The sequence below is a fragment of the Mastacembelus armatus genome, chromosome 23 (assembly GCF_900324485.2).
Source record: "Mastacembelus armatus chromosome 23, fMasArm1.2, whole genome shotgun sequence".
Taxonomy (NCBI): Eukaryota; Metazoa; Chordata; class Actinopteri; order Synbranchiformes; family Mastacembelidae; genus Mastacembelus; species Mastacembelus armatus.
This window is the reverse complement of record NC_046655.1, coordinates 15,562,690-15,828,980: the sequence shown is the minus strand read 5'-3', so window position 1 is coordinate 15,828,980 and position 266,291 is coordinate 15,562,690. Positions and strand designations below refer to the sequence as shown.

Sequence of the window (266,291 nt, the reverse complement as noted above, 5' to 3'; positions counted from 1 at the left end):
GACGCTGTGCGGAGCCGATGTCTCTAACAGCAGGTAAATGAAGCGCTGTATTGAAATAATGAGAAAGTTAATGGCTGAATTTGTAAATTACCATACTGACTTTTTCCCCTCGTATTAATTTATCTTTTAGGCGATGTATTTTTCTATGCACTCTTAATTATACTGCAGTGTAGAACAGAAGATATTCAGGACAAATAATGAAAAAGCTGCTAATCTCTAACCCTCCGGCTTATCGTCCCCTCTAAGCGCTGCTCATCAATAAACACGGTTGTCGTCTTTCCAGAGCTCTGCTTTCCTATTCCTTCTCACCTTTAACAGAAAGGAAACTATTCTCCACAACCACGATCTATAGAAATAATTTATTTCAGCACCTAGTGTTTTGCCCTCCCTCACGATTTGTTTGCTTTATGTGCTGCGTCTTCTTAGTTAGTACTTCGTTGTACTTGTTATGCTCCTGTTATGTTTAAGTCCGTTCTTCTTTTAATATTAGGAGTGTGTCTTGTTGCCAGCAGCTGTGTCTTTAGCTGTTTAGGCCACAACTAATTTAACTCATCCATGTTATGTTCAGTCGTGTCTTGGCTCCAGCCTGTTGTTCCGTTTACAGAGATGTTGAGGTCTGTTGTTGTTGTACTTGGTGCTACACAGGGGGAATGCTTTTAATAGAAATTACATAAATTGTGTTTTCATTTATAAATGAACTTCACACCAAAGGCAGTGAATGGAACCAAACCTAAATCCAATCAGTATTTGCAGCAGCAGGTCTCTCTGGTTTGACCTGCACACAGTTTTTCCTGGTACTTTGCAGCAAATTGGAGAAGCTGCTGCAGTTCTTCTGTAGATTCGGGCTGTCTCAGTGTTTCTGACTGTTCATATGGTCCCAGACTGACTCCACACTGCCCAGATCAGGACTCTTTGGCGGTCAGACCATCTGCTGCAGGACTCCTGGTTCTTCTTGAACTCTAGTGGGTTCTTTCTGGGCTTTGTTGTCCTGCAGAGTAGGCTGCACGATGAACTTGGGACTATGTATATGATGTGATGACGTAATCTCTGATGTGGCTTTCTGGCCTGTGGAAAAGCAAACTTATTCTAGAAGGTTTGCAAGTTGGGCCAACTCTGAGGTGGCACTTGCAGCAGCCCAGGACTAGCAGCTCGTTTGGTGGAAAAAGGGTGGAGAGACTCAAAATTGAAACAAAGAGACTCAAACTCAATGTGGAGAGACAGGAAGCCACTGCAAAGAGTTAAAATTGGCACTTGTTCATTATTAACTGATGAGCTAACTAGCAGCCAAAAGCTATAGCTAACATGTAACATTTAGACATTTCAATTAACCTGATTTGAGATACAGTTACTGAAAGACATGCAGGAAGTCAGACAGATTTGATATCAGCTGGACGTTAGTTTTTATCTTATAGTCTACCTCAGGCCAGGCCAGGGCTGGCCATCTGTCAGGACTGGCAGGATCCACTGAAGCCTGGCCGGCCCTGGACCCAGCCTGGGCTGTCACTCACAGGAAATGTTTAATGAAGAATATTTGGAAAAACAAATATCCATCCAAGTAACAACAACAACAACAACTCTGAGGCAAATTCATGAATACTGATGAAGCCCTTATGTCAGTGAGATCATGTAATTCTGATGACTTTTGTGAAGAACATGATGTTACTGCTTCTGTATAATACAGCAGCACAAACCACGGCCTCCAGCTGAATGAAGAACTCTGAATCAGCCTGAACACAAACTGAACACTATCACCTTCATGAAGGAGGGTTTACTGCAGACTGTTGAATTAGACTGACTTATATTTGTTTAGCTTGGGGTTCCCACTGACCTGCACAGTGAGTACTTTTTGAGACTCCAGTACAGCTGTTCTGCCACAGATTCTGCTGTTGATGCTTTTAATGTTCAGTTTTTGTCTTTCAGTGAGTTAGTAACAAATGTTTCTGAATTTACACAATACTGGAATTAATAAATATACATATTAGGATGGGGTTAGAGAAATATGTAGTGGTGGAAAGTAACTAGTACATTTACTCAAGTGCTGTACTTAAGCAGAGAGCCAAACCTTTTCAAAGCCAAAACTTTTTCCTGCTCTACATTTACCTGATAACTTTAGTTCCTTTTCAGAATCAGATAGATCCAACAAAATACAGTCTGATACAGTCTCCTTTTACCTGCTCTAGTATATAAAGTACTTCAAATTAAAGGTATATAAGGTAGATAACGTCAGCTACCCAGCAGTATATAAAGTACTTCAAATTAGAAGTATATAAGGTGGTTAACGTCAGCTACCCAGCGGTATATAAAGTACTTCAAATTAGAAGTATATAAGGTAGTTAACGTCAGCTACCCAGCGGTATATAAAGTACTTCAAATTAGAAGTATATAAGGTAGTTAACGTCAGCTACCCAGCGGTATATAAAGTACTTCAAATTAGAAGTATATAAGGTAGTTAACGTCAGCTACCCGGCGGTATATAAAGTACTTCAAATTAGAAGTATATAAGGTAGTTAACGTCAGCTACCCGGCGGTATATAAAGTACTTCAAATTAGAAGTATATAAGGTAGTTAACGTCAGCTACCCAGCGGTATATAAAGTACTTCAAATTAGAAGTATATAAGGTAGTTAACGTCAGCTACCCAGCGGTATATAAAGTACTTCAAATTAGAAGTATATAAGGTAGTTAACGTCAGCTACCCAGCGGTATATAAAGTACTTCAAATTAGAAGTATATAAGGTAGTTAACATCAGCTCCAACATTAAAGTGATCAACACAATAATCATCAATAATTAGAATCCAATAATATCAGATCCGTTCATGTGGAATGGGCCATTCTGCACAATGAGTACTTTTACTTTGGATACTTCAAGTACATTTGGATGATGGTAGTTTTGGACTTTTACTGCAGTAGTTAACACTTTGAATGCAGGACTTTTACTTAAAAAGGAGTATTTTTACACCGTGGTATTTCTGCTGTTACTGCATGGACCGCAGTGGGTAAAACCCTGTCGGTGACCTACAAAAGTCCACAGCTCGGCCGGAGCTCAGTGTGGGTCCAGTCTGCGGAGCAGCTTGGACTTGGACGCCACCACAGAGACGCTTGAAGTTTCCGCTGAGCCGTGAAATGGGAAGAAGCAGCTGATGTGGAGACGCGGCCGCGGTGGGGGAGGGGGTCGACCGCGGAGGGACTACTTTCTGCCAGCGCTGCAAGCTGCCTACAAACTGTAACTTTACTTTCAGGTTTCATGTGAAATTCGGGCCTGTATTTGTGAGCCCTGGCTTGGGGGAGTTCTTTGGGGATTTTCGTGCGGTATTAATAAACACAGGAGTGTGGCCAAGGCCAGCGGGCGCGCCGGCATGAATAAATAGCTGCATGTAGTGTCGTCGGAAGAATTGTAATGTCCGTTTGTGAGTCCCTGCAACTGCTGCCTCTGTCCATGGTGCTACTTAAAATTACCGACTTAAATCCTGACCTATAACACCCAAAAGAACCGTGTAACCACCGTTTTAGGACCAAACCGAGATGGTGTCTGTGTGGATGTGTGCTGAAGTTGTTTGCTGTCGTGTTAACAGTCAGTTCCCACTAACTGCCATCTCTCTTCTTCATCAACTCTCCGATCACATACTCCCGCGTGCGACCCCGCCCTCTCATGCCCTTCGAATGCTCATTGGTTCCCGGCCTTGTCCGTCGGACGTCGCAACTCCTAATTGGCTCATCGCTCCCGCCCCCTATGGCTTCTCGCGCGCAGAACCAGCAGCTTTGACCAATCGCGCTCGGCTTGTCTCCGGGGGGCGGGAGGAGAAGGAGGCGGCGGGGGTCAGTGAGAGAAATGGGGGAGCTGGATATCTGAGAACAAACTGCCACATTTGGCCTCTTTGTGTTTGAAGAGGCACAAAACTAAGACTAGGCAGGTTTTGCTGGAGGCTTTTATTTCTTTTGACATGTGTTATGTTTTCTGATCTTCCACTTTCTTGTCTCAGTGAGTTCTGACGGTAGCTGTGGATGCTGCTGCTGCCATTTTCCATGTTGATGCTGGAATCCACATTGATGATTCATGTTAAATGTCTTTGTGGTTTTGTCTAGAATAATATTACTTTTGAATGTAGCTACGAGTCATGTCAAACTAAATTCATGTTGTAGGTCTGATGAAAACAAACATGTCAGTGAGATGTGCATGTTTTCCTCAGTAAATAACATTCAATGGGCCTGCCATTACAAACTCATAAATGTTATTCAGACCCACAAAGGTAGCAAATATTACCTGTTGTAGATATGTATAGGATCTACCTACCTCTACATTTCTACAGAATGTCTGTTTTAAAGGCTGGAGTTGTGAGTTTGAATGGAGGGAGGCTGGAACAGCTGTAGTATAGTGTATTTGATTCTTGCTCATTATTTTTTCACTGACTCACTTTATGAAATTCACGTTACAGTTAAGAAGCAGTCTAAAGAGGTATCAAACACACTAGGAGCTATTTAAATGTATAAAACTCTACTTTATTAGGTGTACAATCAAATACAACAGCTCAACCATAAAACCTGCCTTTACAGAGCTAATAATGTTCAGTTTTGACCAACCCTGTCAGAGAGCTATTGATTTAATTTCATGTGTGTTGTTGAGGTTGACTGACTGGTGTTTATTGCATTTATTTGAAGGTGTCTCTCTTTTGCCCACCACATTACAGGTATGGGGGTGGGGTATTAGAAACACATTTTTGTACAATGCTGCAGGTTTAGCTAATAATTTGGCCACTAAATGTGTATGATTTATGCAGTTTCTGAATAGCTCTGCTATGCACAAAGTAATGAGTGATCTAATTAGGTCTGAATCATACTGAAGGTGGGATAACTGTAGTGTGACTTTAACTTTACTGGATTGTGATCTGCTCTTTGAGTATATTTATGAAAAATACTTTGTAAAAAATACTTTTGTATTTTATTACAACCCATTAATGCTCCGTGTCCATCTGTATGTTTGTGGCATTTATGGTCACCATTGGACAATAAAACAGCTCACAACAAGCAACATGTGACATAATAAACCATGACACCAGACTGTACATTTTCCTAAAGGACACAGTGGAGTTCTGGTCTCACATCACACTTTGAATTCATATATTTAAAATACCAACCAAAATCAGTAAAACAGTCATTAAGCCTGAATAACACTTCAAGTTCAGAAAGCAACTGACACACATGGAAAACAAGACAATAACAAGAACAACATGGGGGAACTAGTAGGCCTACTCTTGGTCAGTGCTTTCAGAATGATTATTCTTATTTCCTTGCCGATAGTTTTAATGTTTGTGCCTTTTTTTGTTTTTTTGCTCTTTGAAATTTTTACCTAAATTTAGATATTTCAAATATTTTAGCTGATATTTGTATTTCTCGTTGTAAGCAATTGTTATGCTGCTCTTCTGGCCAGATCTGTCTTAAGAAAGATCTCAGTGACACCAGATTAAATAAAGGAAAATGAAGGGTATAGAGAAGATAAATATTAATGCAGATCCAGGAGGCTAAATGTAAAAAACAAGAGGCAGCTGTGTAAATGCGCTGTTTATATATTGTGATTATAAAGTCAACACAGGGGCGAAAACGTGACTTTTTAGCAGAAATACTTTTTACTGTGTTCCTGTGTAGTTGTGCTCCCGTCGGCGCACTGCGCATGTCAGAATTGGGGGGTGGAGGGGTGGGGGTCTTTTCTGCTCCATCCGGGAACTTCAGAATTACCATTGACAGCCGAAGCGCAACTTTTCCCCAGGCAAAGTGAAATCAAGCCGCGGACTCGGACAAGATATAGTCCCCGTTTTTCAACTTAAAATTATCGAAAGAAAAGCTAACCCGCTTCCCCGTTGGACCCGTCTACGTTCGGCCGTAATCTGGGGAGGACTCGTCCGTGGTCTTAGCTCTTTCCGCCCGGTTTGGAGCACTTTTGAAGACGGGCGGAAAGTGGGTGATGAGTCCTAGCCTGTAAAAGAAGCGAGAACTTGCTTTGCAGCCTGAGTAGTTCTTCTTTCAATTGTTATTGTCGCTTTAAAAAATCTTTAATTCACTTAAACTTCGTCTCGGCCGCGTCGAAAGTGGGGGAAAGTGCTTTTCTAGTCGGAACATGGAACTACAAGGCCTGCAAGAGGCGCTGAAAGTAGAAATCCAATGTCATCAGGTAAATGAAACATCGTGTTATTCTGCCCTTATTGGTGTTGTGAAGCAAGTGGGAGCTGAGGCTGGAAATGTGAAGGGACGAGAGGTTAACATTCCGGGGGCATAGGAACTATGCGACACCGTAATGTCTGCCGGCGACACAACGTCCACTTCCAAGTCTGATTAAGTGCACTTTTCGTAGCACTTTGGCTAATTGTCGTCGGTGTTTTCTCCGAAGAAATTGGAGCGATAATGCGGTGGTGGTGGTGCTGTGTGGCGATCAGGACGCGACCTGAATATTTATGAGGTGGCTATCATCCTCGCTTTGTTCCTCCCTGTACATACTAACTTGAGACACTTTTTAATTCCCATTTCGCTCCCCCATCGCTCACAAACTAGTTGCACAGATGAAGCAGGACCCTCAGGTAAACATTACATATATTTCCTGGCAGCAGCTGTGTCGGATCCGGGCAGGCGGTTTGTGGCGAGAAACTTTATCAGCATAAATCTCTTCTTCCTCTCGGCTAACATCACTACTTGTTAGCAAGAGCCGGCAGCTTCATCGTGACTTTGCTGAAAACATGAAAACTGTGAAGTTTCATGGTTGTGTCCGAAAAAGGTCATTAACACTGATGAAATGTTTGGTTACATTATAGGAAGGCGAGCTAAGGGGACAGCTGCTCGGCAGGCAAACAAGAATAACAGCCCTAAGCGAAAAACAAGTAAGCCCCGATCTGCTTCGGTTTCAGTTGTTTTTGCCTTTTCTGTGCCCGAACTAGAAGCTTTTCCAACCCCAACAACCTGCTGGGTGTCTGCTGAAACCCCCTTTTTACGGGGTCCCGGCGGGTGTTCAGCTAGCTCCCCGCCGGGCTCCATCCCGGTCTTGTGTCTGCACTCAAAGTTGTGTAATGTTGGGAAAATTTTAGCGTCCATTTTGAGTAGGTCGACATGTTTCTGGAGAGTAACGTTAGAGGCTAATAAAGGAGCAGCTCAGCTAACTATCCGACTCAGACTTTTTGGACACACTACAGCTGAAGTTCAGAGATTAAACCCAGCCTTAATGTCCCCGTGGAGTGGCCTAGACAAGTCTTTTACACGGTTAAACCCCCGGTTGGGTTACTTTATACTTAGTCTGCTGGTATTATTTCTTCTCGGTCACATGATCACAGCGGAGCATTTGATTCGCTCACGGTTACGCTTTCACTTTCTTACTATGTGCACGGCTTGCAGACGGAGCCCTGTATTAACTTTGAGGCAAGTGTTTTTTGCAGCCATGCTGGCGGTGGCTGCTGGATGGAGGCTGCAGCGGTGTTCAGCACCGCGGCTAGCTCCTCCGGCTCCACCGGCTGCTGCTGCTGCTGCTGCTGCACCGCCCCGCCGGTCGGTCCCAGTCCGAGAGCAGCGCACACAACTTCCTCACATTAGCAAGAAGAAGAATGCAATGAAAATAGGTCGATATTTATTTAGCCACTGGTTGTGTTGTTTTTTTTAATTGTTAGAGGTCTGGTTTCCCTCTGCCTGACTTTAATCGATCCCGTTTCCAGTGGAATGCAGTTTCTAAGCACTTGATTTGTTGCAGTTACAGTTAAACCCATTAAACTTGCTGTATGTAAAAAGCCACACAGCAAGACAGCGATAAAACACAGCCGCATCAGCAGTAGCTCTTTTAAATAATCCACTTTCTAATCAGGATGCTGTTCTTAACCCTGAATCTCAATCCTAGTTGTTTGTGTTGTAGAGTTGTTGTATTTTTTAGTCGTCCTCCTCCTTTCAGTTTGGTAGTGGAAGCTTCCATTTTGAGAGAGGAAAGGGGGTGGTTTCTTGCCCCCTCTAACATGGAGAGGAAAAAAGTCTGCAGAGTTTCGTGCATGAGGAGGAGGTGGAGGTGGTGGAGAAGGGGGATGGGCCCCATTCATGCCTAACATTACCATTTTGATTGCTTTGATGCTGTTTTTGGTTTGGAGGGGGAGGGGTGGCAGGGAGTAGAGAGAGACAGAAAGCCCAGTCAGCACAGTATGACCATGTTTTTAATCACAGATTCTTTTTTTCTACTAGAAAATGTGACCTTTACTTTTCCTCTGCACATATATGAACCACAGTTTTCCTCTCAAAGTAAAACCGTCCTAAATTATACATCCACACGCAGGTTTGATGATGATCTTGGATAAAACTAAGATCACTCTGAGGTTGTCAACATTGAACTTTCAGCTGCTAAGAGGGCGAGTATGTATCAGCTGGAAGCATAGTAATTAGATAACTACGCAAATGTTTATTAGCATGGTTGAGGAAACGTCTCCTAGCTGCATTGATGCCTGGAGGTCATTTCATGGTCACAGTTTGAGGCCTGTGGATGTCGACTTCCTTCAGCAGAGAGACAGAAAACGTGAGTGAAAGCTTCTTTTAATCAGTGAAAGGTTTCAGTTTGAGGTTGAGCTCTGAATGTGCAGCACAGTCTGTCTCCAGCGTCTATGTTGTGAATAAGAACACGTTTTAATAACACCCTGTTTTGCTCCAGTGTTTATCAGAGGAGGGGGCCAGGCAGCTCTCTGGAGTTGATAAATGTAAATGCAAATGGAGAATGATTAGAAAATAAAAATAGTGCAAAATAGATGGAATGTGTTGTTGAATCATACTGCATTTTCATTTGCCTCATACATTCAGATGTAGTTTCATGGCCTCTCTTCACTATAAAATATAAATCGACTACTTTTAGTCCTAATAGCAGAGTTTTGGGGCCCTGGAGAAGAATGGATTCATTGATCCCCTTTCATTCTGTGCCACTTGCTCTCTGTTGCATCATGGCACCAGTTTCTACTGACTTGTCAGGCAAAGAAGTTGTTTTTGTTCCCTTTAGACAATCCTGCTGCATTTATTTCTGTGCAGTGGTCTTTAGCTTTTGGTTAAGCAGATTATCATCAAGCAGGGTGTGTGCAGCTTCCTGAGAAAACTCTTAAAGGCGCTTATCTCATAAAAAAGTTTGATCATGTCATTCTTATCAATAATCCATCTGGGAAGTGAAACAGATTTTTCTGCTGTTGAAGTACTGCATTTCACCTGAAACAAAAACCACAGCTACATGACTTGAAATATTTCCAGTGCCAGTAGTGAAGTCCTTTCAAAGGTAGCATCTGTAACCATGGATACGCCTGCCTCTTACACATTCATGTGGAAATCTTTCTGAAGTTTCACATGAGGACGTCTATGCAGGGATTTGTGTTTGTCTTATGTGTGCACCTGTGTCCTCTTTTTTTCCATGGTCATGTTTTTAGTAAAACAGTTAAAAGCTGCTGCTATTTTGGTTTGTTTTGAGTAATGCAGCAATTTGAGAGGTCCTGTCATTGGATGATGCTGAGGAAAATGTGTGTTGAGTCTACTTACAATTTGAAGTAGATGGTTGAATAAAATGTTGTGTTTGAAGGTTGAGTAGCACAGTGCGCCCCAACTCCAACCTGTTTACTGTATACACTAATATTTCACACTATTGTTTGAATTGCCATTTGTGCTTTAATTAATTAGCTTCTAAACCTGGTTTTTTCCCATTGTTGTTCTTTGCTATCTCACTGCTTGTTTTTGAGCTTTTGCTATAGAGGCTGATGGATAAAAAGGCAAAAGAAGCTGTGGTTTGAAAGAAGGCTTAATGTTAGTGAGCATGACTGCAGTTTGGATGGTAACATCACCTTCTCCAAAAGTGCAAAAGGTTTTTGTTGTGTTTCCTCTTTGTCAGCACAGGTCAGATGTCTCTCTGCTGTACGTCCAGCTTATGAAATCGGAACTGTTTCCAAATCACAGATGTTCTGTGACCTCTGTCTCAGTTGCTTATTTTTTGTTGTTTAGGTGCTACATGTCAGCTCCATAACCCTGTCTGACACAGTGACTGTGCAGAGCAGCCAAATGAACGATAGAATTATCAAAGATTAATCATCAGTTTATCGTAGTTATTGTGGGAATTTTGTTCATAGGAATTATTGATATTGTTCAAAACTCAAATGCAAATAATATGATTTATTTGTGCTCTAATTCAGCTCAGCACATCTCACACTTATTTTGGTCTAAAAAAAGAAACTGCAGTAACAATTGAATTTCCCCTTGGGGATTAATGAAGTATTCTTTTTCTTCTCTATAGTATTTATGCCTGTAGTGTATATAGTAGGTGTTCATAATGTGTATATAGTACTGTAGGTTTTTTTTTTTTTTTTTTTTTTTTTTTTAAAGAGACTTGCTCAAATGTTGAGCTGTGGAGGCTTTGGTTGTATCAGTGTTGGTTTTTATGTTAACACAATAATGCATCAATAATTATAATCCAGTAATATCATATACATTCATGCGAAATGTGCCATTCTTCAGTGACTACTGTTTTTCCACCGTTCAGTTTAGAGTCACAAGACAGTTGCAGCCTTGGAGCTTGTGCTATAATAATTTTTGTCAAGTCTTTATTTTAAAGATCAGTACTAAACCTTCAAGCTCCACCTGTTTTACCTTATTCTGTAGAGAGAAACAAAGGTTGGCTACTAAACTAGTCAGAGCAGGGAATGAAAATGCAGTTACTTACAGCCCTGCTGGTGGCATTAAAGCTGCTCTAACTTGGAGAGAAATGGCTTCCAGCCCAGTTAAAAGCCTTTTAAATGCAAACTGTCTGTTTTTCTCTGTGCTTATTTCCTTTTTGCACATGCATTAGTCAGTGCAGGTCAGCGGTCGGCCTGTGCTGCTAAAACCGTAGTGTCATACATCACCTCTGCTCAGTAATTGGACATTTGAGAGGCTGGAGAAGCTGTTGGTTGCCTCTGGTGGGAGGCAGTGAGGCTGGCTGCTCTCCCTCCATCCATCCTCCCTTCCCTCCATCCCCAGCTTCCTCCCGCTGAGCCGGGGTGACGGTTTCAGGGGGTGATAGTCACATTTGGTCCTGTGTAGAGAGAGGACAGACTTTTCTCTCCTATGGAGGCCGACAAGCAGCAGAACTTTCCCAGTGAACGAAACCAAACTCGGGCTAATCCCATGACTGCTCATTACAGGCTCCTGCAGGGCTGATTAAACCAGGGGGAGGTTTAGGGATTTCTGCTGGACTAACTCATGGTGTTGCAGAACTGACTGGTGTAAAGGACCAGGGTTCCCTCCAGACTGTCGCTCAGATTTTCTTTCTGTATGTTTAAACAACGTTCGGCCCCTGCTCGTTCTGTTGTGATTTTTATTTCTCTAAAATCTGCAGGGAGCTTTAACTGGATAATAACCTGCTCGGACTCACTGCTGTGTCCAAAATACACACTACTTCTAATGGTGATTTAATTTAGCATGCAGGATGATGGAAAACAACCTTAAACAAGTGGTTAAAGGTTCACATAAAGCGGAAATAGCACAACATAAAAATATTCTATTCCACACTTGGGGTGTCAAAATCTGCTGGTCTTTGTTTGGATTTCTCTGTATTACTCCTCTGTTCCTCAGTTATCCCAGGCCTGATTCTCTCACCTTTCCTTTTTTTGACCATAGTTTTTGGAGTTAGTCTGATGCTGACAAAGTTATATTGCCTGTTAATCCACCATTTCACTTTCTCTACACATGAAATGCTAAATGTGATAACATTAGAACAGAGTGTGCAGTTTTTAATATAGAGTCTCAGCAGGAAGTCTGTCAGGTTGATTTCCTGCTCGTCTCAGAGGACTTTCCTCTGCCAGCTCAACTGTGGTCACTAACTCGTTCATCAGTATGAACCAGAGCGCCTGTTTGTCTTTGGAGACCTGTCCAGGCTGCTGCAGTGCATGCTGGGATACACTTCAGTCCCATCAGGCTGAACTGAAAGAGAAAATGAAAGAGTAACTTTTGGAAGCATGGCTTCCAATGATCACCTGTGATTTATCATTCCAAGTAGGTTGCACCATAAATCCTAGACTGACGAGCTGGGCTGTAATTGAACAATTGTATCAGATAATCCACTGATTAATTTCCTAAAAAATGTAATTCATTGTTGGATCTATACGATGTCAGAAACAAGGGAAAATGCCTGTTCTGGTTTCCTAAAGTGCAAATTAATCTTAGTCAGTGTATTGCTTCAGATATTCAGTTTGTTATAGAAGAGTAGAAAATATTCCGTTTCAAAATGGAGGCTAGTGATTGTCTGTCAGACTAGAGAAAGACAAATTTATCTACACATTGACTAATAATTGTATCTGTTGTCAAATTTCTAATAAGTTCCAACTCATTTATGGTCATGGCTTCAGATGTCTTCATTTGTGTGACCAGCAGGCAGCAACTCTGCTATGCAGTTTGTTGTGATAAATGAAGGACAATCCTCACATTGAAGGACGTGGGATTACTATTACTAGAATGAACAATCATGCCCAAACAACAAGTATTAATTTGAGCCATACATCTGAAAATTTGTGCTTCACTTCGTGAGTGTGAGCTCATATATCTGTCATCACGTAAACACTTGCTTTGGCTCCGATTGGCTCAGCAGGTCCGCTTGGCCTGGATTGCTGTGGCTGTTTTCCAGACTTTAATCTTGTAGAGAAAATTGTGAGTTTACAGGTTTAGATGCTCACAGAAAGAAAAATGAAGCTGTGTGTTCAGTAGGACTGACCAACTAAAGGTGTCCACATATCACTAGCACAGAGCAGCAGATCCCAGCTCAGTCTCAAAGGACTATAAATCTGCTCTCTTTTGTCCTGGTGCTCTCAGGGCTGCAGGGAATCGTCCCCATTTTTGTGTTTGCAGACTCTTTTTAATCATTACTGGAAGGCACGCTCTGCCTTAATTAAGAGCAACGTGGCAGCAGACCCTGTGACGACTCTTCCTGAGGGATGGGAGCGCTGCTCAGCGACACCTGAACTGTCTGTCTGTCTACCTGCTTTATTTTTCCTCTGAAGGCCTTCTTCTGCAGGTCTGGAAAATAAAACACTGAATTCATTCATTGCCAATTTAGAAAAGTCCCCTTTTTATTTACAGACAAAATGTTGTTTTTTTCCTGCCTAATGTAGCAGTGGCATTAGTTGGACTGTTTGTTTGTTTGTTGTTTAACTTATTAATAATTGTTGATTTGAACAAGACCTTAGGTGAACAGGTTAATATATTTTCCACCAATATCCTGCCATTTGTTTGGTTCTAGGTTTGGGTGATTATAGGACAATGGGCCTCTGGGTGTGTCTGTGGTCATTTTTTCTCATTTAAATGTTTCTGGAGATCTTTTGTGTCTCTTAGTAATTTGCTTTTTTTTTTTTTTTTTTAAACTTAGTGGTCACTTTGCATCTCTGGAAAAGTTTTGTGTCTATAGTTAGCTATTGTTTCATTGCAGTTGTTTTCTGTGTCTCTGCAGTTCTTTGTTTCTTTGTGGAGGTTTTGCACAAAGGTTTTTGTCATTTTGCATCTCTGGCGAAGTTTCTGCACGTCTGTAATAGTTTGCATCTCTTTGGAGACTTTTACTGAGCTGTGTGTGTTTTCTAATGAGAAATATTAATATTATATAGTGGCACTGGCCCAGGAGACCGCTGACTCTTTAGGGTCCTGGCCTTGTGCCTCGTAGACCTGTTCAGTAACCTGTGCCTGAGTTCAGCTCTCATGAATTGATTCATTTCATTACTGGAAGTTATTGCTATATACAGCCTGGGAAGGTGACAGGACTTTTGGTGAACGGTGCAGAAACCCTGCTGCAGGTCTGATGGTTGATTTTCATCATTGGTTTTTGGAGTTGACACGGTCGTTTTGAGTCAGATGAAGTTAACATACTTTGTATTCCAGCAGCAATGAGACATTTTTGGTTTATTACCTGCATTTGGTTTTTGTAGCGTTAGTGTGATACATCCTGGGAGCAATAACTTTAAAGGGAGAAATCTTCCCGTTTGCCGTTTTAGACCAGAATCTGGATGTTAGTTTCATCTCAGCCCCTTTTCTCTCAGCTCATACTTTAATGTACTGACACTGAAAGTCAACACATCTTCTTTAATATTTCACATTAAAGGCCTTTCAGTCCCATTTGTTCCTGTAGGCTTTTAATTTTGAGTGAGAAACAGGTTTATTGCCAAATAGATTTTCACATACAGTAGAGAAAGGATTGTATTTTCTTTTTCAGTCAATACTGAACCATAAAAACATCCCCAGCTTGGCCTGAAACTGATGCATAGGATCATCTCAGAATTTCTTAGTAAAACCTGCTTCGAAGCTCGGGTTTGCTCTAATAGGGACCAGATGTAATGGAGTTGAGCTGGTTAACAGGTTGCAGATCACCTGCTGCAGGCTCAAAAGGACCATTCCTCCTGCTTTTCAGGCTGTTTTTTTCTATCCTCTTGTAGCTGTGGATCCATCTGACGGCTCCTTATTACCAAACAGCAAACAGTCATTTCCAGAGACTTGCAGAAAAGTGCTGATGTAGCTCGGCTGGCTGGCAGCCGGAGCAGAAAGGCTGCGATGAATTAACCCATGTTGACTGCCATGCTGCTGTTTCTCTCGAACGCTGTCATCTTTCTGCACACAGCAACAGTATGTAATGGAAAGAAGGAGCAGCAGTAAATCTGCTTTTCACCTCTGGGAAGATCATAACTCACTTTCTACAGAAAATGCTAAAATAGGTGCATGATTCACACATTTAGCAGCCTAACAAAGCAGAATATTACAGGTATGACATATTAATTCCATATAGGTCCATAAAATCTTTTTTCCATTCTGTTTATGTCCTCACACCACTGTTTTGGACATGTAAGCCACGCTGTCATTATTATTCATTACTTTGTGTTACTTTAGCATTTTGTTTGCACAAACTGCTTCTGCATCCTATTAAAATGGGCTGCTGTGTTTTCAGTTTGCCGTTCAATAGACTGTGAAATGTAAAGTGAGTCATATTTAATTCTGCATTGTACAAACTACAATGACAGATTCAGAGTGTCAGCTTATGAATTGTATGTTTGTAAGTCAGCTAAATGCTTCAACTCTCAGAAAGAATGTAAGACGGACCATTTAGTGCAGGCTTTAGTTTCTCCACAAGGTTACAGTTGCAACTAATCATCATTTATTCATTTGCTGATATTTTTTGATTGGTTGTTCTAGCAGAGTCAATTCAGTGTCATAGTTAAACTTTAATACCATATCAGTAATTTACTGATCTGACACGTGAGACTCCACCTTTGTTTCTACAGATACAACTGGACCTTTTCTGTAGTGCATATAGTTGTTGGTGCAGATAACATCAGTCAAACCCTTGTGACAAAACAAATTCAGAATTTATAATCTGGGCTTTTTCCTGTGCAGACAAAAATAAAAACAACTTTATTTTCACCATCGTGTTTCCATGTCAAAGCTGACAGTCAAAGAAAATCTGTAACTAACATGTCCCACGTCTCATCGTGAGGTGCAGATGTTTTTGGGTGTGTTACACGTGGCTTCAATGTTCAGTCACAGAGAGGTGCTGGAGCTTTCTGTGTGGTTAGTCTTCCCTCTGTGCTGAAAGCCTCCGGCTCGTTCAGCGGCAGAGTTACAGTCCATGAAAACACCAGCAGGTAGAAGAAAAAGTCATTAAATTTCATCACTTCCCCTGTTCCACAACAGCACACTCTTTATTTGTTGTGTTTGGAGCCGATCCCCAGGGAAATAATAATAATGAGTGAGTTTGGGTTGGAAAAACTGCTTTTGTAGAGTGAAGGACGCAAGTGAGTGAAATCGATAGACTGAGTTTGAGGCAAATCATCCATACTGTACTGTAAATGCTTCACACACACATACGTGAAGTAGGTGTGTCTTAAAAGTGTGCTCTTAATTTTGTCCTGCTGAGGCTCCTGTACTGCCATTAGGGTTCAATCTCATCATATATTTCTCTTGGCCTTGTAAAAATGACCTTTGTGCATGATATAAATATTGACTTAAAACTATCACAACTTAAGTCTACAACCTAAATTAATTTTTTTAAAGTACATCTTGATAATATTGCAGCTTTATTCTCGTTTTATTTAGGCAAAGTTATGACTGGAATCTCAAAATATTACAGTTTTATAGTACAACGATTACTTCATTGTCATGATATGACTTTGTTGGTGGAATTATTTTGATAAATTTTTCATGGAAAATCCGACTCAGAAGCAGTGTGACATCAGGCTCCAGTGTTTAAGAGATGACTTCATTAGTAAAGACGCCTGTAAACCTTTTCCTTTCTTTGTAGTGACTTTTGAAGGTGGCAGCCTCTCCCTTCAGGGAATGACAGAGTCGGGCGGTGGGGTGCTGCAGAGCTCGGATTATCCTACTCAAAAAGCCGTGAAAATTGCTGTAATAATTCAAAAATTGCCTCCATGCATCACACACACAGCATGCTCTTCTTTTTGAGGACTAGTTTGTGTAGCAGAGACACAGTGCTACAGTGGCAGGGTAATTTGCATGTTTTGTTTATGTGAGCTATCTCCTGCCCTTTGTGCTGCTGGTATTTTCAGCATAAGTCCATATCATTGCTCAATTTCACGCCGAACTGAAGTTAATTGTTGTGGTTTCATGGACATCAATGTGTTTTGTCTGTCAGTGGACACAGTGTCGGTTTCTTCAGCACTCACATACCATCCATACACAACATTAGTTAATTCTATTGGCAACTTTGGCATTTCTAAAGTTCAGGGGTCTGACAGTGTGTAGCACACATATACAGGTGCTAATGCTAACTGAGCAAATCACTGACGGTTTGAAGTGTGCTGTGTTTAGGAAACAGTCCTGATGTTACATATTTATTGTCTTATTTCATTTTGAACGACACTTAATAAATGTTCTGAGCAAAGAAAAGCTGGTTTAGCTTGGAACCAGAGCCTGCAAACGGTGACGGCCGTTCTCAGGTTCTGGAGCTGGTTTTTGTAAACAGACGGGCCTCCCATTGTTGGTGAGGAAGAACCATGTGAGCCAGGTCAGCGGTGTGGCTCCCTGCTGTGTTTTTAATAGTTTCTGGACAACAATGGAGGTCTACGGCACAGACCCATAAGCTGAACCAGGTTCTGGATTCACACACATTTTGGAGAGTAATGTCTGTGAATCCATGTCTGACAATAACACAGAGAAACTCAGCGGCTGCACCCTGTAACTTAATTACCTGCTGTTTTGTTAAACGTTGTTCACTACGGTTCTCAAAGTTTGTCTTCAATTAAATGGACTTCTTTTTCAGTCGACTTAATGCTGCGTGGATCTTTTCTTTGTGTAGAAACAGCCTGGAACAGCAGTGTTGTGTTATGTTGTCTGAGATCAGTTGATCTCTGCTGCACAGGCGCTGTCATGAGGAGCTGCAGGGACAAAAGCTGCACTCGGTCTTCGTCTCTCTCTGTGGACTTTGTCTTCCTCTTTCACAGGCCTCAGCGTCGCCGAGTTCCCACTTTTTCTCACCCCGGTATCGTAGCAACACGTTTTATCGTCATCTGGTCACCTGGGCCTCGACTGTTCCTGTACTTCTATTCTTGTATGAACCTGTCACCGTCTTCGTCTCGCACCTTCAGAATAAAAGCCTGTGGCGCCATGGATTTTGGTGGTTTTAAGATTCCATTTGAGGGTAGCGAGTTAAGGTTTTTCACAGGCTCAGTAGTGTGCTTGTCTATGATGTGGCTGACAACATTCGTATGGTTTATCTTCAGTGTTTTTCTTCTTCCTCCCACTTGTGTCGTCCACGTCTCAGCAGTCTAGCTGACTGACACGATGAATAATGTCTGAAGCCAACGATGAGACATGAGCATATTCCTTGACATGAAAACGACTTGTGTACATGAGTGCTTTCATGCATAGCGGATACAGTTCAGCTCAGGTTTGAGTCACCATTGATCTGTCATTCTGCAGACAATAGTGGCCTGAGCGTTTCTTTTTTTATTCAACAACCAAAGCTCACGATGTTGCTGTGTGATACGAACCTCCCCAACACTGACTTCCTCTTTCAGTACCTTTAAGTAGCTTTAAAGTCAGAAAGTATTTGATGCGTCACGTTTTCTTGAATCTTCTTGCTGTCGTGCTGCTTTGATGAGTTTCAGGTTTAGTGACATAGTCAGTCCACAGGCTGCATGTTCTCGATTGGCTGCCTCGTGTCAACATGAATCCGTGGCAGATGTGGTATGTCTGGAAACTTCTGGATCTCCACTAGAAAGTAAGTTCTGTGACTCTGAGTAATGTTCGGATAGATAATTTTGAGCTTTTAAACATGGGCCCACATATTAAAACAGCAAAGTGCTAACACTATAGCTCACAGAACAGTTTGACAGCATTCAGAAATGTGTTCAGATATTTATCTTGATCCTGGCAGGTTTAAGGTCTTGTTTTGGTCCAGTTTATAGTTGAGCAAGGTTACCACATGAGCCTGTTATAGGCCTTTACTGGAACCAGAGCCTGCTTTTTCTTTATTTTGTGAAAATGAAAATCTGAAATGAAAGAACTAGAATCCCAACCCCCCCACCCTCAACCCTACCCAATCCTGCTGCTTTTCTTCAAATTACCCAGTAAACCCTGCAGAGGCTGGATGAACTCACCTTGAATGCTGTAATTTAAAGGACAGCTCTGAGTTTTTTCTGCGAGATTAGAATCAGGTCCTTGTTGAATCATTTTTCTTTTCTGTAAAGGGCACAGCATTAGGAACAGCAGCCGTATTGACTTTTTCCTTGATAAGGTTTCGTCTCAGCGTTGATAACCTAGTGGAGCGCGGGCTGAGGCTTCGGTCAGCAGCTCAGCCGCTGTGCACAGTCAGCAGCTGGACCCAGCAAAAACACCCACTTTATCATCAAACGCTGAGCCGCAGCATCTCAGCTCTGCTTTATGGCAGATTATTTTGACAGTTACCATGACAGCAGCATTTGAAATGTCTTCATGTGAGATTTCGAGATGTCCTTAAAAACTAAGATGACTGGCTGAACTTTTTCCACTTACTGAAGGTATTTTCCATAGAAATCTGCCCATTTGATCTGCCTGAAGAGGAAAGGGTTAATTAGAAAATAAAAATACATTAAGAAATTTTTCTCCTGTTGGAAAAGAGGAACATGGTTCTCTAATTATAGCGACATAAACCACAAGCATTTTTAGTGTTTAGGAGTCACTGCTTGGGGACCTAGATTACCTGTTTCAGCCTATTGGACTCAGCTAAAACTGAGTCTGATCCTGATCCACCGTGTGATCGTTGTGGAACATGACTGTTCCTGTTGTGGTGAAGCAGCTTTGTGTTTCTGTTATTTTGTCCACCCCACTTTCACAGAGGCCAGGCTAAGTGACAGAACTACTTCCTTAGTGGGAGCTGGATTTTACTTGTTCACCTTAAAACACTACAATACAAAGGCATAATGAAAATATGTCAGTGCATCTGGATTTCTGAAACATTCCTGACACTCCATCAGAACCAGTTTTGACCTCTGAAGTGGACCCTGTACCTCCTCTGTGCTTCCCGTGGAGCATTGAAGTGAGGTCACTGGGTTTTGATGGCGAGCGGCGGTGGTGTGGAGCTACACTTTGATCAGTTAAAGAGAGGCATGCATGGACATGAGGGATGCCCGCTCACATCTGATTCAATTAACCCACAGACTGACAGGATGATGGGCTGTAGCAGCCTGCTGCTCCCATAACCCAGTTCACCTCCATCTGTCAGACGGAGAGAGTTTAGAGTCTGAGCAGCTCTGCCAGGACACAGCAGCTTCACTTTCTGACAGTGTTACATTGGGTTTTCATCACGGCGGGATGTGTTTTTTACCTTGATGATGTGTTGGGAGATTTGCCCAAAGTGTCGCCTGCAGGTTTTCCTCCAGCTGCTGCTGCTTTTCTTTCTTTACTTTTCTACTACATCTAAAACAGAACGCCAGTTTTAAAGTATCAGGATGGCCGTTTTCCAAACGATCAGTATGTTTAACAGTCCCCACACACAGACTAAAGCCAACAATGAATTGCCTCTGCTCCTATTTAATGTCTGACATGCCTCCAGCCTGGAGCAGCTTGTTGTTGTTCAGAAACGATTAGGAGCACACGCTGCACTGGGAGGCATGTTTCTTATGTTTATCACCTGCATGACCATTGTGGATGCTGCAGTTTGTGCTGCTGCTGCTTTGTTATGCAGAGAGTTGTTTCTGTTATTTCGTCCACCCCATACGAGGCTTCATTGTGGCTGCCTTTCAATGTCAGGTCGCCTGAGAGAAGTCATCAGTTAGGGCTGCGACTGTAACAGTCACTATTGCTTAACCTGTTTATTTCCTGTGTTAATTGGCAGTTAAATGTCAAAAACAGTGAACAAAATGCAGCTGACGTCCTCTGAGCATCAGTCCATCACCCAGAGAGAAATCAGGGTATGACGATACAAAAGCATGAACTAGAGAACTAATTACTAGAACTGAGGGTTAAAATCATTAATAGGTTATGGAAATAGCTACTGATAATTGTTTCAGCCCTAAGGTTGAATGATTAATAAACGAAGAAATGGAACGGCTAACCGTGGTCGTCTCAGTCCGGTGAGCAGGAAGTTTTGATGAGTTACAGCTTCACTGTCCGTTTCATGAGGCTGCAGCTGCTCTTCTTGTCAACAGCTCAAACTGGCACAGGCCTGGAGATGTCAGGAGTTGAAAGTGAGTTTCTGAGCTACCCGGTCTTCCTGCTTTTGTATTAACTGGGCTTCTCTATAATCTTTTATTTATCCTCCGAACTAAACAGGTCGTCCTGATTAAACATTGAGTGGGAGTGCTGGAGTTTGGGGAGTTTACTGCTTCGAAAAACAAGAGCAGAGAAAAAATGGGTGCAGACTGGCAGGAGCAGAAAGTCATTTTGTGGTGCTGCTGTCATCTCCGACGTTCTCCCTTCACTGGGATTAGTCTGAGGGATCAGACAACTCTGCACACCTGTCCCACAACTGCCCTTATCTCCTGCCTGGCTCCTTTCCTTAACCTCACGATTTGCAGGTATGCAGAGGTTACCGGGATGGGATCTGACAGAAAACAAACAACTGGACGAAGAAGATTGGTTTTGTAATTAATCTGTCGTCGGTGAGTGTGGGCTTCGTCTTCTGAGCTGCTGAATCAGCCCCTCCTCAGCTCTCTGACCCCTGATTGGCTCAGATGGCTCTGTTAAATGGGTAATTATGAAGGGGCCAAGGGTGCTCTCCATGAATAATGTTAAATGACTGCCCGCTGCAAATTATTAATTGTTTTACTTGATCCATTGAACTTGCATGGACTAACTCACAACGTAGCAATTACCGTGTTGTTCAGTGTTGGAAGTGCAGGTTTTTCCAAACAACACAGGCTCATTCTGTGGAAGAATACGTGTTCACTGGTACGTTTTCTTCTGTCGACGCACGTGAGCGTCATGGACTGGATGTATGTGCCAGTATTCACACTTACCAATATTAGACTGTTCGACATTTGTGCTAGGTCAGAGCTGGGTGATATTTAGCTATTTAGCTAGCATATCAACATATAGTGTTAAATAAAGGAAGTACTGCTAAAATTTTGCACATTGACTTCGTTTGGGAAGTATAAATAAATGTTTGGAGAATGTAGATATACACTAGCACATAGTCAGTCTATAAATAATTCAGCATTTTCTTGAGAATAATTCTGTTTGGAACACAAATAAAATAATATGAGCTTTGGTGAAAAGTCCATTGACCATGACTTTAAACTAGTTCATGTGCCTGAGCCTAAACCACAAATGTTCATATGGGATGATTGCAAAGGAGAATAGTTTGATAACCTTTTGTGCTTTGAGCGTAAGTTCGCTCTAAATGCGGAGACACATTAGTTGTAGTATTTGTCTTTAGGCCTGTGAAGACTGTTCACCATCGCACGTCTTTGCCTTTGTGAAGACGCGAGCAGAGAGCGGAGAGGAATGTTATTGTCTCTTCCACAGCAGCTGGTTTCTTCTCAGCCCCTGCTGTCCAGGCCTCATTCACTGCTCTCTGATTAGCTTTTTGTTGCCGCTCCCTCCATCGCCTGCCTCTACATGTGTGTGTGGGTGAGGAAGTGCTTCGTTCGTCAAGCCCCCTTTTTTTAAGGAACAAACAATGGACTCACTCAGCCAGCGAGGCAGACATCATCAGAAAGAGGTCAATTATGGAAAAGGACTAACAAAGAGCAAAAAAATCTCAGTGTAAGTCTGATTAGTCTTTGTTATGGAAACCATTTTCGTACTAGAAATTGGTCTCCTGCCGTCGCACCAGGCCCTGATTGTACATCTGACATGTATGAAAATTTGAATTTTTCTTCACGTGATGATAAAAAAAGGAGGACGTGTCTTGCTGGACTTGCTGCTATCCAGCTGGGTCACAACCCATTAAAATGGCAGAAAAATGATCTTTTCCCCCATTTAAACCAGAACAATGTGAAGGAGTGGCCTGTGTTTTTGGCCTTCTTGTCCATGGTGCATTTACATACTCCTTATAGCCCCATATCCCGCAATGCTCTGCTTTTTATGCATTATTGAGTCTCTTGTTGGCATGCTTTCAAACAAAGAGGCCTCGCCATAAAAGGAAGCAGGACTCTTGTCTTCAGCAAGGGTGACTTCAAAGACTCTTTGAAAAATTGATCAGGTGTGGTTGTAGCTAAAGTAGATCTCAGGCTGATCAGAGGCCTTTTCATCAGGTTAACAACACAAAACACAACCAGCAAGAAAAAATACTTATTTATGTCCTCGACAGGGAGAATAGCCTCTGCTGAGAATTCCTCTGGTGGTGGGGGGGCACCATGGCCACTTTTAAAAGGTCACATCCTTGTTTTTCAGCTCATTTCTCCCTTAATCACAAATGTCAATGTTTTTCTAGTTGTAGCTTCTCAATTATGGGCATTTGCTGTGTTTTTTTGTCTGGGCATCATTATGCTGCTGTGGTGAGATTATTGGTGATTGATTTGATTTTTAAAGCCTCAGCAAACACAATAAACAATAAAACCTGATATCTGTTGGGAAAGGACATTACTTACATTGGTGCTGAACTCCAGTTCTTTTTTTTTTTTTTTTTTTTAAGTCATCAGGACAATATCCTTTTATGATCTTCTTAGCTTGAACACTGTCAAATTCAAAAGCTTTACTCAGCCATCAAATACAAGGAAATGTCAGTTTTACCACATTATTTTAAGTAGTAGTCAGTATTTTTCGAGTTTAGCTGCAAAAAGGCAAAGAACGTGAAGACCAAGAACATATTCAGTCAGCGCTGTGCGCACCACCACGCAGCAAAATGTCACTTCTGTTGTTAATTTTAGAGCTGTTTTTAGTACCTTTGGTCCAGTCCTCAGTACAGGTATCTGTGACCTTCACGTTTTACTGTCGAACAGTTCATCAGAGTCCAGTGTTGCTCCTGTAACAGCCGTTCTGAGAGTCTCCACGGCCTCAGTGAAGTCCCATCAGCACATTGTCCTCCATAGCAGCTGTGTCTCAGCGATAGCCCATACCTGAGGCCATGCTGCGTTTGGCTGTTGGCTCCTCTGGAGCCTCCTCTTCTCTATGGAAGGTCACGGGGTCGAACATCACGTTACATCACCCGGACGATGATAAAGACGGCACTAAACATCACATGCTGCATTGAGGAGCTGCCAATAAATAACCATGAGACTTGAGCTGGAAATGTTTGTGTTGGCTGCAGGGCAGGAGTTCAGAGGGGCATGCTGCTGTCAGTCCTCACAGAGGAACTGACACACTCAATTTCATATCTGTGTGTCACATGTGGGTGGTAATGGGAGTTCAGTTTGAGATAGAGTAAAGCCCAGTCTGCCGGTGCATGTTATTAATCTGATTTTAAAGAGTTGGACTCAAAGCCCTGGACTTTGACTCTGGTTGTGTCTCTGACAATATTTCTTTTTGTTTATTGTAAATTATCAAAGGTGAGACTCTTTGTTGTACATGACAACAAAAGGAATATATGTAGGTTTTGGACTATTGCTCAGAAAAAATATGACATTTAAAGGTTTCACAATGAGTGTTGGGAAATTTGCACATTTCTTATGATTTTTGTAGGTAAAACTGTTGTTTAAAGGAGAACATAACTGATTATATGGTAAATTGATAATGATGGAGACGAGAAAACCAGGGTGTGTGTGTGTGGGTGTGTGGGTGTGTCTCTCTCTAAATCCTAAATCCACAGCACAAAAAATGATCTCACAGTGAAATCAACAAGAAGTTTCTGTCAAACAACTTTGTTTCCCTTTGTGCTGATTTGAATTAAAGTAAACATACTGTTTTGGATGCAGAGCCTGTTTTTTGTGCTGTAGATTAATCAGTAATGAGAATAATCATTAGATGAAAAGCGTTTTACATTGCTGATATCTCCACAGTGAGATGTCAGCAAATGGGTTTTATGGCTGTGTTCAGAGGATTCAAACAAAACGAGAACTGCAAAACTTTGTTTTTTCTTAATGTGCGCCAAACCCCCCGACAGTGTGGATCTGGTCTTGGGTCCAAATATTCAGGAGATGGAAGGATATCGGCAGCGTCTTGGGGATCACGCCTGTCTGCGCCTCCGTGTGTCTAATCCTGCCATCCCTCTCAAATCTGATCTCACCCACAGATCTCCAGCATAGCTCAAGGCATCGCTGCTGTAATACTGATAATGCCTTTCTAGTTTGTTCGGAATATAATCTTTGAAAATCCCTTTAATCAAAGCAGCAGTGACACAAACATCGCCTTGGAAAACGGCCGAGTAAAGACTTAATACAGCAAAATGCTACAGAGACTTTCCCCCCTTTTCTTGTTCAGATGTAACGTTCCAGGATGAATTTGCTCTGTCTGAGCTGCTGATAACAGAACACACCATTTCTGTTGAACAGTTTGCTCTGTGTGCAGTGAACCGGTCCACGTCTGAGCATCTTACCATCCTGATATTTTATACATATTAAAGTATGTGCATATATTTATAACATCCATCTACAGTGCAAAGCATAAGGACTTGAACCCCATTTCAACATGTAAACACTGTTCTGTCACATAAACACCAATCATATTGAGAATTACCGTAATGATGGTTTTATTTCACTGCAGGGTTTGGCTCCTGTTCGCCTGTTTAAAGTCAAACTGTGCCCTCGTATGCGTGAGCTTCGCTGGGTGGTGCTAGAGGAAAGGTCAGGGGTCAGCAGCAGCGTACAGATTCTGGAGATCACAAGATAAACTTTAATCCCAGAGGGGAAATTCAGGTAGCACATATCACAGCAGTGGTTCCAAATTTTTGTCTCTTTGTGCACTTTTTTTTTACCCAGCAGCCTCCACTCTGTGGCTGTGTGGTGCTGTTGTCTTTAACTGGTCCTACTTTGGCCCAGTTTGTCATGCCAGAAAGAAACGTGGGTGTTCAAGGTGAAGTCTCCACTCACATTGAAACACAGCAGCAGCCTTGGTGAGCCGCCGCCATGGAGAAGCAGTTCTGCTTTGAAGTGCAGTGTGTTGACTTTCTCGCAGTACTGGAGAAACCTCCAGGGAGGCTCCCAGCCTTCGTCCAGACCCCTCCCACTGTCAGCCGCTGCTCAGCAGCCTCCCTGATCAGCTTCAAAGTTGGGGACATTTCTGCCTCAAAAGTGTCTCTGCTTTGAAGTGAGGACAGGGCACAGTCACAAAGGTGCATTCATGGAAGTGTGAAACTGACTCTGCTCACTAATTCTGCATTTAGAGGTTTGTCAGAGTAGGAGTGTACCCAACAATAACAGTGTGTGGTGGAAACGCATGTTCAAACATGCGTGAGTGTGTTCAGGAAAAATAACTTTGGTTTATATACTGTGTACTTTATTGTACAAATACCTTTGTCCTGCCTCTGTAGCCTTTAAGTGCTTTTTTCCTGCCAACCAGTAGCAGGGTGTCTGGAGCTCCACGTCAGGCTTCGTGACAGGATATTTGGCTTTAATGCGAAAGATAAACTACTGTTGGATGTGTACATTCTCCCTGATGCAACACAAACAGTCATTGGCCGTATACAGTTCTGATTCCTGTACTTCAAAACACAATCCTACTCTTGCACATCTTAGGATTTGTGCTTCAGGCTCGAATAGTTGAGTCTGGCTCTTGGCATTTCCAAGAATAAATCTGCCATCGGTATCTGTGAACGCTGAGTTTGTGGTTTGGCTTTTTAAAAACAAAAATGAGGGAAAGCTGTAAAAAAAAACAAAAAAAAACCCCACTGTTCTTTGTTTTACACACAGTGATGGACGTACTATGCTGGTTCTTTTAGATTTCAGCACTACTCTTGATGGAGCTGTGTGTTCAGGACAGCAGAAGGCCTGGCTGTGTTTCAGATAATGAAAACACACCATCCAGTGGCGACGAGCCCTTTTATCCTGCTGTAAACCTCCCTGTGTTAGCTCATTACTGCTCAGGCACTCTGTTAAGACATTAAATCAAGAAGTGAAAGCGTGGAGAAAAGAGACGTGTGTTTGTGTGAGTCACTCACCTAAAAATATCACCCATATTCCTCCTGTTCTTTCTGCCGGGTTACGCTGACCTGTGAGTCACAGCTCCTGCTGGAAAGGTTTGAAGCAGCCGGCGTTCAGGGGGAACCTGGTGATGTGACTGCGAGAGGAAGGTGTTTATCAGGGGACGATCCGAGTGACTGTGTCGATACAGACCCGGGGCTACAGGATGAGTAGAAAAGCAGGAGAAGACGCTCATCGGGACAGTTCCAGCAACTTCCTGAGGCCTGAGACAAAATGGCTTCTTTCTGCTGGCTTTGTATCAGAGAGCAGCTGGTTGCTAACCTGGTTTTTAGCTCAGTTTGTCCAAGGACGCAGCCAGTTGGTGTTTGACAAATCCCAACCTTTAGCTTGTTGGTCTGTGCCGTGGACTATTAAAAATACAGCAGGGAGTCACACCGCTAATTTAAAGTACTTTATATACCGCTGGGTAGCTGACGTTGACTACCTTATATACTTCTAATTTGAAGTACTTTATATACCGCTGGGTAGCTGACGTTGACTACCTTATATACTTCTAATTTGAAGTACTTTATATACCGCTGGGTAGCTGACGTTAACTACCTTATATACTTCTAATTTGAAGTACTTTATATACCGCTGGGTAGCTGACGTTAACTACCGTATATACTTCTAATTTGAAGTACTTTATATACCGCTGGGTAGCTGACGTTAACTACCTTATATACTTCTAATTTGAAGTACTTTATATACCGCTGGGTAGCTGACGTTACCTACCTTATATACTTCTAATTTGAAGTACTTTATATACCGCTGGGTAGCTGACGTTGACTACCTTATATACTTCTAATTTGAAGTACTTTATATACCGCTGGGTAGCTGACGTTGACTACCTTATATACTTCTAATTTGAAGTACTTTATATACCGCTGGGTAGCTGACGTTAACTACCTTATATACTTCTAATTTGAAGTACTTTATATACCGCTGGGTAGCTGACGTTAACTACCTTATATACTTCTAATTTGAAGTACTTTATATACCTCTGGGTAGCTGACGTTATCTACCTTATATACTTCTAATTTGAAGTACTTTATATACTGCTGGGTAGCTGACGTTAACTACCTTATATACTTCTAATTTGAAGTACTTTATATACCGCTGGGTAGCTGACGTTAACTACCTTACATACTTCTAATTTGAAGTACTTTATATACCGCTGGGTAGCTGACGTTACCTACCTTATATACTTCTAATTTGAAGTACTTTATATACCGCTGGGTAGCTGACGTTACCTACCTTACATACTTCTAATTTGAAGTACTTTATATACCGCTGGGTAGCTGACGTTACCTACCTTACATACTTCTAATTTGAAGTACTTTATATACCGCTGGGTAGCTGACGTTAGCTACCTTATATACTTCTAATTTGAAGTACTTTATATACCGCTGGGTAGCTGACGTTAACTACCTTATATACTTCTAATTTGAAGTACTTTATATACCTCTGGGTAGCTGACGTTATCTACCTTATATACTTCTAATTTGAAGTACTTTATATACTGCTGGGTAGCTGACGTTAACTACCTTATATACTTCTAATTTGAAGTACTTTATATACCGCTGGGTAGCTGACGTTAACTACCTTATATACTTCTAATTTGAAGTACTTTATATACCTCTGGGTAGCTGACGTTAACTACCTTATATACTTCTAATTTGAAGTACTTTATATACCGCTGGGTAGCTGACGTTAACTACCTTATATACTTCTAATTTGAAGTACTTTATATACCGCTGGGTAGCTGACGTTAACTACCTTATATACTTCTAATTTGAAGTACTTTCCATACTGCTGGGTAGCTGACGTTATCTACCTTATATACTTCTAATTTGAAGTACTTTATATACCTCTGGGTAGCTGACGTTAACTACCTTATATACTTCTAATTTGAAGTACTTTATATACCGCTGGGTAGCTGACGTTAACTACCTTATATACTTCTAATTTGAAGTACTTTATATACCGCTGGGTAGCTGACGTTAACTACCTTATATACTTCTAATTTGAAGTACTTTATATACCTCTGGGTAGCTGACGTTATCTACCTTATATACTTCTAATTTGAAGTGCTTTATATACCGCTGGGTAGCTGACGTTAACTACCTTATATACTTCTAATTTGAAGTACTTTATATACTGCTGGGTAGCTGACGTTAACTACCTTATATACTTCTAATTTGAAGTACTTTATATACCGCTGGGTAGCTGACGTTGACTACCTTATATACTTCTAATTTGAAGTACTTTACATACCTCTGGGTAGCTGACGTTAACTACCTTATATACTTCTAATTTGAAGTACTTTATATACCGCTGGGTAGCTGACGTTAACTACCTTATATACTTCTAATTTGAAGTACTTTACATACCGCTGGGTAGCTGACGTTAACTACCTTATATACTTCTAATTTGAAGTACTTTCCATACTGCTGGGTAGCTGACGTTATCTACCTTATATACTTCTAATTTGAAGTACTTTATATACCTCTGGGTAGCTGACGTTATCTACCTTATATACTTCTAATTTGAAGTACTTTATATACCGCTGGGTAGCTGACGTTAACTACCTTATATACTTCTAATTTGAAGTACTTTATATACTGCTGGGTATCTTGGGAATTTCCCCCCAGGGATCAATAAAGTTTGATGATCACTGTATTTTGTTGGATCCATCTAATTCTAAAAAGGAACTAAAGTACAAGGAGTCTGACATGTAGTGAAATCCAAGGATGAAGTAGCACAAAGTGGAAATACTCTGGTAAAGTACAGATACCTTAGAATTGGACTGAAGTGCAGTACTTGAGTAAAGGTGTTTAGTTTACCTGACTGACTGAAAGTATTGGAGCTGGACATGTTTCCTGTAGTCTGACTGGAGTGGACAGTGGCAGTTGTCCTCCTGTGGTTTTCAGGAGGACTTGCTATGGATGAAGACGCTTGCAGAAACTGAGCTGAGCACCTGGAGTGTGTTGACACATTTCCACACCGTGTGTCTGTTTGCTTATCGTCTGAGTGCAGCACCGTCTCTGCTTCCACTTCCACGCTGGTTGGATGTCGACAGTGATTTGTTGTTTTTCCTTCTCTCTCCATGTTCAGCCTCTTTTCTCTCTGCTGCAGCCAGAAGATGGCATGGTTCGTATGCAGTCTCCTCTCTAAACTGGAGATCAGGACCGCCACACTATTAATAGCCCTAAAAGCTTTTTAAACGTGTGTGAGTCTGTAAATAAACTGTAGCAGCCGGGTGTCGCTCTGGAGAAACGCCACACAAATGCAGATGTACATAAAGCCCCATGACAGTTTATAGCCGTGTAAGAGGCCGATGATTGTGATTAGACCTGAAAAGGGATTTCCTGGTTCGAGCTGAGATTCACGGCTGCAAATGCGTCACCTTTCCTCTGCCAAGATGATTTTTTTGACACATTTCCTCGGCCGCAGGGCGCCGTCCACAACCATTTTTTCCTCCCAGGTTTTTCTCACTACCCGGGCGCTCTTCACAACAGCCGTGTCAGTTTGCCAAAGCAATGACTCCTCTGACTGGATGAAGAGCTACATGTGAGGATTCAAAAGCAGAAAGAAATGTTTGATCGGGCCTTCAGAGGGGGGAATAATAGGTTTGCTTCATCACGTCTCTTCAAATGCGCGGCCACGTTGCTTGGTAACTAAAGTACAGTGGAAATAGTTAAGAATCATAATTTAACAAAAGCAGCAGAAGATTGTGTTTGAATCTCCATATTCAAGGCCTTGAACATGTCCTTGAATGCAGCTACGTGTTGGAGTTATGAATGCAGAGCTTTAAATGATCGGCATCAGTATAAGATATTTAAAGAATTGTGTTTGTTCTGGAAATGTCTTTGTTTGTCTGACCAGCAATTTACTGTCACATAAAACAAAGAAACCAGTGAATTTTGGGCATTTTTGCTTAAAATGCAGTTATTATATATGTTTTATAGGTATATTATAACTTCCATTTTCTCTCTTTCAGTTATTTGTGCTTTTCTTAGTCGTATGTGACAGTGAACTGAATATTTTGCAGTGACATACTTCATACTTGGCACACACATTTTGCTGTCTACACTGAGTCATAAGTGTTTTCCTATTGTTGTCTTTAAGAAAAGACAGAGTTCATGTTTGTGGTTCTGTTGAGATTTGAATAAACTGCACTGTAGTTTGAGTCTTTAACGAGGATGCAGGCTTTGCTCGTTCTGTGCTGGTCTTAAAGAGGTTTGTTTTTGGTAAACAGCTGAGGATGACCTTGAGATGAAGGGTAGACTGGTGGAAAAGTGCTTCTATCTGCTTTGTTCAGGGACCAACTCCTGAGTGAAAAATGACCGTTTTGATTTATTCGTGTCTTTCTCTGTGTGAGCGGTGACCAGGATTTACAACAGGAGATGATCTGGAGGTTAAAACGGAGAAAAGACTTTGTTCACGTTGTCCTGACAAGACCACAAACAGTTGATGGGGGCGAGCTGCAGGAAATCTGAGTGTTTTGGTGTTGGTGGGGTTACACTTAACTGTGTGTGTGGGGTGCTGTCCTTGTGCTAGCAGTCAGATGCTAACAAAGAGCGCTGCATAATAAATGGGACTTTAATTTGTTTTCTCTTGACAAGGTCATCGGCTGAGATGGGTGAAAGGCGGCGATGGGATGTACTGTTGGAGTGAGGAGGGGGAAATGTGACAAGGGCAGCAGCAAAAACCTGGAATTACGTTTTTGTAGTGGCCAAAAGACGAGATGCAAGATGCTTTGTTGTCTCCATGGCAACAGGCTAAGTTTTATGGGTGTTGTAGTATTTAGAGTAAGCTGATGCACCGATGGGCAGATATAACAGAGGTCTTGTTTCCTGTAGTTTTTAGGTTTAAGGTTAGGAAGTAGATGATTAACAGGTTCACCCAGACTGAGGTGTATTAACATCTACTTTTCCTCTGATACAGGTTAATTCCTGTCCATTCTTTTTATCTGGAATCATTTGTTAGCAACGAAAAGATGTAGAAATAAATAAACCATTTTTTTGCGTCATGGTCTCAGCACTCTGTGTCCTCCAGTAAAACCAGCACTTATCTGCTTCAGAGGTCATCTCAGCTCTCCTTACTTCCTGACAAGCACTTTATTACAGCTCGCCAAGACTTTTCTTCCTCCTGTCTGGCCCTGACATGGTCAGACTGTGCTATCAGACTTCCAGCTCTGCCGTCTCTGTGGGGCTGATTTAACCTTCTGTCCAGACGCCTGTGTTACGTCTTCTTTGCCCTCTGACATACATTGTGTTTACATGTAGTCTGCCAGGGACGCCAGCTGCTATGTTAGCACGCGAATGGAAATCTGAACGCTGCACGGAAAACTAATGAAAACAGCAGGGCTGCTCTCTGCAGTGATGAGTTTTATTTAAAGGCTGGCGATTTAGCTACCTCTGTAAAAGTATTCAAATTAATTTCCCATTATTGCCTCGCTTATCAGGGGCCGCAGAGACGTAAACAAAGATGTGGACAAATGCTGAAAAGCAATTAAAAATAAATGGGGTTTGAGCACGAGTGGCCAGAGAAGGAAACAGTATGGAGGCTGCAGCTGAGTCAGAGCTGCTGCTGCTGCCTCAGCGTTACTCCTTTTGTTTGTCCCAGCTGTTGGAGCTGCTGTGGACTTTTTGGGCACAGTCCTGAGGCGTCATCACGCTAAACGGCTAAATTAACCCGATTATTTGGAGCGAGCTGAAGTGGCGCCGCTGCCCACGGGCGCCGTGTTATTCCTGACGACTGTATATCCATATCAACTGTTCCTGGCTGTTGCTCAATGGTCAGCTGAATGTGTGCCTGTAAAGGCAGAGTGATTACTGTGCAGCTTTGCTTAATGAAAAGTAATGACCTGCTTTCCACAGTCTTTCTTTGTTTGGTCCCTTTAGCTTCCGCTCTACCTGAGCCCCACGTCTTCACAAATGAAAAATCCTCGGCACAGTTTGTTCTACTCTTCGTGGAAGAGGCAACAATAGCTCTTAAATGAAGGCTAGTTTCCGTAGCAACATGCCAAATATAACAAGGCTTCTGCTCGCATAAAAATAAAGACACAGGGATGCAGACGTGCAGCGCTGCTGATCTCACACTTTCTGATAAAAGGCTCAAATCTCCTTTTCTACTTCCACAACATCAGGGAACATATGACACACAATCAGAATGTCTAAAATCTGTGTCTGTGTTGAAGGCCAGTAGCCATAAACACTACATTTCCCATATTGCAATGTGATTAGTACCACAGCATTTAGTCAGACAACAGAAGGTTGATTGATGCGGTTATTTATTTTTGCTAAACTTTCTCTGGTTTCAGCTTCTGAAATGTGAATATTTGATGTTGATGATTAATTGATAATGAAAATAGTTATTTCAGGACTTATCAGTGCTTTGTCTTTGTTGACCTGACCAGATATAAGTTCTGGTTCTTTTGTCTGGGTTTTTCACAGTTTGCGTGTTACTGACTCTTTAACACTTTCCTTCAAACTCTCCATCATCAGTTTGAGTTCAGACTGTTGACGTGCGACCGGAAACTGTGCAGGGGTTCTCACGTCTCATAATCTCCACCAAATGTTTGATGAAACTGTAGCTTCATCGGGTCCTTTCATCCCTCGCATGAATAAGTGAAATGTTTGGGTGCAGATTATTGGCTTAAGACATTCTTGTGATTTTGCACTTTGTTTACCAGCAGAAAGTCAGTTTTCCAAAGTTGCAGTCACCATTTGCACGATTTACCTCTGCATGATTGGTGTGCAGTGTTTCGTCTTTAACTGATTGAAGATTTGACCTTTCAACAGCGTTTTCTGTATCAGTTTAATGTCAACGAACACTGAAGTTGGAGCTAAAATTAGATGCTGTTGTGCTGCTGCAGTAGCTGGGCTGTGTGACTAAGAAACATTCGAGTATGAACAGAGTTAAAGGTTTTAGCTTCTTCACAAAACATTCTGTGAAAGACAAATCAGAAACGCTGGGACTGAGTCAGAAAATTGCTTCTCCAGTAGAAACTGATGTTCACAGTGAAAATTGGAAGCCCCTGAACATTATGTACTGGAACATTACACAGAAATGATCAAAGGCTGAAGGAATTACTCCTATTAGAAAAGTGAACGTGGACTACAAAGGCCCGATTTTAGTCCGAAATCTTCTCCCACAGAGAAAAGACGAGGCTCAGACTGAATTTTATATATATACTTTAAAGAAAAGCTTCCCTGTGGAAACACTTAAAGATGATCTTTGGTTTCTAGGAACCATTTGGGATGGTTCTGCTGGAGGATTGTTATTTCTGTGAACAGCTGATAAACATTTTGGGTTTAGAGCTTCGGAATCAAACTGTGTCTTTCTGCAGCAGCCATTTTACAGTGATTCTCAGCCGGGAGTGAGGAAAATACTGTCTTTAGGCTTTCTCTGGAAAATATCATCTGTGGATCCTTTTTGTTTTCACTGCAAAGGTAAATAATTGTTTCGTGGTTTGCAGCAGCTGGGAGAAACTAAAACGACACACCAGGCAGTGTTGACGAGACTATGGCAGATAAAAAGCTGTCACTGAAACGTCACCAGTTTAACGAAGTTAAAGGAACATCTTCCCGACAAATTATCTTATATTTAAAACCATCTCCAGATCAGAACCAGTCCTCTGCTCGTGAGACCTCAGCAACAGATTTATCAGTCAAAGGAAGAGGATTTAAGGAAGTTCAACACCACAGAGAAGTCTTTAAGAAAACTGTTGGTGAGACTATGTGGTGACATCCTCCTTTTACAGACCTATCATTGTCCGTTGTCGTAGCTCTGCATCACAGACAGAAGACACTTTGATTTACTTGCGTCTAATGAAAAGACAGTTTGTCCTGTGATGACATGGAGATGGAGTGGTACGCTCGCTGTACACTCAGACACAAATGAATGATACTTCCCAGAGGTGACGTGAGAAGACCAGGTGTCCACAGTCACACTCAGTAATAGGCTCCAGAGCTCAGGTTTCATGCAAGGTGGCAAAAACCAGGAGTTTTTAAATATATCTGGATTTAGGACTTTTGGTTGAATACCCCTGCTTAGAATCTGAAAATGTATAAATAAAATAATTAATATATTGGAAACAGAGTGCTAATGAAACACGTCAGTTGTAGTCGTGTCCATCACATTAGGCCTCATTAGGCCACAGTGGATTTTTTTCAGCGCCTGGGAACCTAAATGCGACTGATCTGTGAAGTATTACCTGATTTTATATATAAAGCTTTAATAAACTCATGGGGCGGTGCCTGTAACCCCTGTAACAGGTTCTTTATTAGGAAGCATCCTGCGTGGTCAGAAGGTGCCACTGCTGTAAAGACAAATGATTTTTCTCTAAAACCTGACAGAACATCTGGTAAATGGAGCTTCCCAGAGCTTCTTTTAATCAACGTGTAGAAACAGTATCCACGGGCGCCCTCAATGATGCTCTGACAGTCATTTTCACTGTAACTAAGTGGCTGTTTCTCCTACTGGAGCTGCGAATATGTGCGAGCCACACCTCTAATTGAACACTGGCATGTCGGAGCATGTTTCACGCTGCCGTCAGCTGCTTCCACACCGGGGACCAGGCCTCCTCCTCCTCAGCCTCGTCACCTCCCCTGCTCCTCAGACAGGCGCCTCCAGTCTTCTGTGATTGGGCTCTCAAACAGCCAGCGCCCCCATTCATCTTCAGCTGGCCTGCCCAGGGCTGGAAACATAAAAGTCAAAGGAGAGTTTCATTGTTTAAGAGTCTTGGTTTTTTTTCTGGGCTAAAACTACAAAGTTTTTTAAGAGCGAGAAATGGCACCATACCCATTTCCAGCACTTCTCCTCAACACTGAAATTAGCTGAGTACATTCACGCTTCTGTGGTGCTGTTAAATTAAAATTTCCATGACCTTCAAACATAATCGTCCGGAAAGGTAACCCTCGTATTGATTAAACCGCCAAATGTAAATTTTCTCAACGTTGAATTTGGGAATTTGTCTTTCATTGAACGGCAGAGCGTTGGGAGGAAGGCGATGGAGGCAGCTGGGCAGGTGGTCGCTGTTTCCCATGAGGCTCCACGGTTGCAGTTTTGAGAGATGAAGCCCGTCAGAGGTAGCCAAACAGCGCTAATGCTCTCCCCAGAAAGCCTCCCTGTCCAAATGCTAACAAGAAAGCAGAAGCCGGCTGTGTTTGTGTGCTTTTTGAACAGATGCTCTGGCTGTAAATGTGCAGGGAAATGCCATTTGTTTTCATTTTGTTGCATTCAGGGGAAGGGGAGGATTATGTTGTGAGAGACACAGTCATTCAGATGCATTCAGCAGCAAATTTAGTTCATCCTCTCAGTGAGCTGATCTTTATCTTGTCTTGCAAACTAAATATTGGTAATTTAGGAGTGGACACAAACAAACTGTGAAGTCGCCTCATTTTCATTTTTTAATGGAGGGACTGTGCATAAAGCCACTCCTCAGTTTTGCTGATCTCTCTCTTGTGGGCTGTTTGTTGACAGTGAAGTGGCAGTGTCCTGTCCTCTAGCCAATCAGCAGCCCAGTAGTATTGTTGGTTGTCCAGCATCCTATCAGGAATACTTCCACACATCTCAGTGTTCATATACTTAAATTCTGCCCTTTTAATCCAGACTCATTTTCAGACTTCACAGTTCAGATGTGGTGGTTTGGTTTGGTCCAGTGGTCCCTTTGGGCCGAACATACAGACTGAGTGAGCTCTGTGTTAGCTGAGATACATGAAGAGAGAGCTACTCATTAAAGCAGCTTCTGATCCTCAGAAAATGAGCACAAGGTTCCTTTTTACGTTGGCTGGAGGCAACACGCGGTGTATTCGGTAACAGTGAGCGGGTCGACACAGAAACACATCAGCCTCAATGTCAACGTTGTAAAATGGCTCGGGCTCTGTAGTGCGGTAATCTCTGTCTGACGCAACGCCGCTCAACTCCCGAGTGCAACTGATTTGGGAACTATCAGCACTCTGCTTATAAATTTCCCCAGTGTGAAAAGCAATGCATACAGAATGAATCCTCCTCTATTTATCTGTCTGACAATCCACTGTGCTCACTCTATCCAAACCACCTGGCCTTCTGGAGGGAAATAAAAAAATAAAGATTCTCAGCTCAGTTTGAGTTTTTCTACCCGGGTCCCCAGACGTTTCTACACGTATCCATTAGATTACAGATGACAAATAGACGCAGATCCTCCCCTGCCAGCTGGGAGCGGCCCAGCTGTGATAGCACACCAGTGTTTGTGCCCCCTGAGGTTTGACTGGTGTCTGTTAGTGTTTTGGGAAAGTGCAGCGAGGGTGAGCAGGAGGATGCACTGCAACGGGAAGTGGATCAGACAGGAGAAGGAAAAGTTTGTCATATTGAAGGGAAATCATGTCCCACTGATGTGTGTCATTGGGCTTGCTGCTGAATCTTTAGAAATGTGTGACCCAGAGGCTGTTTCACATGTGAGAACTGGGATGATGTTTGTCTGAACTCAGGACTGTACTGATTAAAAGTCATTCTAAAGGGCTGCAGCTAATTTTGTCTTTCTTGTTTCCTCTTTTGCAGAATCAGACGCTGTGCAAGGGCCTCAATGAACTTCCGAATGGACAGGTAGGCAGATGTGCACCGTTCTACTGCAACTACACTGAGGTGGTGGTGGTGGTGGGGGGGGGATTCAGCAGCATATACAATCAGATAAATCCACGGTATTGTCAGAAGAAGGAAAAACTCTAATTTATAGTCAGTGTCTTGGCCTTATCTTGTGAAATATGGGACTTTTAGCTCTTTAGTCCTTGAACAGTTTTTTAAATAAAACAATCTGAGATGCTGAGACGTGAAATGTCTAAACAGCAACAAACCCAAACTTTACAAGAACTCATGAGCCAAAGAGGCTGAAACCACTGGTTTAATTTGTAACAGTACATTGCATTTTACAAGCTTATCACATATTTTAACGACAGACTGCAGCTTGAGAGGCTGTGAGGGCAATAAGCTGCATGTTTCCTTTCGTCTGTAATCTTACACTGGCAATCTGAACCAGGTGCCAGTAATGTGATAAAAATCTCGTTTTGTTCACCCTAGATGGTAAATTTGAGTCATCCAAGCGATAATTTACCAAACTCTGTGTAAAATTCAATAAGTTGGTGCTTGGCCCTCTGCTATAGATCAGAGGACAAACCACCACCTCCTCCCTGTGTCGGAGTGTCCGTGGTTTGCTGACGTGACAGCACACATTTGTGAGGGCAGGGGAATCTAAATAGCTTCTTTCAAAGAGCAGAGACAAAGAGGAGAGAGGGGAAAAAACAAACAGCCGGATTCATTACATGTCAGTTTAATTTTGGAGCTGCAATTCATTACGGAGTGGAAGTCGATTTCTCCTCGCGTTGTGACAGCTTTGCTTTCTGCAGGCCTTTGCATACGTTTCCAGAGCATGTAATGCTGAACAGCTCTGAAAAAAAACCTAATTAAAATGAACTTTGCGCTCTGTGATGGGTGGATAATTGTTGCAAGGCATCGGCGTGTGTAATTGAGGCTGAATTTGTTTTACAGGTTTACCTTGTAAATGGGTACATTTGCATTTGTTTCCCTCAGCTGGTTATTGCAGGACTCCTGTCAGTTTGAACAGCGTCCAGTCGCTTCAGCGCAGCGTGTTGTAAAAGGTGTTATTGTCACTTTATTCCTGGTGCTGTTAACCAGGCGTGGTAATTAAAGCTGCTTCTGGAGAGTCTAACAACTGTCACTTCAGTGATAGCCACAGAAGTTGAGTCCTTTCTGCAGAGCTGGAACACAGGAGTCCCTGGTGGTGTCAGTGTGGACATAAACTGCCTTCACTCAGATTAACATGGTAGATAAACACGAGTCCTCCTCAGGTTTTTGTGGCTAAAGACTCGGTGAGTTGTTGCCAAGTAATGAAGAATACTGCGCAGCACCTTCCTTTGTTACCTCCCTGAGGTATAATTAGACACAGCAGAAGAGGAAGATCAATCTGAACATCAGAATAAGGCCCAGAGTGAAGCTGTTCACTGACTCTCTGGAGCTTTGGTGGAGGTTCTGCAGCCATTAACAGCCAGACAGCATCAACGGGCACAACCTGCCGTCCTTCTTCCCTGAAGTCACTTTCAGGGCAGAACAAGCGCCCCTCGCCACCCTGTCACCTCAATCACTTCCTTTCTCTGCACCCCCAGGCTGTTACTCTGTGTTTGATGGATTTATTAACTTTATCTTGTATTTAGGACATTGGTTGCTTTGGACAGTAGCAGGTTGCTTGTTGCCTGTGAGAAGGAGATGAATTAAATAAGCTTTTAAAACTGTTTTAGAGCATCTTGTTCCACGGGGCCTGAATGATCAGGCCTGGGATCTATGATGATTTTAATCTGTCCTCCACCTTAATTTGTCTTTTTAGATGTACCCGGAAACGCAGACTACCCAAACTACCTTGGGCGAAGGTGTATTTTTGTGTTTGTTTAGTTAATGGCGTTTTTATCAGTCGGACCTCTCCTCCATGTTAAGTGTCCCAGCCCCAGTGCTTCATGGGAAGGACACCGTCTTTATGATGCCAGGGATCCACCATGTTTCTGACTGAATTACTGCCCGCCATGAGCAAATTAAATATTGACTTCTCGTATTGACTAGTAGATCTAATTTGAAGTGATTGCGGATGTGCAATAATGGTGCAGAATAAAGAGTTGAGGGGCTGCTTCAGTGGCGAGCTGTCGGCCACTTGTTAAAGGCGCCGTAATTGGCTGGATGGAGCAAATCATTGAGTTAGAGAGGGAACTGGTTTAGGCAGGAGCCAGGGCCACTTTGTGTGTTCGGAGTCAGAAATAAAACACCTGTACGTGATGATTCATCCCCAGTGCTGATGCTGCAGAGGCTGAATTGAGTTTGACTGAAAGGGGAGTTATTGTGAAAGCTTGTAGAGGAGGAATTGATGGTTCAGAACCAGCTGAGCTGATGCTGGCAGCAGTCGGTGGGATGAGTGTAGAGCAGAAATAAATGAAAGAAAATGGTTGTGTTGACGGGAGGCCCCTGCAGCTCCCAGAGCCCCATGCTGCCGCCCGAATCCTCCATCCTCCCCCAGCAAAGCCAGCGATGAGCCGCCTCCACCCGGCGAGGAAAACTCATCTCAGACGCAGCGCTGCAGAAATGGAACGTCTTTCATTCAGATCCACTCGGTCAATATTTGCCCGCTGGCCTCAAACCAAATACACTGATATTGAAAGTCGTCACACACGGCGACGCAAGAAGAACGAGGAAGCAGCCAGATGAGGAGAAAGAGAGAGGCTGCACACCTCCATAGAGTGATAAGCAGCTTTCAGCCAGGCCACGATTTAAAGGACCAGTCCAACCTTTTGGGGAGCACATTCAGAACAGGGATTGACTGGTAGATTGACAGGAAACTAATCAGGAACCGAACAGTTGTTTTTTACTTCCTGATTCTGGAAAAGTCACAGTTTAATGAACATATTGATTAATCAAGTTATTAAATGAATGTATAAACATAACTATTGGTTGGGAGAGGGGGCAGAGGTGGAAAGACTGAAGAGTGCCTGTCATTGGTCACGGCTTCACCGTCACATATTCAGTCATCACATTTGGATGTAATGCTCAGGTGTCCACATACTTTAGGCCAGGCTGTGTATATGACTTTATTTTGGTTCATGTGCTAAATGATTTTTAATACATTTGAAACTGGCACACTGGTCTAAACTGAAAAGGCCCAGCTTAGCAAAACTAAATCATAGACTCAGTCACAAGCCTCAGTTTTAACTTTAAACACATAATTAAGGTTAGTGAGTCCAGACGACCTGTTTCATGTCAGAGAACGTCTGATGCCGTTTTTATGTAGATGCTGTTTCATAGCTCGGTGTCGAGGCTTTAATGTGAGTAGTAGGTGGAGTACTTGCAGATGGTTTTCTGATCTGAACAGTTGGTGACTGACCTCACTTTCCTGAGTGTTTGGGGCTTAAGGTGATTGTGGGCAAAGCCCCTGTGACAGTGCAGGCACTCTGGGCCAGATAGCGAGTTACTTTTCGGATGGATGACAGCACTGTCACTTGTCACCTGTCACCTGGAGGAAGCAGGATGTTCCCTCAGACCTGGTTCAGTAAATACTGTGTCAGCTGAATCTGCTTCTTCTTTTCCCTTCTCATCTTTTGAGTAAACATCTTGGGAGACGGAGTCAAACGTCACCATAATAGATTTCTGGTTGTTTTGTAGATGATCCTTGTTGAGCTGATTACTGATGGAGGCAGAATCCCAACTTTGTTCACGTCAGGGGTAAAATACCAAAATAAATACACAGTCAGGGTGTGATGTGTTAACTGAGCGGCGAGACAGCCGTAAGGCTTTTGTGTGGGTTTGCAGAATTTGCATTTGTCGATATGAAGTTTGGAATTTAACAATTTTGTGTAAACAAAACAGTGTCTGGAAAGAAACGTGCAGCTGGAACAGGCTCCTACCTGAGTCATGTGACTTTAACTGAACTGAATAGAGAACACCAGGTGTGTGTAGAGCGATGAGGAGGCTGTGACCTTCCTCACATTAGCTCTGACTGGAGCATTTTTAATGTGTAATTCATATCTGAGTACTGATGGTTCATATGTGGAACCATCCTCCCTGTTTCTGCACGTCGACCACCCTGCAGCCCTCCTTTGCACGGCGAGTGTGGTGGGATGTTTGAGATCAAGGGGGGTTGGGAGAGACAAAGACCCTCCTTTTGTCCCCTCACAACCCCCCGGGCGACTGCAGGAAGTTCTCAAATGTCTGCAGAGATGCAGCGTGGCTCTGCTGACAGCAGATGTTTACTGCAGTTAGTTTCTAAACGGACCCACATGACCATTTGTTGACAAAAACAACAATTCTCATCATCAGCTCTTTTTGGTCTTTAATTGTGTCTGTAAATTGATCTTCTTAAAACAAGTCACAATATCTGTTTAACAACATTTTCTGTCTTCATTCTAAAAAAACACGTTCTTTTATTTTTGGAAATGGTGTAAAAATGTTCTTGCTCTTGGGTTTTTCTGTGTAAAATTAGAAGAAAACAAGGATTTTAAAAGATGTGAAGATGAGTGAGGCAGTTGTTCCAGTGCACAGGGTGAATCTGTTTGATATGGATGTTAGAGAGGCACTTGAGATAATTTAACACCATATCCAACATATATTTTGAGAGTCTTTCTATAAACGTTAACACACAGGTTTGTAATAACTGTAGCAACTAACTGCTTCCTGTAATTAGTACCAGCCTGCATTAACCTTGGAGTAATTAACAGCTAATTTTGGAGGAATTATAGTGAAGTTTCCCTAAAATGAGTCATAGTGGTGGGCTGTGATTAATATTTTCAGTTGGGTTTACGCTGGTCGGTAGATGAACTGCAGCTTCAGAACCGTGGAGACCTGGCTTCAGTTTTCAGATTTGGACGTTTCTCTGTGTTTGTGTGATGCTGTGTGTTGGTGTAGATCTTCTTTGTGGCTGCATCTGTCTGCCTCCATTGTTTGCAGAGGTCCATCTGCTGGCCTCCAGCTCAGCCCCTCCTCCTCGTCCCAGCCCCCCTCTGCCTCTCCGGAAAACCAGCTGTCCCCCTTCTCCTTAACCCGGCACCCATCGCTGGCATTTAGTGTACCCTATTTCCTTCTCCTCCTCCCCCCTCACTGGCATTTAGTGTACCCTATTTCCTTCCCCTCCTCCCCCCTCACTGGCATTAGTGTACCCTATTTCCTTCTCCTCCTCCCCCCTCACTGGCATTAGTGTACCCTATTTCCTCACCCCCTCCCACTGGCATTAGTGTACCCTATTTCCTTCTCCTCCTCCCCCCTCACTGGCATTAGTGTACCCTATTTCCTCCCCCCCTCACTGGCATTAGTGTACCCTATTTCCTTCCCCCCTCACTGGCATTAGTGTACCCTATTTCCTCACCCCCTCCCACTGGCATTAGTGTACCCTATTTCCTTCTCCCCTCACTGGCATTAGTGTACCCTATTTCCTCACCCCCTCCCACTGGCATTAGTGTACCCTATTTCCTTCCCCCCTCACTGGCATTAGTGTACCCTATTTCCTCACCCCCTCCCACTGGCATTAGTGTACCCTATTTCCTCACCCCTTCCCACTGGCATTAGTGTACCCTATTTCCTTCTCCTCCTCCCCCCTCACTGGCATTAGTGTACCCTATTTCCTCCCCCTCCTCCCCCCTCACTGGCATTAGTGTACCCTATTTCCTCCCCCCCTCACTGGCATTAGTGTACCCCATTTCCTTCCCCCCTCACTGGCATTAGTGTACCCCATTCCCCCCCCCCCCCTCACTGCCATTAGTGTACCCTATTTCCTTCCCCCCTCACTGGCATTAGTGTACCCTATTTCCTTCCCCCCTCACTGGCATTAGTGTACCCTATTTCCTTCCCCCCTCACTGGCATTAGTGTACCCTATTTCCTTCCCCCCTCACTGGCATTAGTGTACCCTATTTCCTTCCCCCCTCACTGGCATTAGTGTACCCTATTTCCTTCCCCCCTCACTGGCATTAGTGTACCCTATTTCCTTCTCCTCCTCCCCCCTCACTGGCATTAGTGTACCCTATTTCCTCCCCCCCTCACTGGCATTAGTGTACCCTATTTCCTTCCCCCCTCACTGGCATTAGTGTACCCTATTTCCTCACCCCCTCCCACTGGCATTAGTGTACCCTATTTCCTTCCCCCCTCACTGGCATTAGTGTACCCTATTTCCTTCCCCCCTCACTGGCATTAGTGTACCCTATTTCCTCACCCCTTCCCACTGGCATTAGTGTACCCTATTTCCTTGTCCTCCTCCCCCCTCACTGGCATTAGTGTACCCTATTTCCTCCCCCCCTCACTGGCATTAGTGTACCCCATTTCCTTCCCCCCCTCACTGGCATTAGTGTACCCCATCCCCCCCCCCTCACTGGCATTAGTGTACCCCATTTCCCCCCCCCCTCACTGGCATTAGTGTACCCTATTTCCTCCCCCCTCACTGGCATTAGTGTACCCTATTTCCTCCCCCCCTCACTGGCATTAGTGTACCCTATTTCCTCACCCCCTCCCACTGGCATTAGTGTACCCTATTTCCTTCCCCCCTCACTGGCATTAGTGTACCCTATTTCCTTCCCCCCTCACTGGCATTAGTGTACCCTATTTCCTCACCCCTTCCCACTGGCATTAGTGTACCCTATTTCCTTCTCCTCCTCCCCCCTCACTGGCATTAGTGTACCCTATTTCCTCCCCCCCTCACTGGCATTAGTGTACCCCATTTCCTTCCCCCCTCACTGGCATTAGTGTACCCCATCCCCCCCCCCTCACTGGCATTAGTGTACCCCATTCCCCCCCCCCCTCACTGGCATTAGTGTACCCTATTTCCTCCCCCCTCACTGGCATTAGTGTACCCTATTTCCTCCCCCCCTCACTGGCATTAGTGTACCCTATTTCCTCACCCCTTCCCACTGGCATTAGTGTACCCTATTTCCTTCTCCTCCTCCCCCCTCACTGGCATTAGTGTACCCTATTTCCTCCCCCCCTCACTGGCATTAGTGTACCCCATTTCCTTCCCCCCTCACTGGCATTAGTGTACCCCATCCCCCCCCCTCACTGGCATTAGTGTACCCCATTTCCCCCCCCCCTCACTGGCATTAGTGTACCCCATTTCCCCCCCCCCCACTGGCATTAGTGTACCCTATTTCCTCCCCCCTCACTGGCATTAGTGTACCCCATTCTCAACCTCAATAGAGGGTTGAATGTTATGAGACGTAACAGATGTGCCTCAGAAAGACCAGATAAAAATTTGATCAGTCAATTAGTTGATAAATAGAAAAGATTAATTGGCAGTAATTTTTGATGAATAATAATGAACTAAAATTGGAACTGCCAAACATTTCAGGAGTGTCATCTTCTAAATTCAGAGGATTTCCCATTTTTCTTTCTTTATTTGGCAGAAAATGGGATAATTTAAACTAACCCACACTGGGAACTGGGGAATAGATTGTGATTTTTCCATGTCGAGACCAAACTATTCGCAGATGAATTAGAAAGAGTGTAGTTTAATGAAAACCATATCCAGTGGTGTCGTTTAAAGGGGGGTGTGCAGAGCTGTGCAGTGTGATAAAGATGGACTATAAATTTCTGTTGGCTGGGCGGCGTTTACTTTTCTGATCAATAGCTCAAAATGACAATAGTGAATATTGATCACTGAGAGAGCTGGGAAAAACCATCAAATCAAATTGAATATCACAGTTTAAGTGCAGAAGCATCATTCAGTTTGTTGTTACATCTGGAGATGTTTTCAGCGACAGATGTTTATTTGATCTGTTTAGGCTTTACTTTTTGAGGTTAATGTTTTATTGCCGTGCTTCTTCGTCCTATTGCATCTTTGATTTATTTTTTTTGCAGCTGTTTGGTGACACAGTTTTCATCCTGATAGTGACGGTGCCTCTTCTGGGAGAGCTGAGAACATTATACATGGAAGAACATTAATTATCATTAAAGAAGGAAGTGTGTGAACGATTAGTAGCAGATTCTTCATTTATCTTTAAAGGTCACGTTTGTCTTCATGACACACCGTTACAGTGACAGCGTGGAGCACATTAACACGTCCCAGTGAGGAGAACTGGAAGCTGTTCAAAGTATCCAGGAGAACATTTCCTGCAGATTGGTGGCATTCAAGCTAATTACCCCCAGGCAGTCTTATACACTGGAAAAAATAAATATTGAAAGATGTTAAGGACGCATGCACATGAACATCAGTGCAGTGTTATATAGAAGCTAACATGAGTTGAGGGTTTGTCTACAGGATCCACGTAACCAAACAGAAAGCTATTATCAGGACAGGTGGGTTCAAATCCACCATCATAACAACATCCACAAACAGGAGCTCGCAGATTCTCAGTGATGGTCATGTGGTTTGGGTTTTTATCAGAACAAAGTGATTCTTGAATGAAATGTTTAATGTTGAAGAAAAAGCAAGTGAACTGGCTGTGAGTGTTGGATGATGTGAAGTTGTGCATCATGGACTGTGTGGCAGCACTGCAAAAAGGTCTGAGTCTGCACAGGTCTCAGATACCTGCACAGTCCTTCCTTTATAAAATATTCAATGTAGCAAAACTGAAAGCTGTACTGAAAAGCACCTCCTGACCAGCTCGGCCTCCTGCAGCTGTAATATTTAACTCTAGATTTTTTTGTTGCTGGTATCTCCTGATTTGTTGCCGTCGTCGAACGGTAAAACCAGCAGAAGTCTCTCATTTTGTTCAGCAGATGCCCTTAATCCCAGCTAATCCAACATGTTAAACGGTTGTTTTCTCTGCAGCGAGCTTGGGGCGCCGACCCTGGCGCCGAAGCCTCCCACAGGCCAGTTGGGCTCCCTCAGACCCCCTCTGGTCCTGGTCTAGTGCTCTCAGCTTCCTGTGGCGCTGCCAAGTCGAGGCTGAATTAATAAGTGGTGTGTCTCCACGGCCGAGATTCAAGACACTGAAGCTGAGCTTCTATGAATTACCCCTGAAGCATCAGCATTTCTACACTGAAACAGTCTGAGCAGGAAGACGAAATGTTTGACCAGGTCAGGTGGTCTGTTGGATCAGTTGGACCCAGTCTGGTTTTGGTCTGCTTCAGTCTGGTTCTGCCGGTCAGGTCCGGTCTGTATAATCTGTAGTGATTGGTAGACGCCTCCAGTTTCACTTTAGTCTTTCCAGTTTAATTTTATTTTGAGGTAAGAAACACAGACCAGTCGTTTTGGTTTTTCTTTATTTGGTTCAAGTCCTTAGGAAACATTCTTTTATTTCTTGAGTTGTGTGAAGAAAAGTAAAATCAGAGGCTTCCACAGGCTTTCTGTGGCTTCTTATGTTGTCTACATGAAACTTGTGTCATGAACAGATCAGTTTAAATGGTTTATTTTAGGCTCTGTACTGCTGCTTGGTTCTGGGGAACCAGGGGTCAGTTCACGGTGTGGGTTTTTAGAAGAAGGAACAGTGCCAGCAGCTAAGAACAGGCCGAGCTTCAGCCCGTCCGGCTCCTCCAGACACCAAGCAGCCATTTAATCAGCACCAATAAAATCTACTGCTGCTCTTTCTGCCATTTTTCATTCTCCTATTATCTGCGATTAGGACAGAGAGTTGAGACGGTCAGCGGTTCTATAATTTCTCCTCGGCTCTTCACTTAATATAGAGTTTGACCTTTGAGCGGTTTGTGATTGTTGCTGCCGCTGGTCAATATTCTCCGTTCTCGCTGAAGGTGCGAGCCCATTCGCTCGGCAAATAAATGTCTTCATTACAGCGACGACCCCGAGTCGCATCGCTCTTCATGATGTTCAGATCATTTCTGCTTCAGCCTGTGATTTGGTTTGGCCTGGGATGAAACGCCAGGGGAGCGTGGCCATGTTTCTCAATCCAGGAAAGATTGAAGGTGCTGAGATTTCACAGGTGAGCGAATTAAGCTCTGAATCAGTTTGATAGAAGTTTGCTTCAACTTGTAATAAACTGTAATGAAAAATCAACAGCTGCTTGGTGGTTTAGTGAAACAGTTTGTGTATTAAATCTTTAATCATTTGATTTATTTATGGTTAAAACTCCGAAATCAACACTCAAGACTGGGACAGAGCAGAAAAGTAGCGAGTAAAAAACAATCGAAGGTTTATTAACAAGTAAAAGCAGAGAGAAAAAGTGTGAATTATGACAATAAGACGAGAAACACTTCACCCATAACTAAAAACAGTGTTAACTTTTTAAAATGAATGCATTTATTTTAAATCTGCTCTCTACTGAGTGCAAGAATTTGAAAGCTGTTTGTCTGCTGCTATTTGTTATTGGATGTTTTTGTGTTGTTTGTTTGTTTGTCCTGTAACAATGGATGAAATGTTCCTGCTCCAGTGACTGAAGAACAGGAAAATGTGGAACATCACATGTAAAGATTCAGATCAATCTAGATGCTTGTTGAAGATTTTGTATAACATAAAGTCACATTTGGGTTTGACATATTTCAAATATGATACTTCACATTTCATCTTCAGTCACGTTTTGTTTCCTGTGTGCTTTTTAGGACTCTTTTGGATTTTAATGCCCAAATTCAGTGTTTGCAGAAAAATCTAACTTAAACCAAAACAGCCGTATGCTTCACATCCGACACACAGGAAGACAACTTCCTTTCAGTATAAAAGCTTCAGCACCTGCCGGGCCTGGGTGAATCCCACCTGTCCCTGAGGCAGATGAGAAGTGACACACACGTATGAAGACACGCCACAACACAAACTGAGCTTTTATTAAAACCAAGGCCGAGCCGCGAGACGTTAACAAAACCCATAGAGGCTCGAATCAACCTCCTTCTTCACTCGTTTTATTTTCCTCTTGTTGTTTTCATTTACATACAGCTCTCCTGCTGTGTGGGCTGCAACTGTGATCGAGTGACAAGTCTCTATAGCAACATTTCTCAGTGAGCTTGTGATGCTGCACAAGTGGAATAAAGGCAGAAATCCCTTGCTGGCTGCTGCTTTTTGCCCCAGAACAAACATTTCTTCACTCAAATCACGGAGACAGACCTGAGCCGAGCTGATGTACTATTAAACTTGTAATAAAGCTGAGATTTGAGCCTGAGATTTGATCTTTTATTCTTTATTGAGAGGAGCTGTGGTGAGAACAGCAGGTGGTTTCAGCGTGTCACTACAGCCTCCATTACTTTTCAGTTTTTCAACAAATCAGCATCTGTGTGAGGCTGCAATAGGTTGATGATACAGAAAAAAAGGGCGTTTCAAGCAGGTCTTTTATCAACGTCCATTCATCTGTGCGGAGCAGTGGCTCTGTCACTTCTGAAAACCCAATTAGCATAGATTGGTGATTGAAATCTCAGCGATGATGACGATGGCTGGAAACTCGGCTCAGAAACAGTCTTGTTTTGGCTTTCAGTCGGTGAAAAGTCTTCTGGGCTCTTTGCTGAGAAGTTAATTGATGATAAACAGAGTTTGAAGCTGCTGCTGTGATTTCCTGTATTAAAAACAAAAGAAACAAAGAACCTGAAGGCTGCCAGAAAAACAAAGTGATTAGGGTTGGAGCTATTGATCGATTTAAGAGGCATTGTCACTAATTCTGGTTTTGTAATTAAGGTTTCTCTCTGTCTATTTACCAAGTCATCCCAGATTTTCTTTGTAAGGCTTTTTATTTTTTTAAAAAATCAAACATTTTCACATTGAAATGTAATTTTTCTCCTTCTTATCGATATGAGCCACACATCCTCAATAATCATTTATTGATTCACTGATTATTCATTAATTCTTTAAATGTCCATTACAAGAGCTCAAGGTGCTTCTGCATTCACCATGAATGCTTCTGTTGCACTTTCCTAATAATGAAAACAGGTGTTTATTATCTGTGCTTAGTGAGGACACACGGTCAGTGAAATACTATTTAGTATTGAAGTATTTTTTGAAGTAAAAGTACACTTTGGGACAAAGGACTGAAATCCTCAGTGTTCAATAACTTGTCAGAGTTGTCATTGATATATTGATGAGTAAACTTGATTGATCCTTTCAGCCCTGGTTGTTCCTGCTGTTGCTTCAGTACAGCAGCTGATGTCACATTCCAGTGAACATGAAGAAGATGAGACTTGGGTGTGTTTGATTTGCATTTAAAGGGATTTACTGGTCGTGTTTGTTGTTGGCTCGATGATGAACAAGTTAATGTGAGTGTTATCGGCTGGTGGACAGGAGTAAAGGAGCAGTAACACTAACAATCAGCATGTTTATAACATTTTAGAGCAGAAACCTACATCCTGGTTCTAACATCGAGAATTATTGGTTCTTTTCTTTGCTGTCACTTCTGCAGTGTGGCTGTACAAAATCTGTACACTGATTTTTGAAAATGACAAGTTCAATACCTGCAAAGCATTTAGCAACATCAACAGTAAACTGCACAAAAGATAATGATGGATTTATTCTTTTTATAAGTCGTGACCGAAAATATTGGCACCCCTACATTTTTCTCTAGTAACACCCCAGTGCTTTAGTACTGTGAGATTCAAATGGTCTGAGTTTGCCAAAACACACCTGAACAAGCCAAAATCCTCCTGGGACAATGTCCAACAGGCACATGAGACCAACTTAGAGCTTTTTGGTGAATGCATATACTGCACTGGTCTTAAAATGACTGAAATTTAAATTTGCTTTGTTCAGACCCATTTTGAGTTGTGAGGAGCAGATTTTAGTGATTTTGTTCTTTTTATCACTTGCTGTTATTTAATAAAGGGCTGATAACTTTAACATTCATCCAGCACTCGCAGCCCAGGAGGTTTCAGGACGTGAATCTGGCTTTTTCAAATGTATCTACATGTGTTCGTCTTCGCCCCCGGAGACTGAATTACCTGGATCTGAGAATCCTGCTGCACAAATGCTCACAATTAGGTGATTCATTTGTGGACGAACCTGCACTGCCTCACAATTAGATCCTGTCCTGGGGTACAGGCTTTGTCGGCCTCGACACATGCAACAGTCATCCAGTGTTGCTCCCAGAAGCCAGAATTGCCTCTGGACTGTTTCCCTGGTGGGTCGCAGCCACCAGCCCCTGCCACTGTTGGAACAAACGTTTTTTGCTGGCTGAACCTCCACCTCTACATGTGGGGCAGCGGGGGGTCTTGGTCCTTGGTGCTCCCTTTGCCAAACTGTGGGCGAGGCGCCAGGTTATGTCCTGTGTGCCCCTGTTGATAAGCTGTCCCACTGCCAGGAGAGGAGGTTCGCTTCAGTCAACAATAACAGAATGTGGTTTGATGAAAACAGTTTGTTTTTGTAAATACTATGTTCAAGTACAGTGTTGTGGTTCTCAAGCTTCAGGGTTTTCTTTTTATCAAGGCTTTCTGCTTCCACTTTATGTTGCAAATTCACATTTTAGTTTATTGAGATAAATTCCACTGTTGTTTCACTGTTCATCATATGAACAACACTGATAAATCAGTGGAGGTAGGAGTGCAGATGTTTCTTTATGGTGCTGTTGTGCTGGAACATGATGGAGATGTCTGGGTATTAATCAACCTCTTTCCTTCGTTTCTTCCTGAAAATGGAGTGTGGAGACTGAAAGCTCCAGGAAGTAGCAGCTCCGTTTAGTAGCTGTTCTGGAGCTATCGATCACATGCTGCTGGTTTTCCTCAGCAGTTTTGTAGATGTTTTCTACAACTTCAATGAATAAATTGTTCTTCAGGTGCAAAAAAGGAAAATGGAATTTCCCTGAGACCAGGTCAGACTCCACCTGATCATAAATATCGTGGGATCTGATCAAAAGCTTCAAATCTGCTATCAAATGAACCTTTCATGAACTTTGACCTCACAGCTGACTCTTTTTGTTCTAACATATACTGATGCACAGTAGTGAGTCCAGGAGCATTTTTCTGTTACTGAAGTGAAGGATTTGCATGCTCCTGCAGCCACCAGTTTCCTCAGCACCTTTCGGGACTGAAGGGCCTTGTTGGTAAATGGGATGTAAACAAAGAAACGTCTGGCAGCTGCGCTGATGGAAATCTGAACAGCTACTAATGTGTTTCTCAGCTGCCCCGTTATCTCAAAGGCGGACTATCAAAACAGAGTGCATAATGAGTGTGGATAATCCCCCCCCGCTTGCTGGATCTGCAGTAAACAGGAAACAGCACAGGGCCAACGGACGACCTTACCTCTGGCCGTCGAGCAGTGGCGACGTTCTCAATGAGGAAAGACTCAGAGATATCTTGATAAATGGATGAAATTATGAAGCCGAGTCATACGGTAATATCTGGATTGTCAGAGCCTGCAGGAAGGACGATAAAAAAGTGAGTTAAGATGTGATACAAGAACACAAATCACAGGTCCACCAAGCTTTATGTGCTAACCCTACTAGCTTGCTAACTGATAGGAGTCACAGGCCTTACTGGGCAGAGGAAGTCTCATACTGGACCATGTGTCCAGCACCGAATGTTTGGGATGAGTTTTCTTTCGAAATTCGATGTTTTCCCTGATGTAGGACAAACTAGAGCTGCTCAAAAGTTCCCTTCACTGGTTATCGTCCATGTCACAAGGACTCACTTCCCTTTTCCTAGCAGCTCACACTCAGCACAGCACAGTGCAGCTGTTGCTGAGCTCTGCCAGCTCCTGGTACTTCAGCAGAGGTGACCGGCACACTGGTTCCAGTTGACTCGTCTATCTTGAGCACTTTTCATGGGAGCGCTCCCAAAGTTTCAATTAACGGACTCCCTCAGCCAAGAAACAGCAGTGATCTGTGTGGAGAGGAGCAGGATCTCTCTGAGCAACAAACCCTGCACGACAGAGCGACTCCTGCTGCTATAGAAGGTGTTTACTGACAGAACTACTGAGGAAGGACACCTGAGCTCTTATCAATCTACAGATTCACAACTCAAAACATCGACAAAGTTATTAGAGACGAGTAAACCGAGTCGAAGGTGCAGCAGCTACCTGTTAACACCTTAACAATAATCCAGAACTTCTTCCCAGCAAAGATCTCGTGAAAACAGCAGTTTTTTGGCAGCACTGTACTAACACAGTCGACACACTTACATCATAAGAGTGTTTAGGCTTATGGACAGTTTACTGGTTAAAAAGCTAATATTCTGCATGAAAATAGGCAATTTGAAAACATTTTCAGGCTCAAGTCCACACATGGACTAGTGGTGATTCGTACCACTTTCACCAGCTCGGACATGAAGATTATACCAAAGTGAATCACCAGCTCTCAAAGGCAAATTAACAGGTTTAGCAGCATAAAATTGCCCGTGCATTAGAAAGCCCATTTACGTCCCATCATGGTGTCCGGTTGTCATTAGAGCAGCTGAGTGTGGATGAAAGGTGAGCAGTGAGTGGACTCTGATGAAAACCTCTGCAGCCTGCGTCTATATTTATCTCCAGAAATATGGACAAATGGCTCAAGATGCAGAGCTTCAGTGTTTGTTGCTCAAATTGTTCTCTATTACATGTGTGTCATGTAATGTCTTACTGTCCTGCAGCTTAAGCTGATTGAGCTTTGGAGCTTTGGTGTGCAGAAGATTGTCCAGGACCAGCATCAGGATGTCTTCACACCCATTCACTTTTTCCTTGTGTTGTAGTTTTAATTTCAAAAGAATAGCCAGATAAAGCAGATATGTCTGACTACCTGCTGCAGCCTTTGTGGGTCCTGGACTGATGGGCAAATAATTACTCCCAGAAGGGAGCCTGCAGCAGATATGTAGAGTTGCAGTTCGTTACACAAGTTATCCAGCACTCTCAGGGGCTGCATTGATGCTGAGCCATATGTAAAAGCACCTGTCAGGGTTGAGTCTTGTGTACCTGGTCACTGTGCCCCTGTGCATATGTGTTGATGCATTAGAAACTGCTTTTGTCTGGGTTTTCTTTTACACTTTGTGTACATTAGTCTGAGTATCCATGCCTGAGGGACTGATGGTGTAAAACGTGCAATCAGCTCCTCCCTTAGAGGCATTTGTGTGATCCTGAGGGTGACGGGGATGACAGTTTGGCAGCTGCCCTGAATCTCATAAAAAAGAAAAAAACATTCTAGAAAACCGTAAAATACTTTCGTTCTGTTTTTTTTTTTGGCAGTGTGGTTCAGCGTCAGACATTTCCAGTGACACAGTTTTTCTTCCTCAGTCTCAAAGGGATGTTTGTAATAGGAGTTTTCCAGAGAAAGGAGGCCACCTCAGCTCCTCCACCTGAATCTTTGACTCTGACTTTGCAGACTTTGGAGTTGCTAGAGGCGGGTTCAGTATACATTGGGATTCTCTTGGTGTTTCCTCCTGTTCGCAGCCTGAGATGAGATGGAGAGAAAGATAGATATCGGCTTCATCTGTGCTCATATATCATGTTACAGATTCTCAAACGTAAATCCTTCTTTCCTTCTCCATGTTTGAAAGAAGATTGTTTAACACTTGATTTGAGGTTAAAGGTGTTTCCAGGATCCTCATCTGCCTGTTCAGACTACAAATATTGTAGATCATCATTCCTGTATCTTTCCCATTTTAGAAAGTCACTTAGCCCTGTGACGGTGCAGCGAGAGCTCGGATCATGCTCAGACCAATAATGGGCTGCACTATATTGAGGTCTGTTTAATGGGTTTTTTATACGTTTTAAGGGGTAAAAGACCCACATGGTTTTTGGTTTCATGTGAAAAGCACGTCTTAAGTTTTCATTTAGTCAAAGTTAGGCTTTAAACACCCATAAAACAAACCATAAAAGCCCTTAGTTTTAACCAATGGCATTAAAGTTATCCTTGAATTGAAACAATGAGGCTCTTTGAAGGTGTAAATCACTGGGTTGTGTTCATGCTATCTGCTAGATTGGATTAGATTATCCCTTAAATGGCCGTTAAAATACCAGAGAAGGATTTGATTGTACTAAACTCTGTGAAGGAAGGTGGAGTTTCTTTCTGAGCTGTGTTCGGTCACAAACAGGCTGAGTCTGCCCACGTTTGTTGACTTACTTTGGTGCCAGAGTTTTTCCTGCACTGCAACTGTAGATATTTTCTTGCTAGAACAGCAGTTTTGTCTTCTTTCTGTGGGCTTTCCATGAATGATCCTAACAGTGCTGCTCATTTATTGCAGCTCACGATAACTCCATGGCCGTTTCTAAGGGAAGAGATGCTTCCCGTTAGATATTTGGTTATGTTGTTCAGTGGCATACTTTTTCTTCCTTTCTTCCTTTTATCCTCCTTTCATCTAATTCCAGCTGGCTTTAAAAAGCTCCTAAAGCGTCATAAATGTGTTTCCCTGGTACCTGCTGATATCACTCTCTATACCCCCCTCCCATTCACTTTCTCCTCGCTGCCTCCAGGAGGGATGAGTCTCTGCTCTCCAGCCTGGAGAGGCTTTAAATGAGTGACCTTTGAGACAATCAGAGGTGCCCCGGCTCGAACAAATGCTGAATGGCGAGTGACGGCCCCTGGGTACTGATGCAGGCGGCTGCTCAGGCTGCCCGTGGATTACATTGATCCCCTGAAACAATGGGCCCCACCACGCTCATTGTTGAGGGGAATTAATAAATAACAACATGTGAATAAATGCATTGGGCTTTAATACTGTACGCTTTAGATGCCTCCACTGTGAAATAATTTATACAAGAGTTTTCTTTGTGACTGAAACCCTGACAGTAAATCTGGGTTACTTCACTCTTCACCCCGTCAGCAGGTTTCTAGACTAAATCTAAACCTAAGCCAGTTTTTAGCCTCTTATATAACCACTGTCTGATTTATGTGCATACAAAAATACAGGGAATTGTTTTTTTAATCTTCCTTAGGTAAACGTAAGTTATTTTAAAATAAGCCTTAAAAAGGATATTTCACATCAAAGAATGAACTTTAAATACGTACTAATATTCCAGTAATTGGTAAAATAAGAATGAAGTAAAGATTTTATACTTATAAATAAAGAAAACAGTGTGCTGTCACTGTCAAAAGATTAATAAGTAGTAGTTTAAAGTCATTTATCAAATGTCAGACATACTGAGTTTAAATTAGATTTTTCTTGGTCTTTTATTTTTGTGTGCTGAAAATCTTGATTTTTCTCTGACCTGAAAACAGGATATTAAAAAGCATCTTCTGTTCATTTGGCAAAGAAAAATCAGCAGATGAATCAATAGAAATAGCAGCCACAGCTTCATGCAGACCCAAAGTTCTGTGTTTGACTCGGTTTAAAGAAAAGTGGCTCGGTCCTGATGTTCCTACAGTGTGAACAGACCAAACCAGATGTTCTCAGTTCAGATCTGGACCACTTGCATATGTGGTCCTAGATCCAATTCCTGTCCGAGGTGTGAGTGTGCGAGCACCGTCGGATGGAGAATCCATGTGAAGGAACAGACACACAAACAGCAGATCTGATGGAAACAGCAGGACTCTCAGGGACATGGACACAGCCATGATGGAGGTCCTGGAGAAAGTCCACCCCCCCGTAAACACTGGGACTGCCTGATTAGTAAGGCAGCTTGTCAGGCAGTAGTGGGGCCTTGAATGAGCCTGTGAACCCCCTGCTCTCCTTGTTTGCACCCCTCACCCTCACAGCACCGTGGGTAGATAGCAGAGAGCTCTAACTGTGAGTTTTGAGGGGATGGAAAAATAAAAGATGCAACAGTAATTAGCTCATTTGGATTAAATCCGCAGAGTCTCTTTTGTGCTGATTTTGGAAGCTTTATGTGTGAACTCGTGCAAACAAATGAAGCTGCAGATGGGAACATTATCAGCTGTGGACTTCTTTCCTTCAAACACACATATACTCAAACTTCTTCTGTTTGGTGTCAGCGCAGGGTAATTACCGCAGCGAGCAACGACGCTCAGGCCTGAAAATGGCTTCAGACTGTAAGCCATGTTGGTTTTTCCAGTTTTTTTCAGCTAATGCACAAACTGTCAGAGAGAAAAAAATCTCTCTCCCCTCCCCAGCCCTGCAGACCCACTGGGGTTCATAGAAAAGCAAAAACAGGCAGTGACGGGGTGGGAAGGGGCAGTGGGATGGGATCTAAAATATTTAGAGAGCCTCTTCTCTTCAGTAGTGAGGGTGAAACCGAGGGAAAGCGAGATGTAGTATCTGTGCTTCGGAGGATGTATTTTTCTTTTCCAGGCTGAGGAGGAGGTGCACGGGTGGGGGAGGGTTTCAGCGTGTGTGTGTGTGTGTGTGTGTGTGTGTGTGTGTGTGTGTGTGTGTGTGTGTGTGTGTGTGTGTGTGTGTGTGTGTGTGTGTGTGTGTGTGTGTGTGTGTGTGTGTGTGATGAGGCCAGTCTGCTGGACCAGCACTCAACCACTGCCAGGCTGCTGCTTTACTTTCTGCTGCTTCACATTAGAAGATGCAGTGGAGCTGGTTTCTACTGTGTGTACTAATACTGTAGTAGTAGTAGTAGTGAGTATGTTGTAAACAGTAATAATCAGTTAATACATATTTATACTGGTTTATGATTCAGTCATATCATCTGTTCTTAGTTTTGAATGTGACCAGATGTTTTTGTTGTTCAAGGTAATTTTGTTTGTAAATATTTAACTGATCACAGCAGGTACTTCCTGTTTAAGAAACAGTACTAGAACTAATAGTACTAATTAGTAGTAGTACTAACACAGGAAGTAATGCAGTAGTTTGACTTAGTACACCTGTCTCTCTCTCTCTCTCACTACTCCTGTCTCTCTCTCTCTCACTACTCCTGTCTCTCTCTCTCTCACTACACCTGTCTCTCTCTCTTTCTCTAACACTGCACCCGTCTCTCTCTCTCTCTCTGTCTCTCTCTCTCACTACACCCGTCTCTCTCTCACTACACCTGTCTCTCTCTCTCTAACACTGCACCCATCTCTCTTTCACTACACCTCTCTCTCTCTCTCACTACACCCGTCTCTCTCTCTCTCTCTGTCTCTCTCTCTCACTACACCCGTCTCTCTCTCTCTGAACACCCGTCTCTCTCTCTCTCTCTCTCTCACTACACCCGTCTCTCTCTCTCTCTCTCTCTCTCTCACTACACCCGTCTCTCTCTCACTACACCTGTCTCTCTCTCTCTCTAACACTGCACCCATCTCTCTTTCACTACACCTCTCTCTCTCTCTCTCACTACCCCGGTCTCTCTCTCTCTTTCACTACACCTCTCTCTCTCTCTCACTACACCCGTCTCTCTCTCTCTCTCTACACCCGTCTCTCTCTCTCTCTCTACACCCGTCTCTCTCTCTCTCTCTCTCTCACTACACCCGTCTCTCTCTCTCTCTCTCTCTCTCACTACACCCGTCTCTCTCTCTCTCTCTCTCTCTCTCTCTCACTACACCCGTCTCTCTCTCACTACACCTGTCTCTCTCTCTCTCTAACACTGCACCCATCTCTCTTTCACTACACCTCTCTCTCTCTCTCACTACCCCGGTCTCTCTCTCTCTTTCACTACACCTCTCTCTCTCTCTCACTACACCCGTCTCTCTCTCTCTCACTACACCCGTCTCTCTCTCTCTCTCTCTCTCTCACTACACCCGTCTCTCTCTCTCTCTCTCTCTCTCTCTCACTACACCCGTCTCTCTTTCACTACACCTGTCTCTCTCTCTCTCTAACACTGCACCCATCTCTCTCTTTCACTACACCTCTCTCTCTCTCTCTCACTACCCCGGTCTCTCTCTCTCTCTCACTACACCTGTCTCTCTCTCTCTCTCTCTCTCTCTCACTACCCCGGTCTCTCTCTCTCTCTCACTACACCTGTCTCTCTCTCTCTCTCTCTCACTACACCTGTCTCTCTCTCTCTGCCTCTAACACTGCACCCGTCTCTCTCTCTCTGCCTCTAACACTGCACCTGTCTCTCTCTCTCTGTCTCCCTGCAGAAGCTGGCAGTCAGAAGTTGTCCTGTAGGGACGACCAAGCCCCTGTCTCTCATCAAGCCTCCCAGCCAGGGCATCGCCATCTCCGTGGTGCCGGCCAAGGCTCCCGTTTCTATGGTGACAGCCCACATTAACGGACAGAAGGCGGTGAGCTCGGAGCCGCTGCAAACGTCCCCCATTAACCTCCAGATGGGCGGCAGGGTGACGGCTGCCGGAGTCCACCCGTTCAGCAGCAGGAGAGCTGTGGAGCTGCCTCCCTCTCAGGTAACACTGCTGACAACACAACACCTGAACAGCTGTGCAGGGGGAGGGGCCAAATGGCCACAACAAGTTTTAAAGGTGCATTCTACCAGTGTCATTGTCATTGTCAGTCCTGTGCAAACAGCTGGACAGTGTCTTCTGTGACTGTTCTCCAGTGGGAGGCAATTTAAGGCACAATCCACTTGCATTATGGGAAATCTGCAGTTTTTGAACAAAAAGTCAGGATAGCCATGTTAAATTCAGCAGCTAAAGAGCCAAGGTCTGGATGTTTTCAGATCCTGTAGAACCAGTAAAGGGATTCTTAATAAAACATCTGCAGCTCTTGTGTCCAGCACAGTGGCCCAGAGTATAATGACCATTTAGGGTTTTGCTGCTTGAAATGCTTAGTTTGGCAAATTGAAACTAAATTAAATAGAATAGTAGACCGATCAGTTTGTATCAGGGACCATGTGTTGAGACATGAACCGAACCATGTGAGGGGGAGACGCAGTCCTGTCTGGAATTGGTTCTGGACTTTGTGAACCGACTTGAGACCTGGTAGATCAGTGCTGCTATCCCGCCTGAAGTGAGGCTGCTGTGTTGCTGCAGACTGCTCCAGGAGAATGGACTCTGTGTGGAACAGGCTTTCAAACCTGACTTCCCACTTTATTCCGTCTTCTAAATGTAGCGGCACATCATGTTGTTTCCCGTTCAGATTTAAGAAGCTGCCGACCACGATGATCAGCTTTTCTCAATTTTGTTTGGAGTAATTTAGTGTAGTTTTGTGGAGCAGAAAACTACTCTGTGCTCAGTTAGCAGAAAGTGGTTTTTGAGCCAGGAGCTTTTTAAAGTTCAGCTCCCAGTAAATGGCATTCTGTAGCATCTGCAGTGTTTGAAGTCAATGTTTTGTGAACGTTGTTTATTTAGTGTTTCTGATGTGAGGCTGAGAAGCAGCTCTGCTCAAAAATCTGAAGGTTTGGCTTCAGTTTTTAAGCCTCCTGTTTGTACTTTGTCATCTTTCTGACAGGTTAAACACATAATGTGGTTTGGAAAATTGGCAACAAAAGAGAAAAAGCTATTTTTGTGGGATTTTTTTGTATCAGGGATGCTGCGTTTTTTTCCCTCCTCCTCCGAGTGTCTGTTAGGATTCAGGCCACAGCGTCTCGTCTCCTCCACACTCTGTATTCAGCACCATCACCTCCATCAGCACACAGCCGGGATCACAGCTCCACACTCAACACTGGCAGCCTCCACACTATTACTGTAATTGCATGGCCCCATGGAGAGAGGAGGGCCAAGCCCCGGGGCCCCTCAGACCCCTGCGTTCTGATTCTGTCCGTCCAGCAGATCTGACTCTGTCTGTCAACCTGTCTCATCTGATCAAACGTCTGTTTTCATGAAACCTTGAACAGCACTTCCGTGGACGGAACAGTTATCACTCTGTTTATGGTTTGATATTGTGAACACGACTCATCTGAAGATGGTCTTAGTTGGAAACATCGTTAGTCAGGTAGTGATTCTTTAGTCCTGCCTGATCCGGTTTAACTCCAGATTGATTTGCACAGACTGATCGGATTAGAAGTAACTCCAAGCCTGTGTTTGTTGTACGTGTCAATAGAATTAGTAAAATAAGTCATTGAGTGAAAAGCCCAGTTTGAAGGAACATTTCAGACACTTGAAGTTACGTTTCTTATTATAACTCACTGTGTGTAAACTCATTCACCCTCACATTTGAATTGGGTAAATTATCAGTGTTCTCCTGTTTAGGTTTCACATGAGCAGCTCAGTGGGAAATCATTCAAATGAACCTTTGCTGCACCTGCATGAATGAAGTTAAATCAGTTTTCAAATTAACCGCAGGGGGAGCAGGGATCTAGGAGGCACAATAACTGGGTTTCTAATGGGAAATGAACGTTGTAAACTGGGACCAGAGTCAGTGCAGTAAAGTAAATAAATTCATTCTACAGTGAATCTACTTTTTGGAGATGGTCTATCAAAGAAAGTCAGACTGATGTTCGACAGTATATGTGGATTAAATGCATACATCACAATACCTTACACTACAGGAGGTGATGGTGCAAATATTTTGTGGCTGCAGCAGCTCTGATGTGCCGAGTGTATCACTATGAATAAGCTCAATATGCAGCACATACATCTACGTGCATTATACTGCGTTGGTTTGAAGTACATAATAATATAGTATATATTAAACATAGCAGTACACTAGTAGATAAGTACAATGAGAGAAATCGGTTGTGAAGTTTGGGCGAGTCACTCCTCGGAGGTCTGTGATTGGCTGAGTCCTGGTGATGTAACTTTGTGTTGGGATGCAGAACAGGTGTGAGGCTCTGACACAAACGCAGACGTTTGCTGCGATAAAGCTGCTGCATTTCATCATTGTGTCACTTTGTAGAAACCCAGACTCCCCCGCTCTCCTCCCCCCTCGTCCTCCATCGCTCCTCGCCCTCCCTGTCGGGCTGACGGGAGGTGGAGGTGAACGGGTCGGGTAGTGGGATTGTCTCGCAGCTCTTTATGGCTTTATTGTTCAGTCAGAGTGAGCGCTCTTCATGCAGCTGCTGCCTGTGAGCATGAGGCAATAAAAAGCAAAACCCCTCGCAGGCCTCCGCTCCTTTCTTACCTCCATCAATCCACAGTCATAAAGGCTCGGCCAATCGGAGGCCGTCCTGGCTGCTGTGTGGCCCGAGCAGAGGAGGTGGGAGGTGGAGCAGGTCCCTCACACCACCTGGCCAATAATTTGGAGATCAATAATGAGGTGTAATGGGATTGTTGCTCTGCATGAATGCACGCATTAAGGCTGCATTGTTTTGACACTTCACTGAGTGTCACCATGAACACACACACACACACACACACACACACACACAGTTTGTGTGTGATTCCTGCACTGATCCGATGTGCATGGACGTAAACGTGACCCTGGCTTGTAGTTGGACAGAAAAAGGCAAAAACTTGTTTTCAAAACAAAACAGTTTAAATATCAGTGTGAGGTTGAAATTTCCTTAATTTAGGTCCTTTGGTTTCTGAAACAATTTATGAATAAATATTATTTGTTTTTTGTCTCACCTGAAATAATTGTTACCCCAGTGATTCAGTTTACATCCCCCTGCTCCAGTCACGTTTTAGTGTCATCTGGAGTTTTGCTTATTTACAAACCTAAAATCTAATCAGTCCAAATGATGTAATGTTGACTGTTCAATTCTTCGACAGCCCCTGTGTCTTATATGAAAGGTCTTAATAAACCCATTGAAAGATCCTGTCCAGGAGATAAAGTAACGGTTTATTCTAGAGACTGAGCATGTTGAGCATGTTGAGCATGTTGAGCACTGAGATGTGAGCTGTTTGTTGTGTTTAGCGTCTGTTAGCTGGAAGCACAGGAACAAAAAGAGGAGGCAGAGTGTGTCTGAAAGTCTGCAGCTCTAACGCTGATCCTGCCTCTTTCATGGCTCTCCATCTCGCCGCCATCCAAAGACATCTTTATCCTCTTTAAACTGCAGCCAAGGTCATCGCTGCCATCCGCCTCCAAGTCCCGTCAAAGCTGGAGGACGGTAGATGGCCAGTTAGAGCTGTGAATGACAAACAGGGGAAGCAAACAATCAGGCGTGCTGTGGAAAAATCATCCACGACCGCATCACTTATTTTTTCTCTGACTTAAACCTCTGAGCAAGAAACACGACACATGGTTGGTTTAAATCACTGTCACGTTTGATCCTGTGGCTCATTTACCTGATGTCTCAGCAGGTGTAGACTAAGCTGCACGTTCTGCCTCTGGTACTGCAGGTTTCATTTGTGGAGACTTGTTTCTGTTTTTTCTCCATCATCCTTAAATAAGTATAACTAAAGCAATTAAAATTAACATGTGTCCTTAAAATAATATCATCCCTATTTCCCTAAATCGTTCTTATTTCAGAAGGTTCCAGCAGTGCTTGGGTAGGTTCTAGACGTCATGGAGGAAGGGTTAGTGGCCCTTGGGGGCATCCTCTGAGTTCATTTGAGGGTCTTAAAGATTCCAGAAACAGTCCTTTTGGGCATTGAAGTCCTTGAAGTGCTTAATAAAGCTTCACTGAGGTTCCAGAGGTGATGGAGGTGGTTCTAGAGGACAAAGTTCTAGTGGCAGTACAACCAGGTTGTAAAGGTCACCTTGAGAAGTCTATGCCCATGCTCAGTGGAGTCCTGGAGGAAGTCCAGTTAGCACCTGCGGAGGTTTTTTAGGGGTGTTATTGGCATTTAGGTCTGTGGCAAGTTTCAGAATTTCCCAGGGAGATCCTGGAGAACATTCCAGAGATCCCCGAAGTGGTTTTTAGGGGTCCTGGAGAAGGCATGGCTGTACTAGAGGAGCTTCAGGTCTTTTTGAGCGAGATCCAGTGGTCATGGAAAAGGTTCTGAAGGAGGTTACAGGTGTCCTGGAGAAGGTTTTAGTTTAGTGGTCCTTAAGGAGGTTCTCATGGCCCTGAACATTTTGGGGGCTTTTTAATTGTTGGACGTTGAAAAGGTTCTAGAGGTTTTTGGAGTCCTTCAGCAAGTTTTTGAATTGTTTTCCCGGAAAACACTGATGATGCGTTTTCTCTTCAAAGCTTCTATCTGATATTACATCATGTTTCTTTACATTTTAAGGTGTTTTTAACACCAGACTGTGTTTGAATACATTTAGATTTTGGAGCTGTGGTGCCACATTATTTGACATATCTCATAGAGATTTAACTTGTAATGAAACCAGGCGAAAACTAGAGGAGCTTGTTCGCGGTGGTGTTTGTTCTGTCACCTCTTCCTCTCTCAGCTCCGAGCGTGAATGAAATGAAAAGCTGCTTTCTTCATGGTGGAGGTGGAGACAGGCAGGAGTTCAGGCAGCGCCCTCTGCTGGCAGCTGCAGAAACAACAGGTTTATGTCAGTGTGTGGGTCTGCACAGACACAGTAGAGGAACACATACTGCATGTGTAGTACAGTAGACTGAGCATGTAGGGAGGTTCCAGTCCAAACAGTGGAAAAGGCCTCAGAGGTATAAAACATGTTGTGTGTGGTTTTTACTGATTTTAATCAAAGTTTTGTGGAAATAAGTGGAAGCAGGCGGCTGCATTGCTGCAGCTCAACAGATAAACGTTTTCTGTGGAGTCAGATTTGTGGACAAAACAAATCACTGCATGTTCTGTAAGAGAGGAGGAACCCACTAAGGAACCCAGAACAAGACTTCTGCTTAACCGAGGTGAATGTGAGCCCAACACTTGTGTTCGTCTCTATTTTTAACAAAGACGCTTCGGTCGTCTCATCGCTCTGCTGCTCAGTTCCAGGACATGATGCTGGAGTCAGACTCTCGTCTCCAGAGAGAAGAGCAAAGACTTTCTAACAGATGAAACATGTCTCTGCTCTCTCGTGTTTCATCCTCCTCTTCCTGCTCAGAGTCTTAGGCCTCCTTCCACGGAACTATGGGAGTCCAGATGTCCCTGTCCGAGCCTTCCTGTCTCCTTCCCTGGTTAGATGGGATATGTAATTCCTCTCATGCGTTCTGGCCCAAGTCTCCTCCTGGCTGGACGTGGCCAGAAAACCTCCAGAGGGATTCTGATGTTATTCCCAGAATCAGCCTCGACTCTTTGTTACCCAGTGGATTTCTGTAAAGCTGAGCTCAGACATCCTGCACTTTGTATCTGTTTCACTGTTTTGGTCACTCAGCACTATAGCTGAGATTTGGACAGTAGGTTGATCCTCATCTTCAAGTTTGGTTTAAAAGTGATGAACAGGTGAATCGGTACCACAACACAGACTGAACTTTAAACCTGTCCTCAATGTGCAGCGACTCACTCACTTCTTTTGTACCTCTGAAGCTGCTCTAGACCCGATGAGCTGTGTTCAGAGTCCCTCCTATAACCAGACTTATAAACTTCCAAGTGACTGACTTATGCATATTTGCTGGGATGACAGGGACCAGGGTCCTGTTGAGATCTAAGATGTGTTTAGCTTTAGCTTAGCACAAAGACTGGAAGCGGGGGGAACTGTTAGCTCAGCTTCATGGAGAGGAAGAAGAACAGCAGCTCCTGTCAGCAGCAGAAGGAGCATATACTTCCTGCTCATAAAGGCTGCATGTACACTGGGCACTGTTTGATCCGAGAGTGACGAAACGACACCCTCAGCCCCCTCCGGTTCACAGCAGGTCTGTGAGACTTGGTTGAGGAGGACGGATGGAGGAGGGGCGCCGTCTCAGTCATTGTGTTGACTTTGGTATTTAGAAGAAATACATAAAAATCACCGGTCAAGGTTGTGTTCACTGCTCACAGTGCAGAGGGGGAGGAGCAGGCCCCCTGAAGACAAGGTGCTTAGGTTTGGAGAAAAGAGGCAGCAATTACCAAAATGAAAGCCCTTGCACTGCAAGAATTTTCATCTCGCCAGTTGCCATGGGAACAGGCCTCGACCGCCTCCTCCCCCTGCTCGCCGAGCGTCTCTGCAACACAACACAATGAAACGAAAGGATTTTCGCAGAAGAATCAGAAGAATACAGGAGGGCAGGGGGTGAGGTGTGGACGGAGGTGGGGGGGGGAGAAAACTTTCCTCTTTTAGCTGAGAGCCCCCACGACACGTGGAGGTCTGTGGATCTTTTAGTGTCCAGGTTCAGTTGAGTTTGACAGCCACAGACTTGGGATCTGTGATGTGGTTTTAAAGGACAAGTTCACTGGTTCACAAATCAGACTTGAGTAAAATTAGTTGTCTGTGATTTGTGTCTGTCACGGACGGCTTTGTGTTCCAGAGCCGCTTCTCTGCGATTGGTCTTTCCTCTTTACAAACATGTCTCGTGTTCAGCCAAGAAGAAGACTTGTAAAGTTAAAGCTCACCTGGATTTATAGTTACTGAAGGCACGAGTCCAAACCCCCCCAGCACAAATCAAACTTCTACCTCATTTTATTCACATTCAACAGAGAAAGTCCCAAACCTTGAGTGTTCAGATGTGTTGTTAGATTGTTAGTGTCTTTGGACAATAGGACTGATCACTGTTTATTATTCTCTTGGCAGTAATTGGATAAATCATTATCAATACAAAACCTGTAATAATAATCACATCGTCATCACATGATCTCACTGTGTGAACCTTTAAAATGAGTTTGGTTCTCCTGAGGACATTTACCTTCCTCAGCACCGTCTCAGCTGCTGTTTGTCCCTTAAGTCACACCGTAGTTTATGTGCTGGTCAGCCGCTAACGGCGGCGCCGGTTTGACCTTCAGGCTGCAGTCGATGTCAGCTGATCTACGGCCTGAAGCTGAGCAGAGGATATATGGCCCAGTGGTAAATCTCTGAGCCCTGAAACCTTCATCAACACCTGCAGGTCGATCAGAAAGTCAACTCAAGGCCTTTTTGTCTCTGTTTGAGGAGGAAGGTCGTGGTTAAACCGGTGAAGTCAGTGTCATAGTTTGCAGCAGCAGGTGTCACCAAAGTAGAAACCTGGCACAGTTTAACCTGGAGATCAATAAATGAAACAGAAACTAAAAAAGAGAAGTTACAGGATACAAGAGATAAATTTAATACATTCACTAAAATGAATCGAACTAAACAGTAAAAGTCTGAAGGTGTTTGTGTTTGGGATGTGTTGTTTTCGGTTGGTGCATCATTTGATCATTTAAATGTGTACTGAGTATTGGCAGCTGTGGACTCCCATCAGTCAGTGTCACCTGGATGTTTCAGGTTTGTTGGATGCTGTTTCCAGCAGAAGTTTGTTAGTGAATTATCTGATTAATCAGATAAAATACTTTGAAAGCAGCAGAACGTCACTGGGAGCTGTTTGTTTCCTGTCCTGACTGGTGCGTTTGTGTGACTTTCAGATGCTGGGAACTCTCACTGCTGTGCCCATCAAGGTGCCTCAGGTCAGCTCTCTGCACCGGCTGGCAGGACAAGCAGCCACTGTGCTACCTCAGGTAACGTCCACAGTGACGAGCAGCAGCCGCTCACACGAATCTCTTCCCAGTTCCACGAAGACGCCAACAGAACATGGAGGCACACGCACTGATTTCAGATCTGGAATGAAGTGGTCGTCCTTCCTGAACGCCCGTCACAAACTGTTGAGTCACATGTCGTACAGCAGCTGTTTGTGTCCACAGACCGATGAAACTCCAGATTAAATTCTGTCCCTGATCAAATCTGATTTGTGTTTAGGATTTTTGAGATGTATTAACTGAAACCAAAAACTGAGTTTTGAGGCCACATACATGTTGCAGACTGAAACCTGCAGTGGTCACAACCGTCCACCAGATGGCAGCACCAGCCAATCAGATGTCAATGTGTGTAAAAGTGAAACCACAGACTTTGGTTTTTGGAACTCTTCAATAAAAATCGTATTTTTTGAGAACAAGATGATGCATCTGACAGGAAATGACTTTTTCCCATCCTGTCGTCTTGTTTCAGGTCAGGCCAAAGACCCAGATCCCCGACAGCCTTCCCCACAGTCCCTGTCAGGAGCTGCAGCCTCTCAGCCTGCAGAGGGCCACCGCTGTGGTCAGTCCTAAAAGCCAGGGCGCCACTCTGCCCACCGCCAACAGCACCTTCAGCCCGGACCACCAGCCCAACGGCCAGAGCAACGCCTCCCCGACCCCGGCCCCACCACACGGGCCGACGGGGACCCCCGACTCGGGCGCCTCATCCCAGCACGCCACAGCAGGGCCCGGCGTGGCCTACGCTATCATCGCCGCGTCCCCGGCCACCAGCAACGGGGTGTCCGCCGTCAGCGAGGCCGTCAAGGTGCAGCCACTGCTCCTCAGTGCTGATAACAAGGCTGGTGTCTCCACCCAGTGACGTTAACACTCAGCAGAGACATGGAGGCCTTTAACGCTTGTTTGACACTTTGTAACAGATTCAGCACAGGACGAAAGAAAAAAGTGACTAAAGTAGAAAGTTAAATCCAGGTTCAAAACACAAAGTGGGATCTTCTTTTTTAAATCATCAGTCACCTGAATAAAAAAGGACGTATCAGTAATGGCCATATATCCAGGGGACACTGGTGTTACTGGAAACCATTTTAGTTTCCTTTATAGACCCGACACCTTCTGGATGTAGAAAAAAGATCACTAGGGTTAAATTGTTGAGTTTCCTTCTTCTTTTTCCAGGTGATAATAATCCAGCCACAGGCTCCCAGCAGCACTGAGGGGTCCCCCGGGGCCCAAGCTGACCTGCCATCACAGGAGGCCCCACCTGCCCCGAAATCCCCATCCCAGAAGAAAGACGAGGACCCTGAGGTGAGATTTTATTTTTTTATTGTGAATAAATAATTTGCTAATAAAGAAACAGAACATTTATAGTTTGAACTCATTTTACTGTGGATTTAACAGGAAGCAAAGCAGATGAGCAGCACACACAGAGTAGAAACCACAGACGTTGAACATCAAGAATTCATGTTAAAAGTCATTCGTAATTTGTTTGCATATGGAGAATAAAAAATAAGCTTAGAACAAAATGAAATGCTGATTATACTGTTCCCTTAACGTATTAACTAGGAAGACTAAGCTCCTGAATTAATGGTGACTTGTTCTTGAACATTTCACATTTTCCCAACAGAAAATCGCCTTCATGGTCGCCCTCGGCCTCGTCACCACAGAGCACCTGGAGGGTAAAGACTTCACACACGAAGTTACATTGACCATTAAACCTTTTCCTGTGTATAAAGACAATGGAAGTCTAATGCAGCCACTCTGGAACATTGTGCACACAGACTGCAGTTTTCAGTATCACTGATTTCTCTGTAAACCAGATTTTTTCCCTGTGAACAGAAATCCAGACGAAGAGACAAGAGAGGAAGAGACGAAGCACAGCCAACCCGGCCTACAGCGGCCTGTTTGAACCAGAGGTAAATGTCATGTTAGGAACAAATCATCATCAGCGCTGCTTTTACATTCTCTCTAGATCAGTCCTCAGGTTTCTTAGGCCTCACTTAGGTTCATTTCCTTGTTTCTTTGCAGCGCAAACGTCTGGCGTCACATTACCTGAACAGCTCGCTCTTCTTGTCAGCACGAGGTAAAACACACAAACCAACAACTGACAAAAAATGCTGCCACACAAGTTTGTTTCCCATAATTAATGGCTTTACTCTGAGTTGTCATCTCCTGATTACAGATGGTGCTTTGTATTTGATAAAACCTCAATTCAGTTTAGAATGATACGAAAACTGCACAGACCTTGTAGGGTTGAGTCATAATTAATAATAAGGACATAAAAATACTGCACCTAATCATCAAGTGATGGAAATGGTTAGTAAAACACACAGTTGGATGCAAAGGGTTGAGGTCCTGAAGAAAAATGTCATATTATTTACAAAAAAGTGAATAAGAGATAAGCCTTAGTGAGGTCTGTGCTGTAAAATAAGCCTTAGTGAGGTCTGTGCTGTAAAATAAGCCTTAGTGAGGTCCGTGCTGTAAAATAAGCCTTAGTGTGGTCCGTGCTGTAAAATAAGCCTTAGTGAGGTCCGTGCTGTAAAATAAGCCTTAGTGTGGTCCGTGCTGTAAAATAAGCCTTAGTGAGGTCCGTGCTGTAAAATAAGCCTTAGTGTGGTCCGTGCTGTAAAATAAGCCTTAGTGAGGTCCGTGCTGTAAAATAAGCCTTAGTGAGGTCCGTGCTGTAAAATAAGCCTTAGTGAGGTCCGTGCTGTAAAATAAGCCTTAGTGAGGTCCGTGCTGTAAAATAAGCCTTAGTGTGGTCCGTGCTGTAAAATAAGCCTTAGTGTGGTCCGTGCTGTAAAATAAGCCTTAGTGAGGTCCGTGCTGTAAAATAAGCCTTAGTGAGGTCCGTGCTGTAAAATAAGCCTTAGTGAGGTCCGTGCTGTAAAATAAGCCTTAGTGTGGTCCGTGCTGTAAAATAAGCCTTAGTGAGGTCCGTGCTGTAAAATAAGCCTTAGTGTGGTCCGTGCTGTAAAATAAGCCTTAGTGAGGTCCGTGCTGTAAAATAAGCCTTAGTGAGGTCCGTGCTGTAAAATAAGCCTTAGTGTGGTCCGTGCTGTAAAATAAGCCTTAGTGAGGTCCGTGCTGTAAAATAAGCCTTAGTGTGGTCCGTGCTGTAAAATAAGCCTTAGTGTGGTCTGTGCTGTAACTACCTTATACATGATAGTAAATCTTATGTCATAGTAAACAAAAATACATAATAGTACATGAGGTGGTGAAAAATAGTCATTAAAAACATTAAAGCCCTTTTTATCTTTTGCAGTTAAAACTCGTAGCTGTGCAGCTTCAGGCCTGAAATGACTCGTTAGGTGAAGAATTGTCAGGTCAAATGTTTCCGTCTGTCGTTACGGGCGTACTCTGCCTTTGGTGTCGTACTGCACGGCTTCACCTCTAACACCTCAGTGTGTGTGCCGCCACTAACTCTGCTCTGCTTCGTTTGCATGCCAGACACAGAGGATTTCTGCTGGAAGGTAGGTCACATGACACCACGCCGCCGCCGCCACAAACTGCGAGCAAAGAAAAGCTGTGAAATGCTTCATGTTGAATATTTCACTTAGACTTTACAAATGCAGATTGAATCAGTTGCTTAAATCAGATCTGAATTGCTCAGGTCATGTGATCACCCCTTTCAAATCCAGTCAGGAATATTTCGGAGAACTCAGGGATCATGTTTAAGTAAAATATGTTTACATTTTTCTCATAAAAGTAGTTTTCACAGTCCTTTGCTTCCAGAGTGTTGCTCATAATTTCACTATTTTCATCTTAAACGTCCAGACTATAAAAAGTCATAACAAAAACCGTCTCTGACAGGACGACTTGGAGCATGACGACCACTGTGCCATCTGTAAGGAGGACGGTGAGCTGCAGCCCTGCCACAACTGCCCCCGAGCCTTCCACCCCAGCTGCCTCCACCCACCGCTCAAAACCCCACCCAGAGGACCCTGGTACTGCCCGAAGTGCCAGAAAAAGGTACAAGTGTTAAAAGGTCACAGCATCTTTAGTTGGTCTGAACACTGACGGTAAAGTGACCAGAGTGTTTATTGTTTTGACTCAGAGCAAAGAAAGTAGATCAACTGACTGTAACCACAGCTCATCTGGCCCTCAGGTGCTGAACAAGGAGAACATGTCCTGGCCACAGAACTTCATCCAGTCCTTCGTCACACACAAGACCGGTGAGGACGCCGCTAGTTGTGACTCAGGGTGGTCGTGGTGTTTGTGCTGACCAGTGTTTGTCTGTCTGTGCAGTGAGACAGGAGGAGAAGAGGCGACTGCTGAGGAGAAACAGCGAGCTGAAGAAAGAGTGTGCTCACCTGGAGGAGGAAGACAAGAAGCTCAACAAGACACTCAAAGTAAATGGAGGGTGGAGGGATGGGGGGGTAGGAGGGAGGGAGTGAGAGTGTACATGTTTCTATTGCCAATAACCAAATCCACAGTGTTTTGTTTGGACTTTAATGCTAATAAAGCTACTTTGAATTGAACATGTGACGGTTTCTACAGGTGTGTCTGGAAACACCTGCAGCTTTGTACAGTTGGTACATTCAGGTTTCTGGCTGCATCACAGCTTCAGGCTGGCTGACTGATTTTTCACTACATGGACCACAGCCAGGTAAAACAGTCAGTGCAATACCTGAAGCCTCCACCAGGTGGACACAGGGAGGCTCCAATTAGCATGTCACACATCAGCTTAGCGAGCTAACATCATGCTAACACTACTAAGTTGTCAGTGTAAACTTCCCTGTGTCCACCTTCACTCTCACCTGATGGAGACTTCAGGTGTTGCACTTTACCTGGCTGCTGGCCACAAGGTGAACGTCCTGTCCTCTTATGGCAAACGTCACCACTGAAAATCAGTCAGTAAACCTGAATGTACCAACTGTACAAAGTGAGTGTGTTTACATGGACAGCAATAATCCGACTATGGACCTTAATCAGAATAAGACAATATTCTGATTAAGGTGTTTACATGAGAACAGACACTTAAGCTTATCCACTTGTCGTGCACAGACGACAGCGTCTTCTCCAAAACAGGCATATTCTGTACTTTCACTCACACGGAGCTACTGGACGTTCTAATGGAATAATTTGATGAGGCCGAATGGAAGGAACATTTTTGTATGTGCCAAACCAGAATGTTCATGTAATGTATTAAGGCGTTTACATACATTTCATAATGCGACTGAAACAGGAAAACTCCACGTCCTACTGCAACTATGACTTTAACCAGATTAAGGTCATCACAAATCACTGACATGGTAGTTTTTTAGAGTAATATCAGAGTTCTGTTGTCCATGTAAACACACTCACTGAGTCATAGGACAGAGGAAAAAAACCTGGTACTTACAGAGCAGAGGTCCTGGTCCCAGCAGGTCCTGGTCCTGGTCTCAGAGGCCCTGGTCAGCAGCAGCAGTCCTGCAGAAAACACAGGATGACATTGTGGGAAATGAGCTGATTGAGTTCAGACTGATTCCTCCCTGCTGCCTAACCTAGCTTATCTTATCTTAGCGCTTTAGCACTGTAAACACTGGCTGTTCTCAAAGAGAAACACCTGAACCTGCAGCTCTGGATCTGACATTAACCAGTGACCAAAGTAAAATGGCTGTGGCTGACAGGAAGTTGACTCTACTGTTTCCTGTGTCTGCAGCAATGCATGGACCAGCGGGAGCGGCTCCTCGGTCAGCAGAGAGACGCTCAGGCGTCACTTGAACGCGTCAAAGCCCTGATCAGGTTGATCCAACGCGACCAGCTCATCCAGGTCACCATGACGACCACTGCCACCCTGCTCCCTCGGATCAAACCCACCAGCACCGCGGCCCCGGGCCCCTTGGCCACGCCCCTGCAGAACAGCGACATCAACAAGTAGCCCGAGCGGCGCGGCGCTCCGACCTTGATTTGTTTTGAGTAATATCGAGCATCGTTTCTGAGCTGAAACAGCCACAAACTGAAGAAAGAGCCTCTGCTCCACTGATTCAAGTGTTTTTTAAAGCCAACACCTACAGTGCTTACGAGATTTCTTTTCTAAGTTATTTTCTATTTATTCATGTTCTTGGCCTTAATGTATTTATTACGAAACGTTCAAAGACAGAGCTGCGACAGGAACAGGGAGTCGAAAACATACGTCCCTTTTTTAACCACAGCTAGAATTCTTGTTGTGCACATAGTGAGAGGGAACAGTAGAGGTAGTCGTAGCTCCGCTAAACAAAAGGTCGGTCACGTGACAGGAACGTCCACTGACGTATCAGAGTAGATGTTTGTTCTCGTTCTCCTGCGAACAACGTTTTTGCCATAAGAATTCAGGAAGATGTTTTCATCGTGTATGTAAACGAGCCTTCAAACAAAAACAGAGAACTTTTTTTCAGTATTAATAGAGTTAAAGAAAAAAGTATTTAAGATGAAACTACAGAAATTAGCATTTCTAGTGAAGATTTTAGTATTTTCATGCTGATGCCTGTTGATAAATGTAAGTTTGGAGTATTCTAGGGGATCACTGTACATATGTTGTATTATTAATAATAATATCATCATCATCACAGTTTTTTTGTTTCCAAACTTTACTGGAGTAACGTCTGAGATTGAGTCCCTGTTCGTTTACCTGTTTGTTTACCTGTTTACCTGGCTTTGACAACACCACAAACACAAACACGAGTTTGGTTTTTCATCAAGCGGCAGAAAAATAATCAGAGGAAGATTCATCTTATAATAATCATAACAATGATCCTTCAGTCAGTAAATCAAGTGGTGACTGTTTCTAATGTTTGTTCTTCTGGGGACAATAAATACTGAGAAAACTGTTTCTGCCACAAGGCAAAGACACGTCAGTTCTGGGTTTCTGAGCCAACCTGAGTTTGTTTCTGCCTCTTGAGTGAAAAATATTCTCGTCGTTTCTGTGACAGAAAACACAGACGGGACTAAACTTTGTTCCCAGCCCCTGTCCCCTTTAACCAGTCTAGAAACTATGCCAAAAACTTGGTTTTGTACCAACAACATCTGCAGCTTTCTCTCCCTGCCTCTTTTCTATTTTTACTTTGAAGCTTTTTTTTTTTTTTTTTTTACTACCAGTGACGAGCCTGTTAATCCGACAGATGAACACTGCCTCAAGTACAAATCGCTAGAAATACAGGGTTTTTGTCTCTGTTGCGTCGGTTAATTAGAAACGGGACAGCTCTGTCAAACTGCAACAACTCGGACTGTCGGTGGACCCGCCGGGAAACGTGACGGCGTCCCGGTTCAAAAAGCGTCGACCCGGGACGCCGTCACGTTTTCCTGCAGGTCCATTTGTCTCGCTAGTCTTCCTGCTGGTCCAGAGAGGTTCCGTTTAAGTGTCATTTTATCTGAAATCATAATTGTACTCACCACAGTCGAGGTGCAGCTCTGCCGCCTGTTAATGCACAAGAACAAAAGAGTCAGAAAATGCCTTTGTCAAAGACGAGGGAAATAGAAGAGCTGGTTTTATTTTCTAGGAATCATATCCAGGTCACCTGTGCGTCCGCGATCCTCACGGTGCGTCCTCACGGCGTGTCCTTCAGTGATGGCAAATAAGACGCGGCGCACCACGGCATCAAACCGGCTCCTGCAGAAACACATTCGCAGCTCAGTGTTTGGCACAGAACTAGTTGACAGAGTCAGTCTCCTCCACCTGACTGACTGTGGAGGCTGTGCAGCTGTTCAAACATTCATTTCCACTTTGTGTATCGGAAACTAAATCCCACTTTCCCTCATCAACCTTGTCCAACTAAGAAATAACTAATATAGAACTAGAGAGGAGCCGTTTGACCAACAAGCCACTGCTCCTCTTTAACGATTCAAAACTAAAATCCTGCTCTGACTTATCTCTGAACGCAAACATGCACAGTCCTCAAGCTGAGGTCAGATAAATCGATGTTTGGAGTCCAGTTTGACCCGACTGTTCACGGCAGCCTGAGCCCCAGACCCGTTCCCTCACGTCAAACATTTTATTGTGGTTTAGTGGTTCCAGGTTCTCCTGCAGCTGAAGAGACGCCAACATCACAGACCTTTACCCGCTGATCGACCACATGATATTTATTACAGGACGACATCAGTCTGGATGATGCATCTTCTCTATTTGCTAAAAATCTACTTCAACATTAACAAATCCCTTAAGACAAACTGAGTATTTTTACACTGCAGTATTATTACTCGCCCTCAAGTGTCTTAATACTCTGATTATATGAGTTAGATTTTTGTTATAAATGGAAAGTCCACATTTGTTTTGGCTGTCAAACATCTGGTTAAGTCAAAGAGACTCTCTGATCCCTGCATGTGCTGTTTACGTTTCTCATCAGTCGTCAGACGTCGTCTCTGGCTGCAGGAAGAACCACAGGAAAAGTTTCCACACTAAAAACTCATTTAGTTCATTTGAACCGACTCTGCTCCCATTTCATCTGGATTTAATTGATTAAAGCCCATTAGAAGTTCTGACAATACAACACAGCAACATTATTCTGTGTAATGATTCAAGCTGACACATCCTGGTCATTTCCAATATCTGGGGCTCCAAGTAACAAAGGAAGAAAAATAATATTACCTGTGAGCAGAGGACACGTCCCCGACACGTCCCGGCTCTGGATCTGAGGATAAACAGATCTGTATTAACTCTGCACCGACCTGCCGTTAGAACCGAATAAAGCAGAATGTACCACGTGATGCATATCGAGCCGTCACCTGAGAGCTGCAGGACTGCTGCGAGGCTCCAGGTGGTTCAGACCATATCAGCTCCACGTCTCCGCCCTTCAAACCCACCGACACTCGACCTAAAACAGAAAGAACCACCTCCCACTGTCCCTCGTGCCCTTCATCCATTTCTAGAAACCTTCTCCGGGAGAAACTGTGCAGTGCTTAAACAGATCTATTTTAATACACGACAACGTTTGAACAAAGAAAAAAGTTAGAAAGTTTTTATATTCTTTTATCAAGGAGCAAAAAATAAAGACAACACAACATCGGGGTTTTCTATCGTTTGCCAGTTCAGTTTTCTGACTTCGAGCTTATTTTGCCATGAGGAGGCGACGACCACATGAGGTTTTAGATGGAAGTTCAAATGTCTGTGGAAGTAGAAGTTTTTCCTTTGTCATTAATAAGGGGACTGTCCAGTGGATAGTGTGTATAGGAAAGTGTTTGTCTTAAATATGCCAATGTAGTTTTTTTCTTCTTTATGATGCATTAAAAGCTGATGGAGGACAGTTGGTAAATGATTAAGAGTAGTCTCACTTTTTTGTACCAAGTTCTTACGAAAAATGGAATCATTAATAAAATTCAACAATAAAAACATGAGTCCAGGGTCTGTTTTCCTTCGGACGACACCACGGAAATCTGTTCACATCTGGTGTGGGCCTGAGCTTTAACTGGGACATCGACGACAACAAACTGTTTAGATCCGAGTTGATTTAAATGGTTTTGTTTTTATTAAAGTTAAAATTTGACAACACTGACGAAAGATCCTTCATGTCTGAACCGAGTCAGTGCTTCACGTCTACACTTAGTCAATCGGTAAATTAACAAAGGAGACAGTTCAGTAGCAAAGGGTAAAGTAAATGTCCAAGACAGTGTTTGTTCATCCTCTGGGGAGCAGGACCGTCCTCAGTCCGGTCAGGACTCTCATTTTTACTGGTCTTATATGAAAATTTTGTCCTGATGACGGAAAAGTGAGTCGTCAGGAATCGTCATCTGAGGACCATGGAAACCTGGCTCAGCGTCGGACGGCCCGATGAGCCAGTGTGTTTAAAAAAATCCAACCAAAAAAATCAAAATCGGTACGTTCCCAGAGGATGAGAGTGCTGAGCTGCAGGCTCAGGGTGTTACCTGTCCAGGTGGGCAGCGGGGGCCAAACACGGCGTGAAAATGTTCGATGAGGATCTCGGTGAACATGTTGATGGGGGTCAGGGCAATGAGAGACAGGGAGCCGTGACGAGGCCAAACCAGGTTGACCCCAAACACACAGGCCAGGTTGGACGGACCCATCTTATTCACGATGCTCTCCTGAGACACCTGAGGGCGGGAAAGAGACGCCTGTTCTGGACACACTATATATCACTCAACATTATACATTACACAACATACAAGTAACGAGGCAACAACTGGTCCTGACCCGAACACAAAATAAAACCTGAGTTTATTCTGCTTCAGTCTGAACTTGTTTTATTACATTTTAACTGTATTTCCTCTTTGAAATATGGTCTAAAGCAGTTACAGCTGTATTTAATGTATTAAAGGTGCAGCTGAATGTGCAGCATCAGTTTCACCAACAACACCCTGAAATATTTCAGCTTCAGTTAGGTTTTGTTTAATCGTTTTGTGGAAACCGTACTCGAGTCTGCACTCGATTAAGATTCGACTTTACTCTTCATGTTTTTGTGGCCACTAAATTCACCGTTTCCTTCCATCCTAACTACAGTTCTGTCCTTCTACCTGAATCCCATTTGACTCACCCACTGTACCTCGACCTGCTGCCTTTCCGACCTGCTGCCTTTCCGACCTGCTGCCTTTCCGACCTGCTGCCTTTCCGACCTGCTGTCCTGGGAAGAACAGGCTTCAGTTTTAGCCTGTAGTCCCGTAGCAGATAAACAGGCTGCATGAACTTTTTCTAAATCTCACCTGGCTGCTCATAAACCCTAAACGTCTGGACATGAACGCAGCCGAACTACCAGACGCCTCACTCAGCAGCCAACGTGTCCTGTCCTGAATCGATGTTGTTAATGTGAACTCTGCTCTGTCCTGTCGGTCTCTGATCTAAGTCAGTGTGTTGGGAAACCGTTTAGATGGAAACTGGACTAACCATGTGGAGGAAGCACAGCAGGAACTTGGCCACGATGAAATTATGCTCAGGCAGACTTTCAACGATCTGTCTACACCTGGACACACGGAGGCTGCTCTCCACACCTGGTGGACAGAGGGAAGGACACACAATAAATTACTGAAGACTCAAATCTGAACCACGTTTCTAACCATAATAAAGAAACCTGGAAATTACGTTCCCGGCATGGCGGACTCACTGAGGATGTCCTGGACCTGGGTGTAGACTCTGAAGGTGAGCAGAGGTTCAGGTAACTCTCTGAGAAATGTCTTCAGGATCACAGCAGCAACATGAACGTCGTCGTACTGCTCGAAGTCCACAGGCTTCCCTGAGAACATTTTCATTCATGGTGCATTTATTACACAAACACACATCAAACATCAAAGACATGAAACCTGCTGCACAGACCAGGTCTGAGTCCTGCTCACCGAGGTTGTACAGTTTCTGAACGTCCTTGATGAGCTGAACTCGAGCTGAACGCCTGAAGATCCCCTCAGTCCTCAGCCCTGACACACACACACACACACACACACACACACCAAAGACATTAAAAACTCTTTAACCACAAACCAGCAGAGAAACACCTGGAACATCTGTAACCACCGTCTCCAGTAAAAGCAACAGTCATTTTCCTTTCTGTCGGATTATTATTCCATTATTAATCAGACTAAATATGACCTGTGAGGGAAATTCATGGGCCCTGAATGAAACTTCCTGCTGACGGCTCAGTGTTTGGTCTAAGGTCTCGGGAGGACAGATCTGAGAAAACAGTAAATCCTCTAAAGTGGCTTTTTAAATGTCCTGTGGAAAAGTGCTGCACCTTTGTGCTTCAGGTAGGAGACGGTCTGCTGGATCACAGGCGGGATGATCACCTCCCTGTTCTTCTCCCTGATGCTGCAGAAGAAACAGGATCATTGATCGATCAACGCGTTTGATCGGACACTGGACGATCAGTGCGAAACCTTCACAAAGAGACTCACTATTGCAGACTGACGCCAAACTGCTGCGTGGGCAGGGGGGGGGGGGGGGGGGGCGTTTTCACCGTGGGAGGGGCGGCGTCTTTCTGAGCCGCTCGAAGCTTTTCATCGTGTCTGAGAGAAAACACACAAACAGTGAATCTTTAGTCACATGGTTAAACAGAATACTCTGCTCTGATTGGTCGATATTTCAGCCCCACTGAGGCCAGTTTGTAAAAAGTGACGGCCGTTCTCAGAGTCTGGAGCTGGTTTTTGGAAACAGACGGGCCTCCCATTGTTGGTGAGGAAGAACCATGTGAGCCAGGTCAGCAGTGTGGCTCCCTGCTGGGTTTCTAATAGTTTGTGGACAACAATGGAGGTCTACGGCTCAGACCCATAAGCTGGAGCAGTGATACATGGACCTTCTTAGATCAGTTCAGAGGATCAAAATATGGATTTTATTTGAAATATATATTAAAAAAAAAAAAAAAAAACTAATCAGATGATTTGAGATCCAGCCTGAACCAGTTTCTGAGCCCTGGTGAAGGACGTGTGGGATCCGTTTGATTTTCCATACCTGAGCACGTCAGGAGGGACGATGAGCTGCTCGTAGTTCAGGTGATCTCTGAGCTCATCCAGGTAGTTCACATACGTCAGCTTCTTCCCAAACTTGTGACTGAAGGAAACAATAGAAGAAGAAACCTCAGTGTGACAGTTTGAGTTTGACCTGTCGAGTCTGAGATTTGTGTTTTTACCTGATCAGAGGTTTGAAAATGTTCCAGGTGATCCTGATGAAGTTTGTAGGATGAACCACGTACAGAGTCTTCAGGTTCTTCTTGTACCTGAAACAGTGAAGAGACAAAAATGAAATGACACTGAGAACCTGGTTACAAATAATGATGCATCATTTAAACGAGCAGGTTCTTTACTTTTAATTTCCATATTTGATTAATAATCTAATCATGACAGAAGTTTAATTCAAAGCTGAGGTTTGTGATTCAGACACTTCAACAAAAAGTCACAGACTGAACTTTGTGAGACCAAACGTGACGTTGGAGCCAATTTTGTTTTTCATAGACTGAAAGAGCGACGGTGACCTACTTCCTGTCAAACTCGTTGTACGCTTCTCGTAACCACTTCAGGGACGGCTTGTTGCTGCTCCTCAGCCCGTAATGGAAGTACACCAGGATGTAGTCCATCTCCACGTACTGGTCCAGCGTGAACTTCAGATACCTGCAGACATCAAGCACAGTGAGCACCGAACCCCCCGGAGTAAAGTGACTGCAGGTGTGGATGTGTGGCGTTACTGCGGACGGACTCGAGCAGGCGGCGGTGGTTCAGCTGGTGCGACGGAGGCAGGCAGCAGCTGCTGAAGGTGATCAGCTTCCTGCCGTAGTTGTCGTCCCCTGGAGATCAAACAGCCGACTTTTAGAGAACCTGTGCTGCTGCGCAGCCTGAATCTCACTGCACAGTTCAGGTGATTTAAAGCAACAGTAACTGGTTTTCTTCCACCCTGCGTGTGCTGCCATTTTAGGGTCCGAGCACTGACCTGAGATCTGGATGATGCCGTGTCGGGCCACGTCATAGTACGGGTGGGAGGTGTCCAGACTCACACTGCTGCTGGGGGGGCCTGCCAGACCGTCTGCGACACACCTCTGATCCTCCTCGTCCTTTTGAAGTTCTGCCAGATTTAAAGGAAACGGACACATTAGGACAAACTAGTTATTTCTGGAGCTGAGGCCGAAACAAGTAGAAGTAAAAAAAAACTTTTCAGCTGCTCTGGAGCAACAGATGTGGAGTAAAAATCTGTCATCACTGGAATAACAGACGATCACATGACGTTTCATTTGGTGCTGAAACAACAGAAAATTCAGTTTTTAATAAACAAAAATGTCCAATATTCTCAGGCTGCGTCTGTTTCTGCTCCCAATGAACTTTGGGTCGGACATTTTAATTTGAAAAGATACAAAACTACAAACTCCAAAAGTACTTCAAAGTAGAAGTACATGAGGTAGTTAACGTCAGATACCCGGCGGTATATAAAGTACTTCAAATTAGAAGTACATGAGGCAGTTAACGTCAGCTACCCGGCAGTATATATAGTACTTCAAAGTAGAAGTATATAAGGTAGTTAACGTCAGCTACCCAGCAGTATATATAGTACTTCAAAGTAGGAGTATATAAGGTAGTTAACGTCAGCTACCCGGCAGTATATATAGTACTTCAAATTAGAAGTACATGAGGCAGTTAACGTCAGCTACCCGGCAGTATATATAGTACTTCAAAGTAGAAGTATATAAGGTAGTTAACGTCAGCTACCCAGCAGTATATATAGTACTTCAAAGTAGGAGTATATAAGGTAGTTAACGTCAGCTACCCAGCAGTATATATAGTACTTCAAAGTAGAAGTATATAAGGTAGTTAACGTCAGCTACCCAGCAGTATATATAGTACTTCAAAGTAGAAGTATATAAGGTAGTTAACGTCAGCTACCCAGCAGTATATATAGTACTTCAAAGTAGGAGTATATAAGGTAGTTAACGTCAGCTACCCAGCAGTATATATAGTACTTCAAAGTAGGAGTATATAAGGTAGTTAACGTCAGCTACCCAGCAGTATATATAGTACTTCAAATTAGAAGTATATAAGGTAGTTAACGTCAGCTACCCAGCAGTATATATAGTACTTCAAAGTAGGAGTATATAAGGTAGTTAACGTCAGCTACCCAGCAGTATATATAGTACTTCAAAGTAGGAGTATATAAGGTAGTTAACGTCAGCTACCCAGCAGTATATATAGTACTTCAAATTAGAAGTATATAAGGTAGTTAACGTCAGCTACCCAGCAGTATATATAGTACTTCAAAGTAGGAGTATATAAGGTAGTACTTGAAGCCTTAATGCGCTGCAGGACGTGTTTCCACATGTTGACGTCATCACCATCATCAGACTCCACTTGTTTATTTTCCTTTAATTTTCTATGACACATGAAATATCCTCATGTCTGTCCACAACAACAACAACAACCATCAGCTCATTCTGTTTCTGCCTGTTGTGTTTTCTTATTGAAACCCAAAGTGACAAAAAACACAGTCACCAGAACAAACCAGCTGAACCTGAACTACACACACACCTGCACCGATCTGCCTTTTCCTTTTATCGGCTCCTAATGATCAGACATGAAGCCAGTGGAGCGCAGCCTGAGGACTGGGTGGGAACCACCGTCAGCTGTGCATGAGGAAGTTTTCTGTAAACACCCAGCCGGTCTGATAACAGAGAGGAAATGATGCTGCTCGGCCTGAATGCACAAAAGACTAGTTCAGTCCAGAGAGGCAGGAAGAGGAGAAAACCCTGGGCTGAGTCAAACACAGACCGACTTTCTCATATTCCAACAGAGACTGTTCTGTGGACAACACGGTTTTATTGTGCATTAGGCCGAACTCTGGAACTCATACAGTACTTTAATTATTGAGATTACTCTTGGGTTGACAGGTGAATAAAATACCACAAAAGTTTCCAAAAACCCTCAAAAACTCCTAAAATGTCTTGGTCTGTCAACAACAACATTGTGTTGACTTGTAGAAACCAGGAAGAAGCATCACACACGAGGAATATTTACAACGGAGAACCAAAGACAAACTTAAAGGTAGAAAATATCAGATGTGAAACCACAAAACCAAAGTCACCGACAATTTAAACACTTTCACAAACTCCTCAGCTACAGAGACTGAAACCTGCTCCGAGCTGCAGCACAACTTCAACACAACCTGAATCACACAACACTGACGCAGAACGAACACTCTCCATCAGAGAACGGGGTCTGTTGTGTCCTGAACTCACCGATCTCCGCCAGCTGCTCCAGCTCCCATGTGGATGTCATGTCTGCAGGACGTCAGTCCGTCCCTGGAAAAGAGGACAACATGTTAGAACAAACCGGCAGGAATCGGTTTCCCAAATAAGAAACATCTGGTTAAAGATTAGACCTGCAGAGAACCACCAACCACAGGAAAGTACTGCACAGCCTGTGGTACTTTACACACACCGGTGGTACTGCTTCTGACAGCCGAGACCTCCGTAGTACTTTTGATGTCTGTGACAGAACCCAAATTAGAGTAGCACTACAGAACATGTACATGAACTAAGGTACCACCGCAGAACAAGGACATGAACTAAAGTACCACCACAGAACATATAAAGTACCATCACACATGTAAATGAACTAAAGAACCACCGCAGAACATGTATGTGAACTAATGTACCACCACAGAACATGTACATGAACTAAGGTACCACCGCAGAACATGTACGTGAACTAAAGTACCATCACAGAACATATAAATATCATCACACAACATGTACATGAATTAAAGTACCACTACAGAACATGTACATGAACTAAGGTACCACCGCAGAACATGTACGTGAACTAAAGTACCATCACACAACATGTACATGAACTAAAGTTCCACTACAGAACATGTACATGAACTAAAGTTCCACCACAGAACATATAAAGTACCATCACACAACATGTACATGAATTAAAGTGCCACTACAGAACATGTACATGAACTAAAGTTCCACCGCAGAAGAAGTACATGAACTAAAGTACCATCACACAACATGTACATGAATTAAAGTGCCACTACAGAACATGTACATGAACTAAAGTTCCACCGCAGAAGAAGTACATGAACTAAAGTACCATCACACAACATGTACATGAACTAAAGTTCCACCACAGAACATATAAAGTACCATCACACAACATGTACATGAACTAAAGTTCCACCACAGAACATATAAAGTACCATCACACAACATGTACATGAACTAAAGTTCCACCGCAGAAGAAGTACATGAACTAAAGTACCATCACACAACATGTACATGAACTAAAGTACCACCACAGAACATGTACATGAACTAAAGTTCCACCACAGAACATGTACATATACCACTGAATACCACTGGACAAGTATTAAAGTACCACAGAATGTACTGTGTACTACAGTACATGTAGTAAAGCACAGAAAATTAAGTACCACAGGGTATGGGGGGAAGCCCCACTAAACGTGTATTAAAGTACTACAACACTGAAAGAACCACAGCACATGAAGTACCACAGCACGAAGAACCACAGCACATGAAGTACCACAGCACGAAGTACCACAGCACATGAAGTACCACAGCACATGAAGTACCACAGCACGAAGAACCACAGCACATGAAGTACCACAGCACGAAGTACCACAGCACATGAAGTACCACAGCACATGAAGTACCACAGCACATGAAGTACCACAGCACATGAAGTACCACAGCACGAAGTACCACAGCACATGCAGTAAAGAACATTAAGTGACCTCCGCAGGCGAACGGAGCAGGTGAAGCGTCACGTCGCAGGGTCAATCAGCACCTGAAGCACCTGAGCGACTTCGTTAATCCACGAAAACTCAGACACGTCGAAGCAGTTCGTGTCCTCGCGCCGTGGAGAAGAAACGTGGCGGTAAAACACTCACCTGGCCGCGCGAACATGAATCCGCCCACAGGTGAAAACGCTCAAACAAACAAACTTCCTCAAAGAGCCGCCGATGATGACGCGCACTGCGCATGCTCAGTGCGGCGACTCGCCAAACCAGTGTATTTACATATTTTTTAATTTTGACCGCGACTTATAAACAAATAAACAAAAGTAAGCCCGAGTTAAAGCTTCTTACTGTGACATCTGAAGAGAAATACAACAATAAATCTACGAAATAAAAACAGTTTGGATAATAATAATAATAATTATAGTAATATTTCTACAGGCAGGTTTTGTGTGTCTATTTATATTTGTTATGTGTAACACTGCAGTATAATTCATTTGGTGACGGATTGAACTGATTTGAGAAATCAGAACTCTAACCTAAGCAAACAGCAGTTTGCCAATGAAGTATTTCTCATTTTTACTGCACCACGTTACAGAAAAATATGTATTTTCTGATGAATGCGTTCCATTTAGAGGTAGTTTACATCATTATAAAAATCCACTTATGGGCCTGTATGCATCTGATTATTATCTTCAGCAATAGTCCACAAAATATAACAAATCCAGCCCTCGGGATTGTATTTTCCTCAGTCAGTTGGAACAAACAGGAGCTTATGGAGCGAAAACTCTCAGATCTACTTTTGCTCTCGATGGAAACTAAATCTTTCCTCAGAAAACAACGTGAGCTGAAGAAAACCCTGAGCCCAGCTCTGGTCAGGCTGCCGTAAAGTTGTGAAAGCCTGACACCTGCTGGACACACCTTCATGTAACCTGACTGAAAGGAGCCTACACACCTGCACGTAAGACTTTATGGTGGACTCAAGTCTCATCTTTTATGTTTTATGGTTTCAGTATTTTTGTACTTTCTACTAGTTTTATGTCTATATTAGCTCTACAGTGTATGTTAAATGCTGTTGTCCTGCTTGTGTGTTTTGGTAAAATAAAGATTCGTTTTAACGTTGGTGCAGAATAAAGTTTTCTGGTATTTGTCTGTGACTGTCAGATATGAGTCTCTCAGACTAACCAAGGGTGTTTTGGAGGCCACAACTGCATTTAATTTGAATTCTGAGCTGTGTCAAACTCAAATCTGAAGAGTTTTAGGTTCCTTTCACACCGACGGCTCCTGCTGAGGCGTTGGAGTTTTAAAGGAAATCCTGGAGGGGAGGATCGACTCACAAACAAATTTATATGCAAAGCTGCGGCAAACACTGCGGGGAGAAAGAGTCTTTGTCTTTTGGCCCGGGGCCGGCGGCGTTACAGAGGCGACCGAACAAAGAGGGAGCCAGACAGAAGGGACCAGAAGAAAAGAGCAAAGTCAAAGCAAATCATGGCAGAGGGTTTTACGCTGCTCAGACTTTCCTCAACATTATCAGGATGTTTTTCACAGACTCACAGATTCTGCTTTAACCTCTTTCATTTTTCTGCAAATCTTTCCTTTGACTTTTACTTAAAGTGCGTCTGATAATATCTGTTTCAGTCAAACTCGAGCGCAGTAAAAATATCCAGCAGATCTCTCAGTGATCGACACGTCACGTACAAAGGCTCCACAACACTGGGGAAATGGGTTCAGTCCATGAAGGAATCCACAGCTTCAGATCTGCTCTAATCGGCTCCACACAAACACAAAACCAAAAAGTAACGATACCTGCAACAGGGGATGGAGATGAGATTAAAACAGAGGGTTTAATATGGTGCTCTGTGATTATGCAAATTAGACTGTACATGGGGACTATGTGACCCACATATGGAGAATAATGATGAGCTTAATCACAGGCAGAAGATACTTGACACCTCCACAGTCTGTATGACTGGGAATATAACTAGGAGATAAATTATAAATAACCCTAATCTAAATACAGCCAGAGGAAAAGGAGATTTACTACATAAACTGACTGTCAGAGCAGCACATTTCAGTGGAGAAATATTATACTGTGAATTTATTAGTCCTACATTTCCACATTAGCTTTTCATCTGATTTAAATATACAGAGTTCTGTATCTTCACTGTTCACTGGACAAGTTCAGCCCCATCCCTTCGTAAATGTTTCATTATTTGTGTTTAATAAATATCAGTTTTAATTTGTAGAGGAAGGAAGAACATGGAGATAAGCAGGCCATGTTTTCACAGCAATAAATGAAATCAACAAGGCAAACAGTCCAATATTAACCTTAAAAAAAACGACATGTCCATAATCAGCTGCCATATTGTTGGGACTGGGACACACTCCTTAAGGTGTTCATTTTTAATCCAAAGTCCAAATGTCAGAGGATTTACATCTCTTTATTTAAGTAGTTTACATTTTCTAGCAACAGGAGAAAAAATCATTTTCTCTGTGATCTCCAGTTTCTCTGCAGTTTCTGTAAAAGGTGAATATTAATTGTCAGAAAGGAGCCAATTTAGAGAAATGGCAGAATAAGTTTTCTTGTGTGACAGAGTGGGAATCATCTCCATTAGCATGTGTTTCCTCCAGGCTCCATAAACAGCGACACAGGGGAGGCCTGAGACTGGGGGGGGGGGGGGGGGGGTAAAGCTGGATCTGATAGAGAGAATGGACCTGAGACTGATGGATGGACATGTTCGATTTGCATAGCCTAAAATTTGGAGATGCAGAAGAAGAGTCCAACATAAATTCTGAGCTCTATTTCCGGGCTGGAGTTTGATCAGTGGATCAGATTCTACTGTCCTGTGTTGCAGCCCAGCAGCCGGCAGATGTCAGCGTTGCAGCACACCGTTCACGAGGCCATCTGCACGCCACGCCGCTCAGATACGGTGATGTAAGGACGGTGAACGAGGCTCGATCTGCCTCCATCTGCAGCACAAACTGATACCACAGCAGCAACACAGCTCTGTACTGTGCAAACAGCACCGCTGAGCCCAGCTCTGGGTGTCCAGACAAAGCATATAGTCAGGGCTGGCTTCAGGTAACCCTGAACCATCCCTTAGTTATGCTGCTATAGGCCTAGACTGCCCAAGGACCATCGGTGCACTGAGCTCCCCTACCCTAACCCCCCCCCCCTTCCCCTCTCTTCTTCTCCTCCCCCCTCACATATATATTCCACCATTGAATGTCACTGACCTTGTGCTCCCTCTCTCCCCTAGTTTGTGCTCTCTCTCTCTCTCTCTCTCTCTGTACCTTCTGCAGGTGTCCCTGGTCCTGGAGCTGTATGTCGCTGATGTGCAGTTACTGGTCCCACCAACCTGCAGTGTCTATTTGTTGTTTATTGTTGCTGTTCTTTTCTCTCTCCTCTATCCACTCACCCCAACCGGTCGAGGCAGATGGCCGCCCAAACTGAGTCTGGTCTGCTGGAGGTTTTTTCTTCCGTTAAAGGGAGTTTTTCCTCTCCACTGTCACCAAGCGCTGCTCATAAGGGATTTGTTGGGTTTTTAGATTTAGTAAAGTGCCTTGAGATGATTTGTATTGTGATTTGGCGCAATACAAATAAAATTGAAATGAATTGAATTGAATAATGTTGACAGTGCTGCCTCTCTAAAGGACCAGTCTGCAGGTTTTACATGTTTTGTTGACTGTAGCTACCAGAGCAGGCACTGAGGAACATTTTGCATTTTTCAACTGAAACAAACTGAAACTGGTAGATGTGCAGGAGAAGCAAACAAAGACGTGACATCAGACTAACACACAAAGGACCATCATGTCCTTGCAGTTCATCCTTAGGAGAACATAAACATCTGGACTAAAATTCATTACGTTCATTGAGCTGATTCAGTCGGGACCAAAGTGATGAATCATTTTGCTGCCTGAGATTAAAAATGTGCATCACAATCAAATCACAAACTGTCAAAAAAACCCTAAACAACAACATAACATCAGCTTTGTCCCAGCTGTGCAGAGTTCATTATGCAGCAGCTCTCAGGTTGTATTGACCTGCTGTTTGGTGCTAAATGGTTGGAGGACTCCTCTGACCTCGTGGGCCCTCGACTCCAGAAGTCCGTCTGATTCTCCACTTTACAGACTAATTAATTTTCTGTTGTAATCTCAAGGTCCTCATGACATTTTGAACACACTCGCACACACTCTCCTGCCCATTAATACACGTTCCTCTGTGGTGTTTCTATCTGCGCCAACAGGCAGAGTGGATGACCATGTGACTTGAACAAAATATATCCCATAACAGTCTTGGCCTTTTTATGCATCTGACTTTCTAACTTTGGAGATGAATTTGGGGTGAAGCCCCAGAGGGAGTTTTGGTGGCCCCTGTGAGGAAAAGATGGACGGTGATGCTACAAGTTTACACCCATTAGAAAAAAGGTCTCACAAATGACAAAGCAGGAACTCCTGTCCCTTTAATGCAAAATGAATCTTTTGATTCATTAAAATGAGAATTAGGCAGCGTTGCAGAAACATTCAGACACAATCTCCACAGCTGTGTTTACACCATAACCAGGACTCTACCTGCAGGTAAACCCAAACAAACATGGACTGACAGGTTTCAGGCTTCAAGGACTGTTTTCCATTACAGCAAGATCCAGTTAGTCTGGTTATATGATAATTATCTCTTTTGAATCATTTTCTGACTCATAAATGTTGGAAGTGAAGTTTTGATCTTACTCCTAAATTTTCATGTAGGAGCTTTAAGGCCATGAACCGCTGGTGGTTTGAACCCCAGGTTCTCTAGTCCACATGCCAAAGTGTCACAGGGCCTTTCATGGCCAGAATCAGTGTGTGTTAATGGGAAACAGTGTAAAGTGCTCTGAGTGAACATAACCCTAATAAAAGACTATTTATCAGGATTAAATGATTTATAGATTTAATCACTGGCTCTGTGCACCAGGAAAAATACACAGAATTAGAGCTACTGTCCTGTGTAAGACGCACATCACAGTTACTGAGCAACAACTTACTGTTTTCACCTCCAAGCACCTGTGTCTTTCACCTCACACACTATCTGTACCTCAGGTCTGCTCCTCTGCACCTCCCTCACAGTTTGACATCTGGACTACAGATGAACTTCAGCTGGAAACGGACCCATCAGCACAACAACAACAACAGTTGTGCTTATCAATGTACACAGCCGTGGCACAATTTGACAACTAGCTGCCATTTTTTGGAAAATATAATTGAACATGCAGAACATGTCTTTAATTAGTAAAGACACTATCTGACCATTTTCCTTATAAAGAAAAGTCTGTGTGATTCTGCCAAGAAAGAATTAAAAGAAAAAGCAACTGAATTAAAGGAAACGTGTGCAGTCATTCGACTCTGCAGGTCAGAAGGTCTCAGAGGCCACACTGAAGTCTGATCATATCTTAAACATCACAGGCTGAGCTCGATAACCTCCCTGCCAAACGTGATGGTGTCATCACAGTATCATCATTTATAGCTGAGTGACTGAAAACTCAAATGTGGCAGAGACTCCACATCTGGAAGAAGTTTGTACAGGTGAAATCTGTCACAGGACATGCTGCTGCTGCACATCTGTGAGGTGGGGATGAGGTCTGATGAAGGTCTGTGAGGTTTGCACAGGTACTTTTTAGAAACAGGATTAAATCTCCACAATAAATACTACAAAGAACCTCAATGCCACATATTCAACCATAGACGGAATAAAAAAAACATGTTTTCAGGCCCCGAATGGAAGAAAAAATGGGTTTTGACTGGCAGATTAAACTGTGATACACCTACTGTACATACAGAAGTGCTCTGAATGTGAATGAAAAGACCTCATCTGTGCACATGTGCACATCTGGATGTGTTTAGCAGTTACACAGGCTGAAAACATCCGGGACGAGCTGCCGCCTCATCAGTATTCAGACGGTGACGCCGAGAGAGCGAGCCTCGCTGATGTCAAACAATACTGTGGCTAATCTGCCGGATAATCCCGAGACGGAGGCAGGCGGAGGCTGGATGTTCAGTGCAGCAGGTTGTGCTGGTGGGATTTTGGTTCGGTCAGATGTCGAGTTTGAAAATGTTGAACTGTCGATGTAGAGGAGGCTGTGCAGGGGAGATAAGCAGCGATGGACAACATCATTTCCAAGACAAGAGGAGGCTGACTTCCATTTATCAAGGGCAGTCAGAGCACAGGCAGGCAGCGCATGCAAACGTGCACGTTACCACAGCACAGTCAACAGAAAATTACACACTGATGCAGAAATATGTTGTTTCCAGCAATAAAACCTCAATAAAAAGCTCAGAGGCTGATTTGAAATGGCTATAAATGTCTTATCATAAGGCCAATCTGTCAACAACAACAACAAACGTCATAAATAACCGTCTGTCATGATAATAAACTCAGCTCAAGCTGTTTCCACACCAAAACAAAACCTCACAAATCAACATATTAATGAAAACTGATCAACTTCTTCTGTGTAAAAAATAGCGCAGACATCTAACCAAAGTCCCATCTACATTCAGGGCAGAGTGGCTCAAAATGACACGTTACCCCACACACACACACACACACACACACACACACACACACACACACACACACACACACACACACACACACAAACAGTGATTCATCATGGCCGTCCCTGCAGGCCCGAGGCTGGAAAAACCCCACTACAGTTTTTTTGTCGATATAATGGCTCTCGCCCATTTGAAGGTGTCGCAGTGATTTATGGAAAACATTCTCCCAGCAGGACTCTGGCTTCACATCCCTCTCTCCCACCAGCAATGATCATACACGCAAACTACACATAACTAATATGTTTGTTATTCTCAGACGGCAGCTTTGGCTTATTACTTCCCACACATTTACAGATGTGCAGACTGAGCCAAACAAAATCCCAGAGCTCAACCTATGAAGATCCATCGTTTTTGCATCACTAACAATATACTTCCTGTAAGCAGATAAAAAGGCAAACACCACTGACAGTAAATAAAGTGCCTGTGATGTTTGAAGACAGAGCTGCAGTTTACAGTCGGCTCCATCTTCCCTCCTGCAGCCGGAACCTTCCACATCTGGACCTGAGGGTTTTGTCTTTGACCCGCTGCCTCGGACTCAACACCAGCTCAGTGAAAACAGCTGCCACACCTGCTGCTGCTGGACGACGCCTGTTCTGTTCACAAACACAGCTGTGATCCATGACTGATGTAGGAAACACTAACAGTGCACCCCAAAGTTTTTCCTGGTCCATGCCCCAAACTCCTGATTAAAACCTATTAAAAAGCAGAAATAAAAGTCGGCTCTGACATGATGTCCACGCCTCCATTGAGCTGCTAAAGCCTTGTGGGAGCTGTGACTTTACAGTGGGCAACAGGCAGACAATCAGAAGGAAATAATTAAGCGTGCTGAGCAAGATCAGTCTAAAACTTTAATGTGTGAACAGTTTGCTTCTGGGTGCTGCCAGCACCCACCCCTTCCTGAAAGTACAGCACAAGTTTAAACATGAAGATCAAAAGCAAAACAAAAAAAGTCAGACTAATAAAATCAAGGAAATAAGCAGAACTTAAACAAGCGGCTGAGTGGAAACCAACACAGTGGAAGGACTGTCGGAGATTTTATCAGTGGATGTGGTTTAAGTGTCTCTTACTGTCAATAAATCCCATTAAGCTCAGAGCCAAACCAACAGTGTGTCAGAGCACAGCAGAAGATTTGTTGACAAGAGAAAAATGTAGAACATCATCAGATTTGTTCTTTAATTTACATGTTTGAATCAGTGCAGGCGGCTTCACCTGTTCCCCGACTGCAGGATCAGATGAATAATGATCAGGCTCAGTGTCGTGTTTCCATCGATCAGGACGCACATTAAATATTTACATGGCCAAACCTGTTTGCTGTGACACTGACAGGTTTAATCCACGAGTTAACACTGTGACTAACTGACCAACTGTTACTGTTCCTGCCCCCCCCACATCCTGTGAATCACCCTGAGGCTGCATTTTACAGCTTATTTCTGAATTCAGGATTTCTATAGTCTGAACTCAGCTTAAAGCTGAGGGTGTACGGCCTCGTGCTATTCCTCTGACCAACAGTTGGTGGCAGTGATGCACCAATAGGAATCAGAAAATAGCTGTTAGATGGCAAACGTGCTTAATGAAGAAGGAAAGAAAGTGAATTGGTTAGTTGGGCCAGAAACACTGAGTAAACACAGAAAAGCTTGTTCTCTGCTCCAAAACAACTGGAACTGTTGTTTGTTGACTTTGTAAGTTACTGTAGTTTGAGTTAATTTAGCTGAACAGTGTTACTACAAACCACTGAGAGCTGCTGGGCTGACACAACAACACGGGTGCTGTTATTCCAGATCACTGTAATGTCTCCAGGAACCAATGCAATCCTGAAACCTCTCCTCTGTTTCAGCTGGACCCCTTTACAAGGCGCAGTGTGAACAAACATGAGGCTCATCACGGCCGAGCTGTGTTCAACTCTGCACATTTATTCAGACTGCACATTAACTCTTATCTTAATTAGAACCTAATCTGTGAATTAACTTTAAATAAAACCTGTTCACTCTGAAGGAACAAACTGTTTAAAGCTCTAACAATGGACACCTCACTCTAAGTTATGGCGACACTGCACAGACACGTTTGTCGACCTGTCAGATAATATTTACCTGGCCTGTAATAACCAATGTAACACTGTCATTTTGTTGACAAATAACATTTTAAACTCTCATCATCGACCAAAGCTGTAAACATGACAATCTTTCCATCATCCATCCCTGGTGATGTCCTGTTGGGTTCCAGTTTTTCTACAGGGGAACATACAGTATGGATAAGACACAAACAGAGGGAGCTGAGACTGAAGTACTAAAGGAGAAATATGTAGGGCGCCTCATACACCCGGTGCGTCCTGGATATTATGTGTGAACAGAGGAGGAAACAACAATAAAGAGAACAAAGCCTGGGAGGATTTCTGCTGGTTGGTCTCTCCCACACTGACACACTCAGAGGAAACTTATGTGTCAGTCAGAAATATCCTCATGTTTCCCTCCCACGCTGTTTGGCTGACAGCTCTCAGCACGCTGTCAGCTTTGTTTTGGGAACGTTACTTCTCAGTTGATGTTAAATTTAGTAAAAACTTGACAATAAGACTTAGGACTGAAAGACAATCAGGGACTCTGCCAGACCAGGCTGTGCACAAAGCTGCAGCATGGCTGTAGATTTGTGCTCTACATACTGGATATAACCTTTTAGAATGAACTGACTGTCACTAATGAAAAAAGCTCACGTGGAGGGAAGGCTCCTTTTCATATGATCAAAATGTTTTTGCAACATGCCAATTATTCCAAACTTCATAATCAGCTTCCAGAACAAAGGATTGTGTGTTTCTGTGGAATCTACAAAAGAAAATATGGCTCTTTGCTGTAATTATGTTTGCTTAATAATTAAAGAGTCCCTGTGTGAATCATCTAATGACATGCATGCATTGATCCATAGCTGCAGTGGTAAACTCAGGTCTGCTGGAAACTTCAACATAAAGTTGTGTCAGTATTTTTAGTGCTGGGGGAGTTGGATGATTTGAATATCACATCAGTATGAACTTCAGCAGAGGTCATTCTAGTTTAGTGGATCCAAACCCACACACAGACACTGCTGTCAAATCTCCTCTGGTTTCGTCTGCATCCTTGCTGTGGTGGAAAGTTTTTCAGAGAAACTCCTGATGAAAGGTGAAAGGGACAGAAAGGCCCTGAGGGACGAGATCTGTTTCTACAGCGGCTCTTCATCCAAAACCTGCAACAAACACTGACGGAGAGCTGACACTGCAGCCTCCCTGTCTGCCTCTGTCTCTGTTGTTCTTTTCACCTAAACACACATTAAAATGACTGGAGTCTGTTCTGGCCACATCTGAAAACCTCCATTAATGTCTCAGTTTCCCAACCCAGTCCCAGCTATGTCCACCATCTGTTAAAATCTTAAAGCTCGAGGTATTTTCACATTTCCTGATGTGTCCAGCAGGATCCACACTCAGCTGTCTGACACATTGGATGGAGCCACAAAATCTGACCTTCACAATCAGATGTAAAAAGCTGCAACATGGGTTCAAAGGACAAAGCAAAGGAACAATCCTCCCACTGGAGAAGTCCAGAAGTCTCCAGTGAGACACCAACTAGTCAACACTTCAGAAGATGAGCTCAAGACTGACAAGAGACAGAGAAGTCTGCACAGTGCATTCTGGGATGTCTCTCATAGACCAGGTGAGGTTAACAGTAAGTGCCTGCAGAACCACTTTGACAAATGCACCATGAGGAACTGGTGGGCTTCATTTCTTTCAGTGTAACTGGCAGAAAGTGGAGACGGAGACTATACGAACGCTAAATATAATTATGCATGTGGGCTGAGCAGCTCATGGAACCTACTTTTCTTGTGGGTTTCATGTTTGGGCAGTTGCCCAGGTTGGTAAAAACAGGTCCAGCTAGTCATCATCCAAACACATACGACTGTGCCAGAGACGGGCCTTGACAGGACTGAAAAAACAAACTGAAACTCTTTGTTAACTGTGGTTTCACAAAGCTGCCACAACTGAAGATGTATTTCCTGCCCTGACTCCTTCTCTGGCACCTTCATTTGTTTTTAAACCGTTTCCGTGAGGAGGGACATCAAAGCTCAGTGTGGCAGCCAGCATCCGCCAGGCCCACAGAGACAGGAACCTCTTCAGTCCTGATCCAGCACTGTGGGGAAACCTGCAGCCAGATGGCAGCCTCCAGTCTGTCACCACAGCTGCCAGAGACCAGAGGTCCCTGGGGTCACACATTATCATAAATATGTGATATGATAATAATGAAGCTGGTCAGAACTTAACGTCTATGAATTTAGGAGTAACAACTAGATTTACTGCCCTGCAGCTCCATGCATCCACCAAGCAGTGACGTCTGTCCAGATACCCACAATAAATCCAAACAAGGCGTTCCTGAGGTTCACGTTCACAAGAAAGGGACAAACATAACAGTGGGACAGGCAACCCGAGAACACAATGTATTAAAACACCGGAGCTTATCAGGAACAACAAGACACCATAACAGGCTTCATAATGTGTCCACACCTCATAGTTTAGAAAACACAACCACAATGGAGTGACTCACCCTTCAAGGATGTGGTGTCTGGGTTTCTTTCAGCAGAAGCTTCTGGAGGATCCACAGGTAGTGAAGGAGATTCAATCCCAACTTCAGACCTGTTCACCTGTTGTCAGTGCGTCTGTCGCCCACCAGAAGAAGCTGCAAACCAAACACACAGAAGGAAACACAGCAGAACTTGTTACATCTCAGATCATTACAGGCTGCATTTCAGTCTTTTCACCATGTTTGGATTTCATTTACTGTTTTCCTACAGTGTCTGACCACAAGGCGTTCAGGTGCAGTTCACAGTGCTGTCATTGAACCTCCACTCTATGTGTTGGCCTGTTGAAGCCTGAAGGTCCATCAGAGCAGCCTCTCAGGCCTCATTCAGCTGCTGACGTGCCAGAAGCATCAAGGGATCAGAGAGATGCAACAGCATCAGGGGCTGACGACTTCCAAGGACGCCAGAAATTACTGCAGTGCTGTGGGAAAACCAACGCACCACAGAGGAAATTTACATAACATCCACATCCAGGACTGGATTCGCTCAGCAGCCTGTCACACTCTCCTCCTTTTAATTTAAAGGAGGGCAGGTTAACATTGCAGGCTGACGTGAGCGGAGTGGCAGGGTCACTTCCTGTAATTTATAGATGCGTTACCCTGAGCACAGCAGGTTACTGCTCCTCCTAAGCATTGGCCATAAGTCCACGGCATCACATTATTGACCAGGACGTTTAACATCAACCCTGCTGTGCCCTCGTCTCTGCTCCATAAACGTCCAGGGCTGACAACACATGATAGGACCATGATGACTGTCGCCCCACGGATCGTATGTCCCAGTCCTGACAGGAAACGTGGGCAAACCTGTGTCTCTGTGAAGGACGTGGGCCCGCGAAGGTCAAACAACTGATGATTTGTCAGTGTCATGGAGGGACTTTCCCTCTCACTGCGTCTGATGGTGAAATATGTCACTGTCTGCGAGGACGTCACGCACCAGAGGACAACTCATCCAGCAGCCTCAGTGTCTTAGCCGATTGATCCGGACGTTAAAATCATCTGGTTCCTGCCGCTTTTGAAATTGTCATATTTTACACATCAACCCCTGACAAATGAAGCTGGTTCCTTTAGAAAGACGGATTAGGAAAATATATGCTGCTGCATGTACAGTAAAACAGATTTTGCACAGAAAAGATTGTGGTGTACATTTCCAGCAGACAAAACAGGACTGATGAAACACTGACCACACTCCATCACCCAACACTCACACCGTCGCTGCCATCAGTTTAACACTAACCATCGCTCTGCCTGCAGTTTGTCTGCCCAGTGCTCAGGTGGCCACGGATGGATGGAAATGCCACATGGGGATCAGAGAGGCCGAGCCAGGCCTGGAGGCCCCTCTGGTGTGCTGCCCCGGCCCTCGGGTCATCTTTAACCCCTGCCGTGCGGGACGACAGATGGCCAGCTCCCCGTAACAACATGCAAGGCTGCAGCAAAATGCCAACCCTCCTGCACAGCCGTTATCAGAGCTTCAGAGACAAGCAGGCCAGAGTCCGGAGGCTTTCTGCTTTTTGGGTTACCAGTCAGCAGGTTCCTCCATAAAACAGCGAGCACATATTAGTTTGCAGCTACAATCCTGCTTCAGGGTGTGTACATGTGGTTTTAAAGCAGTACATTTGTGCCAGGCTGAAAATTCACAAGGCTATTCAAAGTTCAGATGCACAGAGCCAGACAAAACACCCTCATCACTGTGAGCCACACACATTTCACTCATTCAAGAAAATCATTCATCGATTTCATCCCCCTGATGCACTTTTACAATAACATTACTAGTCTTCACTCACACATTTACAGCTTTAGCCCCATTTACACCACATATATTCATCCTGGACAGATAAAGTGTTTCTGTTAGCAGACAGTGTGTGTGCTGTTTACCGCCCATGCAAATCATTTATGGCTTTTTGCTAAAGGAAGTAATTTTTTTTTTCCCTGTTCAGTGTTTGAGGCAATGACTAAAAAGCATCAGGTGCATTATGACCAACCTGTGCATGAAGCCTGGAAAACCAGGACAGATGAACCAATGCTGATGTCTGTATGCGGTAAGGGATATATGTGGATACGAGACACCTGGAGGGAACAGGTAAAGAGCGTGGGGCCCGTACTGGATTATTTAATTTCCCCAGATGGTTGAGGGATTCACAGAACCTGAATTACTTTTTGGTGCCATCGGTGAGAGAAACCTGCAGCAGGTGTTCTGCATGTTAAAAGCTTACAGTGTCTCTTCAGTATTAGCATTAAGCCTGTCAGGAATAAGCCCTGAGGTTTCTTTCACTTTAGCACAGCACACACTTCAAACAGAGCTCCAGTAAACATAATCCTCACAACAAACGGCTGTCTGTCCGAGCCTGTCGACACATCCGCCCCCAGCGAAGGAGTCTCGCCCTCTCTGACATGCGTGTCTGGATCAGAACCCTGTCAGCAGCTCGGTCAGCTAATGGGAACGGGGTCACCTGATATTGGGCACCGACTCTGCTCCATCCTGAGTTTAGTGGTTACAGTTGGACTAAAGTTTCCATCTTGGATCTATTTTTAGCGCCCTACCTGTCACATCCTCAAAGACCCTGCTCCGGTCACACATGAAAATCATCAGTGACACCGCTCTGACCTTTGTTCATTTTGGATTTATATTTTGCCTGTGGTCTTCCAGTTAGTTCAACTACACTGCTCCACACTGTGTTCTCTTTATTCCTGAATGCAATTTATTTAGAGCATGAGTATTAACAGCACCCAACAAACTGTGTGCCTTTAAAACAAAAATGTCTTCATTCACTCAATAAATCACACCCTCTGCCTTGTACAGTGATGGATGTTAAATTACTTTCACTGTAATCATGAAGTCTTTATAACCCACCCAGGACATGACCTTGGTGTCTACAGTGGTACCCACAGTCTTGGACACTGAGCTGCAATTTCAAAATGTGTCCTGAGCACAGCTTTCGTTTTCAGGCCCACCTAATTACTGTCAGGAAATAAACTGTCGGGTGTGTCGGCCTAATGTTGTTTACTCAGGAAAGGGACGCTCCTGAAAAGCAGCCACTTGTCTGCTTGTATAAGGAAACACAGCAGAGCCATGTTTGTCCTCGGCGTCTGCCTGCATGGAGCGTCCCCCTGCTTATTTATGCTCATTATGTTTTTCCATGCTGGTCGGAGGGAGGCTGTAGTGCTGCTGTTTTCCTGCCAAATGTGTGCCCTATTTGCAGTTGGCAGCACTTCCCAGGGCACAGTCCAACGTACACAGTGCACCTGTCAGCTCTGACGGGACAGTACAGCCTTGTTTCTGCCAGCAAGGAAAAGTGTAACCATGCAGGCCTTTGTCGCCTTAGGAAACAGGCTGGAGCAGGATAAATGTGAGCTGCTGAACTTGCAACTAGGTCTGTTAAGACTCATAGAGTAAAGTGATAAACCAGAGAAAATATGAGAAACGCTGCTACAGGAAAGAAACAGTAGAATCACTAGAACCAAGACTGTCTGCAGTTTTAGGACTGTTCTAAATTGAGCCTGTTTATAAAATGTCTGAGATTTCAGACAAACAAAATTAAAATTGTTCCAATCAGTTGTGTTTGTCCAACCAATGAGGTAAGCCTCCAAATACTGAAATCTCAATGATATAAAAGACGAAGTGTAAATAATCCTTTGTGAAAGGCTGCATGACGACATGTCTGGTTTCTACAGTGGCTGAATGCTTTTACTGTAAGTCACTGTGGACAAAACCCTGAAGATGATGTTCCCTTCATACAATGGGCTTTTCTTATTTAAATGTGCCCTTTGACAGGTAAAGAGGAACTAATGTGTCCTGCACACAAAGCACGTTTGCATCCATCTATTTTATCTGTTTTTAAATTGCACACGAGACACGATTATGCTCGACGAGGGTGAAAAGTTGGTGCAACAGTTAAAGTAAAATGTGACAAACTGCAGTGGAAACAACCTAATAAACTATTTTTCGTCACCTTTTCCAGAGGGTTTACATGGAGCTCTGATAATTATGTCATATTGCTGCCTCTTCTTCTAATGGTCTGGCCGCTCAGCTGGAGAATTAGCTCCACCAACTTTTTACCTCCACAGCTCAACTAAAATATTCACACATCATTTTCTCTTTCTGATTTTTTAGAAATAAAATTAAAATGTGATTGGGTGGTCCTCAGATGTTCATCAGTTCAAACAGAGTGCGTAAACGAAGCACTTTCAGCATCAGACATGGACTCCTCCTGGTTGAATTTCCACAGAGGAACACCTTTCTATGGAAGACGCTCAAGGAAACCCTAAAAATAACCCCATCATGTTCCCAGCAGGACTTCATCATCTTTCCAAAGCAGAATCATTCTCTCCGTTTGCTGTATCAGTGATAACAGAGTTTCATACTGTCTCCATTCCTGTGTCACATCACCAACTAAACCATGTTTCAAACGTGACCTTTGGCAACGGTGACATGATTATTTACTGATCCGTGGCTTCTTTAATTAACAATGTAATGGGGAATTGATCTGGAGGTATCTAAAGTAGCATCTAAAACTACTTTCTGTTTGTCTGGAGCTTTTTTTAATGTCATCTTGTTCTGTCTTCTTCTTCTATGGTGGCTCTGACTGGAGAATCAGCTCTGCCAGCTGTTTATGCTGAGACACCATGAACCTGTAATATTCACACAACAGCAGTGGATGGAAATGTGCATAAATTCACATCCTCTGCAGAAATATGCTTCAAATCAAGGCTCACGTCTGACAGGTAGAGCTGGTCTATGGTAGAAAGACATGAGCAGCAGACCTGTAGCATCCAGCTGTGTGTTACTGTTGGTGCACATTTAATCCAAATACAAAACACTAATGGGGGGAAAAAAAAAAAAATCCTGGTGGAGGTTTGTGATTTTTGCTCTTGTTCAGCTGTCATGTATCTCAACGTCAGAAGCTCCGGATGGGTGTGAAATCCTTTCATCTACAACATAATACATACACAACCAGCATGCCAGGAAAAGACATCATCATATGAAAGAGCTGCAATACAGTGTCAGTAATGATCTGCTCTGATGAACACAAATTAACATATGAAACCCAACAACATGAGATTTTAGAGGCCCGCTTTGAAATGTGTACGCAGTGTGTGTAAGCAGTACGAGTGTTTTCCCATAGAACAGCTTGAGAATCTTAACTCCATAAGAGCAGCTCATCTGTTCCACATTATCACTTTCTGCTCCTTGATTCCTCAAATCACCAGGTCTTGGTTCAACTATTTCCTTTTGAAACCCCTTAGAAAAACCATGTGAATAGATATTTTTATTTGCCATCTGCTAAACTATATTTACTCCAAACCTCCGCCTGGCAATTTGAAAGGGCACAACCTCAGTGAGAGCTCACGTTGTAATCACATAATGTCCTGCAGCAGCACACACCTTTTTATTTTTTCCCTGAGAGCTTTTTTCAGCTGTTTGATCTGCAGCTAACTATTTCAACCGCTCATCCATCACTCTCAGCTAACTGGTTTCCACACGCAGATGTTACAGCTGCGGACACATTTGCTTAAATTCAAGTCAGACTTTCACTGTTTCACTTCACTTGAGCTACTTTTGAAAAATCTTCCTGTTCTGCCAGGAAAACGGATCAATCCCCTGCGACGTGCGGCAGTGCCAGATATCTCCAGGTTATTGTAGAGTTTATTTTTGATGTAGCCGTCAGAGTGTCGATCTTCACACATTATCACTGAGGTGGACATCTAAACCAGGCTGTAAACCCTGTCCCCTCGGTTCAACGTGCAGGAGTCCCAGTTTGTCCTCAGTGTGGAACTTCTTTGGGGCTGTATTTTTCTACATGGGGCTGGGCTCGCTGACAAAAATAACCACACTGACCAATAACAGCAGAGTTGGTGCCAGCAGTCGCTCGCCACCCACCAGCAGAAGTTCTCAGCACCTGCTCGTCCCTCCAGTTTGTGAGTGCGTTGCCTGGAAACATACATTCCCCCTCAGCGGAGCGCGATGCTTTCTCATGACAGGGACACAGAGCATTGTGCTGTTTACCTCCTCTAAAGGGACACTGAGATATCTGAGACTTTATCAGTGAACAGCAGGGAAGCTGCCTCTTCAGGTTTTCTCTGTTATTTTCCAAATGAGCCTCCCATAGAACCTGACTAAATGTGTTCTGGATGGAAACCATTGCAGTTTGGCTCAGATTACAATTAAAAGACAAATTCTGATGGGCACTGTGAGAGGCACTAGATAACATACACATGGCAGTAAGATGGAGATTATTACTGAAGCCTTCAAAGGGTGAGATGTTTTAGAGGTAGATGAGGAAAAGGGGACACTACTTTTAAGAAAACAAGAAGGACATATAGGACTTAAACCATTACTGATGTTTAAAGTGTCTTTCCACTGTATACCAGCTCTGCCTGTTAATTACTAAAAAACTTCAATATTAAATGTAATTCTGCAGAAAACCTTTCACAATAAGATGCAAATTTATGAACATTTCCAGTCACTGCTGTTGAGTGAATATAAGGAGTTCATGATGTGTCAAGATAAACAGCTGGTAGAGCTGTCTACGTTGTCTTTTTCAAGATCAATGTTTATGTGAAATCACTGTGGAATGAACGCTGCCTACCTGTCCACACTCTCACCTGGTTCTTCTGTTCCTCTCTCTGCCGACTCCACCCTGCTCTGTCCTCTGTGCTGTCAACCAAAGACAGAGACGACCAGTTTATCAACCAAAGACAGAGACGACCAGTTTATCAACCAAAGACAGAGACGACCAGTTTATCAACCAAAGACAGAGACGACCAGTTTATCAACCAAAGACAGAGCCACTAGTTTGTTGTTTCTGGTTAATGTCACCGTAAAATTACATTTCAGAGAAAGGATTCTCTGTACTTTATAATAATTATCGCTATTTCATCTCCACCTCACCACACCGACAAATAAACTGGCCTATTTAGCTCCTTACCTGGCAGGTGTGCTAGCGGGCTACCTGACAGAGCTAACATTAGCCGACAAGCTAACGAAAAGCGACAGCTAATGTCGTTCATGACTTAAAGAGACACTTTCTAAGTCACAGCCCAACTTATTTATTTACGTAAGTCTGAGCCGAATTTATTTATTTATCTGTTTAAGTCTGAGCCGAACTTATTTACAGAACACGTAAAGAAACTTTAACTTGTCTTTAATTAGCTTAACGCGTCCGCCTCCTCTTTCTTCTTCTCTTGTGTTTTTCCCGACAACGCTAAAGGCGCCGCCCCCTGCCGTGCGATCTGTGCAACAGCATGACTCCATCATAAAGTCCCTGAATCCTGGATCTGTTTGGTGAAGGGACCCAAATAACCACACCTGTCACCTTAAAATGCTCATTCTGGCCGGAGGAAATATGGTCTGTGGAAACACTGAGCTGCAAATCTGATGAAAGGCTGAATCTCAGCTGCTCTGGAAACAAACAGTAAAATGGTTCAATGGTGGTTTGAGGTTCTGTTGGGGATTCGTTTTTGAACATTGGATGAAAGATACAGTGAAATCCTGTAAACAGACTCAAGTAAAATCAGAATGACTGTGCACACACACAAGGTATTTGACTCCAGTTCATGTACAGGAATTAAATCAACTTTTAAGAAAGGAAGATAGGAGGTTTAAAATAAGAAGGAAAAGAAATAACAATAAAAAAGGCAATGATTTTTATTTATACAATGTCCAGTCCCACAGAGACCTGGATTGAACTGGAGCCATTTTCTGTTAGAACAAATATTTGGGCACAGCCTTGCATGTCATCAGTGTGTCTTCAGTATGTTTATTGTGTGTTACACTATTTGGATTTAGAAAAAACTAGACTGAACAAACAACCGTTTGTGGTTGTAGGTAATTACTGTTTTCTGTACAGGTTTTCTGCCTGATGGTAACATTCATGGAACACACACCTTTATTTCAAGAGGCTCTGCTGTTTGTGTGACTTGAGCAGTTTCTAGAAAGAGATGATTAACCTGTGAGGAAGCAGACAGGTGAGCCAGAAACACAGCTGCCTCCTCAGCTCGAACAGAACACAAGGAGTTAAAGATACAGGTGTTTTCCAGTTGTCAGAGTCAAACAGGCAGAAGTGGTGATGGAGTCTGTGGACAGTCTTCACTGGGCCACAACACTGCATAAGCACAAATACTGAACAAACAGGCATATTTTCCCATACGAGGAGTCATCCTAAGGGGGTTTTAGTGGAATCATGATGACTTTGCTCCTGTACAGTACGAGTGGACCATGGAAGCTCAGGTTGCCTGTCTGGATTTAATGAGCCTTTAATGAGATGTGTGACTGGAAACGCTGAGCTCGTCCCCGTGCAGCTTTTCTCTCACTGCTTTGAGGAGGATTCAACAACCTGGTAGGATTTCTCTGCTGGAGCTTCTCTCCTGTGTGAAGATGAGAACAGAAGGCCCGAGGGACGAATGAGGAAATGATAAAAGTGTGTGTGTTTTTGGAATCTTTACTCAACCGCAGTGTGTCTAACGGGACATTCCTACTGCCTCGTTTTCGCTGCAGATTCCCAGAGACGGAGGGAAGTTTGTCACAAAGTGCATTTTTACATGAGGTGAATGGAAACTAAATGAAACATAATGTAGGACTGTTTGGGGGAATAAGTGAGAGCTAAGGAACCTAAAGACAGTGGATGTCAGCAGAAACAGCAGCTGACTCACAACATGACTGCTCATCACAAAGGCCCTTTGGCCAAATGATCTGATCACATTTGCATGCCAAAGTCACTGACGTTCCACCAAACAGTCAAATGATTAACAGTATGAACAAAGGAGTGTCTTCATGCCCTGTTCTGTGTTTGATTCGCAAATTCCTTTATAACCACCCCATAAAACACGAACACTGCTCCTCACCCCTTCGCACAAACCAAGGACGCACCTTTTCCTGGCAGCTGCAGAACCTCTCGTTCATCCGGATATGGGTCCAAGTAAAGATAAGATGCCTGGGCAGTATCTACCTAAAAACATGTGTGGGTGTGTTTTTGCTGCCATGTTGTCCTAAGGAGGTGGTTTGTCAGTGACACACAGAAAAAACAAGGAGGAGCAAACACCAACAACATCCTGCAGCTGACAGCCTCTACCAGACACCAGAGGCGCTTTATTTTGTTCTCAACCCAAACCCCGGAGCAGTTTACCTTCACACCTCAGTGCCAAACAGGACAGACTGTGATGTTTGCAGCAGGTTCTTCAGGCCTCTGTCTCTCTGGCAGCTACAGTTAAAGCTCATTGTGTCCATTTCAGCAAAAAGTGAATTTAATCATTTAACATGTTAATGAGCCTGTTTCTTTGTCAACAAGAGTTTTAGAGACCAACGAGGGGGAGGGGGCTGCTTCAGGGGTGAATCACCTCATGAACACCCCCCTCGCTCTAGAGCCTTTCACTGAGCCTGTCGCTGCACCGCAGATCAATCACAACAAACACTGACATTCAGAACAAACTGGCTCCAAACGTTTGGGATTTGGATATAAAGTTCAAACGAACATTAAACTCAGTGGCTGCAAAAACTGGTAGTGGCTGCCAAAAAGTAATTCATACAGGAGATAAAACACTAAAAAGATATATTCTCCTTGGTCACACCTAAGAAGTGCTTGATATAAACAGAGGTGAGTTGGATTATTACTGTTAATCATGAAAATCAAGAAATACGCTGGTCCCACAGGAAGAGACATTATCAGGAAAAGAGCTGCTATGAAACAAATATTTGATTTGTGTTGAACTGGGGCACAGCGTCTGGCTCAGCTGTGGTTTCTGGAAGACGTTACTCTGAAGGTACAATGAAGCGTCGTCATAGGTGACTTCAGGTCCAATCCAAGGTTCCTCCAGGTGTTTCACCTCCTCAGGTCTATGTGCTGTGAACAAACCACAGTAGCCAATGACAGTGACAGTCTGAGGGCTGCAACACCTTCAGCTCAGGCTGTTTAAACTCAGCACTCATGACGCAGGAGACTGAATTTGATCTGCAACGCCCACCTACTCTAAATCAACATCAGCACTGTCTTTGATTCAGTAATGATTCTGTGGGCTACAGGGGGAGGAGGGTGTGACTGTCAAGCACAGACCTTTATCTGGCCTCCATCCTGGCTCTTACAGCTGGTCTCTCCTTTACAGCAGCTTTTTAAGGTTTTTGCTTTCAGGGTCCCTGCACGTACAGTCAGTCATTACTCCCAGTATTGATGTAGTGAGCGCAACGAAGGGTGCAGCCGCAGCTTTGTGTGGACAATACAACCTGTTTTCACTCTGAATGTACCTCAGCTTTATTAGACCTGTTTTCATCCTTGTTTTAAAGACTCAGAGTCAGAGCCTGATAACATTATTTGAACAATATTTAAAGGTCCACAGAGCTTGGCCTCTTGTTTATAATGGTCCTGACAAGTGTGTGGAGGATGGATTTGTTTTTGTTTGAGGGAGGGGAAGATCACGTTATAGAGGAAACAGTGCACAGTGAGAGATGTGGAGCCTCTGGCAGCACGACACCAGGGGCCTTTCAGTGCCCATCATCTGAGCCGGCATATTGTTATCCTTGCAGCGTGAGGCATGGCAGGAACGCTCGGGCCGTGGTGGTGGAGGGCGAGTCTATAGTTAGAGGACTGACTGCATGCTGCACCTGTCCCCCGCCCGTCAACATGACTCTACGCCCAGGAAACCTCAGAGACAAGACCTGCACAGGATGGTTTTATTCACAAAGCCACAAATCCTGATCATACACTGAGAAAGACGTGACGCGCTCTGCTCATTAGCAGTTACATCCCTGTTTGTTAAACAGCCCCATGTTCACATCATTCATCAGGACCACCTTTGGACTGGATTGACTTCTCCAGGGGAGGTGTGGTGATTTAAACTTTACATGCTCTACTCAGTGATTTTAACCCCATCATTTTCCAGCCACAACTTCCTTGTCTGAGGACTGGCTGCACTGGAATCCTGTCTGGTTTCTCAGTGGATTTAAGGAGGTTTATTGTTGAGAGACATCAGTGGAAGTCACAGCAACATGTGTCTCATGTCTGTGTGTTCACATTTTACTGAGTTAGGAACAGTTTGTAACTCTGCACTCTCTCCCTGGGGAGTCTTAGCCCTTCATCTCTATGATAAACTGGACTAGATCCAGTGACTCCTGTGCACAACACCAACAAAATATTAATGTTTTAATCTTCATTGTGTCATGAGTTGAGCTGGTAAGTTGTGTTGCATTCAAGGAGCAGAGATTTGTGCGTCTTGCCAGTTCATATTTCCCAGCAACCCCTCATCAACTGCTCTAGTCTTTACCTCCACGTCGCCTTAAAACCCAGTTTCTCTCAGTTTTTCTTTGTGCTCAGGCAGCAGTGATGAGGGGGAAGCAAAGGGTGAGCTGAAGCTAACAATTAAGCAGCCTGGGCTGGATCTTTCTGTCCACAGGATGATAATTATCTGAGGCAGGGAGACTCTGCAGCTGATTACAGAGAAGACAGAAAACAGGGGAAATGAAGAAAGGGAAGGCTGACAGGAAAGCAGACCCGACTCAGGACGTGTCAGACATCGGCAGGTGAGGAGGGTGTTTGCATCTTTTTGCTCCATCTCTGCTGAGTCATGTAATTTACCGGACGTCAGGAGCTGCCAGTGAAAGTGTGAAGCGTTGGGTGGAGGTGAAGCTCGGTCTGCTGGACTCCCTCGGCCCTGGAGATACCCTCCGTCCTCCGACTCCTCTTACTCAACACTTTCAGCGCTGCCTGAGGTTTGGGTTTCCCTCGTCTGAAAATAGCACAGACAAACATGTGTGCACCCCATCACAGAATACCAGACATGCTGCGGCTCCAGCTCATTACTGGGAGACAAACACACCAGGCCCAAATCTATAAGACAACAAAAAGTCCAGAGGTTTTTCAAAAAACTTCTAAAAGTTGGTCAGGTCAGAGCAGGAAGTCCAGTGTGTCACTGAGGTTTCATGTGGAGACTCCCGAGCTGTTAGAGGAAAGACAAAGGACTTGAGTTTCAGCTCAGGACAGGAGCGAGGACCTGAAAGACAAACCTGAGACGGTGAAGAAGAAAAAAAGACGTGTGACCTCTAGAGCTGCCACTGGATGCAACACGTTTTCTCTGAGCCGCTCAATAAGCTGTGACACGGATCTGGAGGATATTTGTGGAGCAGCGTTTCCTCCCACCTCAGCATGTTTCACGTGCTGCGGAGTCCTTTGGTCCAACCGCTTTCAGTCTGGAGTTAGAACAACATGTGATCAGTCGGGTTAGAAAGTGTCTGAAGTTTCTTTGAGATTTGTTCACACTGACAGAGGTGGATTGTTCTTTTTCATCCAGGGATTCATTAGGATGAAATATAACTTACAAACAGGAAGTATCTATTCATTTAAATAATCTGTTGATCATATTTTGAGCTGGTGTTTTATTCAGTGAAATGCTGTTACTTTGCTGTTTACAGGTAACACAGAAGGTGAAAGCAGTTATTAAACGTGTCTTTGGGTATAAAGAAATGCAGAGTATTGGGAAATAATGTCTCAGGTGTTGTAGCTTTAACCTCCTTTATGATGATGGTTCGTAAACACACAGTAAGAAAACGAGACACAGGCTGATGGACAGGTGATTATCCATCCACACAGAAACACAGCTCGGTCTGACTGGACTGAATAAATGATCTGAATGAGTGGGAGTGTGTGTGCACACCGGGGGGGACAGGAGCAGAAAAACAATTCATAAGATTTCCAGAAAACAGTTCTCCCATCATCATCAATCACGGAGCGCCGCTGCTGTCAGACCCGGCGGCTGAGACGCTGAGACACTCCAGGACATGTGGTGTCTGCTGGCACGGCTAAAGCCTGAGATGAGCATCTCCAGTAAATCTGATGCAGCCTATTTACAAATCCATTCAGGGATATCACCTGCACATGAATAAGGACGCATCATCTTTTTGTACCAAAGGTTTGAACAGCATTGGTAAAAGATGAAAGATGAGGAACAATGACGCGGCTCCTGTCAGTGTAAGGAGGTTTTTAAGGTTTTTGCTGCTTTTTATTCACTGAATTCTGACCTTGATCTTGATCTTTTAATTTTCCATCTCTGCGATGGCCCTTCAGGGTCTGTTACTGCTGGGGACTGATAGTCCTGCAGGGTCTCTGTTCTGGTCTGTGTTTCATGTGTGGCTCTGACAGCGTCTGTAAGCTCGACACGCCCGCTGAAACTGTGCATTTGTTTGTTACAGCAGTAAGCACTCGCTTACAGACAGATGATATGAACTGCTGATGAACCCAGTGCATGATGGGTAAGAGACGCTGTAACAGCCTGTTGGCGGTGACCTCTTATGATTGATGTGGTACAGGCAGATCCCAGACCTGTGATTCTCCTGAAACAGCAACTAGGACCATAAATGGGAGTCAGAGGTTGATGGTCCATGAGCAGAGTGACCAGAGGATGCTGTAACAGAATGTCTTCCTTTCAAATGGACCAGTTTTATGACGGTTTCATTCTGCTTCGTGTAATACAGCCATCAAATGAAACATTTAATCAGTCCTATGACAATATTCACATCCCAGCTGCTGTTTCCCCTTCAGTGTTTCAATCCTGATGTTCCCTCAGTGTGAACAGACCAAACCAGATGTTCTCAGATCAGATCTGGTCCACCTGCATATCTAGATCCGATTCCTGTCCGATGTGTGAGTGTGCGAGCTCCGTCAGAACGGTCAGATCAGAATCCATGTGGTCGTTTTAACGTCTCCCTCCTCTGCACATGTCGCCTGTCGTCATCATTCAGTCTGGGAAACATCAACATTGGGGGGGGGGGGGGGGGGGGGGGGGCAGTGGAGAGACCAGGATGCTTCACATTGGTTGGACATTTATGGAGAAGCTTCTGATGGAGCCAAACTGGAAGGAACATATGGGAACCCAGCAGCTTTGGAGGAAACTGAGCACATTTCAGTTCAGTCTGTGCCTGGTGGCAGTACAAGTGGAAATAGCTTCATCATCACACCTGCTGCTTCGTCTAGCTCTGCTCCATTTGTTTGTCTTATTCTGCAGAGTCTGACCTTCGACCTGAGAGCTGTTAACAAGGCTGGAGAAAGTTCCTGCTTCATTACTGTGAGACATCTGATAGTGTTCCTGCTGAGCGCCGCAGGCCACAGGACACCAACAGGGCGGGATACTTTAACCCTGTTAAACATTTGAGGCGACATGAAGAGGATCATTTCGTCCTGAGACTGACAAATGGTTTTTACTCTGACAGAGCTCTGAAGTCTTCTCCTCTTTTTTGGACATGGACCTTGGTTAGATGCTCCCCGACTCTCCCTGATGAAGTGTGGTTCTTTATCTCTACCTTCTTCATTTAGGTCATCTGTCCTGTTAAAACTCCACCTGCCTCTGGTTGCAAATGTCTTCATGCTGTGCTGCTCTGCACCATCCAGACACTGATTCCCTGAAGACGCAGTTGAGCTGGGGTTGGCTCAGTCTCGATCACCACAGACCCTGATCTATACTCAACTTCAGCCAGCTCTCCTGCACATTACTGCAACCACATGAACCATGAGCTTATCTTTCATCGTCGGGATTTTAGGGCAGTAAATCTAATTGTGTGGGTGTAAAAATGAAAAATGATCCCACACAAGGTCAAAAGCTTGTGACTAAAACATGAGAAAAAAAAAATTTAATCCAAAGTGACAACAAAAAATACGTTTGTGTACAGCTCATAAAGCACCTAAGATAACAGTTCTGCTGAAAGCTGAAAAATGACCAACTATAATAAACCCAACTCCAGAGAGTGTGAGGAGACTTTGTGTCTTATTACTGTTGATCCTGTCAAAGACGGCAGGCGGATAAAAGACAGGACACGTCTTCAGATTTGGGACTTCAGGGTGTGTGTGATGGATTCTGTTGAAAGACTAAAGCTCCGTTCTCACGGGACAAATTACTGTAGCATTAATTAATGAACAGATAATGAAATTAGCAGAATGAAGTTCTGAACAAGGTCAAAAGATTTTAGAGTTTCTGCCTTGAACTTTGTTAGAAACTTGTTTTAAATGTCCCTCTAAGTTTTGAATAGTGACTGATATACAGTATGTGGCACATGTGAACATTAATACTGATGATCAATACAAAATGAAATATTTAATCCCTGATAACACCCATCCATCATCTAGACCCCCTTATTCCTAACCAGAGTCACAGGGATCTGCTGGAGCCTATCCCTGGCCTCATGGTATCATTCCTCAATTTCAACATTTCTTGATGAAGCAAGTTTTCTACATTTTGAGCTCACCAACAAATCTGAATCGTCGACATGCAGAAAAACCTCTGAACGGGTGGCAGAACGCTCACCTTTTAGTTTTCCTGATCCTGAGCATGTGAACACCTGGTGACCACAGCTGCACGTCTCTGGGCACGACCATCCTGGACTGTGAGCTCTGCATGGATGTATTCAGGGAGTGATGGGATGTGACAGGTCAATCTCTCCTGCTCTGCATCCCAGTGGTGCTGCTGGGTAGGGGGGGCAGCGAGGACTGTCCCATGTTGCCACGGCTACCGACAGTCTGGCACGGCAGGTAAGCTTTTCTTCCAGACCCCCGAGGGGGAGAGGCTGTGAATGAATTCTGCTTTAGACCTTGTTTTTTCGCCTTCATGTACAGCAGATGCGGGTGATAAGGCAGCCACGGTGATCTGTTCTGATGAGGCCGACAGCCATAATGCAGAGCGGGAATAACATCTGAGACAGGCTGCGACTCTGCAGGGAGGACGTTTGGCAGGCCTGTTAATGCTGAAATTAAATCACAGAGTGGCTCGTGATAACTGGGTGGTATATGAGGTGAGCTGCAGTGTCACCTCCATGTGTGACCGCTGGCGTGAATAACGGCCGTGCAGATCGTCAGAGCGCCTTTTGTGTGCGTGACTTTATTTCTTTTCACCTTGCAGCGTCCTGCTCCACCGGCCTGAGACACACACTCCTTTAAAACACCTGCATCGTCTTTAACAACAAGGACGCTAATATCATCTGAACTGCAGCTGCAGCAGTTTCACACATGCAGTGACCTGCAGTTTAAAATGCAGCGCTGACAGGCAGCAGCAGTGTGATAGAAAAACAAATCACATTTATCAGCTGAAATGTTCTCTAATTACTCAAATTTACAATATTCATCGAATCTTTAAATGTCTCCAACACAAATGTTGTATCAGCCACGGACCAGGTTGGTTTTGGTGCCACCTTGTTTTTTTGCCCCTGCTGGAAACTCGTCACACTGGAATCAAACATCTGTCCTGTGGGAAAGGCGATGTTTGTGACCCACACATCCAGCCCGCCCACCTCTGGGCAGACTTTCCTTCGGTTGTATCAGCACAAGATTGATTACTCAAAGCCCCATTAAACCCTGTTACCAGAGACATGTACTGGTAAAAATAACTGGAAGCAAATAAACCATCACAAACATTACCAACACACACTGTGACAAATACCCAAGCTCCCCGGATCCCTAAATCTTTGACAGTATTTCACAGACAAACTGCTGTTTCTGTTTTTGGCTGCTGAATCAGCAGAGTCCACAGTCACTTCCCGTCCTCACCGCATGGCTCCGAGCTGGCACCGGTCTGCGGGCCGCCGCCGTGCACCGTCTGCCTGCTCACCCGTTATGTAATCACCCCCAACACCGAGGGAGAGGGTTCACTGCAACAAGCTGCCTGCTGTCGCCTCTCATAGTACACCTGAGGAGGGTTAACGTCAACACCTCACCTTCCTCTGCCTCTCATGTGATCACTGCCTTCACAGCGAGGAGTTTTCAGTTGTGCGAGCTCTAGTTTGTTGTGTGTTTATTTATTTACAAAGCAGAAAAACTGAGGCAGCTGATACCACAGTCCAGCCTCTGCCACACACAGACACAAAGGGCTGTGTTCACCACCTTCACATGTTCTTTGGGAAAATGTGACTTAATCCCTCCCGATGTAGAAGAAATGTAACTATTACTGCAGTAGAGTAGATGTGCTTTTCTCCCCTGGTATCCTTTACCGACGCGGTTTTTGGAGCGTGGAAGTGGAAACGTGGTCTTGGTCTGTCTGGCACAACAGGCTGTTTTCTGATCCCAGCGTTCCCAGAGCGATTGGACACTGCTGCCCCAGTGATTGATGGAGCTATTCTTATTACACTGACCTGTTACGTAAAACACAGTCAGACCCTAAAAATAAGAGCAGGCTTTTCAGGACATTCATTGTTTGCTTTAGTACAGCAGCAGGAATCTGGACCCATCGGTCGCTGCCTCCAGACCACCTGACCAAACCCCAAACCAGTCACATTCACGTCGGGCGTGAGCTGCTGTGGATAAATACATCGATGTGCGTCTGTGTGTGTGTGTGTGTGTGGGGGGCTCTACAAACACACAAAGTGTGTGAAACTTCTCAACATGTAGCAGAAATACAGGAATAAATGTGACTGAGCTGACAGTGAAGGTTGGGGGAGTCCCACATCTGGAGTCTCCTCTCACATGGGGAGCAGATATGACAGAGGGTGAAAAGCTGCATGGACACACGGTTTATTCAGGTATGACCTGGTTCACATGGGAGTTTTCACCCACTCATGTGTGACAAACTGTAAACACTGAGAGTCACACTGAACCTGACATCTTCAATTAGGGCTGCAGCCTATGATTGACTCAATAATTACCTTCAAACTAGTAGTTCCCTGCTCAGGTCCATCACCTGTTTGCACACAACGAGCCAAACTGCTAATTTCTGTAAATGTCCTGTCATGTCTGACTCAAACTTTACCACATTTGGAAAAGTCTGTGAAAACACTCTGATTTACCAGACATGAATAAACATGTGAGTTTGGTTTTGAGAAGATGTGAGTGAAGAAAGAGCAAAGCTAAGTGGGAAAACAGGAGGTAGTAAAGTAGTAAACATGCAGAGTAGAAGCAGAAATAATCCGGAGCAGCATTTCACTTTCTACAAAACCACTGGACTACATCCCTTCATCTGTGCACAGAAAAAGCACCTGAACCTTCACACTGGGTTCTCAGCTCGACAGCAGCTGGACTGACTGACATTGTTGTGGTTACCAGAACAGCTGATGCCCCCCCCCCCACCCCCGAAAACATGGGCGACAACAATGGGAGTAAATCACATAAACTAATGTGATGGATTCTGCATCGACTGCGTGGTTACGTTCCTGCCCATGAGCTCTAATGTGCCCGTCCTTATTCTCTGGATGTGTTTTGTTGGTGTGGGGGGAGGGGGATGATACTCAGAGCTCAGTGTGCAGTCTGGCAGTTTCATCAGCCATGCTAATGGAGTCTGGAGCGAGGTCACGCCGGCCTGAACAGATGAAAATAACTGTATGTGAAACTGCTGCACATTTCAGTTTCTTAAGGTGTCGCCCCCAGAGACCTGCCAGCAGGCCTGTTTATGGCCTTATTAAAATACTAATGACTGCTTTTGTCTCTTTACTCAGTCATTCAATCTGCTAAAGATTTCTAAAAGTGGTTTTAGCAAAGTAAGTGGAACAATTATCAAATGGGAACAGGAGATAGTACGGATGCCACCACAGTTTCGGTTCTGATTTGCAAAGCCACCCTAAAAACCAGAGGTTTGAGGTGTGTATGTAAATCAGACTGAACAGACAATAATATATGAAGTTAATCATCAGAATCTCTGCTCCCAACTGCATCTTTAGTGTTACAACTAATAATAAGTCCATGATCAATTATCTTAATTATTTTTCTCAATGAATTTATTCATGGTTTCATCTATAAAATGTCAGAAAACATAAAACATGACCATCGTTAATTCCAGCAGTAATAAATTGTAATTGGAATCATTTCAGACTGTTTGCTGTCTGTGAGGCCTATTCCTGCCTCCTGTACCTGTTATCCAGTGAATCTGAACTGTCTCTCCAATCACAGGTGTCTATTTTGAAGGTTAGTCTTATGTCTTTGTTGTGTTTGACTGATGAAGACACGGTCGTGTCAAAACACCATTAAAAGCAGCTAATTTATCAGTGTGCTCCAGTTTTTAACTCTTCATATTCAGTTTATTGTCATATAACATGAAAGAAAACAGGAAACATCCTGGTATGAGACTAACAAACATTTGGCTGGTAAAATATTGTTTTTTTTAAAATTCAAATTATTGTCCACAGGTGAAACGTTCGTTGCTGCAGTGTCATGATTGGTTTTACAGATACTAAGCATCTTCCTAACTTCATTTATTTGTTGCTTCAGCAGGGAGGCGGTGCAGCTTTATGGTGTAACGGTTGGTGCAGTTTTTATCAGGGCGGAGGGGAAATCCTATCTTTATTATCCTGCTTCCTGCTGGCATCCGGCTGGACTTTAACTTCAGGGACATATCTGAATTACAGCATGTGACTGGGTGGAACTGCAGAACTACTTCACATTATATTGATATTCCACTCAGCTGCAGGTGTGGTTTTGCACTATGACAGCTGTTATTTAAAGTCCATCACCATTAACCAAGTACAAGCTGCGGTGGCTTGTGGTGGAGGAGCAGGAAATGAATTCAACACTTTGCATGCTGGGACACTGGTAGTGAACCATGCAATCCCCTAATGAGAGGAGCCGATTCCTGACATCAGTCTTATGTCAAGACAGTAACGTGGTCCACAGCTCTGCAGCCTCACCCACAGTACCGGAGCCCTGCGAGCAGCTGTGCAGCCTGAACTATCAAACATCACTTACGATACAGCAGCATTTTTAGCAGAGGACTCCAAAAAGACAACTCACACATTTAATCACAGCATTTCTTTGGTCTTCAGGCATATTTAAGCCTTTCCCACGTTAAAGCTATTTGTCTGTGAGAGCTGACACAGAAATCTCCCCCAGGTTTCCCATCAGCCTCGAGAAACATTAGCCTGGTGTCTGCACATTTTCTAGCGAGGAGGGCAGGGTTCAGCCACCGTCGGTTTAATAGAAACACTTTTAGCTTCCGCTCTAACTGGACCTGAATAAACAGGTTTCACTGCTAGAAGGCCTTTGTGAATAATTCCCAGGTGTCTCTCAGCCACTTACTGTCATCTACACTGTCAGCCGTCACATTAGCTCCTGGACCTCCATCTCACGACACTTAACTAACCAGGACATGAGAGGCGCCCTGCAGAGCTGCAGGTGAGCCACTGAGCGGAAACAGCAAACACGCGATAGGCTAAGACACCTGTCAATCAAGCAAACGCAGCCTTCTTCAAACCTACACCGAGTAGAAAGTGATTAGTGGTTTAGTATAAGATTTCAGCCGACACCGGTGGGACGTGTGTTCATGACAAACCTGCAGTGCTCGTGTCCTGATTCCACAGTAATTCAGAGCTTCAGGTTTAGAGTCGAGATGTACACAGAGAATTCACACTGGACAAGGAAGATGTGAACTGGGATTTCAGTATTCAGAGAAACCACTTTGATTTGTGAGGACATGCTGGCAGACACAGTTGTTCCAAACTGCATCAGTGAAACAAGACTCAGTTTTTATTCTGTGTGGTGATGGATGTGTTTCAGGATGATCTCAGAAGCTGCTGACACTGTTACATGTATTTCTATTTTGCTTCCCTTCCTTTCTTTGTTACTAAAAATGAGACACTATCAATCTTCTCTTTGTGCAAAGTTACAAAAATGTGGAAGACTGGCCAAAAGTGGTGCATCAGTCTAAGGACTCAGAACAGAGCTGTCACTTATTCTGGCCCAGCTGGCCCATGTCGTGTTGTTAAACAAAATCTTCAAAAGCTGAAACTCAAATAATCATTCATCGAAAACGATGTTAGGTAACGGCCGACATGCTGCCGGAGTTCGTCACCGTTTACTGGACATGATTTTTTCCTGTGATTCTCTGAGCGACTTCGACAAGTTGCGACGTTTTGCACGTCGGACTCCTGTACGTTGTCCAGACCTGCATGGTTAAATATAATCACAGTCACGAACATCAATTAAAGTGACAGTAAAACAACTTAGAGGGTGGGAAAGATCCTCTGTAAACTTGTATATATTTAAGATGGATGATAGAGCGTAACGGTCAGTGCTAGAGTTCAGCCAGGCTCAGTCAATCCCTGTGGTGCTCACATGTCAGCGCCCAGTGAACCATCATAACTAACAAACACTCGTGTCCAAAAACAGCCCGCGGACGAAGCCGTGTGGTGTCTGGTCAAGAAGCAGCTCATGTTCTCAGAAGCAATCAGCTGATCAAACGGTTCTGGCTCGGGCCTCAGAACAACTCGGCTAGGAAGGATGTGCAGTAAAGAAGTCCACTACAACTCCCAAGATGCATTTCACTAGCAAACACCTAATCACAAAGCTGAAGATAAATATTCCACTTAACAGAAAGCCAGCAGCTTACAGTACATCTGTTCACTTTCTGCTTCTCAATGCATCAATGACTACAATGTCAGCTGAGGCTCATGGGTACTGTAGTACTTAGATGTCCTGCAGGCCAACAGGGAACAAAAACCTAGTCGGAAAGAGGGATGAGGAGCTGACAGAGAATCCAGCAGAGACCCAGAGTGACATTTAAAAGCTCAGCAACATGTGGACTGAAGTATGAGGCTGCAGCAACAGGCGAAGAGCGTGCAGGATGAGGCGGGCCAGATGCAGAGGTCGTCTGCAGCAGCTGAAGTCAGGCTTTCAGCATGACTCAGACTGAATTACGATGAGCCAAACACAGGGAGGCTGTGCGGATGAGAGACGTTGGAAATGTTGCATCATTTGATAGTCAGGGCCTGCTCCTGCACCACCCATGAAGCCCAGAGTCCTCGGGATGTTAATGATCCTTCAGGAGGGGGGCGAGCTTTCTCTGCTGTCACAAGAAGAATCAAGCCTTCTACATTAGACACCAGGCTGCAAAACAGTCCTCAAGTCAAGCCAGTCAAGTCCAGGATTAACCAGCTGTTCAGTATTCACACATTGTTTTAGACTGAGTGAGCTGGAAACCACCATTTTTACTAAACAGTGGAATAAAAATGTTAAGAAATCTGAGTTTCAGTGAAACCAAAATGACAGATAATCAATAAGTTGATAGATATAGACGGACATATCTGATAGATATTATAGATGGATATATATCTGATAGATATTATAGATGGATATATATCTGATAGATATTATAGATGGATATATATCTGATAGATATTTTCTCTCTGATGCTCCTTTAAACATACAAAAAGCACAATAAAAATCATTTCTTGTAAAATCTATTGCAGCTGCTTCTGTCTGAAATCAAATTTGTTGACATGATAAATGTTTTAGTCCAGTGGTTTTATGGTAGAAAACATGAGCTTTAGTATCTGATATCTAGTGAAGTTTATTAATTCCCACTTTCTGAGGTAAACTGGTGAAGCTTTGGTGAAATGTCTGAGTCTGAGTCTTTTCTTGTCTCTGTCCGTCTCTTTTCTGAATGACTCACACACTGTCTGTGCAGGCTGAAGCTGCAAATCTTTTTTCCTTCTTTTCATTTTTTTATTTTCCCCCTGCAGCTCCCTGGGGCCATTCCATGGGAAAAGGAACTTTTCCTGCGGCCCTGGGAGAAATCCAGCTATTTTAGGAAAACACGTCACTGCTTTGAGCTGCAGCCCAGAAACTCTGTCTTATTTCCACCATCCAGCTTTTCTTTTCTCTCCGTACTTGTTGCGCGCAGTGTTTACCTTTCATTCTAAGCCATGTTGATTTGAAACTCTTCATATTTTACAGAAGCTCTCTTCGGTCCTTCTAGTGCGCCGTGCCAGCAGCGCGGAGACATGACAGATGTTGCAGTTCGTGCACAACTTGTGGAGCAGCAGCGATCTGTTGTGGAAACGTCAGCAGGCTTTTGTCGTGAAGCGGCTGCGGCGTGACATTGCAGAGCCTCTCTCCGTCTCGTTCCCTTCGTGTGTGTCACGGATGGATGGAGGAAGACCAAGCCCTGAGCCACAGGTATTCACTTAGGGTCGGACCATGAATGAAAAAACAAAAATCTCTGCATGAAAATCTCATGTTTGCATGACATTTCTCGACTTTCCACAGAAAGATGCATCCACGCTATTATCAAACTGTGTTCATCCGTAACTGCATGTTCGTATTTGCTAACATCACTTCACATCTCACCGTAAACACCGATCATGTGATAACCTTGAGCCTGTGCCACACTGGAGACAACAGGTTCGTTACGCACGACACTTTCCGTGCACGCAAAGTCTCCGAAATCCTGCTATTTTCTCATAACATGGATCATGTTTTCTGCATGTTTCTCCCCAAAGTATGTGGACAGGATTCATCCTGAGCATATGTGCGTGCATGTGTTTTTATTTCCTCCTCAGTGAGAGAGCGTGCACACACACGTCAGCTCGGGGAGGGCATAGCCTGCTTAAAATGCAGTGAATGTGACAGCCGAGCCGACAGTCCAGACTACAGCAGCGCTTGGCCGGGAAAGGTGAGCGCGGAGGGGGCGCCCAAACATGCCAGCGGAACCAGCTCACCCGCAGACGTGACGCCGACACACCGACACAACAGAAAAACACGCGGAGACGCTCAGCTGGTTTCCAAATACGCGCGGGGGTGTCGGAGGAGGAACAGAGAGGACTGAGGAGCTGGAAGCGTCGCCCTTGTCTGGGGGGGGAAAGATGACAGTCGTGCCCGGAGAAAACCTGGACGAGACTGTGGCACTGGCCGCGCTGTCAGCCCAGGATGTGTACGACCCGGAGAGAGCCGAGAACCAGGAGTGCTGTGAGCGGGTGGTCATTAACATCTCCGGGCTGCGCTTCGAGACGCAGCTGAAGACGCTCGCACAGTTCCCCGCCACTCTGCTGGGGGACCCGCGCAAGAGGATGCGCTTCTTCGACCCGCTGAGGAACGAGTATTTCTTCGACAGGAACAGACCCAGCTTCGATGCCATCCTCTACTACTACCAGTCCGGGGGCAGGCTCCGGAGACCCGTCAACGTGCCGGTGGACATTTTCTTGGAGGAGATAAAATTTTACGAACTGGGGGAGGAGGTGATTGAGAATTTTAAGGAGGATGAAGGATTCATTAAGGAGGAGGAGCGCCCACTGCCTGAGAACGAGTTCCAGCGGCAGGTTTGGCTCCTGTTCGAGTACCCCGAGAGCTCCGGACCCGCCAGGGGGATCGCCATAGTTTCCGTGCTGGTTATTCTCATCTCCATCGTGATTTTCTGCTTGGAGACTTTACCCGAGTTCCGAGAGGAGGTCAGAACATTTGAGGAGCAGCTGGTGCTGGTCAACGGAACAGTGCGCGCAAAGAAACCAAACCCGTTCACAGACCCGTTCTTCATTGTGGAGACGCTCTGCATCATCTGGTTCTCCTTCGAGCTTCTAGTCAGGTTCCTCGCCTGCCCGAGCAAACCCGCTTTCTTCAAGAACATCATGAACACCATCGACATCGTGGCCATCATGCCCTATTTCATCACGCTGGGGCTGGAGTTAGCGGAGCATCAGGGGAACGGGCAGCAGGCCATGTCGCTGGCCATCCTCAGGGTCATCCGCCTGGTCCGAGTCTTCAGGATCTTCAAGCTCTCCAGGCACTCCAAGGGGCTCCAGATCCTCGGGAAGACCCTGCAGGCCAGCATGAGAGAGCTGGGACTGCTTATTTTTTTCCTCTTCATCGGGGTCATCCTCTTCTCCAGCGCCGTGTACTTTGCCGAGACCGACGACCCTGCGTCCGGCTTCAGCAGCATCCCGGACGCGTTCTGGTGGGCGGTGGTGTCCATGACCACCGTGGGCTACGGCGACATGTGTCCGGTCACCATCGGGGGGAAGATCGTGGGCTCTCTGTGCGCCATCGCCGGGGTGTTAACCATCGCGCTGCCGGTACCGGTCATCGTGTCCAACTTCAACTACTTCTACCACCGAGAGACTGAGCACGAGGAGCAGTTCCAGTACACGCACGTGACTTGCGGCCAACAGCAGCCGCAGTTTGGAGACTTCAAGAAGAGCGACAGCAAGCCGTCCCTGTCCAAGTCGGACTACCTGGACAGCGACGACGCGGACTCCATCAAATACACCAACTGCAGCCCGCACAAAGCCTACACCGGGAAGCTCACCGACGTATGATTTTTACCGGGGAATTACGCACGAGCGGCGCTCTGAGGGAACCTTTCAGTGTCATTCCCAGCTTCCTGCGCTCTGGTTTGAGTTTAGACTGGCGAGCTGCTTCTTTCTGCCATCAAAGGGAATTATTTAAAACACCACCGCGGATGGATTATACGAGAATTCACATTTATCCCCTGGACTTGTCTTCCATTACGCGCGTCATGAGTGGGAAAAAGCTTAGAAATCATAAGCCTATAGCCGATCGTAGCACTTTATTGTTATTATTATTAGTGTTTATCTTAGTAAATGCGTAATTTATTGCCCCAATGATGCAGGTTTATCGTTTACATTTGCTTTTCTGTCTGTCTGACCCAGAGACACAACACAGGACCAATTTCATCTAAATTTACAGACTGAGGCAGGAGGCACGTGGTGGCTGTTATTATGATCCCTCACACACACACACACACACACCTGTTATCTCACCCTCATGGATTTCCATTCAGGCTGCATGGAGCTCAGTGGTGATCAGATGATGTGCAACAGGCTGTTTACGAGTCTGATACAAGAATTTGGGTTAATCAGTGTTTTACAAAAGTGGCCTCTGCACAGGAGCCTACACGACAGCAGTCAGGGCGCACGCACCTTGTAATTAACACACACACACTGAATGAGCAGGCTCCAGGAGGTGAAGTCCTCCACAGCAGCCTGTTAGAAGCAGCATCATGAAATCAGCTGCAGCTCTTCCAAGCCAAGAGCGCCCCCGTGTGGCTGAACAGAGACCCTGCATCTTCTCACTGGATGCAGTTTCTATAGCAACCTTCCAGACGTTTCTGCACTGTGAGCCTCAGAAACAAAAGGATTCAGGCTGAAACAGTAGGGCCACGGCTCGGCGAGGCCAGAGAACCACCATGTTGTGGAAGCCTCCATGTTGTTTGATTTCACCAGCTGAGACTCAAGCATCGCCTCCATCTTTACCAAAACACTGACCTATTATCCATGTGCCTGATCCACACAGAGAACATGGCCCACACACACAGTTCAAACCAAAGATTAGTCTAATTATCAAAGATAAAATGCTCATCACATACTCACAGGGTCCACAGCGCTGTTTTAAATGACATGTTTAAGACTACACACACAAATGGGATTCATATTTAGTAAAACAAAGTAAATAAAAATAGTTAGTCAGGACATTCTGTAGATTATATAAAATATAATACTGTTGATGTTTATATTAGAGAGGCTGACACATGTACTGTAGAGGGTGATATTTTAGGAGAAAAATCAAAAACCATTCCAGCAGACATTAGGGTTCTACATAAACAAGTGCTGTGACACCACTAGAATGATCAAAGACTAACAATAGACAACACAATGGATCAAAAATACATTAAATCACAACCATTCAGGTCCTGCCATTTCTGCACATCAGCAACATGTGGAATCACGTGAAGGTCAAAACCCGGATCTTTGAAAATACCTAAATTTACCTGATTTAAATGTTTGGTCTTGAATCTTTCTATCAGCAATTTGTAGTTATTTAAAAACCACATGACAAATTCCAATATTCAAAGTTTTCTATTCAAATTATTCACATCAGACTAGTGTCGCATCTAAAGACTCAAATTTAACAAGTTCAGTTCAAGTATCAAACTGATCTGAGCAGCTACAGTTTCATAAGATACGATCAAAAGCTTCACAACAGCAGAACAAAACGTTCAGTCAGAAATGTATTGTCAATCAAACTGAACAGATCAGAAAAGTTAGTCACATGATTAAAAAGAGAGAAATTCAGGATTTGTGAAAATTCAGGTTTTAAAGTCTTTAAATGACAAAAAAAAAAGCAATTTGGCTTCCAAAGTAAAAGCTTCACTGCCATAAATTCAACATAAATGTCAAAATTAAAGATTTAGTTTCTTGTAAATTCAAATTCCCACAGTTGCTGAATAAATTTGTCTCAATCAACATGTTAACTCCTGCTCCTGTATTTCCCCAACACAGCCAACCAGCCTCTGCCTGACTAAGCCAATCAGATCATGTATTCCTGTAACTGAGGTTTCTATAATTAGCTCTTCCTTTAGAGCACCTTTACTCATCTGGACTGCAGGGACGAACCAGTCAACCAAACCTGCTGAAAAGGGAATTTTTAAAGAACTGATGGAATAAAAATGATCCCAGCAGACATTTTCACTGTGAAGGTGTTCACCCTCCTGTTGGTTGGATTATTATGTGATGGACAAAGGCCTGAGGCAACAACACACAGACTGACGGACGAATCTTCAGCTCAGACGACCTCAGGTTCACCCTCTGGAGGGAAGGTCCAGACAGAGGTGAGTTACAGCTGCACAAACACGTGCACACGGCCCGACCAGGGCAGGTTCACTGACAGTGCTCACAACTGATCATGTCATTGTCAGGCTGCAGCTCATTAAGACTCTAAGCTCTAATGACAATTTAGAGGTTGTTAGAAAACTGGTGGTGCATGTGATCTCTCTGTACATTGAGATCAAAAATGATCTGGGCCTGTGCAGCAGTTTGCCTGGTTGGTTTTCAGGCTGAGCAGAAAGATCACTCACTGCTCTGGGAAAAACAAAATCCTTCATTTGTCAGAGGTGCCATCCAGGATCAGACCAGTGTTCACCACTAAAAATCACAATGTGATTAAAACTCCACTCCTGCACTGACTGACAGCATCTTTACCTACAGATCAACACCACAGACAACTACATCTAAGTTTTTCATACTTCCTGTGTTTGGGGCTCAGTACATCAGCATGTTTATGATTTTAGGACTCAGCAGTGGAACGTTCCCTAGACAGAAATAAGTGTTCTGTGTTACAGTCACCTACACACTAAAACAAAAACCTTATATCTTCAGCTTCATTGAGAACCACAGCACCACTGTGGGTTTGCTCCTCGTTAATAGGTGCAGCACAGTGAGGCTACTGGTCACAGACTGAACAACCAGTTTGAGTCTGTGACCAGAGGAGCAGTACTGTTGTCTACCTACAGGTGGCACCAGTGGCTGCTGGGAATCTGCTCGTTACAGGTGTTGCGGCACAAACAGCTGGACGGTCAGTTCTCTCAGCTGCTGGTGGGTGAAAAAAAGACTTAGGGCAACAGCAGGGAGGGAATGTGGGGAAGCAAACAGAGAGTTAAACGTTTCCACACTTCAAACCCTGGTGAAGGTTGTTGTGATGTGAAAGCAAAGCAGACCAACCACAGGATATAGGACTGAAGGGATTTTGTCTGATACATCACATCATTGTTCTACAAAAAGCTGGATTACCAACTAGGCAGACCAGGCAGCTGCCTTAAGGCCCCAGTACTCCTGTGCTGATTAGTTTGTGTTTATTTCACTGAAAACTTCAGGCACAAGTCCCCCTGTCCTCTGCCTACACCAGGCTCAGGGCTCTGCAGGCAACAGTCTAACTTAAAACCAGCACATCTCATTTGTGACTAAACTGAAAGACACTAAATCACAGTTCTGTAGCTAAGTGACTCCCTGAGGAAGGTTGGCGTTTAACCTCAGGACAACAGTGTGAGTTAGTGGAGTCACAAGCACAAACTAAGCTCTTGTCTACTTTCACTCCTCAGACTCACAAAGTTCTGTGTTTCCTTCTGATGTGATTAAAAGCACGAGGCTCTGACTGGAGAAGGCTGACACGTTGTTGAACCTCGTTCAGCTTCACCCAGACCAAACTAACCAACATTCAAACAAATATTAAAGCACATCGCAAAAAAATAATCATCCCATGTGAGTTGTCCTCTCACAGGCCTAGTGTGGTCGTGTGTCACACTCCCCGGACTTGAAAAGATGTCTGAAATACATTTCCTAACAGAGCAGATTTGTCAGCGGCGCTCAGACAGTTGGTGTCGGCTCAGGGTGCAGCCGGTCAGCTGATTTGTTTGCAGGAGTGTGAAGGTGACGTGTAGGAGAGTGAAGCATGTTCAGAGCGTGTTGTATGAACCACAGGCTGCTCGTCCACCACACTTCTACACTTACATAATTACTTCTAATTATTTCACCGCATGTCACACTCAGAGATGTCACAGCTCCAACAAGCATCACGTTAACTGACCGTGTCCCCCCCAGGAGGGTTTTTGGTCAAAATCTGCTTGCCCAGCCCCCTCCCTCCGCCCTGCACGTCCGCTCTGAACATATGCAGCCAATGCAGGCGGAGGTAAACAGGTTTCCCCTTGGATGACACTGCTGCTGTTGATGGTGCAGAGTTACACTCTGACAGCTATTGTTAGCGTCTCTGTCACTGCTGAGGGAAAGTGTCCTGCAGCCTGGAGTGGCCTGCAGTGAGTTACACCACCCACCCACTCACCTCCAGCCAACCCACTCCTTTTCCACTTCATCAAAAACAAAGAGGCGAAAACAGCAACATGGAGGTAAAGATGAAGGGAGGGCATTGAGTGGAGAGCGGGAAACAAAAATAATCATATATCATGTCAACACTTATCCTTGACTATGGAAATAATCCAATAAAATAAAAAATAGTGAATGAAAAAAATCTCAGTTGGACGTTACGGTTCATTTAGGATTGACCCTGAGATTTAGGTTACAGGTGAGATCAGCTACTGACCCATGTGGTTAAACTGTTTATTTAACAGCTGCACTTTGTGTGTTGCTCCTGGTGGCAGCAGGAAAACACTGAACTGACAGATTCAATTAATTATGTTTTATATATTATATGAATCATTGTTTACACACCATCTCCAATATTTTCATGGATTTTGATACTGATTATTCCTTTACATCCCGTTACTTTCTCTTCCTGGAGTCTGTTTTAGTGTTTGCTCAATGGAAAATGTGCAGCCATGCTTACAGATGCCAGCTGATAATACCTTGTAGTGTCTGCTGGAGTGAAGTGAAGCTCAACAAACTGCAGAGAGCAGTTTCACTGGGTTATTTACCAAAATACGTGAGTACGCAGCTGGTTCCACAGCTACTGTTTATGGTCCAGCTCACCGACTGCTTGGTCGTCCTGCTTCACCTCGTCACGTCCTGTTCAGAGAAAATTTATTACAGTGTCTGTGGTCACAAATAATTTTCCCATCATTCCATTGCTGCCACCTGAGATAAATAAGGTGAACATACAGAGTATCTCTGCCGACTCCACCCTGCTCTGTCCTCTCTCCATCTCTGTGCTGTGTCAAAGACAGAGACGGCAACCAAACAGTTTATCGCCTAATGAAACTGGGCCACATCGATGTCGAACATTTGTCTCATTGGACATAAGGCTGCTGTGGAGAATGCAGTCAGGTGACTCTCACCTGAACATGGCTGTTTCCTGTAACCATCACTTCTCCATCTGTGGATGAGCAGACATGAGTGACAGTTTGTCCCAGTGCTTCTGGTCACTGTCCATGTTCTGTAAATGCACCACAGAAGAAGAGACATAAACTATATTCATGTCAGGTACCTGTAATTAAAAGCATAACATCATAATTAACATGACGGGTCTGGTTTTTACAGTTGGTCTAAAGGGAGAGGAGGCTGTTTCAGCACATTATATCATGTTAGACAGTTTCACTGAAGCTGCATTTGGAGAAATAAACAGAGCTAAGACGAATATCTGGTTAAAAATAAAAGTTCTGTGAGAAGTTTGGATCATTAACTACAGGAATAAAACTGTTTACATTCAGTCAGGCTGCTGATATGGAAAATGTCTGTCTGCTTAACTTGACACTTAACTTTAGTTGGTTTGCTAGTTAGCGTTAGCACTGTGCTCATGGTGATGTATGCAGATTAGCCATGTGTATTTATGTTCCTGCTTAATGTCAAACTGATTTTTTGTCAACAAACAATGCCTGATAATATTAAATATTGTTTCACCTCCAGTCAGTGAAAGGAAAAGCTGACTCCTTACCTGGCAGGTGTGCTAGCAGGTTAGCTCAGGAAGCTAACATTAGCCAACAGGCTAACGGACAATATTTACACCGTGAAACTTCAACCGGAGACTTTCTGAGTCTCGGTAACGACGAGCAGTTTAACTGAATGTGATTTTACTAACTGCCGGTTTAACGAACCAGTGTTTTTATCTGCACCGTGAAAACTACCGTTAACGGCTCCTTTTTCTTCTTCTCTTATGTTTTTACCGACAACGTTAAAGGTGTTTCCGCCACCTACCGTGCGGGCTGTGCAACAGCATGAGTCCATTCAGAACCACTGAGCCGACTGTTTCTATTGGCTCAGTGAGGACAGGACAGGACAGGACAGCATAGAATAGAATAGAATAGAATGGAATGGAATGGAATGGAATGGAATAGAATAGAATAGAACATGCTTTATTTTCATTACATGGTGAGGTACAACAGAATTGCAGTGGTCTGGTTTGGATTGATAACCAGAGATTTTATCATTTCATCATTTTATATTTACTCTCAGCATTTTGTTGCTGTCCAGACAAAGATTTTCTTCAATCCTGAGCTAAAACCCCTGCAGCCAAATATCTAGAAACTGAACAGAAGCCTTTTTGTTTGGTTTTTCAGGAGGATAACCACAGGATGCTCCTACTCCAACTGCCACTACCCATCATCCTCTTCTCCCCTGGTCTGATGAAGGTGAAGTCAAGGCCTTTCCGTTAGCGGAGGACATCCTGACTGCATGGAGCAGAGCAGCAGTAGAGACTCTGAGGTACGACAAACACTACTTGAATCATCGTGCTACACATCTTTCCAACATGTCTGCTGGCTGACCTCCAGATGTTCATGCATAGATGTTTTTTGGGAGACTGCTCCTCTTGATGTAAGTGCTGTCTGTACGTTGCATAATCATATTCAAACCAAAACATATTATTGCATGCTTGGAAAGTAGAGCATGTAAACAGAGGAAAAAAAGTCTGACTTCTGTGTCCATGCCTCGACGCAGCACTGCTAATCTGAAAATGGGAACAACAACCACACGACATCAATATCAACTTGATTTGAATATTCTGTTCGACCGGTGGTGGAGTTAGTTGCTAAATCTCTATTTTTTAAAGTATCACACTGTATATGTTTTATATGGGGAGGAATTGGTTAACCTCGTGGATTCTTTTCTAGATTTTTAACATTTTTGCTAATGTGTTGTAATTTTTCTTTGATTTTTGCCTTGTTAAGAAAATACAGCTCAGATGAAAGTGTCTGCCTGCAGAAAACACTTTAAAAAGCTAAAGACCATCTGACCCTGAAAGAGAAACCTTAACGCAGGAGACAGAGAGAAAAGACAGAAATGCATTTATCGCAGACATTTGACATTTGATTTTCTTTACTGTTGAATGTTTCTGTTTGGGTTTCTGATCAGAATGCTGTAATATCTGTTATATCAATAACATCTACCTCAGTGTCTGCTCATTAATGACAGAAGCTTTAACCCCTGAATGACCTTAGCGTCCCTCCATCATCACCTGGGTCGAGGTTACGAATGCCTTTCTGAAATGATGCGGTGCAGTTAAAAGAACCCAGACACTATAAACTGCCATTGAATAACTTAGAGAAGTCCTGAAAAACTAAAGAAACCATCACCACAGTAAATATGAAGCCAATATTGGCCTTTCAATGAAATATCAGATGTCATCCAGCCTGACAAAACAGCTTGAAGCCTGACATGATGATTTTCTTTGCACATTTTATTAACTTATTTGTGAAATTGTTAAACGTATGTGTGAGTGAATGCGACTATTTCTGAATTAATTATTGATTTAAAGGGCAATAATCTACTGCAGAGAGGTTTCCTGCCATTCAACAGGTGGCCAGCCTTTCCTAAAGAGCTGCTGTGGCTGAGGTTTTAGTTGAAATGAGAAGTTTGATGACGGCTGAGAAAAATTCAGTCTGGGGGTTGATGTTTGAGCCTCGTGGATTAATTGTCTAAAAATAGTTGGACTTTTTGGGAAATTGTCCTTTTACTTGTCTTCGTGAAAAAGTGACGCATGGACAGTTTCATCAGTGTCCAGAGCAAAGATAGGCCCAGGCTGTGTTCAGTCCAGCTCAGCACAAAGACTGGACATAGTGGGAAACTTCTAGCCTTGGTTCAATAAATATGCAGAAATATATCTCCCAACAACCTAATAGCTTCTGTATTTTTGGTGTAATAAAGTCCATGTTTCATTTAACCAAATATCCTGTATCTTAAAGACAAACCAAGCTGGGAAACAGGCTGTAAACTCAGAGTTAGATCACTCTAACTGTGGACTGGCCTCCTGCCTTTTTACACACACATGCTTCAGGAGGCTTCCCTGTGCCAACATGGTGGCCATGCTCATCTGTGTGTTTGTGTCTGTGGTTTCCACCTGCTTCAGTCTTCACACTGAGCTGGGCTAAACACCCGTTCATGTTCTGGACGGACACAGCTGAACGTATTGTTTTATCTTTCATCTGTTTCTTGTTGTCATCATAACGTTCTGGCTCTACTCTGTAAAAACACAAATCCAGCATCAACAGTTTGGTCTCGTTGTAATTTTGCTTTGCTGAGACAGAAAAACAGCCGAGGGAGATTAGTGTTTGACAGAGGCACTGATGAGCTGTGATGTTAAGGTGTCCTGCGTACTGTATGTGCAATATTAATGATACAGCATTTTCTTCCTGAAAGACTTGTCAGATTTTAACCATCACTTGATATTCACCAAATGTAACATCCATCGTTGTGTTGATGTTCATCATGTTCATCATGTTCATCATGTTCATCATGTTCATCCTGCGGTTCAGTCCAGGCTTGGGTTTTCATGCAAAAATGGAAAAAGCAATAGTGTGTGTGAGCTCCGTGCTCGGGGAACTTCAGAAAGCATTTCTTTTCTTCTTTCTGTTTTTTATTTACAGTTATTACTGTTTATGCCATGTTTATTTTGACATTCTCCAAATTTGATCTATTTTTGATAAAATAAATCATTTGATGATGATTGATGAGCTTCAATCTGCATGTGTTTCAGATGACTGCACATGCAGACGTGTCATTTTCTGTTTCGTGTGTGATTTTATGTCATAAACATTTCCACATGATGGATTTCAGTGGGTATGAATGTGTTTTTATTTGTTTTAGCTTTGTCCTTCAGCAGAGAGGAGAGTCAGGAACCAGGACAGTGAAATTATGACCCAGTCCCAGTTAATATCAACAAACTCCATGAAGGGACCATCAGGCTGCTGATGACCTGAAAATCAGTGTTTGAGAACCAGAAGCCTCATCAGCAGGTAGCGCTGATGTGGGTTAGTGGGGCCCTGCTCCACCCCCCGGTCGGCTCATTAGGCCCTTATAGGTTTAGGCACAAAGAACTGGTGGTTTGGTTTCAGGAAAGATGATGGTTTTGGTTCAAATGAGGACTTACCAAGGTGAAAACGTTTGTTTGAGACGTGACACTAATGGCTCCTCCTCCTCCTGTCTGAAACTCTGGGGTTTTGTCGCCTCCTCCCTAAAACATGGACGATGTGGAAATCTGTGTGTCAACAAACTGGAAGCTGTAAAAGTCATTGGTACGAGCGCTCAGTGAAAATCCATTCAGACTGACACCTCATGGGAATGATCTTTGTAAGGTAATATCTTCACATTATAATCTTCATACCCACTAACTGAAAGTTAGTGCACAGTGTCAGAAAACCTGTGAGAATGAATAACGTCCTGTGTGCTGCACATAACAGCCACTCAGAGCAGAAACCCCCAGTTTGAAAAGTCAGAATGATCCAAAACAAACCCTGAAAATAATCCATCTCATTTTCAGGAAGTTCTACAGATGCAAGAGAGAAATTTCAGCTTCATTACTTCAATGTGCATCATGTTTTGTGAATTTATTTTGACCCTCAGTTCTGAAACCAAATTTGTATTCTGCACCTCAGAAGTCTGATTATACCTTATTATATATATTATTACCATCATTCCTAGGCAGCACCACACATTCATCAATGAGCAATAAAAAATACAGCATCGTCAGTTCATCTGTGTGTTAACAGTGCCTTAATGACATTTCCTTTTAGTTACTATCCCTGTCAAATGCACCTGAAGTACAACAGAAGAAGAAGCTGTGTATTTGTATTAACACAGGGATGCACGTAGAAATGATGTATTGTAAATTAATGTATTGAATGTACAGTGAGTGTGTTTAGAGTGAGAAGAACTAAGAAAAAGTAAAAAGGTTTGTTCTGTTCTCCACAGAAGCTCAGAGCTGCTCCTGAGAATTATTCTCTCGTCTATAAATAATTTGATCGACACATGAAAGTGAAATCAAAGAAAATAAAAAAAGCAAATTGAACGTAAATTTGAACTGAGTGGAACTAAAATAACAAGATTTAGTTTTAATAAAGCTTTCTCATTATTGTGGAACACACTGATCCTGCTGTTCTAGTGGTGATTGAAAAGATAAAGTGCAGTCAAAATGATGCATCTTTTGTAAACTCACTTTGAAAATGAACACGCTGTTGGGTCTGTCTGACTGCAGCTGACGTTTGAAATGGATTTCCTGGGCTGGTGTGAAATATTGATGTGTTTTCAATCATTTCTGTGGTTTGAATGTCAGTGATCAAAAATACATTTGACAGAAAAAACAGTTTGGACTTTAGGTTAAACTCTTTAAACTATACTGTCAGAGTGGAACAAGACTGAGACTGCAAAAAAGACAAAATAATATCACAGCCCTTAGTGCGTGTTAGTGTCCACGTGTTAGCGGTCGGTCCTGTGCTCATTCACCGAACTGTGTTTGTCTCATGGTGTTTTCCTGCTTCGGCAAACGGCAGATACAAAAAAACTCTGTCTGCAAAACCTCAGCGTGTGTCTCTGTGTAGAAAGTCTCAAATAATAGAGTTTATTTTGTTAACTTGGAGTGTCTGTGCTTCACTGTGTGACAGGTAGAAACCTAAAGAAAAGTCTGAGGATGTATATATGTGTGGTTTGGGATCATACACTGAATATGCACAAAAGAGTCATCCTGAAAACTAGTTGTGACTAAGTTTAATGTGGCCTTTTCTTTCTCTTTAATGTACTGCAATGTTGTAAATGATTTGTATATGACATCATGTATATTAAAGTTAAGGCTTTATGTTTCTACCACTTAAGTTTAATAAATAAATGAACTGTGCTCAACTGAACAACACTCTGTCTTTCTTCATCCACAGTGTCGTCGGGTCAAGGCTCACACACTATTCACACTGTTAGTTCATCAAAACACACCATTTTACACACTGATGGTCTTAGAGGCTTGTGTGTTTTTTGTGCTGTGAGTCCAGGAAAAGGTTCCCTGCAGGAACAAGGAACTCGTATTGGGTTCTGTAGCTTCGTGACTGCTGTTTGCAAAGTCATGTAGATCCAGCAGATAGTCTGCTTTCCTGCCACTCCAGCCGTCCCCGACCTCATTCAAAAATAATGATGCTGAGGGAAACAGATCCATTACATAAGAGACAAACTCTGAAGAGCCTGACCTGAGGCTGCAAATGGACAAACCACAGCTGCGCTTAGACCATTAGTACTGGGACTGCTGAGTCAGCAACTGGTTCGTTCATATGCTGATATTATCCAGGTCCAGGTCAGCAGGTTAAGTTCTTTGGAGGAGGATCATAACGAGTTTGAAGGTAAGAGGGACATGTAAGCCCACCATGTCGTCAGCTTAGGTCTCCTCCCTGCTGAGAGAGGAGCGCCGATCAAATGTCTCCTGACTCTGTGGTCCCTGCTCCGTGGCTTTAAGCCTTAAGTCTTTGCTGGAGCAGTGAAGTGTGAAATTCACTTGAAGATCTCCATAGATGCCTGTATTTACTGACTGAATTATTGTGTGATGAGGTTTCAGGTGTTGGAGGCCTCTACACCAGCACAACATCAGACAAAAGAAGCAAAATTCATCTGAATGATAGCAGCTGTGCTGTAATACTGAATTTGTTGTCCAACACTCTGATCTCACAGAACGTTAAAGGTGATCCCAACAATGCACCATCACCTTTGAGCACATCTCACTGAGCTGCCAGTGTCCAGTTTGCTCATAAGACACGAAACAAGCCCAAACAACGTTACAGCTTTGGGTTGGTCTCACTTCTGACGGCAGCATCATGTGATCAGCAGCCGTCTGACTGAAAAGGTGGCGGAGAGACAAGACCACTTTGTGATTCTGAAACTCAGCTCCACTTTTCATTAATAATTGATCGGCCCGAGGTGGTTTCACTTCTCCTTGCACATGTGGAGAGCATGTGTTATTAAAGTGGAAGTGTTCATACCCTAAAAGGCTGCAGTCTCTGCACCGTTCACTTCCTATTAAGTCATGAGGTGGTAACCACTTGTCTTACTGGTACCACGGATGGATTACTGGACAAGCTTACTGGGCACAGGCCCTGAGCCACTGGGCCGAAATCTCTGTATGGAGTCTCTATTAATATTCTTATTGGGAGGTCATCCAAGCAAGTTCAGAGACAAATGACCACAGAGACAAACGACCACAGAGACAAACGACCACAGGGACAAACGACCACAGGGACAAACGACCACAGGGACAAAAGACAAACAACCACAGAGACAAACGACCACAGGGACAAATGACCACAAGGACAAAAGACAAATGACCACAGGGACAAACGACCACAGGGACAAACGACCACAGAGACAAACGACCACAGGGACAAACGACCACAGAGACAAACGACCACAGAGACAAACGACCACAGGGACAAACGACCACAGGGACAAACGACCACAGGGACAAAAGACAAACAACCACAGAGACAAACGACCACAGGGACAAACGACCACAGGGACAAACGACCACAGGGACAAAAGACAAATGACCACAGGGACAAACGACCACAGGGACAAACGACCACAGGGACAAACGACCACAGGGACAAATGACCACAGAGACAAACGACCACAGGGACAAACGACCACAGGGACAAACGACCACAGGGACAAAAGACCACAGGGACAAACGACCACAGGGACAAACGACCACAGAGACAAACGACCACAGAGACAAACGACCACAGGGACAAAAGACAAACAACCACAGAGACAAACGACCACAGGGACAAATGACCACAGGGACAAAAGACAAACGACCACAAGGACAAAAGACCACAGGGACAAACGACCACAGGGACAAACGACCACAGGGACAAACGACCACAGGGACAAACGACCACAGAGACAAACGACCACAGGGACAAACGACCACAGGGACAAACGACCACAGGGACAAACGACCACAGGGACAAATGACCACAGAGACAAACGACCACAAGGACAAAAGACCACAGGGACAAACGACCACAGGGACAAAAGACCACAGGGACAAACGACCACAGGGACAAACGACCACAGAGACAAACGACCATAGAGACAAACGACCACAGAGACAAACGACCACAGGGACAAATGACCACAGAGACAAACGACCACAAGGACAAACGACCACAGGGACAAACGACCACAGGGACAAACGACCACAGAGACAAACGACCACAGGGACAAATGACCACAGGGACAAAGGACAAACGACCACAAGGACAAAAGACCACAGAGACAAACGACTACAGAGACAAACGACCACAGAGACAAACGACCACAGGGACAAACGACCACAGGGACAAACGACCACAGGGACAAAAGACAAACAACCACAGAGACAAACGACCACAGGGACAAACGACCACAGGGACAAATGACCACAGGGACAAAAGACAAATGACCACAGGGACAAACGACCACAGGGACAAACGACCACAGGGACAAACGACCACAGGGACAAACGACCACAGAGACAAACGACCACAGGGACAAACGACCACAGGGACAAACGACCACAGGGACAAACGACCACAGGGACAAACGACCACAGGGACAAACGACCACAGAGACAAACGACCACAGAGACAAACGACCACAGGGACAAAAGACAAACAACCACAGAGACAAACGACCACAGGGACAAATGACCACAGGGACAAAAGACAAACGACCACAAGGACAAAAGACCACAGGGACAAACGACCACAGGGACAAACGACCACAGGGACAAACGACCACAGAGACAAACGACCACAGGGACAAACGACCACAGGGACAAACGACCACAGGGACAAATGACCACAGAGACAAACGACCACAAGGACAAAAGACCACAGGGACAAACGACCACAGGGACAAAAGACCACAGGGACAAACGACCACAGGGACAAACGACCACAGAGACAAACGACCATAGAGACAAACGACCACAGAGACAAACGACCACAGGGACAAATGACCACAGAGACAAACGACCACAAGGACAAACGACCACAGAGACAAACGACCATAGAGACAAACGACCACAGAGACAAACGACCACAGGGACAAATGACCACAGAGACAAACGACCACAAGGACAAAAGACCACAGGGACAAACGACCACAGGGACAAACGACCACAGGGACAAATGACCACAGGGACAAAGGACAAACGACCACAAGGACAAAAGACCACAGGGACAAACGACCACAGGGACAAAAGACCACAGGGACAAACGACCACAGGGACAAACGACCACAGAGACAAACGACCACAGAGACAAACGACCACAGAGACAAACGACCACAGGGACAAATGACCACAGAGACAAACGACCACAAGGACAAACGACCACAGAGACAAACGACCATAGAGACAAACGACCACAGAGACAAACGACCACAGGGACAAATGACCACAGAGACAAACGACCACAAGGACAAAAGACCACAGGGACAAACGACCACAGGGACAAACGACCACAGGGACAAATGACCACAGGGACAAAGGACAAACGACCACAAGGACAAAAGACCACAGGGACAAACGACCACAGGGACAAACGACCACAGAGACAAACGACCACAGGGACAAATGACCACAGGGACAAAGGACAAACGACCACAAGGACAAAAGACCACAGGGACAAACGACCACAGGGACAAATGACCACAGAGACAAACGACCACAGAGAAATGCAAATCTCCAGCAGGAGTCTAGAGGTCTTAGGCTGAAAAATGGTGTGGGATGCCTTTTGATGACATGATGCTCCCCCTTAGGATGAATTTTACTAATTTTGGTGATGTGGGCCTGGCATGTGGACGTGCCCTTAGGATCTTTGCTGTCAGAAGTGCCAAAGAGCTCATGTCACTTTCCAATCAGTGTAATCATGATGGGCTGAGGCCACAGCGAAGGGTTAACAGCGTCCGTGTGACGTGACAGGTTGTTAGACGACTAATCTTTGCTTCACAAGCAGCCATTACTGTGTTTTATCGCATCCAGAAAGTTCTCAGCTCTCGACTCTCAGCTGGGATTAGCCAGTAATCCAAGGACATTCCCGTCCATTTAAAGACAACTAGTGACCATTAATCTGGGCCACTGCCGGAGTCATCAGTCACATCAGTCGTATTACCCTGAGAGCACCCTTTGCACCAGGGCTTGTTTGCTCTCTTTTGCCTCAGAGGAAGCATTTGGTTAAGGGAGGCAGAAAGTCCTTGTAGAGTCCAGTGCAGAGTCATCCCTGACGGACACAAACATCATTCCTGCCTTCTTCAGTTTAAAGACTCCTCATTTCTTACATCTCCTCTCACTTCCCAAAGAAATATCTGGATGCTATAATATCACGTTGACCAGCTTTTCTGATTTCACTTCTATCAGCTGCAAATGAAAATAAAATGCTCAGTGTAACAGAAAGAGATAAATTTAGATGCAGTCAGTCAGAAATAAAGGATGAAAACTGTTGCATTGAAATAAAACAATTTTAAGTAAATTAGGAAATTGCTTTAAATAAAAGCTGAATTGAAACCATGATGCACTGACTCACTCATACATGTTCCTTACTCTAATTTTTATTCTGGTTAAAGGCAAATTTCACGACATTAACGTGCAGTTGCTGTGCTGCATGTGCACGGATTAAAGCCTGTTAGGGCAGGAATCAATGTGGTATTTACTGTCTGCATCTTTATCATGAATGACACAGCTGTAAAATAAAGCATTAATGAACTCATGTTTCTAAATATCAGTTTTCGTCTGCACGTAAAGATTAAAATATTAGATTTAGTCTGCAGTGGTGCACAAACTGCAGCATGGAAACACACGTGTGTCTCTCTGCAGGCTAAAGGGCAAAGGAAGGTCAGGTCTGTCATAACAAAGTGTAGGGATTTTTTTATTATTTTTATATTTTTTGGGTCATACCATCAGTGAACAAATCCACAGGGGGAAGCAAGAAAACACATCTCAGCACGTGACAGCTCCTTCAGAGTACATGCACCATCCACATGTGGTAGTTTGATCCAGCGGTGTGCACTGGTTTGTCTACGCTGTGATGCAGCGATGGGTGAACCGCAGCATTTTCCCATTTTGCCTGCATCACTAAACCCCCATCTGGGTGTTAAATGGTGCAGACTGGCAGGACCCTCAGCAAAAATAGACTCCAGAATCCCCTCAAAGAAAGAGGGGCCTGCTAAAAATAGCTCACACACACATACAGAAAAACCTGCGTGCAGGGATTCCCTGAAGGTTTCATCTTTATTGTCAGATTAAATGGTCAAGCAAACGAGGGACAGTCATAGTGATTGTAATAGTCCCAAAGCAGCTCTGCTCACGGCTGAAGGCACACAGCACATCTCTATTGATGAAAATATAGGAGGCTAACACTTTCCACCTGCTTCCAGTGTTTGTGCTAAGCTAAGCTAGACATGACCTGTCTCTGTATTGGAGGTGATGTTCATCTTTTCATCTGACTCTGGAGACAAACAGGCTGTTTTTAATTTATTCCTTATTTAGATCTTCATCCTCTGCAGTTTTTGTGTGAAGCCTGAGGTCAGTGATCAAACCTGCAGACACGTCTGTGCTTCATCCGGCTGCCACACACTCTCCTCCAGCATCAGCACGTCCCTGAGTTACCGTCCTGCCAAGCGCCGCTATCGATCAGCTCAGCGGCGGCCTGTCCCGCTCAGGCCGACGTGACGACGACGATGAAGCTGCCGTTTGGATATTGACCTGATGTTTCTGTATTTACACTGCACCTGGAGACCGATGGTCACAGCACATCCCAAAGGTCATCAGGTCAAATAGCTACAGATTTATTTCTGAGCTTTGGTTCAGTCAACAGACAGCTGTTAGTCCACACAGCTGCGCTGCCCTTTCGTCTTTGTTTCATATATGTTCATATGTCTCTTATTGTTTTGTTGATGAATTGTGTCTGTAATAATAAGGTTTTTGGTCCTAAACAATCCGTCACAATGAGATTGTGAATAAATGGCACTGAGACTGACACAGGATCTGGCTCCAGGTCTGGACTTCATAAAAAATACTCACTGACCTCCAGCCTGTTGTGTTTCTGCCTCCGTGTGGTTAAATATGAAGCTTATGACGTTACTTTCAGTCTTTACATTCCCTCCATCATCAGCAGCACCGTGTCCGTTATCTCTCCCCTTCCCCCATCTGTCACTTCGCCTCCCTCCCTCCCTCCTCGCTGGCTCTCCCATGATGTGACTCTAATAATAGCTCCCTGAAGTCGGCCCCAGCAGCCCCCGAGGGCCCCGTGTTGGTCTTGAAGGGCATTGCATGAATTGGCCATGCTCTTTTCCCTGCATGCTATGGGGCTTATAAATAGCACCGGAGAGAAAGGGGGATCTGCATAAGCATTATATAAGCATCCTGTGTGTTTATGAATGAGGAGGGGCTGCATTCATAAGTCCTGCTGCAGCTGCTGCTGTAAACACCCTCCTCTCACCGCCCACTCATCCATGTGTGAACATACAGAAATTTAATATAAGGAAGGGACAAGCAAATGTCACTGTGCTTTCCTTCCGTCCCTACAGCTGCAGCTTGTTCCAAACAACTTAAACACAGCGTCGTCATCCTGAGCTTGGTAAATCAACGTGACTTTGAAATGTTCTGTAAAAGGTCAGAAGGAATCCAGAGCGGGCAGGCTGGTGTTTGGGAAATGAGTCCAATATAAATGTGCTCAGAAACAAAGGGAAACTGTCACAGTGATAAAATACATGTGTGATGTTCGAGATGATAAAATGAAATTAGCTGCATTTACAAAACAGATAATCAGCTGACTTCAGTGTTAAATTCCTGCTGCCTAAATGACACCTAGCTGCTTCTCATACGCTCACACAGTAAATGTACGTGAATCATCCGAAGTCTCCTGAGCTAGCATTAGCATCAGCAGCACTATTAGATTAATACTGTGGGTCTAATGTTCTAATGTGTTTACATTAGATTTCCCCTTCCTCCTCTGTCTCCTGGGGTTTTCCTGCTGAGCTGGACCAGAGGATGGCTGTGGACAGTGATGAACACAGGAAGGCTTAATGAGTACGGTATGTTGCCCCTGACTCTGGCACGAGGCAGGAGATGACAGGGCTGTGGGTCCCGGGGGACCGGGGGGGTGCAGCATTGGTCTGCACGAAGCACAGGCTTCCTCCTCTCCAGCAGAGACTGGGCCTGGACACTAGTCCCTCTGGTGTGATTGTCCCATAGTCTCTGACACCTCAGTCACTCAGACGTTCATAAAGTTCATAAAACCCCTGGGCTGTGGTTTTGAATCTACGGGAACAGATCTGTTCCTCCAGCTGGACGCCCTGTTTGGATTTCATTGTCTCTGTGTGAATCCAGCTTATCAGGGCTGCTTTTAAAGTAATTCTCCAGTATGTGCAGAGTAAATCAAGAAACTAATCCTGGTCTGTCCTTATCTATCTCTGCTTCCCAGTAGAGGAAACTGGGGCCTTCAGGAGCTCAGTGGCTGCAAACCTCAGCTGTTGATTGGCTGAGCAGCTGATGGAGGAGAGGGGGACGAGCTCTATCAGAAGTTCAAGTGCACATTAAACTTTCCACTTGCAGTGAGAAGAGACTTCAGGTGCAGCTCTGTCTTCCATCTTCAGTTTCAGGGCTGGTGAAGCCGCAGCTGTAATCTGACGCCCGGTCGGTCATAACAGCAGCGGCGGCGGCGGCGTCTCCTTTGTGCAGCCTGCACGGATCAACTAACAGGCATAAAGCTCAGTCCGGGCAGCGCTGTGTTTCACCACAGGGATGACGTCATCCGAGGTGCATCTGTGCACTCGTGTCAGTGTGTGAATATGTGTGTTCAGCACCATTTCAGCTGTTTGCCTGTTTCAGCTGTTTCAGGCTCCGACAGTTGTTCTCTGGCTCCTCGTCAACCTTTCACATGTTTTCATGCTTCCCAACAAAGCACTGCATTAATCCCTGTGGAGTGTGAGGGCATGCTGGGAAATTTGCTCACCAATGACTTTGACCTTTGGCTGCCACATGAAAGCAGAGCTGACCCTTCATGTCAGGTGGTTCCCCTTTACTGTAGAGAGGAAAACTGACTTTAAATCTCTCTCTCATTACCTCAACTAAAACCTTTAAACCTTTAGTATGAGTCACAGCTTTAGAAACACTGCATCCTACATTTCCCACAATGCAACTTGATATAGCATACTTTTATTACACGCTGCCTGGTAAACAGGCAGATTTTAGAACTGCAGACATCGAGCTGCAGTGATTTATTACACTTCATAATCATAACGGTGTAAACGTGAAAGGAGAGTTCTTGATGGATTATAACCCTGCCCCCTTAAATCTCTGAGGTCAAAGGTTAAAACAGCATATGGAAGCTCATTGTGTGCAGGTTGGCGGCGTGTGCATGACTGAGTATAAAACCATTTCTTTCTATGCACCAAGTGTCTAATTTACACAATGTGATCCTGAAGTTACAGTTAGAGCTTGTGTGGTTTGAAAGAAGCAGGTGCTGAATGAACTGAACGTTTATTTTCAACACCCAGAGCAGATTTCATGGCATGTTCTCAGACTAATTGTAGTTTTCAGGAACACATGCAGCAGAAACCAGCTGTCGGATACAAGGACACGTTCCCCTTTTACTGGAGACGCTGAAAACTTCTATTCCCCCACGTTTTAAAAGTTTCATTCTCTGGTTTGTTAGTGTCCTGATGACGAGGCAGCTAAATGTTCTGTAACTGAAATGTGCTGCATTGAATCTTACAAAACAAAATGCACTTTTCAGGTTCCTCTGTTTCCCAGTGGAGATCTAAACAGACACAGGGGGCAGAGTTTTCATTATTGTTTTTAAGCTGTTTAATGACAATGATCTAGACTGGCCATGAATAAACAGGTTTTCTTTTAGTGGCTGGTTTGAATGTTCCTCATTATTAGTTGAACTGCGGCTGATCGCAGCTTTTCCTGCCCACTGCTGTGTCCATCTGCTGGACTTTCTCTCCTGCTGCCTCCAAATGACTGTCACCAATCTGCTCAACAAAGACCACGTGAAGTCCAGGATGGGTCTGAGGCGGCTGCATCCGTTTCATAAACCATGAACCTGTGCTAAGATCAGATTAGTCTGATATGTCATGCATGTAAATAATAAACGTTTTCAGCCTCTTCAGAGTCAAAACTAACACTGATCCACGTTTTATTAGCTGCTCCCCCTTTTAAAATACAATTTCTGGTTGCAAACATGTTTTTACTTTGATTCTTCAGAAAATCTGATCCACTAACGTTTGATTCACTGAGACAAAATTTCAAAGTAAAACAAAACATTATATAATTTGACAGTAATGTTTAATCTGATTTTTCTTTTCTTGGCAGTAATGAGCCTCCGTACATCTCTATTATATATAACATTACTTATTGATCGATCACTGGCTGCCGAGTTTCACACATGACTAAATCAAATAAATCAGTCTCCCTGTTACCATAGCAACACCGGGGTGTTTACACCAACACGCAGTGACTGTCGCAAACTGCTCCGCAGCCAATTCCAGGAGCAGCTGGGGGCGCGCGCTGCAGACGGAGCAGAAACACCTGCAGGAGTGTTTGCAGCAGGAACCTGACCCGGTGCGGGACCACGAAGGGGGTTCAGTCTGCGTTTGAACCGGACAACTTTTCTGATTGCTGCTGGTTTTGCGCGCGCACACACACACACACAGTAGTGCCAACTGTACAGTGTGTCTGCATTGCGTCGAACCCCCCCCACCCTCGTCGCTCCCCTCACTCACTCTCTCCCAACCCCTCCCTCACGCACTTCTTTCGCCTCTGTGCGTGAAATCATGCAATATGCTTTTAAATGACCAGAGCCAGGTCCTCTGGTGCGCCTATAGCGCGGGATCCTGAACCGGTTTCCCTTTAAAGCCTCTGCGTTTTTTTTTTTTTTTTACCGCAGCGAAAAGCAGCCAGTTTCTGTTGGTGCTGCAGTGTCCAGTCCTCCCAGTCCTCCCTGTCAGACTGGGCCCCTGACAGAGCCTGGTTTTTTAACATTTTCCAGTCCGTCCTCCGCCTCCGTCATTCCAGGATGATTTTAACAAATTGTCAGTCAGGATTTTTGCTGCTGAGCCGCGGTTCAAAGCCGTCTGAAGCCTCCTCCTCCTCCTGCGGGCTGCTCCGGACGACGCTGGAAACCTACACCAAGAGGATACGGATGTTGACCAAGACAACACAGTCTATTAATATTTCAGCGATACTGTAAAGCGATATCAGTGTTAAACCCAAGTGGCGGTGGGTGGCCGGGAAAGGTGCGCACGGTGTGGACATTCCTACCATCTGCTGCTCTGCGACTCAGCACAGGTACATTTTTATCTGATAATCATTTTTTTTAGATTTCTACTGGATTTATTTGTCCCTGTGAATGTGTCAAGTCTCCACCTGACTGGACTGTAGCTGATGGATGAGATGATGTGTGAAAACTGCGGGTCCTGATGTGCGCAGAGAGAGAGAGAGGGAGAGAGAGAGAGAGGGAGAGAGCGCAGCGGGACTGCAAACTTGAATACTGATGTATGCGGTAAAAATACAGCAAATGCAGCATAGGATACTACACTGTACTGTACTGTACTACACTGGACTGTACTGCATGTTTTTTCTCCTGCTCTTTCTGACAAACAGGAAACCCTCCAGTCCAGTGTGAATCAGAATCTGTTTGGTTTTATGAGGAGACATTTGCATGTTTCCCTGTTTTCCAGGTGATGGAGGAGGCGTTCCCCATGTTCAGCTCAGAGATGACGATGATGATGATGGTGATGATGATGGTGGTGATAGAGAAGGAGGTTCTGCACAGCTCCTGGCTCCAGTAGGAGCTTCTTCACTCCGATCTGTCTCCTCCTTTCCTCAGGCCGCTTCCTCTTCCTGTCCTTCACCAGTCAGGGAGGATGACTGTGGTGTCCACTGACAACATGGACGAGACCTCCACCCTGCCGGGTCACCCGCAGGACCCCTACCCGCCTGATGACAACCACGATGACCATGACTGCTGCGAGCGGGTGGTCATCAACATCTCGGGGCTACGCTTCGAGACCCAACTGAAGACCCTCTCCCAGTTCCCGGATACCCTCCTTGGGAACCCCAAGAAGAGGATGCGTTACTTCGACCCCCTACGAAATGAGTATTTCTTTGACCGGAATCGTCCAAGTTTTGATGCCATTTTATATTATTACCAGTCTGGGGGGCGGCTGAGAAGACCAGTTAATGTGCCACTGGATATGTTTTCAGAGGAGATAAAGTTTTATGAACTTGGTGCAGAGGCTATGGAGAAATTTCGGGAGGATGAGGGGTTCATTCGGGAGGAGGAGCGACCTTTGCCAGAGAAGGAGTTCCAGCGGCAGATCTGGCTCCTCTTCGAGCATCCAGAGAGCTCTGGACCAGCCCGGGGGATCGCCATCGTCTCAGTGATGGTTATTCTTATTTCAATAGTAATCTTTTGTTTGGAGACATTACCAGAGCTAAAGGAGGATCCCAGCGACCGGATGCAGATAGTGGGGAACACCACCATATTTTACAAACCAAATGTTCTCACAGACCCTTTCTTTGTGGTGGAGACACTTTGCATCATCTGGTTTTCCTTTGAGTTGATAGTTCGGTTTTTCGCTTGCCCCAGTAAGGCTGCATTCTTCAAAAACATGATGAACTCCATTGATATCGTGGCTATAATCCCATACTTCATCACACTTGGCACAGAGCTGGCTGACGACCAAGGCAACAGGGAGGGGAAGGGAGGAGGGGAACAGGCCACATCTCTGGCTATTCTCAGGGTAATCCGTCTCGTCAGGGTGTTCAGGATCTTTAAACTGTCTCGACACTCCAAGGGGCTCCAGATTTTGGGGCAAACTCTAAAGGCAAGCATGCGAGAGCTGGGCTTGCTCATTTTCTTCCTGTTCATCGGAGTGATTTTGTTTTCCAGTGCCGTTTACTTTGCTGAGGCTGAGGAAAAGGACTCATTCTTCACCAGCATCCCGGATGCTTTCTGGTGGGCCGTGGTTTCGATGACGACCGTCGGCTACGGGGACATGTACCCCGTGACCATCGGAGGGAAGATCGTGGGCTCGCTGTGCGCCATCGCTGGAGTGCTAACCATCGCTCTTCCGGTACCGGTCATTGTGTCCAACTTCAACTACTTCTACCACCGGGAGACGGAGGGTGAGGAGCAGGCCCAGCTGCTCAATGTCAGCAACCAGAACTTGGCATCGGACACCAATTCGAGCCGCCGAAGCTCCTCGGTGGTGAGCAAGTCGGAGTACATGGAGATAGACGAGGACATGAACAACAGCATCGATAACTTTAGGGAAGCCAACCTTAGGACTGCCAACTGCACGGCTCCCACCCAGAACTGTGTGAACAAGGGGAAGCTGCTCACCGACGTGTGAGGTGGCGTCCAGCACACCGGTGTAAATATTGTAGAAATATGTGGACGCTCTAACTCCATTGGTGCATTTTATTCTCCTTTTGCATTGATTCATTCAAACATGAAGACATGAACACTTTAAAGCACACATGGTAAGCGGTAAAAACTGAGCACAGGCCCAGTTATTTCGTTAAAAAAACAAAGATCAAAATGTGTCGAGGCGACATTTGAAAAATGATTCACTAAATTTAGTGACTTCTTTCCTTGATTTAGTCCATAAAGTTGGAGGGAGAGAATCTGTTTGTCTCCTCAAACACGTCTGTGTTGTTTGTTTGTCTCCAGTCCTGATTATCTAAACCTGGACTGGGAAAATACACATCCTGTATTAGGGACTCAAGACATGGAGTCTTAAAGACAAGGGAAGGCTGCAAAAAGACAGTTGCATTCTGGGTAAGGTAGTGCTCTATTAGTTTGGCCCCAACTAAGGGACAAAAATCAGGATATTTTGGTTTGTGTTCCATTTTTTTAAAAGAAAAACAGAGGTACTACCTTCAGTCTTTGGACTGAAACACATGGATTTTCTTTAGGTTTAGGGTGCTGTAAACGATTTAGTTATGTTTGTTATATGTATTTTACGGCATTACACCTCACTTTACTGTAAAAAATGAACCACTACAAAAGTCTCAACATCCTTTTTATAGAACTGTTCATGTTCTACATAGCACAGAAGAGAACAATGGAGCAAAATAAATAATGGAAAACGAGATTTAATAATAAACTGAGTTGAATTTTAGAAACGTGGGTTTAAATGAATAATGAGGGACTAATGTGCAATGTGAGGGCACAATTTACTAACATAACACAAATGTATTAAAAAAATCCCTGACACTTGCCAGGCTTTGTGGAACGGACTCAACCTTCAGGATCAGAAAACAAAAAAACAACTGGGGCGTCTGACTGATATTTGAAGAATGAGTCTGACGACGACTCGCTTCCTGAAGAAACTCATTCTGGATTATAGTTGAAGTTCAGACGTGTTTCTGCGGCACGTCCAGGGGAATTTTGGGAATCATAATGCCAGATGTTGACTGATGTTTTTCCAGGCACCTTAAAAAAAACAAACAGGAAGTCTGCCGAGCCTTGTGGAGGATTTTCTGCTGCTGCTTTAGGTCGGCAGGAGGTTCCCTGTGTGATGCCATGCAACACTCCTTTATATAAAAGCACGTGGAGACTCTCTTCTCTCTTATATCAGCATGCACAAGACGTTACCTCATTTTTATTTTTCATGTCTTTTTCTTTGGCCCTCATCTCCTCCTGGATTTTTCTCTCACTTGTTTTCACCAAAAGTGCACTGGCTATTTATTATTAAGTTATTTCAAAGCATTTACGTGTTGAATGTTGACGCATTAAGGGAACAGGGACACCTCGTTTTCGAAGATCATGGCATGTCACAATACTAAAGCATTATGGCCCAATTAGCTCTGGCCTATTAGCTGTGTATACTCAATGCATGACGTCCACATTGAACTGTCTATGGTTGTAGTGGGACCTCGGGGGCTGGAGGATGGAGATGAATCAAGCTAATCACAGGACACGGTGCATGATGGAGCTAACGGCTGGAGGGGACAAATCTGCTGGGAGAAAAAAAAATCTAGAAAAAAAAAAAATCAGAAGAGACGTGTGATATGTTTTTAAAAAATTACATTTCAGAAATGACACTGTCCTTTGAATTAACGATTAGATCTTTGATGGAGTGCATGGGATTGTTCTTCGTGATTTGTGACCCCTCTTTTGAATATGACTTTTTAAGAGTTTCAATAAGGAAACAGTAACATTTAAGAAATTTCATATACATCCTGTATATATATCTACGATTAGTTTCTAGTGCCTTGACCCCGTCTCATTATAGAATTGACTAAAGTGCCTCCCTTTAAAACAGATGACAAAGAGCTTATTTTGTGCAGCTCATCTTCTCCTGCCATAAAGATGCACTGCTCCCTGCACATCTGGAAGAGAAGAGGGTGATAGATGAAGGTGAATATATTCCTAGATTTATTGGGCCTATGTAAACTAACATTTGGTAGCTGGATGGTGGCACGTGGCTGCAGCAGATTCAACTAATATCTTTTTTGAATCATACATGTGCTGTGAGTTTGAGCGTTTTATTCTGTCAGCTAACACAGAGCTGTACTCACTGCAGCCTGGTTAGGAAATCAGAAACCAGCTATTGTCTTTAGGCTGAAACCTGAGTGAAAAGCACAATTAGAGAGCTGCTGAGGGATGACTCGCTGTGTGATCAACTTTCCTTTCAAGTGAACACACAAAACAGTCCAACAGTTCAGCCACCGTTGCTGACTGTATGTACGAGTCAGTTTGGTTAGCTAACTAGCTGCCTGTTGATAATACTCACAGATGTTTTCCACTTGGCAGGGGTTCTTATTGTACTAAAAACTGATGAGCCTGTAAACTGACCTGAGCAGCATCTCTTACCCAGATACCGAGGACTGAAGCCTCTGCTGACAATTCCATCTGCTCCTATTAGAAGAACTTTGGAAAAACTGAGCCTTCCACGTGCACAGATTTGTTTTTACATGAAATATCAGGCTGTTTTGGCTTTACCTTACTGTAATTGTATCCTCACCTACTGGTCCTTCATCAGACTGCTTCTCCTCAGTGCTAGGAGGTACTGGAGGGGGGGGGGCTGCATTCATCTCAACATTACCACAGGCATTAGTCACTCTGCACGCCAGTAAAATGGCGGTGCTGCTGCTGCTGCTGCTGCTGCTGCTGCTGCGGTTCTGTTGTGTTGTGTTGTGAGGAGGAAGCATGTGTCTGTGTGAGGGAAGCGCCATCCTTACTGTGGTGTTAAAACAGACGGCATGAAGGCTGAATCATGAGTGTTGACTGATCTGGTGAAACTTTATAGGCTTAAGTTACGAATTCAGAATTCTGGCTTTGCTGCTCACACTTCCAGCTGTAGGCGATGATTTGGTGCATGCAGTATTAATCATGGAGGATATGCTTTTATTTTACTGACTCACTCACATGAGGAAAGTGTGAGGAGACAGTTTGGATTTGTATTATTAAAAAGTGACGATACTTTCACTCAGCGCGTCACCAAATCCACCAAGACAGTTCAGCCAGTTCCCTGACACCACCGTTTGAAGTTAATGTGGGTTCAGCTTACCTGTAGCTAGACGTGTCAGTGCTGGGCCTCAGTCCGGACAAGGAGGTGTGATAATCAAATCTTGGCTCTGACAACAGGTAAATGGTTCCTGGCAGGTCAGTGGCTGAAGGTTGAACTGTAGATTTCTGTGGGACAAACCTGAAATGACGCTGGTTTGTCTGTGAGGACAAAGAGGAGGAGCAGCAGGAATTCATTCCTGAAAAGAAACATAATGCAAGAAGTTCAACATGTTTACTTATCAATGAATCGGTTTATATTCAACACATCTAATCCTGCTAAACAATATTTTATCTGCTAATGCATCAATGAATGAACAATCAAACTCACAGGCCAATCACACGGTTCAAACACACGTGGCCAAGCAGCTTCAGGATCTGCACCAGTCGAGCCGACTTCCTGTGAAGGTCCTGAAGCTCCGCCCACACAGCAGGAAGTCCAGGTAGAGGTAGAGTAGTGTAGGCGGAGCTTTTCCACAGAAGCATCAACAGTATTTTTTGTTTGTTTGTTTGTTTGTATGTCAACTAAAACAGGAAAACATCACGTCCAAAAAGGCTTCAAAGCTAAACAGCGAGAACAGCAGAGCAGATCTGTGTGACTCAGGAGCTTTTGTTACATAAGAGTCTGTAGGATTTTTCTGTTTCCACAACATATTTACTGAGCACACGACAGAAATCAGATGCTGCAGGTTTTGAATCGGGTGAAAATGATGTTCAGGCCAGTTTTACGCTCAAATCTATCGCTGCCATCTTTGGAGCTGAATGTCAGAGCTGAGCTTCCACAGGTGTTTTTGTTCAGAAATGATCCATATCTGTGTTTGGGATTAAACTGTCAACAAGGTTCTAATTCACAACAATGTGCAAGATTATAATTTGTGTATAATTTTAATGAACACATAATGTTATTTACACAAATGATACTGGGATCAAACAAACTTTTGTGTTTTTCGAAGGATTTCCAGCGGATGCTGATAAAAGAAACTTTTCTTTGTGAACATGATGTATTATAATTCCTGCACATACGAGAAATGATCTTTAAAAATGTTCTAATCCCCTTACAAATAATCTTACATGCACATGATCCAGCCCCTTCTTGTTTGTATACAACATAATAATATCAGTTATGCACAAAATATAAATGAACAAATTTTAAAAAATGTGAATGTAAAAGAAAGTTCAACTTCCTGTAACAGTCAGATCTTTCCACAACAGAACTAAGTTGCCGACGTCAGTTTCTGATCAGTTTACAGTGCACGTGTCAGCAGCTCGTTGAACAAAACCTGTGAAAAAACCCTTTAATTAACATTTCAGTCGGACAAAAAATGAATAAATGCTATGAAAGGTGCTACGTGTTAAACATGCAGTCAGTTCTTGGGAGCAAAATGACAAATTTCACAACTTTTTTTTAAGGATGAAGTCACATCGAAACAGAATAATTTGAAAAACAACATCCTGGCCGATGGTTTTCTGGGGTTTCATTTGTGTTTTAGTGTTTAGGCCAAAGTTTGAGACATATCTGCACCAGACACCAGTGAAGGGACCAAATGATGATTTTTAGTGTCATGTATCATCAGAGCAGCTTAACAGACTGATAGTATCTAAACAGTTTCATTTTGATATGCAGTACAGAGAATCCCTTTTCCTCCAAGTCTTAAAACTGCAGTAAAAATGATCCAGTTTACAAACTGCCAAGGTTAAAATGATCCGAGCGTTCAGGATTTTTATGACTGAAGCATTTCTGTGTTTTTTTTTCATCACTGATCATTTGGATTAATAATTGTAATGATTTTAGAAACTCTTTGGCTGCTAACATAAGCCACTGATGCAGAGCTTATCAACCTGGAGAGGAGATTCTCAGACATGATGCTGATATGTTGTTTACTGAAAGTTGCTTTAATTGATTTCAGACAGAAACAAATCACATTCAGAGCAGAGCAGGTTTCTTTGTAAAGTCAGTCCCTTCTCAAACTGACAAACTAAACCGATTCAAGACAACAAAATAAACTTTGATCACTTATGATCGACATTATTGTCATTTTAAATTGATTAGTGATTTTTAAATTAATTAAAAGCTGGAAAACGCGGTTTACTTTGTTTACTACGTTTTGTTCAGCTTTAGGAGCTCTAGTGTTAAATATGAATAAATTTTAATACATATTTTGATAATTGATTAGCTTATAAATGATCCTTTTGATTACACAATTATTTGATTATGTGAATAAAAATTGTAAAATTTTTATAAAAAACAGCATAAAAACAATAGATCAGAACAAAAACAGTTAAATCAATTAATCTTGTTTAAAAACAAGGAAATTCAGTAGAAATAAAAGTGTAAAAGATTCACGTCCATGTCACGTTAAAAAAACAGGTTGAGAAACTCTACATTACTTACATTTGAAAATGTCCATTAGGGAATGTCTCAAGTGACGATGATGATGATGATGATGATGACGATGATGATGACGATGATGATGATGATGACGATGATGATGATGATGATGATGATGATGATGATGATGATGATGATGATGACGATGATGATGACAATGACAACGATGACGATGATAATGACTGATGACGATGATGACAATGATAATGACTGATGACATTAACTATGATGATGATGATGATAACGATGATAATGACGATCACAATAATGACGATAATGACGATGATGACGATGATGAGGATGATAATGACGATGATGGTGATAATGACGATGGTGACTATGATAATGACGATAATGAGGATGACGATGACAGTGACGATGATGATGATGATAACGATGATAATGACTGATGACGATGACGATGATGACTATGACAGTGACGATGATGATGATGATGATGATGATGATGATGATGATGATGATGATGATGATGATGATGATGATGATGATGATGATGATGATGATGATGATGATGATGATGATGATGATGATGATGATGATGATGATGATGATGATGATGATGATGATGATGATGATGATGATGATGATGATGATGATGATGATGATGATGATGATGATGATGATGATGATGATGATGATGATGATGATGATGATGATGATGATGATGATGATGATGATGATGATGATGATGATGATGATGATGATGATGATGATGATGATGATGATGATGATGATGATGATGATGATGATGATGATGATGATGATGATGATGATGATGATGATGATGATGATGATGATGATGATGATGATGATGATGTTTTGCTGAGACAGTGCATGAGTGACTGGAGACTGAACTGCATGTTCATTACATCAAACTAAACAAATGCTGCTTTTATGTTTTGCTCAAACAGACATTAATAGAGTAACTCTGCATTAATCACCTTATTTTTAAAAGGATGATTTCCAGCTGCAGGGCTGGTTCAGTTTGTCATTTAGCAGCAGCTTGTCCGTCTGCTCTCGTCATAACTTACAGCCGTGAGAAACACAACAATTATTATTAATTAATTTTCATTATGGAGTCTTTTAATTTGCTGTATGTCTTTTTTTAAATGTACTTTTCTTATAAGTTGTTGCTGCAGTTTGTCATTTGTTGGTGAGGCATAGTCTGTAACCTATGCAAGGTTAGTCCACATCCACATCCGTTCTGATTTCTTCATATGTTTGAATAAATTGTGAAAACTACAACTCTGCTCTTTGTCTTTCATTGGACGTTTGAACTGAATGTAAAGTTTTTAAAGTCTCAGCGAGAATCAAGGGCCTCAGGGCATGATGGGAAACTAAGAGCAGGTGTAGGAGCAGACTGATTTAGATGTCAGTTCAACATCACAGTGTTCATTTTCAAGATCATTTTATTGTGCATGTATGTGCAGCTTCAGGAGCAACAGCAGGAACCAAAGGTTGGTGAACAACAGCAGCATGTGTGGATCTGACCGGTCTAAAATAGTCCCGGCATGTGAAGCAGCTCGGAGTGTCAGAGCACAGCAGACATCAACTTTAGCATCACTCAGACTGAACAAAGGGTTAAAACCTGCAACAAGGTTGAAGTTAAAGGAATAGAAAGTATTAATGTCCAAATACACACGCACACTTTTAATGTAGCAGCAGCTGATTCCTTTAAAAAGTGACATGTTTGAAGTTTTCCTCATCATTTGGAAAACATGTATATTAAAAACCCAGCAGGGAGCCACACCGCTGCACTGGTCACATGGTTCTTCGTCTCCAACAATGGGAGGCCCGTCTTTTTCCAAAAACCATCACAGTTTACAGTCTCTGGTTCCTCTGCAGCTTCTCGTCCTGAGCTGGTTTAGTAGCAGCCTACTGTATAGAAAATATTTGGCTTCAGGACATGATGTTCCAACAGCAGTGACCTTGGAGCTGAACATGTTTTCAGACAGAGGCAGCTCAGTGCTGCAGTATGGGCTCTATACTCTGCTCTGTGGGCTGCATTGAACAGTCTGAGTCAGAGAGGAGCTATTCTTACTGAGCTAAGAATACGACTCTCAGCAGCGTCTGAAACAGCTCCAACACACACACAAACACACTCACACACAACCACAACAGCACCGACACTCAGCCCTGTAACAGCATTATAACCCTGCACATTATAACCTCCATATTATATGAGCCAAAGGATCCCACTGAGTCAGTCCTGCAGTACACCCTCCTACATGCAGGTGATCATGTTCTGTTTGTGTTTTGCTTTTGGGCTTTTTTTGTTTCATAAAATCAGCAGTTTATTAAAAAACATCTTGTAGCATTTGTAATATGCTAGCTAACTTAGCTTTCTACTAGAAGAGCTGCAAACATCGACTGACTGAGCTGATTTAAACAGATGGTCTGTCATTCACAGCAGCATATGTCCATCTGCAGCCAGATGGCCCAAAGACAGATTTTTCATTAAAAAGTACCTTTAAATATTTGTCTGTGGCACGGTGGAGTAGTGATTTCATGAGGCTAGCAGTTTCCCTCCATATCCACTGTTTGTGCTAAGCTAGGCTAAACGTTTCCTGTTATTTTATTGAATGCACATTATTAATCTGACTCTGGTATCAGACAAGCACCTGTCCAATAAAAGTTGAACTGCTCCTTTAACAGACTAACAACAGGTTTTAAATCCCGTTGGGTTTTCGGACTAATTCCTACACTGTTTTCATCAGATGCCTTTCTTGCATGAATCACACTGAGGCTGGAGACTGTACAGTAAATGAGGAGAGTTGTTCTGTGCATATGGAGCGAGGCAGCCTGGGGCAGAGTACATGTCAGGTTAGTGTGGGCGGATGCTGAGGGGCATCCAGAGGAGGAAGAACAGCACAGAAACAAAGAGAAACAGGACAAGTCCAGGATTATGTCCACAGGGTAGTAGAGGAAGACCAATAAATACTGAGAGGGTTTTATTTATGGAAACGGGAGGGAAAATGTTCAGTATGGAAAATGGGATTCAAACATAGAACCAAAAAGTACTGAGGCATCTGTTCCCGGACCTCGTTAGGTTTCGTGGACCATGTGGAAAGAAAAGAGTGAATAACTGAGATGGATGTAGACCCCTCTCCCTCTGCAGACCTGCACTGGTTGTGTAATGTCCTCTGGATCAGTGCTATTGAGAGCTGCTCTTCTCTGCTGTTGGAGTGGAACCGTGTCAGCTGATCTCACTGAAACCTGAAGCACTGGAAACCTGCACAGACCCTGCCTGTGTTTGGGAAATGAAAAGAAAGGCCACAGACTCTTGGACGGTTTCTTGACCTGGACCTGAACATGGAGGGAGAAACATCACAGACAACACAAAGAGACAAAAGATGCAAACGTGCTGCAAAAGAGACACAAACACAAGAAAAGGACAACAGACCTGTGAATGTTTCCCACATCCAGTAGGTTCATGTCCACAAATGAACGCAACAGTTTGGGGACTATTTTCAGTGGCGGATGAATCCACATTGTGTCTGTAGTGTAGTGGCAGCAGGACGGTTTGTGTGGGACTGGGTCAGAATAAATGTTCATGTGATCAGAGCGGCCCAGTCTCACTGATGCTCTTTCCAGTCTCTGGACATCAGAAGACGTCAGACTGTGACACACACAGTTGTTGGTGTTTTTGTTGGATTGTTGACAAGACAAATCACGGAGAATATCACCAGAGTAAAATGTCATTTGCAGAATGAAACTGGATCTTTGATCATGATTGAACATCCTGTTGTTTGAGACCTCATCCTGAACACGGAGCTGAACCCACTGAAACTCGCTCTCCCTGGAAAGCTGATGTATAGTGTGGGTGCAGCGTTGGCACCAGCTGCAAACACCCACTCACATCCACCCACATGCACCATCTCTCGTTCTCTCTGATGCACACATACAGACGCGACCGTCTCCTCGAGTTTCATTTTCCACTGGAGCGTTCCAGCTCTTACCTGAGCCGCCGTCAGTCTATTCAGGCGGGGCCGGGCCGTGCCGGGCCGTGCCGGGCCGTGCCGGGCCGGGCCGAGCGTCTTTCTTCAACACAAAACAGCAGACAGCAGCAGACGCAGCAGGGAACAAACAGTCGGCTCATTGGGTTTCATCACTGTGTGCCGGCACAGCACTCTGGGCACCAACACCAGTGTCCATATGGGCTCACAGCATGAAGACCAGAACCAGCATTATGTCTGCATCAGTACGTCTGTGTGGATTCACTGTTTTATATCTTATGGAGATGGAGGACTGATTACTGACAGGGGCTCTGGGACACAGGTCTAGGGGCCAAGGGGTCGGGGGCCCCCCAGGGCAGAACCTGTGAATAAAGTGACTGTTAATGTTTGTAAGTTATAGAGCTCAGTTAGAAGAAATAAATCTGTCAGGTTCTGCAGCCTCTTCATCTCTGATTCCTGAAACACATCAACATAAACGTATTATTAATTAAACCATTAGGGAGGTTTTACTAGTCTGTATTTACTCTAAGTCCAGTTCTTTAAATGTACATGAAACCTAAACGTGTGGGGCGGAGCTGTGTGTCGGCACAAAGAGGTGTGTTGGTAATTTAAGCCGTCTGTCAGTGGTTAGGACGCCAGGGACAGCCAGCAGCTTATCATCACCTGTCCCAACATGTGATCTTCACATGTCTGCGCTACAACAAAGTGCCCCGCTAACTTTTTCCACATAGGCCTGATCCTTAGGAGCCTCTTCACACCCGTCCAGTGTCAGCTACAGGAGGGAGTGAATCACGCCCACGTCATCTTTTCTTGTTGCTTTGTTCACTGATGCTTTAAAATGACAGCATGGAAATATAAACTGTTGCTTTGCTGTTAGCAGGAGGACGGTACAAGCACAAACAAACTGGAGTTTCAGGTGTAAACAGTCAATCACAGACTGAAATGTCTGTAGATCTAAACCAGGTAACAGCAGTTTGAGTGTGTAGGATGCAGGTTTTCAGCTGCGTTCAGGGACATGCAAAGTGTTGGTGCATATTTCTTTGCTTCCTCTCAATATCAGCAAATCGTGTGAGTGTGCCCTGCACTCTTGTGGCCTGAAAGGTGTGTGGCACCCATTACTCGATCTACTCCAGCCACCCTGAACTGTTCACGGTCCACCTGGTCTTAGACAGCTCCCTCTGTGTCCCCCCAGTCATGGTACTGGTTTGGTTGAGCCCAGTTGCCTCCTCTGTGAAGGTTATGTAAGCAGAGTCACCTCAGCCGTCAGCTGTTAACAGCCTCCCCACTCTCACTTCAGATTAGCACAGCTGAGAGGGGATTTGGGATGCTACATTTCGTTAAGGCGACCCATTGACAGCCCGTCATGCTTATCACCAGCGGTAATGTAAAAATGTGTCATTTGCATTTCTATTTTAAGGCCATGCCAGAAGATATTTATCCAGAGGGAAGACAGGACTCACATTTGTGTTGCTGCCGAAATACTGGGCCATAAGTGTTTGATAATAAACTACGTCTCATGTCCAAAACATAAATATTGATTAGGAATGTGGTGAGAACTGCAGAGTCATCAGTGCAGAGTCCAGCAGCTCCAGGCCACCTCACCTCCCTGTGCTCGTCTGGTTTTACACCGAGCGTCTACTGTCGCTGGCACATGGACAACAAGACTGAATGATTGATTCAAACAAAGCTCTGTAACACAGACCAACACACACACTCACACACACACACACACACGCACACACACACACACACAAGCAACCACTCAGTTACAGGGTGCAAAGTACAAAACAGCTGATTTAGCCACCTGAGACTCTGTATTTGTGTGTGTGTGTGTGTGTGTGTGTGTGTGTGTGTGTGTCTGTTCAAGCAGGAAAACAAACCAATGAGTCACTTAGTGGGACACCTGTACACAACCACAGAGGTGACCCCACAGCACATTAACCACATTATGTGGATTTGTTCTGATTGTGTAGTTTAGCTGTGATGTGTCTTCGATGACCCCATGACCTTTCCTGGGTGAATATAAATCAATATTTCTGTCCAACATTTTCATATAGCGGCTTTTCTGAATATTGCAGCCTCTTGTGAGTCGTAGTGTGTTAAGCAGTGATGTGTGGTAGGTGTGTCCTACAATCAGCAGGCTGCATAATCAGCTCAGGTGATCTGGTTCCACATTAAAAAGCATCTGCGGCTCCAACACAAACATGCTGCAGTGCACAACGTGCTATTAGTGAAAGCTGTTTCAGTCCGAACTGGCATGAATAAAAGGTGAAGTCACGCTGCTGCTGCTGTTGACGCCTACAGCTGTGCCTCCGTTGTAAAGACCACGTTATGAAAACTTATATTTAAAGTGCGCTCGCGTGCACGTGCGTGCGCCTGTTTCTCTGGGCTGCCGGCCTTTGCATCATTTACATAAGCCTGCCCCTTACCCTTTGTTCTTCCTCTGTGTTCGCATGCTTTCGTCACACACAGGCTCAGTGGCCTGCAGCGAGGCCTTCCACAGGCCGGGGTGACGTAGCTTTAACACACACTGACAGCAGATACTGGCGTTCTGCTTGTGCAAGTGCACATACTGTAAGGATCTGACTGCCTTTTAAGGCTGGAGACAGAACCCTAAAAATAGGAGCTGTGAATAATACGTCCAAACAATAGTCTTCAGGACAAAAGGACGGTTTGAAGAATCGTCTCCAGAGGACAGAGGAGCCGAATGGACTGGTGTCAGCTTAATGTCAGTCAGCGACGAGAAACCAGAGGACGACACAGAGGAAGGTCGTCCTGACATCACTCTTGTTTTTAAATCTAATTTTACCTTCCACTGCTCGTCTTTTTCAGGTTTCAACAGACGTCATTTGTTTCCCAGTAAATGCTCAGTAAACCAAACTCACTGCTAGTTTCTCTTTGTTTTCACCAGGATCACAGTGTCAAACCAACCCAGCCACTAACTGTGAGTCATCACTGTCCAAAGCTTTGCATAAAATATGTTTCATTATTATGGAAAAATGAATCGATTTAATGACATTTATTTTGAAACTCTGCAGATAAAACCAGAATCCCCATCATAATATGAACGCTTCCTTAGATAAAACCTTATCTGGAGCATCATCTAAGCAAACCAATATTTCTGTGAAAGTGTGACTCCCATGTTTTTGCACCGAGAGTCAGCACCCGAGTGAAACGAGGCCCAGTGCTTCAATAATAACCCTCTTCATGACAGCAGGCTGTGGACGTGATCAGCATTTAGAACTGACACAGAGAAACAACACACTTTCCTCATAACACACAGGCAGAGGCTTCACCCTTCTTCTGCCAAAACCCTGACGTCGTCCACAAAGTGTGCAGCACCACCCTGTGGCTCCTCAGCGTTTTTCACTGAAAAGAAAAAAACTGTGGGAAACACATCCTCATATCCAACACACAGCCCATCACATCGCCGTGGGAGGGATGCTGCGCTCTCATGGAGACGAGCCATGGCAACAGGCAAATACTACTGTGAGTCACCATGGTAACCTGTGAACTGATGAGAGGGAACAGAGGAGGAGATGTCAAAAACCGAGGGAGGAAAAGGCTGAAACGTGAAGGGAGAGGAGACACTAAATAACAAGAGATGAGATCCTGTGACATGAGAGAAATCTCCTCGGGTTTTTTGTTTATTGAAACATTATGAAATTATAAAAAGAAATAAGGCCAAGAAAAGCTCTGGGCCACATTTAGCGCGTCTACCTTTTTATTTAAATTTCCTTTTCTTTTTTTACTGAGTCATGTCCCTGATGTGTGACTGTTTAATGAGAGATAAAGTAGGACAGTCTTTTCCTGCTGGGCACTCAAACAAATTCAGCTTCCTCTCACAACGGCAGTAAATAAACAAATGGACCACGAGAAGCACTGCAGGCGTCAAACTGTGGGCACACAGGCCGAGCAGCAGCTCGCTTCACTTTACTACTCATAAAAACTCAGTGTTAGTACTTTACTGGAGTATTTCCACTTTGTGCTACTTCATCACTATATTTCAGACCAAAATCTACTTCTTACTGATTTTTGCAGCACTGGACTCAGCAGCATGTCAAATGGATAGTTAGCTACACACAGCAGAGTCAACATGGCGGTTTGAAGTGAAGTGATGATTCACAGATGCTGTCTGATGTGAAAAGGGCTCAGAAATTATATAATGACCTCTGAACGCAGACTGCAGGCTGCTGGCACCATGACAAGCATGGGCAAACCTGTGTGTGTCTCTGTTTAATGTGTGTGTGTTCAGTGTGCAGGACGATGCTCCGTCATGCTGAAAAAATCTGTCCTTCCTTTTCCTGGTTTTCTCCTGGGGTGTGTGTTTACATGAATGAGTGTGTGTGTGTTTGTAATGTGTGTGTGTGCTGCAGCTCTCTGTGGGCTCTGAATGCATCTGGTTCAGTCGACACAGGCGCTGCAGCTTCCCGCTCATATCTTTAATTAAAGTTTGCAGCAGCATGTTTGTTGAGGTTCAGAGTCAGAGGAACCGTGTGTGTGTGAAGTCACGTTTGAAGCTACACAGCCCAAAAACCTGCAGCCTCCAACATGCACGATCAACAGCTCGGAAACAGCCTGAACACAAACTGAACATGATCATCTTCGTGCAAGAGGGTTCACTGCAGGACTGTTGGATTAGACTGATCAGTCTGACACAGGGGTTCCTAATAAACCAACCGGTCCCGACACAGGGGTTCCTAATAAACCGACCGGGCCCGACACAGGGGTTCCTAATAAACCGACCGGGCCCGACACAGGGGTTCCTAATAAACCGACCGGGCCCGACACAGGGGTTCCTAATAAACCGACCGGGCCCGACACAGAGGTTCCTAATAAACCTACACCTGGGCATATGTCTATCTCCAGTATGTACAGTCTGTTGAATACAGGCTGTTTGTGTGAGCGAGCTGAAGACTTTCTACTTCCTGTTTCCTAAAGCTCTTGACTCTTAATTCCTCATCTGACAGAGGACGTGCGACATACACTCCCACAGAGAGTGTGAGAGAGAGAGAGAGAGAGAGAGAGAGTCTGTCTGCTGTCTGAGGATTTGGACAGCTGTCAATTAAAACCCCTCCACCCAGTCCACCTCTCCTCCCCCATCACACTGACCGACATCCCTCTGCACACTCTGCACACACACTGCACACACACTGCACACACTGCACACACACTGCACACACTGCACACACTGCACACACACTGCACACACACTGCACACACTGTGCACACTCTGCACACACACTGCACACACACTGCACACACTGCACACACACTGCACACACACTGCACACACTGCACACACACACACTACACACACTACACACACACACTGCACACACTGCACACACACACACTACACACACACACACTGCATCACTGGATGCTGGTTTTACCCTCCTGCACCTCCCTCATCACAGACGTGTGTGTTTTGTGTTGTTATTGTTCCTCCAGGGCTGTAATCTCTTCTCTCTCTCTGCTGTAGCTCCGACTGTGTGTGTTGTTAATATCCTCTGTAGGCTGCTGGGAACAAGCAGAGATTTGCTGTTTGGATCTGGGGATCTGGGCTCCTGAGGGCCTCTGCAGACACACTGGGGTGGGTAGGATGGAGGAGGGAAAGCCCTACCCAGGCCTCTGTGTGTGCACCAGGGGAGCGAGGGGGGGGGGCACCCTTGTCGAAGCTGGAAAGCTGGAGGTGTGATTCGTGACCAGTGGAGGCCGATGATTGGCCCACACTTCCTCCAGTCGCTGTTATTTTCCAGTTCACTGCTTATTCAGTGCACACACATGTATACACAAGTACTCATGTACTTCTACACTTGTGAGGACCTCACTGACATGTCCTCACTTTTATTCTAACACAAACCTAAAGCTTTAACCTTAAAGGGCCTGTTCACCTCACGTTTCTCTCTTGCTGCAGTAAACCCTCCGCTTTGTGTTTGTGTGTTCACACTTCATGTTCATTCTGAAATGAAATTTGTACAAAACACAAGTAAGAGCATTTTCTGGTGAGTAGAGAACACAAGTAAGACGCCACAAACAAGAGAGACACGATGTGATGACATGACATGAGACAACACAAGCTGATGTAAGACGACACAAGACGACACGAGGCAGTATGAGCTGACACAACAGGAGGCTGCACAGCATGACATGAAACGGGCTGCCATGACCCAACACAACATGGAGCAACATGATACGAGGTCTGGGTCCCCAGGAGCCTCAAACTCCAGCAGAAAATATCAGTTTTCAGAAGAGAAGAAGTAAACGACCCACAAGCTCCTCACACTGGGGCCAATTCGACAAGGCCGAATGTGAGCACGCTCAGAGAGCTTCTCTGCAGGATGACCACCCGAGACACTTCCTGTGTGACAAACTAGGAATCACTGTTTCATGAAAATGTGTGTGGATCATTTTGCACAACCAGGAGCTGAATTGGCTTTAGATTTCAGCTCTGAATGTGACTTTTAACAAGCAGAAACATCAGATTGTATAAATGCTGTGCTTGTTTGCGCTGAAGCAGAACTCGGCCTCCTCCTACACATCAGCATCTGTTCAGTTGCACAAATCTCACCAATCATACATTAAAAAAAGGTCCTCTCCCTAGCAACGCTGCTCCAGCCTCATCAAAATACATCAAAATACGTCGTGTTTTCAATCCCTCCTCGGCTGAATTTCACAGCCTGACTTATAAATCCATTTAGCAGCATCCGCAGCCTTTTCTGCACATAATCTGTGTGCAAGTTTTAAGCTGCGAGAACTGTTACTTTAAATGACTGGCACGCATGACGTGGTGTCCTTGATTTTCCTGCTTGCACATGTCCTCTCAGTGTGTTATTATGCAGGCATCCGCTGTCAAGACTTCTTAAACTCATCGCTGCGTCTCTCCCTCTCCCCTTCACACCACTCTCTCCATGCAGCCGCCCTGAGCCCGAAAACAACCACACAAATTTCCACACGGTCGAGTGCATGCAGGGGCAAACAGTGAGGAGGACACACAGTGTGGAACGTGCAGACACACGGATCAGATGATGGGAGGTTGGTGAAGTTGCCTCAGGTGTTCGGAGTGTGACTCAGGCCTACTGTCGGCCTCGCAGCTCCGCACGTCTCCTCACATGCACCAATTCTGACTTTTCACTGCTACTGTACCAACACCCACTGGCAACAACACGTCCAGGAACATCTCTGCTCCTCTGCCATGTGGCCGACAGGGCCATCGGACAAAGAACGTGTTCAGATCGATCTCCTTATGAGAGATATACCCGAGCATGAAGTGACCACCAGCAGCCAGTCAGCTTAGCATGACTCTATTCCAAGGTACCAGCAGCCTCTAACCTCACTCTTTAATTAGCACATAAAGCACCAAACTCGTCTGTTCCAAAGAGTCAAATTGATTTCTTCAAATGTTACACGAAGTGGAGATTCTGAGCAGCAGAAGCTCCGTGTTCAGGTGTCACACTGCTTCACTCACTTACAGGTGGTGCTAATGGGCCAGTACACACAGCAACGCACCATCAAAGACAGAAGAAGACTGCAAACCAGGAAACATGGATGTGACAGTGCTGGATTAAAAATAATGAAAAACTGTCTTTGCAGTCATTTGATGAGGAGGAAACTATCCTGAGGGTCCACACTGTGGTGGGTGAGTAACAACAAAAATCAAATGAAAGTGTTCACGTGGACATTTTGCACATCGTCCCTGTTGGTTATGATAACATTTAGAAACTGTAGCTCCGTAATAGAAGAAGGAAAGGAAAGGTGTAAACAACATCTACACACATCACTGACTTCAATATGGAGGATCAGAACTTCCCCAGTGGTGAAATATTTTCTTCTGTCCATGAAGCAGCTGAATGAAAAGAATTAGCTCTAAATTCCCTGCTAATCTAAACTGCTGATCTACCACCATAAAGCTCAGAGTGAAAAGTCAACCTGACCAAACAAAAGAAACAGGACTAGCAGGAGATGATCCTGTCTGACCAGAGGAATACTGGGAAAACACAGCAAGCACCAACAAATTTCAGACACGCTGATTTCTCTCTGTCATCACTGCTGCCTCTGCGCTCCGACCTTCAGGCTGACGGAGCTGAGCTGTTGTTGTCCAGCTTGGAAAACAGTCTCGAACAGCCTGTTGTTATCATCATCAGCAGCAGCAGCAGCTCTGAGCTCTGCCTCTGTAATTAGACAGCTAATTTTCGAGCTGCAGTCATTAGGGATACTGGTTGTTAGCGGTTACCTGTTGTTATGGTTACCGTTTCCCTCTGTAACGGGAAACAAGGCCTCAAGTACCACAGAGTGGGTCTCAGCTCAGCACCGTCTCCCACACACACACACACACACACACACACACACTCAAGTACTGAACTGCAGTTCAACCCTGAGGTCTGTGTGTTTTGTTTTCTACTTCCATCCCAGTACGTTCACCATTACGCCAGTAGTTACTAGTTAGACCTAAGATTTATTACATGTAAACTGATAATCATTTAACAAAATGCTCGTCTTACTCATCCAGGTGCTTAGTCCTAACACGGTAACACGCAGCTGTGCTCACTGCTGCCTGTAAAACACTACTTCTTTACTTCGGACTGAAAGATAGAAAAGCTCTGTGGCCTGGCTGCTTCTTCTTCACACACTACGCTGACGACACCTCAGGCACTGGAGCTCTTCGTCTCTAAATTGTGGAAGTAAAGTCACTTCCTTTAATATTTGTAGCTGCTTTGGTAAATATTTAACTCCCATTATCTGTGATGTTAATGTGTGTTTTACTGTTTCAGCTCTGTAATAATGCAGTGTATATTTTATTGTTATTGTGTCACAGATGAAGTATGTGAAGTATTTACAGGATGTAGTCCTGGACTGCTGTGTGTCCTTTACCATGATTTCATTTAGACCAGTGTTTTGTGGCCTCTCACCTCACACTGAATAAAAACACATGAATGAATATGTGATACACACACACACACACACACACACACACATACACATATGACAAATTATGTCCCAGTCTCTGAGCTCTTTTCTCATGTCCTCGTTTACTGTTCTCGTCTCCTCCTCCTGAAACGTCACATCAGGAATCTACGATTTCACGTTTCTAAAGCCGCCGTCGTCCGCATGACAAATAGAATAAAGGTTTTTTTGTATAAACATCCTAATGGCTGGATCCATGCGTGAAATCACAGCGATGCCAGTGGGCAGTTGCACAGTGAGATGGATGCTGGCGAGTTATTATTCATGGCTGCAGCGTCTGAGGACAGTGCACTAATCCAGGGGCGGGGAGATGCACATAGTTCTTATCATGATGAGGCAGGGGCATTAGATAAGGAAAAGGATAAATATAGTGCTCATGCTTTGTTTGCTAATCCAGCCATGGGGCTAAGAAACTAACCTTTTAAATAGGTCACCTTCTCTTCTTGTACAAAGCAACACTCAGGAGGCTCTTCAGCTAAAGGGGCAGTTCACCCAAATGACCAGCAAACTCATGACTCCCATGCAGTTTTCAGCACAGTGGTTGATGACAACATGGCTGACACTTTAGTGACTCCTGACTGGATTGTGCTGCTTTGTAATCTGTGTTAGGAGCAATAAGCTGTGATCAAGATATTAGCAGGTTACATGTTGAGAGGATCTGCCACAGCACAGGACAAGTGACTTTCTGTGTGTGCAGCTGTAAAGAAAAGGCCTCGTCCATTTCCCTGAAGCCTGCAGGACGAGGAAACGTCCGGGTGAGAGCAGAGTGTGGCCCCGGGGCCCAACCCTTCAACCGCAGACCAGAAGACGACTGGGACACAAAAGCAACAAAAAGAAGTGAAATGAAAGTGGATGTCATCATGTGAAAAACAGGCCTTTGTGTGAATGCAGCGACCAAAAAACACAAAGCGCAACGGGGCCGACGTTACGTAAGAAGGAGGTGAAATAACCACTCAGCAGTTTTTAAGTCTGAGCTGGTACCAGCATTAAAATACTGCACGTTACAGTCAGTTTAACAGTGAACACTAAATATTTGTGTCCAAATTTGTGGTAAATTGATTAAACACTAAAACAATAAATAGTTTAAGGGATAACACAGGAACCAAAACATCTGTCAGTCACAGGAGCTTAAATCAAAGTGTAGATGCAGATAATTGGACTGATAGAAAAGTATCTGAGATTCCCTCATCAGCTTAGACCCTTTGGACGCGCCGTAATTGAAGTCTTTCTTTGCTTATAGTGAAATAACCAAAATAAAAATCAGCAGCTCTTCCTGGCTCAGTTTGGCCACAAACCCAGAGAATAAGAGGAGCGCGTCTCCCCGCCCCCGGAGAGAGAGAGAGAGAGAGAGGGAGCCTGGGATGACAGCTCGGCTCACATCCTCGGACATTTTCAGAGGCAGCTCCGCGGTCTGCGCAGCGCGTTTGGCGTCAGGAACCACCGGCACTGCGTCCTCTCCTGCTGCGCCCCGAACATTTACTTCATCCAGACCAGCGAAGCCTTAGCAACAACCACAACAACCACAACAACCACACCTAATCATTGATGTGAAGACGAGCTGCGGCTGGAGGAGCAGCGCGGCTCCATCTCCACCCGCTGCATTATTTTTTAACTTTTTATTCCCTGCACATATCGGACAGGATGTTTGCGTTGCAGCTCGACGAGTCTGTTTCATTCCCCGCACAGTGACCGTGGATGGCTGCGGAATGGAGATAGCCTTGGTGAGTTTTGAGAACGGCGGCGCTAAAGGGAGCGGTGGTGGAGGCAGCAATGCCGAGGAGAGCTGCCGGAACGCGCTGGATGTGCCTCAGTCTGGCTTCGTTCAAAGCGGACTTGGAGAGGACTACAGTAAGGAGCTGAACACCCGGGGGAGTCCTCGGCAGCAGCAGCAGCAGCAGCAGCACAGCTCCTGGAAATTCAACGACATGAACAACACTTTCAGCTGCAGCGAGAACGCCATGGATGCGCTTTTACGCGCGGACCACAGTCCCCATCTGTTCGATGAGGACATGCTGGACATGGACATGGACACCGAGAGCAACGAGAGGGTGCTCATCAACATAGCCGGGCTGAGGTACGAGACCCACCTGGGGACCCTGAACCAGTTCCCGGATACTTTGCTCGGAGACCCTGCTAAGAGGATAAAATATTTTGACCCGCTTCGGAACGAGTACTTCTTCGACCGCAACAGACCGAGTTTTGACGGGATTTTGTATTTCTATCAGTCAGGGGGTAAGATCCGGAGACCTGTCAATGTGTCCATTGACGTGTTCGCGGATGAGATTCGGTTTTACCAGCTCGGGGAGGAGGCGATGGAGAGGTTCCGTGAGGACGAGGGGTTTATAAAAGAGGAGGAAAAGCCGCTTCCGCAGAATGAGTTCCAGAAGCAGGTCTGGCTCATATTTGAGTACCCGGAGAGCTCCAGTCCGGCCCGGGGCATCGCCATCGTGTCTGTGATCGTCATCACCATATCCATCATCACCTTCTGCCTGGAGACGCTGCCGGAGTTCAGGGACGAGAGGGAGCTGCCGGTCACCAGCCGCCTGGACAACAGCACCGCGCCCCGGCCGTCCCTCACCTTCACCGACCCCTTCTTCATCATCGAGACCACCTGTGTGATCTGGTTCACCTTCGAGCTGCTGGTGCGCTTCTTCGCGTGTCCCAGCAAGTCCGAGTTCTCCAAAACCATCATGAACATCATCGACATCATGTCCATCATGCCTTACTTCATCACCGTGGGCACGGAGCTGGCGGAGCAGCAGGGCCAGGAGCACCAGAACGGGCAGCAGGCCATGTCTCTGGCCATCCTGAGGGTCATCCGCCTGGTCCGGGTCTTCAGGATCTTCAAGCTCTCCAGGCACTCCAAGGGGCTCCAGATCCTGGGGCAGACTCTGAAAGCCAGCATGCGGGAGCTCGGCCTTCTCATCTTCTTCCTCTTCATCGGGGTCATCCTCTTCTCCAGCGCCGTGTACTTCGCGGAGGCGGACGAGCCGGAGTCGCACTTCTCCAGCATCCCGGACGCGTTCTGGTGGGCGGTGGTGACCATGACCACCGTGGGCTACGGCGACATGAGGCCGGTGACGGTCGGAGGGAAGATCGTGGGTTCTCTGTGCGCCATCGCCGGTGTGTTAACCATCGCGCTGCCGGTGCCGGTCATCGTGTCCAACTTCAACTACTTCTACCACCGGGAGACGGACCAGGACCAGTCCTCCCTGAAGGACGAGCCGAACAGCGGCAGGGCGAGTCCCGAGCTGAAACGCAAAGGCAGCAAATCCTCCAACAAGTCGCAGGACGTGGAGAACAACGACGCGGGCGCTTCGGTGGAGAAGGCGAACATCAAAGCGAACAGCAGCATGGACTTCAAGCGATCCCTTTACGCTTTCTGCCTGGACACACGGGAGACGGACCTGTAGTCCTGCAGGCCTCACTTTTTCCATTAAAAGCCCGCAGCTGTGTAGAATAAACCCCCATTAACGGGACTTTGCACACAGCAGCCGGAGCATCAACACTTTGCAATCCTGAAAAGTTTGAAGTGCGGCGGGGGCTGATCTATAAAAAGCACATTTTAATCCCCCCCCATCTGTTGAGCACGTCCCTTTGTGAAAAAACGGAGGAGTTACGCATAAAGCAGCGGCCCTTTAATAAAGCAGCAGCACCTGCAGACCATTCACCCTTGGATGGACCAGGACGCACAGGACGTTGATGCTCTGTAGGTGATCAGGACCTGGAATAATTACTTGACAACAGGAGCAAACAGACTCAGTCCACATTCAGCAGCACAACAACAGAAAAAGCCAAATCTTATTTTTCATACCTTCCCTGCAGTTTTGTTTACACTGAACAGTTGCAGCAAACATGTAAATATTTCCCACAGACCTTCTCTATATCAGTTGGATTATGGTCTTAGTGTAGATCTGGAGAAACTATATTTTTGAGACGCAGACACCTGTTCTCCTCCTCTCAGGTTCTGTCACAGGAGTGAAACACTTTCTCTTTTCTAAGGAAGAGCCGGTCCAGTCACAGGGACAGCAGCCTGCCTCATGGCCACTTCAACCCAAACAACATGGGCGATGCTTTTTGAAGGACTCACTGTGTGAACGAGGGAGTGACAGCCAAGAGAAGAGGACAGAGCAGAGACCTGAACCAGGTTAGTGCCTGTGAGCGACCTATGTGGTTATTTCATAGATCTGCAGCTCCTCGTGTGCAGATACGGAGCAACATGAGGGACAATATTCAGTCATTGTGTCAAAGTAAACACTTGGTACTATTTTATTTTGAAGCAATATTCTCATATATTTTGCTGCTTTGTACCTTTGAACGTTCTTCCCTCTGCTGTGTTCACCTGACAGCTGACGTTACTTTGCAGGTTGAGGTCGTACATTGACATTTTACGGTAAAACCAGTCTGAGTGAAGAGGCTGTGGCAGCAGAGGAGTCTGTTAGGAAGCATGAACACTGAGTTTGTGTTTGACTGGTTTGGACTTTCAAAGCAGGTGATAAAGGGCTTCAGTGCCGTCACACAGCCAATAAAGACGCATGTATTAAAGCTTCTCAGTGAAAATATAGTAAAATGAACAGTGAGAGGAAACTTTGCAGAATTGATTTTCATAATTTTGGCTAAAAACTGCAGATGAGTCTACAGGCTCGTCAGCAGCTGGAGCTTCCAAAGAGCCTTGATGGGCCCAGAGCGCCCCCCCATGGGACACTTTGTCTTTGGTGTCTCCACTTCAGGTGTTTCTTCTCCTGACCAAAGCAGAAAGCTCAGTTTTAGTGCCAGAATGAACACGTGTGTCTCTACAGTGTTTTTCTAGACTTCAGGTGTAATTTTCTCTTTATTCTGCCAAAAACAACAGCTGAGGCAAAACCAAAGCTCCATCTGTGTCTGTGCACCTGTAGTCTTGGTTCAGGAAGAACAGGAACAGGTTTGATTTTGGGGACATTATTTTGGAGCTTGTGCACAAAGTGACACCTGGAGACGAGTTGAAAGACTGAACCAGAGTTTTTGTTTGACCTGTTTCATGCAGATGTTGCAGACTGAGTCCAGTACCTGGACAATGTAATGTGGATATTTATCTGTTGTTGGGATAAAAGAGATGAGAAAGAAACGTGAAACTGGAGTCATTCACTCTGACAGAAGTTCAGCCTTTTTCTGAAGGAGGTATATTTTCCAGTTAGATCATCTTGGCTGGATTTTGCTGCCCCGTTATCCTCGAGCTTGCCCTCCTGACTTGAATTGTTTCAGCTCTGTAGATTTTCGTGAGTGTCCAGGTCCCCTCGCTGCCTGAATCTGGTTAGATTACATAACGTTTGTGTGCACTGGCCTTTTTTCCACCTGCTCCACGATGTGGACTTCATAACCATGACAACAGGAGCGTTTTACACCAAGAAAACAATCATTCAGCATCAGCTCTGTTGTGCTCAGCTTGTGTCGGCGAGCACGGAGCCGCAGACCCACGTGGCCTCACCTCCACACCGCCTGCAGGGCAACATCTGGACGCAGCCGACCAAGAGCCAACGTACATGTTAGCCTGGATCTTTTGTTACTCTCATCTGACTTCACTCCGTAATTAGAGCCTGCATCGTAGTTTAGACCAGACTCACAGTGAGCTGCCTCTAATCTCTGCAAACACATTTCCTCTTTTTTGCATTTTATGAATCTTGATACTAAAGTGTGAGGATGTTAACAGAGAATCAACAAAATCAAATGTTCACACAAATATGACACGAAAGAACAGGAGCAGACACTGGTCTTTAGTAAAACAATAAAAATAAAGGTAAAGCCCCAGATGAACCTCATGTTCAGGTGATTTGATTAAAAGCTCCAGAACAGCCACGGTATTGAATCTCTGCATGGCCAAAAGTATGTGGACAGACCTGCACACATACATTAACAGACTTTTGATCAGGTCTGTTGTTCCTTTTAGTTCCAGCAAAGGAAAATGTTATTGGTGCAGAGGTGATCACTATTGTAAAGGCTGTAATATTTGGGTGTCTATAAACTTATGGCCGTAGTGTCACTGTTACATCTCCATCTATTCCCTCTGTGCTTGGTTTTGTCAGACTAAACTGCTCTACTGCCCCCACTATCTGCTGGACGCATCAATTAGCCAGATATAACAGGACTATCTACGAGCACTGGGACGCCGTCCAATACTCAGAAATTCTGGCAGAGCCGCGGCTGCCTTGTAATCTGGTGAACTGGCGGCCGTCCTGCAGATCCCAATTAGGGGAAGCCGTCTGCTGCTGGCGGCCGACGGCCGCAGCTCGACCGATGCTGCCAAGGAGGGAAACGACCGGAGAAATCTGACATTAATGTTCTCCTTTAATTCATCACAGAGAGCCTGTAACGCTCCCCGGGGTGTTCTGAGGTTTAGGGTTGGATCTAGTTGTTGTATTGGTGGCTAAAGGAACAGTTTGACATTTTCATGTTGGCATTTAGAATCAAGTGGAAGCAGTTTCATCTCAAAATGAAAACACTATAGTGGGAATATGTGGGAAAAATGTGGCTGTTTTCAGACGACAAGTCTCCAGGTTCAAATCAGTTTAACACTGATACCACAACATGTTAGTTTCCTTCAGTTCATGTGATTCTTCACTTTGTTCTTGTTGGTGTTTCCACCTGAGGTTTTTCTTTGAGCTTTGGTGTCTAAGTGTCTTTGTGACCTTGAATGCCTCGTGCTGGTGCAGATTTTCAGCCTGAACTTGAAAGTTGGAAAAGATTAAAAAAGTTTGCATGCTGACAGAAATACCCAGTCACAGTGACTGACATCTCATTTCACTGAGAGCGAGGAGATGCCAGAAATGGATCCCTGACTAATCTGAGCTGCTGTGGAATCTCAGGCCAATGCGGCCGTCGCCGCTCGTATAAACACGTACAAGATGTGCAGTTTTTACGTGTGTCGCATTACGTGCTTCCATTTTCCTCCTGAATGCCTTTAGTCCAGTCTGAAGCTTCGTGTGACAGCAGAGCACGACGACTAACAGACTGCAGTTTTACCAGTCAGCTGTGATTAGAACATGACTGGCAGAAGTAAATCTGTGGCTGCACATGAAGGGTTTTCTGAACACACTGAGGGTGTTTACTGTCCTGGCCTCCTGCTGACTCCTATGACCCCTGATCCACTCGGCACAGGCTGGGAAGACGCTGGAAGCAGGCGAGACAATGAAACGAGGAAGTTACATAACACACACACATTTATATTTATTTTTTATATGCATGTGTACACGGGGTCGGTCCTCAGCTGCAGCCTCCACTGTTGATCTAATAAACTGAAAAGCAGCGAGAGAGCAAAGATGTGACGGAGCTCGTCCTGGAAAACCATGAGCACATCCCAGATCGATCCTCGATCCATGGAAGGACGTCCCGGAGTTTTTATTCCTGCTCTGAGGACCGAGGAGACACGAGGCTGTTGGTCAGGGAGGTTTTTACCAGACTGACACAGGCCTTCATTTAGAGGGACTGACCTGAATCCACCACAGGGCTGCCCCGCAGTTTTGTAATGATGTGGATACATAAGAACCCTATGGTCAGTTTATTAGGAACCCCTGTGTCAGACAGAGTCGGTTTATTAGGAACCCCTGTCAGTCAACCTGGAGGCTGCAGTTTGAATAATGAGCGTGTCTGTTATTCAGCCCAGCACAGCTGATTTAAACGTGCAGGACAAAACAGTGTTTAATGTTCACACTGCTAATGATCTTTAGAACATGCATTTGCACTTTTTAAAATAAGAATAAAAATAAAATAAGCAACATTTGTTTGAATAAAAAACAGCAGAGAGCCACAGGCGAACCCAGCGTTGCTGTGTAGTCCTAAACCTCCAGGTGTGTCTCTGTAGGCCCCAGTCACAGCTGAGTCACTGTGGAGCTTCAGCAAAGACTCAGATACCACAGTGAAAACAAAGAGCTGCTGGAGGAAAGAGGAGCAGTTACAGCACGGGGGCTTTGGTGACGTTAGTCACGGTGTTTCTCAATCACACTAATCACTGGCTGATTGTAAATGAGCAGCACTGAGCTTGGAAAAGAGCTGCAGTAAAAACGTTGATCTCTGAGCGTAGGAATCTGTCTTCACATTTCAGCTCCTCTGTCCATCACTGCTCCCTCCACGGGATTTAAGCCTCCAGTTGCATAAGCACCAATCTCGTGTATGGAGGTTTGGTCGTAGGCAGAGGAGCAGTCATCTCATCTGCTGTGACTCCTGGTCAGCCCTGAACTGTAAACAGGTTCCAATGTTACTGCTGCACATGTAAATGTGGTTTGGGAGGAGCAGGTGAAAGGGAGGTTTTGTAATTAGCTTCCAATCTAGATGTGATGACCTTCACTCTGTGTGTGGTTGTTTCCTTATGTCCATGGTGGTTTTCAGTTTCTCCTCAGATGAACGTGGCAGCGTGTAGCTCACTACATCCTCATGTAGGTTATTTTAAACCTGGGCTGTACCGGCAGCCGCGTGTGAGGACGAGAGTAAATAGAAAGTGATTGCCTCATTGGTGTGTGGTAATGAAGGGTTTTCAGCCGAGCTGCTCAGCTGGCTCGAGCTCTGTGACATGGAAATGCAAGACTCAGATGAGCTTATGTAACCTAATTGTTGAGCCTGGGAGGAGAGAGGTTCTCTTTAAAAGGGGAAGCATTGTGAAGGCCTGAATGAATCGAATGTGTGTGAACTGTGCTGAGGATGCTAATTAACCCCGCTCCCTGCCCTGTGGTCCCACCCTGCGCTGCCACCTCCATCCTGGACTTCCTGCTGTTTCCTTTGGAGGTGTAACATCACCTCCATTTCAGTGACACACTGACTCTACACTACAGGGGTGAAATGCAAACGAACAGATTCCTTATTTGAAAACAGGATAAACTGTAAACTTAATCTTTAAATTTAATCATTAAATTAAAAAGTCACACATTAAAACACCTGCCTCGTATTTTCTGCCTAACGTCATCACATCAAGACAGAACCAAACACTAAATCCTCATTTAACCCTCTTGGACTCAAAGTGCCCAGTTTTTAATTGCCTCCAGTTTAAGAAGCAGTTTCTGCTGAATCTCTGTTCTGTTTGATAAGACCACATCCTGACCCTGCAGCCTTTAACAGTTTAAGCTCTAAGTGCATCACATTTGATTAACTCTTTAATGGATAATCTTAATCTGTGAAGCCGACAGATAAAATACAATATTTCCTCTGAAGTAACATATGATGGACAAACTGAAGTGTCTTAGTACTTTTAGTGTTTTCCGCCTCTGCACAGTCCTGCATTGTGCACAAGCTTCAAAAGACAGACTGATATGATCTTTAATGAACCTTTGCTTTTAAGTTAAGGACATTTGTTAACATCAGCACAGCAGTTTTCTCACTTTGAAGATATTAGACCCAGTTTTTCCTGCAGGATGTGCTCAGCTGCTGTTTAATATGAAAATAGTAACTATATAAATCTGTACTCACCTAAATGCTCAGCTGTCAAAAAGGTGACACCAGACAGGGAAACCCTGAGTTAAAAAAATCTCCCTTAATGTTTTTCTATTCTGGGATCAGGAGAGAAGCAGGAAAGAAGCAAAAGAAAGAGGCGTCACCATGAGATGCTGCAGCACCAATGCTGCTGCTGGACATGATGATGATGATGATGATGATGATGATGGCACCTCAGGGTGCTGCTGCTTGCAGCCAATCACACATCTGACCTGGAGCATTAGGACGTAGCTTGTTTGTACTGGAAACATCTGCGTTACATAAGATTCCAAAATCATCAGACTCTGGTTTTCTCTTCCTGTATTAACCTTTTAGCTCATGGTGCAGTACAACTAACATGTACTCTAATGCTGTACTCAGACATTTGAAGTACTTGTACTTTGAGTACAAATCAGATTGATTAACTGAGACTATTACGAGCAATTTGCTGCAGTTCTGTATAAAAATAAACTGCAGGTCCAAGTGTCCAGTAAAACGCTGCTGAAACATTAATTCATGAGCAATAAAAATCTGATTAAAGGTAAAAAAGATTTTTGCAGCAGTGAAGTAAAAATAATACAGTACATGGAGTAGAAGGAGTAGATGGCTGCTGGGCTGTAAAATGGTTGTGAGTCCAACAACTTGTGCTTTGGCACCGTTGTTGGTGATACGCTGTTATGTCTTTACTGGTTCACTCACGTTACAGACTCTGAGGCAGCACATTAGCTTTAAAATGTGGCTTATTTTACTGCAGACAGCCCACATGTATTACAGCTGTGTAATCTGTGTAATCTGTGTATTACAACTTACTATAAAAACATGTTCATATAGGCTCAGTTAGTAAAAATGATTCAACTTCCCAAACATTAGTAAAGTACAATAGGCCAAAGCTTCACCTCCTGCAACTATACAACATAAACATTAAACTGTAATGATATATACAGTATAATATACAGTATAATAATACTGTATATTATACTGTATAATAATACTGCATTAGGACCATTCTCATTCTAATCAGCATCTTTATAAATAAGCACATTTTTATTAGGTGACATTTAAAAAAAACTGAACATTTAACAATTTGTGCACATTATTTTTTAACAAAAGACTAATACTAATATAATGTCTAATAATATGTAACGTAGTTTATCTTTTAAATATATTGTGAGATGTACAACACTCAGACCTGGGTATGTGACCCTGTGCTTGGCTGACAGGATGGACAGTGATGGAGCCCCCTCCCTGAATTTGGGAGCTATTTTTAGAGGCTTAAAGATGGAAAATCCTGTTTGATTATCCACAGACGAGGTGGCGCAGCTGCGTCATATAAGTCTGTGTATTTTCATGCGTTTAGCCGACAGCAGCACGTTTGGCTCCATGTGCACATCAGCCACGCATCAACACACAGATTTAATTACTCAGTAATGAAATTCACTGCGTTAACCCAAAATATAAATAGACAATATGTGACTGTGTGTTGTAGTAATCAGAGCGGAGCTGCTGTTGGTGTCACACAGGAGGCAAGGTCACATGCTCCCACCGGCCAATCACAGCAGGCCGTGCTTGATTGAATTTTATTGGTCGGCCACGTTAATGGAACAGCTTCCTGTGAGGCCTCAGCTAAACGGCTGGTCACAGATGTGTGTCAGGGCTGGACGGGGACATGGCGGAGTCTTTTTTATTGGTTTTGGTTTTTAAATCCCACATACTTTCACACATTATGCGAACAAAAAGACAGATGCAAGTAAAGAATCATTAATGTGGGTCAAACATCATTTCCAACTAACACTAAAAAAACTGCATAATGAATAAACACACTAGAACAGAAACAGCAGGTCAACTGTAATGTGAGGAAAAGTGTCGTACAGGTCAGAGTCCTCACTTCAGTTAGTAGGAGACCTTTAATGTGAAAATCCAGCAGGTTTCCTGTGCAGAAGTAGCCTTCGATCACCAGCTCAGTGTGTTTTCTGTTTTAAAAACCACGACTTTCCCCAGAACCAACCAAACATTTACCAAAACTCTGTCACAGATTATGGTTTTTATCATGTTAACAGTTTATTTGTTCATATCGGTTTATGGACGAACCACCTGTAAAATAGTCTGGAGGACTTGATGCCTGACAGCTGCACATCCAGCACAAGGTGTGAGCTTAAATATGATCTTCTGTATTAACTAACATTGAGGTCTGCTAACTTCCTGTGTGTGACAGTGTTTCTGTGCTACGGTTCCTGAGAGTCATTGGTCATCATGGTGATGTAACTCTGCAGAGCTCTGCAGAATCTGCACCTTCATACGAGGCTTCAGCAGCGTGTTGGCTAAGATCAGTTCAGATCTCCTCTGTGACTCCGTGGAGCATCTCTGCAGCCGACAGTCATCTCTGCAGCTCATCTCCATCACACTTCCTTCTCAGCGAGGACGAGGGCGTGAAGTCGTGGGCTGTGTCGACGCCGAGCAGCACCGAATGTTCTTTCATTCATCCAAGACGGCTAAAAAACCAGGGAAGAAGTGGAGCGCTCATGAAGAGAGTTCTGCTCATGTATCTGCCACCAAGACTGTGTTTTACAAACCAAATGAAAGTTCATGTTGACCATTTGATGCCCACCCGTGATTTTCAATAACTCTTTTCTTAAACCTGCATCCTGACATGCACCAGTGAGTATATAGGACATTTGTGGTTTCAGTGGAGACCGTTGTTTTGAAGTGTAGTGTTGTACTCTTGTGTACTCTTGTTTTGGACTTTCTTGTGGAAGAGTTTGGTTTCTTTGCCACTGAAATCTAAATTCTCAGACAGAAATCCAGTCTGAAGCATCTTCGGGTGAAAAACCGATGCACCTTTCTCATCACTGCTGTCTATTTTAGGGCTGCACCAACATGTGACAGCTGCAGGCCCCTTCATGAGTGCCTGTCACTGTCAGATTTCCCATAATTCCTGTCCATGCAAGAAGCAGCCAGGCCGTCCCTGGATTATGTAGGTTGGGTGTGAAAACAGATTTGGATACAGTCAGTTTATGTGTGTGAGATGCGAGATGTGTGTGTTGGTGTGGATTTGTGTTTTAGCTCTGAGGCCTCAGACTTTGCAGACCCTTTAAAACTGTGGTTGTGTTTGTGTAATGGTTAGAGAAACACTTTGGCTCAGGATAAGTCCTGCAGGCTGCCGCTCTTATTGACTGATGCTGGATTTGCAGCCGAGAGCTACGTGATCCACCGGGCAACTTCTCAGCCTGAGGTCAGGGAGGGTCTTTGTGGGGAAACTGATCCAACAGCCAAACCTGTAACATCATTACTGTGTGTTTCAGTATTTCAGAGCTCTGTTTTAAATTCACAGCTGACATTTTGTACTGAAGCTGCAGATTTATTCATTGTATTGTTAAAGATCAGAACATCACATTTCTATTTTTGTGTTTTGGGGATAAATTACTAGACTAAACTCAAACTCCATTAATAATGGTCACAATCCCTCCTCCCTATAAATAAAAAATAAATAAAAAACTACAATAAAATAGAATAAATGTGAGCTGATAAAGGCCACCCTGCAGGTTAGAGCATCAGATCTAATTTTTCATATATTCCCACTGTGCAACGTCACACATGCAGCTCAACATACAGACATGCAGAGTCTCTGCATCCTAATCTGCTTTGCATAGTCAAACACACAACACATTCATGCTTAAGGTAATCCAGGCCAAGAGTCCAAATGCCACAAATGTCATTTGTTAAATTTCCTGTTCATGTAAATATACATGTGCAGCGGCCGAGTGTCAGTCGTGTGTGCAGAGTGTCAGTGATGTGACGCTCAAAAACTATTTAACAGGACAAACAACAACAAAACGAAGAGGAGCAGGCTCCTAAAAATAACAAGCTCCAACAGGAGGAACATTGAGAGAAATGCTGCAGCTCCACCTTGTGGATGTTAATCAGATGGGATGGATATGTTTGTTTTTTATTATAACACAGCTGAAGGATGTCCATCCATCCATCTTCTATACCCGCTTTTCCTGTTCAGGGTCACGGGGATCCGCTGGAGCCTATCCCAGCTCTCTCTCGGGTGGAAGGCAGGGGTACACCCTAGACAGGTCACCAGTCTGTCGCAGGGCCACATATAGACACACAAAGACAGACAACCTCACACACTCACACTCACTCCTACGGGCAATTTTAGAGTCACCAATCAACCTAACATGCATGTTTTTGGACTGTGGGAGGAAACCGGAGTACCCGGAGTAAACCCACGCAAGCACAGGGAGAACATGCAAACTCCACACAGAAAGGCCGGGATGCGAACCCACGACCTTCTTGCTGTGAGGCAACAGTGCTAACCACTCAGACTGAAGGATGTATAATAAAAAATCATAGAAGCAATTTAGAGACCAGCCTGAAGAAATTTAAATATTCTTTTATGGTTCCCTATAATATTGTATTGCATAAGTTCAGGTTGTTCAGCTGCACAGTTACTGTTGACCTGCAGAAAAGCAGAACACTGTGCATCCATGCCTCATAAATATTACACAACATTACATGTGGGTGTTTTGGCTTATTTGGCCACTTTACAGCTGTTCAAATGAAGGTGTTCAAACTGAATGCAGGGGTGTCACTAAGTGGGGGCCACATGCTTGGGGGCTGTTTGCAGGGCTGTTGTTGTGTTTGCTCTCCCTGACATTTCATGCACCATTTTATTTAATGCAGGAATCAGTTAAAGAGGCAACAGGACAGTAGGTTTGCAGCTCATTCCAACACAGTTAAAAGTCCATGATGGCATCATGTTTTTGGATTCTCCTCCTTGACCAGATGCTCTGACAGAACCAGTTTTCTTGTTATGCTGCAAAATGTCACAATTTAAATCCTGGTGTGTCCTGACCTCTAGTTCACGCTGCCGACATCTTGACTATGGGGTTTGAATTTTGGATTAACAAGACGAATTCAAGTCTTCCTTCAAAATCTCTGCTTAATGTTGTATTTGAACCTTTAATAAAAACATGCATAGTTTATGTGGTCTCACATAAGGCCATGATCAGGTAGTTAGGAACGACTGACAGCTCACAGCACCTGATGTGTTCATTTAGCAAAGGCTGTTGTGCTGGTGAAGGCTGTTGAAGGCTGGTGGAGGCCGGTGAAGGCTGGTGGAGGATGTTGTAGGCTGTTGGAGGCCAGTGAAGGCTGGTGGAGGCCGGTGAAGGCTGTTGGAGGATGTTGAAGGCTGGTGGAGGCCAGTGAAGGCTGTTGCAGGATATGGAAGGCTGGTGGAGGCCGGTGAAGGCTGTTGGAGGATGTTGAAGGCTGGTGGAGGCCGGTGAAGGCTGGTGGAGGCCGGTGAAGGCTGTTGGAGGATGTTGAAGGCTGGTGGAGGCCGGTGAAGGCTGGTGGAGGATGTTGTAGGCTGTTGGAGGCCAGTGAAGGCTGGTGGAGGCCGGTGAAGGCTGGTGGAGGCCGGTGAAGGCTGTTGGAGGATGTTGAAGGCTGGTGGAGGCCAGTGAAGGTTGTTGCAGGATATGGAAGGCTGGTGGAGGCCGGTGAAGGCTGTTGGAGGATGTTGAAGGCTGGTGGAGGCCGGTGAAGGCTGGTGGAGGATGTTGTAGGCTGTTGGAGGCCAGTGAAGGCTGGTGGAGGCCGGTGAAGGCTGGTGGAGGCCGGTGAAGGCTGTTGGAGGATGTTGAAGGCTGGTGGAGGCCAGTGAAGGCTGTTGCAGGATATGGAAGGCTGGTGGAGGCCGGTGAAGGCTGTTGGAGGATGTTGAAGGCTGGTGGAGGCCGGTGAAGGCTGGTGGAGGCCGGTGAAGGCTGTTGGAGGATGTTGAAGGCTGGTGGAGGCCAGTGAAGGCTGGTGGGGGATGTTGAAGGCTGGTGGAGGCCGGTGAAGGCTGTTGGAGGATGTTGAAGGCTGGTGGAGGCCGGTGAAGGCTGTTGGAGGATGTTGAAGGCTGGTGGAGGCCAGTGAAGGCTGTTGCAGGATATTGAAGGCTGGAGACCATGTTAGCACCTCATGGCCTCCTTGGAGAGCATTTAGTGAGGGGGCAGTGAAGAAGGAGAGTTCTCCTGCCTGTTGGATTTGCGCTCTGCATATGTTGTGGTGGATTACAATGATCCAACTTAATGCCTAAGACCATGCAATCGTTCATAACTACAAGAGCTGTTGAGGGCACAGCAGTGACTGCTCCCAGCACCATCTGCCACTGCAGTGAGGATTAACTTCGAGGAAGATGCTGAAAAAGGTGGGGGTGGATCGGCACATGTAGACCCTGAGCCGTCCACCGCCCACTCTCAGGGTGACTGCGTATTACTAAGATATCACGCTGTTTTTTAAGCTGTCACATATATTTCTTAGATTGAATCTGCCTCTTTAATTACATGGGAGTTTTCTAATTACATCTCTCAGCTTCAGTTTTTGTCAGTTCTGCCAAATATTTTGGACTGAGCCTGACAGATTGGACAATCAGTCAACAAACAGCATTGACTAGACATTATAGAATTAAATGTGATCATTTTTCTGTATTTCCTGCAGCAGCTCTCAGGGTTACAGACCAAACACAGGGCTAAATGTTAGCTCTGATGATTTTGTACTTGTAGTTGTGACAACCTCATAAAATATTTCCTTCTCAATTATCATGGAGTAAAAGGAGAAAATAATTTACTATTTATTTACTTTCCACTCTGTGCTTTGGCCTCTGAAACACTAACACCATGTGATTTCTGTCTCCACAGAGAAGTTAAGGCCCTGCCCTCCAACCATCAGGCGAGTTGGATCCCCTCACGAAAACACTGCACTTCAAAAATCAGCATCCACGACCCTTTTTTGGAACTCTGTGCCTTCAACCAGAATTCACCAGTGGTACTTCTGCTTTTCTTTTGCTCTTTTTACTGTTTGACTTTGGAGCAGGACTCAAGAGGACATATCTGCCTGATGTCGGAGGGCCTGGGATTGTGCTGCTTTGTGTCTCTGGGAAAAAAACAACAAACAGACCTAATCAGAACATGCAACTTTTGATCATTTTACCATCCTAACGTGTTCTCTTTTCTACAAATTGTGTCAGTGATATGCTTCGTTTTGGAAGAAATCCCTCGCTGTGCAATATCAGTTGATATCTCTGTGAAGTTGTCATGTGGATGTAGACTTTGGATGAACTTTTTGGTTTATTTTTGTAACGATGTTTTCCTGATTTCTATTTTTCTAAGACAATAAGGCAGACGAGGGAAAAAATGATCAGAACATTTAAAGGACAGAGGTAATTTGGTTGTTGCTAAGAGATTTGTCAAAGTTCAGTTTTCCTCAGTTACATCCCATCCTGCTCTGCCCAGAGCTAAAGCCATAGCCTATCTCAGACAACAGTGCACCAGAATCCCTGTCAGCAGCTCATCTTCGCTGTTGGGCTTTTTGGGAGCAATGTTTTGCTTTCTACTGTATGTTCAGGGGATTGAATTTGAAGTATTTAGTATTCTCTACCTTTGCGTGGCCTGTTGTTATTTTGTACTTCCTCCTACATATCAATCCAATAACTATAAATGAGAAGAAAACATACGTGTGCAAGTGAGAAAAATGAATGAGTTCAGCAGAATGGGAGATAAAATACTGTGAATTCTCAAATAAGAGCTGAAAGATGGAACCGTCTGATATAACAACCAGGTCCAGACTGAAAAATCTCACAAGCTACTGGAGGGATTGGTACCATGTGTTTTACAGACAGACATGTTTCCCCCACAGGGACTTTGGTGGTCCTCTGACTGTTCTTCCAGTGCCATCATGATTCTGGTTTTGAGTGAACATCTCAACAACTATCAGACAGATTGTGATGAAATTTGGTTCAAAGAGCCATAAAGTTTGTGTCAACTCTGGAGATAGACCGGGACTCGATTAGCAGTAGCTTAACAACATGAAATTAATCAGAGATTTGTGCCTTGTCAGCTCATGATCTTTGTGCCCTGGTATCTGCTCGAGCTGATGTTGAGAAAAGAAAACATTTCAGAAAAACATAAGGACAACCCAGCTAACTGGTCTGGATGAGCTTTGTTCCTGGATGGACATTAACTTTAGTTAGTAGATATAATATATAGAAGTAGGAATCACTGGATATAATAATCTGTTATAGGCAAAACTTACTATTTGAGAATTTACAGTAATTCCTGTTTTACTGTTTCTATCCTGTGTTACATGTAACCGTGAAGCTGCTACCCCTGAACTGTGTATACCGGACATGTCCAGCCTTATCCTGCATTAGCTCTCCATGTCTCACACACACACACACACACACACACACACACACACACACACACACACACACACACACACACACACACACACACACACACACACACATCTTCATTTTTTAGGCTCATCATACAGACTGTCTTTAGTTAAATGCAACCGTGGGACATGTGTTTCAGTTTGTGCCTTTGTTTCCTCACTAACAGGTGAAACTGTTCTCCTGTTCTCCAAAGATCCAACCATCCATTATCTATACCCACTCAATCCTTAACCAGGGTCACGGGGATCTGCTGGAGCCTATTGTTCTCCAAAGATTCGTTTTTAATTGTTTACAGGATGCATCTCAGTTGCACATGCATATCTGTTACTAACCATCATAACTCAAACTACAAAAACCATCCACAGATCAAATGACACTGAAGTATGTTGATGACGTTTTGGCCATAATGTGCATGTTTTCATTTTTCATCCTGCATGAAGCAAAAATAGTTTCTGAAGCGACACAGAACAAGAGTGTTGAGTAATGTGAAGCTTCCAGTGAGGGTTAAACAGTGTTTGAATGAACAGCTGCAGGAATACAGTTTTGTACCCTCAGGTCAGAAATTACTTAGAAACTGAAGTTTTCTTTTGCTAAAATCAGCAGCAACAACAATGAAAACCCTTTAGAGGCACAAACTGAGGCTCATTGTCCACACATTTGTCTCTGAGAAATACACATTTTGCAGCATTTTTGACACTTTTCAGTATTTCTTGAAAAGCGGCTGTTTGTACCTGCAATGTTTTTAGTGCATGGTTTTGATTGAATACATCCATACCCTCCCAGGGATGTTGTGTCCTGCCAACAGTAGTGAAGGCAGTTTCCTTTCTGTGTGGCATCTGTGGACTTTGCTGCCTGTGGGTGTGAATCATCCGTGGAGCTGCCTCCGTCCATGTTTTGCTGACTCCGTTCCCCAAAACAACTGCTGCCAAAATGGTCTGAATAAGCCAAAAGTTTCTGATGTTCTTTGTGTATAAGTGGTTTAAGTGTATTACATGTTAAACCTCATCCAGTTAATGTTATGTTGTGTCTTTAACGAAAACAATCCTGTTTGTTAAAATGTTCATAACATATGCAGAAGAGTTATGAAATAAACTGAAACAAACTCAACTGTGGCTGTTTGCTTGTGACAAACGAGGAATTTGTTTTTTATTATTCTGCCACTTGATGGTGCCATTAACTAACAGTGTAAGTCGGACCAGTCAGCTCTACAGCAACAAGGAGAGAACTCAAACACTGGTCCAAAATATTTTATTTGAAAAGAAAAAGTGTCTTCCAAGTTCTGTTTAGAATTTATAATAACTTCTTAAAATTTACATGTTATTTAGACAAAATCTGTCATTTTCTAAATGAACAAAGTGTGTGCCAGTTAAAAGACATTAATAATTTCAAGCTTGTGTAAATAAAGATTAAACAGCAAAGCAAACACGTTTTTTTCAATAGCCAAAACAATAATATAATCGTTGCAGCCTCAGATAGTAGTATACTATAGTTTATCCATAAAAGAAATATTTGTTTTAATCTGCAGCACTAAAGTACACGCGTCCATATGTCGCGACACTTCCGCGTGACGCTCCGACAAGCAGCCAATGGGTGAAGCGCGACAGCGCAGCTTTATTAGCATACGGGGGATTGAAGAGGAGCAGGCTCAGCGGTTTGTTCTCACATTCGTCTGAGACAAACGATGCCTGAACCAGCCAAGTCCGCTCCCAAGAAGGGCTCCAAGAAAGCCGTGACCAAGACGGCCACTAAGACCGGCAAGAAGAAGAGAAAGACCAGGAAGGAGAGCTATGCCATCTACGTGTACAAGGTGCTGAAGCAGGTCCACCCCGACACCGGGATCTCCTCCAAGGCCATGAGCATCATGAACTCTTTCGTCAGCGACATCTTCGAGAGGATCGCCGGGGAGGCTTCCCGCCTGGCGCACTACAACAAGCGCTCCACCATCACGTCCAGGGAGATCCAGACCGCCGTCCGCCTGCTGCTGCCCGGCGAGCTGGCTAAACACGCCGTGTCCGAGGGCACCAAGGCCGTGACCAAGTATACCAGCTCCAAGTAAACTCCTCCTGTTTCAGCATCCACCCAAAGGCTCTTTTAAGAGCCACCCACTGTTTCTGCTGAAGCAAACTTTCCTTAATATCTGTTGTTTGTGGGGGGGGGCAGCTAGAGTTTAAAAAAAAAAAAAAAAAAAGGCATCAGTCAGATTAATAGGCTGGTCACATTATCAGCAGTGACATGGAGACATTTGAGCCATTGAGAGACAAAAGGACATTGGACAAACTGGTCTTCATGGACTGTCCTCACTTCATCAGACTGTAGAGGGGCAGCAGAGCTCATTCTCCAACAGACTCATCCAGTTCTGCTGCCACAGTGAAAGACACAGGACTTCATTCATACCGTCTTCACTCAGTTTTATTGCAGGTACAGGAAAGAACATTTTGTAGCACTAGGACTTGGTCCTGGTGTCTAGTGCAACCACATATTCAGACATGGACTCTGTACACAGTCCCATAGTCTGTCTGTTGGTACAGAAACTCACCCCTTTGCAGCTGATAACTCCATCTCACTCATGTTTGTCATTACAGCTTATTCACTGATGAATAAAGTATCTGTCTGTCTATCCCTGTGTTAATGTTGTATATTTAGCATGTATATGTTAATATATTTCATATTCTTCTATACAAGAAATACTGCTAATATGTATGTACAGCTCTACTTCTGTTTCTCCTTGTTCGACTGTACAAATGCAAATCTTATATCTGTCTGTGGATATTGTATTATCCATCCACCCACTATCTACTCCCACTTTATTCCTTAACCAGGGTCACAGGGATCAGCTGGAGCCCTGTAATGTATTAATAATGTATTATCTAAACTAAGACACGTCTGTGGAGTTATGAAGACCTGTCCTCTGATAAATAAAAAGTGATCTTTTTAAATATTAAATATTGAAAGGTGTCATTAACATCAAGTTAATGTGCTAAAGGTCCAGAATGAATTATCATGTATTAATAATGTATTATCTAAACTAAGACACGTCTGTGGAGTTATGAAGACCTGTCCTCTGATAAATAAAAAGTGATCTTTTTAAATATTAAATATTGAAAGGTGTCATTAACATCAAGTTAATGTGCTAAAGGTCCAGAATGAATTATCAAATTAAAGTCGATCAGTCATTTAATAAGTAATCCTGTATTTTCTGTACCAAGTCTGTCTGGGGTGACGGTGAAGTCACGTGTGCTGAGACTTCCGCGTGCATTTACAGTTGGACGCTCCGACAAGCAGCCAATGGGGGAAGCGCGACGGCGCAGCTTTATTAGCATACGGGAGATTGAAGAGGAGCAGGCTCAGCTACTTTTCCTCACATTCGTCTGAGACAAACGAGTCTAGCACGATGCCTGAACCAGCCAAGTCCGCTCCCAAGAAGGGCTCCAAGAAAGCCGTGACCAAGACGGCCAGTAAGACCGGCAAGAAGAAGAGAAAGACCAGGAAGGAGAGCTATGCCATCTACGTGTACAAGGTGCTGAAGCAGGTCCACCCCGACACCGGGATCTCCTCCAAGGCCATGAGCATCATGAACTCTTTTGTCAGCGACATCTTCGAGAGGATCGCCGGGGAGGCTTCCCGCCTGGCGCACTACAACAAGCGCTCCACCATCACGTCCAGGGAGATCCAGACCGCCGTCCGCCTGCTGCTGCCCGGCGAGCTGGCTAAACACGCCGTGTCCGAGGGCACCAAGGCCGTGACCAAGTATACCAGCTCCAAGTAAACTGCTGCTGCTGTCAGCATCCACCCAAAGGCTCTTTTAAGAGCCACCCACTGTTTCTGCTGAAGCAAACTTTCCTCCATGTCTTCCTGTCAACAACGGGCTTCACATTCACAGCGTCACTAAGTCTCTTACTGCACTTTCACTGTATCACCAACTTGGACAGAACCTCATATATACATGTTGCTACAATTATGTCTTTACCATGAACTGACTTCAGCTTTGGCTCAACTCAATCCCACAGCTACACATCAATAAACTTTGAGTTCCAGAAACACTTAGAACAGAAGTTATGGGGGTAAAAGTTGGAAATCATAAATTAGCTTTAATGTGTTTGTGTCATTCACAGTATCATGTTTCCCTGTACAGTGAAATTCTTTCTTTGGTGTCCACAGTGAATGCCAAGTCAAAATAATGAGCTGTAAATTATATAAACACTCAGTATGTGTGCTATGTATAGAGGAAATAATTTATAGATATATATATAGAAATAAAAATATAAGCTTTGTACAATAGCAGTGCAAGGTAAAGTAGAACCATGGTAATAAATTAACAGTATTAATGACCATGTAGGTGAGTTTACAGCAATGTGTTTAAATAAAGTGATTTAACAAACATATCCTGACTTTCTCTAGATGAGAATATTTTATATCCACTTTTATTTTAATAATTTGCAAAGTATAAAGGAGTTTAGAGCATTTGTACCATAGGTCTTTGTCACATAGTTAAAACTTCTGAGGTAAAAACAACAAAATTTCCTTTTTCAGGAGTCTGGGAGCTACAACCTGAAACAACAGGTCTCTGGATTTAAATCTGATTTTTGGGACCATAAAGAGATTTTGACTGGAGGAGCGAATTATTTGGTTTAAAGCGTAAGGGGTCAAGAGGTCAGTGATATACTCAGGGGCCTGATTATGTAACGCTCTAAAATATTAAAATTGACAAAGACTACTGCAGGGTATGACTTGAAGTCATAAGTGAAAGTGACTTATATGGCTATGTATGGTGACCCATACTCGGAATTTTAACCTAATTCCAAAGTGCACAGACACACTCATACAGCAGTGAACACACACCCGGAGCAGTGGGTGCCCACTTGCAGTTGGGGGGGTCTGGTGCCTTGCTCAGGGGTCTCACCTCAGTTGTGGTATTGAAGGTGGACAGGGCGCTGGCTATTAACTCTGCGCCACCGACAATTCCTGCCTGCCGCAATTTTCAGGTTACAAGTCCGACTCCCTATCCATTAGGCCACGACTGCCCTCGTGATGTGTTCTCTTCTACCGGTTCCTGTTAGAAGCCTCGCTGCCGCATTTTGCTCCATCTGAATTCTGTTTAGTGTTGATTTATTAAAAGCAGTAAAAACAAGATGTTTATATATCTATAAACTACTACATATTCTGTTTTATTACTTTACAGCATGTGTCTTGATTAGAATATTTTTGGAATGCATATTATTTTAAGCTATGTTCTAACTAGGAATTATTTTTTTATTCTATAGATAAACACCTCCACACCCCCCAACCCCTCACACCCCTCTCCATCAAAGACGACGTGAATAGACTGTTCAAACGATGACAAATGTACAGTGTCAGTCTGATCATTGTAGAGTCTGACAGCAGGAAGGAAAGACCCCTCAGACCTCCAGCACCAAAGAAACTGACTGAAAATGACACAATAGTTTGAATAACTACAGCTGCATGTGTTTTTCATCTTTAACTGTGTGTGCTTGTATCATGGAGCTCGACCAGAGCCTGATGTGATAAAAGACAGAAATTGTTTAGTGGATAAATAAAAGAAATGAAACCCATTTTAGTGAAGTAGCTGTTTTATTGTAAAAACACAGGGTTACCGGTTTCACTTAGAAAGGAAATGGCACCGCCCACTGCCACTATAGTCCTCAAATACGTCCGCAGATTGGATTGAAATAACGACGCTCACAATGAACTCGACGTCAGTTTCGTTACGACAGAAACCAATCAGTCAAGATGAGTGGTCGCGGTAAAGGAGGCAAGGGACTCGGCAAAGGAGGCGCCAAGCGTCATCGCAAAGTTCTCCGTGATAACATCCAGGGAATCACCAAACCCGCCATCCGCCGTCTGGCTCGCCGTGGCGGAGTGAAGCGTATCTCCGGCCTGATCTACGAGGAGACTCGCGGGGTGCTCAAAGTCTTCCTGGAGAATGTGATCCGCGACGCCGTCACCTACACCGAGCACGCCAAGAGAAAGACGGTCACCGCCATGGACGTGGTCTATGCCCTGAAGAGGCAAGGCCGCACCCTGTACGGCTTCGGAGGCTAAACCTGATCCTGACTTACAACAACCCAAAGGCTCTTTTAAGAGCCACCCACCTGCCTCAAGAGCTTCTTCCTTATTCTTTCGTATTAATGAAGTCTGTTTGTGTGATTCCGGCTGTAAGTTTAATGTTATGTTGTGACAGAATAATGTGAACTGTAATGTAAAGTGTGTTTGGTTCCTTTGAACACGAACAACCTGAAAATGTTAAATTATCTTAAATATGTCCATATAGATTCTGACATATGGCAAAATCCACATTTGTGCATAATGTGCAGCTTTTTATACATGTGTTTCTGAATCTCACATATTAGAAACTTCTGGTATAAACTGATATTTTCATTGATTGATCCCACGTAGTGTTTGCAACAACTGTATTTACACTCTGCTCTTTTACCCGAGTTTGTGGACAAACCAGCAGAAAGAAAAGCAAATGTATCAGGATCTGACATCAACATTAAACCAAATATGACAAACGTTGTCTAAACAGATTTGTCTAAACGTTTAGGACATAAATTCCAATTCCAAGTATTTTAGTATTTCAGTTCAGGCAGAATGAGGTGGGAAATAAAAACTTCAGGTAAATCACATCAAACTAAACAATGAAAACTAAAAAAAGAAATACCAGGAATAATGTTCCTGCTCTGCAGTAGAACAGTTAAGGAAAAGTCAAATCCATATCACTAATTCACTTCACTTCCGGTGGGCTACAGGAAGCAGCAACTGAAAATGTTTAATAGTGTAAATATCTGTCAACAGTTAAACACGTTGGACTGAAAACTGGTAAAAATGTGTACTGGTACTTTCACTGTCCCTGTCCTCACCACCACCTTTCTCATTTTACTGCAATACCTGCCTGGGAGAGACAGGAGCATTTGATGAGGTGAACTTGACAGTAAATATGACACTGCAGCTGTTTGAAACATCAGCTTTGTGAACAGGAATAAAAATGTCCAGGTTGGGGACTGGTTTATTGACACCAAGTGTCCAGACAAACTATATTTATAATCAACTAATCAATATATTAACAGCATAAACACAATTCTCAATGGAAACACCCAGAGTGCTGTTAAGACTCTCATTGGTTACAATTTGAGTGACATCTCATTTCACCCAATCAAATCAAATCTTTGGGGGTCAGCTTTTTCTTCTTTGGCTGTTTTGTTTCCGGGTGAGTCAGACACGGACCCAATTTTCAGTGTACTTTCCTTCAGGAGGGAAAACATCGCTTATATGTTCAGGCTTTGAAACATGAGACTAAAAACTGTCGCGTCCATGAAATACAAGGGAAACTGTTCTCAGCTGAGTGAGTGGCTCTTAAAAGAGCCTTTGGGTGCTGACTGAGCGCGGGGGAGTCTAAGCTCTCTCTCCGCGGATGCGTCGGGCCAGCTGGATGTCTTTGGGCATGATGGTGACCCTCTTGGCGTGGATGGCGCACAGGTTGGTGTCCTCGAACAGGCCCACCAGGTAAGCCTCGCTGGCCTCCTGCAGAGCCATGACGGCCGAGCTCTGGAAGCGCAGGTCGGTCTTGAAGTCCTGAGCGATCTCCCTGACCAGGCGCTGGAAGGGCAGCTTGCGGATCAGCAGCTCGGTGGATTTCTGGTAACGGCGGATCTCTCGCAGAGCCACGGTACCGGGCCTGTAACGGTGGGGCTTCTTCACTCCGCCGGTGGCGGGAGCGCTTTTACGGGCAGCCTTGGTGGCCAGCTGCTTCCTGGGGGCTTTGCCTCCGGTGGATTTACGGGCGGTCTGCTTGGTTCGGGCCATGGTAGCAAAATACAAACCTTCTCTATGTTTTCAAGAAAAGTGACGGAGGATTTGGTTGAAGTGTAACCTTTATATAGCCAGAGCGGGAGGGCTGACGATGCTGATTGGTCCAACGTATCCACGTGATCAACAGTTCATCTATTGGATCAAAGAAATTTAAAAAAATCTTAAAGGACTGAACTTCAGGCCTGTGACAAAAGTCTGTTTTAATTAATGAAAAGTTGACCACACATATGAAAAGATATCAAGACTGTGTATCTGGATACTACAGTAACTGCTCACTGTATATACAAGTACTGGCTTTAGTTTGTGTCATGGCAAACCAGACTCACTAAACAAACATCTGCTGTCATTTCTAAATAGTTTAAACACTATTTTGCTGTAGATGCAAACCACAGTACAAATCTGATTCTAAACTGTGATGACTGGATTTATGCAGAACTGAGTAAAAACTGTTAAATATGTTTTGCATAAAGTGGAATAACTGGGCTCAGGGCAGCTCATGGACAAACAGCAGTTTATACTTCAAATTAACTGAATAGGCAGCAAATGCATTTTTAATAAACTAGGTAATAAACTAGATAATTTCATAGATATCACCTGTAATTACAACAAAAACAAACAATGAGAAACATATTCTGAAACTAAGACAAGAAAATCACAGTTCTCATACTTTGTGTTCTTGATGTTTTAGTACAATAAAGGAATAAATAAAGAACATTTTTAAAAGGTTAATGATTTGATTCCTGATCTCTTCCTGCAGATCATTTCAGTCTGAAAATAAAAAGCCAGGAAAATATAGAAAAAGTACAACTGAACTGAACTTGAGCTGCTGTTGTATCAAGATACTGAGCAGATATGAGGGAACTGTTGTAAAACACATTGTACATGTATGTAAGTCAGACTGTCCCTGAATAGTCTCTGAATCAGTATGATATGCTAAATACTCTTAATATCTAATCTATATATAATAATGATCATGTATATTATATCACCCATGATATCAGATGTTGAAAGTATAACTCTCCTGTAACCAGTCGTAGGAAACATACATTTTTATTTTAAAACAATCACAAAGCAGAAGAAATTATTAGTTATAAATATACATTATGTTCAAAACGTTACTGCAAAAAACTTCAATGACTGAACTTCAGGTTCAATGTTTGAGAGCAGCGACCACAAAATAATGATGTGGGCTAATAAACATGTACAAATATAAAACTAAAGTATTTATATACAACAAATGTTCTCCAAAGTCCAGCTGCCATAAGTGTGAGAGCAGCAGAATCAAACATGTGGACAACAGAGTCGGTTCCTATAAACCAGGTCATGAGCAGATAATTTCCCTGCACCCAGAAACAAAGACACACCGACTCAGTTGTCTAAAGCAGGAAGGAACCACAGCTCTCAGCTGAACGTTTGGGTGGCTCTTAAAAGAGCCTTTTGACGGGTCAAAGGTCGCCCCACATTTACTTCTTGGCTGGCTTCTTGGCGGCCACCTTCTTGGCTTTAGGGGCTTTGGAAGCTTTGGGCTTGGCCACCTTCTTAGCAGCCTTCTTGGGAGTAGCCGCTTTCTTGGTCACCTTCTTCGGGCTCTTGGCGGCCTTCTTAGCCGCCGGCTTCTTGGCGGCAGCGGGCTTCTTCGCCTTCTTCGGGGTCGTCTTGGCTGCTTTGGGTTTCTTGGCGGCCGCGGGCTTCTTGGCGGCTGCCGGCTTCTTAGCCTCGGTGGCTTTCTTCGCGGCCGGCTTCTTGGGCTTGGCGGCGGGCTTCTTCGCTACTGTCTTCGGCTTCTCGGCGGCCTTGCTCGCCTTGAAAGAGCCAGAGGCTCCGGTGCCCTTGGTCTGGACCAGAGAGCCTTTCTCCACCAGGGTCTTGATGGCGCGACGGATGTGGGTGCTGTTGTGCTCCACATCGTAGCCCTGAGATGCCAGCGCCTTCTTCAGAGCCACGTAAGAAACGCCTTTCCGCTCCTTGGAAGCCGCCACCGCTTTCAGGATCAGCTCGCTGGCGCCGGGTCCAGACTTTTTGCTCGCCTTGCTCGACTTCTTCTTCGCCGCCTTGGCGGGAGCTGCCGGGGCCGCGGCTGGTTCTGGAGCGACTTCTGCCATCGTTGTGTCGTACTAAGTGCGTCCGCTAGTCGGTCAGACTGATGCCGAGCTCCCCGCACCCACAGGAACTTAAACACACCATGAGAACCGTGGAGACTCAACCCCGCCTGCTGCCCCGCTCTGCTGCTGCAACTCGCTGCCACTTGTGTTTTCTCTTCGCACAAAAACGCCTAAAATTCACATTTACCGGGAGCGATGAGGTGAAAACCTCCATCGACCCGACGGAGAACAAGTTTCTCTTCACGTGGGTGTCAAATAAAGAATTAAAGGTTTTTTAATTTTGGTTGGGAAGCCTCGAAACCTCCAACACCTGCTCCCGTGTGAGGCGTCGCTGAGTGACTTTTCTTTGTAATTTCTCTCATAAATCCTTTAACAAACATCCGACCGCCAGTTAAACTAATGAGATGTTGAGAAAAGATGTTTAGTCAGAGACTCCAAGTAAAAACAGTCAGATCCTGGTGTGTGTTTGCTTTTAAATAGAGATTAGTTTCATGTCTGCAAACACACTCAAAAGTTGCTGCTGTGGCTGATGCTGACTGTGTTTCACGTGTGTGTTTTTCTACTTCAGTTACTTTTACACAAAGACACTTTCAAACTATTTATTTGTCTTTAAAACAAACACATATTTTTATGGATCTGTTCAGTTTCTCTGCTCATCTGTTCCAATGATGGTAAATCCAGTAAGTTGCTGGTGTGGCCCAAAGCCCTTGTACCATTGAAGATTATCATCATCACTTTTTAATTAGTAATACTGCAGTAGCAGTAGTAGTATTTGTGATGATGCTTTTGTATTTTCTGAGTATATTTTATTAAACCATGGAGAAAACATGATCACCTCATTTTTAATATCCACAACTGTGGTTTGATGTGAATAAAGTAGAAAATTGATTGATGGATAAATATAGATTGATTATGCCCATATAGGGTGAATATTATATATATTATATTATTATACTGAAGCTTATTTAGGTTATATCAAATTATTATCTGTGAAATGAACAAGTTGCAGTTCTGTGTTTGGATCACTAATACACCTCAACCTCTTTAGAACCATAACTAAATGTTGTATATTTACACCTGCAACTTCTTCATACATGTTTTAGTCCAAATGAAGTGAATCCAAAATGTTAATAACATAATAAAGTGAAAGTTAGACTCCTGCTTACTGCTCCTATATACTCATAATGTACTCATAGTGTACTCATAATGTACTCATAATGTACTCAATGTACTCATAGTGTACTCATAGTGTACTCATAATGTACTCATAGTGTACTCATAATGTACTCATAGTGTACTCAATGTACTCACAGTGTACTCATAGTGTACTCACAGTGTAGTCATAGTGTACTCATAGTGTACTCATAATGTACTCATAGTGTACTCATAGTGTACTCAGTGTACTCATAGTGTACTCAATGTACTCACAGTGTACTCATAGTGTACTCACAGTGTAGTCATAGTGTACTCATAGTGTACTCATAATGTACTCATAGTGTACTCATAGTGTACTCATAATGTACTCATAGTGTACTCATAGTGTACTCATAATGTACTCAGAGTGTACTCATAATGTACTCATAGTGTACTCATAATGTACTCAGTGTACTCATAATGTACTCATAATGTACTCATAGTGTACTCAGTGTACTCATAATGTACTCATAATGTACTCATAGTGTACTCATAATGTACTCAGTGTACTCATAATGTACTCATAATGTCCTCATAGTGTACTCAGTGTACTCATAATGTACTCATAATGTACTCATAGTGTACTCATAGTGTACCCATAATGTACTCAGTGTACTCATAGTGTACTCATAATGTACTCATAATTACTATGTAGTCATAATGACAACCTGTCAGGTAAATGTGACTTTCTTGTACAACAACATTTCCAGTAACTCTCATTGGCTGATTAACTTGATAGGGCTGATTTAAAAACAGAGACAAAGAATGTAGTTCAACAACATCAGCTCTACCTGTGAGGTACTTCAGAAAGTAAGTTTAAGTTTAGTAGAAACTCAGAGTAGTTTAGTTTTCTGTTCCCGAAGCAGAAATCATTTAAACTCTAAGTCAGTTACTGTGTGGGAAAAACTGCTCACGCACAGATTTTTTTGAAAAAGCTCTGACTTTCTGTGTCTCCTCCTTCCTGTCAGTCTGCAGTCAGACAGGCTGTGTCATTTCCTCATTCATACAGTTCATACCGAAACGTGATCATAGCACATTCATTTCCAGGAGCTGCAGATACAAATCTCAGACAGAAGCAAATAATTTAGTTTTACTGATATGATGGTTCTTATGATGAATCAGTCAGACACTGATCTGTCCTTGCAATACTTTTGTAAATTAAAGATTGTAATTTTGACTTTTAATGTTTCCATAAATGGAAAGAAACTGTGAAAACTCTCACTTGTCATTATTGTTAACTGAGTGTAGTTTGATTACATGAGTCACACCACTGGGTCCACCTGGGTTCAGACCCTAAACCTGACCTGCATGTGTTTGGACTATGGGAGGAGAAAACCCACACAGACACAGGGACAACATGCAGACTCCACACAGAAAGGCCCCGGGTCCACCTGGGTTCAGACCCTAAACCTGACCTGCATGTGTTTGGACTATGGGAGGAGAAAACCCACACAGACACAGGGACAACATGCAGACTCCACACAGAAAGGCCCCGGGTCCACCTGGGTTCAGACCCTAATCCTGACCTGCATGTGTTTGGACTGTGGGAGGAGAAAACCCACACAGACACAGGGACAACATGCAGACTCCACACAGAAAGGCCCCGGGTCCACCTGGGTTCAGACCCTAATCCTGACCTGCATGTGTCTGGACTGTGGGAGGAGAAAACCCACACAGACACAGGGACAACATGCAGACTCCACACAGAAAGGCCCCGGGTCCACCTGGGTTCAGACCCTAATCCTGACCTGCATGTGTCTGGACTGTGGGAGGAGAAAACCCACACAGACACAGGGACAACATGCAGACTCCACACAGAAAGGCCCCGGGTCCACCTGGGTTCAGACTCAAATCCTGACCTGCATGTGTTTGGACTGTGGGAGGAGAAAACCCACACAGACACAGGGACAACATGCAGACTCCACACCGCAAGACCCCGGGTCCACCTGGGTTCAGACCAACAACCTGCTGCTGGAAAGAGACTGTCATATGTGAGGACCCATATTATTTTATAACAATGAGAAAATATTTTAATGATTTGAGACTTTGTTGAAGTTAGATAACTCGACTGTTATTGCCAATACCTCAGCGAACAACTTTGAAATCCTATCCCACTGAAGTCTGAAACCTAATCCCAGCCCTGCTCCTCTAACTGTGTAAAACGGAATCTGACTATGAACAAGCTGGTTTATAATCTGGTCTATCATAACTGGGTAATTCTATCATTTGGGGTACATTTCATGTCCACTTATAATAATTATACCTCTTCTAACAGTTTTCTTTAATAAAATATTGTATTTTCCCATTTAAAGAAAATACTCTCCCACATGACACAAACATTCTGTGCAAGATACGTTTCAATTAGCTTGAATCACCATTAGGGTCCTAGACTGTCAGATTTGGTTTATTCAGTTGAGTGAGTCTTGTTTTTAGAATACATCCTGTTTTAAAGTCAACATTATCAATTTTTCTATTTATTTTAAAATACTAATTAAATAGTAAAGAATTGAAATAAATTAAGGAAATACCTTAATATGTTAATGTAAACAAAAGTTACTAAGAAACTCTCGTCCCTGCAGCTCAAATTGGTTTGTCCCAAAACTACGTTACCATCATCCATTTTTCTCCATCCATTTGATTTTTTTTTTTTTATCAAATTAATTAAAAATGTTTGTTCGCAGTCTAGAAATTGTTAGACATGCAGTAATTAGTCTGCAAAGCATATTCTGTGAAATTGGCAGGCTATACTTCTTACCCATGAGCCCATGGCAAGTCACTAGTCACTTCTCCATGTGCTGAGAACACACCTGATGCAGGTCAGTAGCAGGCAGGGATAGTTGGAAAACAAGCAGGGCAATGGCCCTCAAGCATCCCTGCACTAAATGAAAAGCTAGTTCCTCTAATGTTTTCCTAACTTGGGTTTAAATGTAAAATATGAGTTTTATTCTGTACTAATTTAGTCATTTTAAAATTCTGAATTGCATTTCTCCCTCAAAGTAAAGACTGTGCTGGTGATTAATAGTGTGTCCAGTCAGCTGTGTCTTTTATTGTTGACAACAGCACAGGAGTCTTTCACATTTCAAGTATCTAACATGGAGTTTCTGAAGTTACATTATATATTCACAGGTTGGACTTTTTCTTAACATCCTTTAAAATGCATAAATCAACTATAAAGTAGATTTATTGTAAAAAAATATTTGTGGTCTGACCAAAATAAAAAAATAATCATCAATGTACATCATTGGTCCATAACATAACTGACACAACTGACAACCAGCAGATCAAATACACTGAGGGAATATGATTTTACTGAGAAAGCATATGAATTACAGAATGACTCAATTGTTTCTTCCAGTCAAAGTGTAGGAAACGTCTTAGTAGGAGCCACCAAGCTTCAACATGAAGTGTGTTCCCTCTCAGCACTTTAAGCTGGGAATTACCATGTGGGCTGGGATCCTCTGCCCCTGTGGCTCTTTGCCACGATTCGCCCACTGTTGAACACGCTGGGGGCAGCACGGAGGTTAGGACTAAGGGGGTCTAGATGATGGATGGATGGATGAACACGCTGTTATGTTCATAGTTTTCTGCCATTTTATTGTGAGTTAGCTCTTTTATTTAATCCCTTTCTTTTGGAAACTGTACCAACTGAACTGTTGTTGTCTATAGTGTTTATTTAAACGACCAGGTTTCATGTTCCATTATCCAAATATGTTGTATTGTGTTTTCAAATACCTGAGTATGTTCTTTATGTCCTGAGCAGCTTAAAAATCCAACATAAGGCAGTGAGCAGGAAAACAGCTTCATAAACTGGTGTCTAATGTTGACACTGTGAGTTTGGGCACAGCTGGGGACTATGTGATAAAACTAAATGTGGAGCAGTTGTCAGGTTGTTATAATTAAGGTCTCAGTCTAATTCTATAAGTTTCTAAAGAACTACTGAGCTTAAGCAGCAGACTCACTGTGTCAGGACATTAAATCAGGCACTGGCTTCCATCAACATGAGTGTGTTTGCAAACAGCAAAATAAGTTGTGTTTATTAAAAAAATACCCAGAAAAGTCGAAGGTTTTTACATCAGATCTGTGAATGAACATCTCATCTCTCTGTAAAAGTCCTTTAATCGAGCTTCTGAAGTTTTTTGAAGCATTTAGGAGAAAAATCACAAGGAAAAGACACGGAGCGGCGCCTCACTCGACCGCAGACAAGGCAGGTTTGAACGCTTCACAAACAAAATGCAGGAAAGTATTTTGGTTTACGTAGCTCCCACGTGAAGAGAAACTTGTTCTCCGTCGGGTCGATGGAGGTTTTCACCTCATCGCTCCCGGTAAATGTGAATTTTAGGCGTTTTTGTGCGAAGAGAAAACACAAGTGGCAGCGAGTTGCAGCAGCAGAGCGGGGCAGCAGGCGGGGTTGAGTCTCCACGGTTCTCATGGTGTGTTTAAGTTCCTGTGGGTGCGGGGAGCTCGGCATCAGTCTGACCGACTAGCGGACGCACTTAGTACGACACAACGATGGCAGAAGTCGCTCCAGAACCAGCCGCGGCCCCGGCAGCTCCCGCCAAGGCGGCGAAGAAGAAGTCGAGCAAGGCGAGCAAAAAGTCTGGACCCGGCGCCAGCGAGCTGATCCTGAAAGCGGTGGCGGCTTCCAAGGAGCGGAAAGGCGTTTCTTACGTGGCTCTGAAGAAGGCGCTGGCATCTCAGGGCTACGATGTGGAGCACAACAGCACCCACATCCGTCGCGCCATCAAGACCCTGGTGGAGAAAGGCTCTCTGGTCCAGACCAAGGGCACCGGAGCCTCTGGCTCTTTCAAGGCGAGCAAGGCCGCCGAGAAGCCGAAGACAGTAGCGAAGAAGCCCGCCGCCAAGCCCAAGAAGCCGGCCGCGAAGAAAGCCACCGAGGCTAAGAAGCCGGCAGCCGCCAAGAAGCCCGCGGCCGCCAAGAAACCCAAAGCAGCCAAGACGACCCCGAAGAAGGCGAAGAAGCCCGCTGCCGCCAAGAAGCCGGCGGCTAAGAAGGCCGCCAAGAGCCCGAAGAAGGTGACCAAGAAAGCGGCTACTCCCAAGAAGGCTGCTAAGAAGGTGGCCAAGCCCAAAGCTTCCAAAGCCCCTAAAGCCAAGAAGGTGGCCGCCAAGAAGCCAGCCAAGAAGTAAATGTGGGGCGACCTTTGACCCGTCAAAAGGCTCTTTTAAGAGCCACCCAAACGTTCAGCTGAGAGCTGTGGTTCCTTCCTGCTTTAGACAACTGAGTCGGTGTGTCTTTGTTTCTGGGTGCAGGGAAATTATCTGCTCATGACCTGGTTTATAGGAACCGACTCTGTTGTCCACATGTTTGATTCTGCTGCTCTCACACTTATGGCAGCTGGACTTTGGAGAACATTTGTTGTATATAAATACTTTAGTTTTATATTTGTACATGTTTATTAGCCCACATCATTATTTTGTGGTCGCTGCTCTCAAACATTGAACCTGAAGTTCAGTCATTGAAGTTTTTTGCAGTAACGTTTTGAACATAATGTATATTTATAACTAATAATTTCTTCTGCTTTGTGATTGTTTTAAAATAAAAATGTATGTTTCCTACGACTGGTTACAGGAGAGTTATACTTTCAACATCTGATATCATGGGTGATATAATATACATGATCATTATTATATATAGATTAGATATTAAGAGTATTTAGCATATCATACTGATTCAGAGACTATTCAGGGACAGTCTGACTTACATACATGTACAATGTGTTTTACAACAGTTCCCTCATATCTGCTCAGTATCTTGATACAACAGCAGCTCAAGTTCAGTTCAGTTGTACTTTTTCTATATTTTCCTGGCTTTTTATTTTCAGACTGAAATGATCTGCAGGAAGAGATCAGGAATCAAATCATTAACCTTTTAAAAATGTTCTTTATTTATTCCTTTATTGTACTAACACATCAAGAACACAAAGTATGAGAACTGTGATTTTCTTGTCTTATTTTGCGAGTTCCATATTATTTCTAGCGGAAGTCTCGTACTTAGTGTAGTCACATGACGTGCTCTTTTCTGATTGGCCAACCACACTGCAGATCTATCTGACCAATGAGCGACTATTAGCAGCTATATAAACCGGGACTGGGCTGGTGAAGCACACTTCTTTTTCATCGAGCAAAGTTATTTGTTCTCTAAAGTTGAAATTTCTGCTAAAATGTCTGGACGTGGCAAGACCGGCGCTGGAAAAGCAAGAGCTAAGGCCAAGACCCGCTCATCTCGGGCTGGACTCCAGTTCCCCGTGGGTCGTGTCCACAGGCTCCTGAGGAAAGGAAACTACGCTGAGCGTGTCGGTGCCGGAGCCCCGGTCTACCTAGCGGCGGTGCTGGAGTACCTGACCGCTGAGATTCTGGAGTTGGCTGGCAACGCCGCCCGTGACAACAAGAAGACCAGGATAATCCCCCGCCACCTGCAGCTGGCCGTCCGCAACGACGAGGAGCTCAACAAGCTGCTCGGCGGAGTCACCATCGCTCAGGGCGGCGTGTTGCCCAACATCCAGGCCGTGCTGCTGCCCAAGAAGACCGAGAAACCAGTCAAGGGCAAATAAACTTTCTCTGCTTCCACAACTCAAAGGCTCTTTTAAGAGCCACCCACTTCCTCTGAGAGCTGGTTCTTCATTAGTTTGATATTAATGATATAATCCACATAAACATGTAACAGAAGTCACTTAGTGCTGTTTCTCTGAACAGTAACTATTTAACATGGTGACTAAAATGTAGACAAAACTTTCACTGTAGTTTCTAGAAAATATTGACATTCCAGCAGCTTCTTATTTTCTTAAACTGTCTAAACTGAGCAAATTGAAAGTTGTTTCTCCAACCTCCCACATTTCCATGTTTCTCTAGTTTTCTGGATTACAAAATGTGACTTTCCTTATTTTGTACTCAGCATATATATATATATATTTTAAATATTCTTCATAATTGAAACATGTTCTGGGATCCTGTGTCGAGCAGCTGTTCTAAACTCATTTTGAGAAGCAGGTTTAGTTAAACTGGTTTCTTCATTCCCCTGGATTCTCATATGCACAGGTACCTAAACAAAGTCCATTCCTGACCCTGATATGTGGGTTCTGTCAATTGTCTCGACAAAGTCTGTCAGTCTCAGGCCTGGTTGTAGATTAAACTGGTCTTTCCACAGTGAAGTTTCTGTAGTCACTACATGTTACTGCACTGCCTTACGTATCCACCACAGTGCCCATAATATTACCATGATGTGTGTACGGACATTTAACCTGATATTCAAAACCTTATTTATTATTTTTAACTCAGGAATGATTGTACTGAAGGACACACTGCCAGTCTTCCAGACCCCTAACCCCCATCTATTATTGCCATTTACCCTGTAGTTGAGCAGTGTTGCTGTTTCCTGTAATATTAAAATATCTGGATCCTGTTTGTGTTTCCAGAGATGGTGAACTGCTGCTGCAGTGTTTTCACTTTGGCCTTCATTTAATTTTCTCATACAGGAAAGCAAAAGCAATAGGAAGCAGCTGTGTTGACAATGGGTCAGTACTGACAGCAACGATGATGACATCTGCTGGGTAAACTGCTGATACTGCTGCATTTGTGTGAGTTGAGTAAATGTGGGCCATGAAGAAACAGTCTAAACATTCTTCCTGTTTTTAGAGTTGACAGATTGTTCAATAAAGCTCGTGTTATAGAAAGAATCAGTGTTTTAAATGCCCTGGCATTAGGACAAGTACACGTGTGAGATGGTCATTTGTTTGAGATATGACCACAGTGGATTTGAAAAGTTGTGTAATCTTTATTATTGACTCAGTTCAAGCTGCTTCTGATTCTTCTATGTGACAAATATATGGTGAAGGATTAGGCTGATCCCTGTGACCCTAAATAGGAATAAACAGGTTTAGATAACACTGGTCCACAAGGTGAAAACCCTGGAAATGAAAGTAGCTAAATTTTACCAGAATTGAGTCACTAATAAAGTCCTGAGTGTATATTGGCTCCAGTTTCCAAGATACAGCTTCAGGTCAAAATACCAATAAATTAATTCAAAATTAGGACAGAGGGTTGTAAAATTATGGTCCATAGGTTTCCTGCAAATTGGGATATAATTCTCATATAATGAGAATAGTGCCACAACAGTCATAATAAATGTATCTTTTCATTGCTATAGCTCAAACATACTTGCCTGTGTATAAATAATTATAAATATTTGTCAAATATCTTGAAAACTTTAAATAACCAGCACCTGCATTTGCTGCTACCTTTATTTTGAAGGATTTTAACCGGCCATTTAGAGGCGCACATTTTCTAGCTTGAAGAGCGGAAACGGAAAACTGGCGCGTGACTTCGTGTGACTGTTTTCTTTTACGTCCGCAAGAGCAGTTTAAAGCCCGACTCTCGAGGTGCGTTTGATCAGTTTTTCTTCGGAAGAAACAACGAATCAGTCAAGATGAGTGGTCGCGGTAAAGGAGGCAAGGGACTCGGTAAAGGAGGCGCCAAGCGTCATCGCAAAGTTCTCCGTGATAACATCCAGGGAATCACCAAACCCGCCATCCGCCGTCTGGCTCGCCGTGGCGGAGTGAAGCGTATCTCCGGCCTGATCTACGAGGAGACCCGTGGGGTGCTCAAGGTCTTCCTGGAGAACGTGATCCGCGACGCCGTCACCTACACCGAGCACGCCAAGAGGAAGACGGTCACCGCCATGGACGTGGTCTATGCCCTGAAGAGGCAAGGCCGCACCCTGTACGGCTTCGGAGGCTAAACCTGATCCTGACTTACAACAACCCAAAGGCTCTTTTAAGAGCCACCCACCTGCCTCAAGAGCTTCTTCCTTATTATGTTAATAACGAAGTCTCAGATAGAAACAATTAGTTCTGTTTGTCTCAAACACGTTAACTTCAGTGTGTCTCTAATTTATTTCTAAATCTTAAAAAGAAAAAATGAACCATGTTTCAATGGCTCTTAGTGACGTGTGTTACTCTGATACATTTTCTCATCAATATAATTAGATTTCTTTAAAACTCCTTTTCTAAACTGTTGGAGTTTCTGACCCAATGATCATTTAGACCCAAATGGAAAGTTAATTTATTTAAAATAAATTAAGAAAAATGTGTTGAAAATGCTGTGTTTGCCTCAGGATTGAGTCTGCATCACTTTTCTTTTGGTTAAAATGTCATTTTCTGAAATCTCTGAAAAATTATAAACCAATTCTATAAAACAGCCTAAATTATATTATAATAATTTAGTTATATTATTATAAATGATTTAATATTGGATCATATTGACATGGACACATGTTGAATAAAACATTGTCTGTTTTAGTTTTAGTTTAATAACTATAATGAATAATTATAGATAATTTGATAAATGCACATTATCATTAGATCTTGGTGTAATTTAACATACACTGTTTCTGAATTACATCACATTTCTCCTAACAAAAGACCTGCAAATGATTTTTTTCCCATAAGACCATATTTCCATAGTTAATGGACCCTATTGTTTGTCGTCCCAATGCTGTGGGATAGAAGACGTGTTTATGGGTCTGGTCATGAACTTGGTTTAATATTCTCTACCTGAAAACTTCATCTCCTTTTTTTGCGTGACTGGATTTGTCAAGATTCAAGTAAGTGAAATTCCTTAAATATATATATATATATTTTGTGTTTATTACAAAGTCTAGACACATATTTAGTTATGCTGGAAAACATTCATCAAATTTGATTTAGAGCTTGTTATGTCAGAGTGGTAGTGAAAATATCCTGTGCTCCTCACGTTACATAAAGACACTGACATGGTCACAAATTGAAAAGAATTGTAGTAGAAACTTAAAGTGTCAGATGTAACTAACTTCTAAATGTGTTACATTTTTACTTAGTTTAGCTTAGACCATAATTAAACAGGAATACATTGTATGTGGTACTTGAAACTCCATCATCTGCAGTTGTATCTGAAACTTCCTGTATCTTTGTAGTTTTTTGTTTTTTAACTTTTAAATGATCCTGAGATTTTTTATTGTTGCCCAAGTAGCAGTTTGTAGAATGTGTGTGCATGTGTTCCTTTTAGTATAAGTAATTTGCATTGAAATGATAATACTTGGATCTCTACCCTCGACACATGGTCTACCACCCTGTCTACCCTTTATCTACTACAATATAAGACCCATATGTATTATTCACATATTTCATGTCATTTTTTTAACCTTTTTCCATTTCAGAATGCCACCAGTGCAGAAAGGTCATCTAATCAGTGTGCAGGATGTGATTACAGTCCAAAATGGAGAGGGTGCTTTTGAAATGGACTCAGATGACACTGATGCAAGTGTCAAGCCACACCCATGGGGGTTCAAACTGTGGGTGAGAACTGGAATCTCTGGCATACTCTGTGACTGATGTGTACGAAGGGGGTGTAGATGGAATAGGACAAGTCAAATCTGAACTTGGACTGTCAGGTGATGTTGTGATGAAGCTCGCCTCCACACTCCACACGGAGGGTCCAAACACAACAACTTCACCTGTGACTTAAAAAGTCCTGCTCAGTAGGTGTTTGCTTGTCATTATTCTGTCATGTGTTAATACTGTGGTCCTGTGCCAGGCCTTGTCATCGTCTGCTCTGAAGACATGCAGTTTTCCTACAGTCTGTTTTGGTGTCATGACATGAATCTACCTGTTGCTGTTGTTTCCTGACAAGTGCAGTAACAGTTTCAGAGGGACCTCACATATACTGACCTGAGTACCTAAAGGTATTCTCCTCCTGTCCCTGTTGAAAACTCTGGTCACATTTTTCTTTCCAACACGTCTGAATCTCAGCTCATCTAAACCCTCTTCAGCTTTTCCTTTTCCAAAGGCCACGATCTCTGAACATCCCTGACCTCCCTCAGCCTGTCGGGCCCCTGTGTCTTAGCTGATTCTGATCAGCTCTAATAGTTTGGGTTCTGCTAAAATATGAAGTCATCTGACCCTGCTCAGCTTTTGTTCTGGGTGAACTCTCAACTTGTTCCAGCTCCTGAGCCAATTTAACTCAAGTCTTCAACCACTTGCAGTTTATGTATTTTTGGGCTGCAGCTGCTCAAGTCTCTCACTGCCCTGAGTGAAATCTTTTTTGTTTCTGCAGCTAATGTCTGTTCTTCTTCACACAGAAGCTCAAACTCAGTCTGCTTCCTTCTCTCATCAGCTGTTTTGTCAGATCCTCAATAATTTCATCAGCATCAATAACAGAAACTACATCCTCCTCATCCAAATCTAATTTTAAAGTGTTTTCAAATTCTTCATCTTTGAATGATCACTGGTCACATATCACTTAACACACTTTCCTCGTGTATATTGAAGTACAGATATTCAAATCCATCACTATTTTCTACCTTAAATCTAACTTTTCAGGCCTCTCTCTAAACAGCTATGTCAAAATGTGTACTGGTACTTTCACTGTCCCTGTCCTCACCACCACCTTTCTCATTTTACTGACATACTTTTATTGCCTGGGAGAGACAGGGGCATTTGATGAGGTGAACTTGACACTGCAGCTGTTTGAAACATCAGCTTTGTGAACAGGAATAACAATGTCCAGGTTGGGGACTGGTTTATTGACACCAAGTGTCCAGACAAACTATATTTATAATCAACTAATCAATATATTAACGGCATAAACACAATTCTCAATGGAAACACCCAGAGTGCTGTTAAGACTCTCATTGGTTACAGTTTGAGTGACATCTCATTTCACCCAATCAAATCAAATCTTTGGGGGTCAGCTTTTTCTTCTTTGGCTGTTTTGTTTCCGGGTGAGTCAGACACGGACCCAATTTTCAGTGTACTTTCCTTCAGGAGGGAAAACATCGCTTATATGTTCAGGCTTTGAAACATGAGACTAAAAACTGTAGCGTCCATGAAATACAAGGGAAACTGTTCTCAGCTGAGTGAGTGGCTCTTAAAAGAGCCTTTGGGTGCTGACTGAGCGCGGGGGAGTCTAAGCTCTCTCTCCGCGGATGCGTCGGGCCAGCTGGATGTCTTTGGGCATGATGGTGACCCTCTTGGCGTGGATGGCGCACAGGTTGGTGTCCTCGAACAGGCCCACCAGGTAAGCCTCGCTGGCCTCCTGCAGAGCCATGACGGCCGAGCTCTGGAAGCGCAGGTCGGTCTTGAAGTCCTGAGCGATCTCCCTGACCAGGCGCTGGAAGGGCAGCTTGCGGATCAGCAGCTCGGTGGATTTCTGGTAACGGCGGATCTCTCGCAGAGCCACGGTACCGGGCCTGTAACGGTGGGGCTTCTTCACTCCGCCGGTGGCGGGAGCGCTTTTACGGGCAGCCTTGGTGGCCAGCTGCTTCCTGGGGGCTTTGCCTCCGGTGGATTTACGGGCGGTCTGCTTGGTTCGGGCCATTGTCGCTTCTCACTTTCTTCTCTCACAAAGAGTCTAAGTCAAACCCTCAGCACATGTCCGCTTTTATAGTCAACGCCGCGAACCCCCCTCACTCTGATTGGACCAGCGTGTTTACGTCATGAACGCCGTCACCGATTGGACCGCACCGGTTTGAAAATACAAACTTTTCCCAAGGCGCCAACCTGCTGCTGCTCCGCGCGTTTCTAACGGTTGGACCGCGTCTTCAGCTTTGACACCGGTAGAAACGGTGCAAGTTAAAGCTTCGTCGACACAAAACACAGAATAACAGCACAGACACGCGGCCTTATGTCTCTATGGTCCTTTAGGACACACTAGGAGCTAATTCACATTTGACCTCAGATCAATTCAATTAGGCCTGAATTAAATTTGATGTAGATTGTTAGTGATTCTAAAAACCGGTTGTCTTTATGTGCAGTTGGTGTCAGTCCAATCATGTCACAGACAGAACAGTGTCAACCTGAGCTATGTGGAATAACATCAGGAGGAAAGATCAGTTTTTATTTCTTCCTAGTTTGACAGACGTGTCTCAGCTCACAGCAAAGATGCTTCAGGGACATTAGAGCTTTTCCCTCCAGCTGTGACGTCAATGAAACGGTTTTACTTTGTGCTTCATGCAACTAAAACATGTTGTTGTGACTCACATGGTCATTGATCTGCTGGTTTAATGTTTTAAGTTGCTTTAACTTAAGGACAAAATGTTCCTTCATACACATCATTCATCTCATTTTCACTAACATGATCAATACAATCAGTAACTCTACAACACTGCATGTTAAACCTGTTTCAGGTAGAAGCTACATATGAGATCGAACAAAACACTACAGAAAATAAAACCTAGATATGAACCATGTCCTTCTTGTAAACAACTTGGCTGCTGTTCTTCCAGTCCAGCCTGCTGTTCAAGTGGACTCCCAGGTACTTGTAGTGGTCCACTATTCCCACCTCCTGGTCTTGGACAGACTCTTACAGCAGAGCTGCGTCCATAACATTAGAGGAGGGTTTTACCTGCAGATGTGGGAGCTGAACACAAGCCAACCTATTTCCATATGTTCATTTTCTGCTTCTCCAGGCTGTAACTAAAACATGTGGCTGTAAACTTGTCCACATGATGATTAGTGAGCTGGTTCCAAGTTTCAGCCTCATAAATTCATTGATGTGTAGCTGTGGGATTGAGTTGAGCCAAAGCTGAAGTCAGTTCATGGTAAAGACATAATTGTAGCAACATGTATATATGAGGTTCTGTCCAAGTTGGTGATACAGTGAAAGTGCAGTAAGAGACTTAGTGACACTGTGAATGTGAAGCCCGTTGTTGACAGGGAGACATGGAGGAAAGTTTGCTTCAGCAGAAACAGTGGGTGGCTCTTAAAAGAGCCTTTGGGTGGATGCTGAAACAGGAGGAGTTTACTTGGAGCTGGTGTACTTGGTCACGGCCTTGGTGCCCTCGGACACGGCGTGTTTAGCCAGCTCGCCGGGCAGCAGCAGGCGGACGGCGGTCTGGATCTCCCTGGACGTGATGGTGGAGCGCTTGTTGTAGTGCGCCAGGCGGGAAGCCTCCCCGGCGATCCTCTCGAAGATGTCGCTGACGAAAGAGTTCATGATGCTCATGGCCTTGGAGGAGATCCCGGTGTCGGGGTGGACCTGCTTCAGCACCTTGTACACGTAGATGGCGTAGCTCTCCTTCCTGGTCTTTCTCTTCTTCTTGCCGGTCTTACTGGCCGTCTTGGTCACGGCTTTCTTGGAGCCCTTCTTGGGAGCGGACTTGGCTGGTTCAGGCATCGTGCTAGACTCGTTTGTCTCAGACGAATGTGAGGAAAAGTAGCTGAGCCTGCTCCTCTTCAATCTCCCGTATGCTAATAAAGCTGCGCCGTCGCGCTTCACCCATTGGCTGCTTGTCGGAGCGTCCAACTGTAAATGCACGCGGAAGTCTCAGCACACGTGACTTCACCGTCACCCCAGACAGACTTGGTACAGAAAATACAGGATGTGTTTATTACTTATTAAATGACTGATCGACTTTAATTTGATAATTCATTCTGGACCTTTAGCACATTAACTTGATGTTAATGACACCTTTCAATATTTAATATTTAAAAAGATCACTTTTTATTTATCAGAGGACAGGTCTTCATAACTCCACAGACGTGTCTTAGTTTAGATAATACATTATTAATACCTTACAGGGCTCCAGCTGATCCCTGTGACCCTGGTTAAGGAATAAAGTGGGAGTAGATAGTGGGTGGATGGATAATACAATATCCACAGACAGATATAAGATTTGCATTTGTACAGTCGAACAAGGAGAAACAGAAGTAGAGCTGTACATACATATTAGCAGTATTTATTGTATAGAAGAATATTAAATATATTAACATATACATGCTAAATATACAACATTAACACAGGGATAGACAGACAGATACTTTATTCATCAGTGAATAAGCTGTAATGACAAACATGAGTGAGATGGAGTTATCAGCTGCAAAGGGGTGAGTTTCTGTACCAACGGACTGAGACTATGGACTGTGTACAGAGTCCATGTCTGAATATGTGGTTGCACTAGACACCAGGACCAAGTCCTAGTACTACAAAATGTTCTTTCCTGTACCTGCAATAAAACTGAGTGAAGACGGTATGAATGAAGTCCTGTGTCTTTCACTGTGGCAGCAGAACTGGATGAGTCTGTTGGAGAATGAGCTCTGCTGCCCCTCTACAGTCTGATGAAGTGAGGACAGTCCATGAAGACCAGTTTGTCCAATGTCCTTTTGTCTCTCAATGGCTCAAATGTCTCCATGTCACTGCTGATAATGTGACCAGCCTGTTAATCTGACTGATGCCTTTTTTTTTTTTAAACTCTAGCTGCCCCCCCCCACAAACAACAGATATTAAGGAAAGTTTGCTTCAGCAGAAACAGTGGGTGGCTCTTAAAAGAGCCTTTGGGTGGATGCTGAAACAGGAGGAGTTTACTTGGAGCTGGTGTACTTGGTCACGGCCTTGGTGCCCTCGGACACGGCGTGTTTAGCCAGCTCGCCGGGCAGCAGCAGGCGGACGGCGGTCTGGATCTCCCTGGACGTGATGGTGGAGCGCTTGTTGTAGTGCGCCAGGCGGGAAGCCTCCCCGGCGATCCTCTCGAAGATGTCGCTGACGAAAGAGTTCATGATGCTCATGGCCTTGGAGGAGATCCCGGTGTCGGGGTGGACCTGCTTCAGCACCTTGTACACGTAGATGGCGTAGCTCTCCTTCCTGGTCTTTCTCTTCTTCTTGCCGGTCTTAGTGGCCGTCTTGGTCACGGCTTTCTTGGAGCCCTTCTTGGGAGCGGACTTGGCTGGTTCAGGCATGGTGCTAGACTCGTTTGTCTCAGACGAATGTGAGAACAAACCGCTGAGCCTGCTCCTCTTCAATCCCCCGTATGCTAATAAAGCTGCGCTGTCGCGCTTCACCCATTGGCTGCTTGGCGGAGCTTTTTTTTATTTATTTATTTTTTAACAACTCTTTATTGAGAAACATCAGTAACAACAGTTAAGAAGCTCATTGAAAGTGAGGCAATTCATACACAAAGTAATTCAAGTGTTTTACAGAAATGCACAAATGTGCATTCAATGTCTTGAATGCACAAATACTGTTTTTGGTTCATTGCCATGGATTTTAAATTCTAATCAGACATTTAATATACATACTAATAATTTTTGAGACAACTAAATGTTCCTTAGCAAGAGAAGCATCTGTTTCAAATTTTAGTAGACCAAACGTTCTCTCTTTTTGTTCCTCTAGTTCTGTTTTGACACAGCTGTGATTTAACAAGGAGCTATTTATTTTCCAGTATGCAGAGCCTTGTTAAAATATGAAGTAAAAATAAAGTTCACTTTGATAAATATAGTTTTGTGGTCAGTTGGTGTTATTAGCATCATTTTATTTTTCTATGTCTAAGGATCTAGAGACAGAGTAGTGTTGGACCTCTTTTATAAGACCAGGTAAAGGCTCATTTCTGTTTTGTTGATTTCAAGCAGATTGGAGTACCCATTTCATTATAGCATAGAAAAAATTACATTTATGGCTTTGGTGAAGAAAGTTATTTCATATTCACTGGATTGGAGGAGACGTTTTTCTGAGACTCTTCAGTTCCCCATCAAAAAACTATGACGTAACATGAGGTAAATACTGTGTTTAGTGCAGACCTAAACGTTGGGTCTTACAACTTTTATAGCCAACCAAAATGCTGTAATATCTAATATGCTAGTGGGACATAACAGTAAGTTATTCCGATGATTGACTCAGTGAGTTAATACAAGAGAACAGTACTTACCAAGAACAGCAAGCGTTTTCCAATCGAGGCTCTCCTGTTATTGGCACAGGTGGTTACCAGCTGCTGCTTCAGCAGAGACTGAGGGAACAACAGAATTTGCTATTAGCCTCCTGTGACGTGGCCTTTGGAATCCCATGTAGAACATCCTCAAGTTGCTTGATCTGTAAGTCCTTTTGCCTAAAATGAGCACCACAAATGACAAAAGAGTTTTTGGTCACCGATGTCGCCCTGGCTGTTGCTCCTCCTCCTCATCTTTCCCCTCCTGACCATGGACCTGGCCCTGGGCTTGTAGAACCAGGCTGGCTGCAGACGGTCTTCTTTTACAGTTGCATCAGAGGTAATAAAATGCAGTAATAAGTTTGGATTGAAGTAGCAAAAATGGTCTTTGCTGAAGCGATAAAGAAAGAAACATCTTCAGCTAATATGGATTTTATCGTGTTAGTCTGTTGTCAGTATCTGTTAAGCACCACATATGATGTGGTTGTTCACAATATTCAACAACAAAAGATAAAATTATTTCAAATTACAGAAATATGAGTATGGCTGCTTTTTCTCTGCTCTGGTTCAATATGGTGCCCTCCATAAAAAATAAATAAAACTGTGGGATAAGTTCGGGTTCAGGAGATCAGGCAGCGTGTGCTGTTGAAGTGTACAGGAAATGAGCAGGAGAAACAAGTGGGAGAGAAGCATTGATGTTAAAGGCTAATCACAAATCATACAGGGCAATATTTGGGAGGAAAGAGGGTTAGACAAGAGGACTTAAAGGGAAATAATGTCTATTCTGCTCCAAACTCTGATTTAGAAGGTGGAGGCAACGCTTAATTATTGGACAGACAGTGGACTGGTGTAACATGGACTTAAGTACTTTGTGTTTTTTGTCTGTCTTCTTTGAATTCATGATCTTTTTATTCCATGTAGTTTTACACAAAATCTTTTTAATAGACACTATGCAGAGTCCTGGGTATGTGTACAAATTAGAACTTGAAAGGTGTCATTAACATGAGCTTTGGGTCATGACCGAAAGGACAAGATCTCGGATACAAGCGGCTGAAATGAGCTTCCTCCGTAAGCTCCTCTACATCGAGAGGAGTCAGCTGAGGTGGCTCGGGCATCTGTTTCGGATGGAAGGTGTCATTAACATCAAGTTAATATGATAAGGTCCAGAATTAACTATCACGTAAAGTCAATCAGCCATTTATAGTGTTTTTTTCAAGTGTTTTCTGAGTAACTGAGCTACAGTGACCAAGAAATTTCCCTTGTGAATTTATAAAGTTCAGTCTAAACTAAGACACTTCTGTCGAGTTATGAAGACCTGTCCTCAGATATATACAAAATGCTCTTTTTAAATATTAAACATAAATATTTCTGTATAAAGTTCAGTCTAAACTAAGACACTTCTGTCGAGTTATGAAGACCTGTCCTCAGATATATATGCTCTTTTAGCTGTTTAAGATAAGAAAAACCTTTATTTGTCCCACAGTGGGGAAATTGCATTGTTGCAACAACAAAGTACAAGTACACAGCCAAAAGTAACAAAGATGTCAGATAAATAAGAAATAAAATATATTATATATTAAATATATTTAATATATAATATATTAAAACTATAAAGCTACAAAAACTATAAGTGTGTACAATATGTGCCTATGGGTATGTCCAGTACATGGACATCAATGGATAAATAAATAAATAGCAGGTAAAGTGACTACAGTATGTTGTGCTGATGGGATTCACCTTATGATACAGTGTTGGACATGATCACAGCAGATGTACAAATGTACAGTGTTAGTCTGATCATTGTAGAGTCTGACAGCAGGAAGGAAAGACCTGTGGAATCAGGTGGATCAGTCTGTCACTGAAGCTGCTCTCCAGGGCAGACAGGGCGTCCAGCAGACGGTGAGACTCATGGTCCAGGATAAATATTGAAAGGTGTCACTAACATCAAGTTAATGTGCTAAAGGTCCAGAATGAATTATCATGTATTAATAATGTATTATCTAAACTAAGACACGTCTGTGGAGTTATGAAGACCTGTCCTCTGATAAATAAAAAGTGATCTTTTTAAATATTAAATATTGAAAGGTGTCATTAACATCAAGTTGATGTGCTAAAGGTCCAGAATGAATTATCATGTAAAGTCGATCAGTCATTTAATAAGTAATCCTGTATTTTCTGTACCAAGTCTGTCTGGGGTGACGGTGAAGTCACGTGTGCTGAGACTTCCGCGTGCATTTACAGTTGGACGCTCCGACAAGCAGCCAATGGGTGAAGCGCGACGGCGCAGCTTTATTAGCATACGGGAGATTGAAGAGGCGCAGGCTCAGCTACTTTTCCTCACATTCGTCTGAGACAAACGAGTCTAGCACGATGCCTGAACCAGCCAAGTCCGCTCCCAAGAAGGGCTCCAAGAAAGCCGTGACCAAGACGGCCAGTAAGACCGGCAAGAAGAAGAGAAAGACCAGGAAGGAGAGCTATGCCATCTACGTGTACAAGGTGCTGAAGCAGGTCCACCCCGACACCGGGATCTCCTCCAAGGCTATGAGCATCATGAACTCTTTCGTCAGCGACATCTTCGAGAGGATCGCCGGGGAGGCTTCCCGCCTGGCGCACTACAACAAGCGCTCCACCATCACGTCCAGGGAGATCCAGACCGCCGTCCGCCTGCTGCTGCCCGGTGAGCTGGCTAAACACGCCGTGTCCGAGGGCACCAAGGCCGTGACCAAGTACACCAGCTCCAAGTAAACTGCTGCTGCTGTCAGCATCCACCCAAAGGCTCTTTTAAGAGCCACCCACTGTTTCTGCTGAAGCAAACTTTCCTCCATGTCTCCCTGTCAACAACGGGCTTCACATTCACAGTGTCACTAAGTCTCTTACTGCACTTTCACTGTATCACCAACTTGGACAGAACCTCATATATACATGTTGCTACAATTATGTCTTTACCATGAACTGACTTCAGCTTTGGCTCAACTCAATCCCACAGCTACACATCAATGAATTTATGAGGCTGAAACTTGGAACCAGCTCACTAATCATCATGTGGACAAGTTTACAGCCACATGTTTTAGTTACAGCCTGGAGAAGCAGAAAATGAACATATGGAAATAGGTTGGCTTGTGTTCAGCTCCCACATCTGCAGGTAAAACCCTCCTCTAATGTTATGGACGCAGCTCTGCTGTAAGAGTCTGTCCAAGACCAGGAGGTGGGAGTAGTGGACCACTACAAGTACCTGGGAGTCCACTTGAACAGCAGGCTGGACTGGAAGAACAGCAGCCAAGTTGTTTACAAGAAGGACATGGTTCATATCTAGGTTTTATTTTCTGTAGTGTTTTGTTCGATCTCATATGTAGCTTCTACCTGAAACAGGTTTAACATGCAGTGTTGTAGAGTTACTGATTGTATTGATCATGTTAGTGAAAATGAGATGAATGATGTGTATGAAGGAACATTTTGTCCTTAAGTTAAAGCAACTTAAAACATTAAACCAGCAGATCAATGACCATGTGAGTCACAACAACATGTTTTAGTTGCATGAAGCACAAAGTAAAACCGTTTCATTGACGTCACAGCTGGAGGGAAAAGCTCTAATGTCCCTGAAGCATCTTTGCTGTGAGCTGAGACACGTCTGTCAAACTAGGAAGAAATAAAAACTGATCTTTCCTCCTGATGTTATTCCACATAGCTCAGGTTGACACTGTTCTGTCTGTGACATGATTGGACTGACACCAACTGCACATAAAGACAACCGGTTTTTAGAATCACTAACAATCTACATCAAATTTAATTCAGGCCTAATTGAATTGATCTGAGGTCAAATGTGAATTAGCTCCTAGTGTGTCCTAAAGGACCATAGAGACATAAGGCCGATCTGTTCAGTCTTCACTTAGAGCATCGTTTGTTTCTTCTTTCTAGATAGAAAAATCAATTACAGTTTATAAAGTGTGGGACCCTCCTGCTGGTTTGAATGTGTTTTCTGTCTGAAACATCCAGCACATCACGCGCCGGTTCCTCCGCGTGTCTGTGCTGTTATTCTGTGTTTTGTGTCGACGAAGCTTTAACTTGCACCGTTTCTACCGGTGTCAAAGCTGAAGACGCGGCCCAACCGTTAGAAACGCGCGGAGCAGCAGCAGGTTGGCGCCTTGGGAAAAGTTTGTATTTTCAAACCGGTGCGGTCCAATCGGTGACGGCGTTCATGACGTAAACACGCTGGTCCAATCAGAGTGAGGGGGGTTCGCGGCGTTGACTATAAAAGCGGACATGTGCTGAGGGTTTGACTTAGACTCTTTGTGAGAGAAGAAAGTGAGAAGCGACAATGGCCCGAACCAAGCAGACCGCCCGTAAATCCACCGGAGGCAAAGCCCCCAGGAAGCAGCTGGCCACCAAGGCTGCCCGTAAAAGCGCTCCCGCCACCGGCGGAGTGAAGAAGCCCCACCGTTACAGGCCCGGTACCGTGGCTCTGCGAGAGATCCGCCGTTACCAGAAATCCACCGAGCTGCTGATCCGCAAGCTGCCCTTCCAGCGCCTGGTCAGGGAGATCGCTCAGGACTTCAAGACCGACCTGCGCTTCCAGAGCTCGGCCGTCATGGCTCTGCAGGAGGCCAGCGAGGCTTACCTGGTGGGCCTGTTCGAGGACACCAACCTGTGCGCCATCCACGCCAAGAGGGTCACCATCATGCCCAAAGACATCCAGCTGGCCCGACGCATCCGCGGAGAGAGAGCTTAGACTCCCCCGCGCTCAGTCAGCACCCAAAGGCTCTTTTAAGAGCCACTCACTCAGCTGAGAACAGTTTCCCTTGTATTTCATGGACGCTACAGTTTTTAGTCTCATGTTTCAAAGCCTGAACATATAAGCGATGTTTTCCCTCCTGAAGGAAAGTACACTGAAAATTGGGTCCGTGTCTGACTCACCCGGAAACAAAACAGCCAAAGAAGAAAAAGCTGACCCCCAAAGATTTGATTTGATTGGGTGAAATGAGATGTCACTCAAACTGTAACCAATGAGAGTCTTAACAGCACTCTGGGTGTTTCCATTGAGAATTGTGTTTATGCCGTTAATATATTGATTAGTTGATTATAAATATAGTTTGTCTGGACACTTGGTGTCAATAAACCAGTCCCCAACCTGGACATTGTTATTCCTGTTCACAAAGCTGATGTTTCAAACAGCTGCAGTGTCAAGTTCACCTCATCAAATGCCCCTGTCTCTCCCAGGCAATAAAAGTATGTCAGTAAAATGAGAAAGGTGGTGGTGAGGACAGGGACAGTGAAAGTACCAGTACACATTTTGACATAGCTGTTTAGAGAGAGGCCTGAAAAGTTAGATTTAAGGTAGAAAATAGTGATGGATTTGAATATCTGTACTTCAATATACACGAGGAAAGTGTGTTAAGTGATATGTGACCAGTGATCATTCAAAGATGAAGAATTTGAAAACACTTTAAAATTAGATTTGGATGAGGAGGATGTAGTTTCTGTTATTGATGCTGATGAAATTATTGAGGATCTGACAAAACAGCTGATGAGAGAAGGAAGCAGACTGAGTTTGAGCTTCTGTGTGAAGAAGAACAGACATTAGCTGCAGAAACAAAAAAGATTTCACTCAGGGCAGTGAGAGACTTGAGCAGCTGCAGCCCAAAAATACATAAACTGCAAGTGGTTGAAGACTTGAGTTAAATTGGCTCAGGAGCTGGAACAAGTTGAGAGTTCACCCAGAACAAAAGCTGAGCAGGGTCAGATGACTTCATATTTTAGCAGAACCCAAACTATTAGAGCTGATCAGAATCAGCTAAGACACAGGGGCCCGACAGGCTGAGGGAGGTCAGGGATGTTCAGAGATCGTGGCCTTTGGAAAAGGAAAAGCTGAAGAGGGTTTAGATGAGCTGAGATTCAGACGTGTTGGAAAGAAAAATGTGACCAGAGTTTTCAACAGGGACAGGAGGAGAATACCTTTAGGTACTCAGGTCAGTATATGTGAGGTCCCTCTGAAACTGTTACTGCACTTGTCAGGAAACAACAGCAACAGGTAGATTCATGTCATGACACCAAAACAGACTGTAGGAAAACTGCATGTCTTCAGAGCAGACGATGACAAGGCCTGGCACAGGACCACAGTATTAACACATGACAGAATAATGACAAGCAAACACCTACTGAGCAGGACTTTTTAAGTCACAGGTGAAGTTGTTGTGTTTGGACCCTCCGTGTGGAGTGTGGAGGCGAGCTTCATCACAACATCACCTGACAGTCCAAGTTCAGATTTGACTTGTCCTATTCCATCTACACCCCCTTCGTACACATCAGTCACAGAGTATGCCAGAGATTCCAGTTCTCACCCACAGTTTGAACCCCCATGGGTGTGGCTTGACACTTGCATCAGTGTCATCTGAGTCCATTTCAAAAGCACCCTCTCCATTTTGGACTGTAATCACATCCTGCACACTGATTAGATGACCTTTCTGCACTGGTGGCATTCTGAAATGGAAAAAGGTTAAAAAAATGACATGAAATATGTGAATAATACATATGGGTCTTATATTGTAGTAGATAAAGGGTAGACAGGGTGGTAGACCATGTGTCGAGGGTAGAGATCCAAGTATTATCATTTCAATGCAAATTACTTATACTAAAAGGAACACATGCACACACATTCTACAAACTGCTACTTGGGCAACAATAAAAAATCTCAGGATCATTTAAAAGTTAAAAAACAAAAAACTACAAAGATACAGGAAGTTTCAGATACAACTGCAGATGATGGAGTTTCAAGTACCACATACAATGTATTCCTGTTTAATTATGGTCTAAGCTAAACTAAGTAAAAATGTAACACATTTAGAAGTTAGTTACATCTGACACTTTAAGTTTCTACTACAATTCTTTTCAATTTGTGACCATGTCAGTGTCTTTATGTAACGTGAGGAGCACAGGATATTTTCACTACCACTCTGACATAACAAGCTCTAAATCAAATTTGATGAATGTTTTCCAGCATAACTAAATATGTGTCTAGACTTTGTAATAAACACAAAATATATATATATATATTTAAGGAATTTCACTTACTTGAATCTTGACAAATCCAGTCACGCAAAAAAAGGAGATGAAGTTTTCAGGTAGAGAATATTAAACCAAGTTCATGACCAGACCCATAAACACGTCTTCTATCCCACAGCATTGGGACGACAAACAATAGGGTCCATTAACTATGGAAATATGGTCTTATGGGAAAAAAATCATTTGCAGGTCTTTTGTTAGGAGAAATGTGATGTAATTCAGAAACAGTGTATGTTAAATTACACCAAGATCTAATGATAATGTGCATTTATCAAATTATCTATAATTATTCATTACAGTTATTAAACTAAAACTAAAACAGACAATGTTTTATTCAACATGTGTCCATGTCAAAATGATCCAATATTAAATCATTTATAATAATATAACTAAATTATTATAATATAATTTAGGCTGTTTTATAGAATTGGTTTATAATTTTTCAGAGATTTCAGAAAATGACATTTTAACCAAAAGAAAAGTGATGCAGACTCAATCCTGAGGCAAACACAGCATTTTCAACACATTTTTCTTAATTTATTTTAAATAAATTAACTTTCCATTTGGGTCTAAATGATCATTGGGTCAGAAACTCCAACAGTTTAGAAAAGGAGTTTTAAAGAAATCTAATTATATTGATGAGAAAATGTATCAGAGTAACACACGTCACTAAGAGCCATTGAAACATGGTTCATTTTTTCTTTTTAAGATTTAGAAATAAATTAGAGACACACTGAAGTTAACGTGTTTGAGACAAACAGAACTAATTGCTTCTATCTGAGACTTCGTTATTAACATAATAAGGAAGAAGCTCTTGAGGCAGGTGGGTGGCTCTTAAAAGAGCCTTTGGGTTGTTGTAAGTCAGGATCAGGTTTAGCCTCCGAAGCCGTACAGGGTGCGGCCTTGCCTCTTCAGGGCATAGACCACGTCCATGGCGGTGACCGTCTTCCTCTTGGCGTGCTCGGTGTAGGTGACGGCGTCGCGGATCACGTTCTCCAGGAAGACTTTGAGCACCCCGCGAGTCTCCTCGTAGATCAGGCCGGAGATACGCTTCACTCCGCCACGGCGAGCCAGACGGCGGATGGCGGGTTTGGTGATTCCCTGGATGTTATCACGGAGAACTTTGCGATGACGCTTGGCGCCTCCTTTGCCGAGTCCCTTGCCTCCTTTACCGCGACCACTCATCTTGACTGATTCTCTTTCCGCAAGAAGAAAAACTGATACGCTGCAGACCAGAGCGTTGTTATTTAAGTGCTTATTGCGGACGTAAAGGAAGACGGGTAGCGCAAGCCCGGTCCACGTGCCAATTTCCCGTTTCCTCTTTTCAAGGTACAAACTATCATCCACTCCATTTCCTGTGATTTCCCCTTTCAAAATAAAAGCCGATATACTTTCTCGGCTCCTCACTCGTGCTTTATTATAACTAATTTATTGTGAAATAGTAACAACTGGTACTTTGTGTTTCAACCCATCTCTTTATCTATTACACCGTGTTGTCTTGTACTATACATGTACAATGACAAAGTTGAATCTAATCTTTTATTAAACAAGTTATTTAGTAATAACTTTTATTTTATTACATTGTTACTACTTTTAACTTTTATTACAAATCTACCTACATTTATTAAGTTTATCTCATCACAATGCAAATTTTATTGCCCACATGCACAATCATACAGAGTATGATATGCAGCTTTATATGGCTGTTAGTATTATAGGAAGGAAATGAGAATCTTACAAAAGTCTGAAGACAAAAGGCATAAAATTACAGATAAAAATAAGAAACGATAAATAAGGTGCAGTGGCTTTAGCTGTGTAAATGCAGTATAAGCAAATAAGTTTTATACAGAGTATGAAAAGAAAAAGTATGTTAAAAGATGCAGCATATGACAAAGGCACCAGTGATGTACAGTATGAATGTGATTTAGACTGGCTGACAGAAAATTTGTTTCACTTTTTTGTGAGAAGTTTCTAGTTTGTTTTTTTTTACTAACATATTAAGAGAAATCATGTCTTAGACTAACAGCAGATCAGGATTAAACACAGCCCAGTAGTTAAACTTCAGTTCTTGCCTTTACTTTAAAAACAGATGATCTAATTAGAACTAAGACTAAGTCCCAAACCCCCTATTGTGTTTTAGACCATGATGAACATAGAGATGTTTTAAGTGTGTAAGTCCAGTTAATATAATTATTGTATAACAGTATTGGTCTTATACAAACTGAAACCACATGAAGAAACTGGACTGTTAATGGTTCAATTCAATAAACTAATGAAGAACCAGCTCTCAGAGGAAGTGGGTGGCTCTTAAAAGAGCCTTTGAGTTGTGGAAGCAGAGGAAGTTTATTTGCCCTTGACTGGTTTCTCGGTCTTCTTGGGCAGCAGCACGGCCTGGATGTTGGGCAACACGCCGCCCTGAGCGATGGTGACTCCGCCGAGCAGTTTGTTGAGCTCCTCGTCGTTGCGGACGGCCAGCTGCAGGTGGCGGGGGATGATCCTGGTCTTCTTGTTGTCACGGGCGGCGTTTCCAGCCAACTCCAGAATCTCAGCGGTCAGGTATTCCAGCACCGCCGCCAGGTAGACCGGAGCTCCGGCACCGACACGCTCAGCGTAGTTTCCTTTCCTCAGGAGTCTGTGGACACGACCCACGGGGAACTGGAGTCCAGCCCGAGATGAGCGGGTCTTGGCCTTAGCTCTTGCTTTTCCAGCGCCGGTCTTGCCACGTCCAGACATCTTTGTATGAGTAGTTGCGTCTTTATCACCGAAGTGAAGCACAATAGCAATTTAGCAGCCAGGTCTCTCCTTATAATGACACTGTGAGCTCCAAGCTTGTCGTTCATTGGCTAGATGGCACCTCAGCCTGATCGTCCAATCAGAAGCGACTATGTGAAGCCACTACAGAGATCACATGACTTCCGCCCCACAGTTTGTGAAAGGTACAAAAAAAGACATCGCCGAATCTCAGAGATAAAAACTAGAGATGGTATTAAAGTGTGGAAATAGAATAAAAATACACGTTTATATGAAAACGAAGAAACATATATTTAAAGTGACTTTTGAAATAGCTTTAGAGAAAACTGTACAGTGTCAAACTGTAATGAGATTTGTACAATTTTAAAAACAATAAGTCATAATAATAATAAAAATAATAAATAAACTGTCATGTCAACAGGATTAGGCCAAATGATGACAGCAGAATGGAATAGAGTTTATTTATTACAGTGGAACAGAGAGTACAGTGGAGTAGAGTAGCATAGAGTAGTATTGAATAGCATATAGTACTGAGCAGTACAGAATAGAGTAGAGAAGCATAGAGTAGTATTGAGTAGCATATAGTACTGAGTAGTACAGAATAGAGTAGAGAAGCATAGAGTAGTATTGAGTGGCATAGAGTAGAATAGAATATAGTATAGTGCAGCATAGAGTAATACTGAGTAGTACAGAATAGAGTAGAGAAGCATAGAGTAGTATTGAATAGCATATAGTACTGAGTAGTACAGAATAGAGTAGAGAAGCATAGAGTAGTATTGAGTAGCATATAGTAATAACTAGTACAGAATAGAGTAGAGAAGCATAGAGTAGTATTGAGTGGCATAGAGTAGTATAGAATATAGTATAGTGTAGCATAGAGTAGTACTGAGTAGTACAGAATAGAGTAGAGAAGCATAGAGTAGTATTGAGTGGCATAGAGTAGTATAGAATATAGTATAGTGCAGCATAGAGTAGTATTGAGTAGTACAGAGTCGAGTAACATAGAGTTGAGTAACATAGAGTCGAGTATCTGATGGTGATGGTCTGAGGCGTAAGGTATCCCAGCATCCTCGTTGATTCGCGAAAAGAGATGTCGGCCATCTTGAATTGTAGCGGGGAAGAAAGATTGATGCGGTGAGCTCCTTTTTTTATTCGTTTAATTTATTTTCTCAGCAGTTACTGAGTAAAGTCTGAAGAGAATAAACTCCCAGCCACCTGCTCGTTATCATGGTGTCAGGTTGTGAAGGGCAGTTGGAGAATGCGATAGGAAACGGAGCAGTCCTGTTCCTTATTGTTGTTGTTTGGGGAACTAGCAGACGGAGGAGCAGCGGGCCCGAACCTGAACAAAACCCGCTCTCCTTCACCTGCATAGCCGCATATGAGCTGCCTTTATCGGCATAACTAATAGTGTTACAGCCGTGCAGAACTGCTCCTGTTGTGGCATTGTTACCTCGCTGTTAGCCGAGCAGTGGTGAGCGTTAGCTCTCTGGCTAACAGCCCCATGTATTCCTATAGAGTTATCCATTAGCTTCCTTGTGCTGGTTAGCTAGCACTAGCTCCAGGCGGCTAACAGTGCAATGCAAGCTAATAATTATTAACTGAAGCGAGACACAAAGAAAACACAAAGCAGGATAACTCATTTCCTGTCCACAGTCAAGAAACACGAAAGAATCGACAGAATGGAGCTAACGTGAGTCAGATTATCGGAGCTAGCATTAGCTGACATAGCTAACATTAGCCTTTTGCAAACCAGTGCTTTGTGAGTAAATACACTGATGTTGCAGCCACGAGATTACAGGCGTGTTGGCGTGTGATTAGTTGTTTTTGGGGGCATTGCTGCTGCACCGTGGTCCGCAGCTGCTGGGGCTCCGTGTTAAAGCAGGTTAGCTTTAGTCAACAACATTAATCCACTGTCCAGACAGGGCTGCGTGTTTACAGCTTCTCACGATGGTTTAATTCATGTTGTCTTTTACTTTAGCAACAGAAAATTTACTATTTTCACCCCAAAAGTCGTTTAATGTTTGTTATAGCTTAGTTCATTTCTAAACAGAAATGCCAAACATTAGCGTCTCTTTCTGAACTGAGCATCTTTGGGTTTTGTTTCTGGCAGTGGACAACACAAACCATCTGAGGTTGTTAACTTGTGGGAAATTGTACCAGGTACTGTTTTTTAGTTTTGTAGAGAAAGTAATTGCTGGTTGATGCTCTGACTCAGGTTTGACTGTGTTGTTGGTTTTAATATTCAGTCAGATGTTGACACACCAGCTTCAGCCAGGATGCAACCTCTGATTTTTAGGGTTGTAGTCACTTTTTTTTATTTTCAGGTTTTTAGAGAAACTTTGCAGGTGAGACAGGAAGAAGCTCCATTAATTAGCCTGACTGTTTCCTCTGCCTGGGTTCACAGGTGACACGCGGCATGTTTGGTGCTAACCGGAAGAAGTTTATGGAGGGAGGGGTAGAGAGCGACTACACAGATGAGTCCAGCCTCTACTACAGCCAGCAGTCCATGTTCCCTCCTCACCGTGCTGACAAAGACGTAAGACCTTTGTTAATGTAATGCAGGCTGTTACACTTTTGAGTTAAAGATTGTATAATCTGTTTATGAGGACTTGATCTATGAAATATTTCCATTTTAGTTTAAATTCAAAGCTGCTGAGAGTCTGAAGGGTTGTACTTTGGTGTCTTGATAGTCATATAGACTATGTTTTTCTAAAGTGTAACCACAGATCATGTTGATAGGAAAATTAAAGGATGTGTTTGTGTTCTTTCCTCGTGTAGATGCTGGTGTCGTCCTCTGCTTCCTCAACAGGTCAACTGTCACAGCTGGGAGCCAGTTTATATGGCCCGCAGAGTAAGACGAACACACAGATACTCACCTGTTTTCAGCTAACATCAGTTACAGCTCAGGACTAGTTCGTTATTAGTTCACACTAATTATTTTCCTTTAGTCAGACAAAAGTATTTCTGCTGCCGTTTTTCTGTTTTCTTGTGCCTATTTTCTTTCTCCATCCTTTTTGAGCCACTTTTGTGGGTCCACATTATATTAATACTCAGAATTTATTTTATCTTATGTTTTTATACACAGATTTAGAAAAGAGTCACTTTGGTTTGTAGTTCCACATGGAATAAATAGAAGCTCTTACACTTCAGGTGTGGACTGTTATTGGCTAAATGCATCATTGTTGTTTCTCTCCCTGCAGGTGCGTTGGGGTTTCCCATGCGTGGTATAAATAGTAGTGCAGCACCTCAGTTAAGTCGAAGTGGGCTCAGCCAGTCTGGCAGCCAGCTCTCCAGTCATGCTACTACACCCAACACTGGCACCATGCACACACCTCCCTCACCGAGCAGGTACGTCACATGTATGTGCGTCTGGAGCAGGTTCACATGTGAAGTGAACAAGAGCTACAAATCAAATTCCTTCCTTACAGTCAGAAAAACAACAGCGTCTGTTTCCACTGTCACATTTTGCTTTTAATAATACATCAGCTTTTCCACTTCGGCTAAAAGTGTTTCTGAGTAATTTAGATTGTTTTACATTTTGCCTCAGGTTTTTCATGTGCTGGTTGTTAATGGACATAAAACAGGAAACACACGAGCTGTTAACTCCTGTTGCTCTTGTTGTTTTGTAAACCTCTGAACAGTGTTCAATATCTGATAATTATTCAAGGGATGTATTATTGAAACTGGTCTCCCGGGATCATGTTTCATTGTCTCCCCCACTAATGCAGCTTTTTTCAGTCGGACACCTGCTCAGTTTCACCTCCAGCTTGTCATAGACTTGAAATTGTGCTTAGAAACCACAACCCATCACCTCCAACTTTTCATCTACTGTAATTTGTTTCTGTGGTTGTGCTGTTTGCCTCCCTCTGCAGGGGTATTCTACCGATGAGCAGCCGGAGTGTGCTGAACCACAGCCAGCAGGTAGGGGGTCCAGCAGGGCAGGCAGGAGGGATGGGAGTTGGAGGAGAGAGGGGAGGCAGCAGTGGGGGAGGAGGGAGGAGCGGGAGCATGGGAAGTCCCAGCAGGTCGTCACCCAGCATCATAGGCACGCCCAAACAGCAGCAAGCACGGCAGCCCTTCACTATTAACAGGTAACACACACACACACACACACCTTCCCACTTAACACACAGGTTAGTTTCCATGTGGAAACTGTACCTACCATCAGATTAGCTTTTGCTCTGTGTCTTGTTACATTTCGTTCTGGTTGGTTTTGGCTGAAGTTCTTCTCTGTCTAGTTTGAATCTGTCTGTGACTGTTTCACACAATCCAGCTGTTTGTGTGTCACTCACATATCATCAGTGCAGTTTATTAAAAATAGTGATGCAGGGGCTCTTTGTTTTGTAAACCCCCTCATCGGGCTGTTTTCATTTTCCATGTTTTTTTGATCAGGAACTCTTAACAAGTCAAACACTCCTGATTAAAACTGTTACACACCAAAACCACCTTTATCAGTAAACAAATAAATAATAAATCACTGTGCAGCCGCCTCTTCCACATCCCGTCTGTTTGACTTTCAGTTCTAGTTTTTCTGCTTGTTAAATGCATGTGTCTGTCTGTGTCGCAGTATGTCAGGGTTTGGGGTCAGCAGGAATCCAGGTTTCAACATGAACAACTCGCTGTCCAACAACATCTTTAATGGCACAGGTATAAAACTTCATTTATTTATTTGCAAATTCATTTATTACTGTTGTTTTTTTTATTGTTGTTGTTACTTTTCAGAGATTTAAAACTTTTTTACATCGTCCTTTTATTACTGTTCACTTCTGTCTATACATGCAGACGGCAGTGAGAATGTGACGGGCCTGGACCTGTCCGATTTCCCAGCATTAGCGGACAGGAGTCGGCGGGACGGAGGCTCAAATCCCACCCCACTGCTCAACCCGCTGGCCGGTCGTGCTCCTTACGGTAAGAGACTGACTACAACCCTAACAGATCATAAACCCAGTGTGTTTTATTGTGTGGGTGCTGATTTCTTTGTTGTACCGGTGTTATTGTGGTTTGGCGTTAGAATATGTTTTACTAATGACTAACTGATCTTCACCTTCATTTTTCCAGTTGGCATGGTAACGAAGCCTTCCAGTGAGCAATCGCAGGACTTCTCCATCCATAATGAGGATTTCCCAGCTCTCCCCGGGCCCAACTACCAAACAAAAGACCCCACCAGCACCAACGAAGACAGCAAAACGGTTAGATTGACCTTTTTTCCTTGACTTTGCTTTTTTTGTTTCATATCCTCACCTTTCCTTTCCTGTTCTGTTTTGTGTCCTGACTTGTGCCACTTTTTCGGGAATGATTTTCCTTCCGTTTACGTCCAATCAGAATCTGAACTCATCAGGAAAGCCCACTTCTAACTCAGATGGTCCAAAGTTCCCTGGCGACAAGAGCTCAGCGCAGAGCAACAACAACCAGCAGAAGAAAGGGATTCAGGTGCTTCCTGACGGTGAGAAACACACACACACTGTGGAAAATCATATATGCATTTCATTGTAACCCATCATCATGTGTGTCGGTGTCCAAGGCCGCGTGACCAACATCCCGGTCGGCATGGTAACGGACCAGTTTGGAATGATCGGCTTGTTGACGTTTATCCGGGCGGCGGAGACAGACCCGGGCATGGTCCACCTGGCGCTGGGCTCTGACCTCACCACACTTGGCCTCAACCTCAACTCGCCTGAGTATGAAGGACATTTAAGCGCATGCACACACGCACACACGCACACACACACGCGCACACACGCACACACACACACACACACACACACACACTTCTGTGTAAGAGTTTTGGATGGAGTTCTGGTCCAGTTTTGCAAACCTGTAGCCACAAATCTCAGGAACCAATGTTATTATGTACCTCAAAATAATCACAGGCACAGTGTCAAATCAAACTGGCGCTAAAAACCGATGCCACACTTTGCAACTGTTCATGTAGTGATAGTCCAGTTTTCTCTGAAACTGTATAATCATGATCGAATCTTTACATATTTGTCTTGTGTCTATGGTTTAAACTTGTCATTAAATGAAAGTGTGTTGCTTCTTTTGTTTTTCTGTCTCCTAATCAGGAATCTCTATCCTAAGTTTGCGTCTCCCTGGGCATCAGCTCCATGTCGACCGCAGGATATAGGTGAGTCTGAACTCAACACTAAATGTGTTTTAGGTCTATCCTGAACTTTTACCCAGAAAATATCAGGCTCACATTCATCAAATGGCCATTAAAAGGAATGTTGCTGTGTGTGTCTGGATGTGTAACAAAAATGAAATGAGGAAAGCGCTTCCAAACCTCCAAACTTAATCTGCTTAGTTTCTGCACAAATACAAGTTTGTGTTTCTGCTGCTTCTGTTTCTGATCCAGGGTTTTGTTGTTTCTTTATTGGTTTCTTTGGTGATTTTCAGTGTGTTATTGCTTTTGTCCTTCTGTTCCTGCAGACTTCCACGTCCCCTCAGAGTATTTAACTAACATCCACATAAGGGACAAGGTATGTTCTTCAAATGACATCTGAAGGAAGGTGGTTTAATGTTTTCATGTGTGAGCAGCTTATTTCACTGACTAGCTTTAGTTTTAAAAAGGTCTTTAGCTGTTTATTTCACCCCAGACTTTCTCTCTTTGTGTTTGCAGTTAGCAGCTATCAAGTTGTCTCGGTATGGTGAAGATCTGCTGTTTTATCTCTACTACATGAACGGAGGAGACCTACTACAACTCCTGGCTGCAGTAGAACTGTAAGTACAACAGACACAACTGACACATGTGGAACAGAAACCGTCCCCCGACTATATCTGTCTAATTTAACACACAGTTTCTTCCTTTTTTATCAAAAGGACAAGAACCAAGTGCCCGGTGCTAACCTCAGCATTAAAGTTATTAAAAACACACACAAACATCCCTCTCAGTTTAACACTGAACAAGTTTTCAGAAACCAGATGGAATCACCCACCACCCCACACATTTGATTAAGTTCATGCCAGCAGCAATATGTTGTGGATCACCTCCGTGTGTCAACAGCCACAGTAAAAGAAACAGTTAACCTCGTGACAGATAAACAGATATTGACTTCGGCTTTTCTGTCCGACATTGTTTGGCTGCTGGTTTAGAGCGTTGAGAATTGGTTTTATGTGTTTGAGTGAGTTGTCTGTTTATGGACCTGCTGCACCAAATGTTCCCCTGAGATACAAATAAAATATCTTGAACTGAAATGATAATTTAGAATTACCAGCCTTTGACATGAAGCTCTGTGGGATCATTACTCTCCACTGTGTGGCCAATAGTTTTAGTTCCACTGGCAACAACTGACATAAAAACAGCAACTGGAGTAAAAAGATAATAATGAAATAGAAACAGTGTAAGAGTTTTTAACAGGCCTGTGTTTTCCAGCTTTAACAGGGACTGGAGGTACCATAAAGAGGAGCGGGTTTGGATCACCCGGGCTCCCGGTATGGAGCCCACGCTGAAGACCAACGCCTACGAGAGAGGGACCTACTACTTCTTCGACTGCCTCAACTGGAGGAAAGTGGCCAAGGTGAACACAAAGGCACTTTTACATTTCACATCCATTAATGTTCACATTTGTGGTGTCAGAACTCTTCTCTATACGGGTCATTTCATCTGCAGCTGCAGGTTCTTCATTGATTTATTCATTTATTTAATGAAGGAACTCCAAAACTTAATTTTTACTGGTCACACACAATAAAAGTATTTTAGCCAGTCACAGAGCAAATATGACATTTAAAGAGACTGTAAATCAATTTGACAGTAAAATGACTATTGATTGTAGGGCTCCAAAAAATGATGCATTTATTTCAGTAATCTTCCCGTTTGCTGATTCATTGTTTTGTCAGTTTGAATTTCACTTCCTCTGTCTTTGTTTCAGGAGTTTCATCTCGAGTATGACAAACTAGAAGAGCGACCTCATGTTCCCTCCAACTTCAACTACAATCCCGCCCAGCAGGCCTTCTGATTGGCTCTCCTTCCTCCTACCTGCCTGCCATTGGCCCTCCTGGCTCATCAATCATCACCCATCTAGGTTTTTTCCACCCCCACACACTCACAGTGCATCTGGTCATTAGGGACTTGGGACGGGAGAGGACGTCCTGACTCCTGCCCTCCCCAGCACCTTTCTGAATAGACTTTATCATTTAAAGTTTTTCTGATTTTTGTTGGTTCTTTACCTCATTTTCCTTTTTTTTTTTTTCTTTTTTTTCCCCCAAGCATTTTGTTTCCCACCCCTCACTGTTTTGGTTCAGTTGGCTTGTTATGTGGATACAGACAGTAACAGACACAACACTGTAAATAACTGTCCATCCGATCAAGTGATTCACGATTTTATTCCGTCTTAGGAATTGACTATTTTTGTCTAGAGAAGCTTTTAAGAAGAACCCGATTTTAACCCAGAACACAGGATTCAATCACCTGTCAGGATGGATAATTATTTCACACTGTGTCACACCTCTCACCTTTTTTCAGCAAAAACTGAAAGTATTTATAATTTTTCTTGACTTTTACCAGGTTTTCCCAGCATTACAAACCAGAACACACACACATCAGCAGAGTACACAGTCAGGGGAGGAAATGCAATGTAAATTGTAGCACTATTTCATAATAAAAGAAAAAATACAAGTTTTGATTTGTTGATGTTATGTGGCGACACCTGAAGCAGCAGCAGGTTTAGTTTTGTTGGTTTTTAAATCAACGAGGTGAAGTTTAGCAGCTAGAAACAGCAGCGTGTCGAACAGACATACAAGCTCAGAAATGACTCAGCGTTGGATGTGTTTGTCATTTTTAATCCACCGTTACTGTTTTTCACCAGACGGGTTGTTCTCCGTTATGTATCTGTGCAGAATAATGCACTGGAAATAAACATATTTCTTATTGTCAACAAATCCCATGGAAAGTCGTCATCCCTGATGTGATTTAATAGCTTCATGTTGGAGCTCTGTGGCCCAGAGGAAGAGAGGTCAGGGTTTGAAACTGCGGCACATTCACTGTTGGTTTGTGTCTGCATGTGGGATTTCTTGACAAAAAGTAAGTATAGAACAACACCAGACTCCAGTCACACAGCAGAACAACTTTATGGATTTTTCATCCATATTCTGCAAAGACTCTGGATTACAGTAACAGAAATTGAAAATGTCGACACATCTTTCACACTGAGCTTGTTTTTATCCTCTGCTTTTCATCTGTCCTTTATTTTATCCTGACATTACAGCTCCAGTTCTCTGCCAGCGGAGCCCCTCATTTCTTCACTTTGAGTATTTAATGCCTTTTGTTGCTGCTTCCACTTTTCCCTCATCTCCCACATTTATTGGCAGTGTCTATTTTCTGCCTGGCAACAGTCAAACCAAACTGAGCCGGCTCTCCTGAGGAAAGGTTGGACATTTTGGGAAATATTCTCATTAACTTTGCTGTTAAGATGTTCAGATTGATGCCACTCTGATGTGCAGTGAATATCAACCTACAGTTAGCAGTTGGTTAGCTTAGCATGAAGAACAGAACAAGTGGGAAACAGCTGACCTGGTTCTGTCCATATGGAACAATATGCATCAACCAGCAGCTCAAAATGTCACTAATTAAAACAGATTTCTTTCTGGTTTAAAACATAAGAAACTAAGATGCTGTTTTATGGGGGATTATTTGACTGTTTCCTGGTGCAGAATCAAGGAACAGTCTGGCACATCACTCATAACAGCTAATTTTGTACACTTTATTTTTGCAGATAAACCAAACCAGATATAAAGGTAATTAGTAAATTTGGAGCATTTTGAACCTTTACTCAGAGCGACGACAGCAGTTTCCCCTCATTTCTAGTCATTATGCTAAGCTAAGCTAACCAGCTACTTCTGGTAACCTTAGCATGAGTGGGATCAGTCTTCAAATCTGGTTCTCAGTAAAGTGACTGATGTCCCCAGTGGAGACACGTTACCTTTAAGATCTTTGCCTCACCACCGAAAGGCAAAATCAACCAAAACTGACTTAAGGCTGTAATATTTTTTTATTTTAATTTGCTTTTCATATTTTCAAAATCCATCCAGGAGGCACCAATGTACAGTTATGTATATGTATATATATATATATATATATATATATACATATATATATACATAAATACAAGGCAGTATTTTTAAGAAAAGGGAAAAACTAAAAAGAGCAATTTGTCGGAAAGGAGGAGGCGCCCCCTCCTCTGCTGGCCGCCAGTGAATGATGCAATACTAGAATTTCTGTTACCACGGAAACCACCATGGAGACAGCTTACAGGGGACCACGCCCAACTCCGCCAACACCAATCACCGTGACATCGGTTGCCATGACTACAGGGGCCAGCTCACACTGCAGCAGCAAAGCCAAGGAGACGCTCACAGACCCCATGTGACCTGTTTGAGAAGATTTGATTGGAGTATGAGGACTGAGGCACTTGGCCGTTGGCTGTTTTATTAAATATGGCAGCTAGTGTTTTAATAGGAAAAAGAGTAAAATAAATATTCTGGTAATTAAACTGAAAGATGAGTCCTGGTTGTTTTTTTTTTTTGTGTGTTGCTGTGGAAAACATAATTTGGTTTTCAGGACTGAGAAGTTCCTGAAGCGCCTGTAAAGTTTTCTTCTGTTTTCTTGTTGTGCCGTCTCAAGAAGGCATCACCTGTTGTCTGCATTACACAAGATACTACAGTAAATAATTAATTAGACGAGCTCTGATTGGCTCAGGTGTTTCTCCGACCTGCAAACATCCATCAGTGGGTTTAATACCAGGCCTGTGTGGGATGTGCACGATTCAGAACTGTTTTTCTGTGATGATGATTTTTCTGTTAAAGTTTGTTGTTTCTAAACTTGGTTCTTCCCTAACAAAGTGAAAAAAGAAAAGATTTAAACAGACTTTGGAACATAATGCATAGATGATGAAAGAATGAGCTGCGTAGAACAATATATAGATTATAAAGTGTCATGAGATATGAGATAATAATGACAAGAGCTCAAGATCACCTTGTGGTCACAAGTGGATATTTGGTCAAATGAAAGTTACTTTCTGTCTGTTCTGTCACTTGGTTTTGCAGTTCGTTGTACAACTGGAAGTGGACAGAGAATTAAACTGTGTTTTGGTATTTCATCCACAGGAGGGCGCCATGTAGCAAAGAAGATCCCAGGCAGGTGAGTGGGACTGAATAAGCTGATGCTAAATATATGCTGGTCAGTCACAAAGCTGATGAAAGTTGGTGTATTTAACACTCATTATTATAGGTTTAATAACACTAAGACCAGTCACACCCTCAGATTCTCTTTTTTGCAACCCAGGCATTCGGAAAGATCCACGCTGAAATGGATGAAGCAGATAATTTGAAAATAATTGTATCTTTGCAGCTGCAGCCAACAAATATTTACTATCTTTGCCTGACAATCTGTCCATGTTTTTACAATCTGCAAATCAATGTATTGACTTTTTATTACAGCTGCCTCACTCTCCAGCAGATGACGCTCAATGGGCAGTAACACGCAGGGATGGGGACTGGCTTATTGCCTAGAGGTAAACACACACACTCACTCATAATACTAGCCAAATACAGACACTCAGAGTGTCTCAAACACCAGGCATTATAGTGAGAACAATAAAACACTTGATGCAGAGATAAAAGCAGCAGATTTTACTGCAGAAGTACAAATGGTCTGTTAACTTCCTGAGAGGAAACAGCTTTTGAGCTGCTGGATAGAAAAAAAAAAAGACTCATTTTGATTTTCAAATCTGAAACAGGAACTGAAGGAGAAAAGAAAACATGGTCAACAGACCAATGTCTAATGTAGGATCACAAGATTTTACTGCAGCCTTCCACAAAGCCTGCCTCCAAAATGTCTTCTTTTGTCTGTCAAATAGAGATTTTGGCCCACGTTTAAACTCCCACTGGCTCTGTTCTGTTTAGTATAGTTGTGAAAATAAGAGTCAGTTCACCCACCAGCAGAGCACAGAGTCTAAACTGGACATAGCCAGCCCTGGTCCTCGTGAGCTCCAGCCTTTCCAGCTTCTGATTGGCTGAACCCACCTGTTCCAGGTAATCAGCAGTGGATTTGGCAGGACAGTGGCTCTTGAGGACCAGGGTTGGCCACCCCTGGTCTAGGAATTATTGTTCTCTCCAGCTGGGAAGCGCTGATGAAACTGTGATATACATGTGACTAAATTCGTGTACCTCGTAAAACAATGGTAGGCCATGTTGTCTCTGCTGGTCTGCTGCCAGAGAAGGAGCTGCTCCCACCTGCGACACATTTAATAACATGTTGAATAATAACATGTACATAAGTGTGTGTCTGTCTCTGTGACAGACTGTCTGTCCGGGGTTGACCCGCCTCACCCATTGCATGCTGGGATGGCTGTGGCCCTCCCACCCTGGCTGTTGGAGGATAAACGGTAGATGATGGATGGATCAATACAAAAGAACATGATGTGACAGTCTTTTAATGTCTTACATGAGTCTTTACTTGTCACTGATGTCTGAACAAAAGTTTTGGAAGTGCCTACCAAACTGAACCGAACTGAACAGATAAACAAAGAGTGTGAGAGTGTGTGGGCGAATGTGAGAAATTAAACTTCACTTCATTTGTTAATTAGCTGATTAAACTTTCTTACCAAAGCAGCCAAAGAGCTGAAGGCACAAAAACAGCCTCAGGTTTTAAAAATCACTTTCATACATTAGCTGAACTGAAAACGACGTGTCACGTTTTAACCACAGCATTTACAGAATAAGGAATCAGCCTGGCGTCCAGTACTGTTGATGTTTGCAGACAAAATAGGATGTAAACAACGAGTTGTCTTAGAGCTGGTGCCTGCAGACAGGGCTGCAGCATCACTCTGTTCCATCAGTGCTTTCAGAGGGGCAGCAGTCATCTTCATAATGACGGATATTACCAGGCTGTAGTTCACTGTTGATGTTGGGATTTTCAGCCAAATGTTGTACCAGCCCTACTTCTCTGCTGTTTTTTTCCAGGACAGCAGGAGCAAATATTGTGCAGCCTAATCGCATCATCTGACTGTTGATTTGAGTCAGACGATGCCCTTTTCTGTTCACTTTTTCATTTTATTTTCTGAAAGCCAAAATCCCATCTGCAGAGGTTACCAACTGTCTGTCTCACAGTTTATTTTTCCTGTTTTCATGTTTCTTTCATTTTAACCAAAACAATCTCCTCGACTTTCTTTATTCGTAAGTGTCGTTGCAGTTTGGGAGTTTTATTCTCACAGGTAAAATCAAGCCAAGTAGACTGGTGATTTGAGGAGACACGTGACCCGTGTTCTTTCACGCTGATGCCCATCATTATTTGTAATCTTTTGATCTGCACAGATGATGATAATCCTGCCACATGCCTCCCTGATTACCAGTGCATAATGCTGAGGCTTTATTCTGGAGCCTTTCAGCTTCACATTCATGCAACAGGCCGAGATGCAGACAGATAATACTGTACATCCACTGGAGGCTGAACGATATCATGGTCTGAAGAGTTTCACTAAGATTTCTACTTAGTAAATTTAGTCTACTTAGAAAATTTGTGCTGATTTCAAGGTTTTAGTGTTCACTCTTGTTTATCTCCATAGATTCTCTACAGTATAAAACTAGACAGTGTTTTCCAGGACACAAGTGGACGCTGCCAGTTCAGCAGCAAACAGCAGACAGACACAGTCAGAGACCAGCTGGTGAACATAGTGGAGCATTTAGCAGCTAAAGAGCCAGAGATTTCCCTCAGGAGATGGTGGAGACCAAACCCGGAGCTCAGACTGAGGGCACACCTGACTGGGATTCAGCAGGTGGACAGAGACTTGATTGGCCATGTTTATGGGCTTCATTATTGTAAAAATGGCTTCATATAAAATAATAAAACACTTAAAATGAGGGTGCGACTACTCGTATTTGCACAAATAGTTAAACGGGCTGGGGAAGTCTGACCAATAGCAAAATTAGAACATCATCTGCATAAAAACAGCCCATAGATTTTTAGTGTGTTTGTTGTTCGATAAAGTCTTAGGCTTGTAAACAGGTGCCTTTATTTTACACTCACTGGGCCGAGAGGGAGAGAAATCAATATGTTTCAGTCAACTTATTGATCATTTGGCCCTCGGAGGCCATTTTGGATGGTTGGTTGCATCTTTAACAGTGATCAGACACTGTCAGCACACACACACAGGGTGAAATGAAACTATTGATCCATGTAGAGACATTATGTCATCACAGCAGCAAGTAATGAAGTGCAGCAAAGAAAATAATAGGTGAGAATACAGCCAACAAGAGAGTTTAAAATCATATAACCCAACTCCATGAAAACATCCAAATCAACCGAATATGTAAAATTATATAATTTAGATCCATTGCCAGCAAGATGATTCATCTCTAGAGGTTTAAAAATATATGGATAACAGATGCACTATAGGTCTGTCAAATATGATGATGTATTACCGTGAGATGATACACTGTAAAAAATGTATTTATTGTTTTTTTTCATCAGACCTGCTGTTTGACCCACGTCTGTCCGGGACATGGACCAGGCTCCAAGTGTGAACACCCTGAGCTCCTAAACTGCCACCGTGCACAGACTGAACTGAAATGTGAAGAACATCATCATCATTTGTGCTCAGTTTCCTCCAAAGCTGTTGCTTTATAACAACATCACCTGACTTCCTCCTGTGTTCGCATCATAGTGACCACGACCTTCAGAGGGCGCCTGAAACGTGACTGTGGGTCGTAATAAGCTGCTGGGGTTGTTTCTATGTGTTAGTGCCAGAATCAACTGTCCATAGAGTTTTCATGTCCTGGTGTCTACATACTTTTGTCCATGTAGTGCAGCCAGTGGTTGTGATGGTGTCATCTCTCACTCTCTCTCTCTCTCTCTCTCTCTCTCTCTCTCTCTGCAGGTTGAGTGATGCTCGGTCGCCCGGTGGTTTGATGATTCTGTCCAGATTTGTGTTTTATTTCGCCGACGGCTGCTTGTTGTTCTCTCCTGTACGTGCAGGATGAGATAAGCCTCTTAGCTGAGGGACAGCACGTTCCTCTGGGACACAGCCTGTTTCTCAGGACGCCAGGTTTGCTTTCAACCACCACAGAAATCTGATCGTTTATAGCAGGTGGAGACTTTGGCCCAGATGACTTCATGCAGGGAGCAGGTTTCCTTGTTAGATATTTATTGGAATAAGATGACAAATCAATATCATCACGTTTACAAAGCCAGTGATCGAGTCACATGATCCTCATCTGCAGAAGGACTTTACATATTTGCATTTACATTTACATTTTAAACATTTCTCATTCAATTTAGCTTAAAAGTAGTTTGACAAATAGTGATAGAATAGTAAGCAAATGAAAATTCATATATTAGTTGTTTTCTTTCCATCTTTGTGTTGATGTGGTGACAGTTGGCATCTTTTCTACTATATATTATCTGTTTTGTGCCACCTGCAGGTTCACGTTTGTGGTTTTCAATAATATATATATTATATAACGACCAACACAAAACAATGAGACAATGATCAACAGAACAACAAGGACACACAAGAATGTGCTCAGGTTGTTATATAATGACATATTTATTATAAAGCAGAGAGGACTGCAGCTGTCATGAACCCAGCCAGAGATTTCCCATGTGCAGGTTATTACAGCCTGAGGGATCAGGTGTGTCCACATACTTTTGGCCATGAAGTGGTTTTCCAGCCTGTGTAAAGTGTAGATGTAGTTTGTGTTTAGTGTCAGGGCTTAAAACAGGAGGTGCTGCTGTGTCTCCTTAGTTGGAGAAAGTGAATGGATGGAGTCTGAAATAGAGGTGGGACATGGAGGGAGGGGGGACCAGTGGAGCCGATGAAACAGATTTAGGGACAGAAAACAGTCGGTGTCTAAACTCTGCTGTTTCTGCGCCTCCTCCTCTCTCTCCTCCATCCTCATCCTCATCCTCCTCATCCTCTCCATGCCGCCGGAGGTCTCCGCGGCGCTGCCATGGCGAAGATCCGGGTGTCGTACGAGTACTCCGAGGCCGAGGACAAGAGCATCCGGCTGGGGCTGTTCCTGATCGTCTGCGGGATCCTCAGCCTCTTCATCCTGGGCTTCTGCTGGCTCAGCCCGACCCTGCAGAGCCTCCAGAGCAAGCCGGCCAACTGCACGGTGAGTCCGGCTACGAGCCCCGAGCTGCCGCCGCCGAGCGCTGCGGCTCCAGGCGGTTCTCCCGCTGTAGTAGTACTTTATGCAGTACTAGTAGTAGTTACATCACTGAAAGAGTAACGCTTTAAGTTCTCATACTTACCGTTTATTTAGTAGAAAAATCAATGGTAAGTATGAGAAATAAAGAGAAAACAAGGAATAAATGATTTTCACACCGTCTATTAATAAACATCTAAATAATCTCATATCTGCGTAAAAACACTGTATTTATTTAAAATGTTCAAATAAGAAAAACCTCAGCAGTGAAAGTTAAAACAGGTGATAGTACTGACATTAGCAGCCTGTAGTACCTGAAGTAGTTTTACTAAGAGTAGTATAAATATGATGTTTAAAGTACTACGGGCTTATATGGTGTAGGTACTGTTAGGAGCAGTAGAAGTATTAGTATTGTAGTGTCTGGGCTCCGGATTAGCTGTGAAAATACTACTCACTGTATTAATTATTAAAAATCTATTATTTGTATTTATAAAAGAAAACAGTGTTTGACTGGATGTTAAGTAGTGATGCTGTCAGTCTGGTATTACCTGCTCCAGGTTTAAAGTCAGGGCTAGAAATTGTGGCTTGTGCTGAAATGTTGAAGCATTTGATGATTATCATCTGATGTCAGGGTGAAACTACATGATTTCTAAGATTTAGGCCGAGATAATCTGCGCTAATCTCCTTCAGCCACTTGGAAAGAGTGAAGCTCTCGGTAATGAATCCGGACGGAAACTAGACCAGATCCGTTCGCCCAAATCTGCTCTTTTCTCCCTGTTGATGGACAGATGATGATCAGACGTCATCAGACCTGACAGGACCCCTGACACTGAGCTGTCAGACAGTCACACAGTGTCTTTACAGCTGCAACAACTGGTTGATTAATCGATCATGTCAGAACCGTCCTGATAATCGAGTTATTGTCATATAGACAAATAAAAAGGCCAAGATTTGCTGAAATATCAGTAACTGCTGCTTTTTGTCACACGAGCAAAAGAACAAAAACAACACACTACGATGTGACTGTGGACTGTGGGGAAGGAAAACAGGCGTTTTCACTGTTGCCTGGTGTTTTATAGCCCAAAACCAGCAGCTGATTAATCCTCAGCTGAGCCGTGTGTTGTTGTTATGTTGTTGTTCGCAGGTTTTCTGTGGTTGAGAAGTGGTTTTGTTTTACCTGCTACATGTCCAGGACTGATCCACATCACAGTGTGTTCGAGCTGTGCAGCCAACAAATAGAAATAGACTAATAAAAGCCACAGAGGATAAAGGCAGTGAAGAAGATGAAGATCAGAACACCTCAGCGTGGTCAGTGTTTTGGCGTGTGCCGATCACACTGTAGAAGAAGAAGAAGAGAAGATTAGAAACTTGAGTGTTGGGAGAGTGAAAACATGTTTTAACTGTAAAAAGCTTCTATTGTTGGAGCTTAATAATCCTTTTATTTATTTCACTGTGCAGCAGCAGAACAGAAGCTTTGACCTTCAGCTTTGACAGAACATTAAATATATTTCTGAACTGCTGATTTAAACATTTAGTCAAATCTTTGCTGTCAGTACAAAGTGGGTCTGTCCACCTTCAGTGCTGCGTCTCTTCCTGCTGTGGGTCATTCAAACAGTTTGGAAGCTATTGGGAGTTTCCATGACATAAACTACAGGCGGTCCTGTACCCACTTGTTTATTTGGCTGCTCATTTATTGCATCAGCCTGGAATAAAGTCCACGAAGACTGGGAGCCTTTTGTTTTTTGTTTGTTGCGTTTTTTAAAATCGTACGAACCAGTCCCGTGGCAGTGAGAGTCCACTCTGTCATTCGCTGATCCTCTGCTAAATACAACATAAATCACACTGCTCAGATGTTATTGCTGCTCCCTGACCTCGATGGCAATAGCAAAAGATCTGACTTTAATCAAATCTGCGTCGAGCGCTTCACCACGTATTGATATTTATTTTCCTGCCTGCAGCCATAACTCTTTATTTACATCTGAAATGGATAAATCAGCTCACTCACATATTCAGGCTTGACGTCCAAACTTGTCTTTCCACAGTGAACTCGCAGCAAAATCTTAAAAAAAAATCATCAAAGAATTATGCTGCTTTGATCCAAAATTAGTTATCTGAAAATCCTCCGGATGACTTTCCTTGACTTGGTCATTCATGGTCCCCAGAGGATGAATCCTGCTGAGTCTGAAGATGCTACGGGACTTTTGGGTCTGATTTCTGAGCATGTCATCACAGTGTTTACTCTTCCTCCAGGTGGTGTCGGTGTTGCGTCCGGAGGAGATGTTCGAGTGTGTGTTTACATGCGGCGCGGACTGTAAGGGGACGTCGCTCTATCCCTGTCTGCAGATCTTCGTCAACAACTCAGAGTCCAACTCCGTGGCTCTGCTGCACTTTGACGAGCAGCAGCTGGTCCTCAACCCAAAGGTAACACAGACCTGATTTTTACTATTTCAGTGAAACAGACTCACACACACAAGTTTGTTTGTTTGTTAAGCTGCACTGGCTAAAGGAGGATGCTTCTTGTACCCCGTTCATCATCAGTATCATCCAGTCGATTATCCTCAAATCTCTTTCTGAAAATGAGTGGACGCACTATTGTTCAGGCAGGCTTTCCTCAGGTGTGTTTCACACCTCTGCTGTGTTTTAGGGTCTTTGAATAATGATGGCACTGCTGAAATATGATAACACTGTTCTCCAGCTCCTCACAAATTCACATTTAAACAGCTCCTATAAACCCAAGTGACTTGAAGTGGTCTCTGGGCCCCTGAGCAGTCAGTGGGTTGTGCTTAGTTGATGATCCGGCCTTGACGTGTTACACTGAGCCAAACGGACTGTGTGTTTGCTAAAATGAACACGTGGCCATTAGCTGAGATGATTTCTCTAGTAGTCGGCCGTATATCTGTGTGGAGTTAATGGATGTCCTTATAAACTGGGCAAAATAACCAGAGGCAGTTACATTTAGTTGAATAATGGCTGAGTGAATTGAATTAATAATTGATTCCTGAGGGTGAGAAGTTTGTACCACGCAGCAAAATGTAAATTCAGGTGGAGCTGAAGTTAATTGGCTGAACAGTGAAACATGCCAGGATGAAAATGGAAGCGCAGCAGCAATCTTTTGAATTGCATGTTTTTTTTTTTATCTGATGAACGTCAGGAGAGTTTCAGTCTGATTGATTTTTGTTTCCCAGCTGCTGGGAGTCACGAACCGAACAGAAATAGAAGCAGTGAACAAAACACACCATTAACAAACAGCTGACAGTAAACACGTTCTGATCATGTGTAGTAAATGGACAGTTTTAGATTTTCTTTTGGGTTTGAACAGAAATCTTAACACTCAAAGTTACTCTGGGCATGTTTGTTATTTTGTCTCTGGACTTTTTACCTGATGAAGACCTGAGGACAGAAGAAAGGACAGAGTTCTCCAGTAACAGATGTGTGAGGGGGTTTGTAGGTAGAATAGTTTGTGTTTCTTCTGTTTACCTAAAGATAAAGTTGCTGCTGTGACTTTACAGGAAGGTAAAACCCTCAGTGTCTCCTGAAGCAACACCCCCCCCACCAGAGCAGCCACCACTGTGGTTTGAAATCTGCTGGGTGGAGGATGTAACAGCACAATAAGACCTTTGATGTGAGAATCACGTCGCTCCCTGGCGTCCATATACTTTTGGCCACTTAAAGTAAGACCTGCCACGGGAGCTGGTCGAGATAATAAAACAACAGTACAGACAGAGACAGTGTCCGTCTGTCTGTTGATCTCCAGGACTACTTCTTCTTTAGTGCACCGCTGGACAGTTGCTACGGCAACAGAGTAAATATAGAGGGAAGAGACGGCGCGTCATCGATGCCGCCCAGTCACCATGGCGACCACAACGAAGATGATGTGGAGAGACAGAGAGAGACGAGTCACGCTTCATTCAGAAATCCTTTAATGTCGAACAGAGCGACTGAGGTTGGATATTAGGGTGGATGCCACACTGCCCTCCGCTCTGTGACCTTTCAGAGATCACTAATGAGAGCGAGTCGCACTTCAAACACTGCACCTTTGATACTCCACCTCCTCACGGGCCATATTTTTACATTTTCTGTGTGTGTGTTCCTGAGTCCGAATCCCAGCACCAGTGAATGTGTGTGGATCCAGAACCTGGTTCGGCTTATTGGTCTGTGCCTCCATTGTTGTCCGGGGGCCCCTGGACCTTTATGTGAAGTACAAACAATCAGGTAAACTGTGCTTCATGGTTGTGTATGAATAGAGTAAAAACACATGACAGAGTAGCCAGTTATCCTAAGGACACTGAACCGGTTTACGAACAGCATCCTTCCTTCAAACAGGGATCTGCCCTTTGAGTGCACTGACTAATCAGAGCCACAGACAGACGAGCAGAGTTAACTGCAGTTGTGTCTATAATGGACCCTGTGCCTGCAGACCAGAGAGGGAGACCTGGACTTAATTAGTGCTGTGTCTATAGGGGGCAATTAGTTAATGGAGCCGCCTGTGGACCAGATGACTGACATGACATTAAGATCAACAGCTGTAACAGAGGACAGCTGTGTCTGTAGATGTCTGGGTGCCAGCACGATAAACTTGGCTTTTATTTTGGCACAAGAGTCTGAAGGTCCTTAGAAGCCTCAAGTCTGTGAGATGTCACATTATATACGTCTGTTTCTAATCTGCAGCGACCCTGATTATAATCCCCTTTTTTGAACTTTTGCTTTGGAAAAGAAGCTTTTTAAGGCAACAGGCTGGTTTCCTGCCACATAATCAACGTTTTGTGATGTTTTTGGTGCAAACGCAACTTTTCATCTTGATCTCCTCATAAATTCTCAGTCATTTTAAGTAATTTTCTGTCCCAGGCATCGCTCAGAAACCCATCTATACGTAATATCAGCAGCGTAAGAATGTCGTCAAACTGTGGAGGCCGGTTTCAAATCCTGTCCCCGTGTCGTTCTGATGAGACTCAGAGCTGTAAGATGATTATTTATGTGTTGAAGCCGTAATGTAAAGACACAAGTACCTGTTTGTTAGCCCCAACAAATCATGGTTTTAAAAACAGAAAAATCTGATAGTTTTTTTAATAAACAACATATTGACAGAAGAGCAGAGCACAGTGATACATCAGTTTGATGCTCGCCCACAAAGTTATTATGGACACCACCTCCTGAGCGACTGCTGTTTATTGGGGTCAGGAGTTCGTTTCATTTTTGTACGAACAAAAGTGAAGTGGTGAGACGTGGAGGGAAAATGGCTGCACACTCTGCTGAGCTGCTGTTTCTGATCAGATAACACCTACAATCATTTGTGGACACAAGTGTGTGTGTGTGTGTGTGTGTGTGTGTGTGTGTGTGTGTGTGTGTGTGTGTGTGTGTGTGTGTGTGTGTGTGTGTGTGTGTGTGTGCAGCTGTGTATCCATGCGTGCACTATGTAGATGAAACTCACTGGATTCAGTAGGTGTGAAAACAAATATCAGAGCATCGATGAGAAGTTGCCTCGTTTGCTTTGAACGTCTTCTGTTAAATACTTGGCCTTATTTTGACGGAGCTGTCCATTGTTAGAAATCATAGACAAAAACATGAGAAAACGTTTTAATTCCAGTTGTTCACACTTTATTTCACTGGTGATGTATTTTCAGCGAATTTATTGAAAATGTTCCTGACGGTTCCATAAATCTGAGCTTTGTTCAGCTGTTAATTACAGGGATATTTTTAAGACAGACATACTCTGTTTGGTGCTAATCAGAGGTGATTAGGAACGTTTGGGTTGGTGCTGTTATAAAGTGGGTTTTCTTCCATCTTAATCAAATTTCAAGAAAATCATAAAACCGCAGCAGAATGAAACAGCAGCACAAATGATGTTGGCACAGAGCTGCAGGCAAAGCTCACAAAATGTGGAAAACATGATGGAAACGTGACATTTCTGTGAGTTTCATGTGCTAATGTGAGGAATGTTACACACTCGCCTGTTTTCATCTGCTTCTCCTCCCTGACGTTTCAGTCTCATGATCCACTAAATCTGGACATTGTACTTTTTTTAAATACGTCAACTTGTCCACCAGATTTCTTCAGGTTTCCAGGTCTTCCACTATAAAAAGCGGTGGAAGCCACCTAATGGAAAAGTGTGGAAAGGGCCGTTTTAAGCTGTAGCTTTTGGTCGTGTTCATGTGGTTATACAGGAATCAGAAAAACACACTCCGTTGCTTTCTGTAAATCTCGTAGGTCAAACCTACCCTGCTCTTGTATTCTGCTCTTTTCTGTTCCCTCAGCCTGTTTGTAGTTTATTGCTCTGAGCTCATATCGTCCTCCTGGCTTTTCTATCAGACACATAACTCCCTGCTCTCACACACACTGATGTAGGCAGCCTGGCCTGGCTCTGCAGAGGCCATTAAACTGAGATAGATTGAATGGTGTGTATATATGTGTGTGTGTGCATGTGGTCCTGAACAGAAAATCTATTTACACAGAAAGGCAAGCTCGTGCTATAGAAAGAGGAGAGTGTGTTTGTGGGCGTGTGTGTGTGCGTGTGTGTGTGTGTGTGTGTGTGTGTGTCCATCACACAATATATTTCATAAATGCTGAAATCCCTCTCTGAAGTCTGAAGTAAAGCTGCTTTGGCTTTGGGAGAGATCTGTGCAGATGTTAGCTTCAGGATGGGGATTACTCAACATGGTTTTAGAGCGATGGCCAGTTGTTGCTCAGACCCTTTTGTTTGTCACACAGAGCGAACAGCGTCTTTGCTGCGTCGTAAACTATTAGCTGCTGAGCTGCACTTTAATTCTGTTTACTGCTTGATGTTATTTTTTCATCAAAAAGAGCTGCAGTTTGCTTTTCAGTGATTACTCATCTGCTTTCACTGCAGGTGGTCAGCTCCTACATTTCCCAGAATGCATCTTGACCACTCAGTTCACAGAATGAGAGAGAACATGTTGCTTTTAGTGCATGTAAGTGGAAAAAGCTTAACAGCACAAATCCAGTCTTTGTTCTTTGATGCATACTACTACTACTACTACTACTACTACAACTATTACTACAACTACTGATGCTGCTGCTGCTACTAATAGTAATAATTCAAAAATATGGCTCAAACTTCTTTATAAACGACATAGAATCACAACTGTAGCAATGAATGGATCAATCAGATGATAGTCCTTTGTAGGAGCATGTCAGATTATTGAGTTATAGGTATTGATCAGTAAATTAGCACCTGCAGGTTTAATGAAGAAATCCCCCTCCTCCCCCTGAAAAGATGCAGCTGAGACTTTTCCATCCAGGCCCTGTCTTTTAAACAGCAGCCAGCCCTGCGTCGTGACTTTTGAGCGGTGAAATGTTGATAGCAGAGAAAAAGAGGGTGATATGAACACAGTGTGACAAGAGAGAGACAGGAAGGAAGGGAGGAGATGAGGACAGGTGGGCGGTTTCACTTAGCCAATTAGACCGCCAAGTAATTTCCTCGTTTATGACTTAATTATGTTATAAATGTAAATGATGAGCGGTGGGAAACCAGAGGACAACTGCTGTTTGACTGACTGGCACATACACATTTTGTATTAATATACAGCCCTAACCTCTGCCTTTTACCATTATTTTATTATTAACAATGAACTCTGATCCCACACTAATAATTTATAGAAGTGACTTGCAGAATGTCCTCAGTGTGGAGGATTTCCTTCTCATTTTCTTGTCTTTGTGAGGCCATTTGGACGTCATTAGTGGGGAAACGCAGCAACAAAAACACAACAAACAGGCTGAAAAGGTCAACAGAAGAGATCTAAAACAGAAAATGTGTAATATAATCACTGAGGACCGACGAAAGCCTTTTTGTGTGCGTGTGTGCATGTGTGTGTGTCCTAAGTTAAAACTAATTAACTGTTATGAGGCCGAGCTTCTGGAGCTCCAGAACATCAGGGGGGCATTAGTGGTTCTTTGCCCAGCCAGGACTCACCGTCCTCGGTAACGCACTTTGCCTCACTCCCTTAAGCTCCAGACTGAGCTGCTGATTTGTCAGTCTGATCGTCCACAGACAGTTAGACAGACGGACACACAGGAACATAGAGAGACAGGTGGACAGACAGACAGGTGGACGTGGCCTCATGTTAATCAGTTTAACTGTGTGCAGCATCAGACAGGAAGGCAGCGGGTCAGTGAGGACTAAACACCACACACACATAGATCCTGATTATCTACTTAAATCCATGATGGGACAGTTTGACAGAAACGCTGCTGTGCTCTCATGATGTCAGCAGACATCATATTAATAATCAGCAGACTGTCTGCTGATTATTAATATGATCATATTTCCATATTTTCCCTCCTGGGTTTATTCTTTATCAGACACTGTGAACTTTCTGACAAAAAAGCTAATTTTTGCTTTTTTACACATAATTAGCTGCAACAATATAGTTTTACCTGCAACAGGTTGACATGCATTAGAACAGATATTTGACCCAGGCCAATTGATTGTAAAGATGAGGCCAGTCATGTTCTCTGTTTTTGTCGTTTATTATTAATCACATTATCTATAAAATTGTGAAAAATGCCTCTTCAAATATCTTTGAACCACAGCCCAGAACCCAAAGATATTCAGTTTTACTGGGGAATGAAAATCAATTACTCATGTTTGAAAAGCAAGAAAAAAATCATTTTAAATTTTGCTTTAAAAAGTGAATAAAACAATTATTAGTTAATTATCAGAATAGTTCCCCGTTAAATACTATTTAGTCCATTAATCGACCGCTGGGCCTGTAATTTCCTCTTTGGATAAGTAAAGTCCTCCTGCTCCCTGAAGGTGGTGATCAGTGGCTGTTTGACTGAATTAATTTAAACTGTAGAACGATGACAAATCACATCTGACAAGGCCTTTAAATGAATCTGTGCGTCCACGCTTTGGATATCAAAACAGTGAAATTATACCACAACCTGAGAGGAGGATTCCAATGAGCTCAGATTTGCAGAAACCTGCAGTGTTTTCATCTTGTAAACATCAGGTTTCAAAAAACACACCACATGTCAATACACACAGCCTCCATCTATCACATTTAGCCCATTTATTCAGCGCTAAAACACACACACACACACACACACACACATAATTGTAACCCCAGCTTGTTGGCATGGCAACCGCAATCATCTGCGACCCACTTATGATGTCGTCAGGCGAGCGGCGTGTGATTGGCCGGGTGATGAATGGCGCTGAGCTCACAATTACCTGAACCAGAGAGAGAGAGACTGAGAGAGAGACTGAGAGTGATTGTCTCTCTACCGGCACTAAACTGGATGAGACGCAATCAGAAAAACAAATCCAGTGAAGATGTGATCAGACAGATGAGATTATAAAAACACTTTTACTGCTCGTGGAAATAAAGAGAAATGACTCTGGTCCAAAGATGTAGGTGCAGATGGAGTTTGACATTGTCCTTCATGCCACAAGGTGGCGCCGTCTTTAATATTGTAATTAATGTAAACTCATTTAATCCTGCTTTTATATGTTACCAAACTAACTGCCAACCTGAGTTTCCTCAGGGTTTACAGGTTTCTACTCTTCACTATTACGGACCTGTGCGCCACTTTCACCATGTACCAGAGTCAGACAGTCCCATCATGGCCTGGTAGCCCGTTAGGCAGGGTTTGGTTAAGTGTTAGTGCTACTAGCAGTTTAGCATTTTGATGAAAATATGTTTATCATCTCTCGATCGTTTATTGTTTCTGATCTTGTCATGATCCAACGCACATTTGAGTAGAGAGTCTTGTTTATTTACTGTCAAACGAACAGACTCAGCAAGTTCAGTAAAAAGTCACTACTGACCACATGCGTATTAATCCACTGCTGAAAATAGTCCCCAGCAAATGCTGATGTAATGTGAAGTTGTTCTTCTTGTACTGAGCTATAGTTTTGGTTGCTGTCATCACATAACCCTCCACCCCATCAGCACCAATCACACCATCACCATAGCAACTGATTGATCCACAGTGATCAGTCAATCAACCCCCTGCAACGTGTGTGAGAGAGTTTATGTTTAGAAGCTGAAACTGAACTGAAGGAGAGAGCCCCTCTGAGCCAATCAGGATTCAACTTTCATCTAGCGCTGACCTCGTTACAGCGCCACCTGCTGCGTAATCACTGATCTACGGGGGCACCATCATTTAACGTCATGAGACAACGAACACTGGAAACATTTTATGTAGGCAAAATTTTTGTGTCAATTTTGAAGTTAAGTGAAGATTTGAAACTGTAATGAGCATTTTTCACGTTTCCTCCATATTTTACACACGTGAGCCATTTCTAACCGATATTGACAGGAAAGGACATGATGAATAGTTTCCTTGTATATTACTAGAGGACGGTTTGTGTTGAAGCCAAAATCCCCCAAACAAGTAAATAAATGGACCTTTGAGTTGTGACTGTTTTGACCGGGGCCTTGATACTGCAGTAACTGTCTGTGTCGTCCTGTGTTAGTGCTCGTACGTCCCCCCCTGTGAGAGGGACAACCAGAAGAACAGAGACAGCGTCTTGTGGTGGGAGGATTACTTCACCAAGGAGGTCAGCAGCCAGTCCTTCACCTGCTTCTTCAACCAGCAGAGGAGGTGAGACACTCACACATTTACACCACCTGCTGGCAGGTGTGATTCAGGTAATTGGAAACCGGAGAATGTGTGATGCTGTGAGAGATCATTGTTATCTCAGGAGATTACAGAGGTCCGCCGCAGCCGGCAGCAATTACTGAGGTGTTTTTTTGGCAAAACCTTTTCCACTTCCCAATTTTCTGCCAGTGACCTTTGACCTTCAGAAAGAGCCTTGGCTTCTATTTAACTGTCCTGATCTTACAGGTCCATTTGACCATAGCGCTCTGGCAGGGGATGACAGGATACTTTGGCAGGGTGATATTTGTTTTAAACCCAGTTTTCATGTTTTTGTATTGTACGTATTAAAAGTAAGGTGATGTCTTATAAGACATCCATCATCTGTACCCCCTTAGTCCTAACCAGGGTCCCAGGGACCTGCTGGAGCCTATCCCAGCTCTCTCTGGGTGAAAGGCAGGGGTCCACCCTGGACAGGTCCCCAGTCCATCACAGGGCCACATAGAGACAAACAACCTCACACACTCACACTCACTCCTATGGGCAATTTAGAGTCACCAATCAACCTGACATACATGTTTTTGGACTGTGGGAGGAAACCAGAGGACCTGGAGAAAACCCACACAAGCACAGGGAGAACATGCAGACTCCACACAGAAAGGCCCCTGATGGGTTTCAAACCAGGAACCTTCTTGATGTGAGGCGACAGTGATGACCACTATCCACCATGCCGCCCTAACTGTCACATGTTGCTTTAATATTTTATTGTGTCCACATACTTCTGGCCTAGTAGTTGAAGCAGCACTGTGAATAAAGGAGAAGGGCCTGTAGGGAGTTTTAATTCAGATTCAACAGCAGAGGTTACATGCTGAAAGTAAAACAGGTAGATTCCAGCCGCACTATGGTCACATGACTTTCCTATTTATTAAGGTGACTGTGGGATTGATGAGATGGAGGAAAACAGAGATGTCCTTCTGCGTGTCTCAGACAATACTTACCTGTGACCTTGGCGAGTTTTATTTTTATCTGTGCAGCAGAAGGATCAGAATAAAGAACCTCTGTCTCATAAATGAGGCCCCAGTGGGAACTCATTGATGCTACAGATACGCTCTTTGGTATTTCAGAGAAAGAAGTGGAACATTCAAAAGGCTTGATGTATGGGCTTATTTCAGACTTGGCACGAAGGTTGGACTCTAAACCATCCAGGCCCGTGAGGCGACGACTGGGGGCAACGTGCATCTGTTTAACATACTTAGTGTTAGTTTACTTTTCTTCTTCTTGTGTTTTAGACCCGACGACGTGCTGTGGCGCCACTCCCATGACACCAGCGTCCTGCTGCACTGCGTCCTCTGGCCAATGGTGTCGCTGCTACTGGGCACGCTCATCGTGCTCCTGACGGTGTGTGCTCGCTCCCTCGCCGTTCGAGCCGAGGCCCTGCAAAAGAGGAAGTACTCTTACGAAGTTTGCCAAGACCTGTCCGCGGTCCCCTCAGATCGCCGCGGCAACAAGGCCGGTGACCCTCTGACAACAAACTCTGACCCCGAGCTGTCGTCACCATCACGGAGCCTGCCGCTGTTTGCGGTGCCAGTGCGACGGCGTGATCGAGAACATTAAGGCGGAGCAGAAAGTCCTTTTTTACGTTATGAAGTCTGATCTCTGAGGATGTGGGCGAAGGCAGCTGATGGGCTGAAGACGCCACCAGCAACCCACTGCTCTCTGGTGGTTTTCAAAAGAAACGAGCTGAAGGTGACGTGGACGAGGGGAATCGACCTGCTGCCTGTAGGTTTCAGCAGAAACACTGTAGAGAACTTTTCTGTGATTTTGACTGAAACTGGATCAGTGATGACGCTGATGCTGGTTGAGGTGAATCTGATTAGAATCAGCGTAGAACAGTAGCAGGATGACACTAGTGCTGGATCAAAGTCTGGCAGGAAAAGTGAGTCAGATTTACCCATCAGGACTGACATGTGGGACTAAGCTGCTCTTTTCTGACTGTAGCTCTTCTGATCTAGTTTTCCTTTTCCGTCCCAGTAGCCAGAAATGTTTCCAAGTACAGAGCCAAAGTCCTGATGACACCTGGGGCTAGCCCCTGCAAATACGAACCATGGTCCTGGATTTTACCAACTGTAGTCTACCATTAATGAGGACCTACAGCACTTTGACAGGAGAATTCAAAGCCTTCACGATGGTTTCAGAGATTCACTTGACGGTTTCCTAAAAACTACAGCTCCAGTGAAGGAAACACAACAAAATCATCATCATCATCATCACCAACATGCTCTTCCAGTTTTCCAATGTCTCACCTTTAGTCCCAAAGGTCTAAGGTCACTAATGACCAGACAGACCCACACAGTTTGTGTAGGATTAAAGAGTACATCCACCAGGGCCACAAACAGCCTCTCTTCCCTCTGAACGTCTGTTTCTGAACAGAATCCATGATGAAGTGATGATACAGTTGATGCTGAGATCATCATCATCATAGACGGTTTCTATGAGTTCCTCTTCAGAACCTCCTGCCGTTGTCGTGGTGACCTTGCTGGTGCTGATTTGCATCTCGCAGACGCGCAGAGTTTTTTTCTGAGAGCAGACCCAAGAGTCGTGTGTAGCCGTGACTTGGACGCAGAGTCAACAGCAAATACACCTGCAGCTCAAAACGCTGCACACAAACCATGAAATTGTCCTGATGTTATTACAGACATGTCTTGTGTCTGTGGGGAACTAATTTCCAACCAAGATCCTCGGCTGGACTCAAACCAGGGAGGCTGTGGTGATGATACGATACGAGACGTCACCAGGAGGCTCTGTGGCTGCTAACGATACAAATAGTTAACAAATCATCAAATATATTATTTTTTGATTTTTTACACTTTGGTTGTGTTGACATTCTTCCAGTTCCAGTTAAGGGTGTGTGTAATATTTCTGCCAGTGCACGGCAGAACATGCAAAAATGCTAAATGTGTGGACCCACAGGTCAAAGATCCTGAGAATAAAGTCTTCAATCATTCATCAGTAACTGTTAACAGACTAACACAGGCCTCCCTCCATCCTGTTCTGTAAATTAACAACCTGTAAAATAAAATGTCCCAACTCAAATCTCAGCCACCTGCTAATATGGATCTGGGTAATACATCTTTAGAAGTGAATTGTGGACCGAAATGACCTGATAATGAGATTCTGAACTGGAGCAGCTTTGGATCCTCCAGCAGGACTAAGATGAGCCATGTTGGCATTCTGACCTGTTTTGGAAAATCTTTAGAAGCTGAATTTTACTGTCTCTGGGATAAAAACAACACATGGCCGGCGCCTCGAGGCCTTTCAAACGCTGCCTCCAGCGGTAATGAGGACAAAATCTAGACCAGTGAGTAAAGTAGGGTGGTTTTATTAAACCATACTGTGCAGATGGTTGATGGCTCTTCAGAGACTAGGCACAATCTGATTCTACCCTGTTTCCTAGAGCCAGGAAAACTTCTGACAGCAAAGTGAAGAACAGGAAAGTTCATTTCTAAAACGGCAGCATGTTTCTTTTTTCTCTTCTCGGTGCAGTCGTCAGTTTTTCCATCCTGGACCTTTTGCTTCGATAACAACACTGGTGGTTTGTGATTAACGTCAGCACTAAATCTGCTTTTTCCCTCTTGGTGTTTTGTTGCAGTCGGGACTGAACTGCTTCTCTGGAGACTTTCAGAGCATGTTTGTCGTACGAGTGTTGGAACGTAGATAAGCAATAAGGCCGGATAATAACGTTCTGTGTTTTTATCTTACCTCAGTCCAGCAGGAGGGTTTTTACAGAAAGTACAGGATCCGTTTCTGGGAGTAGACCTGCTTCTCTCCATGTGTAGCACAGGTCTGACCTGAAATTATAGAAGCAGCGCTCTGCCATCGATGCACTATAATGTCCTTCTGTGTATTTATAGTTTCTGTGCGGGTAGGAACATGTTGTTCTGCGTAGTTGTTCAGTTTAGATGAACCTTTTCTTCTGTGGAGCCACTTTGTGATTAGACACTGAACACGTCATTTTTAATGCTTTATAGTGGACCAGATGTGATATAGTCCAGATGTTTATTTTTTGGCCAAAGACCAAAAGTCAAAGAATCCACTGGACTGGTCTCCACACGACAGTGATGTGCTGGGGGAGGATTTTCCAACGCCTGGCAACCCAGATGTTTTTATTAATAGCTGTTAAAGTTATAAAGGGTCACTCATTGATCTGTTAAACATTATAAAAGTCTAAACCCTTCCATGAATACATGGTGCCTCATCACAAAGTGGTACCTGCCTGCAGCTGAAATGTTTTCCAGGAAATCTAACTGGGTGATCCTGCGGTGTCAGGAGTCAACGTGTAAAATGAGGCAGCGGGTCTGACACTGGGTCTGTCAGGTGTAAACAGCAGCAGCTGGTGTTGGTACATGTGATGTCCTGTTTATTTGCTGGAAACTTCGTTACCACGGACTGAAGAAGTCAAACAAAAACCCAGGTCGTTTTTCTCAATTCCTCCGTCTTGTGTCAACATCTGTTGTTGAAACAAGGGAAGAAGCAGTGAGAAAAACTTTCAAAGGCTGAATTTGAGACTAAAAATCGACAAACGTGATTCAGCCTGTGTCGGAGGGAGTGTTTCATTTTCAGCAACTGTCTCCAAATTTCTCCCACCACCTTCCCGACTCGCCCGCCTGTCTAAAAATTACCTGGCAAGAAGCAACATGTTGCTCAGCAACAGCCAGGAGGCCGAGCGTCGTCTCTGCCAGTGAAAAGCGAAGCAGCTGAACTGCTCTGTGTGTTGCTGTAAATACATCTTTTCCTCCTCAGGTTCGGCTGCACGACACTGGTTTCTCCCCATGAACGTTGCTGTAGCACATTTAGTTCACGCAGCTTCTTGTGCAAACGTTTGTTCCGTGTCCATGTTCCTACGTCTTCGGTTTGTGTCAGGTGTGTGAGTTTGACCTGAGCAGGAGCTCACACCTGCTTTTTTTAGCCTGTTTTCAACAGAGTTTGACTGAAAACAATCTATGAATGTAAAACTGTATTTCTCCTGAGGCAGCATGTGTAGAAACTAAGCGTCTTTAGGTTTAGTCCTTGATAGTTTTACATTTTGTGAAAAGCTCAGTTTCAGTCATGCACTAAATGAACAAATAACCTGGCTGTGCTTACATGGAGAGCTGGACCTACGAAATGATCAGACCCTGGACGTTCTAATGTAGCTTCATGAAAATACAGTCAGTGGCTGAAGGGGATCAATTTTCTTCCCTCCTCTCGTCAGTCGTCCCTTTTCTATCTGCTTTTCTTTCTTTTCTTCTCTTTCTTCCGTCCTTTAATGATTTCAATCCCTCATTTCTGTCTCTCCCTTTCCCCAAACTTCATTCCTTCTGCTTATCTCTCTCTCTTTCTCCTCTCAGGTGTTGTTCTGCTGATGTTAAAAAGCTGTTTCACTGAAACCAGAAACATCAGTGACGAGAGAGTAGAACCAAGGGATAGAAAGCTTATACGTATTATTAGAAACACACATTTTCCTGTGGTCAGCTTCAGTGTAGACTCACTCAGCACCATCATGTGCTGGATTTCCATCCTCTCCAAAGAAAATGTAGCTTCACCGTAGCAGTTTTCGGTTTTTCTGAGACTTAATGAGCTGTTGTTGTGTTTCTGTCCAAGATGAGTGATCTTAGATTTTCTATCTAAAGCCATATGCTAAGCTGTGAACTGCAGTAGCAACTAAACACTGTATTTTGCTTCTTCACAAAAACAGAAAGCATTTAATTCATACAGATGTTGTTTTGATATTTATTGATATTTTAATAGATCTGATTGATTTTTAATCCACATAGTAACATGTAGAAACTGACAGATGCCACAGAAACATTTCTTAGTTACCTTTAAATCCTTGAATTATTGCAGTAATGTTATTTTTAATATTATAACCTGTGCTGGTATCTAATTTTTTATTGTCATACCTCTGTACTTTGCACCGTGGTTTCTGCAGGTATTTTATCTTCAACCTCAGCTGTGTACCATGTGACCCAGGTAGCTGCTTCGCCTGTGTTTTACTGATAAACTATAGTGCCTGATAGAGATCTTTAAATAAAATCACAGATTGTCTTCAAACTCAGTCTCACTGCGACTGTTTCTGCAAGAATTGTAGTAGAACTGGAGGGAAAAAAAGCCCAAACTGGCAACAAATAAAAAAACAAGTAGAAGAAAGAAGGAAGGAGGAAAAGAAGCAGAAATGAAGAGAGAATTAAAAAAGGTTTTTCAATGAGGGGCTTTTGTTTGTCTCCTTCCTCTCATCTGTCCTTGCTCTTCTTTGGTCTTTCATTCACACAAACAGAGTTGAAAGATCTGCTGCCAGATGAGAGAGGGACACACACAGTTATTGAGTCCGAGCACTCGCTCTTTGTAATCAGTGAATATTTAATGATTCTCATGCACATGCACTCATACTGACCCCGTCTCACCTTGGACAGTAGTGTTAATGTGTGTTAATGCCACACCACTTATCCCAGAGCTCAACGATGCTGAGACAATGCTTAGTTTTTATGCTTATGCGGTCCTTCTAATCCCAAATAGCCAGAGAAATAAAAAAAGGCATACAAAACCAAAGCTTGGGTTTCAGGAGGTTTTAAATGAAGCCTGATTTATAACAAATCCAACCACTAAAACCAGTGGAAATTTGTCTGATCCAGCCTCAAGAAAAACACATCTTGTCTATAAAGCTCATCCAGTGGGTCTTATTTTGTTTTTATACATCATTTTTCTTAGGCTATATATGAGTATGTATGATATATGACTTACAGATGTGTAGCAGGAGCTTCCAGGTTGAAAAGTGTGGCCATTACAAACAGGATTTCAAACTGTAAGTGAGGCGAAGGAGAAACCACAGCTGCATAATGTCTGAACACACAGTCACAATACAGATGTTTCTCATTCACTGTGACTTAAGCTTTCCAAGGATATAATTATCTGTATTTAAATAAACGTTTAATGAAATATAACTTTTTATAACTACAAAACTAGTGTAAGAAACGTCACATTTGTAAGAGATTTTGTATTATTAACAAAAAATGTCATAGCTTGTTGTTAGTAAATACAATGATAAATAAACAGGAGCTGTTGATACAGAATTCGGCGAAGTTAATTTTCCAAAATGTTAATAAATAAAAGGTAAAACCGGCGGATTATAGGACCTGAAACTGGCAACACGGCAAACCTGTCACTCAAACGGAGGAAATGTGTGCGCATGTGCGGGGAAGTGACGTCAGCGGCCGCAGCTAATTTGCCGCTAAGGACACAGGTGCGTTAACGGGCGGAAGCGTGATTCTGCAGCGGTAAAACTGGTAAACAACAAAAACAACACAAACCACAAGGAGACCGGGCTGTTTGTTGACGAGGACATTCACAAATGTTCCTCTGGAACGAAAAGCGGCGAGTTTCTTCTTCAGACACGGTGAGTAAAACAAACATGTTTCTGTCTGTGTTTGACGACACATTCTGTGACTTCACCGTAAATAAAACCACATTTTTAGTTTTTATCGCGTCAAACAGCTACAGTGTCAGTGATAAATCCTTTCTGTAGTTATGTTGCTGCCTTAAAACCCAAGGAAACATAAAAACGTCTGAGTGTCATCTGAGTGGCGCTAATAAAATAAACCAGAGCGAAGACGTAAAGCTTTTAGTTGAGAAATGTCCAGATATGTGCAGTACTTCCTTTGCCTTCTAGCCGTTTTTTTATTTCGATGTACAGAATAAAAAACAGAATCACACAAATACAGAACAAGCTGCTGTTTTACTTTGTGCTGAGGTCGCGGTACGACTTCCTGTTACGCGGCTCCAGAGCCCATTGGCCGATTTGAGTGATCGACACCTCCTTCGAGCCAATAGAAACGAAGAATTGCCTCAACAAACGTAATGACGTATAAGCCCACCCCCTACGCAGAGTCCTACCAAAAGCGGAAATGTCCATGGATTGTTGTCGGATTCATTTCAGTGTAACACAAACAATGGCGTCGTCGACAGGTAAGACAGAATTCACAATCATCGCTTCATGGTTTGTCGCTTATTTCTTCACTTCCTTGGCTGGTGGTTCCGTGAGTTTTAGTGGTAGAGGAACAGGACTTGTTGGATTGTTTACCTGCTCGTCGTTTGACGTGTGTTTAGTTTCCGTGAAGGTGGTTTGTTGAGCTTTTAGCTGTGTGGTTGTTTGCTACAAACGTGTCCAGCAGGTCAACCCTTTCACTAAAAACTAATGTTAATGTCCCTTTGCACCAAAATGTGCTAGAAATGAAAACACCAGGAGGTTCAGAGGGTTAAGCAGCTTTGTCACGAAGTGTTTCCATAATGATTCATTGATCCACGAACTGGGAATCACCAATATCTGCAGGCCCTTTCTAGACACTTCAGGGGCCCAAGGCAAGAGGAACCATTGGGGCCCTGCACTAAATTGTTTGTAACCCAAACATACAAACTTGCTGCAGGTGTAGTGATGATTGTCTTGGCCTAAGATACAACAAATCCTAGTAGAGTAATTTGTCTCCATGGACGCTGGACGTTTCTGATGTTTTATTGGCCAGACATGAAAATAATCATCACAGAAACTAAAACTGTTTTAATAGTTAGTTCAGAACCACATGCATGATCATATTTGATGTCACAAGAACTGCTTGGTTTTGTAGGACACTTGAGACCAGAATCTGGCTGTAGATATGAGCCTTTGCTGGACTCAGAGCACATGATGCCACATGTAGTGAAGTTGTTATCCATCAGTGAATACTGAGTTTAGGTTTATCTGTGCAGTCCCTTTCTGTTTATACAGTGGTGTGAAAAAGTGTTGGCCCCCTTCCTGATTTCTTATTATTTGCATGTTTGTCACTTTAATGTTTGTCACATCATGCAGTTTTTATTATTAAAGGAAAACAAAATCCAAAACTACATGGCCCTGTGTGAAAAAGTGTTTGCCCCCTAAACCTAATAACTGGTTGCCCTTAGCAACAACAACTGCTATCAAGAGTTTGAGATAACTTGCAGTGAGTCTGTTCCAGCTGTGGAGGAATGTTGGCCACTCATCTTTGCAGATTTGTTGTAATTCAGCGTCATTGGAGGGTTTTCGAGCATGAACCACCTTTTTTAAGGTCTCACAGCATCTCAATCAGATTCAGGTCAGGACTTTGACTAGGCCACTCCAAAGTCTTCATTTTGTTTTTCTTCAGCATGAAAAACTGCATGATGTGTTTACTTGTGTTATCTTTGACTAATATTTACATTTGTTTGATGATCTGGGCCAACACTTTTTCACACCACTGAGGATAACACACTGTGGTGCATGGGCATGTGTGTATAAACCTCAGTGTATAAACTGTGCTCAGCATTTTTAAGTTGCCCCAGATTGAGGTGAAGTTCATAATGTCATTTTTTGCACATCCAGCAGTTCATAATATTTGACTTTAGATCGTTTAACTCAGCAGTAAATTACTAGTTTGTGCATGATTGTCCCCAAGAGGCTGTTTTCTTTAGGGTTTCAGTTTTCCTGGGAATAAAGATCAGTCATTTAAAATAATATATAACTGAGTGGGAAATATTAGGTTTCCAGTAGCTGGTGTTGTCATTAAAAGCATCAGATGTTTAGGTCCATGAGTCCATGGACACAATAACTGTCCGTATCACAGCAGATGAATACTGTGGTCATTTCCAGCTCTAACAACAGCAGCTAAAAATTTAACTTTGCTGCTGTTTGAAAGCCCAGCGGGTCCTGTGGGGTTTGGGCTCAGCTCGGCCTCCAACAGGGACGCCTCGCCTCGGTTTGAGCCCCTGACAGCTGCTGTATGTGGGTTACCCAGTTCTGCCCCAGCCTCACTGTGCCCCAGATCAATATAGAAATCAGAAGTTGTGAAAGCAGCTCCACAGAAAGTAGCTTGAGTTTTTTCAGTTAGTTTCCCGGTGTCTGCCTGTGAACTTTGGATTTTTGTTTTTGCTGAAAAACGTTAGAGCAACCAAAACATCAGCTCAGCAGTTGAAATGTTGCACAGAGTCCTAGAGGGTCTGGAGGGTCTCTAGGGTCCTGGAGGCACATGGGGAATGTTTGTTTGCTTAGTTACTGTGAGGTTAGAAGAAAATCTCTGGTTCAGATTCCAGCAGAGAGAGAGCTGCTGATTCCCTGCAGTCAGTGTTTCTGAGACTTATTTTTCTTGACCAGACATGTTTTTCACAGACCTTACAAATTTATTTATTTTTTGTTGTTGGCTGAAGCTCTCAAATATGAGGTTTTGAAACTTTTCTTTCTTTAATATTTTAGGAACTGACATTTGACATGAGTTGTTTTCTGTATAAATTGCCAGTAGAGTGAAAATGTGCTGCTGTTATTTCCCCAGAGTCTGAGGTGACTGTTGTTTCGTCCAGGCAGTTGTGGAAAAACCCAAAGAATATAGTTTTCGAACTTGGATAATTAATCAGACAGAAAATGAAAAATTCTAATAATCAATTCATTGACTGATTGGATCTTAACTAGTCAGTAGTGGATCAATACTGTGATAAAATCTTATCATTGTGATAGTATTTAATGTTCAGGCTGTACAACAATAAGCTCAGATGTTTTGTGAAAATTATAAAAAAGGTTCAGCTATTTGATTGAACATCTAAATCTTAGAAAAGCCACTTTAAAATGTTTTGTAAATGTTATTAAAATATGAGAATTAAATTAACTTGTACTAACAATAACATGAGATTAACATTATGGAAATGTTATAGTTGTAAAAGTTTGTGTGTAAATAATCTAGTAAATTCTAAATTGAAATGAATTTAAAAAAGGTTATGTTAAATATATGGAAATGTTATTTGGATCTGACACTAATAACTTCAAAAAGTAGGAATAATTAAAGAGAGAATGAATTGTATTATTACAGTAATGAGACATTTATATGAATGATGCTCACACAGTCACTGTTAAATGTTAAAGCAAATAAAAACACAAACATAATTGGGCAGGTATTTTTAATTAACACTTAATAATTCAGTTTACAGTCTCAGGGCTGGTTTTTATCAGCATCAATTAGATAAAGTTTATTATTAATCCCCGAAGGGAAATTCAGTAGAATATAACAGGACTAAGGTATATAATTAATAAATAATAATACTAACTCAGCCCTATACATCAAAGACCATTGATCATTATGTCCTCATTAAAAAAATCATTTTTAAAACCATCTAAATAGTCAAACTAAGATTTTCTCAAATGTCTATTGTTCAAATTATAAATGTGGATTTTATTGCTTTAAAAAAAATAACCAGATTAATTTTGTCCAGATTCTTACACCTAAAAAAAAAAGCAGAAGTTTACAACTGAACTCCAGTCAGTTGTTTATGCATTTTAAACATTAGCTGCATTAGTTTCCTGCATCATATTCAGACTTGTCTTAGTTTGTTTTAAAGTCATTTATAAACAGTTTTTCAGAAATAAACAATAAAAAGCAGTTTGAGTCTGAAGGCAGCAGGTTAGATTTATTATCTAAATATAACACAAGAGGTAAATTCTGAACATATATTCATTATTGTATGTTTTAAAAAGAGTATTACATCAATATTTACATACAGCAATATGTGTAGGGTTTTAAATAAACAGCTTATAGGAGCAGGATGGGAATAAATGGATCAGTTTGAGGCACTAACATCTTTTAAATTATCACTTTAACACCAACGACCTGAGATCAGCCTGTGTCTGACAGTCATTCATTACATTTCCAGCCTCATTTAGTCTCTAACAAACTTATTTTTAACTTTCTGTCAAGACACTGGAGTTTGAGGAGGAACAAAATCTTAATTAACCAGGACTGAGAACGTTCCAGTTTGGTTTCTTTACTTTAGTTGGTGTTAAACTTCCATAAACAGCAAAACAAGTGAGGACAATAGTGTAACAGGTAAAATATCAATCCACCATATCATTTGTTGGTTTTCCTGATGTGAGGTGAGAGTCAGCTGATGGAGGACGTCAGCGTGTCCGTGTTTAGCGTCCGGTGTAGATGAAATCTGAGGAGACACAAACACACAGATGAGCTGTTTTAGTGGAATAGTAACATGAGCCGTTTTGTCTGACCAACAGGCCAAGATCCATTTGAAGATGTCGGTGCATTCTGGGAAACTGAGTCACGCTGTTGAATGGGGTAAGTGTGATACCTGAGTTTGTGCAGTGTTCACCTACTGGTGTTTTAAATGTGCTGTGATTGGACAGAAGGCTGATGGCTTCATTTCCTGCACGAGCTCAGACACATTATTTACTCATGTCTGACTGTAGTTTGGTCCAGTGTTTCACTGCAAACATTATTCTTAGTGTTTGTTCAGTGATCCAATGTTGGGGGAAAAAGAAATCCAGATGGATGTTTGTGTTTGCTCATTTTCTCAGTAAACATGTGGAAACTGTTCTCAGAGCAGATCTACAGAACAAACACCAAGACTGTGATTCTGCCTGTTGAAGAGATTTGGCTTCTGACCACAGGACCTTGACTGTGGACTTTATCTAGTGACCTCCAGCCTGGAGCCAGAGGTAAAACCTCTTCAGCAGCAGATCTCAGATGTAACATTGGATCATTCAATTAAAACTCAAGATTACTGGGAAAGACGTTTTATTTTTGTAGGTAAACAGGGTGTAGGTGTACAGTCGGCTTGAGGTTAGAGTTCACGTTGCTGGTCCGGGACTCACCGCGGCAGTATTCAGGGTTGAAGTTTTCGTAGATGGGGTACAGAGGATTCTCCTGCTCACTGCGATGCTTTCTGGCTCTCAGGACGTCCCGCACACACTGGTGCAGGAAGGCGTACTGGCACTGCAACACACACACACACACACACACACACACACACCAGTTTAACAGTGGAAGTGTAGCAGCCGTCTCTGGTTTAGTCAGATGTTTCCTAGTGTTGCATTTGGTTTTGGCTGAATGTGAACTGTTGTTGTTTGAGTCCATTGTTTTAGATCTGGTTTGGTGAGTTAGGGGACAGGGGCAGATGGAAATAGATGATTTGCTGTGGTGACCCCTGAAAAGGAGCAGCTGAAAGTAGTAGCAGTAGTAGTATACTAGTAGTAGTACTAGTTGTAGTCTAACTTGATATTGTAGATATATAGTTTAATTCATGTGTTGAACACTACGAGGTTTGTGGCTGTGTTTTCTCCCATCATTAGTTGGAGTTTCAGGCCTAGTTCAGTTCAGTGTTAGTTCAGATATTTCCAACTGTCTGAGCTGCTGGTTCTGTGTCACATTCACTGTCGGGTCAGGGCCCCTGGAGTGTTACGTGATTCCAGCAGGTGTGTTTGGAAACAGCTTTGTCAGTTCGTACATTCAGGTTGACGGACTGATTTTCACTGTCTGGACGGCCTGTTCACCTTGTGACCAACGCAGCCAGGTGAAACAGTCAGTGCAACACCTGAGGTCAGATGTGAGAGCAAAGGTAACGAAGGGTCCATGTTCAGGGCCCTGCAGCAGTGTAAAGGCTGTACCTCGGTCTGGACCATGTGGTGACGGTGCAGGCGAAGGTCAAACACGCAGCCGTACAGGTCGATGATTCCTTTAGAGTCCAGTTGCTGCAGAACCCGATCCAAGGCAATGAACGTCCCAGTACGACCAACACCAGCACTGAACAGAGTCACATGTCAAACAGTAGCAGTTATTCAGTGGAGTGTGTGAGTGTGTGTGAGTGTGTGTGAGTGTGTGTGAGTGTGTGTGAGTGTGTGTGAGTGTGTGTGAGTGTGTGTGAGTGTGTGTGAGTGTGTGTGAGTGTGTGTGAGTGTGTGTGAGTGTGTGTGAGTGTGTGTGTGTGAGTGTGTGTGAGTGTGTGTGAGTGTGTGTGTGTGTGTGGTCATTTCTCAGGCTGGATGTTTGTTTCATGCTCGTATTGAACAGTTTGTCAGTAGTTATCAACAGTTAATACTGGACCAAACAGTTTTAAATCATTCAGCGTAATGTAAGAAATAATGTGACTATATACAAAATCTATAAGAAACTAAAGCTGCAACCACTAAATATTATTGATAAAATGTGATTATTAAAATAAGTGGCACCGAACGTAGTTATTGATAAGTCGGATCAGTGATGCAGAGGAAAATGGCAGAAGTGGAGCAGAGTGAAATGTTTTCCAAACTTCAATCATCCAGTAAAATGTTTAGTTATATTTTTTATTATGTGGCAAACTTGTTGTTTAAGGTTAAAAATCTATAATTAAAATAGTTGTTTGTTGCAGCCTTGATATAAACAAAATATCAAAGACATTCCTTAAACACTGAGGCGTACCTAATAAACTGACCACTGGAAGTAGTTTGTTTTTTTTTTGTTTTTTAAATGTATTTATTAATTTTTTTTAACCTGCAGTGTACGACAGTGGCCCCGGTGCTCGGTGATCGGTCCACGTAGTCCCGGACCGTCCTGACAAACTGGATCAAGGACTGGGTGCTCTCTGGGACGCCGTGGTCGGGCCACACGGTGTAGTGGAAGTGACGCAGCACCCGGGGGTAACTTCTGCTGCTCTCCTGTCAGGACACGGTGATTGTGTGTTAACGTACAGCGTGAACAGTGTGACGGGATGTGGAGTCAGAGCTACTGAGCAGATACCGAGGTGATCTTGAACTCTCTGATGGTCCACTCTGGAAGGACGGACTCCGACAGCATCTGAACAACCAGGTCTCCGTAGTACAGAGGCTCCCTGTCTACGGGCCAGTACTGGTCACACTTCACCTGCAAACACAGCAGCCCGGCCACAGGTGAGGTTCACTGGTTTTACTGGAAACATGACTGAAACAATCAATCATCAATAGCTGCAGATTGTTGTCCTGTGATCGACTCATTATTATTATTACTATTAAGGAAGTCGTTGTTTATTCAGCATAGACTCTAACGTTCCCTGTCTCCATCTTTGGGCATCTATCAAATTAACTAGACAATTATTCAGCAACATTTTCTCGGTGCTTGCATTTTGCTGAATGTGCTGTGGCTTTGTTCCTTCTCTGTCAGCGTGGCCACCAGCTCTGGACTGAGGTTTTCGGGCTTACCCGTCCTTTCTCCACACACTGCGTCACCATGACCACGTTGTAGACGCCGTGCTCCCACGCCATCCTCCAGAAGTCGTCCTTGGTTCCGGGCAGCGGGCCTTGGGTGGCGATGTACTCCCTGCGGTAATTATTGCCCTGCACACATGACAGAGGTGTGAGCTCAGCGGGTCACCGTGTGACGGGTCACCGTGTTTGTGTACGTACAGGTACGTAGCTGGCGTTGACGTAGTCGGAGCAGGGGTCGTCCTCCAGGTACGACAGCTTCACTCGGGTGGAATCGTCTAGAAACAGAAACACCAGGTAGATGGAGAGGTCACCTGACTGCTGCTCTGACAGGTAGGAGTCAGGTTTTTACAGAGAGGGAGGAACAGAAGTGTAGACAGATACAAACTGGATTTTATAGTCATTCAGCTTTTTCATCAGACTGGAGCCTCAGCTGGTACTTTACTGTTGCCATGACAACAGGCATCCTGTTAATTAAAACTCAAGTAATAGAAGTTTGATAAAAACCTGAATGACTATACCTCCAGCCTTCCCTTCCTTCACCTTCCCTCTTTTTCCCTACACTGGCACTTCCCTGTCTTCCCTTTCCCTCTTTCTCTCCTCCTCAACCTTCCCTCTCACTACACTTCCGTCTTCCTCACCTACCCAACTCCTTTTCACCTCCCCTCTTTTTCCCTACACCTCCATTTCCCTTACCTCCCCTCTTTTTCTACTCCTCTCCCCCTACCTCTCCTCCCTAACACTTCCATTTCCCTGTCTTCTGTTCCCCTTTCTCTACTCTTCTCCTTCCTTTCCTTCACTTCCCCTCTTTTTCCCTTACACTTCCCAGTCTTCCCTCTCCATTTCTCTTACTCACCTACCCTCTTTTTCCCTACACTTCATCTCCTACCCAACTCCTCTTCCCCTCTTTCTCTCCTCCCCTCTTCTTTCTTACACTTCCACTTCCCAGTCTTCCCTTTCCCTCTACTCTTTTCCCTACATCTCCATTTGTCTTCCCTTTCCTTTACCTCCACCTCTTCCTCTACTCCTCTCCAACACTTCTCTCTCCCTGCCCTTCTTTTTCCCTACACCTCCACTTCCGTCTTCCCTTTCCTCCCCTTCCTTCACCTCCCCTCCCCTCTCCATTTCCATCTTCCTCACCTACCCTCTTTTTCTACTCCTCAACCCTTCCCTCTCTCCCTGTCCTTCTTTTTCCCTACACTTCCACTTCCGTCTTCCTTGCCTACCCAACTCCTTTTCACCTCCCCTCTCCCCCTACCTCTCCTCCCCAACACTTCCATTTCCCTGTCTTCCGTTCCCCTCTTTCTCTACTCTTTTTCTTCCTTTCCTTCACCTCCCTTCTTTTTCCCTACACTTCATCTCCTACCCAACTCCTCTTCCCTGTCTTCGTTCCTCTTTCTCTCCTCCCCAACCATTCCCTCTCTTTTCCCCTACACTTAATCTCCAACCTAACTCTTCTTCTCCTCTTTCTCTATCCTTGCCTTTCCTTCACCTCCCCTCTCTTTTTCCCTACACCTCAATTTCCATATCTGTTCAATGGTCAGTGTTACTCACAGGGCAGGATGTTGTTGTAGCGGTTCTTCCCTCTGTTCTCCGGCAGTCGGGCCACGTCCATCGTCTGGTTGCGACCCACGTCCTTCAGGTCCTGTACAAACGTTCACAGTGATCTGACTTTGTTTTTAATAGCAACAAAACTCAGTTCACTACCTGAAACCTGTTACATTTCCCCCATTTCCTGTGAGATAACGAACTAACATGGATCAAAAGGAGGGACAGCAGCAGCCACAAATTCATATTTAACTTGTGCAGATGAAATAAAAGATTTTAAACTTTATGGCCTCAGTGTTTTCAGACTTTTCACTCTGTCTAACCTGAAGCTACAGGAGCAAAAATATCAGAGCTGGTCCATAATGGAGTGAGTCAGTTTTAGTAAAGACATGAAAAGTAAATGATTAAATTAAATCCAGGTCACAATTAATTATGATTACATCTTACATGTGTGTCACCAGTCAGCCAATAAACAAACAGTACCCACATGCTCTTTTCACACCTGAGTAACAGGCTCAGTCGTTTTTGTGCTAAAATACAGCAGAGGCATATTTTGCACTACACACTATACTGTAAAATGTGGCTGTGTGTTTTTGAAACCAGAGGTAAAGTCCGGTCTTACCTCGAACTCCTCCGACAGTAGGTAGTTGGAGTCGGCCTGCAGTTTGGTCAGGTGGGACTCGAAGTGGCACGCTTTGATTGGACTGCACAGAGAGACGGACGTTAGCATGAAAAGACTTACACCATCATCCATCAGATGCAGAGTGAGGAGACTCTTACCTGGTGACCCGGCGGTTACTGCAACCAGAACAAGGACAACTGGTTATTATATGTTGTTATTCATTCTGACACAGGCTTTTCTGATTTCACACATTTTATTATTAAGCAACAAGGTTTCAGCTGCTGATTTTACTCTGCAAATAAACCTCAGGCTGAAACAGCAGCTCTTAGCTGCTAGGGCTATTTATGAAGCTGACGAGCTGCACGGTAATTAACAGATGCTGTGGATTGTGGGGGTGAATAATGAAGTAATCAGAGTGAGAGGGACGTTATTGGAAACAAATATTTCACACAGGCACATATTGGACGTGGGAGGTATTGGAAACTCGTGCTGAAGAAAGTAATTATAGAGCGAGCACACTTACCTCCTCACACCCATATATATCCCTGAAGCTGGAACCTCTTTCCACATGCTCATCCTCACCACCGGGTTCTCCTGCACAGCCCTGCAGTGCACACACACACACGCACACACACACACAGCTGAATATAATAACCACCAAACTGCATCTCCACACAAAACTCTCCTCAATCCTTTTCAGCAGTGTGGCTGACAAATGTGTTTATATAAGGACCTGTTAATGGGACTAATTACCTCCATGATAAACAAATGAGATGAGCCTTTAATAAAATTAAATGAGAAACTAAGGTGACACGTAGGCGCTAATGTTCCGAGTCTGCCACCAGTGTTACGATGCTTCTAAACACAGTTTCTGAAGCGCCTCGTTACATTTACAGTGAGAGGCTGGAGTTGGTTTTAGGAGCTGCACCAACCAGTTGATTTAACTTTTAACAGTCATCACTGAAGTTATTTTTCAGCCTCTTAATTATGAAAACTTTCTGCTTCATGTCATAAACTGAACATCTTTGGGTTTTGTGCTGACATCAGCTCAAATCAGATCCTGGAATTAATATTTCTCAGTATTTTAAAGACAAAGACTAAATGAGTTACCTGAAAATTACTGTTAGTTGCAACATGAAATGTCCATTAAAGCAGATTATGATTAGCAGGGTGTGTGTGTGTGTGTGTGTGTGTGTGTACTCACACTTTGCGTAGCCTCTGTCTGTAAACCAGCAGAGAGACAACAGCCACCATCATACCGATGAGAAACATCCCAGCACTCAGACCTTCCACGACGCCATTGAGAGGTTCTGACACACACACACACACCCACACACACACACACACACGCATCAGTCAGTGGACGAGCAGAGGCTCTGTGTGTGTTTGTATGTGTGTGTGTTTGACTCACCTGCATGCGTCTTCAGCGGTGTGGACAGGTAAGTGTCAGTGAAGAGCGGCTGAGGAAACGCTCTATGGTTTTCATCAAACAGTCTGGTGAAGGCTCGGACACACACCCTGCACAGACACACACACACACACATCAGCTTTTTTATGCAGATTAACCCTTTAAAGGTTAAAAGTCATCTCCTGGGTAAGACAGTAACACACTGATTTGTCAGCACTGAGACACATTTCCACTTATTTCACTTCACTCTGAAACATCACAGACTGTGTGTGTTACCTGTAGGATGTTTTGGCTTTTAGCGGCCCATCACAGAAGTCGCCATAGCTGTCACTCAGGTAAAGGTCATCGTCATGGTAATGATCACAGGCCCCGCCCAGTCGGTCACCTCCTGCCCCCAGGTTCACCTCCACCACCTGATCAGTTATTGATCATTAAAAAGTTCACACAATCATTTTTATTTTGTTTCTTTTGAATAAATGTAGGGAACTGATGGACTGATGACTTCAGATCACTGAGTGTGCATGTAGCAGCTACAGGAAAAAGACACAACATATTTAATTACATGTTTAGTATCTGTAGCATGTTTAGGTGTGACTGATTTGTATTGAAATATTTTTATGTGCACAGATACTTCATTAAAAGACACATGGGAAATACGAGATAAAATCATAAGCAGAAGGAGCCACTGATGATTATTAGATTTCTCCTGCAGCCTTTCTATCAATTATCCAACAACCTTAAAAAAAACTAAAATATTCTTTATAAAATTTAAAACTGAACTCTTTTGCTGCAGTGCAGTGCGTTGCATCTCACCTGTCCTGCAGACGTCTCAGCGTCCTGTGGACAGCGGCTGGGAAAGTACGCCGTCTGATACTCTCTCACAGAGGCGTTGGTGATGTAGTCGCGGTAGGAGGGCAGAGGGTGGCGCTGTTCGGGCTGCAGGAGCTCGGTGGCTGTGGGATGAACACAGACTGGTCTGATTTTCTTACAGCTCGACACCAACAGACGTTTACTGGGGTTTGATTATTTTTTCCATTCTTCAGTTATAAGTTGTTAGTGGGGATTGTCCATCAGGTTTAAACTTAAAGTTTTATTTTATGCAACAAATCATCCAAAACCCCAAATATTTAGTTGATTTTCAGACAAGAACATCTAAGAAGCTGGATCCTGAAAATCTGAGCTTCATGATGAAGTAATGGTGAAACGTTGTGCGTGCACGTGCATGACCGTGTGTGCGTACCATCAGACTCGGCCACGATCACGGCGAAGTACCGGACGGCTCCGTTGGTGTCGCTGAACCAGGAACAGTTGAAGCGAAACAAGATGGAGGACGACGTCACCTTCGACGACTTCTCACTGACACGTACACTTGGGGGCGGGACCGGTGGACCTGCAAGGACAGTGAATGGTTGAACATGCTGTCAATCAAATTCATTCAGTTTAGATTTTACACATTTGTTCTGTTTCTGTATTTTTTCTTTGTCAAACTAATTTGGAATAAAACTTTGGAAAAAAAATGTGTCGCGCTTCATAAAGTTTATAAACTTTGTAAATACAGATTCAAAATCCATGAGAACACAGATCAGACTTATGACTGACTGGGTCAGAATTTTATGAAAAGACTTTAATTAAATTAATTATTTTTACATCTGATTAATTAAATCAGATGTAAAAACGGTTTAATCATGCCTTTAAACTCTTAAACTTCTCAGACGTAAAGTCTGGGAGGAGACATGACTCTGAACTAACTTGGTGATGAATGTGTGAAGAAATCCAACGCTGCTGTTCTGTGTCCCAGGTGAGCAGGCCTATTTAAACAGGTTTTATTTAAACACTGCTGCACCCAGGGAAGTGTGTGTGTGTGTACCAGTATACATTGAGAGGACTAATCTGAGTTTGGTCCTCACACAGTCAATAAGTTGTTTAAGGGTTCAGGTTTATGTTGAGTTACAGGTTTGGTTGTGATGTTGGAGGTTATGTCACAAGTGTGTGTGTGTGTGTGTGTGTTTTAAACTCACGGTCTATCATGGTGACTGTGGTGTGTGTCGCAGGTAGACTCGTCTGTCCAGCTGACGACACCCTTACTGTCACCGAATACTTCCTGAACGCCTCCAGGTGGTCCAGCGTTACCGTGGTGATGTCCCCCGCCACCCTCAGTGCAGAGGTCAGCTCCCCATCGTCATGACGACGGCACTCAACCTCGTAAGAGTCAAAGTCGGAGATGGGAGCAGACCAGGAGCAGGAGAGAGAGGAGGACGACAACGGGAAGCAGTGGATGGACTTTAGAGGAGCTGGACCTTGAGAAGGAGAGAGGAAACGAGGAGAGGAAACGAGGAGAGGAAATGAGGAGAGGATTAAATGAAGCGACAAGGAGAGAACAGTGATAATACTGTAAACTAACAGTATGACTTGTTGCACACACATTTTGTTTCAGTATTTTTTGGGCTTGGCCATGTTTTTAATGTTTGTGTTTGGTAATTAAAATGGATTCAGACAGACAAGTGTTTGTGTTCTCATTTTATATTCATGGCTTATGTTTTGCTGCCACCTAGTGGACAGGAGGAAAATAAGTGTTTAAATCTGAGCGGGGTTATTTTAGACGTGTGACGCCAGTTCGTTTACCAGCTCAAAGTCTGGTGTGAAAAACACTGATACATTCAGGTTCTGCACCTGGATCTGAGAGAACATGCGAGCCCAAAACCTGCACAGAGATCTGAGCTCGTCCCTTTTAAATGTTTGATTACATGAAACAGTTTTGGTTCCTCATCAGTTTCAAATATGAGACACTGATGTTTTAGGTGCAGGTTTTATGACCATATGCAATTTACATTGTAAGCAAAGAAATGAAGCCACAATACAATTTATGTCTCCTCCCTCTGCTCTTCACACCTGTCACCACCACCTGTCAAAGTCCATACACCTACTTGTCCTGACGCTCTTCTGGATTGGCTGGCTCCTGACACTGGGCCCGCCCATTGCCCCGCCACCACTGATGGTTGTCACGGTGAAGTTATACTGTCGCCCTGGAAACATCCCGCCCACAACACAGGTCAGGTCAATCTGAGTGATTGACAGGTGGTCTGGAGGCGACCACTGAAGGCTGAAGTTATCGTAGTCTCCGAAGTCGGGGCCAAACCAGGACAGCTCTATGGTCTCATTGGTTGAGCCTTGTCTGACGGACAGGCGGGTGGGCGGGTCTGGAGCTGGGAGAGAGAGGGAAAGAAACAAAACACAAAATAAACTACTGAATCCAAAACTACATTAAACTAACAAGAGCATCTGTTTTAATTTGACTTACAGGTGCGTCCGAAAGCTGAGACTTTATTGGCCAGCTCCCCACTGTGTGTGATGACCTCAGCACGGTACAGCCTACCAGGGATCAGCCCATAGAACATGTGGCTGTTGTGCTCCGCCCCCAGCATCTGTGCTCCCAGAGTGGCTCCAGAAGCATCGTACAATACGACCTTACATCACACGGAGACAACAAAACACACGATTCAGCACCAGCGTTACTTTTTAGCTTGCTAGCTCAGCAGAGCTGCTATTCAGGCTGGAACTACAAGATTTTGCTGATTTATTCAAGTTATTTTAGGCTGTAAAGACCCAGTAAGTCACAGCTCAAGGTCTAACGTCAAAGTTAGAAACTTCAAGGTGGGAAAATACTGCAGCATCAGGCAAGTCTGTGTTTGAGGAAAAGCTGTTCCTCAGCTTGTCTCTGGCTGTGTCTGTCTGCTGTTGACAGTGGCTGTTGCAGCTTTTATTTTGAAAGCCACTACTTCCTGCTGCAGAAGCAGGCTGTATGAGAGCACTGAGACTCACTGTAAAGCATCTTTCACAGTGTTTACCTGGTAGCTGCTCCAGCTCCCCTCTCCGTGCTGCCAGCTCACCGTCAGTCTGTTCGTCCGTCCTGAGCTCTGAACCTGCAGAGACGAGACTGGAGACGGGACTGAAGCACAAGCGGGGGGGGGGGGACCAACAGGAAACATTAACAGAGACAGAGGAAAAACAAGGAGTGATGCCAGAGAGGAAGAAACTGAACCTTGGTGATGTAATAGTTGGTACTGACCCGTTCTGGCGAGCACAGACGAGTCGCTGCTCATTCCTCGGCTCCAGCTCACCACCTGCAGCCTGTACAGACTTCCTGCTCTCAGGTCGGAGAAAACACAGCTGTCTGCAGCTGGACCCACTTTCTGCAGGTCCACCTGGTCACCAGCGGCCTAAGGCACAGACACAGTGGTCAGTTTATTAGGAACAGTCCTGCAGTGAATCCTCCTGGGTGCAGGTGATAATGTTCAGCTGGATGGTCATTGTTGAGGCTGCAGTTTGAACTGGACTCTGTTACACTGAGAGCTGGTTCTGGTATTGAGCTACGTTTACAACCAGCTGCTACACTGAACATTATATGTTGACATGAAGTGAAACTGATCACACCTGATGTATAAATGCACAGTAAGTTTAGAGTTCTGCCTTCTATAAATAATGTGTTCTACCTGGGGACGCTCCTT

At 43.7% G+C, this 266,291-nt stretch overlaps 23 protein-coding genes across 33 annotated transcripts in view; 14 read left to right on the top strand and 9 right to left on the bottom strand.

Annotated features, from left to right (window-relative positions):
* Positions 1-5,751: 5,751 nt before the first annotated feature.
* Positions 5,752-73,057, top strand: phf21b (PHD finger protein 21B). The gene is made up of 15 exons (XM_026327332.1): positions 5,752-6,163; positions 6,798-6,863; positions 37,020-37,064; positions 57,717-57,977; positions 65,772-65,864; positions 66,352-66,684; positions 67,050-67,178; positions 67,498-67,549; positions 67,710-67,786; positions 67,899-67,953; positions 69,321-69,343; positions 69,684-69,842; positions 69,979-70,045; positions 70,119-70,222; positions 71,515-73,057. The coding sequence occupies exons 1-15, from the start codon at positions 6,110-6,112 to the stop codon at positions 71,731-71,733; spliced, it is 1,737 nt and encodes a 578-aa protein (XP_026183117.1). The 5' UTR covers positions 5,752-6,109; the 3' UTR covers positions 71,734-73,057.
* LOC113142336 (rho GTPase-activating protein 8) lies at positions 68,457-101,354 on the bottom strand. Of its 6 annotated transcripts, XM_033325057.1 has the most exons (20): positions 101,105-101,354; positions 100,766-100,833; positions 94,149-94,280; positions 81,476-81,538; positions 79,186-79,317; positions 78,955-79,042; positions 78,738-78,869; positions 78,392-78,478; positions 78,214-78,312; positions 77,661-77,771; positions 77,501-77,574; positions 77,109-77,186; positions 76,880-77,008; positions 76,663-76,766; positions 74,553-75,875; positions 74,416-74,458; positions 73,349-73,440; positions 73,224-73,248; positions 71,215-71,282; positions 68,457-70,183 (listed from the first exon to the last, which is right to left on the bottom strand). In XM_033325057.1, the coding sequence occupies exons 4-15, from the start codon at positions 81,513-81,515 to the stop codon at positions 75,678-75,680; spliced, it is 1,272 nt and encodes a 423-aa protein (XP_033180948.1). In that variant the 5' UTR covers positions 81,516-81,538; positions 94,149-94,280; positions 100,766-100,833; positions 101,105-101,354; the 3' UTR covers positions 68,457-70,183; positions 71,215-71,282; positions 73,224-73,248; positions 73,349-73,440; positions 74,416-74,458; positions 74,553-75,677. The 6 variants fall into 6 exon arrangements, with proteins under 6 accessions (XP_033180948.1, XP_033180946.1, XP_033180945.1 ...); XM_033325055.1 differs by lacking the exons at positions 94,149-94,280; positions 100,766-100,833; positions 101,105-101,354 and adding an exon at positions 83,158-83,270 and having other exon boundaries at positions 68,457-69,379; positions 69,952-70,183; XM_033325054.1 differs by lacking the exons at positions 94,149-94,280; positions 100,766-100,833; positions 101,105-101,354 and adding an exon at positions 83,158-83,270.
* A 16,110-nt stretch (positions 101,355-117,464) lies between these two features.
* Positions 117,465-130,055, top strand: LOC113142335 (shaker-related potassium channel tsha2). The gene is made up of 2 exons (XM_026327333.1): positions 117,465-121,460; positions 125,631-130,055. The coding sequence occupies exon 1, from the start codon at positions 117,703-117,705 to the stop codon at positions 119,146-119,148; it is 1,446 nt and encodes a 481-aa protein (XP_026183118.1). The 5' UTR covers positions 117,465-117,702; the 3' UTR covers positions 119,149-121,460; positions 125,631-130,055.
* Positions 130,056-141,234: 11,179 nt separating this feature from the next.
* kcna1b (potassium voltage-gated channel, shaker-related subfamily, member 1b) lies at positions 141,235-142,725 on the top strand. Its single transcript, XM_026326842.1, has one exon. It carries the CDS (start codon positions 141,235-141,237, stop codon positions 142,723-142,725), a length of 1,491 nt encoding a protein of 496 aa, XP_026182627.1.
* A 20,188-nt stretch (positions 142,726-162,913) lies between these two features.
* On the top strand, positions 162,914-164,632 carry LOC113142087 (potassium voltage-gated channel subfamily A member 1). The gene has a single exon (XM_026326867.1). The coding sequence runs from the start codon at positions 162,926-162,928 to the stop codon at positions 164,630-164,632; it is 1,707 nt and encodes a 568-aa protein (XP_026182652.1). The 5' UTR covers positions 162,914-162,925.
* A 15,930-nt stretch (positions 164,633-180,562) lies between these two features.
* LOC113142356 (histone H2B 1/2-like) lies at positions 180,563-181,504 on the top strand. Its single transcript, XM_026327361.1, has one exon. It carries the CDS (start codon positions 180,569-180,571, stop codon positions 180,941-180,943), a length of 375 nt encoding a protein of 124 aa, XP_026183146.1. The 5' UTR covers positions 180,563-180,568; the 3' UTR covers positions 180,944-181,504.
* A 759-nt stretch (positions 181,505-182,263) lies between these two features.
* LOC113142359 (histone H2B 1/2) lies at positions 182,264-182,782 on the top strand. The gene has a single exon (XM_026327364.2). The coding sequence runs from the start codon at positions 182,279-182,281 to the stop codon at positions 182,651-182,653; it is 375 nt and encodes a 124-aa protein (XP_026183149.1). The 5' UTR covers positions 182,264-182,278; the 3' UTR covers positions 182,654-182,782.
* A 1,832-nt stretch (positions 182,783-184,614) lies between these two features.
* On the top strand, positions 184,615-185,417 carry LOC113142363 (histone H4). The gene has a single exon (XM_026327369.2). The coding sequence runs from the start codon at positions 184,636-184,638 to the stop codon at positions 184,945-184,947; it is 312 nt and encodes a 103-aa protein (XP_026183154.1). The 5' UTR covers positions 184,615-184,635; the 3' UTR covers positions 184,948-185,417.
* A 468-nt stretch (positions 185,418-185,885) lies between these two features.
* On the bottom strand, positions 185,886-186,787 carry LOC113142352 (histone H3). The gene has a single exon (XM_026327356.2). It carries the CDS (start codon positions 186,706-186,708, stop codon positions 186,298-186,300), a length of 411 nt encoding a protein of 136 aa, XP_026183141.1. The 5' UTR covers positions 186,709-186,787; the 3' UTR covers positions 185,886-186,297.
* Positions 186,788-187,748: 961 nt separating this feature from the next.
* LOC113142350 (histone H1-like) lies at positions 187,749-188,849 on the bottom strand. Its single transcript, XM_026327354.2, has one exon. It carries the CDS (start codon positions 188,814-188,816, stop codon positions 188,178-188,180), a length of 639 nt encoding a protein of 212 aa, XP_026183139.1. The 5' UTR covers positions 188,817-188,849; the 3' UTR covers positions 187,749-188,177.
* Positions 188,850-194,486: 5,637 nt separating this feature from the next.
* On the top strand, positions 194,487-195,587 carry LOC113142348 (histone H1-like). Its single transcript, XM_026327353.2, has one exon. It carries the CDS (start codon positions 194,520-194,522, stop codon positions 195,156-195,158), a length of 639 nt encoding a protein of 212 aa, XP_026183138.1. The 5' UTR covers positions 194,487-194,519; the 3' UTR covers positions 195,159-195,587.
* A 568-nt stretch (positions 195,588-196,155) lies between these two features.
* LOC113142354 (histone H2A-like) lies at positions 196,156-197,453 on the top strand. The gene has a single exon (XM_026327359.1). It carries the CDS (start codon positions 196,193-196,195, stop codon positions 196,580-196,582), a length of 390 nt encoding a protein of 129 aa, XP_026183144.1. The 5' UTR covers positions 196,156-196,192; the 3' UTR covers positions 196,583-197,453.
* Positions 197,454-198,435: 982 nt separating this feature from the next.
* LOC113142361 (histone H4) lies at positions 198,436-199,123 on the top strand. Its single transcript, XM_026327367.1, has one exon. The coding sequence runs from the start codon at positions 198,454-198,456 to the stop codon at positions 198,763-198,765; it is 312 nt and encodes a 103-aa protein (XP_026183152.1). The 5' UTR covers positions 198,436-198,453; the 3' UTR covers positions 198,766-199,123.
* A 2,443-nt stretch (positions 199,124-201,566) lies between these two features.
* LOC113142351 (histone H3) lies at positions 201,567-202,426 on the bottom strand. The gene has a single exon (XM_026327355.1). It carries the CDS (start codon positions 202,377-202,379, stop codon positions 201,969-201,971), a length of 411 nt encoding a protein of 136 aa, XP_026183140.1. The 5' UTR covers positions 202,380-202,426; the 3' UTR covers positions 201,567-201,968.
* Positions 202,427-203,045: 619 nt separating this feature from the next.
* LOC113142358 (histone H2B 1/2) lies at positions 203,046-204,202 on the bottom strand. The gene has a single exon (XM_026327363.1). The coding sequence runs from the start codon at positions 204,174-204,176 to the stop codon at positions 203,802-203,804; it is 375 nt and encodes a 124-aa protein (XP_026183148.1). The 5' UTR covers positions 204,177-204,202; the 3' UTR covers positions 203,046-203,801.
* Positions 204,203-204,722: 520 nt separating this feature from the next.
* LOC113142357 (histone H2B 1/2-like) lies at positions 204,723-205,757 on the bottom strand. Its single transcript, XM_026327362.2, has one exon. It carries the CDS (start codon positions 205,733-205,735, stop codon positions 205,361-205,363), a length of 375 nt encoding a protein of 124 aa, XP_026183147.1. The 5' UTR covers positions 205,736-205,757; the 3' UTR covers positions 204,723-205,360.
* Positions 205,758-209,053: 3,296 nt separating this feature from the next.
* Positions 209,054-210,199, top strand: LOC113142360 (histone H2B 1/2). Its single transcript, XM_026327366.1, has one exon. The coding sequence runs from the start codon at positions 209,068-209,070 to the stop codon at positions 209,440-209,442; it is 375 nt and encodes a 124-aa protein (XP_026183151.1). The 5' UTR covers positions 209,054-209,067; the 3' UTR covers positions 209,443-210,199.
* A 766-nt stretch (positions 210,200-210,965) lies between these two features.
* Positions 210,966-211,825, top strand: LOC113142353 (histone H3). The gene has a single exon (XM_026327358.1). It carries the CDS (start codon positions 211,013-211,015, stop codon positions 211,421-211,423), a length of 411 nt encoding a protein of 136 aa, XP_026183143.1. The 5' UTR covers positions 210,966-211,012; the 3' UTR covers positions 211,424-211,825.
* A 2,443-nt stretch (positions 211,826-214,268) lies between these two features.
* LOC113142362 (histone H4) lies at positions 214,269-214,980 on the bottom strand. The gene has a single exon (XM_026327368.2). The coding sequence runs from the start codon at positions 214,936-214,938 to the stop codon at positions 214,627-214,629; it is 312 nt and encodes a 103-aa protein (XP_026183153.1). The 5' UTR covers positions 214,939-214,980; the 3' UTR covers positions 214,269-214,626.
* Positions 214,981-215,278: 298 nt separating this feature from the next.
* On the bottom strand, positions 215,279-216,514 carry LOC113142355 (histone H2A-like). Its single transcript, XM_026327360.2, has one exon. The coding sequence runs from the start codon at positions 216,484-216,486 to the stop codon at positions 216,097-216,099; it is 390 nt and encodes a 129-aa protein (XP_026183145.1). The 5' UTR covers positions 216,487-216,514; the 3' UTR covers positions 215,279-216,096.
* Positions 216,515-217,579: 1,065 nt separating this feature from the next.
* LOC113142347 (CCR4-NOT transcription complex subunit 2-like) lies at positions 217,580-225,117 on the top strand. 2 transcript variants are annotated; one of them, XM_026327351.1, is made up of 16 exons: positions 217,580-217,638; positions 218,909-219,040; positions 219,283-219,355; positions 219,705-219,852; positions 220,377-220,595; positions 221,072-221,151; positions 221,287-221,412; positions 221,563-221,693; positions 221,827-221,947; positions 222,026-222,182; positions 222,567-222,628; positions 222,931-222,980; positions 223,121-223,221; positions 223,321-223,359; positions 223,874-224,018; positions 224,370-225,117. In XM_026327351.1, the coding sequence occupies exons 2-16, from the start codon at positions 218,921-218,923 to the stop codon at positions 224,454-224,456; spliced, it is 1,659 nt and encodes a 552-aa protein (XP_026183136.1). In that variant the 5' UTR covers positions 217,580-217,638; positions 218,909-218,920; the 3' UTR covers positions 224,457-225,117. The 2 variants fall into 2 exon arrangements, with proteins under 2 accessions (XP_026183136.1, XP_026183137.1); XM_026327352.1 differs by lacking the exon at positions 223,321-223,359.
* A 2,341-nt stretch (positions 225,118-227,458) lies between these two features.
* Positions 227,459-249,285, top strand: LOC113142309 (calcium-activated potassium channel subunit beta-4). Of its 5 annotated transcripts, none has more exons than XM_026327282.1 (7): positions 227,459-227,635; positions 227,935-228,008; positions 230,966-231,539; positions 232,427-232,608; positions 234,892-235,062; positions 243,080-243,207; positions 244,491-249,285. In XM_026327282.1, the coding sequence occupies exons 4-7, from the start codon at positions 232,444-232,446 to the stop codon at positions 244,813-244,815; spliced, it is 789 nt and encodes a 262-aa protein (XP_026183067.1). In that variant the 5' UTR covers positions 227,459-227,635; positions 227,935-228,008; positions 230,966-231,539; positions 232,427-232,443; the 3' UTR covers positions 244,816-249,285. The 5 variants fall into 5 exon arrangements, 3 of the variants coding, with proteins under 3 accessions (XP_026183067.1, XP_026183066.1, XP_026183068.1); XR_003296938.1 differs by having other exon boundaries at positions 227,460-227,635; positions 230,966-232,608; positions 244,491-244,980; positions 245,233-249,285; XR_003296937.1 differs by having other exon boundaries at positions 227,460-227,635; positions 230,966-232,608; positions 244,491-245,137; positions 245,233-249,285.
* Positions 249,286-254,646: 5,361 nt separating this feature from the next.
* Positions 254,647-266,291, bottom strand: part of LOC113141905 (receptor-type tyrosine-protein phosphatase beta-like) — a 23,212-nt gene continuing 11,567 nt past the window's right edge. Inside the window, exons 19-40 of the mRNA XM_026326546.1 lie at positions 266,277-266,291; positions 265,853-266,003; positions 265,632-265,732; positions 265,085-265,250; positions 264,711-264,989; positions 263,805-264,083; positions 263,027-263,176; positions 262,600-262,739; positions 262,063-262,199; positions 261,790-261,896; positions 261,583-261,688; positions 260,902-260,982; positions 260,537-260,554; positions 260,379-260,460; positions 259,763-259,853; positions 258,410-258,486; positions 258,206-258,340; positions 257,769-257,891; positions 257,523-257,686; positions 256,661-256,796; positions 255,869-255,989; positions 254,647-255,198 (exon numbers count right to left, since the gene is read on the bottom strand). The exon at positions 266,277-266,291 is cut by the window's right edge and continues 161 nt beyond it. Coding sequence (XP_026182331.1) covers positions 255,176-255,198; positions 255,869-255,989; positions 256,661-256,796; positions 257,523-257,686; positions 257,769-257,891; positions 258,206-258,340; positions 258,410-258,486; positions 259,763-259,853; positions 260,379-260,460; positions 260,537-260,554; positions 260,902-260,982; positions 261,583-261,688; positions 261,790-261,896; positions 262,063-262,199; positions 262,600-262,739; positions 263,027-263,176; positions 263,805-264,083; positions 264,711-264,989; positions 265,085-265,250; positions 265,632-265,732; positions 265,853-266,003; positions 266,277-266,291 — 2,682 coding nt within the window. The 3' untranslated portion in view covers positions 254,647-255,175. The remainder of the gene's footprint in view (positions 255,199-255,868; positions 255,990-256,660; positions 256,797-257,522; positions 257,687-257,768; positions 257,892-258,205; positions 258,341-258,409; positions 258,487-259,762; positions 259,854-260,378; positions 260,461-260,536; positions 260,555-260,901; positions 260,983-261,582; positions 261,689-261,789; positions 261,897-262,062; positions 262,200-262,599; positions 262,740-263,026; positions 263,177-263,804; positions 264,084-264,710; positions 264,990-265,084; positions 265,251-265,631; positions 265,733-265,852; positions 266,004-266,276) is intronic.

Bases quoted from the DNA above. Each gene is read 5' to 3' on its own strand.
- phf21b (XM_026327332.1), top strand. From the start codon at position 6,110: ATGGAACTACAAGGCCTGCAAGAGGCGCTGAAAGTAGAAATCCAATGT. The intron at 67,787-67,898 runs GTAAATGTCATG...GTTTCTTTGCAG, and splicing joins GCGGCCTGTTTGAACCAGAG to CGCAAACGTCTGGCGTCACA. The intron at 70,046-70,118 runs GTGAGGACGCCG...CTGTCTGTGCAG, and splicing joins CTTCGTCACACACAAGACCG to TGAGACAGGAGGAGAAGAGG.
- LOC113142336 (XM_033325057.1), bottom strand. From the start codon at position 81,515: ATGACATCCACATGGGAGCTGGAGCAGCTGGCGGAGATCG. The intron at 77,772-78,213 runs GTATGGAAAATC...GTTTTCTCTCAG, and splicing joins GTCCCTCCTGACGTGCTCAG to ACACGATGAAAAGCTTCGAG. The intron at 76,767-76,879 runs GTGAGTCCGCCA...TCTGTCCACCAG, and splicing joins CCAGGTCCAGGACATCCTCA to GTGTGGAGAGCAGCCTCCGT.
- LOC113142335 (XM_026327333.1), top strand. From the start codon at position 117,703: ATGACAGTCGTGCCCGGAGAAAACCTGGACGAGACTGTGGCACTGGCC.
- kcna1b (XM_026326842.1), top strand. From the start codon at position 141,235: ATGACTGTGGTGTCCACTGACAACATGGACGAGACCTCCACCCTGCCG.
- LOC113142087 (XM_026326867.1), top strand. From the start codon at position 162,926: ATGGAGATAGCCTTGGTGAGTTTTGAGAACGGCGGCGCTAAAGGGAGC.
- LOC113142356 (XM_026327361.1), top strand. From the start codon at position 180,569: ATGCCTGAACCAGCCAAGTCCGCTCCCAAGAAGGGCTCCAAGAAAGCC.
- LOC113142359 (XM_026327364.2), top strand. From the start codon at position 182,279: ATGCCTGAACCAGCCAAGTCCGCTCCCAAGAAGGGCTCCAAGAAAGCC.
- LOC113142363 (XM_026327369.2), top strand. From the start codon at position 184,636: ATGAGTGGTCGCGGTAAAGGAGGCAAGGGACTCGGCAAAGGAGGCGCC.
- LOC113142352 (XM_026327356.2), bottom strand. From the start codon at position 186,708: ATGGCCCGAACCAAGCAGACCGCCCGTAAATCCACCGGAGGCAAAGCC.
- LOC113142350 (XM_026327354.2), bottom strand. From the start codon at position 188,816: ATGGCAGAAGTCGCTCCAGAACCAGCCGCGGCCCCGGCAGCTCCCGCC.
- LOC113142348 (XM_026327353.2), top strand. From the start codon at position 194,520: ATGGCAGAAGTCGCTCCAGAACCAGCCGCGGCCCCGGCAGCTCCCGCC.
- LOC113142354 (XM_026327359.1), top strand. From the start codon at position 196,193: ATGTCTGGACGTGGCAAGACCGGCGCTGGAAAAGCAAGAGCTAAGGCC.
- LOC113142361 (XM_026327367.1), top strand. From the start codon at position 198,454: ATGAGTGGTCGCGGTAAAGGAGGCAAGGGACTCGGTAAAGGAGGCGCC.
- LOC113142351 (XM_026327355.1), bottom strand. From the start codon at position 202,379: ATGGCCCGAACCAAGCAGACCGCCCGTAAATCCACCGGAGGCAAAGCC.
- LOC113142358 (XM_026327363.1), bottom strand. From the start codon at position 204,176: ATGCCTGAACCAGCCAAGTCCGCTCCCAAGAAGGGCTCCAAGAAAGCC.
- LOC113142357 (XM_026327362.2), bottom strand. From the start codon at position 205,735: ATGCCTGAACCAGCCAAGTCCGCTCCCAAGAAGGGCTCCAAGAAAGCC.
- LOC113142360 (XM_026327366.1), top strand. From the start codon at position 209,068: ATGCCTGAACCAGCCAAGTCCGCTCCCAAGAAGGGCTCCAAGAAAGCC.
- LOC113142353 (XM_026327358.1), top strand. From the start codon at position 211,013: ATGGCCCGAACCAAGCAGACCGCCCGTAAATCCACCGGAGGCAAAGCC.
- LOC113142362 (XM_026327368.2), bottom strand. From the start codon at position 214,938: ATGAGTGGTCGCGGTAAAGGAGGCAAGGGACTCGGCAAAGGAGGCGCC.
- LOC113142355 (XM_026327360.2), bottom strand. From the start codon at position 216,486: ATGTCTGGACGTGGCAAGACCGGCGCTGGAAAAGCAAGAGCTAAGGCC.
- LOC113142347 (XM_026327351.1), top strand. From the start codon at position 218,921: ATGTTTGGTGCTAACCGGAAGAAGTTTATGGAGGGAGGGGTAGAGAGC. The intron at 222,629-222,930 runs GTGAGTCTGAAC...CTGTTCCTGCAG, and splicing joins ATGTCGACCGCAGGATATAG to ACTTCCACGTCCCCTCAGAG. The intron at 222,981-223,120 runs GTATGTTCTTCA...TTGTGTTTGCAG, and splicing joins ACATCCACATAAGGGACAAG to TTAGCAGCTATCAAGTTGTC.
- LOC113142309 (XM_026327282.1), top strand. From the start codon at position 232,444: ATGGCGAAGATCCGGGTGTCGTACGAGTACTCCGAGGCCGAGGACAAG. The intron at 232,609-234,891 runs GTGAGTCCGGCT...CTCTTCCTCCAG, and splicing joins GCAAGCCGGCCAACTGCACG to GTGGTGTCGGTGTTGCGTCC. The intron at 235,063-243,079 runs GTAACACAGACC...GTCCTGTGTTAG, and splicing joins AGCTGGTCCTCAACCCAAAG to TGCTCGTACGTCCCCCCCTG.